This window comes from Acomys russatus, chromosome 10 (genome assembly GCF_903995435.1).
Source record: "Acomys russatus chromosome 10, mAcoRus1.1, whole genome shotgun sequence".
Lineage (NCBI taxonomy): Eukaryota > Metazoa > Chordata > Mammalia > Rodentia > Muridae > Acomys > Acomys russatus.
In genome coordinates, this window is record NC_067146.1 from 33,194,222 (window position 1) to 33,482,579 (window position 288,358).

General features: G+C 43.5%; 2 protein-coding genes across 6 annotated transcripts in view; one reads left to right on the forward strand and one right to left on the reverse strand.

Moving 5' to 3' along the window:
- The first annotated feature begins 32,846 nt into the window (after positions 1-32,846).
- Positions 32,847-223,263, forward strand: Slc25a13 (solute carrier family 25 member 13). 3 transcript variants are annotated; one of them, XM_051151955.1, is made up of 18 exons: positions 32,847-33,025; positions 71,979-72,032; positions 81,712-81,854; positions 111,319-111,434; positions 131,486-131,625; positions 144,255-144,401; positions 146,497-146,635; positions 147,350-147,443; positions 147,644-147,728; positions 152,059-152,146; positions 152,570-152,728; positions 166,451-166,503; positions 168,001-168,081; positions 190,680-190,820; positions 211,627-211,765; positions 221,894-222,052; positions 222,145-222,235; positions 222,504-223,263. In XM_051151955.1, exons 1-18 carry the CDS (start codon positions 33,011-33,013, stop codon positions 222,688-222,690), a joined length of 2,031 nt encoding a protein of 676 aa, XP_051007912.1. In that variant the 5' UTR covers positions 32,847-33,010; the 3' UTR covers positions 222,691-223,263. The 3 variants fall into 3 exon arrangements, with proteins under 3 accessions (XP_051007912.1, XP_051007914.1, XP_051007915.1); XM_051151957.1 differs by having other exon boundaries at positions 32,849-33,025; positions 152,062-152,146; XM_051151958.1 differs by lacking the exon at positions 32,847-33,025 and adding an exon at positions 71,168-71,396.
- Positions 223,264-236,075: 12,812 nt separating this feature from the next.
- The window catches only part of Dync1i1 (dynein cytoplasmic 1 intermediate chain 1), a 290,402-nt gene continuing 238,119 nt past the window's right edge, over positions 236,076-288,358 (reverse strand). For all 3 annotated transcript variants that reach the window (XM_051151961.1, XM_051151960.1, XM_051151959.1), the window contains 3 exons: positions 258,048-258,188; positions 253,796-253,921; positions 236,076-237,027 (listed from right to left, as the gene is read on the reverse strand). In XM_051151961.1, coding sequence (XP_051007918.1) covers positions 236,917-237,027; positions 253,796-253,921; positions 258,048-258,188 — 378 coding nt within the window. In that variant the 3' untranslated portion in view covers positions 236,076-236,916. The remainder of the gene's footprint in view (positions 237,028-253,795; positions 253,922-258,047; positions 258,189-288,358) is intronic.

Consider the following 288,358-nt stretch of genomic DNA (forward strand, 5'->3'; position numbering starts at 1 on the left):
AACAGACAGAACTAGGAAACAGTTTACCTGGCTTCCAGGCTGGATGGCTATCTATTCCATTTAGCTTTATCTGTTTGAATATATGTAAAGGTGCCCACAAAAGTTAGCATAGCTGCCCTCAGTCTGCCTAGTAACCTATGATGTCATCACTTGCCACCACTAGGCAAATGGGCCTCTTGCCACCACTTCTACTCTCTTCCTTTCTCGTCTATCTCTTGCTCCTCTCTTCCTTCTTCCTCCTCTCTCTTGCTGTCTCTGTCTGTCTCTCTCTGGGGAGCCCCTCCCCCTTTCCTGCTTTCCCATGCTTCTGTAATAAACTTCTTTATATCATATAAGTTGCCTGGTATCTTATTTTTCATATTTAATAACAAACCTGCCTACTAACCATGCTGTAGTATAACATTTAACATAGCAAGGTTTTGTTTGTTTGTTTGTTTTTGTTTTTTGTTTTTTTACTCTTGAGAATAGTAAGTAATGGGGTATACCAATAAATGGGAAGAAACTTTCTTTCATTCAGGAGTTCATATTCTGGAGGAGAAACCACAGGCTCGTGAGGAGAAAATGCTCTGAGTACACATGAGAGATCCTTTCTTCCCTGAACTTGTCACCGCTGCCCTGAGCTCTACCACACTTCAATTGCAATTATCATTTTCTATATTAGAGGTCTCTTTGTTTTGTTTTGCTTTTGAGATAGGGCTTTCTATATAGCCCTGACTGTCCTAGAACTCATTACATAGACCAGACTGGCCTCCAGTTCACAGAGATCCACCTATCTCTGCCTCCACAGTGCTGGGATTAAGGCATGCCCCACCATGCCCAGCCCCATTTCTGGTCTTAACATATGTATCCACTACTAAAGCATTTCACAGTTGAGTAGCCATAGCTTGGAAAGGATGACCAGCCCAAAGCTGCCCAGACAGGAACATGCACCAACTGAGGTAGAACCCACTAGTCCAATGCTTTGAGTAATTAGCAATCACTCTAACTTCCTTGAGTTCCAAGTATTTGTTTTTTTGGGAACTTTGAGGTCACTTTAGAAGGAAGACCCCTTCATGGAAGCTTGGGTGACTTAAATATCTGAAATTATAGCATGCTTTCTTGGAAAAGAAAAATAGTAGCACCCCCAAAATTCCATGGCAGTGCTTGTGGCTGTGAGGGTGGTATTTTGCTAGAAGCTTGAAACCACATCGTGCTCTTCAGCTTGTTTGTTGCACTCCTTGTCATGGGGATGAGGAAACTTTCAAATAAAACATCACTGAAATTAAACGGCTACAAAGAAGTGTACCAACTATTAACAGCCTCTGGGGGAGGGTTGTACTAGAAGTTACCTGTATTTTCTCTGCTTAAATAGCCATGTTTCCTACAATAATTTCTTTTATAATAATAAAGTATAAGCCAGGCAGTGGTGGCGCATGCCTTTAATCCCAGCACTTGGGAGGCAAGGCAGGTGAATCTCTGTGAGTTTGAGGTCCAGCCTGGTCTACAACAAGAGTCCAGGACGGCTGGGGTTCTATTACACAGAGAAATCCTGTCTCAAAAAAATGAAACCAAACCAACCAAACAACAACAACAACCAAGGTATATAATTCCTACCCTATTAGGAAAGGAAATCAATTTGAACTTTCCGGATATTTAGATGGCAAATACTTATAATGCAAGACAAATAAAGATTTTGACAAATGAAGAATTTTGTAGTGTGTGTGTGTGTGTGTGTGTGTGTGTGTGTGTGTGTGTGTGTGTGTACATGTGTATGCGGATACTCTTGGGATCTGGAAGCCCTGGCATGTGATCTGATCTCTAGTCCCCACAATTGAGCACCAAAGGCTCCTAAGCACTGAGCCGTCCTGTCTCCAGCCCTGGACATCATTTATACATCTCAGTCTATGAGACAACTGAAGAACTGGTTCACAAACTCATCTTATAACAGATCTGTGTTGAACAGGTTTGGGTCTAGGAATTGCAGCACTAAACAGAAGAGATAAAATTCTTCATCAGATAGAATGGCTCAAGTGCTTGTGCAGAAGCGTGAGGATGCAAGCTCAGAGCCCAGCACTCGCTCCACCACCCACCACACACACATGTTCTGTATTGTGTCTGTAACCCCTAGCTCTGGGATAGGAGGTCTGGGGACAAAGGGGGATCCTAGGAGATGGCTGGACAACTAGTCTCACTGAATGGCAAGCTCCATGTTGATAAGGGATCCAGTCACAAATAATTAAGGGGAAAGTTATTAAGGAAGACATTTGACATTGACCTTACAGGTATAAACGTGTGCATATACTTAAGCACACCTACACACACATGTGCACATATATATGCATACAACACAGAACACACACACACACACACATCTTCCCTTTATGAAGTATTTTCATCTTAAAAAATTAAATAGGCATGATGGGCGTGGTGGTGCACGCCTTTAATCCCAGTACTCAGGAAGCAGAGGCAGGCAGATCACTGTGAGTTTGAGGCCAGCCTGGTCTACAAAGTGAGTCCAGAACAGCCAAGGCTACACAGAGAAACCTTGTCTCAAAAAAACCAAAAAATAAAAACCAACCAACTAACTAACTAGGCCTCCTGTTTTCATCTTAAAAAATAAATATGCAGTGGAGGTGCACGTCTTTAATCCCAACACTTGGGAGGCAAGTGAATCTCTGAGTTCAAGGCCAGCCTGCTCTACAGAGTGAGTTCTAGGATAGCCAGGGCTGCACAGAGAAACCATGTCTCAAAACAAAACAAAAACAAAACCAAGAGGCCCAAAACTTGCATTGAGTGAAGTTAAAATAAGTAAGCACAGCACAATGTATTAAATAATACTAAACAATTAGAAAAATAGAGGAAAGCAGAATGAAGCGCTGGAAGTAAGGCACGTGGGAAGGTTGTTAGAAAAGAGAGTGAGAAGAAAGTGACTCTGGGTGTATTTTGAAGGCAAGGACAACAGGATTTGTTTATGGGTAGAATAAGGCTTTTCAGAAAGAGTCATCAATAACTCAAAAGTCTATGGCTGAGCCACCAAACGTCTGGAGTTGCTCGTGCCCAAGACAGGAGAGACTATGGGGAAAGCGGGGTTGAGACGGGGGCCATGAGGAGCTCACTTTTGGATATTCTAAGTGTGAGGTCCTTGTCCTCTGTCAAAGCAGAGGTGTTAAATGCAGCCGTGGAGGTGCTCAGTGGATGTTCAAAGGAGTGATTTGATTTAGAATAATTAAGGGACGTGCATCCATGCAGATCACACAGGAATCTGTGAGAGCAGACTGGAGCTTCAAGGCCTGAGTGCATTAGTTACTGTGATGGGTCACTCTTTGAGGGTGCATCATGGGAGCAGGAGCAGGAGGCATCTGCTTACATGGCATCTCCATCCTAGAATCGGAGTGAAGTGAATGCCACTGCCTGGTTTGCTTTTCTCCTTTACATTTAGTCAAAGCTCTCGGCCCATGGGAAGTGCTACCCGCATTTAGCAGAGGTCTTCTTTGCTTTGTTAAACCCTTCTGGAAAAAAAAAAATCTTCATAGTTATTCTTAGAGGCGTTTGCCCATGGTGATACTATGTCCCACCAAGTCGTCAATCAAAATTAACCATCACAATGTATAATAAGACTAGATAAAGAAGAACGAATTCTCAGTGCCTGAGCCAGGGAAGTAATTAGGTCTACATATCAGACATGGAGGATTTTCCCGTAAGAGAGTCTCCTGGGGACACATGAAGCACATGTCTCAAGACAGAAGATGCTGCCAGTTGCTGGGAAGTCCAGTGTAGCTAACAGCAGCTGTGCTGAGGGCCACTTATTTCTGAGCTGATTCTGAGCAGTGTTTGTCCCACAGTGTAACTATTGATAACAGCCACGCCAGACAAGAAATATTTCCGAGGCCATGGTACAATGGGGAAAGGACGGTGGCAAACATGGGTTTGATGGAGCATCAGCTCGACTGTGTGTTGGCTAAGTGATACAGGAACAGCCTTTTGTGATCAACCACTTTACTCCTAGACCGCCATGTCTGTGAGATGGAAATAATACCAGTATTCCCGTTCTGTTGCTCTGTGGTGTGGCAGAAATAATATCTTTACTGTGATTCCTGGGCACTTGATAAACATTAATGCTCCTTTTGACTACAAGCAATAGGTTTTGGTTTGGTTTGGTTTGGTTTTTTGAGACAGGGTTTTTCTTGCTGTCCTGGCCTTGCTTTGTAGACCAGGCTGGCCTCAAATCAGAGATCTGCTTGCCTCTGCCTCCCTAATGCTGGGATTAAAGGTGTGCACTGCCACGTCCAGCACAGGAATAGGTTTTTTTGTTGTTTTTATTTTGTTTTGTTTTTTAATATTTTGAGACAGGGTTTCTCTGTGTAGCCTTAGCTGTCTTGGACTGATTTTGTAGACCAGGCTGGCCTCAAACTCACAGTGATACACCTGCCTCTGCCTCCCGAGTGCTTAAAGGATAGTTCTTAAGGTCAGTCTAACGGATAACTAAGGCAGTCTCTAAAGAATCCTGAATTCCATGAAATTAGTCCTTCATAACTCAGTTTCTCATTTTTTCCTTCTTTCAATGTGAGTGTGGGAGGGGGTGTGTGCGCATGTGCTCACATGTCAGTGTGCATGAAGGTTCATGTGTTTCACCTGTGTGCAGAGGACAGAGGTTGACTTACTGCAGTTGTTTGCCTCCATTGTTCTCCTCCTTATCATGGGAGACATAGTCCCCCACTGAACCTGGAGCTTATTGATTTGGGAAGGCTGGTCGGCCAATAAGCTCCAGAGGTCTGCCTTCTTCTGCACCCCCCCCCCAGTATTGGGGTTACAGATGTGTATGTGGGTGCTAGAGATCTGACCTCAGGTCTTCATTCTTGCACAGGAGACACTCTGCTGACAGAGCCATTTCCCAGGCCCCCTTTTCTCCATTCTAATTACTCTATTGCCAATTTAAAAATAATAATTAGGGCTGGTGAGATGGCTCAGAGGTTAAGAGCACTGGCTGTTCTGCCAAAGGTCATGAGTTCAATTCCCAGCAACCACATGGTGGTTCACAACCATCTATAATGAGATCTGGTACCCTCTACTGGCCTGCTGGCTCACATGCAGGCAGAATACTGTATAAATAATAAATAAATAAATCTTAAAATAATAATAATAATTAATGCCTCACTATATAATTAGGCTAGTTTGTTATTATGTAGCATAGTCTGGTCTGACCTCAAATTCACAATCCTCTTCCCTCCCTCCATCTCTCTTGCTGGGTTGCAGAGAGGTGCGCCTGTAATTGTATTCAGTCTTTTTGCCAAACATAAACTCAGTTTCTCCAACAATAACAACAATAACAAATATTTTTTTTTCCAAGACAGGGTTTCTCTGCATAGTCCTGGCTGTCCTGGACTCACTTTGTAGATCTTGCTGGCCTCAAACTCACAGAAATCCAGTTGCCTCTGCCTCTCAAGTGCTGGGATTACAGGCATGTGCCACCATGCCCTGCCAAATAATATTTCTAATAACTGGCTTATAGCCTCCTAAATTTTCATTTTTGTTTTTCAAGACAGGGTTTCTTTGTGTGGCTCTGGCTGTCCTGGACTCACTTTATAGACCAGGCTGGCCTTGAACTCACAGAGATCTGCCTGCCTCTGCCTCCCGAGTGCTGGAATAAAAGGCTGCACCACCATGCTCGGCAGTCTCTGAAGTCTTAATGTCCAGAAAAGTTTAGGTCAGCTGGGCCATGGTGGTGCACGCCTTTAATCCCAACACTTGGGAGGCAGAAGCAGGTAGTTTGACACCAGCTAAAGTTAAAGAATGAGTTACAGGATGGCCAGAGCTACACAGAGAAACCCTGTCTCAGAGAGAGAGAGAGAGAGAGAGAGAGAGGGAGAAAGGAATGCAGGCAAGCAGGCAGGTGTAGGAATGTTTCTGTGTTAAAACATAGTAAGACAAACAAACAAACAAACAAAAAAGCCAGGCATGGTGGCACATGCCTTTAATCCCAGCACTCAAGAGGCAGGGACTAGGGGATTGCGGTGAGTTCGAGGCCAGCCTAGTCTACAAAGGGAGTCCAGGACAGCCAAGGCCTCACAGAGAAACCTTGTCTCAAAACAAACAAACAAACAAAACATAGTAAGAGCCAGGCATAGTGGCACTGGTAGTTCCGGAACTTAGACTGCCAAAGCAGGAGGAGTCCTTGACCCTGGGAGTGCGTGGTCAGCTGGAACAGCATATGGAGACCTAGGAAAGAGAGGTAGAGAGTGGGGGGGGGGGGAGAAAAAGAGAAAGGAGAGCTAATATAATATGTGATCCTGGACAGATCTTAATGTTGTTGAGGAAGAAATTTTGTAAGGCCATAATAGTGCCAACCAACAAATTTTTTTTTCCTTTTTTTTTTTTTTATTAATTTATTCTTGTTACATCTCAATGTTTATCCCATCCCTTGTATCCTCCCATTCCTCCCCCCCCCCCAACCAACAAATTTGAAACATGATACATATATTAGAGTGTCCAGAGCTAATGAGCCAAATGCCCAAAACTAAATAATGGTACATGAATTCTAAGCAAATTCTCTTGATTTACAAAGAGAAAAATTAGATATAGGACAGAGAAAAAGAGAACGAAATCAACAAAACATTAGAAGTCATTTAATATTGGTAAATAATGTACAAAATACTGTGTTATTTTGTAATAAGTTTGCAATGTTTTCAAAACAAAACATGGAGTTACTTTCTCAGATCAGATTTGAGATAATTATATATATATATATATATAATATATATATTTCTGAGATAGGTTTTTTGTAATAGCCCTGGCTGTTCTGGAACTCGCTTTGTAGACCAGGCTGGCCTTGAGCTCATAGAGATTCACTTGCCTCTGCCTCCCAACTGCTGAGATTTTTGTACATGATAAATTCCACAACAAAACTTAAACAAAAATAGGGGGGGGGGGAGTCTATATGACCACATTTATAAACAAATGGGCTGCAATAAGTATGAAGCTAACAACCTTAAATTTGTGCACTTTATTAGTTAAGGAAATACACACATATGCGAGGACACACATGCATGACAACAATGGTGAAAGGAAATGCTATATTGATGACTTAAATATGGGAGACATAGCAATGAGCCGAGGAACACAAAAACTTGAAAGACAGGAGAGCAGACAATCCCCTTCACAAAAGATTTCTACCTACTGAGTCCCTTGACACTAGTCAAAAAAAGCACATTTCGCCAGGCAGAGTGGCGCACGTCTTTCATCCCAGCACTCAGGAGACACAGGCAAGGAGATCTCTGTGAGTTCAAGGCCAGCCTGGTTTATAAAATGAGTCCAGGTCAGCCAGGACTACAAGAGAAACCCTGTCCTGAAAAACAAAAAACAAAAAAACTAACAACAACAAGAAGAATGGGGGGGGGGGGGGGTGGGGGACAGAGGGAAGCACATTTCTTACAAAAAGGCATCAGGGATTTAAAAAAAAAAAAAAAAGCTGGTCTTCAGGATTTAGAAACACTGCCTGAGGCAGAGCTCTGTCTGCATCCTAGCGTGTCATGCTGCTGCAGCTAAGGGACAGAAGCAATCACATCCCAAAGTTTACATACTCTGAGAACAACCTAGGTCTCCAGTCTCACTATCTCAGAACATCTTGTTCTAGGAGAATGAGAGTGCTGCCTGGCTGTCCCTGGCATTTCTTCTTCAGTTCAGAATGTTGCGTTCTCTGCACAGTGCACGCAAGGACTACAAGCAAAAAGAAAGGAGCTGGGTCAGCTTAGGTCATCTGGGGACCTGGCTTCCTGCATTCTAGAGCCTCCAGGAATGCCACAGTCCTACTGAGCCCTTCACTTAGATCTGTAAGATCCAATGTGGACTTCCAGAACCAAAAGACGAAGACCGTGCATTAGTTTAATATACTAAGCTTGTAGCCATTTCTTTTACAACAGTAGAAGAAAACTGGCATGCCAAGACACCTAGGTGGTTTTCTTGTCATAGTTATCTCTAGCTAATACTGTTGCATATTTGCTCATTTCTTTTTTTTTTTTTTTAAAGATTTATTATGTGTACACATTAGGTGTATGCACATTAGATCACATTACAGATGGTTGTGAGCCACCATGTGGTTGCTGTGAGTTGAACTCAGGACCTCTGGAAGAGGAGTCAGTGCTCTTAACTGCTGAGCCATCTCTCCAGCCCATATGTGCTCATTTCTTCTCACCAGTCCACTGTATCCCAGAGGGTATAAGATAAAGCGCATGCTCAGATTGAACCCATTCACTTCATAAGTGCTCTACAAACACATGGGTCTTTGTGCGTTCACATGAACGCCTGGCTGAGGTGGCAGAGATGGTGAGCACAGCTGACACTGCTGTAATCCTAGGACTCAGCGATGTGCACGAGAGATGCGAGACACATGCCTACCACACAGAAAGTCTCAGTGACAGGGTAACAGTGTCACATTTATTATATTATCCAGATTTAACTCTTTGGGGTTGATATTTTTTGGCAGTCCCTGTTATCCAGATTGGCCTCAGACTAAGAGCGGTGCCTTTGCCTCTGCCCAATGAATGCTGAGATTTCAGGTGTGTGCTTAGAAAGATTGGATTAAATGTAATACTGTTTATCAACTCTCGCCATGCAGATTGGGTAAGATTAGAATTTGGTGATACATTTGAGCATTTGGACTCGAGACGAAACCATTGTGAGTCAAGAACAGCAGCGTTGGGCTCAGTGGTCTTCATTGAGATCCTGGCTCTGCTACTTCGGTGCCAGAAGATATTATTCTTTAGGTATCATTTCTTCATCAGAAAACGGTGTATAATAAAGCTTGTGCCTTAAGGTTATGCCCATTCTGTGAGAAAATACTTGCAAGAGACTTTAGTGGAGTGCTTGGCACACAATAACAGCTCACTAAACAGTAACTTGGGGTCTGATCCATCCCTCTATATGCAGCCGTGGTTTTTATGAAAGTTAATAGACTCCCAACATTCCCTCATCAGAATGGCCGGGGCTGAGTTGTCCCACTGTGGAGAGCCTAGCGGTCATCTCCGCAGTCCCGACTCCACAGTGTCTGCTCAGCACTAAAATGATGTGCCAAACCAAGTCTGTCAGCTAGGGTTTCCCTTTGCCTAGTTCCACTGCAGGCTGGAACTCATCCATAGAGGGCAGCTAGAAGCCACTCAAAGTAACAAACACAAATGTGGTTTGTGGGGTGTGGTAAGGGGACAGAAATGTAAGGACAGACCGATTCTTTGTGGTCAGGATGGATCAGCTACATTCATTAGGACAATTTTGTTTGCCCATGTTTGGGGATTTTGTTTTTAATACTGTGCACATAAGTATAAAAATCTCTTGTTCATTTCTACTGAATTCTTCTCAATTTGACTTCTGCCTTTTTGTGTCCCACACATCATAGCCAAGCGGAGGAGAGAAACAGTTTACTCTACTTCCTGAAGGTTAAACTGTGACATTATAGACATGTGACAGCTTTGCTGTCTACTAATACTTTGACATGCCTTGTCTTAGTTTTCTTCTATATAACTCAACACACAGACACACAAACACACACACACACACCTCTGTAGGCTTTGAATTTTTTCAAACCTACTTAATTTGGGGTTCTTTAATGCTTATACCTCCCTTCTAACCCACCTACCCTAGATAGGAGAGAAAAGAGGTTAACAGGAACAGAAGAGATAGACCTTTTTTATACCCAATTCCTTAGATTCCATTGGCGTAAATGGCAGGATAGCAATAGACCAGTTAACAGTAAACCAGCAATTCAGTGAAAGTGACTGTGACTGTAACTGCAGCCGCTGAAACCCGGAGCAGCAGCTGGAGCCCTGAGTCTCGAGGCTTTACTGGCGTCATTCTCTCTAGGAGCATCTTGAAGTGGAATGATGAACAGCCAAGACCAAAGATGCCCTGCCTCTTGTTTTGGGCTCATACAATTCTCTCCTCTCATAGTCCATAATAGGATGTTTATCAATTGGCAAAGACCATGCCCCCGCAGGAGGTGGTTCCTCTTCCAGTGGACAAGCAACACCTGTTCTCTCACAAGTCTGTTTTCAGTGAAAAACACTGCACACCCACACACAAGTCTGTTTCACTTGTCATCAAAACAAAAACCATGTTTACATCCACTACACACCTCCTTGCATCTCACTGAGTATTAACTAGAGAAATTAAGAATGATCAAGCTTCCTAATTCCTTGGATGCGTTCCTATGTGGTGTGTGATCACAATGTGCGATATATGTCTGTCTGCCTGTTCGTAGTCCCCATCAAAATACTGGAGCTGTGAATGGAGTTGTCTTCTAGCATCTTTAAGAAAAAGATACTCCCACTGCATAAAGGGCTTCAGCAAACATGGTATCTCTTCCCCCACTGACTTGTGCCAATATTCTGTCTCAGCAGACTCATGTGGCGGGTAGAGATCCTTTGTAGAAAGAAAAGTCTTTTCTTGCCTGCAGTGTTCCCTGGTTCAGCTTTACTTCTTTCATACCATCAGCATCTTTATTCTCTTCTCTCTAGCTCTTGTTTTCCTGCCTCCACTTCTTCTATGGCCCTACTAAATTCTCACTGGGTCCACATAACTATCAGGCTCCTTTTAAGCATGTCTGCTTAGTCCTTTTTGCCTTGTAAACAAATGTATTTACAAGCTCAAGGGTTGGAGGAGAAACGATTCTAATTCCCACACTTGGTGAGGGGTGGCACAGCTGGATAGGACAGATGTTAACTGGGAGGTGAACACTACAGTTCTATTTTGGGATTAGTTACAGGCCTCCTCCTTGAAACCGTTCGTGACCTTATGTTCTGGTTTGATGGGAATCACATGAAAGTTTTAATCGATGGCTTTAACTGGGAAAAGAAAAAGAAAAGAACAGAAGAAGGGATAGAACATATTTAAAACCTAGGGGGCGGGGGGAAGCAGCAACTGATTGGAAAACTTTAATTAATTAATTAATTAATTATCTTGATCCCTGCACATCTTGTGGGCAGGGTAAAATTTGTGTGGAAGTTTATGTGAGTGGGTTGGTGTTTCCCCTCCCTCCACTAGCAGTCCTTTCTAGTTAGAAGGTGTCCTCCTTAGTTTCCATGACAGCTTCGCTTCACAAGTGGGAGACCTTGTGTGCTTCCCCTCCCTTGCTGTACACTCTTATTTATGTAAAAAGAAAACGGATTCCCCATAGTCATCCCCCTACAGAATACACATACTCATCCTTTCCGTCTTCTAAGTCCAACAGCTCTTTGCCTCATAGAACTATGAAGTGGAGGATGACACAGCATGGGAAGCTGGCAGCTGGGCACTTCTGGCTGCCTCTCTAACCACAGTCCTTTGTTACTGTTTTCATTCTGCTTTCTGAAGATACTTTGACCTTCATCATTTATTTGAGTTATTCCAAAATAGGTGGTATGCTTCTCCATCTTCTGCCGTGGGGATCATGGAAGGACCACGGGGAATTATTCACCTTTTGGAATGTTTTCCAACAAAATGTAGACCTCCTGATTAGACACTTCCTGCAAACAATGCTTTGTTTTCCATGAGACGAACAAGTGGAGAGTTAGCTGGGAAGGCAACTCACTTCTTGTTGGTTTAGCCATCGCTCTGTTTGTAAGTTAGGTCATTCACTGACTTCCAGTGTGGGCTGCTCCAAAGCAGTAGACGGTCCCTAATCCTTAGAATGTAATGGAAGCCTTGGGGAAGCCAAGGTAAGCGGACTAAAGATCGGGTAAAGGCAAAGGGGCTGGAGCACTCACAGTTTACACCAGCGGTGTCTCTACTCTTGATGACAAACTCTAAGGTGGGTTCTGCTGGCTGTGTGACTATTTATGAGTAGGTGTGAGAACATTCAGTCCCTTTTGCCCCTAAGCAGTGAATACCTAGAAAAGCCTTTACTCATCTCTGCCTGGCCATCAGGAGGCAGCTCACCTCCTCTGGTGCAAGAATTCTGGGCATTTTGAATTACAGCCATCATCTCTGTCCTTTCTTTTATCTGGCCATCTTGGCTAGCTCATACTTAGTTGTGAACCCTACTGTTCGCTTATCTCAGCATTTCCAACCTTGTTGTTTTAACCCTGACATTTTAACATCGGTTTGAACTCAAATATTTGTTTTTATCTAACGCCTCTACAGTGGGTTCTAGGGGACCAAGCTCAGGTTGGCAGGACTGTGTAAGTGATCCGTCTTACCAGCCCTAGGTTTTCTATTTTCACTAAGCTGGTGGCGACGTGAGTCTATACGCATGACAAAGTGGCACTGTACCAATATAAAGTTTCTCTTCATGATATTGGATCAGTCATTATGTGAAATATAACCACTGATGAGAAGTTGGGTGAAGGGGACCTGGCAAGTTGACTCAATTCTGCAATTAGTTCTAAGACAACTCAACTTGACACACATTATTGTCACCTGATAACAGAGTCTCAAAGAGGGAACAGTCTAGACCAGGTTGGCCCATGGGCATCTCAGGGACTATTGATTATGTCCGCTGATGAGGGAAAGGCCAGCCCACTGAGGGAGGGCAGCCTCTTCCCCTGAGGTTGGTTCCTGGAGTGGAGGAGTGGGGAAATAAGATGAATGGTAGCACACATTCATTTCTCTCTGCTCATGAATACAGATGTGATGGGATCAGCGGCTTCAGGTGCCTATTGCCTTGACTTCCCCACAATGCTGGACCATAACGTGAAATTATGAATTAACATAACCATGAGTTTGAAGCCAGCTTGAGCTGCACAGCAAGACCTTACCTTAGAAAAATAAATCAGAAAAAAATTAAACATTCCACATATCAGAATCAATTCTATGCTACGCTTACACAGGACCACAAGGATGTAAGTATGTTCTTGCCCTTTTAGTCTTTCTAAAACACTTCATTGTAGTTTATGTACCATAAAATTTGCTCACATCAACCACACAAATTAATGGCTCTTAGTAAATTTAGTCATATAACCATTAGGAAATTTTCAATTGTAGAATATTTCTTTCCTCTCTGTACGATTGTTCTTCTATTTGTAGTTCTCTGTTTTTACTTGTAGCTGTGCACATCACCACCGGTTTACTTTTGTCCCTGCAGTTTCCCTCACTGCTTTCTTTCATTTCTATTTGGGGGTGGGGGGTGGGGAGGAGAAAGGGTTGACAAATTTCACATTTCTGCACCTTTAGAGCAAATTTTTCTTTTCTTCTTCTTTTTCTTCTCTTCTCATCTTGCTCCTCCTCCTCCTTTTTCTCTTCTTTCTCCTCCTCCTCCCTCTCCTCCTCCTGCTCCTCATCTTACTACTACTACATTTGGTTAAAATTCTTCAAAGCAATGGTTTCATTGCACCATTCTCAAACATGTATCCCTGTGTGCTTTCTAACTCACCCTCTCGCTGTCCTCCCTTGCCCTTCTTTTTTTGTTTTTGTGTTTGTTTTGTTTTGTTTTGTTTTTCTAGACAGGGTTTCTCTGGGTAGGCTTGGCTGTCCTGGATTCACTTTGTAGACCAGGCTGGCCTCGAACTCACAGAGATCCACCCGTGTCTGCCTCCTAAGTGCTGGGATCAAAGGCGTGCGCCACCAAGTGCATCTCCCATGCACTTCTTATTGGTGCTTCTCCTCTTTGCAATCTTCCCTGTCTTTTTGTGACATTAGACACTCTCTCTCTCTCTCTCTCTCTCTCTCTCTCTCTCTCTCTCATATGTGTGTGTGTGTGTGTGTGTGTGTGTGTGTGTGTGTGTGTGTGTATAAGGAGGAAACAGGAGAAAGGGAGAGAGGAGGGTGAAAGGAAGAGGGGGTAAAAGAGAGGAGGTGGGGGAGGATAACATCCCTATGTAGCCCAGGCTGGGCTACATAGATCAAACATGAGATCACCTTGTCTCAGCCCTGAGTGCTAGGATTTCAGGTATGCATCACCATGTCTACATTGCATTTTAGAATAATTGGCATGTTTCCAATAGTCAACATTATCAATTTTAGCGCCAAATCCGTGGTAGTCGCTGTGAATAAGCTTTGAAATCATGCTCAAATGTAGCTTAAAAGCATGTGAGGTATACAGCTTAAATGAGGGGAGGCTAACGGATATTAAATGGCATATAAAATTGGTATTAACCCATTTACATGCATCCTGTCTTTCTTCAAAATTTGATAAGCACAATCAATTGAACTTTGTCACCAGGTAACACCATGCTGCTGACACACTTTCTTCATCTTTAGAGGGATACAAAATTGATCTATGCATTTTCAAAGCAGGAGGCATCGGTACTCTGACAGAGTTCTATTACAGCGACAGCATTTCCATTATGCCAAAATGTCTAATGTACACCTAATGATTGTATTATACACAGGGTGCTGTTATGCACTGATTACCAACTGCTGTTTAGAATGTGTGGAATGCATTTTTCTGACGCTGGAAAGAATGGTGGAGAAAGACCCAGAGGGAGAGAATGATCCGTAAACAATGGGTCTTCATATAGCTCCATGTGGCTGCATCAAACCTCTACAGGCTGAGACCACTGACAAGTTCTAGGAGCACAACAAATTCCTAGGCTAATGGCAGATAAAGTGAATAGTGACCTCAGATTTCATGTGCCCATGGGTGCCATGACGGTGGGAACACGTGATACCTTGCGTCTTGTGTTACTTCGGTTGAACAGCAATTGCTGAGCTGACTATAGCCCACCCATGCACCACTGGTCATCCTAATCAATCTAGGATCAATTTCCTTATGGAGAAACCATTGGTTTCCATTTTTTTCTGAGCTAATTTTATTCTTCTCACAACCCAATTATATTTTAAAATAGCTGAGTGTTTTAGCACAGCAGACAATAAAAGGCATGGTTTCTCTGAGCATGGTAGACACAGACAACTGGAAACAGATCTATTCTGACAGAAAGCACAGCATTCTGGGTGCTCCCCCAAACAGAACTGGATGCTGGAGGTTGCCATCTTTGCTTTTTTTTGGTTTTTGTTTTGTTTGTTTTTAGAGACAAGGTTTCTCTTGTAGTCTGGGCTGTCCTGGGCTCATTTTGTAGACCAGTCTGGTCTCGAACTCACAGAGATCTGCCTGCCTCTGCCTCTTGAGTATGCTGGGATTACAGACAATGTGCCCCCACGCCCGGCCAAAACTGCCATCTTTGCAGCATTTGAAGGCAGCCAGTTAGGAAGGACGTCAGCAAGCTCATGGTAGAGTAGGCATGCTGTCTGGTCAAAAAGTTAAGCAGAACTGTGACACAGTTCAGAATACCACCTCTAGGCATGTACCCTGAAGAACGGAAAGTTTGCTCTCAAATGAAGGCTGTTCAATGACATTTACAGTAGCTTCACTACAAAGAGCCAAAAGGTAGAAAAACTCGTGTCCATCAACACACGAATAAATAAAATTTGTCATATACATACAAGAGAGTATTCGTCCTTAGAAAGAGAGGAAATTCCGACATGTGCTATAACATAGAAGAACCTTGGAAATATTATGCTAAGTGCAACCAGTTAAGCACAAAAAGACACGTATTGGACAACTGAACTTGGAAGATATCCCTATAATAGGCAAATCAGAGAAAGGTGATTTCCAGGGCTGGAGCAGGGGAGGGCAGGGAGCTAGCATATAACAGCAGTTTCTGTTGAGGACAATGCCATAGCTGTGGAAATGGTTCTTGTTTTGATGGTCATATGATACAGTAAATGTCATGCCACAGCATTGTCCTGCACTTGAAATGGTTAAAATGGTAAATTTTTTGTTATGTATATATCACAATAAAAGGGACAAAAAAAAAAGAGTGGCCAGGCACGGTGGTGCATGCCTGTAATCCCAGAACTTGGGAGGCAGAGAGAGTCAGGTGGATCGCTCTGAGTTCAAGGTCAGCCTGGTCTACAAAGTGAGTCCAGGCTAGGACAGCCAAGGCTACACAGAGAAAGCCTGTCTTGAGAAACCAAAAACTACTACCACCACTACCACCACCACCACCAACACCAACACCAACACCAACAACAAAAGAGGGAACCATGGGATATTGAGATTGGAACAGTAGAAGAGCTGCAGGAGAGCATTTCTGCTGGTGACCTGGTGGTGGGAAACAGATTGACATCTTCAGGAACACAAGGAAAGCTGAGGTTAAGGATCATAGTGAGAAAAGAGAAAGAGAGCACCAGAAAATAGAAATGGAGAATAAGGCTGTTGCGTACTATATCAAGGAGCATGTCAAGAGAGCACATTGGAGAGTTTTAAGCAAGCACAGCGACATGATCTAGGTTATAAATTAAAGGAGAAAAATGGTGATGATAATGTTGATTGCCAACATTAGATTGATAGATAGCTAGGAGGTCAGTCAGTCATGCATTCAAGGCGTATCTGTGAGGGCTAATGCTTTGACGGTAAACTGGTAAAACACTTACTCTGCATACGGACAGCACCACATGATGGCTGAGGGCCCACACAGAGCAAAGGAAGGAAGAGCTCCACCGCAGAACCCTCCCCCGCTTCCCGGCTGCTGTGTGGCAAGCAGCCTCTGCCACATTCATCTGCTGCCTTGGGGCTGTACCTTGCATGAGGCCCAAAGTGAAGGAGCCCACTGTTATCATTGAAACCACGAGCCAGAACTATGTCTCCCCTCGGTTATTTCTCTCAGGTGATTTGTCACATTGATGAAAAACACAGGATTCCCAATAACTATAGAGACTGGCCTAAGGCTGAGTTAGATATGGAAGTACAGAGAGCAGCTAAGTGTGGAAGTTAAGTGTGGAAGTCCATATAAGCCACTGTACCAGTCCAGGTGGCTTGAAACAGGAAAGCAGACAGGCTCATGGAAGGAAATGAGAGACTGAATCGCACGTGAGAAGTAAACTGGGTCAAGAATGTTTTAAAGCTCTTAGGTGATTTCTTTAACTTATAATCTAAATTACACAGCACCGAATATTACCTGGTTAATATTCTTTAAACTACACCTACACGTTAATAAAAAGGAAATAAAAAAAAATTGGATATAGTAAGTCTCCAAGTCTATGTGAACTTCTTGCTATATAATTTAGCATTTCAGTAGCACTCAGTGACAATTATATTGGCATATGAAAGGCATTAAAGAAATATTTGATGATTAATAGAATGTGCCACTGCAGTACTGGAGACTGAGCCCGGAAACTCCCTGACACCAGAGTAGAGCTCTCTCAGGAAGATATAATCTCCAGCATCTCCAGAGACTTAAGAGCTTACTATCTATTCAGTGAGATGGAAACGGTTTAGCTCCACAATGTGTGTGCATATACATATGATCTCTGTATAGCAATTTTGTCTTTATTTGAACAATGCTATCAGAAAACTTTTTAGTTTTGCATATAATATTGTTATGCTTGATTGTATATGAAGTTCTAATAATGGAAAATTAAATATTACTAAATGAAATATTAAAAATTAAATAATTTGCTGGGTGTGGTGGTACACGCCTTTAATCTCAGTACTCGAGTGGCAGAGGCAGGTGGATGTTTGTGAGTTCAAGACCATCCTGGTCTACAAAGAAAGTCCAGGACAGTCAGGGCTCTGTGTAACAGAGAAACTGTGTCTTGAAAAAATTAAATGAAAAGGAAATTCTTTATTTATAATCTCTATGAACTTTAAAAAATCATATTTTGTATTATATTGATTATGCAAAGAAGCATTTATTTATTTATTCATTTATTTTTCTGTTATTAACCTGGTGCGTTTGGCACAGTAGGCATATGGTGTACCACTCAGCTACACCCTCAGTTCTCAAGGAGGGGTCTACATTTCTAATTCTTAATTTCCCGTTTTATTCCTGGTATATTCCTCGATGGTTAATTTAAAACACTCTTACTTCCAGACCAGCTTTAAAGCATTTGTTCATTCTCAAATACATTTACCAGACACTCAGTAAATGAACTTAAAATCTCAATATGTTATCTGTTAGTTTGCAAAAGGCCGAGAGTACAGCATAACTCTTTGTCGGCCTCTGAAGAACCCTTTTTGCGAACTGTTACATATGTAGTGACCATGCCTCACACAGTGCACGAGAGTGCTTTTCTCCTTGCCCATTTGGGGCTACAGTCTATTTTTAAAGCCAAAGTGGCTGAGTTCTCCTTCCTCTATTATGAATCATTTTCTGTGAAAGTTTGCCTCCTGGTAACTAGTTTCTGACCTTCACACGTTAAATATGACCTGCTTGCCAGATTGGTCAATTGTCATTATATTACTGTGCTTTGATAGACTCCTTTCTAGAAGAATATGCCTCATCTATCTCTGTAGGATTAATCTGACCAAGGAAATTACCCATATTTTTCTGTACACTGACTCATGAGGACTATAAACTTTCAGATCAGAAAAAAAAAGTGGTTTTCAGTCACCACTCCTCAAATTTGTCTGTGCTGAGTCATCTGAAGAACTGAAAATATTACAACTTCTCTCACTCTGTCTCTATTCATAATTTATTCCTAACAATATTCCAAAGTGATTTTGGTGTAACTAGATCTCAGGTACCTTTATTTATTTATTTATTTATTTATTTATTTATTTATTTATTTTGTTGCTGTCTTTCATTTAGAAGTAGAGCTAAATTGAGTAATAAAAATAACTTATATTTGTTTACTTTTATAGGTTTAAAAAATGTTTTCTTAAGTATCTCCAAAATTTAATCAGGGCAGGTGCTGCTTATAGTATGCACTCTATATGTACAATCTGTGACACGACAGGGAAGAGCAGATCCTGTTGTTCCCTGACAGAACAGCCAAGGCAAAACTCCCTGGTGTTAATCTGTCTGAAGTGGTAGACAGGAGCCATCGAGCAGTGTTAAACCCTTAGGAGCTTGGCTGAGGATGGTAAGGAGCTATTGGAAGATTCTGGGCATTCTGAGAAGTGCCTGATATGATGTGCGTTTTCCAAGACATCGGGTGAAAAGTGGAGAACGGTGTGAAGCAGAATAAAGCAGGGAGCGAGGACACTGACTATGAGATTCCTAATGAGAGCTCCTCAAAACATGGTCACGCCTGAACACCAACAGTAGACATGGGGTGAAGAGGTGCACAGCGGAGAAGGCTGGTGGAACCATTTATTGAGATGGAGAACAGCATGAGAGAAGCTGGTCGGGACAGTGTCTACCTGGGACCCATGAGAGTATAAATGACCAGAAGGCAAATAAACACATAAATAGTATGAGTCTGAAGCTCAGGGAGAGATAAGGAAAGAGATAAGATTTGGACATCCAGCCGGGCGTGGTGGCGCACGCCTTTAATCCCAGCACTCGGGAGGCAGAGGCAGGCGGATCGCTGTGAGTTCGAGGCCAGCCTGGTCTACAAAGCGAGTCCATGATGGCCAAGGCTACACAGAGAAACCCTGTCTCGAAAAACCAAAAAAAAAAAAAAAAAAAAAAAAAAAAAAAAGATTTGGACATCCAGCCGGGCGTGGTGGCGCACGCCTTTAATCCCAGCACTCGGGAGGCAGAGGCAGGCGGATCGCTGTGAGTTCGAGGCCAGCCTGGTCTACAAAGTGAGTCCAGGATGACCAAGGCTACACAGAGAAACCCTGTCTCAAAAAAACAAACAAACAAACAAAAAAAGATTTGGACATCCTATACTGGAGCCACTGCGGAAGGAGAAGAAGGTATGGGAAGGCTGGTGCCTATCAAGAATAAAGATGCCATATAGATCATATTGCTAGGGCTGGGAATCCAGGTCTTGCCGGGCAGTGATGGTACACACCTTTAATCCCAGCACTTGGGAGGCAGAGGTAGGTGGATCTCTGTGAGTTCAAGGCCAGCCTGGACTACAGAGCAAGCTCCAGGACAGCCAGAGCTGTTACACAGAGAAACCCTATCTCGAAAAACCAAAACAACAACAACAACAACCACAACAAAGAATCCTGGTCTTTTAACCCCAAGTCCATGGCCTTGCCTAAGAACTATAGCTTTTGAGAGCCCTGGCACTGGGAAAACACAGAGCCTAGTGGAATGTCAGAAGTGGCACACTTCTTTTGTACCTGTGTTCTTACCCTACAGTCAGGAGGTGATAATATCAACTTCAAGGACACTGTAAAAATGAAATAAAATGCTTATCTAAAGCACGCCACTGATATATGATATGGTAAGGAATTCTTTAGAAAAAAAAATAATTTATTAGCCAGTGTGGTGGTGCACACCTTTAATCCCAGCACTCGAGAGGCAGAAGCAGGCAGATCTCTGTGAGTTCAAGGCCAGCCTGGTCTACAGAGTGAGTTCCAGGATAGCCTGGGATGTTACACAAAGAAACCTTTTCTCAAAAAACAAAAACAAAAAGCTAGGCGTGGTGGCACACACTTTTAATCCCAGCACTTGGGAGGCAGAGTCAGGTGCATCGCTGTGAGTTCGAGGTCAGCCTTGTCTACGAAAGCGAGTCCAGGACAGTCAGGACTGTTACACAGAGAAACCATTTCTTAAAAAAAAAAACTTATAAAAAATTAATTTTATGTGCACTGGTGTTTAGCTCGCATGTATATATGTGTTAGGATGTCGGACCTTGGAGTTACAAGACAGTTGAGAGCTGCCATGTGGGTACTAGGAATTGAACCCAGGTTCTCTAGAAGAGCAGCCAGTGTTCTTAACTACTGAGCCATCTCTCCAGCCCCAGTAAGGAATTCATAAATAGTAGTTAGTATTATTCACCAATACAAAGCACAACTGTTTTTGAAGATAATTGCATACAGATTGTTGAGGACTATTGAGCTTAAATTTTCAATTGAAATCTAGCCACACTTGGTCACACTGGATGTAATGTCTAATGTTAATTTACACAATTTATCACTTATCTTTAGAAAGTACTCATGCTATTCAAGGTAGAACAAAAATCAAACTTGACGTGGTTAGAGATAGCCATTTGTTTTCTTTTTAGAATGTTTTTTCCTAATGTTGTTCGAAACAAAAGAATCCAAACATCATTTTTAACTGGATGTGAGGATGTTTACAACACACACACACACACACACACACACACACACTTTTTTTTTTCCTCCACCAAAAAAATAGAGTGTATTGGATTGGAAACCAACAAATGCATGGTCCTTGATGCAAAAATCTGTTCTGAGGAAGAAAGATCTCAGGCAGAGAGAATATGATAAGTATGCTGTTTACCCAATACATGCTTCTTAATAAATATTCTAAACACGTACCTCAACAATCCCCTCATCAGAGCAGCCTTCTTACACCCCCCCCAACAGATACTGATAATTAATCAACTGAAATGAATCTTTACAGAACAAACAAATCTGTTATACACGAATGATGATTATGTCTCTTTCAGTCGTGAAGGCTTTTCATAACTTATGCATGCCAACATTAGAATGACATCTCTCTTGGGGAATAGCAGCTTCTTGGTGAGATCTCTTTTTAGAAGTCTGGGCCATTGGAGACACTTCAGCCATATTCAGTGAGTGCGGCTGTTGTAGGAAGCAACGAAGGGTGTAGGTTGTGCTCCCATTATCATCCTCAACAGGGACGGAGTGAGTCCCTCACTTCCGGTGCACACTTGCAATCTTGCTGGGAGAGCAGGGATGGCTTGCCCTGACTGTGCCCATGGAAGTAGACGTGACACAGTCCGTGTGGGAACAGGCAGCTGCATCACAGAAGGATCTCTGTCTAGGCTTCTCTGTAGATTATACATTAAGCTTGTGGCAAAGGAATGTGCGAAGAAAGTTGATAAACTGTGCCAGGCCCACACAGGCCTCTATTTGGACGTGAAAAAAGGAGTATTATCAGACGTTATAGAAAATATAATGGAAGCTCCTAATTTAGTATTTCTATTAAAGATAATCCACAATGGATTCATGGATACCTTGTTGATGCATGGATGGCCAGATGTCCTCCTGACATATCTGAAGCTCCTCAATGCAGGACAGCATCACTACAGAGCAGTTAGCAAAGCTACCTTTTTCCCACTGCTGTCCACTGCAAATGAAGGTATCATCTAGCACTTTAGATGCTATCCTGTAGGAACTGAGGCTTGGGGACCAAGGGTCATGTTCTGGCTATAGATGCTGGCACTGCTTTAGTATTAAACTATCCTTTGTCTCCAAGCCAAGATTCTCGTGGCTTCTGTCAGCTCAATAGCTCACTCTGTTGACCAGGCTGGCCTCGAACTCATGGAGATCCACCTGCCTCTGCCTCCCCAGTGGTGGGATTAAAGGTGCGTGTCACCACCACCTGGAAAGTTACTTCAAGTTTTCTAGCTTTCCATTTTCCACAATTACTAAAATGTTAAAATAACTATAACAAGCTTAAGGGAATCATAAGGTTATTTATTTTTCTTCTTTTAAAAATGTGCATGTATTCGGTATATTTGTGTTTGCACATGTGTGCAGGTGCTTTTGTCCATGTGTGCACCTGTGGAGACCCGAAGTTGACATTACTGTTGTGTGTCTTCATCCATCACTCTCCACCTGATTTTTTTTTGAGTCAGAGTCTCTCATTGGTTAATCTAGAGTTCACCATCTAGCTGAACTGGCTGGCCAGCAAGCCCCCAGGTATCCTCCTATGTCCACCTCATTCCCACTTGGTGCTGGGAATTACAGATGCAGGCACCAGGCTGGGCTGTTATGTGGGTGTTAGGGATTTAAACTCAGATCTTCTACTTACATAGCAAGTACTTTGCCCACTGAGCCATCTTCCCGGGCCCCATTTTTCTTCCTGACTGTCTTCATGCTTTCAAAAACTCCTATAATCAAAAAATTAAAAATCCCTCATGCAGTTGGGCGTGGTGGCACATCCAGAACAACAAGAGCTACAAAGAAAAACCCTGTTTCCAAGAAACAAAAAACAAAAGAAAGCCAGGTGTGGTGGCGCATGACTTTATTTATTTATTTTTTTTAGGTTCTTCAAGACAGGGTTTCTCTGTATATCCTTGGCTAACCTGGAGTCGTTTTGTAGACCAGGCTGGCCTCGAATTCTCACAGGAATCCACCTGCCTCCACCTCCCAAGTGCTGGGATTAAAGGAGTGTACCACAATGCCCCATCCTGGCGCACACCTTTAATCCCAGCATTTGGGAGGCAGAGGTAGGTGGATCCCTGTGAGTTTGAGGCCAGCCTGGTCTACAAAGTGAGTCTAGGGCAGCCAAGGCTACACAGAGAAACCCTGTCTCGAAAAAACAAAACAAAACAAAATAACAACAACAGAAACCAAAAGAAAAAATAAAATCCTTATGCAACAAAATAAAAATCCTATTCTAAATAAGTAATTCACATTAACTCAAAAGGCTCCATCTGTGTGTACTTTGCTCATTTTTTTTTCTTTTATAACATTCACACGTGTGAGAAAGAGCGATGTGCCACGTGGTCTGTGCACAGCAGAACAGGACTGTGCAGTCTGATCTCACATCTCAGCTTCTTCCTCCACTTTGGCTCTGGACTCCACTCCATCACCTTGCTTCATATGACGTCATGGAACTTGAGACTCCTTAGAATTGTCCCCTCGGGTCATTCCAGGGAGTTTCTGCACATTTCAGGACTCCTTAGCTTACTGCTTTACAGTACAAGAGAGACCAAGCTGGGAGACATGAGGTGAAATGTCTTCTGTCAGAGATCCGAAGCTTCTCCATGAATCACTCCTACACACACACACACACACACACACACACACACACACACACACACACACACACACACACACCTAGAACTACATCAACACTATAAAAAAGGTAAATGCTGTGGAGCTTTTATTTTAAAATTTTCTAAGAAACATTAAAAAAAAAAAAAAAAAAAGCAGATGGAGCCCATGGTGGCTCACACCTTTAATCCCAGCACTTGGGAGGCAGAGGCAGGTAGATCTCTGTGAGTTTGCAGCCAGCCTGGGCTACAAAGTGAGTCTAGGACAGCCAAGGCTACACAGAGATACCCTGTCTCAATACACCAAAACCAATCAACCAAACAGATGGAACTAACTTCAAAATATATTTCACTTAAACCAGATATATAAAATAAATATTATTTCAAAAGCAATCAATGTAAAAAATATTTAATGACATATTTAATGAATATCTAATCAATATTCTTTCTTCACAAAATCTTGGAATTCAGTGTTATTTCATCATTTCAGCACATCTCAGTTCTCTTTTTTTCTTTCTTTCTCTCTCTCTCTCTTTCTTTCTTCTTTTTGGTTTTTCGAGACAGGGTTTCTCTGAGCAGCCTTCGCTGTCCTAGACTCACTTTGTATACCAGGCTGGTCTCGAACTCACAGAGATCCGCCTGCTTCTGCCTCCTGAGTGCTGGGATTACAGGTGTGCGCCACCATGCCCGGCTATACATCACTTTTCATTCCTGTGCTCCAAATGCTCAGTGATCTGTCCTTACAGGTCAGGAGAGTCTAGGCCTGAATAGATTTTTTTTTTTTCTTCCATCTCTTCGGAGTTAGTTTCATGTTGTTGTGACCCAGTATTTGACAGAAAGCAGAAGGGAAGATAGGCTTGCTTGTGGTAATAGTTCCAGACATTTCTGTCCACCATGGTGGGGAGAGTACTGCTGAGCTCCCCGGCACATGGTCATAGAGCATGTGCAGTGGGTGCTCAGACTGTGGTGTATCGGGAACCAGAACTAGAGATAGGGTAATGCACTTCAAAGACCCACTCTAGTTATCTACCTCTGCCAGCCAGATCCCAACTTGTAAAGGTTCCGCAATTCTCTAAGAAAAGATTACCACCTAGGGAACAAGCATTGAAAACAAGTCTGTAGGGTGCATTTTACATTTCAAACCATTATTACTTCTGTGATATGACTACATAGTTTATGGCACCTAAAAATACAAAAACCTGGTTTTGGCTTTAGGGGCTGGCTCTACCAGGAACTATCTTGATCCAGGTTTCAGGGGCAAATGGCTGTTATAGAGTATGACATACAGGTTGAGGTAGCTAAGTAACTTTTATGTTCTGTCATACGGACTAGAAAGTCACCTATTTGACCTAGGTATACAGCCAGGGTAACTGATGGGATCAAGAAGTCTGTCCCTGTACTGTCTGAAGGACAATACCCTCGATAGATGGAGATATTTGAGCACTTGGTGCTCAGTTGACAACACCGCTTTGGGAGGTTTAGTAAGGGTGGTGATTTGTAAAGGTATGGGCCCTAGAGACTCATGTGTTTGAATGCTTGGCCCTAGGGCATGAAGCACTATTAGGAGGTGAGGCCTTGTTGGAGGAAGAGTGTCATTGTGGGGGAATGGGCTTTGAGGTCTCCTATGGTCTTCCCATTCTATCTCCTGCCTGAAGCTGCCTGTCATCTGAGCAAATACAGGAAAAGAAATAGTATATGATAGTATGTAATTGTGCTTTTTTTGTTTTGTTTTATTTTGTTTTGTTTTTCGAGACAGGGTTTCTCTGTGTAGCCTTGGCCGTCCTGGACTCACTTTGTAGACCAGGCTGGCCTCGAACTCACAACGATCCGCGTGCCTCTGCCTCCTGAGTGCTGAGATTAAAGGCATGCGCCACCACGCCTGGCTTAATTGTGCTTCTTGTAAATGAACCTGACCAAGATCATCAGTGGAGAAACTGAGTCATAAAAAGCTGACAGAATGAGTGCAATCTAGGCCAGTTCCCCCTAGTCTCAAGTCACCGCTGACACCGTGGAGAGGGTCCATGAGTCAGGTCATTTACCAAAAGGATCAAGTCCCTGCGTAGCTGTGGCCATCTTGGACTCACTTTGTAGACCAGGCTGGCCTCGAACTCACAGCGATCCGCCTGCCTCTGCCTCCCGAGTGCTGGGATTAAAGGCGTGCGCCACCACGCCCAGCATGACAAGTCTTAAAGTGTACAAAGCAGGGCTTCAGACAAAGAAAAGTTAGCAGTCGCCTGCCAAGGATGTGAAAGATAAGAAACAGGACCTGGGAGAGGGGCTGACAGGACTCCAGGCAGAGGCCAAGTGCAGCAGCCCAAGGGCATCCTGTGGCAGTGGACAGGGAAAACCTAAGAGGTGGTGGAGCCCCACGAGGACCAGGCTCATGGCAATGACCTAGACTTTGGGGTCAGCTAGAATTTGCATTTCCTTGTTTCTCTCCATGGTTGGTTTCATTTTCACCCTCCATCTTTTCCTGCTTAAAGACCTTAGTTGACAAACGAACAAACACTGGGTGTGGTGGCACACGCCTTTAATCCAAGTACTCGGGGAGTCAGGGGCAGGCAAATCTCTGTGAGCTGGAGGCCAGCCTCATCTACAAAGCAAGTCTAGGACAGCCAAGGCTATACACTGTCTCAAAAAACCAAACCAAGCCAAACGTGGTGGTGCATGCCTGTAATCTCAGCACTTGTGAGGCAGAGGCAGGCGGATCTCTGTGAGTTCGAGGCCAGCCTGGTCTACAAAGTGAGTCCAGGACAGCCAAGGCTAACACAGAGAGACCTTGTCTCGAAAAACAAAAAACAAACAAACAAACAAACCCCAAACCAATCAAACAAAGATCTTAGTTGCATTACAAACTAAAGAGAGTGAGCTCAGAAGCTACATGTGCTGCCTGTTTTCAGCAATGGGCTCCTAATAGTCTTAGGTGGCAGAAGCAGAGAATAAGTTGAGACGCTGCCAAGGCTGGTGGCCCTGAGGCTGAAGTCATGACTGTATCCTCCCGACACGTTCAGACAGGGGAAGCCTGCTTCCGTGTCTTCAAACTGGAGCTCCAGAGCTACCACTGGCTGTTCTTATGGCGCATGCCTTTAATCCCAGCACTCGGGAGGCAGAAGCAGGTGGATCGCTGTGAGTTCGAGGCCAGCCTGGTCTACAAAGTGAGTCCAGGATGGCCAAGGCTACACAGAGAAACCCTGTCTCGAAAAACCAAAAAAAAAAAAAAAAAAAAAAAAAAAAAAAAAAACCAAAACGTTTAAGTGCATTCATGTTGTCTGCCTTTCCTGACAGGAAGTTTAGGGGGGATGGAGGTACATAGCTCTGAGGCCTAGCAAGCAATAGCATGTATGTGGCTGGAGTCACCCCATCAGTGCACACACACACACACCATCATCAGTACATACACACACCAGCTTCTAAGTTGCCCGATTTCTTTCACTTATTCCCACCCCCAGCTTTCTCTGCCTTTGAAGGTCTGGAGATAGCAGGCCTGAGGCATACATTATCATCATCTGGTAGCCAAATAATGAAAGGCTAGACTTAGAGGTATCTCTGATGCTGCTCTGCCCCTCCCATAATGTTGTCATTAATATTTTCTCCATGTGCCAAGTGATTTACATACATTCAACTCATACCTGTGAGAACCCTTGCCAAAAAGAACACTGTTTTAATGTCCCGGCTCCACATATCTGAAGACAGCAGTTTTTCCTTACCTCTCTCATGCCTCCCATGCCTCAGACCACCCTCCTACTTTATCCCACAAATCTCCCTAAGCCCTTCTGCAGGAGGAAGATTTGAGGCTAGCTTTCCCATCTCCACAGGATTGGCCACTTCGTGAGTAGAACTCCTTTTCTTCTGCAAACAAAACCTGGTTTGGATAAGACTGTTTTACCCAGCATCTAATTAAAACACCATGGCACTCTTTGTAGAGTTTTGGAAATGTTTCAGAAATGCCTGCTGCTCTTTGAAGACACATTTCAAATGCTGGGTGCTCACAGGGCCACTTGTTCGCCGTGAGCATCACCCACTATGCCCTTCCTTGCTTCTTCAGAGGAGGAGCTGCCAAGCACCTGCCAGTTCTAATAGGCATCTCTAAGTGCACTGGAGGACCAGGATGATCTAAGCTGGATTTGTCTATGCATTGAGTGGCATGGCTCTCCTCAAAGGACCTCAGCTGAGGTCATAAACATAAACTTTGGTTTGGTGCAAGACCAAGGGTATTTTGGCTCTGGATGCTTAAAACTGGGCTCAACCATTAAGGACTTTTGATGCCATTACCATGAGTAATCATCTTGACCTTACTGGGAGTATATGGGACCATGGTTAGAAGTATTCTAAGAACTAGACGGGCAGTGGTGGCATACACCTTTAATCCCAGCACTTGAGAGGCAAAAGGCAGGCTGATCTCTGTGAGTTCAAGGCCAGCTTGGCCTACAGAGCGAATTCCAGAATACCCAGGGCTACACAGAGAGACCTTGTCTCAAATAACCAAAAGAAAAAAAAGAACCAGTGCTTCTTGAATGTCTCTGAAAGCATTTCCCAACAGGGCATGTTAAACAATGTCACGGGTCCTGAAACCTGGGAGTCTATTTTGCTACATGACACAGAGATGCAATTGAATTTGCCAACTGTTCGAGGCTGAGCATCTCTCCCTCTCTTCTTGTCTTGATGTTCTAACTTGATACTCAGAAGGACACTGAGCTTTGGTCTTTAAAAAGGGTCACAGTTTTATAATGAATTCAGATTCACCCAACAGGACTGGAGTCCTCATATTAAAAAGAACAGGACAAAGACACAGAGGGAGGACATAGGAAGATGGTGGCTCTCAGGATCAACAAGGGAAGTCCCAGAGGAACAAACTCTGCCAGCAACTTGCTTTCAGAATCCTAATAAACTGCTGATGTTCAAAGCCACCAAGTTTCTAGTGTTTTCCTCCCTTCCATCTCCCTTCCCTCCCTTCCTCCCCCTGTCCTCTCTCTCCTTTCTCAGTAAGAGTCTCACTGGCAGGTCTGGAACTCACAGTGTTATGGATAGAGACTGGTTGCTTTGAACTAAGAGCACATGCTGGGTTTAAGGGCAGGTCCTACCACACCCAGCTCTGGAGTTGCCTTACGGCAGTTTTAGTAAACTAATCTAACAGTCTCTGGGTTTGTCATTGGGAGGCTCTCCTGGATTATCTGGGTGTGGGTGGTGGTCAAAATGTAGCTATAAGCATGCTCAAATGAGGAAGAGAGAGGCCAAAGATGAGATCAGGGTGCTATGGAACTGGAGCCTAGGCTTCTGGCTGTCTTGTTGTTGTTGTTGTTGTTGTTTTTTTTTTTTTATTTTGTTTTGTTTTTTTTGAGACAGGGTTTCTCTGTGTAGCCTTGGCTGTCCTGCACTTGCTTTGTAGACCTGGCTGGCCTGGAACTCAGTGCTTGCCTGCCTCTGGCATGCTGGATTAAAGGCGTGTACCCCCATGCCTGGTGGGCTGCTGGCTTTAACGTTGTACAAAGATGTGGTCTGAGGTCCGAACACATGTGACCCAGGGAATGTGGGTGGATTCTAGGAACATTATCAAGGAAACGAATTCACTTTAAAGGTCTCCAGAAGGTAGGGACTTGCTTTGAAAGTCTTAGTCAGGCGTGGCTTCGTGGTACATTACCCTTAGTCCCAGGAAAGGCAAGCAAATCTCTGAGTTCCAGGCCAGCAAAGGACACACAGAGAAACGCTGCCTCACAAACCCAAAGAAATCAAGAAAGGCGTGTTCACAGAGCATAATACCACAAAAATTTGGGGGACTTGTTTACAATCACACTTGCCCAAGGTGTCTCATGCCTCTTTCCTCCTGACTCACTTCCTCACTCCCCTTCCTTCCTTCCTAACTCTAAAAACGTTGACACAGTTTTTTCATTTGTGTCTATTAAGAGCAGGTTGGTGTTTTTTGGCCTATCTTTAGCCCACTCTTAGGGAGGGTGTGTGCAACACTCCCCTGTGTCCCGAGGTGGCCTCAGTCCCCGATATAAACACCTGGGGGCTTCTCCCTCTCATGGTGCTCACTTCCCTCTGTCCCACATGCAATGCATCTCCTAGTCACCTGGCTAAAACCTCCTGGAGCTGGCTAGTGTGTGTGGCTTGCATTTAGACTCCATAGCCTTTCTGGCCGGCACAATGGCAGTGGTGGTGGAAGCCTTTGTTTGCCTGTTTGTTAACTGAGCTGAACAAAATCAGACCACGCAAGGGCATGGTCAAAGGGCACTCCCAAGGCCTAGGCGACCTGTGAACAGTGGACTCTCGGAACCGGCCACGTCACTCCCTCTTCTGAGCTTGGGCTCACGCTCACACTGTATGGCTTCCAGTCAGTGAGCTTTCTCCGAGGTTTGGGTTGGCTGCTCGCCCAGCCAGCAAGGTTGGCAAAATGTGCTATAAAGCACAGGTGGTTAGGGGAGCTGCATTCCTATATTTGTTTCCGAGGGCTGTCAGAGCAAAATACCACAACACGTGTGGCTTCAAACTACAGAAATGTGCTCTTTCACATTTCTGGTGGCTTCTAAGTTCCAAGCCAAGGAAATCAGTGGGGCTGTGTTTCTCAGAGGTGGGGAGAGCCCCTTCCTATTTCTTGCTAGGCAAGGGAGCTTTGCAAGGTGGTGGGCATAGATTCCTCACACTCCTTGGCCTATAGCTCCATCGCTCTATCTCTACTTTTATCATATGAAAATTTTATGTGTCTTCTTCTTGTTGTTCTCATTGTCTGGTTCAGACTGTCCAGGACTCAGTGTGCAGATCTGGCCTGATAAGAACTCCAGTCATGTCATATTAAGGGCCCTCCCTACTCTAGTATGACCTCATCTTAACTGACTGTATCTTCAACTTCCAAATAATGGCCCAATCTAAGACACTGCTGTTAGGAATCTTCTGCTCAACCTGCCAGGTACTTTAAACGGTATGTGTGTGTGTGTGTGTGTGGGGGGGGAGTTGTTCTGGGGACAGGAGAGGACAAATGAGACAAGTCACTTATGTCACTGTGAGAATTAAACGTAAATTGAAGTAACTTAAACACATGTTTACAATCTAATTTTTATAGTAGGGATGTATTCAGTGGGTTGAAAGATGTCCATATCCTGGGGCCTGTTGATGGCATTCCTTTTTATGACAGAAAGTTCTGTGGTTCCCTAAGTGTTACATGCAACCCAGAGTGCTTTTTCATGTGTATCCCAGGCAGCCTGGAACACTACATCCTTCTGTTTCCCCCATCCAAGTGCTGGGATAGGTTTACAGATGTGTGCCACCGTGACCTTCTAAAATGGGAGACAGGAAGGTTATAGACAGCAGAGAGGCCATGTTTGAGAAGCTGAGGTAGAGGGAAACGAGATGCTCACGGGCCTCAGAGCCCCAGAAACATCATGAGCCCTTGGAAAGGCAAAGAATGCTTCTTTCCTCGGCTTCTCTACCATGGTCCGTGTGCGGCAAATATATACTTATATAGACAGACATCTCCAAACCCCTCTGCTATTACTAATCTTGGGTATCTTTCTAGACATCCATACCACACAGCCATGTGTAAATGATGCTGGGAGCCCACATATAAATCTTACATGCAGCCAGCTGTTAGAGCCCACTGTTTCCATATACTCTCTGTTCTGTTGGTCCTGTCTCCCTCTAATCCATCTTGTTTGGATATGCTGGTCCTTTAGTCCTGCCACATCCTACGTACATCAAACAGGTTGTCAGCTTGGTTCATGATGCTACCACACAATACCTGAGACAGAGGATAAAAACTTATTCCTCTTAGTTGTCACCATGGCTGAAAAATCCAGGGTCAAGTTACGGCCCTGTCTTTCTGCTTCCAAGATGGCTCCCTGAATCCTGTATCCTCCAGAGAGAAGAAAGCTATGGCTTTACATGGCGGAAGACAATGAGAGGAAACGCACTACTATGAGCGAGCCCGTTTCCTGTTTCTTTTTCGACACAGGGTTTCTCTGTGTAGCCTTGGCTGTCCTAGACTCGCCTTGAACTCACAGAGATCCACCTGTCTCTGCCTCCCTAGTGCTGGGATTACAGGTGTGCGCTACCTTCCTGGTGCTGGCAATGTAGGGGTTACAACACCTTTGATGAAGGCTTTTGTGTGTTAGTCCTTAGGACTTGAGTACGTTACGCTGGAGATTTAGTTTCTAACTTGTGAATCTGGGATACATTCTGGTAACAGAGTGGAGCTCCACCTACACTGGAACTTAGACGTGCTGCTTCCAGCCTTAAAAAGCCCTTAGGTAGGGTTGGAGAGATGGCTCAGCGGTTAAGAGCACTGACTGCTCTTCCAAAGGACCCGGGTTCAATTCCCAGCACCCACATGGCAGCTCACAACTATCTGTAACTCCAAGATCTGACACTTTCACAAAGACATACATGAAGGTAAAACACTGATGCACATAAAATAAAATAAAATAAATAAGTAAGTAAAAAAGCCCTTAGGTAGTGCACACCTTTCTGCAGGGCACCCAAGACCCTCCACAACACAGGCCAGACTCCTCCTCTACCAGTCCCTAAGTTTAGGTTGCCTTCTCTGACCAAACCCTGGGGTTCCCCAGCAATTCTGGGCCTCCTGTCTCTCCTCATTCTGTATGGTTGGGGCATCACATCTCTTATTATTGGGTTTGGACATACTGACCTCAGGAGTCATCTCGGAGAGCCTTTCTGTCTTTGTTATTCTTATGGTGACCTGGGAGCAAGCTATAGCCTTAGTGGTTTACAGGAAAGCTAACAAAGTTGGCCTTCTCACTAGCCCTTAGGATTTCTATGGTTTGTCACCTCTTTTAAGGCCTTGACCTCTTTTGTTCTGGTATAGGGTGGTCGCACAATAGCTCTACAAATGTGTTTTTTCTGTACTATATTCAAGGCTTTATCAAGTTAGATCTACAAAGTAGGCTGGCCAGCTGTTTGTTATCTTTTCCTCTATCAGTCAGTACTTTGGGGATTCATAATGGCACTATACTGGGGTCTACCTTGAAGCATGGAGAACCTGGCAAGAGCCTGCCTCAAGTAGGTGTGCATTTGTGAGAGTATGTGTGTCAACCTCCAGGTGTTGCGTGTTAATCACTCTTACTCAGCTCTCTCACCGGCCCAGGACTAGCTCTTAGCTCCAGCCCAAGCAGCTGCTTCTCCTACCAGGTCACCTGTCTTCAGAAGAGTGGTTTGCTTTTCTCCTTGGTTCCGGGGTATCCACCACAGTGGCTGCTAAAACTGGACAGCACAGCTAGAGTCACGTGTCCTGGTCCCACAGCAGCTCCCTGACTAGAACTTCTTCCAGGCTACAGGGCAGAGGCCTTCGGATCACGCGCGCCCGGGAGGCCTTGGTCGGCCCAGCCAATGGGCTGGCGGCGCCCGCATGACCCGCGCCGGGAGGGCGTGGGGAGGCAGGCCAGGCGCGCACGCTGCCGGTCCGAAACGCCACCCCCACTTCTGCCGGGACGGGAAGTGAGTCGCCGGGGTCCCCAGTCCAAGGCAGCCGGAGAGAAGTTCCCAAAGCCGCCAGCACCCCGGCGGAAGCATGGCGGCCGCCAAGGTAAGTGTGGCCGAGCCGGGGCAATCTGGCGCCCAGCGCGGTGCAGGCGGCGGGAGTGGATGTGGGGCTCCATCTTGCAGCTGCCGGGGTGCACAAGGGACTGCACTTGCGGCGGCGTGGGTACCGCGGCCTGATCGGGCTGCACAAACTTTGCCAGCCAGACACTCCCACTTGGCCAGGCCAGGAGCGGTGTCCCGCGGGACAGCCTGGGCCAGCAAGGAGGAGCGCGCGCTTGGGGCCAGGTAGCCTGGGGGCAGGGAAGAGCCTAGGGTCACACAAACCCCTCTGCCACTTCGGGGTTCTCCTGCTTGTGACTCGCCTGTTGTAGACCTGAGTTTCTCCTTCTACGGGCCCCAAGAGGGGCCGAAGCCAGATCCTATTACGTTTCAAGGGTTCCGCCCTCCCGCCGGTAGGGAAGTCACCTTGACTTCCGTTTTGGAAAGTGCTTGGGAGACTTGGCCTGCGCGTGTGCACAGCTAGACCCGGACCCTTACCCTCCCCCACTTCCCATCTCCCATCTTCCATCCTTCCCTTCCTTCTCTCCATCTGACAACACTTACAAGCCAGCCTCCGAGCCTTGGAGAGGCTTCTTTTTGGAAATGACAAAACAGATTGTCTTGGGAGCTTGTCAGTCCTGTGAAGTTCTACATAAAAGGAATTTTGTGTAATGTGAATCGTTCACGAACCCAGAGCGAAGGCAGCTCTGAGAGATTGACCTTTCCTCTTTCACCCGTTCGAACCTGCACCCCATTTCAGCTTCTCTGGACTGCATTTCAACTTTTCTGGCAGAATACCATGTTCAGTCCCAATCACTCAAATCATTGGAATTTATTACTTTTAATTTTAAGTTCACGAAGGCAGCCCTTTAATCAAGCCTATACAACTTCTTAGATCATTTTAAGTGCAGTGAACTTAAATATACCCAACATTTCCAACATTTGTCCTTAATCAAAACTCTGTGATAACCCTCAGGAGGAAAACATGGCCAACACATCATATTCTTATTTATTCAAGCAAACTAATCACATTTGCAATGGAAATTGTAAGCAGACAAATATATTTAAATGCTGTTCTGTGACTAGAGTCTCTCCTGGCTCCCCAAATCTGCAGGTTTCTTGTTCCTAGACTGGGTGCCCTAAGTGGCCTTTCTCTGTAACTCCTCCAAGTGTAACCCCTAGGCGTGTGCACTGGATGCACTTGTGCCTGTGTCTGTGAACAAGCACTTTGATTTATGTTGGAAGCTACGTTAGCTCTTTGAAGCCAGTAGCCCCTTTCTTTGCATGGTGTTAGAATACTGCGGTGGGTGTGAATCCATACTGCGGTGGGTGTGAATGCGTTCTTTAGAGTGAATGCCCACTCTTCTCACTTCATTTGTCTGTCTGCTCAGGAATTAAGTAGTATTACTTGATATGGAAAAGTAACGGGCAGTAAATTGAGGCATGTGCCTAGACATGCAATGGGAGACTTGGTAAAGATGAAGCGTCAAGCAACGGAGCAGGCTTAACTTTTCAGTTGCATTTTAAAAACTTAAGTCACATCCTGTCAGGGACAATTTGGTTTAATCATGAGAGATGGGGAAAGCGAAACATTCCTTTCACCTCTAGTGCTTGGAAACCTGTGTTCTCTGTTATTTATTCACTGAAAGTCACCTCTTCTCAGTTCTGATGCTGACGTATATAGACATAAAATTACCATCCAATAGGGCGTAATAAAACCTATTGTGAGTGGATGAGAGAGCCAGGAGAAAGAGAAGGTAAGGTGAAGCTTCGGATTGTGATGCAAAACTTTAGTCCCAGAACGTGGGAGGCCGAGGACAGCCTGGTTTACAAAGTGAGTCCAGGACAGCCAGGGCCATATTAGGTATACTAGGGCGGCCTTGAATTCATGGAGGTACACTTGCCTCATCTTCTGAACTGCAGGGATTAAAGACATACAAGACCACATCGGGCTCCATGTCCTTGTTTATGTTGTATCAGAACTCCATTCAGAAACCACCGAGAGGCACTCAGGAGGCAGAGGCAGGTGCGTCTCTGTGAGTTCAAGGCCAGCCTGGTATACAAAGTAAGTCTAGGACAGCTTGGGCTGTTACACAGAGAACTATATCTCGAAAAACAACAACAACAACAACCCCCTTCCCCCCCAAAAAACCCCACTGAGGACCACAAATACACATCTGTGAATTCCATAAGGCCCTTTCTTGTAATGCCTCTCATACATCAAGGACATTATAGTCAACGTAGTCTTGAAAAGTCCCAGAGGAAGCTGCTACGGGTCCAACTTAGTCCAAGAGTGAATGTCTCCCATTGAATTGAGTTCGGGGCGTTGTTTCCTGGGCAGTCCTGAGATAAAGGCTGTGCTACTTGCTTTTTCCACGGAGTGTAATAAGCCATGTTGGCAGTTAGCTGAGCCTATGTGGAACAGTAGATGGGAAAGAAAAAAAAATCTCACCTAGGGGTAGACTTGGTGTATCTGTAAAAGATTAAGGAGCCCTTGAAAGAGAAAAGGCCACCGGAATGGAGTATTACAAAACCTGCCTCTCAGTGTGGGAACTCAACAGCTGTGAGGGAATTCCCTGTTACTTTGGCTATAGTAAACCATTGCAATGTTTACGTTGACTGACTGGAAAGATGTAGCCACACCTATGCATTTCCTAATCCCATCTGATTTTCTATCTTTGTAGTTTTTCAAACACATGTATACGTATTTCCTTTGTATCTTTCTATTTTGCCTCTTCCCATCAAGTCACTACTCGGCAGTAAAGGTGCTACTTGTTTTTTCATGAAATAGTGATCTGAAACTATTAGTGTTTTTGAGATTGTCTCAACAGCTTCCTTGGTACTGGTTAAGTTTACGCATTAAGCAGGATACAGCTAAACTACCTGAAACTGAGAAGTTAGAGACTGCCCATTCACGCTCTGCCAGAAGACTTGTTCATATGTAAGCCCCAGACACTCTCTATGTTGCTGGGCTTAAATCAGCCTGGAACTAAAAGACAGGAGTTTGGTGAGACAACGAAAGCACTAGTTAAAAAAGGAAAATGCTCCGAAGGACTGGTGTTATGCTGTTGATGTTTTCCCCTGTCCTTGGGTATTGGTTCATTTGAAATTGTATTCTGTCATCTGTGTAGTGTTGTAAATGAGACTAGCCCCAGTGCAAACACCAACTGGACCTTGGCCTCAAAACAAACAAGCAAAAAAACTTAATGCCCACCACCCCAAAAACCTAACTAGAGACCCCACAGAGGGGGTCTGATCTGAGGGAAGACGTCTCAGATATGTGGCTATGTCCCAGGAGGAATAAGTAACAAAAGAAAAGATTCACCCCAGTGTCAGGAACAGCAGATCAGAAGCCGGAGAACGAGAATACATGCTGCATCCAGGACAAACTATGTGCTTATGAAATAATGGCTGGCACAATGGAGTGCTTAACAGATACCAGCTTCCTTTCCAAATGTTTTTCAGCCCGATGAATCTGTCCTTTGATTTAGATATTAGTACTGCCATCCCGGCAATAGGTGAAGACTCAGAAACCCTCAACTGTCATGTGAGAGATCTAAAACCTACTGATTAGGACATTCTAAATCTACATCTGGCATGCCAATCCTGCCACGCTGGCTCCAGAGTGTGTCTGCCATACTCTATGGTAACATGTGACTAGTCAGCCATATGGGGAAAGTGTGAGTGATGACTTAGGAGAAGTTATTAGGCTCCTCCCTGGAAATCAGGCTTTAATTAAGGATTGTTTACGGAGCACTTCCTGTATGCCAGGTGTCCTCCCAAGTGCTTTGCATGTAGTAGCTTAGTTGTCACAACACTAAGGAAAAAAAAAAGTCTTAGGAATTGTTCAATTTTCAGCTACTCAGTGATCCAGCCTGGCTCTTCACCCTTCTAGTCAGTCTTCTGAACGGCTGCCGGGGCTTTGGTAAAACAGTAATGAAGTAGACTGATTTCTGTGCTAGGTTGCAAGGAAAGAGTGAGTTGCTTAAAAACCAGGTAGCTGAGGTTGCCCTTGAACCCTATGCAGATGAGGGTGACCTTGAACAGATCATCCCCCCCATCCTCGCCCCCCCCCCCCACCTTACTTGCTGTGATTATAAGCCTTAGCCAGCAGTTCCTGCATTAAGTGGGCTGTTTTTTTATGATGGTAATACAGAATTTAAGAGAGCAGGTTCCTATGACTCTAACATTTGGCTTTTCAGAGTCTGTGAAATCCTTAGGGGTGGATGGGCCTGGGGATTTCTGAAATGTAAGATCTTTGTTGTTCCTGTCCTCCATCCTGCCTTCTACCAACTGAAGAGGTGAAGTCCCAGGAAAATTTGCAGTTGGTCCCAGTTCCCGTGAATTCCTTTGCTCTTAGGCTGTTCTTGGGCAGCGGCTCCCAGGCACTGGAATCATCTAGATGGCTCCAAGAGGTGCTGGTGCAGGGCTGTCACACTACTTCAGGACTGAGTTGACCTCTGGTGTGGCTGGCAGCCAGTATTCTAGCTATCTGCCTTGTGACTCACTGCTGGCTTTATGGACAAGACGGGAGAGCAGTCAGGACCCTGGGACATGTGGTGGGCGGAGGGAGGGAATGGTGGTGTAACTCAAAGGAAGGTCAGGTAGGGTCACTTCATTCTTTTTAATTATCTGAGAGTTTGGATTTTAGCACCCAAATCAACTGGAAGCTCCTTCGGATTCTTGTAATGTCTCAGCGGTTTTCTGTGGTCAGTGTAGGTGGCCAAGAAGGATACACTGCAGTATAGACCTGGTCTTCTAGCCACTTCTGCCATCCTGGGCAGGCACATGGGGATTCTTCGTTTAGGGCTTTTAGCTTTATAGGCATTGACTCAGAGGGGGGGGCGGGAGGGAGGACTGGGGGTGGGGTAGGTGTCTTAGGTTTCTATTGCTGCAGCAAAACGCTATGACCTAAAAGCAAGTTGAGGAGAAAAGGGTTTATTTGACTTATACCTCACCACTGAAGGAAGTTAAGACAGGAACTCAAGCAGGGCAGGAACCTGGAGGCAGGAACTGATGTAGAGGCCACGTAAGGGTGCTGCCTACTGGCTTGCTTCCCACAGCGTGCTCAGCTGTTTGCTTTCTCTCTTTCTATCCTTCCCTCCCTCTCCCCTCCTCCCTCTCCTCCCCCCTCTCCTCTCCCCTCTCTCCCTCTTCTCTTTTTCAAGACAAGAGTTTCTATGTGGAGCAGCCTTGGCTGTCTTGGAGCTCTCTTTGTAATTTCATCCTGCTTTCTTATAGAACCCAGGACCACCAGCCAAGGGCTGGCGCCACCCACAGTGGGCTGGGGCCTCCACCTTTGATCACTTGATTGGGAAAATGCCCAGCCGGATCCCATGGAGGCATTTCTTCCACTGAAGCTCCTTCCTCTCTGATGGCTCCAGCTTGTGTCAAGTTGACATACAAAACCATCCAGTGCAGTAGGTGAGGAGGGCGATGTGTAGTGTTCGAAAATCAGGCTGCACCTCTTGTTTTAGGACATTGAGTTCTTCTAGAAGATGTCAGAGGAGCATTGACTTCTTTTCTCAGGCACAACTCTTAGGCCTTTTGGCCTGTGTCCTGCTTCTGCCATATTGAACCATTCCTTTATCTTACTATCTAGGAGAATTAGGCCCGCTGAACTGTTCATCCTTCCATTTCCTGGTTGCTGTTTGCTGCATCTTAAAGCACCTCTGCTTCTTGCATCCTTGCATTTAGGGTGGGCTTTAAGACTGAAGACTGGCTCCTGGAGTTGTGGGTGGATCCTGTGTGGGGAGGAAAATGGGCCTGTTGGAGTGACGCAGTCCCTAAGTCAAGTACGTGACAGCAGCCAGGCAAGCCTGCCCTTAGGACTTTTCCACCTGGACTCTTCCTGTGGGTCCAGCCAACTCATTGAAATGCTTGCCCTAATCACAGTCAGTCCCCCAAGGCTTGCTCGGAGCATGGTCTGAGGCTTCGGCTTGTTGCCCTGAAACGTTCAATAGTGCTTAGGGTCTCCCTTTCCTTTCGAAAACTTCCATGTAGTTGTGTGACCGAGGGAAGGAAAAAAAAAACAACAACTAGATGGTTCTGTCTGACTTTCCGTGTTGATAACACAGTTCAGTTGGCAGCATTGAGAGTTCTTTGCAGTTTAACCCCAGTAAAACCACCCTACTTGATGGCTCTTCTTAGGCTGGTCGCTTTGTCTCGGTTTCCTTCCGCCTTTGGTTACAGTTTGCTCATGGTGTCCAGGAACACTGTTGGTGGGGAAGTCAGAGATTTCAGGACACGCTTACTGTTCATGCTAAGATAGCTTCTATATAGGCCGTGTGTAGTACCATTGTTAAAGAGGTTGAACTGATGTGTGTAGTCCCAGATGCATGTTCAGGGGTTATCAGAATTAGACTTGATGTGATTTGGGGATGCCCAGTCTGAGCACTGGTCATCATGTGAGCAGGCTGTAGAGGACTGGCTAGTCACTGAGTTCCACTTTGCTTTCCTAAATAGGAAGCCACGGTCCTTCCCCCACAATCTCTATTCAGTGACTAGAAAGTTGGAAAGCCAGGTTCCTAGCCCACTTCTGCTGCTGGACTATGGATCTTAATCTCTCTGGGTGCTCCGTATCACCTTGTGGAAAGTAGGGGACCATTTGTGACACATCCCATGCATGTGATGCGTGAAAACATTTTAGGAATCCTGGTGTCCAGTAGGAATATCAAAAGATGTCTCTTGGAGTCTGTGGGATGTTCTACCTAACCTCAGACAAAGGGATAGGTACCTGAACCATACAGGAGCTATGCTGAGACACACATTGCATTAAGCATCCACCCTAGAGGCCGAAACATGTGTGTTTTAGTGGTGTGTCCACGTAGTCCACCCGGGGAGCCTTGCTACTGATAATTCTTGTCATGTCTGTCCAGAGAGCAGTCATATAGGTTTCCTCAGGTGCTTGGGTGCTTGTTAGACGAGCAGCACATGGATGGAGCCAAGGCTTCACGCCTGTTGTGTCAGCATCTCTGATCCCCAGGAAATCCGGTACAACTGGAAGTTGTCCTCATTACGATGTAATAAGATGCAACAACTTTGGATTCATTGTAAGTTAGTCCAATGTTTTTTTTTTTTTTTGCAGAATTAAATATATAGTGTCAAAACTGTGTGTAAGTTTTAGGGTCTTTGCTTTGAGTATCCCTTGGGGCCCACGTATTTTGTAGCACATCCCTGAGTGATTTAAGGGGACTGCATGAGGGTTGTGTTTTTACCCACTTCTCCCCACCACATCCCCAGAGAGGGTCTCTTTGTGTTAGTCTTGGCTATCCTAGACTCGCTTTGTAGACCAGGCTGGCCTCGAACTCACAAAGATCCACCTGCCTCTGCCTCCCAAGTGCTGGGATTAAAGGCGAGTGCCACCACACCCAACCTTTTCCGCGCTTTTTTACTTCTGTCCTGCCTGTGGATTTTTTGACTTACTCTCCAGTGCTCACAGGTGATCTCAGCCCTGACTCTGTTCTCAGGGCTAGCCTCACGTGATGCTGTCCCTGTGCAGTTTTGTGGGTTTCTTGCCATCAGCATTCATGCTGAGCTCTCAGGTTTACTCTCTCTCCTTTCCTACTCCCTACTTTTCCTTTTGAGGCTTCTTAGAATATCCTCAATTCTGTGGGAGGTTGGTGTCGCTGGGGCTTTGTGTCCCCCTCCCTTCAGTGCCTATTACCTGTGTTTTGAAGAGTGACCCTTCCTGTAGTTCCAAGCCCCAGCCTCTCCGATCAGAAGTTTGCTGTAAAACTCAACTTGTTTGTTTTTGTTTTTGTATTTTTTTTTTGGTTTTTCGAGACAGGGTCTCTCCGTGTTAGCTTTGGCTGTCTTGGACTCGCTTTGTAGACCAGGCTGGCCTCAAACTCACAGTGATCCGCCTGCCTCTGCCTCCCGAGCGCTGGGATTAAAGGCGTGCACCACCACGCCCAGCTCATAAAACTCAACTTGGGTATCTCAGAGATATTTCAAACTTTGATTACCTACAACTTCTCTAGTGTGGTGTCACCCGCCTCTCCCCACCCCCAGGGGCTTGAAGAAAACTCCTATATGCTAAAAAAGGAGTACTCCTTCTCTTCTTCTTCCTCCTCCTCCTTCTCCTCACCCCGCCTCCCTCCCAACAGGGTTTCTCTGTGTGTAGCCCTGGCTGTCCAGAACTCTTTGTAAACCAGCCAGGCCTTGAACTCACAGAGATCTGCCTGCCTCTGCCTCCCAAGTGCTGGGATTAAAGGCGTGTGCCAACTCGCCCTGCTGGAGTCATTCCTCTTTATCTCTCCCTAGAGGAACTCTTGGCTCTCCATTAACAAATGGCTGTGGGGCCAGGCGTGGTGGGGCACGCCTTTAATCCTAGCACTCCTGAGGCAGAGGTAGTCGGATTGTGTGAGTTTGAGGCCAGCCTGGTCAACAAAGTGAGTCCAAGACAGCCAAGGCTACACAGAGAAACCCTGTCTCAAAAAAACAAAAACAAAAACAAAACAAAAAACCAAAACCCAAATAAAAAACAAAACAAAACAACAACACCCCATGTCCCCCCCTCCCCCAATAACAGATGACTGTGGTGCTTATTAACTCACCAACATCTGTTGGGCCTTGTGGTGCACACCTTTAACCCCAGAGTTTAGGGAGGCAAAGACAGGCGGATCTCTGTGGGTTTGAGGCCAGCCTGGTCTACAAGGTGCGTCCAGGACAGCCAAAGGCTAACATAGAGAAACCCTGTCTCGAAAAAGAAAGAAGCAAACCAAACCTTGTTAACATTCCCCGTTTAGCCTTTGAAATCTTTCCCCGTAAGCCCCTCCTTGCTTTTCCCGGGAGAGAACCTTGGCAGTTCGGAGTAAACTTTTAAACTTTCCCCCTTTTCACCCTCAACGAGGCTGTTTTGATTTCTTTCCAGAGCCCCTTTTCATTCAGAACTGAGTCTTGTCTTCTTGGTGTTTCTTTCTTTCTGCTGGCATCTTGTGTCCTCTGGGCAGGCTGGCTATCTGCCGGCATTTGGATGTGTGGGAAATGGTGTGTCTGTCAAACCCATCCTCTTTTCTGGAGTGCTGTGTCCTGGTCCTTCCATTGAAATCCAGGCCCTTGTGACTTCTTAGCTACATAGCCACCAGGGTTTCCTCATCACTCTCCTTGCCTTCAGCTTCTCCCTTTCCACTCTTCCCACATCTCCCTAAGCAGTCCTCAGAGGTTGTCTCATGTTGCTGGGATGGTAACAACTTCGTGTTCACAGATACAGCACTTAATAGTTTTTTAAAACTGCATTCATATGTGTGGTTGACACCCACTGTTTGCCAGCCTGGTTCTCAGTGCTTTTTTTTTTTTTTTTTTTTTTTTTTTTTTGGTTTTTCGAGACAGGGTTTCTCTGTGTAGCCTTGACTGTCCTGGACTCACTTTGTAGTCCAGGCTAGCCTCGAACTCACAGAGATCCACCTGCCTCTGCCTCCTGAGTGCTGGGATTAAAGGCATGCGCCACCACGCCCGGCTGCCTTTTTTTTTTTTTTTTGTCATGGGGTGCAGTGGGGTGTGGGTGACACTCGGGTTGATGTTTATTCAAGATGACCTTAGGGAATAAGGTAACCAAAGACCCGAGTTCCCTTATTTGACCTTTCTGTTCATCTTTGAAAAAGCAGGGATGGTGCTGCTGTTGACATCTGGCAGGTCTGGAAGTTAAGGCCCAGAAAGGTTATGTGCATAATGATGTCTATGTCATATCACCACCCTAACACTTGCAGCAGCTAGGTGCTTCACTAAAGCACTGTGTATCACTACACTCTCCACAACAGGCATAGGTTGGGCTGGTTCACCTCTCTATTTCAGATGGAGAAACTCAGCCGGCCCAGAATAGTTCGGTGTTGTGAGGTACAGAGATCATCCTCTGCCTCACAGAGTTTGCAAATGGCCGAATCACTGCAGCCTGACTCTAGAGCCTATATGCGAACCTATGGTGTAATGTATGTCCCTTAATGTGCCTGCATGCTGTGTGGCTACTGATGCTTATAACAATATCTAAACTGTTTGGAAGCTAAATCCTCCTTAGAATTGGCTGTGTTTTTGCAGAGATGGGGATAGAACCTAGGATAGTATAGTATAGTAGGGTATGCTTTCATTCAGCAACGTGGCCATCCACCCACCTACCCCTCCAACCCCACCCGCCTACCCCATCCATCCATCCATCCATCCATCCATCCATCCACGCATCCATCCATCTTTATTTTGAGACCGGTCTCTTTACATAGCGCTGGCTGTCCTGGAACTCATTATATAGAGCAGTCCTCTCTCTCTCCTCCCTCTCTCCTCTCTCCTCTCTCTCTCTCTTCATGCTTTTAGGTTTGGCTGGCATGATCAATGGTAGAAGGTGCTTCCATCAAGTACTGAGACTCAGCTGGCGCCTGGCTCTTGGTTGCTTGGTGGAGGATGTGTTTGATGAGTGGGTTCGGATGTTGTCATCCAGGTTCTCCAGCCTCTTGTGAATGGTTGGCCTCCAAGTCTGAGTAATGGGAGTTGGAGTATCAGAATTAGTTTTCATTCTTTAAGTACCCAGACATATGCATATGCATGCATAGAGTGGACATTACAAACAAGATGGGTATTCATCGGTGAGGATAGTTTGTATTTGGGATGATAAAACAGTGCTGGTGGATTCTAACATTTGAATTGTCCACGTAGAAATGCTAAATTTAATGTGTTGTGCTAGATTACCAAAACAAAACCAAATCAGTTAGAAATAGATTGTAACCCATTAGATTAAAAATGTCATTAATCCAGGCCGGGCGTGGTTGTGCATGCTTTTAATCTCTGCATACAGGAGGCAGAGGCAGGCAGATCTATGTGAGTTTGAGGACAGCTTGGTCTACAAAGAGCTCCAGGACAGCCAATGCTACACAGAGAAACCCTGTCTGAACCCTCCCTCAAATAATAATAAATAAAAATAAATCATTAGACCATGTGGATGACTATTACTCTTCTCATAGGGAGTCCCATTGAGGCAGAGTACAGAGATACAGCTTTTTAAATTTTGTTGTGTTATTTTTAGCTTTTTTAGCCAAAATATATCACCCAGGAAAATGTAAAACAAGATTCCAGAATTAGAAAACAAGAGAAGAATCATTCTGTAATTTGCAATAACAATTGAATCGGGTAGGGATTATCTATAGACACTTTAGCCCTTGGTGAAGGTTGTTAGCATTCCTGTCTGCTCAAAGTGTTAGGTGGTAAATGACTTACTCTTTACAAAAGGAGCGAAGAGCCTTAACAAATGGGGAGTGGTCCTCAGTGTGTGGGGAAACTAGCATCTTATACTCACTGAAGTGGGGCAGTGGGAAGTATCCAGGGAGATCTTTAACATTCTTTACTCTGAATCTAATAGAACATGGGCTAGACCTTGGAAATGTATTATGAGTGAAAAAGGCTGAAGAAAAAGAGACTCCCAAAGAGACATGAGCAACTGCAGTGTTTGATCTTGGATACGAAATAAATGAGTGGAAGAAACAATTGGCTCATTTGGAACGACTGCGTGTTTATTGGAGTATTTTCATTTGCTAGGGCTTCCATAGCAATGTGTCAGGGACCAGGCAGCTGGAACGGCTGGAATTAATTTTCACAGTTTTGGAGAGCTAACAGTCTGATACCAAGATCCAGGCAAGGTTGGCTTTGCCTCAGGCCTCTCTTCTTGCCTGGCAGTGGGTTGCCTTCCTTTATCTTCGTGTGGTTTCATCTGTGGTTACATCCTAATTTTCCCCATTCCCTGCCTCTTTCCCTTTTTCTTATTGTTGGGGTTTATTAAATAAGGTTCTAGTGAGTATCTAAGCATGGACATTGTTGGGGGGGGGCAGAATAAGAGCATAATTTCTAGTCATGAGACCATCATTATCATACCAATTTAATAGGCTTATTACAGACCTTTCTTCATTTCCAGTAGTAAGTCATACCCTGAGCTTCTGGGATTAGGGTTAGAATTTAGGGAGACGCAGTTATTTAGGGAGATAACATTGTTGAGGCTTTAAGGAAATTGGTCCACATGGCCCTTGCTGTTTTGTTTTTTGCTACATTTGAAGTTCTTGTGACCAGGGCCCTTCTCTAGACACTGCTGTCAGAGTATCTGTCACATGACATTTTGACACATTGTTCATTGATTTACTCTTTTTTTTTTTTTTTTTTTTTTTTTTGAGGCAGGGTCTCTCTGTGTAGCCTTGGCTGTCCTAGACTCGCTTTGTAGACCAGGCTGGCCTCGAACTCATAGCAATCCACCTGCCTCTGCCTCCTGAATGCTGGGATTAAAAGCGTGGTGGCTTGATTTACTCTTAATTTGATACGCTAACCCATGGCAAGGTTAGTGGATGAAAATTTCCAGTGTATATTTATTGTTTGTTTATCCAGTGTATGTTTATTGGGAACTTGTTCACTTTTTTAATAAAACATCCATGTAGTCCCTTCTGTGTTTTAACAAAATAAGACTCTTTTGGAAACACCTGAGATGCCCATGGGTGGTCTCCAAGAGAAGTCAGGGTGGAGAGTTAAGCTGCCAATCTCACCGTGGAGGAGTAGACTGTCCTGAGGGAGAAGTCCCTTGTCAGCACAGAAAGGACTCTTCTAAAGGTGAAGCCTTGAGACACACTCCCTTCCCACAAGGAAAGTTCAGTGTCACAGTTGGGAATCATTGCCAGCAAGACCAAACAACACTGCAGCAGGTTCTAAGTACACTGGGTCATCAGGTGGCTTGAGGACTAACTAGTGCTGTTGTTACTGGAAATTTTGGTGAGCCCCACTTAGGGTGTTAATATGTTACTAGGAAAGCGAGGGTTGCTTCTCAGAGTTGATAGTCTTGTTAATAATTTAAGAATTGACTTGTGGGCACTTGTTATTATTAGCATTTAAAAGAGAACTCCCGGCGCAGGCAAGCTGTGCATCTCAGCAGCTAAGCAGATGAGGCAGATGGGGAGAGAGAAGCAAGCAAACCATGCCTTTTGAGTTGGGTATGGGGCTTGACAATAGAGACGACCTCCATGGGGCAGAAGTGGGCTGTGGTCGGGCAGGGAGCTTCAGAGGATGGAGGAGGAAGCCCAGGTATCTGGAAAGCATGCCCAGGCCATGGCCAGTGTCTGAAAGAAAAAGACAGAAAAGAAAAAGGGAATGTGATGCAGGTGTAAATAATTCAGAAAAAGTGGTAGGCATACTTGGTTTGGTGTACGGTGTGACTTTTTGGAAGGAAAAAAAAATAACATTATCTCATCAAATGGATAATTATTCCTCACACATATTTGGCTTACAGTGAACCAGCCTTCCTAAGGTGTGGTTTCTAGGCCTGGTGATTGGGCCCAGTTGGATTAACTCTTTTGTTCTGGCTATCCAATGGCAGTGCCAAGTTGCATTCTTTTGTTGTTGTTGTTTGTTTGTTTTTTTTTGAGACAGGGTTTCTTTGTGTAGCCTTGGCTGTCCTGGACTCACTTTTTAGACCAGGCTGGCTTCAAACTCACAGCAATCCGCCTGCCTCTGCCTCCCGAGAGCTGGGATTAAAGCTAGGTTGCATTCTTTTGAGCAGGAAGACACATCTTTCCCTAGTGGCGCTCATCAGAGCCCTGATCAAGGCTACTGCAACATTCTCTATTCTGCAGTGGGAGCTCTAACATAATCTAAGAGATGGGCTTAAATCAGGAGATAGGTGTGATCCATTTCCATCCTGAAAATCCAGGCGTCTGGTCCTGAGCTGTCCACGGAGGGGGCTTAGTGCCTGGATTTGGGTTTGTGTCACACCGCCAAGCCTAAAGTACTCCTTTCCCCCCAACAGCAATGCTGGTGACATGGTCCTAAACCAAAGGACTTTGGTTGGGTAAAGAAGCATAAAGTTTTCTGTTTTCAAGAAAAGCAGATCTCTTAAAGCCTTTGAGATCACCAGGAATTTCCCTTAGTCCCCCAAGAATCCCCCCCTTAACTTTTCCCCAAAGGCTAGTTACCTCTGGCCAGGGCACCTAGTTCCTGATCAGTCGGGACAGCCTGTATAAGCTCACAACCCCACCCTGCTGGCTGTCACATGGAATCTACTTTGTTCTTCTTTGTGGCCTGTCCTCCTCGGAGGTGGCCTTGGCAGTTTGATCACCCATAAGTGTTCTCGTTCGGTAGTTTCTCTGCACCATCACTGTATCCGTGAGGCAAGGCTGGCTATGTAGGAGATGAGAAGTCTGTGCTCAGTCCCAGCATTCTTAGCAGGAACATCAGAGATTCTTGGAATGGCTCTTTTTGGGGACCCTTCCCTAAGCCACCTGTATAGTTTCTGGCTTTTGTTCTCTCTCATAGTCAGTTTTTCAGGTTTTTCATTTTTTAACTAACTAACTAACTAACTAACTAACTAACTAACTAACTAACTAACTAACAACTGACTGACTGACTGGCCGACTGACTGGCTGACTAACTTGCATACATACTCCTGGAACCCTGAAGTTAATGCTAGGATCCTTAGTTCTCAAAAAACAGACACAGTCTCCACTGAACCTAAGATCTCTTTCAGTCAGGCTTTTGGCCAGCAAATTGCAGGCTCCACCCATGTCTGCTTCCCCAGTGCTGGGACTGCGTACATGTGCAGGCCCACTTGGCATTTTATGTGGGTGCTGGGGACGGGAACTCAAGATTCTCTGGCTTGCCTGGTAAACACTGTATTGACTGAACCATGCCCTGGCCCCTCAGATCTCCTGTTTTTCTGCAGGGGCCTATCAACAAGACGTGCGTTCCCTTCTAAGCCTTCATACACTTGTCTTCTTCCCATTGATGGGGGCTTTGAATTGGAGGAGCCCACCTTCTTTGGCTGGTCTCCCATCTCAGTTCCGCCAAGCTCAGCACCAGGCACTCTGTTCGCTGTGGCTCAGGGACATTTTCAGTCTCATCAGCCGCTTTTGAACAGAGTCTGGTGGAGACCTTTAGCCTGATTTTCTACTGGGTCATTTGCTTTTTCACATTGATTTGTTCGGAGAGGAACAGTTAAATCAAGAACCTTGCCCCTTTGCCCTGTTTGCATCTTGTTTTTGCCCTCTCAGCGGCTTGATATTTAACTGGTTCACACTCATTTTTATGTTGTTTAGCCTCTTCCTGGATGACTTCTCAATTGTGCCATATTTGAAATCAGACTTCTTACTTAATATTACAGAAGAGGTGAGCATCTGCATCTTTTTCTTGTGCTCTTTCCCATCTCTTTCTCCCATTCAGTTGTGGTTGTTTAACTGTGAGAGTTTGCTAGTCCCCTGTGAGCAACCATGTGACCTGCCGCCATGTGGCTCCAATCTTCTGGTTCAGAAAAAGCTTTGCACTCTCCCCTGCTCAGGAAACTTGTGCTGATCCATTCAGCTGGGCTCTCCTGAGCTTGGAAGGAAGAGGCTGCTGCAAAGCCAAGCACAGTTAGGTCTGTCCTGGCCTATTCATTTTCATGCAATCTTTATTCTCATTCTCCCTTTTAATAGATGAGAAAACAAAACAAACCAAAACAAAAGCCAAACCTTGAGTTCATGTTGCTTGTTAGTCAGACTGTAAGCATGCTATTGTGGAGGCCATAAGAAAAGTCCAGGTAAAAACACCAGAGGAGGAGAATCTGGCTGGAACAACAGCATCACTTAGAATTCTCCTTGGGTATTTTCTGTGATGCGCAGAAGCGAAGGAGTACCATAAACCCTTATTTCCCAGAGTAGCCAGAAATACTGAACCAGTTTATAGTCAATACTTCATTCCTTCTATTCCTCACTCTTGAATGTGAACCTTAGACCCCATGCTATCCGTAAGCACTTTATTTTAGAGTGTATTTATAAATGAAGCCTTTCTTCCCTCTTCCTTTTCTTTCTTTCTTTTTTTTTTTCTCTCTCTCTTTCTTTCTTCATTCCCTTTTTTTTTTTTGAGTCTCTCTTTTCCTTCTCTTTGTAGTGCTGGGATTATACCTGGGGCAAGGCAGGCACTCCCCTACAAAACTACATCTAAACAAAATTTCTCATTATTTAATGATTGTTTGCTTTGCTTTCCCCTTTCCTTTCCTTCCTTTTTCCTTTCCTCTCCTCTCTTCTCCTTTCCTTTCTCCTCCCTTCGTTTCCTTTCCTTTCTCCTGTCCTGTCCTCTCCCTTCTCTTCCCCTCCCCTCTCTTCCCTCCTTCTTTATCTTCTATTCTTTTTCTTTTTTGAGACTGAGGCTCACTATGGAGCCCTAGCCGGCCTGGGATTCACTATATAGACCAGGCTGACTTTGAACTCACAGAGCTGCACCTGCCTCTTTCTCCCAAGAGCTGGGATAAAGTCATGCCGCCAAGCCCTAAATACGATTTCTTAAAAGCAAAATACCATTTTCACACCTGAATTCTTACAGTAATTCAATATTTATAACCAGCCATTCTTCTATGCATTTTACCATTTTCCCTTTGTGTTCAACAATTATTGAATTGCTATATAAATAAGGCTTTTTAAAAAATTAAGTTGTTTATTTACTTTACGTGCTGATCACAGCTTCCACTCCCTCCTTCCCTTCTCAGAAAAGGGGAAGCCTCCCATGGATATCAACCAGCCTGTGACATATCAAGTTGTAGTTGGACTAGGTGCATCTTCTATTGAGGCTAGACAAGGCAGCGCAGTTAGGGGAAAGGGATCCAAAAGCAGGCAATGTAGTCAGAGACAGCCAATGCTCCTGCTTTTGGAGTCCCACATGAAGACCCAGCTGCACAGCTGTTACACATGTGCAGAGGGCCTAGGTCAGTCCCATGCATGTTCTCTGATTGACACATCAGTCTCTATGAGCCCCTATGGGCCCAGGTTAGTTGATTCTGTAGGTAGGTCAGCTGATTATGTAAGTTTTCTGTGTTCTTGACCCCTTTAGGTCCTTCAATCCTTCCTCCCCCTTTTCCACAAGTTTCTTCAAGCTCTACTTAATGTTTGGCTGTGGGTCTCTGCATCTGTTTCTGTCAGTTGCTGGGTGAAGCCTCTCTGATGACAATTATGCTAGACTCCTGTCGGCAAGTATCAGAATATCATTAATAGTGTCAGGGGTGGATTCCCTCTCATGGCATTGATTTCAAGCTAGGCCTGTCATTGGTTGGCTCTTCCCTCAAATTCTGCTCCATCTTTTACACCTGCCCATCTTATAGGCAGGACAAATTGTGGGTCTAAGGTTTTGTGGTTAGGTTGATGACCCAATCCCTCTATTGTAAGTCTTGCCTGGCTTACAGGAAGGAGATGACTGATTTAGGCTCCATATTCCCAATTGTTAGCAGTCTTAGGTAGGATCACTGTTAGATTACTGGGAGTTTCCATTGTCCTAGGTTTCCAGCTCGTCCCAGAGATCCTCACTCCGTCCCAGTCCAGTTGTTCCCCCAGTACTCTCTCCCTCTGTCCTCCCCCACCTCACCCGCTTTCCATCCTCCCACCTCTACCCATTCCCCTCCCTTCATCCACCTCATTGTATACTCTTTTTTCCCCTTCTCAGTGAAAATCAAGTCCCCGCCCCTACTGACCTCCCCCTCCCCCTGCAGGCCCTCCTTGTTACTTTATTTCTTTGGGTCTGTGTTTTATGCATGTTTATCCTGTACTTTATGGCTAATACCCACTTATAAGTAAGTACCATGTTTGTCTTTCTGGCTCTGGGCTACCTCACTCAGGATGATATTTTCTAGTTCCATCCATTTGCCTGCAAATTTCATGATGCGCTTTTAATTGCTGATTAGTGTGCCATTGTGTTAAATGTGTCACATCTTCTTTATCCATTTTTTGATTGAAGGACATCTAGGTTAAGGCTTTCTTTTCACCCGAGTTCCCTTGCTTTCTTCTTATGCTGGTTCTATACATCCAAAAAGTAGGGGAGCATTTTGCTTTAAACCATAGCTGTGTTCCTATTAAGCCTCTGCCATAGCTGGACGTGGTGGCGCATGCCTTTAATCCCAGTACTTGGGAGACAGAGGCAGGCAGATCTCTGAGTTCGAGGCCAGCCTGGTCTACAAAGTGAGTCCAGGACATCCAGCGCTATTACACAGAGGAAACCCTGTCTCAAAAAACAAACAAACAAGCCAGGCGTGGTGGCGCACACGTTTAATCCCAGCACTCAGGAGGCAGAGGCAGGCAGATCTCTGATTTTGAGGCTAGCCTGATCTACAAAAGCATGTCCAGGACAGCCAGGACTGTTCACAGAGAAACTCGGTCTTGAAAACCCTAAAACAAACAAAACACAAAAAAACAAAAAACAAAAACAAAAACAAAAAAAAAAAAAAAAGAAAAAGAAAGAAAGAAAGAAACAAACAAAAGATTCTGCCATGTTGTATGACATCCCATCAAGTTACACAACCTATGGGTTTTAGTTAGGGTTTCTCTTGCTGTGACTAAACACCATGACCAAAAAACAAGTTGGGAGGAAATGGTTTATTTGGCTTACCCTTCCATGTTGCTGTTCATCATCAAAGAAAGTCAGGACAGGAACTCAAACAGGACAGGAGCCTGGAGGCTGGAGCTGATGCAGAGGCCATGGAGGGGTGCTGCTTACTGGCTTGCTCCCCATGTCTTTCTCAGCCTGCTTTCTTATAGACCCCAGGACCACGAGCCCAGGGATGGCACCGCCATCACCAACTGGGCCCCTCCCCATTAATCAGTAATGAAGAAAATGTCTTACATCTTGATGTTATGGAGGCACTTCCTCAATTGAGGTTTCCTCCTTTCAGGTAACTGTAGCTTGTGTCAGGTTAACATAAACCTCTCCAGCACATTATATATGCTTCAATATTTTCATTGCAAAAGGTGTGTGATTTCATCTATTTGGAGGGCAGTTGGGAAGGTCCAATGTGCTTACGTTTGCAAAGCTTAGAATAGAGCCATGGGCATTGTAAGATTTGTGGGATTATCAGCTGTGGCCTTAGAGTCAGAAAAGTCCCTGGTGTGCAAGAGGTGGGTGGAGTGGTCAGGTGAGTGAAAAAATGTGGTCCCCAGGATAGGCTTTTTGTTTGTTTGCTTGTTTTTGGTTTTGGTTTTTTAAGCCAGGGTTTCTCTGTGTAGCCTTGGCCATCCTGGACTCACTTTTGTAGACCAGGCTGGCCTCGAACTCACAGCGATCCCCCTGCCTCTGCCTCCCATGTGCTGGGATTAAAGGCGTGCGCCACTACCGCCTAGCCGGGATGGGCTCTTGGCTATACAGAATGTCCTTTGGTTTTATTTCCATCTGGGTTTTTTGACCATTCTTCATTTGGAGGAGGTTGGGGACCAGCAGAATTTTGAACAGATACTGTGTCACTCAGCCGAAGCAGTTTCTCTAATGGCCCTTTGCTTTTGACTTTCTCTTCCTCTACGCTTTACTAAGCTAGATGTTTTCTCTTAGAAAACCATTTTAAGTTTTTTATGACATTGTCTGGGCTCTAGCAACTTGTGATAACTGAGGTAGGGCCTTTCAGTACTTTATAAATACGTCATGTGCTTTTTTAAAAAAATACTTAATTTAATTTTTTAATTTATGTGCATTGGTGTAGGGGTGTCAGATCTTGGAGTTACAGACAGTTGCGAGCTGCCATGTGGGTGCTGAGAATTGAACCCGTGTCCTTTGGAAGAGCAGGCAGTGCTCTTAACCACTGAGCCATGAGTTCTCTGTTCCCCAATAGGAATATGCATTCCAGTCTTCAGGACAGCGCAGTCAGGTTGTATTCATTTAAGGAATGGTAGTAAGTTGACACTTGCTACTATGTAACAAATTATATCTGGAGGGATAATTACAACTGCAGTGCGTTCTTAATTATACTGTGATCTCCAAAAGCTTTAAGAAATTGAGACAGAGTTCAGCATGTAGTACTGGAGAGCTGTATTCTTCGCTAGGCAGACCATGATACTAATCGCCAAAGGCTTATTTCATATACAGTGCTGTCCAGGGGCAGGATTCATCTATGGGCTTGGTACTACTCCCATACCCCTTGGGTGTTAAAGAGTATCCAAATGACTGGACTCCAGGCTCCTCTCTGACTTCTGCAATACCTGTTCCTTGCTCTGAAAAGAAGAGGACCTAATGGCTTCTCACATTTGAGTTTGAGTGGTGTTAACTGAGATCCTTTGACACCCTGAACACCAGGCTGCATGTGGATTCTGGGTGAGGAAAGCTACCGGTTGTTCAGTGTGTGTCTGCAGCAGACAAGAGTCACGAGTTACTGAGTCCCTCCTTTAAAACGTCCAAGGAATCTACTTTGTTCTTCTCTTGTGGCCTGTCCTCCTCGGAGGTGGCCTTGGCAGTTGATCACCCATAAGTGTTCTCGTTCGTAGTTTCTCTGCACCTCACTGTATCCGTGAGGCAAGGCTGGCCATTTAGGAGATGAGAAGTCTGTGCTTAGTCCCAGCATTCTTAGCAGGAAATCAGATTCTTGGAATGGCTTCTTTTGGGGACCCTTCCCTAAGCCACCTGTATAGTTTCTGTCTTTTGTTCTCCTCTCATAGTCAGTTTTTCATTTTTTAACTAACTAACTAACTAACTAACAACGACTGACTGACTGAACTGATTGACTGACGCTGGCTGGCTGGCTGACTAACTTGCATACATACTCGTGGAACCCTGAAGTTAATGCTAGGATCCTTAGTTCTCAGTCTCCACTGAACCTAGATCTCTTTCAGTCAGGCTGTTTGGCCAGCAAATTCAGGCTCCACCCCTGTTCTGCAGGCCCACTTGGCATTTTATGTGGGTGCTGGGGACAGGAAACTCAAGATTCTCTGGCTTGCCTGGTAAACACTGTATTGACTGAGCCATGCCCTGGCCCTCTCGATCTCCTGTTTGTCTGCGGGGCCCATCAACAGCCGTGCGTTCCCTTCTAAGCCTTCATACACTTGTCTTCTTCCCTTATGATGGGGGCTTTGAGTTGGAGGAGCCCACCTTCTTTGGCTGGTCTCCCATCTCAGTTCGCCACGTCCAGCACCAGCACTCTGTTCGCTGTGGCTCAGGGACATTTTTCATCTCATCAGCCGCTTTTGAACAGAGTCTGGTGGAGACCTTTAGCTGATTTTCTACTGGGTCATTTTCTTTTTCACATTGATTTGTTCGGAGAGGAACAGTTAAATCAAGAACCTTGCCCCTTTGCCCTGTTTGCATCTTGTTTTTGCCCTCTCAGCGGCTTGATATTTAACTGGTTCACACTCATTTTTATGTTGTTTAGCCTCTTCCTGGATGACTCTCAATTGTGCCATATTTGAAATCGACTTCTTACTTAATTACAGAAGGGTGAGCATCTGCATCTTTTTCTTGTGCTCTTTCCCATCTCTTCTCCCATTCAGTTGTGGTTGTTAACTGTGAGAGTTTGCTAGTCCCCTGTGACAACCATGTGACCTCTGCCATGTGCTCCAATCTTCTGTTCAGAAAAAAGCTTTGCACTCTCCCCTGCTCAGGAAACTTTGTGCTGATCCATTCAGCTGGGCTCTCCTGAGCTTGGAAGGAAGAGGCTGCTGCAAAGCCAAGCACGTTAGGTCTGTCCTGGCCTATTCATTTTCATGCAATCTTTATTCTCATTCTCCCTTTTAATAGATGAGAAAACACAACAAACCCAAACAAAAGCCAAACCTTGGTTCATGTTGCTTTGTTAGTCGACTTGTAAGCATGTATTGTGGAGGCCATAGAAAAAGTCCCAGGTAAAAACACCAGAGGAGGAGAATCTGGCTGGAACAACCAGCATCACTTAGAATTCTCCTTGGGTTTTTCTGTGATGCGCAGAAGCGAAGGATACCATAAACCCTATTTCCCAGAGTAGCCAGAATACTGAACCAGTTTATAGTCATACTTCATTCCTTCTATTCCTCACTCTTGAATGTAACCTTAGACCCCATGCTATCCGTAAGCACTTTATTTTAGAGTGTATTATAAATGAAGCCTTTTTTCCTCTTCCTTTTCTTTCTTTCTTTTTTTTCTTCTCTCTCTCTTTCTTTCTTCATTCCCTTTTTTTTTTGAGTCTCTCTTTCTTTTCCTTCTCTTTGTAGTGCTGGGATTATACCTGGGGCAAGGCAGGCACTCCCCTACAAAACTACATCTAAACAAAATTCTCATTATTTAATGATTGTTTGCTTTGCTTTCCCCTTTCCTTTCCTTCCTTTTTCCTTTCCTCTCCTCTCTTCTCCTTTCCTTCTTCCTCCCTTCGTTTCCTTTCCTTTCTCCTGTCCTGTCCTCTCCCTTCTCTTCCCCTCCCCTCTCTTCCCTCCTTCTTTATCTTCTATTCTTTTTCTTTTTTTGAGACTGGGCTCACTATGGAGTCCTAGCTGGCCTGGGATTCACTATATACCAGGCTGACTTTGAACTCACAGAGCTGCACCTGCCTCTTCCTCCCAAGAGCTGGGATAAAGTCATGCCGCCAAGCCCTAAATCGATTTCTTAAAAGCAAAATACCATTTTCACACCTGATTCTTACAGTAATTCATATTTATAACCAGCCATTCTTCTATGCCTTTTACCATTTTCCCTTTGTGTTCAACAATTATTGATTGCTATATAATAAGGCTTTTTTAAAAAATTAAGTTGTTTATTTACTTTACGTGCTGATCACGCTTCCACTCCTCCTTCCCTTCTCAGAAAGGGGAAGCCTCCCATGGATATCAACCAGCTGGGACATATCAAGTTGTAGTTGGACTAGGTGCATCTTCTATTGAGGCTAGACAAGGCAGCGCAGTTAGGGGAAAGGATCCAAAAGCAGGCAATGTAGTCAGAGACAGCCAATGCTCCTGCTTTTGGAGTCCCACATGAAGACCCAGCTGCACAGCTGTTACACATGTGCAGAGGGCCTAGGTCAGTCCCATGCCTGTTCTCTGATTGACACATCAGTCTCTATGGCCCCTTGGGCCCAGGTTAGTTGATTCTGTAGGTAGGTCAGCTGATTATGTAAGTTTTCTGTGTTCTTGACCCCTTTAGGTCCTTCAATCCTTCCTCCCCCTTTTCCACAAGTTTCTTCAAGCTCTACTAATGTTTGGCTGTGGGTCTCTGCATCTGTTTCTGTCAGTTGCTGGGTGAGCCTCTCTGATGACAATTATGCTAGACTCCTGTCGGCAAGTATCAGATATCATTAATAGTGTCAGGGGTGGATTCCCTCTCATGGCATTGATTTCAAGCTAGGCCTGTCATTGGTTGGCTCTTCCCTCAAATTCTGCTCCATCTTTTACACCTGCCCATCTTATAGGCAGGACAAATTGTGGGTCTAAGGTTTTGTGGGTAGGTTGATGACCCAATCCTCTATTGTAGTCTTGCCTGGCTTACAGGAGGAGATGACTGATTTAGGCTCCATATTCCCAATTGTTTCAGTCTTAGGTAGGATCACTGTTAATTACTGGGAGTTTCCATTGTCCTAGGTTTCCAGCTCGTCCCAGAGATCCTCACTCCTCCCAGTCCAGTTGTTCCCCCAGTACTCTCTCCCTCTGTCCTCCCCACCTCACCCGCTTTCCATCCCCCCACCTCTACCCATTCCCCTCCCTTCATCCACCTCATTGTATACTCTTTTTTCCCCTTCTCAGTGAAATCAATCAAGTTCCCGCCCCTACTGACCTCCCCCTCCCCCTGCAGGCCCCTCCTGTTACTTTATTTCTTTGGGTCTGTGTTTTATGCATGTTTATCCTGTACTTTATGGCTAATACCCACTTTAAGTAAGTACCATGTTTGTCTTTCTGGCTCTGGGCTACCTCACTCAGGATGATATTTTCGTTCCATCCATTTGCCTGCAAATTTCAATTGGCTCATTTGGAACGACTGCGTGTTTATTGGAGTATTTTCATTTGCTAGGGCTTCCATAGCAATGTGTCAGGGACCAGGCAGCTGGAACGGCTGGAATTAATTTTCACAGTTTTGGAGAGCTAACAGTCTGATACCAAGATCCAGGCAAGGTTGGCTTTGCCTCAGGCCTCTCTTCTTGCCTGGCAGTGGGTTGCCTTCCTTTATCTTCGTGTGGTTTCATCTGTGGTTACATCCTAATTTTCCCCATTCCCTGCCTCTTTCCTTTTTCTTATTGTTGGGGTTTATTAAATAAGGTTCTAGTGAGTATCTAAGCATGGACATTGTTGGGGGGGGGCAGAATAAGAGCATAATTTCTAGTCATGAGACCATCATTATCATACCAATTTAATAGGCTTATTACAGACCTTTCTTCATTTCCAGTAGTAGAGTCATACCTGAGCTTCTGGATTAGGGTTAGAATTTAGGGAGACGCAAGTTATTTAGGGAGATAACATTGTGAGGCTTTAAGGAAATTGGTCCACATGGCCCTTGCTGTTTTGTTTTTTGCTTACATTTGAAGTTCTTGTGACCAGGGCCCTTCTCTAGACACTGCTGTCAGAGTATCTGTCACATGACATTTTGACACATTGTTCATTGATTTACTCTTTTTTTTTTTTTTTTTTTTTTTTGAGGCAGGGTCTCTCTGTGTAGCCTTGGCTGTCCTAGACTCGCTTTGTAGACCAGGCTGGCCTCGAACTCATAGCAATCCACCTGCCTCTGCCTCCTGAATGCTGGATTAAAAGCGTGGTGGCTTGATTTACTCTTAATTTGATACGCTTAACCCATGGCAAGGTTAGTGGATGAAAATTTCCAGTGTATATTTATTGTTTGTTTATCCAGTGTATGTTTATGGGAACTGTTCACTTTTTTAATAAAACATCCATGTAGTCCCTCTGTGTTTTAACAAAATAAGACTCTTTTGGAAACACCTGAGATGCCCATGGGTGGTCTCCAAGAGAAGTCAGGGTGGAGAGTTAAGCTGCCAATCTCACCGTGGAGGAGTAGACTGTCCTGAGGGAGAAGTCCCTTGTCAGCACAGAAAGGACTCTAAAGGTGAAGCCTTGAGACACACTCCCTTCCCACTGGAAAGTTCAGTGTCACAGTTGGGAATCATTGCCAGCAAGACCAAACAACACTGCAGCAGGTTCTAAGTACACTGGGTCATCAGGTGGCTTGAGGACTAACTAGTGCTGTTGTTACTGGAAATTTTGGTGAGCCCCACTTAGGGTGTTAATATGTTACTAGGAAAGCGAGGGTTGCTTCTCAGAGTTGATAGTCTTGTTAATAATTTAAGAATTGACTTGTGGGCACTTGTTATTATTAGCATTTAAAAGAGATGCAAGCTGTGCATCTCAGCAGCTAAGCAGATGAGGCAGATGGGGAGAGAGAAGCAAGCAAACCATGCCTTTTGAGTTGGTTATGGGGCTTGACAATAGAGACGACCTCCATGGGGCAGAAGTGGGCTGTGGTCGGGCAGGGAGCTTCAGAGGATGGAGGAGGAAGCCCAGGTATCTGGAAAGCATGCCCAGGCCATGGCCAGTGTCTGAAAGAAAAGACAGAAAAGAAAAGGGAATGTGATGCAGGTGTAAATAATTCAGAAAAAGTGGTAGGCATACTTGGTTTGGTGTACGGTGTGACTTTTTGGAAGGAAAAAAAAATAACATTATCTCATCAAATGGATAATTATTCCTCACACATATTTGGCTTACAGTGAACCAGCCTTCCTAAGGTGTGGTTTCTAGGCCTGGTGATTGGGCCCAGTTGGATTAACTCTTTTGTTCTGGCTATCCAATGGCAGTGCCAAGTTGCATTCTTTTGTTGTTGTTGTTTGTTTGTTTTTTTTGAGACAGGGTTTCTTTGTGTAGCCTTGGCTGTCCTGGACTCACTTTTTAGACCAGGCTGGCTTCAAACTCACAGCAATCCGCCTGCCTCTGCCTCCCGAGAGCTGGGATTAAAGCTAGGTTGCATTCTTTTGAGCAGGAAGACACATCTTTCCCTAGTGGCGCTCATCAGAGCCCTGATCAAGGCTACTGCAACATTCTCTATTCTGCAGTGGGAGCTCTAACATAATCTAAGAGATGGGCTTAAATCAGGAGATAGGTGTGATCCATTTCCATCCTGAAAATCCAGGCGTCTGGTCCTGAGCTGTCCACGGAGGGGGCTTAGTGCCTGGATTTGGGTTTGTGTCACACCGCCAAGCCTAAAGTACTCCTTTCCCCCCAACAGCAATGCTGGTGACATGGTCCTAAACCAAAGGACTTTGGTTGGGTAAAGAAGCATAAAGTTTTCTGTTTTCAAGAAAAGCAGATCTCTTAAAGCCTTTGAGATCACCAGGAATTTCCCTTAGTCCCCCAAGAATCCCCCCCTTAACTTTTCCCCAAAGGCTAGTTACCTCTGGCCAGGGCACCTAGTTCCTGATCAGTCGGGACAGCCTGTATAAGCTCACAACCCCACCCTGCTGGCTGTCACATGGAATCTACTTTGTTCTTCTTTGTGGCCTGTCCTCCTCGGAGGTGGCCTTGGCAGTTTGATCACCCATAAGTGTTCTCGTTCGGTAGTTTCTCTGCACCATCACTGTATCCGTGAGGCAAGGCTGGCCATTTAGGAGATGAGAAGTCTGTGCTTAGTCCCAGCATTCTTAGCAGGAAATTCAGAGATTCTTGGAATGGCTCTTTTTGGGGACCCTTCCCTAAGCCACCTGTATAGTTTCTGTCTTTTGTTCTCTCTCATAGTCAGTTTTTCATTTTTTAACTAACTAACTAACTAACTAACAACTGACTGACTGACTGACTGATTGACTGACTGGCTGGCTGGCTGGCTGACTAACTTGCATACATACTCGTGGAACCCTGAAGTTAATGCTAGGATCCTTAGTTCTCAGTCTCCACTGAACCTAAGATCTCTTTCAGTCAGGCTGTTTGGCCAGCAAATTGCAGGCTCCACCCATGTCTGCAGGCCCACTTGGCATTTTATGTGGGTGCTGGGGACAGGAACTCAAGATTCTCTGGCTTGCCTGGTAAACACTGTATTGACTGAGCCATGCCCTGGCCCCTCAGATCTCCTGTTTGTCTGCGGGGGCCCATCAACAAGCCGTGCGTTCCCTTCTAAGCCTTCATACACTTGTCTTCTTCCCGTTGATGGGGGCTTTGAGTTGGAGGAGCCCACCTTCTTTGGCTGGTCTCCCATCTCAGTTCCGCCAAGCTCAGCACCAGGCACTCTGTTCGCTGTGGCTCAGGGACATTTTTCAGTCTCATCAGCCGCTTTTGAACAGAGTCTGGTGGAGACCTTTAGCCTGATTTTCTACTGGGTCATTTGCTTTTTCACATTGATTTGTTCGGAGAGGAACAGTTAAATCAAGAACCTTGCCCCTTTGCCCTGTTTGCATCTTGTTTTTGCCCTCTCAGCGGCTTGATATTTAACTGGTTCACACTCATTTTTATGTTGTTTAGCCTCTTCCTGGATGACTTCTCAATTGTGCCATATTTGAAATCAGACTTCTTACTTAATATTACAGAAGAGGTGAGCATCTGCATCTTTTTCTTGTGCTCTTTCCCATCTCTTTCTCCCATTCAGTTGTGGTTGTTTAACTGTGAGAGTTTGCTAGTCCCCTGTGAGCAACCATGTGACCTGCTGCCATGTGGCTCCAATCTTCTGGTTCAGAAAAAGCTTTGCACTCTCCCCTGCTCAGGAAACTTGTGCTGATCCATTCAGCTGGGCTCTCCTGAGCTTGGAAGGAAGAGGCTGCTGCAAAGCCAAGCACAGTTAGGTCTGTCCTGGCCTATTCATTTTCATGCAATCTTTATTCTCATTCTCCCTTTTAATAGATGAGAAAACAAAACAAACCAAAACAAAAGCCAAACCTTGAGTTCATGTTGCTTGTTAGTCAGACTGTAAGCATGCTATTGTGGAGGCCATAAGAAAAGTCCAGGTAAAAACACCAGAGGAGGAGAATCTGGCTGGAACAACAGCATCACTTAGAATTCTCCTTGGGTATTTCTGTGATGCGCAGAAGCGAAGGAGTACCATAAACCCTTATTTCCCAGAGTAGCCAGAAATACTGAACCAGTTTATAGTCAATACTTCATTCCTTCTATTCCTCACTCTTGAATGTGAACCTTAGACCCCATGCTATCCGTAAGCACTTTATTTTAGAGTGTATTTATAAATGAAGCCTTTCTTCCCTCTTCCTTTTCTTTCTTTCTTTTTTTTCTCTCTCTCTCTTTCTTTCTTCATTCCCTTTTTTTTTTGAGTCTCTCTTTTCCTTCTCTTTGTAGTGCTGGGATTATACCTGGGGCAAGGCAGGCACTCCCCTACAAAACTACATCTAACAAAATTTCTCATTATTTAATGATTGTTTGCTTTGCTTTCCCCTTTCCTTTCCTTCCTTTTTCCTTTCCTCTCCTCTCTTCTCCTTTCCTTTCTCCTCCCTTCGTTTCCTTTCCTTTCTCCTGTCCTGTCCTCTCCCTTCTCTTCCCCTCCCCTCTCTTCCCTCCTTCTTTATCTTCTATTCTTTTTCTTTTTTGAGACTGAGGCTCACTATGGAGTCCTAGCTGGCCTGGGATTCACTATATAGACCAGGCTGACTTTGAACTCACAGAGCTGCACCTGCCTCTTCCTCCCAAGAGCTGGGATAAAGTCATGCCGCCAAGCCCTAAATACGATTTCTTAAAAGCAAAATACCATTTTCACACCTGAATTCTTACAGTAATTCAATATTTATAACCAGCCATTCTTCTATGCATTTTACCATTTTCCCTTTGTGTTCAACAATTATTGAATTGCTATATAAATAAGGCTTTTTAAAAAATTAAGTTGTTTATTTACTTTACGTGCTGATCACAGCTTCCACTCCCTCCTTCCCTTCTCAGAAAAGGGGAAGCCTCCCATGGATATCAACCAGCTGTGACATATCAAGTTGTAGTTGGACTAGGTGCATCTTCTATTGAGGCTAGACAAGGCAGCGCAGTTAGGGGAAAGGGATCCAAAAGCAGGCAATGTAGTCAGAGACAGCCAATGCTCCTGCTTTGGAGTCCCACATGAAGACCCAGCTGCACAGCTGTTACACATGTGCAGAGGGCCTAGGTCAGTCCCATGCATGTTCTCTGATTGACACATCAGTCTCTATGAGCCCCTATGGGCCCAGGTTAGTTGATTCTGTAGGTAGGTCAGCTGATTATGTAAGTTTTCTGTGTTCTTGACCCCTTTAGGTCCTTCAATCCTTCCTCCCCCTTTTCCACAAGTTTCTTCAAGCTCTACTTAATGTTTGGCTGTGGGTCTCTGCATCTGTTTCTGTCAGTTGCTGGGTGAAGCCTCTCTGATGACAATTATGCTAGACTCCTGTCGGCAAGTATCAGAATATCATTAATAGTGTCAGGGGTGGATTCCCTCTCATGGCATTGATTTCAAGCTAGGCCTGTCATTGGTTGGCTCTTCCCTCAAATTCTGCTCCATCTTTTACACCTGCCCATCTTATAGGCAGGACAAATTGTGGGTCTAAGGTTTTGTGGTTAGGTTGATGACCCAATCCCTCTATTGTAAGTCTTGCCTGGCTTACAGGAAGGAGATGACTGATTTAGGCTCCATATTCCCAATTGTTAGCAGTCTTAGGTAGGATCACTGTTAGATTACTGGGAGTTTCCATTGTCCTAGGTTTCCAGCTCGTCCCAGAGATCCTCACTCCGTCCCAGTCCAGTTGTTCCCCCAGTACTCTCTCCCTCTGTCCTCCCCCACCTCACCCGCTTTCCATCCCCCCACCTCTACCCATTCCCCTCCCTTCATCCACCTCATTGTATACTCTTTTTTCCCCTTCTCAGTGAAAATCAAGTTCCCGCCCCTACTGACCTCCCCCTCCCCCTGCAGGCCCTCCTTGTTACTTTATTTCTTTGGGTCTGTGTTTTATGCATGTTTATCCTGTACTTTATGGCTAATACCCACTTATAAGTAAGTACCATGTTTGTCTTTCTGGCTCTGGGCTACCTCACTCAGGATGATATTTTCTAGTTCCATCCATTTGCCTGCAAATTTCATGATGCGCTTTTAATTGCTGATTAGTGTGCCATTGTGTTAAATGTGTCACATCTTCTTTATCCATTTTTGATTGAAGGACATCTAGGTTAAGGCTTTCTTTTCACCCGAGTTCCCTTGCTTTCTTCTTATGCTGGTTCTATACATCCAAAAAGTAGGGGAGCATTTTGCTTTAAACCATAGCTGTGTTCCTATTAAGCCTCTGCCATAGCTGGACGTGGTGGCACATGCCTTTAATCCCAGTACTTGGGAGACAGAGGCAGGCAGATCTCTGAGTTCGAGGCCAGCCTGGTCTACAAAGTGAGTCCAGGACATCCAGCGCTATTACACAGAGGAAACCCTGTCTCAAAAAACAAACAAACAAGCCAGGCGTGGTGGCGCACACGTTTAATCCCAGCACTCAGGAGGCAGAGGCAGGCAGATCTCTGATTTTGAGGCTAGCCTGATCTACAAAAGCATGTCCAGGACAGCCAGGACTGTTCACAGAGAAACTCGGTCTTGAAAACCCTAAAACAAACAAAACACAAAAAACAAAAAACAAAAACAAAAACAAAAAAAAAAAAAAAGAAAAAGAAAGAAAGAAAGAAACAAACAAAAGATTCTGCCATGTTGTATGACATCCCATCAAGTTACACAACCTATGGGTTTTAGTTAGGGTTTCTCTTGCTGTGACTAAACACCATGACCAAAAAACAAGTTGGGAGGAAATGGTTTATTTGGCTTACCCTTCCATGTTGCTGTTCATCATCAAAGAAAGTCAGGACAGGAACTCAAACAGGACAGGAGCCTGGAGGCTGGAGCTGATGCAGAGGCCATGGAGGGGTGCTGCTTACTGGCTTGCTCCCCATGTCTTTCTCAGCCTGCTTTCTTATAGACCCCAGGACCACGAGCCCAGGGATGGCACCGCCATCACCAACTGGGCCCCTCCCCATTAATCAGTAATGAAGAAAATGTCTTACATCTTGATGTTATGGAGGCACTTCCTCAATTGAGGTTTCCTCCTTTCAGGTAACTGTAGCTTGTGTCAGGTTAACATAAACCTCTCCAGCACATTATATATGCTTCAATATTTTCATTGCAAAAGGTGTGTGATTTCATCTATTTGGAGGGCAGTTGGGAAGGTCCAATGTGCTTACGTTTGCAAAGCTTAGAATAGAGCCATGGGCATTGTAAGATTTGTGGGATTATCAGCTGTGGCCTTAGAGTCAGAAAAGTCCCTGGTGTGCAAGAGGTGGGTGGAGTGGTCAGGTGAGTGAAAAAATGTGGTCCCCAGGATAGGCTTTTTGTTTGTTTGCTTGTTTTTGGTTTTGGTTTTTAAGCCAGGGTTTCTCTGTGTAGCCTTGGCCATCCTGGACTCACTTTTGTAGACCAGGCTGGCCTCGAACTCACAGCGATCCCCCTGCCTCTGCCTCCCATGTGCTGGGATTAAAGGCGTGCGCCACTACCGCCTAGCCGGGATGGGCTCTTGGCTATACAGAATGTCCTTTGGTTTTATTTCCATCTGGGTTTTTTGACCATTCTTCATTTGGAGGAGGTTGGGGACCAGCAGAATTTTGAACAGATACTGTGTCACTCAGCCGAAGCAGTTTCTCTAATGGCCCTTTGCTTTTGACTTTCTCTTCCTCTACGCTTTACTAAGCTAGATGTTTTCTCTTAGAAAACCATTTTAAGTTTTTTATGACATTGTCTGGGCTCTAGCAACTTGTGATAACTGAGGTAGGGCCTTTCAGTACTTTATAAATACGTCATGTGCTTTTTTAAAAAAATATTTAATTTAATTTTTTAATTTATGTGCATTGGTGTAGGGGTGTCAGATCTTGGAGTTACAGACAGTTGCGAGCTGCCATGTGGGTGCTGAGAATTGAACCCGTGTCCTTTGGAAGAGCAGGCAGTGCTCTTAACCACTGAGCCATGAGTTCTCTGTTCCCCAATAGGAATATGCATTCCAGTCTTCAGGACAGCGCAGTCAGGTTGTATTCATTTAAGGAATGGTAGTAAGTTGACACTTGCTACTATGTAACAAATTATATCTGGAGGGATAATTACAACTGCAGTGCGTTCCTAATTATACTGTGATCTCCAAAAGCTTTAAGAAATTGAGACAGAGTTCAGCATGTAGTACTGGAGAGCTGTATTCTTCGCTAGGCAGACCATGATACTAATCGCCAAAGGCTTATTTCATATACAGTGCTGTCCAGGGGCAGGATTCATCTATGGGCTTGGTACTACTCCCATACCCCTTGGGTGTTAAAGAGTATCCAAATGACTGGACTCCAGGTTCCTCTCTGACTTTCTGCAATACCTGTTCCTTGCTCTGAAAAGAAGAGGACCTAATGGCTTCTCACATTTGAGTTTGAGTGGTGTTAACTGAGATCCTTTGACACCCTGAACACCAGGCTGCATGTGGATTTCTGGGTTGAGGAAAAGCTACCGGTTGTTCAGTGTGTGTCTGCAGCAGACAAGAGTCACGAGTTACTGAGTCCTCCTTATAAACGTCTCCAGCAGCCCTGAAGTGACCTACCTGCTGGGTAATTAATTACCCGTCAGGCATCAAATGCTTCAGAGGTGAGTTGTAGAGAGAAAGGAAGCTTTGCGGGTTGGCTAGCCAGAAATGTTAACGGTTGCACGAATGCATTTTGCCTATGTACCCATTTACAGTTCAGCGACTTCTTGTGTAATTACAGTTATCCGAGAGTACCTAAGGAAACTAACATCAGGCTGGAGTGACACGGTGACTTCACTAAAAAAGATGATTTTTGTACATTTGATGAGACACCTCTTTTCCCTCGAGGCTGTGGTACCTGTGGGTTCAGGGGGAACTCCAAACTTTGTTTTGCAATAACTGATTGTATCACTTGGGGTTGCCTTGTGGAGAACAGAGCCCCGTCTAGCTGGTTGCAGCAGAGGGAGATTTATTACGGGCTATTAAATGGCTCATAGAATTTGTTGGGTGGGTGAAGAAACAGACTTGAGGTTGAGCTCTTAGGAGTGACTTCCAGAGCCTCACAGCAGGCCAGGCCACCAAGGGAGCGGTGGCCTCCTGTGCAGTCAGGATGTCTGCTGCCAGGTGACGGGCGTTCTGGACGGCATGCTATGAACGACGTGGGAGGGCAGGACACTGTCACAGGAAAACCAGACGATTTCAACGAAGGTGTCTGCTAGCAGAGACAGCCGGAGTGTGAGCCCCAGCCTCCACATCTCTTCTTTGCAAATCCCACCCCATTTCTTCTGATTGACAGGCCCTGAGCCATATAGCTGCAAAGGATTTAGAGAAGTGGAATTTGGACTATGTAGTCTGCAGTTCAGGAAGACAGAGAAAGAGTGGGAGCTGCAGCTGCGGAGTTGCTAGGTAATTGCCAGGGCCACTTTCCATTAGGATTTGGATCCCCTGACACTTAGCTCCTCAGGTAGAAAGACTATGTGGCACCCTTCCTCCTGGCTCCTTTTACTCTTGTGACTGCATGGTACCTTTCACACATACACGAGGTAGCCTGCTTTTGATGAGTCGCCTCTTCTGGTTTTTATATCGAAGACAACAGATGGTCATTGTATCAGGTAATCTTTGGGCAAGTAGTCCCGCAAGTGTATTGACTTCATGGATCTCTCAGGTTGGGAAGTGAGTTAGGGAGGAACTGCTGAAGGGGAGCTGCGCTGCAAGAGATGCTGCAGCTGGCTTTCAGCCACTGCCTCTGCCCACCCACCCACCCCATCCCCATCTTCTGCGTAGTGTTAAAGATAGGCTGTATTTGTTACTTTCAGACTTTTAATTTTGTTTTGTTTTGTTTGAGACGGAGTTTCTCTTACAGTCCTCCTGGCTGTTTGGTGGACTTGCTTTGTCCACCAATGTAGCCTCGAACTCACAGGGATTCACCTGCCTCTGCCTCCCAAGTGCTGGGATTACAGGTGTGCGCCACGCTTGGCTACTTTCATACTTTTAAAGCTAAGTTCTATTCTTCATTTTTCTGAGCACTGTCATAAAATATGTAGCTAAAACTGCTTAAGAGAGGGAATGTGTGTATAATTTTTTTTGAAGAGAATTTTGGTTTTATTTCAATTGGCTTAGCAGATAATAACATACAATATCTTTCTTTCTTTCTTTCTTTCTTTCTTTCTTTCTTTCTTTCTTTCTTTTTCTTCCAAAATTAACAGTCTAAGCCCACAAGGGAGGGAGTTTTATCTTAGCCCACTGTTAGGAATATAGTTCATCATGAGGGAAGGTACGGCAGCAGGAGGGGCTCTTGGCTGTAGACGTGGGAGCCAGCTCTTGTCAGGAAACAAACATCAGACAGGAAGTGAGGCCAGGCTATAAACTCCAGAGTCTGCCCTCCAGTGACCACTTCGTCCAACTAGACTCCACCCTCTTCCTCAACCCCCACTCCCTACCCCCCCAAAAAAAGCACACCACAACTAGCTGGGACCAAGTCTTCAAATACATGAGTCTGTGAAAGATGTTTTGTATTCTATATTTCAGACATTTTGAATTCAGGGTCCTAGAAAGCCCTTTTTGGTTTTGGATGCTTCCTTTACTTTCTCCCAAAGATATTGTAAGTATATGCATGCATGTGCATCTGCATCGGGGTATGTACATGTACGTGCAAGTGCCCAGGCTTAGTACTTCAGGAACCACTGAACTGAAGGAAGTCACCGCTGTAGAGCTGATGTCTCACTTGTCATCCGTTGAGGACTTTGCTGAGGCTGGCATGATCTGAGGAAGGCCCCAGGGCCATGCAGCCGGGCCTCACAGCCTCAGAGCTTCCTGAGAGCAGTGACCTAGTTTTATCCCCACCCCCTTCTCTTCCTCTCCTTCCTACATCTCAAGGTGGTCTCAGACAAACTTGCTAAGAGTTGGGGAGGGTCTTGATCTTCCTGACTCTGTTTCTCTGGGGCTGGGGTAACCCCAGCCTTGTTAGACTTCTTTCTTCCTTCCTTCCTTCCTTTCATTCTTTCTTTTTTCTTTTCCTTTTGTTTTTCGAGACAGGGTTTCTCTGTATAGCCTTGGCTGTCCTGGACTCGCTTTGTAGACCAGGCTGGCTTCGAACGCACAGAAATCCGTCTGCCTCTGCCTCCCAGAGTGTTGAGATTATGGACATGCACCACCACGACCGGCAATGTTGGATTTTTTTTCTTTTCTTTCTTTCTTTCTTTCTTTCTTTCTTTCTTTCTTTCTCTTTTTTTTTTTTTGCCCCTGCTGCCATTTGTCACATCTACCAACTATTTTAAGTGCACAAGTATGTGCCACTGCTGTTTGTGAAAGTAATGAGTCTGTTACTCTGGTTTGGTTCCAGGGTAAGCAAGTGGATTTAAAAAATACTCCAATGCGTAGGAATCATTCCCCGACCATTGGCAACTCTAACTTGTGTTAGGATAAGTGAGTTTATTTGTTCTGAAAGACACCTTTCTGGTTCTTCCTGTTATATTTTTGTTCCCTTTATGAAAAAAGCCAGTTACTGAAGTTGTGTTATTATGTTACTGGTTTTTTCTTTTTACGTAGTTTGTATATATTGTACAAATGCCATGGAGGACCTCTTCACACCTATAAGTAGTTTGTCTTGTCAAAGTATATTTCATACTTCATGATTCTCTATTTTTACTACCTTGTGTCTTGGATTTATGGACTATGCCTGATGTTTCCACGTAAGATAAATCATACTAGATGTTTCCCAGCGTGTGGAAGCAACAGCCATGCAGCCCCTTGCTTCTTCTTTTTTTTTTTTTTTTTTTTTTTTTTTTAAACTTTATTTGTATATGAGTGCTTTCTCTGCCAAAGAGGGCATCAGATCATATTATGGATGGTTGTGAGCCACCATGTGGGTGCTGGGAATTGAACTCAGGACCTCTGGAAGAGCAGGCGGCACTCTTAACCACTGAGCCATCTCTCCAGCCCCATTTTTTTTTTTAAAGATTTATTTATTTATTATGGATACAGCATTCTGCCTGCAGGCTAGAAGAGGGCACCAGATTTCATTATAGATGGTTGTGGGCCACCATGTGGTTGCTGGGAATTGAACTCATGACCTTTGGAAGAGCAGTCAGTGCTCTTAACCACTGAACCATCTCTCCAGCTCCACCCCTTGCTTCTTTATTTCTTAAGTTTGCAATCATTGTAACATGTTATCATTGTGCTAATTTAAATATCAAGTGATAGTTCATAGTCCCTTGCAAGAACGCCTTTTCTCCTTAGATTTGGAAATGAGTTACTTTGATTTTTTTAAAAATGTAGTACAATTTTTGTTTTAATGTTGGGCTTTATTATACTCTAGTCTTTAAGTACAAATGATAAAAAGTAAGTAATGATAACATTAAGCAATTAAATGACTAGTACTGATACGTATTTGGTTGTTGTTATGTGAGATGCACCTACCCACTTGGGTATGTACATAGATGATCCACCTAGAAACCATGTGAAGTTTGATGGATCTTCTCTAGCCCAAGAATAAGCGAGGTCTTATAACTCTGGGCTCTTCGACCATAAAGCATGCATACTTGAACAGCCATTCTGTCTTCTAAAAAGGCGAGCTTTTTTTCAGCACATATCTTCTCAGTCTTTTATTCCCGGGTAGGCTCTGCCTCCCTGCACCTTCAGGGCGTTGTTGGCAACTCTGTGTGGTTGGCAGTGTGATTGCCCCTCCTTTGCCTCCAATGACATGGGCGACATGGGCGTGTGAGTAGAGGCCAAAGTAGAACTTCTGAATAGCCACCTAGTGTTTGCTGGGTGGGCAGTAGATGGAGTGAGTACCGATGACTCCCAGGAGGCTGGTAGGGAGTTTAAAGAAAAAAAAAATCATTTCCCGGTTCCATCACTTCTTTGTGCCTAAGAAGTGATGGAACTAACTACCAATGGCTCTCGGTCTCAGGCAAATTCCTAAGTGATCATTAACCACCTACTACAACCGCAGCCCTGGGTCTGTTTTCAAGAGTAGCGCTGTGTAGACTAGGAGAGCAGAGGGGGTGACTGAGGTGTTAAGATGGCCTTGGTGTTTGGTCAGGGCTTTGGTGAGCATCCTCAAGAGTGCCAGCTTCTCTCACTCTCTCCTAGCTCTCCCTTCTGGGTGAGCACAGTCTGACGCCAAAGCCCTCTTCTTTTTCGTTAGTTGTTTTATCTAGGAAGGATTGTACTAGTAGTAGCCTGACCTAGTCTCAAACTCTAGATCCCTCTGCCTCAGCTCTGAGGTTCTGGGATTACAGGTGCGCGTCACCGTGCCAGGCAACCTACATTTAGAATGTTGATTTTTTTTTTTCCTCTTGTGCTGTATGTTTTGTGTGAGCCCATGGTGTGAGGGATAGGAGAGTTGAGACTGAGAAAACATACATGGGAGCAGAAAACTGGCTTTTCATCTGACCTAGGGAAAGGAAGTCGGCGGCTTCATCTGAGCCTTGATTTCCTTTTGCTAAAATGGAGGAGAGAGTATGTGCCCTGACATTCAGACTTGCAGTGAGGACCCGGCCATGCTTTGTTAACTATGGGGCACATTCTTGGTGGTATGAGTTTGAAGCATTGGCCCCAGCGGGCTTTTAAAAAAAATTTTATTATTATTATTATTATTATTATTATTTATTTTTTGTACTCTTCTGTGCCTGGACCCTGGATGGGTTACAAAGTGAATGAAGCTTTTGCTCTTTCAAAGAGGTTCAGTTCTGGCTAGGAGCATCGAATGATTTATGTTTGAGGCATCAGGAAACTATGGTGCTGTGGGAGTTGAGGCCAGGGAGGTGCATGCTGGTTAGCACTACTCGCTATTGTTGGTACAATGTGTGTAGAATAGTGAAGTAAGCAGATGTGCAGGCACACAACTCCAATAGAGCAAGCACAGCTCATTTGTCTTTGGATGAAAAAACCCACTAGGCACTTAGGCCAGCCTCTGCGCAGCCCCTCTTCCCATAGCGCCTAGTACATAGGGTTAGGATTGTTACTAAGGTGGAGGTAGAGGCACTTCTGTGATGCCTTTTCCTGGGCTGTTCATCTCAACGCCACCTTTCTACCAATGGGGGCCTCCTCTTCTAGAACCTGGAGGTCGGCAGCATTATTAATCATGGCTGGGTTGGTTAGCAGTCTTATTTTTCCTCCATTATTGAACAGCAAAGGACACCAGTTAATTCTGGGTTTGAGACACCGTAAGGGTCAGGTATTCGGCTGAAGTGGCAAGAGTCTATCAGTGTTAGCAAAACAGACGAGGTGACCAACCAGCTGCCTCAGAGACAACCTCCCATTCCAGTGACTAGTTAATAATTTATTCCTGACAGCGACAGGGCCAATGAGCTCTGGTAGTTCCATATTGAGAGACAAAACACCCATTGTCTGAAGATCTCAGAAGAGCTTTTGCAAGCACATAGAAGGGATTTAGAATAATTTGCATAAATCTCCTCGGACATGGTTCCAGTGTTGGGGTGGTTCCAGGGGCCCCGCCTTGGTTGTATCATGGGGTGACACTGTGCTTGCTGAGAACTGCGTCTTGTGACCACTTTTGCCAACAGGACCGGGTGATGGGACACTGAATAAGCCCACTGTTTGCTTCTGCATAAGGGTTCTTTTGTGTCAGCCTGGGGCAGTCCTGTTGAAGTTTGTCTTGCTTTTTTTTTCCCCAAGTGATGTTTTTGGACTTTGTGGCCTGGAGAATTAAAGCACAACACCTATACTGAGCTAATCTGTCAAATTTTACTGGTGGAAGGTAACCACGGTCCCTTGAGTTTCTAGAATGTGAAGAGTAATAGTCACACCTTTGGAGACTTGTGATTTATTAAGGCTGGGGAGAGGTGGAGAGGTCCCTTGGCCTGCCTAAGTCGGTGGGTGTACGTGCCATTCATGGAGAAGCTGTGGGAAGCAGTTCCCTTTGGGTCCTTAATATGATTTACTAGTTCACTGACTTTTAAGAAACACGCTCCTATGCAGGATTGGCAAACAGGCTGTACTTAATATTTAATATTCCCGTGTGAGAAGGCATGAGTTACCCTTGGGTGTGGTTTAGAAATGCCAGGTGTGCACTAATCTGTTTCAATATCCTCCCCCTTTTATACATCGAACACTAAATATTAAAGCCTTTCTGGTTTCTCATACAGAATGTTATCATTTTTAGAAGCCACATGGAGTCCACCTTAAAATCTGGGAACTAGTTTACACACTGGAGCAATTGGGTACTTGAAGTACAAAAATGACATGTACTAATTTCTAACCCAAAGTTTATTTTCCCTCCTACTAGCTTGATTTCTCAGCTTTGTTCTAATAATATAAACATTTTTATGTTTATTTATAGGTGGCTTTAACCAAGAGAGCAGATCCAGCTGAGCTTAAAGCAATATTTTTGAAGGTCAGTATAAAGGAATCTATTTTGTTTCTTCTTTAGTTTGTGTTCTGTAACTTCAGAAGATTATATCAAACAGATCTTTATTTATTTGTTTTTTTGTTTTTTTTTTTTAATTTTTCGAGACAGGGTTTCTCTATGTAGCCTTGGCTGTCCTGGAACTCACTCTGTAGACCAGGCTGGCCTCAAACTCGAGGACAGCCAAGGTTACACAGAGAAACCCTGTCTCAAAAAACCAGAGGGAGGAAAAAAAGAAATTGTAATTTCGCTAGTGATGGTGGCACATGCCTTTAATCCCAGCACTCAGGAAGCAGAGGCAGGTGGGTTTCTGTGAGTTTGAGGCCAGCCTGATCTACAAAATGAGTTCCAGGACACCCAGCTCTATATAATAGAGATTTTGTCTCAGAAAACAAAAACAAAACAGAAGTGCAGTCTTTTTGACATGTACACTGGAGCATTTATAGATGACAGTGTGATAGTAGTGATCTAATTTAAAATATGATTTTTGGTGGGAGGGGAATATGGGTGGTATTATGGAAAAAAATTAAAATTAGGAAATGGAATATTAGCCTTATTATACTTTTATTTCTCTACTTTGTATTCATGAATATTTTCATAATGAAAACTTAGGAGAAATTATAGCTATTGAGTACATTAACTGGTGTGCACTTCCCAGAGCCTGGCATGCTCTGGGTCGCCTCAGTAAGATGCTTGAAATTAATTGATGCAACTTCAGGGAAGATGGGCTAAAGATATGGCCCAGTGGTTAGGAGGGTTAGGAGCGCCAACTGCCTTTTCAGAGGACCCTTGTCAGGCAGCTCAGCAGGGCCTGTAACTGTAGCTCCAGGGCATCCGGCATTGTCTGGTGCCCTTGCATACATGCGGTGCACATACCTTCACACAGACATAACACAGAATAAATAAAACGAAAGATGAATGCAGAGAAGGCAACATTTCCAAAAGACAAATGCAGAAGCTGTCAGAGGAGGAAAGAGGGTTAAATCTGTAAGGATGTTTTAAATTTTCCACAGAATATTATCAGGTAGAAAAGAGGCCCCAATGATGGAGACCTAGAAAATGCATGATATTCATGTCTTCTTTGAGCTAATGTTTTGGAGCTGGAGGGATGGCTCCTTCTGGCTCAAGGAAGCCCAGGGAGGGTATGAACTCCTAGCGGGTGTCTGAACAGCCACTGGTGGTGTTTATGTAGTTGGGCCTCCAAGCTAGGCTCTGTATCTTTGGCACTAGGTAGGAGACTACGTGACTTTTGAGTGAGAGTTATTTTACAGCTTAGAGTCTGAGGTGATGCGGGGGAGGAGGTGGGCGCACGAAGAAAACCGAATCAGCAGTCGGTACAAGGGATTTTGAATCTGGCACAGGGCCTGGTGACATCACCAGGCCTGGATAGTATGGGACCAACACAAATCCACCTCGTCTCAGCATGCTGAGGAGCTCTTTGTTTACTGTCTAGCAAAGATGATGGTTGTGTGAGGGGGTGAAAGGAGAACAGGCACTATGGGGGCTGCCAGGCTGGTCCTGTTCAGTAAGGATAAGCAGTTAACATTCTGCGAACGTGACTCCTTTCTATTCATGAGGTTTTTCTGACTTGGTTTTCTATCTAATAAGAGCGCCTATCTAATAAGAACTATGCCAGCCATCTCTCTGCAGAAGTGGGCAGAAGGAAGGATTGTACAGTTATGGAGGAATAGGAGGTTGCCTCATCTGAGCCTTTGGTACTAGGTGTCCTGGGCAGCCCTGGATGTCAGAGAGAGCCACACTGAGCTGAGCAGGTGAGGAAAGAGGGCTGACTCCTGGCAGACTGAAGTGGGCACACTTCTGGCCTTTTACTGCTTGTATTTTGAGAAGGGGGAGACTGAATCTCATCTTGCCCACCCTGCTTTGAGGTTGTCTATTAGGTGTTGGACATTTGGTAAAGATGCACAGATCATGACTCCTGTCCTTAAATACCTCACTGGGTGTATGCGAAAACGGAGCCGTGAATACGGTTGATAAGTATGACATAGCATTTAATTTGCAGGGAGGTTATGAGCGACCAATGACATCTTCCTATGGAAAGGTGCAGAGAGGAGGTTTGAGCTGGAATTGAGAAAGGACAGGTGTTTGTAAGATAGAGAGGGCCATGAAATTTGTTCCACACATAGAAAGTACCAGGTGTGAGTCAAAGTGTGCCAGCCACAACTTTAGTGGTCCATCCTAGGTTGGGATGTTGGTACTTGGCTTGCTACATCCCTGGCTAAAGCAGTGGGGTTCTCTTTGAAGAATGTTCTTGGAGAAAATGCAAGCCAAGCTTTTGTCTGGATATGGAAGGTGAACTCCAGACAGTCAGATTTTGGTTTGAATCCCAACATTGTGACGTTTTTTCTATCTAGTATATTCACTGTTGCTTCATGTGAACTTGAAGGGATTTGTGGTGTAATTCAAGTGCTGTGGTGCATAGGAGTGAGGTGAACGAAGGGGAACAAGGAAAGGCCTGTTTCAGAGGGGCTCAGACTTAGTGCCGGTCAGGGCTACAGGCGTGCAGCAGGCCAAGAGGCCGAGTAAAGCATACACCACAGGTTGTGTGGAGAGGAGAGGTTGACGGGGAGAGCATGAGGAGGTTCTGGGGCAGTGGTAGAGGAGAAGAGGACCCTGTAGAGGCCTGGAGATGGCCTGGAAGGAAATCTCTCTGGGCTGAACTTGTTTATTCTATTCTGTAAATGATTTTTTCCTCTCTTCTTGTTTTTTTTTTTTTTTTAATTTATTTTTAATTTACAGATTCACTTTACATCCCGATTGAACCTTTCTCTCTCCTCTCCTCTGGTTCCTCCCTCTTTCCCCTTTTCCCTCCCTCTTCTCCTCAGAAAAGGGGAGAACCCCCTCCCCAACACACCCCACCACATCAAGTCTCATCCACTGAGGCCAGGCAAGGCCTGGGAAGTGATTTACAGCCGGCAGCAGAATCCATGTCATAGATAGCACTGGTCATTTACTAGGGGACCCACTTGAAGAATCAAACTGCTACCCATTGCTTACATAGGTGTAGGGGGCCTAGGTCCAGCCCATGCATGCTCTTTGGTTGGTGTTTCCATCTCTGTAACCCCCATGGGTCTAGGTTAGGTGACATAGTTGGTCTTCTTGTGGCTTTCTTGTTCTGTCCATGTCTTTCTATATAGCCCCCTCTGCCCCCCAATCTTTCACTGGACTCCCCGAGCTAGTGCTTGGCCGTGAGTCTCAGCATTTGATTTGATCAGTTGCTGGGTGGAGTCTCTGGTTTTTGTCTTTTGTTTGTTTTTTGAAACAGGGTTTCTCTGTGTAGCCTAGACCAGGCTGGCTTCGAACTCACAGTGATCCACCTGCCTCTGCCTTCCAAGTGCTGGGATTTTACAGGCATAGGCCATCACACCTGGTTTTGTTTTTTGTTTTTAAATGAGACTCTGTCAGGGGAGGTGCTATGCAATACAGGATGCGGATGATAGGCTTGGGGGTGAGGATCATTGCAAGCCAGCCATGACAGCAAACAGGTAGAAACCACTGAAGGGTTTCTGAGTAATTCAAGGAGAGGGAGTTGTGGGCTTGGGGCTGCACTGGTGCAGCTGACATTGAAGTGGCCAGCCCAGAGAGAGATCCTTTCCCAGATCTCTGATTAGGGTCATGGTTTCAGGAGCAGAGGGCAATGTGTAAGGGATGCTTTGAAAGGGTATTTGATGAAAGTGATTGGTCTTTGTTTGTTTTGAGATATGGCCTCTCTACCTAGGACTGGCTGTCCTGGAACGCACTATGTAGATCAGGTTGACCTTGAACTTATAGCATCTGTCTGAGGCTGCCTCCCAAGTGCTTGATTAAAGGCAGGCTCAACCGTGCCCAGCTTAATGGATCTTTTATAATGGAGGGGGCTGGGTGTGTGAATATGACCACCATGTACATATTCTGAATGCATAGTCACAGAACGGGGTGGGAGGGGTGGGGGGGGTGGGGGGGTGGGGTAAGAGGATGTATGGGGACCTGGAGCTCCAGAGTGTGGAACGGATATGATGTACAATCTGTAGAAATAAGAGTCTAGAGGGATTACTTTATATTTTCAAGAGAGATTCTTAGATGTAGCATCATGTTGGGCTCACAGTGACTGAAGTTTTTACTCACTCTTGTCTGTGTATCTTGAGTTAGAATGTGGAAATGTATTTCCCACATTTATGCTAGAAATTTAGACTATTATTTTTGAGGAAAAGAATCTCATTTTTCTGGCTAGTTGCAAAAACAATGCTGTGTTATTTAAAATGTTTATTTTGAATAACTAGCAATATGTCAGATTTAATAGGAGTCTTAGATTTTAATTTTTTTATTGTGGCAATTCCAAACAGCAATAAAATTATAAAATACCTACCTGATTAGCCCTTAAAAATATTTGTCACATTTGTTTGTACATCTTCATACATATTTTACTAACTTGCTTCTTTTTCAGTTTTTATTTTATTTATTTATTTGGTTTTTCGAGACAGGGTTTCTCTGTGTAGCCTTGGCTGTCCTGAACTCGCTTTGTAGACCAGGCTGGCCTCGAACTCACAGCGATCCACCTGCCTCTGCCTCCCAAGTGCTGGGATTAAAGGCGTGCGCCATCATACCCGGCTCTTACTGTTATTCACCTTGAGTGCTATAATGTATATCTTCAGTTAACAATTACAGTTTCCTTTTTACATTGTGGACCCAATAAAATGATCAGGGATTCCTGATAACATACAATATCAAGCACCAGTATTTTTATTCTCTGTTTTGTTTTATTCCATCTTTAGAACAGGGAAGCAAGGTGCGATTGACAGGTCACAGCACCTGGGGTGCACAGGCATTCTCTGGCTGACAGAGACTCAAGGAGAATTTCCTTTCTGTCCCAGGGTGAGAATGACTCCTGGCAGGGACGGGTGGCTGGTGATAAGGGTTCCGACCCAGGTTATCACTCACAGGCTTGTATTAAAATAACTAGCACAGAGCAAGCGAGCTAGGACTCCTGACCTTGTGGAGTAGGCACTGCAGGGGCAGACCAGTTCCTGAGTACCTTTGCTATTTACTATCCTCAGTCAGTGTGATAGTGACAGTAACACAAACTCATTTAAAGAATTACAAAAGCCATCCTAAACATGGTATTAAGTTTTTGTTTTGTTTTGTTTTTTGTTTTTGTTTTTGTTTTTTTAATCTTAAAACTTACCTAAAAATCTAGGAGAGAGAGACTCTTCAGCTTATGTAGTCGTATTCTCAGAGAGATTGAATGGTATTCTAGAGACATGGCAGCCATAAGAATGAGTTACTTCCCTGGCCCTGACCCCTGTTTCTGGCTTCAAGGACAACTGAGCTGTCCTTGTCGGTACACCTAGTAGATGCGTCTTATCACAGTTGGCCTCTGCCCGTGTGTCCAACAGCCTTTGACATATTTGCTTGAGCTGCAATGCGAGTCATCCCTGCTTTGGTGGTTGAGCTTGTTCTAAACTGAGCAAAACTATTTTTCTGTGTACAGATGAGCATGTCATCATATTTAAGAGATGACTTCTTTATCACCTCTAAAAGAATGAGGCCAATAAAAATGACAATGTGGCCTACCGAGGTCTGAGTCTCTCACATAGATCATGGGCGCACATCTGCAGGGTTATCTACAGAGGGAGTGTTCAGCTCACGGAACCAGCACCCAGAAGTTACTTGCTCCCCATGCTAGTCAGTCCTCACACCCCCAAAGGTAACTAACTGGTTGACTTCTTCCATGGCACCTAAGTTCTGTCCTTTATGCCATTCCACGACAAAATGTCGTCTTGTGGTCTGTGTTGAGAGCCCAGGCTTAGGTCACCATAGGTTAATGCTCTTCCACTGAGCTCTCCTTCCAACCATGAGTTTATGCAGATTCACCCGTGTCATGGGTGGATGGAGCTAGCTTATTCACATTGCTATGTTGTATTTTTATTGTGTGACATTATGACAGTCAATTATGTATCCAGTTACTAGGTGATATCTGGGCTGTTGCTTTTTTTTTTTTTTTTTTAAAGCATTTTTGACATTATTGTCAAAATTTTGCTGTGTCAAAAATTGCTGTGAATATCTTAACTTTTTGGTGTTATATCCATGTACATTTTGTTGGAGACTTCCTTATGATTGAAATTACTAAGTCTGTGGTTATGTGTGTTAGGCACAACTACAGTAGGCATTGCCTAGTAGTTTTCTAAAATGATTTGTCAGTTATATATATAATATATATATATTATATATAAAACTAAAAATATTGAATTTCATGTGCATTGGTGTTTTGCTTGCATGTATGTCTTCGAGGGTGCCAGATTCCCTGTATTGGAGTTGTAGACAGTTGGGAGCTGCCGTGTTGGTTCTGGGAGTTGAACTTGGCACGTCTGGAAGAGCCCTCTCTCCACTGAATCAGTTTACCCTCACACCCCTAGCATGTAGGGTAGTCCCCGTTTTGCCCACATTCATTACTGCTATCTTGTGAGTGAGTGCACTTCGTTGGAGCTTGCTCTTGAATTTTCAATGATCATTGTTTTTAGGGTCTGCAGCTTGACTGCAGTTCCAAAGGTCATTTGGCAAAAGCTCAAAGGACCATCATCAGGCCGAGAAAGGTTCCAGGAGGAAAGTAATACAACATTCCGAGCCATTCACTCATTCGAAAAGTATTTCTTGAACACAGCCAGGCAGCAGTCTGGGAATCGGAGGAAACAACAGTGAGAATACAGCCAAAAAGTCCTGTCTTGACAGAGCCCTCCCTACCGTGATAGCTAGTAGAGTCACTGTCATCTTGCTAGGACAGACAAGTCAACAAGATTGGGTGGTCTAGGACCATCCCCCACTGATTAGAAGTACTGCCAGTCCAAGGATGCATTGATGGTGGTGTGCCTGACAGCTCCATATACACTCTGGCCCCAGGGAGCCATTCCAGCCTATGAGAGCTGAAGCTTCAGGTGGAGTCTACGTCTCCATGTTTTCCATGGTGACCAAGTGATAATTTATTAGTAAAAACCTGCATCCTAAAGAGAGGGTTGGGGGCGGGGGCAGCGGTAGAGGTTGACATGGGTTGTGGGCCTGGACCAACTAAGAGATTGACTAGAGAAAGCTCCCATTGGAGTATCCTCCTGTCAGACCACAGGCAGAAGCGAAGCTCTGATGTGCTCTAGCCTAACGGTGAATACAGATCCATTCAAAAGTCAGGAGTGAAACAAACTGTGTTGGTATTTGCTCTTGAGATGAGAAAAGACTAGATTTCTAAGGTCAGAAAAGTAACAGAAGGATTTGCAAAGAAAGAAAGAAAGGGGGGAAAAAAAAAACCCAAAACCCTCTAGACTCAATTACATAAAAATGTCAGACTGGAAAAATATTTGAAACAGCTGTGACCTGGAAGGGTGCGGGAGCAGGTTCCCGCGCTGTTGGTGGCTGAGTAGATTGGTACAGTCACTTCTGGAGACCACGGTGATAATAGCTGACAACCGCCTGAACGCCCCTGTCCTTTAACTCCACAATTTCTTTTTTCAGGGAGTCAGGTTTTTGAAAATAGTTAGGAATTTGGACAAATGTTACATATAAGAATGGCTATCTTGGCTTTTCTTACAAAATAACCCGGACTGGAAGTAATCTAAGTGTGTGCCAGTGGGAGAGAAGTTAAATGGTATTTTAAGGGAAATTAATCACCATCCTATGGAAACCTTGGTATAACCAGACCGTAGGATTGCTATCATTAGCAGTGACATTCCTCTTCCATCTCAAGCTTGTTTGTCCTCATTTTGGGGAGAAAACCCCCCCACAAATTCCATCTTCTGTATGCTGCCCCCCCCCCCCGAGTGAAGTAAATGTCAGTGGAGGATGTAGCATCACGTAGGATGTCTCTTTTTTGTCCTGTTTATCTTGTGAGAAATACTTAGAAGATAGTATCCCATCATTTCCCCACGGCCTCCCTTAGGCAGTGGCCAGGACCAGGTTGCTGGTGATGAAAGCCTCTTTACATCCTTGACCTGGTGCTGAACCAGCAGCAGATGCCACTCAGTGAAACAGAGGGTTAAAGAAAAGAGTTTTTTAGAAAATGACAAAAAACGTGGGCCAGCAGCGTGGCTCTGCGGGTAAAGGTGCTTGCTGCTAAGTCTGACAGCTTGAGGTCCATCCCCTGACCCACGTGGTGGAAAGGAGACAACTGACTTCCCCAAGTTGTCTTCTGGTCTCCACTTGGGTGCCGTGAAATGTGTATATACATACACACATACATACATACATACATACACACATACATACACACATGCATACATACACACATACATATATTTACATACATGTAGTAAAAAAACCCAAAAGGGTGGCTCTATTCTGGGTGTATCATTATTATCTCCTTTGCTTCACGCATCAGCTAAATGGAACTAGTGCTATTATTATACCCACTTTGCAGATGAAGCCTCAGAGCCAAGGAAACTTTATTTGGCTCTCAGGTGGTAACAGGCACATCCAAAGCCTGTAAGAGACATAGCCTGCTATTGCACCTCATTACATGGTGGCCTCATCACCCTGGCTGCCACCGCCATTTTGGTCACCTAGTAAGCCCGGTTCTCAGCCATCTTGTCCTCTTCTCCCTTCGCTCTTTTATCTTGGCAATAAAGGAGCTTGGCTTTTTTTTGCATAAGGATGCCATATCCTCCTGTTTATTATTATTTTTTTAGCATTTCCCACAGTCTGGGTGTCCCCAGGAGCAAGGCCCAGCCAGGTCCTCCTGGCCTGAGCTGGACTGAGTCCTAGAAGAACAAACATCAGCAAGGAGAATTCTGTGCTCGTGGGTTTCAGTGTGATGAGGAGTAAGATTGTCATTAACAAGGGCAGCAATTTAAACCTGCTTCCAGTGTCACGGACGATGCCACGTGGCTCTGTGGCAGGTCGTCGGCCCAGTTTGTCACCTTTTCTCAGGGACCGTGGTTTCTGTTAAACGGTGAACCTAGGTCTGAAAGGACTTGAGTGAGTTATTTGAGCAGTCAAGGACTGCTCAGGAATTCTGGCTCCAGCCATTTGGGACTCCACCAAGAGTGTGGGAGGAGAAAACATCTATAAAGAGCTTGTGGGAGCCAAGTGAAGAAAATATATTTGACTGGCTAAAATAGAAAGCCAGAGTTAGAGGTGCCTTTGATGGCTATAGTTTTCTTTCACGGTTTGCACTGCCTTGGGCTTTGTCACACAGGAGGTGCCTTGCTGCCTCTCATGACAGCCTGCTTGAAAGCGTGTTTCTTACTTCTCAGTTGATCGCACGCTAGAATGGATATGCCATTAAGCTTAGTGCACATGCCTGTAATCCTACTGCAAGGGTGAGGTAGTGAGATCTTGAGTTTGAGGCCACCTGGGCTTCATTCACAGCAAGACCCCTGTGGGGCATTATTTTATGTTTGCTGGTAGGTTTCATTTCCCCAAGTCAGAATTATCGGACATTGCCACATGTCCCCTTTAGAGGGTAAAAGCCACTGTTGAGACCTACTGGAAAGCATAACTATTTAAATTTTTTCCTTTGGAGCAATAGATATGAAGCACCTTTTGAAGACACGATTAGTCTAAGCGATTTTGCCTTTTGAATGTTTGTGGCCTTTTCAGTATTGTTTGCATGGTTATATACTTTTAAGAACCAGATATATGAAATAACATTTTTTTTATCCTTTCTCCTCCTTTTTTTTTTTTTTAACAGTATGCAAGCATTGAAAAAAATGGTGAATTTTTTATGTCTCCCAATGACTTTGTCACTCGGTATTTGAATATTTTTGGAGAAAGCCAGCCTAACCCAAAGACTGTGGAACTGTTAAGTGATGTGGTGGACCAGACCAAAGATGGGTATGTGTACTTTTGAATCCCTTCCTTGCATCTTCTGTTCAGGCCAGCTTTCTGTTGTGGAGTAATAAAGAAGTTACTAAATGTTTGCATCTTGCATATCTCTAAAACCACCTTTTTCTACCCATTGATCTATCATTTTAGAAATGAAAGTCTTGGTATTTCCTCAACAACTGTTCCAGAGTTGGCAGACTTGTTTCTAGCTTCACAAGGCTGTTGTAACTGATGAGGTGTTGTAAAACATATGAGTGCATTTAAATGTATGTTTGTATATCTCAAGATAGCTGTGAAATTATGACTGTCAACTGGACTGTATGGACATAACTTCTCTAATGGCTCCCTTTGTACAAACTGCCTTTCAACCTTCACATGTGGTTAAATGGTATGGAAATAGGAGAGAGAAAAACCTGATGATTCTGAGTCACCAAGGAAGGCCTCTGTCTGCCTGGAGAAGAGTAGCATCTCTACTGCATAGAACTAAATAGCCACTTTGTAGGATGCCCCTTGTTTTGTCCCCACTACCAGTTTCCTCTGTGTCTTCTTTGGAATTCGTAAGTCTTGGAGAAGGAATCTTGTGACTGGTGTAGGTAGGCATTTGAGCCAAAAAGGTTGCCTTATGTTATTGGGGTGACCTAAATTCCATCACAAGTGTCTTTGAAGATGGGAGCAGAGGGAGAGTTGACACAGGGACCAGGTGTCATGTGACTAGAGGCTGAAGTTCTAGTGATGCATCTGCCATTAGGAGTGCTGCAGCCACCCAAACCTGCATGCACCTCAGAAAGAGTTTCCACAGAGCCTCTGGAGAGAGACAGTGCCTCTCTGGCCCTGCTGACACCTTCATTTAGGACTTCTGGGCTTTTGAACTATAATAGAATATGTTCTTGCTGTGTTCAGTCTTTGTTATCTGTGTGGACCTAAAGTTAAAAGTCCATTTTATTTGTTTATTTACTACTACTATTATTATAATTTTATTATTATTACCTTTTCTTTTTCTAGACAGGGTTTCTCTGTGTAGCCTTGGCAGTCCTAGACTTAGCCTCAAACTCACAGAGATCCGCCTGCCTCTGCCTCCCTGAGTCCAGGGATCAAAGACGTGTGCCACCATACCTGTCTACCTTTTTTTTTTTTTTTTTTGAGACAGGGTTTTTCTGTCTGTCCTGGAACTCATGCTGTATACCAGGCTGCCCTCTAACTCAGCGATCCACCTGCCACTGCCTCCTGAGTGCTGGGATTAAAGGCATGTGCCACCAGTGTTCAGTTGTTTTATTTATTTTTGATTGAGAAAAAAAATTTATCGTAGGTGGCATATTTTAAAGTATGCATTCATTGTAGAAAATGAACTAGTCTTCCTAATTAGCAGATCTATTCCATTATGCGCTTGCTTTGTTTTTGTATTCAGAACATTTAACTCTCCCTTAGCAACTTTAAAGTGTACATGTGTTTTTATTACCCATAGCACCACAGTGCCCAAGAGTCTCCTCTGAAAATATTTTGTTCTTTGAACAGCAGCACCTTACCTTCCCCCATGCCAGCCCACATATTCACTGTTCTGTTCTCTGCTATTATGCATTCTGATTTTTTATTTTATTTATATTTATTTATTTTATTTTTTTTAGGTCTGCTTATAGGTCAGAACGTGTGCCCTTGTGTTTCTATGTCTGGCTTATTTCAGTTAATATAATGTTTTCCAGGTTTGTCCACATTGTCACATAGAACAGAATTTCTTTTTTCAAGGCTGAGTACCATACTTTTCTACTAGGTGATATAGCATACTCTTAATTCACTCATCTGTGGGTACATGGCTTGAGGTGACATCATCATGGCTGTTTTGACCAATGCTGTAGTAAGCATGGGAGGGCAGGCATTTCTTTGATACACTTTTTATGTGTTATGATTGACTGCAGCAGCTCATTTCTCTGGGGAAGTAGATAGCCCATAGTTGTAAAGTCCATTAGTTGGTCAGTGGCCAGTCTTATCTATGAAAAACATCCCTTTCTTCCTCCAGGGAGACCTTTTGGCTGACCCAGTGACTTGCTAGGCAGTGGAGCGTGGCATCATTGCCACTGTCTAGCCTGGGCTTGGGCTGGGTGGCATCAGAGTTAAATGCCTGTGCTCGTCACGACCTCATCTTAATGCCTCTGGCTTGCTGGAACCCACATAGCTCTAAGCTAGAGATTCATGACTTGGTCAGCCTTGGGTGCCCGGAACGTTCCTCTGGGCGCTGCCTGCAACCACACAGTGCCTTTATTTGTCACTTATGTGACTCAGGATGGCATGCTGTATGGGAGGAAACACATGCTGCCGTAAAACTCACACCAATCCCCCTGCCTCAGCCTCCCACATCCTGGGACTATATGGATGCGCCAGTGTATCCAGTTGAGTTGTATTTGCCATCTTTCCTCCTTGAAATCTGCCTGTTTTTGTTTTTGTTTTTGTTTTGAGACAGGGTTTCCTCTGTGTAGCCCTGGCTGTTCTGAACTCACTTTGTAGACCAGGCTGGCCTCTAACTCACAGAGATCCTCCTGCCTCTGTCTCTGCTAGGATTACAGGCATGCTCCACCACTGCTCGGCGAAGTATGCCTTTTTTTGTTTGGTTGACTTGGTGCTGGTTGTCTGGGCATGGACCAAATGTTTTGAAGTTTTTGGTTCCTTTCTTTTTTCTGTTTCTTTTTTTCCTTTCCTTTCCTCCCCCTCTCTTTCCTATCTTTTTTCCTTCCTTCTTTCCTTCCTTCCTTCCTTCCTTCCTTCCTTCCTTCCTTCCTTCCTTCCTTCCTTTTCTCTACTTTCCCAGACTGGGTTTCTCTCTGTAGACCAGGCTGCCCTGGAACTTCCTCTGTATATTAGTCTGGCCTTAAACTCAGAGATCCCCCTGCCTCTGCCTCCTGAGTACTGGGACTTAAAGGCGTGCATCATCACTACTCTGTGGCTTTTTGGTTTCTTATCCAAGGAATTTAAATAAAAGCCCATAGAGACAGCAAAGTCGTAAAGAAACTTTATTTAAAGTGAAGCAGTAAAAATGATCGGTATATACTTGAAGAGAGCAGCAGTTTTCAAGAAAGAAGATACTCATTTAGACTTCTTTTTGTGGCCTTCAATAGACAAAGGAACTGGGTTATTATCGGATGCAGGAAGTATGGTTCTCTATTTTAATTGGTTTAGGTCATATTTTTCTAATGCATGTGTCTTCTTCCCATAATGCATCTGATTTTAATCACATGCACACCCGATCACACATAGACGTAAGGTGCTATATACAGGATTCTAAATATTCACTTGAGGAAAGAGGATAGCCTTACAGCTTATGCTCCGCAAACCAGTGTAAGCTGGTTCAGACTTTCCATCTTTTTTTGTGCATACATTGGGAATACATTTGAAAACAAACTAAGTTTGATTGTTTCTAGGGGAGGAGACACTTACTCCATTACTCTAGAAGTGTATGGCTAGCCTGCTGCAGGGGGGCTCCGATGTTGCTAGGTGAGTTGTTCAGTGAGGAGAGTGTGTGTGTGTGTGTGTGTGTGTGTGTGTGTGTGTGTGTGTGTGTGTGTAGTACATGGTGAAAAGGAGCCATCTGCCATGTGCAGTATAGGAGGGTGTTCATAATCCAAATTAGAGTGCCTGGGTAACCGAGCTATTCTCTTTGCTTGCCTACCTCAGCTTGGCTTCCTTTAGCTTTTGAGTCAGTCTTGCTAGCCCAAGTTGCAGCTTAAGGCTTCTTAGGTTTCTTCTTCTTCTTCTTCTTCTTCTTCTTCTTCTTCTTCTTCTTCTTCTTCTTCTTCTTCTCTTCTTCTTCTCTTCTTCTCCTTCTTCTTCTTCTTCCTTCCTTCCTTCCTTCCTCTTTATTTAGTTCAGCTTAAGAGCTTATTCTTCCTCATTGATGTCCTCCTTCTTCTTTCTCCTCCTCTTCCTCTGCCTTCATTTTTTGAGACAGGGATTCTCTGTGTAGCCTGGGCTGGCCTGGAATTTGCTCTGTAGGCCAGTCTGGACTGAAACTTGTTCTGTAGACTAGACTGGCCTCAAACTCAGAGATCTGCCTGCCTCTCCCTCCCGAGTGCTGGGATTAATGGCATGCACCAGCACTACCTGGCTCAGTTTAGAGCTTCCAGTGATAGTTTTAAATCAGTGTGTGAAGTCAGTCTGAGAAATACAAGCAAATACATACGAACTGATGGGAACAGATTTCCCTGTGGGGTGTACAATTTCATCATCAGCATTAATTTTTTTTTTATATATATAGTTTTTATGTGTAGGAGTGTTCTGCCTTCATTTATGTATGCGTACCACATTCATGCTTGGTGCCCAAGGAAGTCAGAAGAGGGCAGTAATCTGAAAGTGTTAGGAGTTGAACTGGAGACTTTTGCAAGATGTCATTCAGGATCTGGTGGGTTCCACGTCCTGTGCTTGCTTCCAGACAAAAACAGATAGACTTTGAGATCAAAGGTCTCGTTTCTGACTCAGAGCGGGCTAGAACACTTTAGGTTGATGCCTGAGGCTCAGGTCGCTAGGCCAGGTTCCCAGTCTCTCCGCGGGAACCCAAGCAGGTCTGGTAAGACTCAGACCCAGTGGTGCTTCACTGGGGGTCAGCACCCAGCTGTCAGAGATGGTGGAGCAGGCCCCAGCAGCAGCAAAGGCAGTTCTGCCATTGCTGCCTGACCACTGGGTGTACAATGGGCAGTTTCCCCTACCTACCGTCATGGTGGAAGTAAGGCAAGCAAGAGAACACGAGCACCCTGAGCACGCCAGCCAGCCTTTATTTATAAACTTTGGAAAGCATTTGAGGGTGAATGTGTCTGATTTGCTAGGGCTAAGGGTGCTAGGATACTTAATCTACATACAGTGGTACTGTACCTCATTTGCATGCAATAATGGGGCTATCACAAGAAGGAGAAAACTACTTAATTATCCAATGTGTGAGGGGAGGACTTCTAGGTACAATTAAAGGTCATTTGCTGGAGGCTAGGATCTCCTCAGCATACAGTGCTTCCAGAAATTCCCTGTACTTGAACTAGTTCCTTATCAGGAAAGGGTGGGACTTGTAATGTTCCCTGAGGGCTATGTGACACTCCTTAGATAATCTCGGTTAGGGTTAGGATCAAGTGGAGTGAGAACCCTGCTGTGAAAAAGGAGTCCACCAACATAGACTGAGCGCCCAAATGGCTATCCTGAGAAGTCAGACTTTGCCCTTACCCAGCAGAGCCCCACAGCCAGAGGTTCTCTCTCTAACTGTTGAGCTAACTCTCCTGTCCCATCAAGGTTTTTCTAGATAGAAATACCCATTTGTTATATATAGCTGTTTGTTATACCCCTGGGTGAGAGCCAGTAAACAGAGCTTCACTCTTACTGAGAGGTTAGAGAAGACACCCCACGGAGTGACATGTAGGCTGTTTAGACTTGGGGTCAGGAACAGAGGACAGAACATTCCGGGCAGAAGGAACAGGCCCTGGGGACACTGTACGTTGTGTGATATGAGTCTAGGATGGTTGTGTATAGTATGGCATAGCTTGGTGGGAAAGATAGGCCATGTCTAAACCATGTAAGGACTTGGACTTAGGGGGGAGGATGAGAATGTGCATCTTAAGCTGTGGAGAGGCTGGCATGGATTCCTATGGGGCAGCATAATCCCTGTTGATAGTTTCTGCCGTGTTTAGATTTTCCTTTGTTGCACTGTCTTAATCAATTTAAGGATGGATTTAGTCAATTATTGAAGGTCCTTGGGGGAGATGAAAAGAGATTTTTGAATAGGGGGGGGGGGGAAGGCGCTGGATGCCTCTGATTTGAGGGCTTTGGGAGTGAGGAGGACTGGCTTCCCATCTGAGCAGGGAGAAGAGACGGGCTTTAGGATCTGTCAGGGCCCAGAGCCACGTTAAGCAAGCGGTGCAAATGCTCTGCTGGCTGCTGAGTGTGTATGTGCCTTTTAGATTTGGTGGTGACTGTAGCTTTTGATTAAGATGGAAACTATGGTGTGTACATAGTCTAAGTATAGTTTTCATATATATATATATCTCATATCATCTATCTGCTGAGAACCAGGAAGGGTCTCATGTTGGTCTACATGAGCTTTGGACACACGTTTCTGTTTGTTTTTAATGATTATCTCATGAGAACAAGCTAGTACTAAGATAGCTTTGTTACTAAATGGGGCTAGGATGAGCTGGGGGTGCTGAGTGCTTAGCTGGCTGCCTACAACAGGTACTGAGCCCTGCCAGGGGACTCAGATGGCTGGAATATCTTATTGGTTTGCTAGGATCACATATAAATTTTCTATAGACAGTTGTCCCTAAATGGCCACGGTAGACTGTTCTCAGGATCGTGCCATGGTCTGCCCATGCTCAGGTGCCTTCTATAAACTGCTCTGGTTCTTGCATCTAACCTGCGCAACTTACTAGCTAACACGATATAATGCTGTGCAAATAGTTCTCAAGATTGTTGAGGGAGTAAGATGAGAAAGTGCCTGCCCCATAAAGACAGATGCCTTTCTTTTTAACTGAGTGTTTTTTAGTGTAATTGATTACATGTTTAGATTTAGGGCCCATGGAGAGAATGACAACTGTACGTGCATTCCACGTTGGGTGTAGAATCCTTTCACTCTGTGGAAGATGCGCTCTGTGAGAACAGACTTGGGAAGGGAGTGTCTGATACCCCATTGTCATTGATGAGCTGAGAGGTACACCCTGTCAGCCCCCACCCCCCATTGTATTGATCAGAGAGGATAATCAACACACAGGAATACATCCTTTCTGTTCAGAGAACAAAGACTCAGTCCTTGGGCAGGACCACTGCCTGAGGAGCGTAAGGTGCCAAGAAAAGGTAGAGAGCGGGGTCTTTAGACATGTGGCTTGTGTAAAGTGTGCTGTGTGTTCTGCCTTTTTGGTGTTTACCACTTCTTGGTGAGGAAAATACAGCCCTTTAAATCGTTCCCAGGGTGAAGGAGGATGTAATAGTGTTGATGATAAAATCATTTTTATATACCTGTTTTCACTTTGTGAGGCTGTGGTGAAGAAATCCAGGCCTTGGCCACATGCTGGGAATTAATGAGGTTTACAATTGGCAGTGCTTAAAGAGTATTAGGGTAATGTACTTAAACATCAGCTGTGCAGGCGCTGAACCGCTCATCATCATCTTTGGAGCACAGTCCCCGCTCCGTACAGGAGGGCCCTTCTGTCTGCTAATGAGGGAAGTCTTCCACCCTGATACGATGGACAGGCATTTCAGGTAAACACCTGAAATTCATAATCTAGAGAATTAAGCAAAGGCATCTCTTTAATTAAAAAAAAAAAAGGGGGGGGGGAGATTAAAAAAAAAAAAGAAAAGCCTTGATAATAATCAACACCAGTCAAACCAAAGAGCTTAAATGTTCTTCATAGTCATCAGACTCCCAAATTAATCTACCAAAACAAAAGGCCTCATTAACAGCTCTCATTGAATCAGGGTTATTTTCTTTTTCTTTCTGCGGATGTCTGATTAACCCCCTTTCTTTTTGCATTACTCACTCCGTGTTTAATATTTGATGTCTGAAATCCTAGGGGGGTGCATCCAAATGTGGTGGCTAGACGCTGTCTACAAGGAGTAAATTAAAAAAGAATTTTTAAAAAGGTTGGTATTATGTTGCTGATGCATTTGAAAATCTTTAGGAATGTCAGATGCCTGGGTTGTATTTTTTTTTTTTCTTTAATTCCAGAATGAGTTGATTAAGAACTAGTTACTGATTTCACGTCTCATCCATATGTACCTACAGCCCCCGCCCCCTCTCCCTTTCATCCTCTTCTCATCCTACTCACCCAAGCCCTCTTTGGGAGAGCTTTGTTGAAAGGACGAGGCAATAAATAGCCATAACCAGACAGGGGTGAGGGGCGGGGTCCGGAAAGAGGCTATAGGAGGCTTTTTTGTACATGGACTGCTAAAAGGAACCATACTCAGAAGTGGAGGAGGTTTTTTTTTTTTTTTTTTTGGTTTTTCAAGACAAGGTTCCTCTGTGTAGCCTTGGCTGTCCTAGACTTGCTTTGTAGACCAGGCTGGCCTCGAACTCACAGTGATCTGCCTGCCTCTGCCTCCTGAGTACTGGGATTAAAGGCGTGTGCCACCACACTCATAGAGGAGATTTTATGTAGGGAGGAAAAGGAAGACAATTTGGTCTGGATTAGGAGATTGGCTTCTTGTAAGAACATGGAGAGTTCTAGAACAACAGTGTTCAGCATGTGGCCAGTGGGAGCTCTAGAAGCCCAACAACCTTTTTAGGAGCCCAGGAGGTCGGAACTGTTTCTGCACAGATATGGGCGTGCAACACGCTCTTATTACATCAGTGACACTTGAGTAGGTGTCTCTAAGACTAAGGATGGTGTAAGTGCTAGTTTTGCCACCAGATGTTGGTATCCCCAGATTCATGCTGAAACCTGACCCCAAAAACTATGTCACCAAGGCTATGGCTACTGGATGGCGTTAGTGAGCTTATAAAAGAGACTCGAAGGACTTTGCCCAGTTCTCTCATCATGTGAGGAAAACAGAAGGTACTGTCTGAGTGGACCAGGTCTCCACCAGAACTGAACAGAACATTCCTGTTGTGTCTGAATGAAGTAAGACGGATACCGAGCCAGTGAGTTGTCTTTCTCCTCACCACACAGTAACCACGAAACAACAACAGCAATATTTTCACTTTACATGGTTCATGAAGTCCAAAAGTTACTGACCTTTCTTAAGTTCTTGAGCATTGAGTGACTGAGTGAGAAGTACGCGTAAGAATTTACACACTTATTGATAAGCATGCTTGGAGCGGTGAAATGAGCGAGGGCAAGACACGTTAAACTGTAAGTGCAGGTTTATTGGTAGCAGCTCTCGGATGCCATTGGGGGTGGGGTGGGGGAGGGGAAATTCAGAAAAAGGATGAGTGAGTGAGAGGAGGGAGAGGGGAACCAAAATGTCTGAATTATGTAGTGAATCCCTTGCCCTGTGAACTAGAGAGTTCAGGGTATGCCAGCCGTGCCCTGCAGCAGGTAGGGACCACGGATAAAGCCCAACACATACACTCACTATAATTTGACGGTTGAGGGAAAATGATACGTTGAGTTAATAGCTGAATTAATATTTTTCCCCATAGGGTATTTTTTATTTTTACTCCAAGAATGAATTTAAAATAATTAAGTGTTTTTCACGTGGCAGCTTCCTCATTTTAAAGACTTTGCTAATGCTACTGGTAATAACACTAATGAAGTAGCCTTTTAAATATGGTAATGCAATGGCTGAGTGTTTGGAAGATCTCTCTAACTCAGGAGGACATTATATTTGGTTGACTAAGACCTGCTCTGAAAGAATTATGGTGCATAAAGGATCGATTCGCAAAGCATGAGTTTCACAGGCTTGCCTCAATGACTCACTTAAACTAGGTAGTTTGCCCACTATCCCAGAGGTATATGACCTTCCAAAAACAGCGCCACCAGCTGGTGACCAAGTGCTCAAACACACAAGCCTGTGGGAAACATTCCACCTTCAAAAACAGCAGAGCTGTGCCTTTCTCTTAAAGTTCAGCTGTTCCAGCCCTGGCGGGGAATAAGAAAGGTTAGGTGTAGCAAGCGCTGAGGCCTTGGCTGTTTAGAATCTAGAGTAGGGGAGATTTTATGGAGGTACGGGAGCCACAGGGAACAGTTACAGCATAGCACATTTATTGCGTGTGTGTGCCGGCGGGGCGGGGGGGGGGGGATGTGTTACTGCTACTGAGCATTGAACACAGGGTCTTGAGGATGCTAAGCAAATGCTCTATCTCTGAGCTACATCCCCAGTTATATTTATTTTCTCTAAGGGTCAAATAAAAGATGGTGATGTCAGAGCAATGAGAGGCGATTCAAAGGTGTAGGCTTAATAGATCTTATTGTTCAGTGTGGATGGAAGGGACTGAAATAGGGACTCAAAGGGAGAGAGCAGCAAAACTGAAAGACAGTGGTCAAAAAAAGCAAGAAGCACACACTTGAGGGTAAGGAGGTATTGGTAACATTAAAAGCCTAGTTCTGACTGTGGAGTGACGGCTAAAAAGGGTGGGAAAGAGATCTCAGCAAAAGAGAAGTTAGTGTAACCGAGGGGCCTTGTTGTGTGAGGCGTCTGAGTTTTAAAGAATCAAAAATATATTGCAACTATTTTGATTTGAAGGATACATGTATTAAAACTTTTCAGGACTAAGGTAGGAGTTAAGTCGGAGACAACGCTGGCCTGGCACCTGAAAAGATGGGGGAGGAAGGGAACGGAGTGTGGTGAGACATTAGAAGCAGGGAAGCGGGCCAGGTGGCATGTTGGGATGTGACTATTCCTCTGGGCCATACGTATTTAAATCTCAACCCAAAAGTTTAAAAGACAGGAAATCAGATGTAGTCACTGTTGTATAAATCTAGTCACAAATCTCTCTCCCCGTGTCAGTATTAGAAGAACAGGATGCGACAGAGGAGTTCCTGAAGCAAACCTGCCCTGGTTTGTATGTGTCCCCCAAAGCTCATGTGCTGGAATTGTATCCCCAAGGTTAGGTTGAGGCGTGGCCTCTTGAAACATGGAGTTCTCTGGAATGGGCTAATGGTGCTACCTAGCACGAGAAGATGTTCTTTATAAAATGACGTAACTGGTCTTCCCTTCCTCACGGTTGGTGTTGTGTTGTATATTAGAATATTAGAATGCAGCAAGGAGCCTCGCCGCCCGCCCTAGCCCATCTTCCTTCAGTATTGCAAGGCAGTGCTGGTTATAGCCAGCCTGTCCATGCTCCAGCAGAAGAAAAGAGGAAATCCTCAGGGGATTTAGTGCTTATTAACTTTCCCCTTTGTGATTGTTAGTGAGTCACATCTCAGAATAAACGCGTTGGGTTTTAGTTAACCTGTTGAGAGTAAGGCTTAAATTGCAATCCGATATAAAAGTTTTCAGTGAAAAAAAAAAAGCAAGAGTTGAAAGATCTTCCTGCTTCAGCCTCCCAAGTGTTGGGGCTCCCCAGCTTCTTAAACTTTTTCATAGTAGCTGGGGTGTAGGTTGCCACTAACTTTGAAGGACTTACTGCTTTTTCAATGAGTGGGTGGAGATGAGTTTTCAGCTCACGTTATTATTTCTAATTCACAGATGAATTAAGTTCAAACTATTTTTTATTTCTTTGGGTTTTCTGTTTGTCTCTTTCTCATTGAAAATTGTGGTTGTTGGCAGCACTCACACAATTGCATCTTTGCATTACGCAGATGTTCAAAATAATAACACCTGTAGTCTTCTAATGATTGGAGATTGAATGAAGATTAAGACTTCTTCTTTCCAGCAGTTTCTGTTTGGACTGTATTCCACGAAATATATACAGTTAAAATATGTGTTCCAGAATATTTGGAATACTCCACTGCTCTGTGTGGTTTGCCACTGACTTGATAAATGGTTAGGTTCTTTCTGTTCAGTTTGTTCTTAGTTTTTAGGCCTCCTCCTCCTCCTCTCCTCTCCTCCTCTTCCTGTTGCTGCTCTTGGACTTAATTACATTTTGCATATGTAAAACAACGCCCAAACTGTACCATGGAAAGGAAGTCTATAGGGAAGCCTCATGGCCATCTGTCCTCTGCTCTGTGCTTTCTTCTCTGGAGTCACTCCTCCTCTCCTTTAGTTTTTGGTTTCTTTTTCCACAGACTATTTCTCCTCCTCAGTAAGTGAATTGATATGAATGTTCATGTTCACACTAACTTCTTATATGCATATATGTGTTAGGTTCTCCATAGAAAGAGCCAGTAGGTATAGTTTTATTATGCAGAAGCAGCTCTTAGTCATGACACCTGAGCTGTCCCTGTGTCTCACCCGTGTACAGGCTGGAGACTGAGGAAAGCCGGCAGTGTTGTGTCGTTTACCTTCTGAGGCCAGAGGTCTAAGAGAACTGTGAGTAGTTGAGAGAAGTCAACATTGGGCTTGGGGAGACGGGGAGGTCAGTTAAGTGCTGCCACACAAGCATAAGGTCCACAGTGAATACGGGATCCCAGCACCCACATAAAAAGCTAGACATGGTACTGCGTGCCTATAATCTCAGTGCTGGGAAGGCAGAGGCAAGGATTCTGTGGTTCGTTGGCCATCTAGTCTAGCTGAACGTTAGTGTAGGTTTGTCCAAGCTGTAGGCTTAGTGAGAGGTCCACTCTCAAAAACAAACAAACAAACAAACAAAAAATAAGGGGAAGGATTGAGGAGGACGCTCAACATCCTCTGACTTTTTTACCTGTGTATGAACTCTTGCATACAGATGAAAGCATACACACAAACATGTGCACACACATGAATACACATACACACACACAGAATAGGTCTCCATCTGTGGTGATCCGTGTTCCAGCTCCACATGCCCAGCTAGGAGACCACAATCATCTCTTTTCCTCTTAGGTTTTTGTTCCATTCAAGCCCATTTGGAAAAAAACACTAATCTTGCCATAAAAACGCCTCGTAGACACACCCCAAAGCAGTGTTTTATTTGGCTCCCCGGATCCTAATCAAATTGACATATAAAGTAAACAGTTGTTAAAGAGAACTGAACATAACACGACATGTGCATAGTTACCCTTCAGAGTTGTTCCTATGTGTCCCTGTTTGTTCACCAAGCATTTGTTAGGCTCGTTTTGATGTTACGTTTTATACGGTTATTATAACATGCATGTGTATGCATATATACATGTATATATAAACTTCTCATAGCTCCTGCCTTCAGGCACAATGGCTCTTTCTCAGTGTATAGTGGTAGAAGGAACACCAGTAGTGGCTGACACAGCATTTGCATCTTCCTGGGTTTCTTAAGACCTATGAGACCTTCAGGCACATGCCTTACACTCTCTGAGCCTACTTTGTCACTGAGGTTTTACATCTTGCTCTGTGGATGCGTGATGTTGCTACCCAGAGGAGTGACGTCAGTGGAAGGGCTCCATCAGCATCACCTCAGTTGACTCCTAGGCAGTTCAGTGGACTCCCCAGCTCCTGCTATGGCCATCCCCTTCTTCATCTCCCTGGTTTTCTCTCATCGTTAAGAACAGCCTTTCCTGATCATACCCACTGCCTGCCAGTGTCCACCTTGCTTCTCCATCTGTAGCTCCCATGTAAAGAGGTGTCTGTTCTGGCCCTTGCAATTAATTTCTCTGCTCATTCGTTCCTTAGTCGCTCTCCTCAGGTTTCCCTTGCTGCTGGACTGAGTTTGCCCTTGTTAAGTCAGCACAGCCGACTCCAATGATAATATTAGTCCTCAGGTCGGCACCTCCTTGCAACACTTTCTCTCTTCACCCTCGGCACACCGTGCTCGCCTGCTTTCCTTCAGTCTCGCTGCCTGCTCCATCTTGGGGCTCCTTTTCTGGTTCTTCTGCATCTCTCGAGTTTTCAGTAACACTTTCTGGGTTTTTGTTTCCTGTGTCACATCTTAAATACTTAATACTTTCTACTTTCATGTCTTCAGTCCGCTTATCTCCATTGAAGTATAGTTCTCTTTCTGAGACGCCTGTCTTGTTGCCAGTACCTCTGCAAGGGGCTGGGCTTGGAAGCACATTGAAGGTTTAAGCCTTGACCTCCACTGGCTCATCCCTTCTGATTCTTCATCTGGGGCTTATATTTGCTTAGCTCCTTCCTTCTACAGAAGACTTAAGTAAGTGCAGCTGTATCCCCTCTCTTCTCATACACACCACGTTTCAGATTGTTAACTTAAAATTTGCTCTTAGATTCATTAAAACCTACTAGATTGTTGCTTCAGAAACAAACTAGCCAAGCCTTGAAAGAACCCAAGAGGTAGCTGAAAACACAACTCAAGACTTCGGGTTAGTGTTTGCCCGATTCAGAACGTGTTTTATTTATCATTTTAAGACAAGAAGTGAAGAGTCACTAACTTCAGGAAGGAAAAAAGCATCAAAAGGCCTAAGTTTCTCTTCTGTAGCAGTTTTGTGTGGAGAAAGAGTCTCCAGAGCCTTGTACTGAGTTTACTTTGCAGGGGTAGGAAGGACTCCCAACAGCTTCTAACATCCAGGTCTCCAATGTGAGGGCTGCTCAGCATTGTAGTAGCAGGCCTTGAGGACAGCGCGGCGTTGTTCTGAGATCTTTAGAGACAGGACTTGCTAGCAAATGCAAAAATAGTGTGGGCTACGTGAGTCAAGGAAGATGGAGCACATGCGTCACATGGACAGGGACATTTCCTTCTTGTACCTGCTCTTTGGCAGTGACAGAATAAAATAAAAATGGAAACTTAAACAGACCCAGGTTTAGACAGTCTTAATAAACTCCTGTGATGATTTCGATGAAAATCTACATCCAAGGTTGTGTCTCCTCATCACAGGGCGAGTCTCATTACATTTTGCTGATATTGTTTGTATAATAAAGCTCGCTTTCTATGAAAATTTCACACTCTGGGCCAGATTTGTACCAACTTGAAAGCAAATTTTGCTGCTATAATAAAATATTAATCTTTATGAAGCCTAGGCCTAGATTGAAGGTATGTTTTCTTTATTATGAACTTGAGGTAAAAAAATATAAGTACTACTTAATCAGAATTTAATAAACACACAGGGCTTTTTAATTTCCATTTTCATTCCCGATGTCCTCGAGGTTGTTGGCTTCCCCTTCCCAGCCATTACCGTCTATGCAGCTCAGCTCTATCTGGATTCCTGTACTCCTTGACTGTGTTTTTATCAAAGCTGTATTTACCTTTGTAATCAGTTTATTTCTTAAGAATTGCTTCCTAGAAACATCCATTCAAAGGAGATTATTGAAAGCAAACCAAATATATACTTATTGCCAAGGTTTTTTTTTTTTTGTTTTTTTTTTTTTTTTTGCTACCCTCCTTCCCCCACATGGCTCCTCGATCAAATATATGGCTGATATTTTTAAAAATTGATTTATTTATTAATTCATTCATATTATATCTCAGTTGTTATTCCATCCCTTGTATCCTCCCATTCCTCCCTCCCTCCCATTTTCCCCTTACTCCCTCCCCTATGACTGTGACTGAGGGGGGGCCTCCTCCCCCTGTATATGTTCATAGGGTATCAAGTCTCTTCTTGGTAGCCTGCTATCCTTCCTGAGTGCCACTGGGCCTCCCCATCAAGGGGACATGGTCAAATATGGGGCACCAGAGTTCATGTGAAAGTCAGTCCCTACTCTTCACTCATCTGTGGAGAATGTCCTGTCCCTTGGCTAGATCTGGGTAGGGGTTCAATGTTCACACACTCTTGTGAGTTGGCTGGGCAGGTCAGAGGAGATAGGCTGCTAGTTTTGTAAACCTATGGTTGGTACAATGCTACGGGAGCAGGTCGGGGCGGCAGCATGGCACCTGAAGCAAAGCTTCTTCCTCCTGTGCGGCATTTCTTCCTTTTTTGGGCCAGGTAACAGGTGCAGTAACTCTGGCCCCAGCAGCAGGGGGACTCTATTCTTCTGGCAGCTCTTTCCATTCAGTTGTTTTCAAGCTTACCCGACAGGCCTGGTGCTGCCTCCCACATGTCTGCCTTCCCTTCCCAGGAAGAGGGAGGCAAGACAATGCAAGCCTTTAACCCCAGCACTCAGGAGGCAGGGCAGGTGGATCGCTGCGAGTTTGAGCTAACCTGGTCTACAAAGCGAGTCCAGGACAGCCAAGATAACATAGAGAAACCCTGTCTGGAAAAATGAAGAAGAAGGAGGAGGAGGAGGAGGAGAAGAAAAGAAAAAAAGAAAAATGCAGTGCCGCTTAGAGATCCTCTGTGTGTCCCTGAAGACTAAAAGTGAGCATTTGGAGGCTCGTTACAGTGCAGTGACAGAGAAGTCGTCATGGTTGTGGGTAGGCTGAGATTTTGAGTTTATGTGCGCTCACGATGTGTCTCAAAAGCCACATCATTCTGTGATTGGGGGGGGCGTTGGCCCATTGGGAAGAGGTCTGTATGTAATTTGACAGTTGACAGCGAGAAACACAGGGTTTCTGTAACATCGATGCCTGTTCATGATGGTATAAGGTAAGGGCATGACCCTTGCTATACAGGATGGCTTATTTCTGCTAAGTCAGGCATTTTTCCTTTCTTCTTTTCTTTTTCTTTTTTCTTTCTTTGCTGGTTTTTTGAGACAGGGCTTCTCTGTGTAGCCTTGGCTGCCCTGGACTCACTATGTAGACCAGGCTGGCCTCGAACTCACAGCGATCCGCATGCCTCCTGTCTCCCAAGTGCTGGGGTTAAAGGCGTGTGCCACCATGCCTGGCCAGGCATTTTCTAGAACACCCTGTATCAACCAGTTATTTCTGTAATTGAACCTGTATGATACTTCACTAAGTTTTTAGGATTTAACCTCATTTAACTACGTGAGATAACTGAGATGACGTAGGCATAAATTAGTTGATTATGCTAGTGACTTCAGAATGCATATGCATATGAAAATCCATTGTCCTCCGCCGGCATGTTCAGTTTCCTGGGTCAGTTATACCTCAGTTCCTCTAGAATCATGTTTGAGAGATTGCGTGAAATATCCCGTGCTTTTTATCTATTTACTTCTGCAGCTCTTGCTTCCTAAGTCCCTTCTTCATACTTCTCACTGAAGGCCAGTGCCAGAAGAGAATGCAACACTTTGATAGGTAGGTTTTTTTTTTTTTTGGTTTTTGTTTTTTTTTTGCAACCCTGAGGAAGTTGAAAGCACTTCGCCCTCCTCTGTTTACATGGGATGTTGTGACCGTAGTGATGAGAAGTATTGTCCCTCAAATTCAGTCTGGATTTTCATTTGACCAGAAATTTGCACAAATTCAATTTAGAATCAACACGTAGGCACTTTTTTGTGGTTTTTAAATATAGAAAATCATAATCTATTTTAAGCTTATTGTAACTGATGGAACACTTGTGTACACGGGTAAAATGACTCTATGCAAGTCGTCTATTGAAGTTCATGTTAATGTTTGCTGTTTAATGACACCTAATGATATTCAATGAACGGTTATGCTGAACTGGAGAGAAAATGTGTTACCCAGGCAACTGCCTCTGGCAGGCTAGGGATTCAGGCATATGGCTCTATAGTACACATTATTTCAGCATCTTTAAGCATAAAGAACCACACATGTAATTGACTGTGAAAAATTACTGCTCAGTTACTGTATTGTGTGGTCACAATAGAAGTAAATGAATACGTCATTGTTGTTGGAAGAAGTCTGTTGGGAATCACTCGTAGACTCTGCTATTTAAGAAGCAAAAAATACAATAAGAAGAAAATAGCTGGTTTAATTAACATGTAAAAATTGGGTTAATTTGAATTCAGCTGGCACAGCAGATATTAATGTGGGATTTGGGGTGGTATTGTGGCTCAAGACCATGTACTTTTATTTCTTTTTGTCCACGCCATGAATTCACTTTATGTTTTTGAAATGACAGGGGCTTTCCCTGTCATTTACGTTTTGCTTTGCCTTGGGTTTTTATTACATTCACACCAAGAGAGATTTTGGTGTACTTCTATCCCAAACATAAGAGTTGTAGTTGAATGAGAGAAAATGCTAAAATATTTTTAAGTAATTAAGAAATGCTTCTCATGGGAAGTCAGTCTAACTTGATTTACTATATTTAAATGTTATTTCAGTTGATGCTTATTGTTTATACTTTATAAAGCAGGGTGACTAAATAGGAATTCACCATTGGCAGATGCTGGGGGAAAATAAATAAAGCCTGTTTGCTCTTGTGACTTTGTGTGTGTGCCAATGCTTACGGGGCCTTTTTACTTGTTTTAGAGTACTGTTTTAATTATTGTTACCTGGGTTCAGAGATTCAGAAAAAAACGAACGAGAACAGCAGTGTCTTCTGATAGGAATCCTCCTGCTCACTTTTGCGTTTCTTTAAATGCTGTTTGAGCAAACAGTACTGCTGAGCACCAGTCTTACCAAGATTCTGTATAGAGAAAACCATTCCTCAGTGGCCCCTGATGTAGAGGCTCAGGCTGCTCCGTGAGCGGTTCTACTCCCAGCCCAGAGAGCTGCAGTTGGGTGACCAAAGGGCTTGCAGCAAGGCTCTGCATGCTGGTTGGTCTCTGTGCACCCAATATAACCAACTATTCTGAGTTAATCTGGATAAACTAACAAGCCACTTTGGGTGAACATTCAGCCAATGTACAGTAGTCATGGAAAGCTTGATGAATCCTTGCCTTCCTTCCCTCCTGATGAATAAAAGTCCCTCTTGTTTGTTCACCCTCCACTGCCTGCCCACTCCACTTTTGGAGGGAAGGCAAGACAAGAACCAGAGAATCAACAGTCTTAGTGGCCACTTAGAACTGGCTGACAGATGGTTCACCTGCTGGCTTTTCAGTGAGTGATTGCTTTTCTGTGGCATAATGTCCCCATTATCCTTCATTTGCCATTTTAATAAAGTTGAAGCCTTCTCATCCGGCTTCAGCTAAAAAAGGAGGAAAGATGTGGAAATCAGTGCTTTAAAAAAAATCTGCGGTTAGCATAAATTGTTATTCTAACAGACTGAAGTTTTACTTCCTTCCTTCCCTCCTTCCTTCCCACCTTCCTTCCTTCCCTCCTTCTTTCCCTCCTTCCTTCCCGCCTTCCTTCCTTCCCTCCTTTCTTCCCTCCTTCCTTCCTTCCCTCCTTCCTTCCCACCTTCCTTTCCACCTTCCTTCCTTCCTTTCCACCTTCCTTCCTTCCTTCCCTCCTTTCTTTTTTCCCGCCTTCCTTCCCTCCTTTCTTCCCTCCTTCCTTCCTTCCCTCCTTCCTTCCCACCTTCCTTTCCACCTTCCTTCCTTCCTTCCCTCCTTTCTTTTTTCCCGCCTTCCTTCCTTCCCTCCTTTCTTCCCTCCTTCCTTCCTTCCCTCCTTCCTTCCCACCTTCCTTTCCACCTTCCTTCCTTCCTTTCCACCTTCCTTCCTTCCTTCCCTCCTTTCTTTTTTCCTGCCTTCCTTCCTTCCCTCCTTCCTTCCTTCCCACCTTCCTTCCTTCCTTCTTTCCCACCTTCCTTCCTTCCTTCCCACCTTCCTTCCTTCCCACCTTCCTTCCTTCCCTCCTTCTTTCCTTCCCACCTTCTTTCCTTCCCACCTTCCTTCCCTCCTTCCTTCCCTCCCTCCTTCCTTCCCTCCTTCCTTCATTTTCTCCTCCCTTCCTTCCCTCCTTCCTTCCCTCCTTCCTTCCCTCCTTCCTTCCTTCCTCCCTCCTTCCTTCCCTCCCTCCTTCCTTCCTTCCCTCCCTCCTTCCTTCCCTCCTTCCTTCCCACCTTCCTTCCTTCTCTTCCCCCCCTTCCTACTTCCTTCCTTCCCTCCTTCTTTCCTTCTTCCTCCCCCTTCCCTTTCTACTTCTTCCTTCCCTCCGTTCTTTCCTTCCCCCTCCTTCCTTCCTTCCCTCTTCCTCCTTCCTTCCCTCCCACCTTCCTTCCTTCCCTCCTCCTTCCTTCCTCCTTCCTCCTTCCCTTCCTTCCTTCCTCTCCTTTCCTTCCTTCCTTCCTCCTTCCTTCCTTCCCTCCTTCTTCCTACCTTCCTTTCTTCCCTCCTTCCCTCCTTCCTTCCTTCCCTCCTTCCTTCCCTCCCTCCTTCCTTCGCTCCCTCCTTCCTTTCTTCCCTCCCTCCTTCCTTCCCTCCTTCCTTCCCACCTTCCTTCCCTCCTTCCGTCCTACCTTCCTTCCTTCCTTCTTCCCTTCCCTCCTTCCTTCCCTCCTTCTTTCCTTCCCTCCTTCCTTCAGGCCTTCACTCCCCCCTTCCTTCCCCCCACCTTCCTTCCTCCCACCTTCCTTCCTTTCCTCCTTCCTTCCTTCCCTCCTTCCTTCCCTCCCTCCTTCCTTCCTACCGTCCTTCCTTCCCTCCTTCTTTCCTTCCCTCCCACCTTCCTTCCTTCCCTCCTTCCTTCCTTCCCTCCTTCTTTCCTTCCCTCCCACCTTCCTTCCTTCCCTCCTTCCTTCCTTCCTTTCTTCCTACCTTCCTTTCTTCCCTCCTTCCCTCCTTCCTTCCTTCCCTTCTTCCTTTCTTCCCTCCTTCCTTTCTTCCTTCCTTCCTTCCTTCCTTCCTTCCTTCCTTCCCTCCTTCCTTCCTTCCTTCCCTCCTTCCTTCCTTCCCTTCTTCCTTCCCTCCTTCCTTCCTTCCCTCCTTTCTTCCTTCCCTCCTTCCTTCCCACCTTCCTTCCTTCCTTGGTGGCTTCTTAAAGACAAAATGGAAATTAACATAAATGGTTATCGTAAAGTGCTTTTCTTTTTCTTCCCTGTTTAAGTTCAATACGCTTCTCCTTAAAAAGTCTTTGGGTAATCTTAAAATATTAATAATGTAATATATGTAGGAGATGTTTATTATATATATTTATCACTCTGCTCTCAAGATTTGTAAATTTATACAATCAGAATAATGTAATGTATGATAAGGTAAGTTTTCATGATTTTTCAAAAACATTAAAAAAATTTTCTGTTGTGTGTATTAATGTTTGCCTGCATGTGTGTAAGTATGTGCCGTGTGTATGCCTGATGCCTGTGAAGGCCCAAAGAGAGTACTGAGCCATCTCTCCAGCCCCAGATTTTCAGGTTTTAGAAGTGACTTTTTTTTTTTTAACCATTAGTATCTATTTATCTAGAGATTGTGGAGACAGGGTTCACCTTTAGTTCAGAAGATGTTTAGTGTTCTTTCCCAGGATGAAATTGGCCACAATGAGAACTTTTTTTATGCCTCAAAAATTGAAAGGTAGAATGTTGGGAATATGGCTTGGACATGGAGACCGAGGCCTGTAAGATCACTGGGCAGTGGTTAGAGACAATGGGATATAAAAATTGTGTTGGTAGGTGACATCATTTCCTGCCAACTGACAATGGGCAGAGGAGAACCAGAAGAGAGATGAGTCGTGTTGCTGGAGGTGCCTGATGCTGCTGTCTTGGAAGAGAACATTGAAGGCACAGAAGTGCCACCCCCTGGATGACACTGTCTGCCTGGGTTGCTTGAGTGCTACTTGGAGTGACCTATAAGGCTGTGGAGAGATAGGTAGGGTTGGCAGTGCCGACGATGAGTTACTCACTGAGTTCGGCTCACAGTTATGAGAGCTTATACATTTATCTCCTTTTGCCGGTATGGAAGCAGTGATATATGCAGAGGTGGTATTTATAGACCAAATTCGTGATAACAGCACAGTAAAATCGCTAATAAAAATCTTTAATAGCTTTTTAAAGGCAGGCAGTAGCCTGCCTGTTTGAATGGTATGTGACCTGCCAGTTTTCACGGGAGCCAATGAATTTAAATAGGCCCTTGGCAAACACTTCTGTGAGGTTTGAACCGGAGTATAGTTGAGCTGTGAGTCAGTCATACTGGCCTCGCACTGGATAAGGCCAAGCCCACACTGGAGCCAGGGAGACCTCACATGCAACAGAAGGTTTCACAGGAAAGGCAGGCAAGACAGACAGATGGACTAGGAAGGGAGCTGCCTTGGGCAGCTGGGCACAGGAAAGGCTAGAACTTGGGCTAGTTTCCATTTTATTCGTGCTGGCTTAGAACATCAAATCAAATAGGGCAGTGTCTCTTCTTAGTTTTAAACAGTTATTATGAATTGCATCATTAGGGCTGGGATGACTCATAAGCACTCTGACTATCAACCAGCCTGTTAAATAAGAGTGTTAACGTGTGATCTCCCTTGTCCTTGGTGACCTTAGTCCCTTATTAGTCTTCTGATTGCCACTGTCCCCGCAGCCACAGGCCTCCAAGTGTCATCCAGGGGACACAGGGCCCTACCTACCTAGACTTCTAGTAGAGGCCCCTCCAGATTGCCTTAGCAAATACATCTTGGATGTGGCCGTGCTCTCTCTGCTTGGTCTATGGCCTATGCTATACTGGCTCAAGGAATCTTTGTAAGACACGTCACTCTCCTGCATACACTTTCCAGTGGTGCTGTTTTCAAGTACATGGAGGTAACAACTCTGAGTGGCCATGCCACTCTTTCCTTTAGCTACCAGCTGTCTTCTTAGCCCAGGGAGGCTAGCTAGTCTTGGGTTTTCTTAGGCCCCTTGCCCCCCCCCCATGGTTCTTATGCCTCTTTCCTGAACAGTCTAAAGATTCCCCATCTCCACTCCACATGGCTTGTTGATTCTCCATCTCCAGAGGATCACAGGATGGAAGCACACTGTGTGTGTGTCTGTGTGTGTGTGTGTGTGTAGGGGGAAGGGTCATCAGACCAATGAAGGAGACTCTCTAGGCCTTGAGAACAGCTCTCATGTATTTGTGTCCTTTATTCTTGGCATTTTGTTACCCGATTCTGGAATGATCTTAAGTGTGTTTGTGTTCCTTGAGGACCCAGATTCTTTTCGTTGTGGTCGTTTATGTCTAGGACATATGTAGCCTAGAAGAGGAACATGGTCCCTGTACAGTGTACTGTTTGCAAGGCATCCAAGAGGAAAGAACAGAGCTGGGAAAGCCCAAAAGCTAAGGATGCTAACATTGTAGAGCCCATAGCTCATTGCTGGGGATCAGAGTCAGATTCTAATGATTTCTTCTTCTTCCTCTTCCTCCTCTTGATCCACCCCCCCACCCCTGCCCCCAACCACAGTACTTGAACATGGGTGGTCTTGGAACTCTGTTTCTGGAGTTAGATTCTACCGGTTTTACTTTTATCTCTGCCACTAATCCTGGACAATTGCCTAGCTTCTGTTGTAGCACACAGAGGGGGTAATAAGGACAAGTTATTTTTGGGAAGCACTCTTGTGGTTAGGAATCGGAGTAAAGTGGTAATTGGATTTTGATATGGTACATTGTCTACACTCAAACTTCCTAGAGCATGAGCAAGGAGCCTCCTGTGCAGCTGTGTAAATCCTCCTAGTAGCTGCCGCCGCCACAGACCCGGCCTGGAGATGAAAGGACCACATGGGGTCTCAGCCTCCGCAGGGTCGAATGAGCCCCAGCAGGGAGGAACAGAAGCGCCAGCGTTACCCATCTTGTGTAATTGAAGTTCCTGCTATGCTTTCTGAGCACTTGTTTCTTGCTTCAGTTTTGTCTTCTCCTTGCTACCCTCACTCATCCCTTTGCCCCTATCAAGGCTTGGGCTTTGGCCGTTTTGTTTTGTATAGATTTTAATGTTTTTCTTGTTGCAAAACCAGTAAGGTCTGTCTGTTTTGTGGGGAAAATAGAAAATATGAGCAAGAAAAAAAAAGAAAGAAAGAAAAGGAAAGGAAAGGAAAAACTTATATTGGCCTTGTTGTTTTGATTGTTTTAAATTTTAGAGTATTTTTTAATTGTAGTTATTTTGGGGTATTTGTGCATGTGAATGTGTGTGCTCAGGACAGCTGATGACCTGCAAGAATCTCTCCTTTCACTGTATTGGTCCGAGGGATAAATTTCACTTCCTTAGGCTGGCAGCGAGCACCTTTAGCTTGTTGAGCCCTCGCCCCAGGCCTCTCATCTTGTAGTTCAGGCTGTCCTGGGATTCCCCATGTGGCTCAGGCTGAGATTTGCCTGCCCTTGCCTCCCAAGAGCTGGGATGTCAGGTGTGCACCAGCAGGCTCTGCTAGTGGAATCGATTACTACATAGCTTGTTTAAGTGCTTTTTAGCTTAATCCCATAGGTTGGTTTGTAACACTTTTGGTGATAGGTAGTACTGTATATATGAGAGTGTTTTTTTAGTAAACCAGTCACGTATCATATGTTGAATTTGTTTCTTAGTTTTCCACTAGTATCAGTGAACATTCCTGGAAGTAAAAGCCCGCATAATTTCATTAGCTTTTCTCCTGGGATAAATTCCTAGGAGTGGGATTATAGTCAAAGGTTGTGCCAGATAGTTTTATGTCAACTTGATACGAGCTAAAGTCATCTAAGAGGAAGGAACCTCAATTAAGAAAATGCCTTCATGGGCCAGAGGGTTCAGGAGTCCCATCAAGGCCTGCGATCTGGACCCAGGGGGTCCACACAAACTGTTGTTCCAACCAGGGACAATGCATGCAGTGAACCTAGACCCCCTGTTCAGACCTAGCCAATGGACAGCTCATTCTCCACAGTTGTGGGGAGCGGGGAGTGCCTCTTACATGACGTCTGGTGCACCCCCTCCCCCCATTACTTCCCCTTGGCGGGGAGGCCAGGCGGCCCACAGAAGAAGGGGAAGCAGGCTATCCAGATGAGACCTGATAGACTATGGTCACATGGTTGGGGGGAGGTCCCCTTCTGTCAGAAGTCTAGGGTGCAGGAATAGGGCAGAAGAGGGAGGGAGGATGGGAATGGGAAGATACAAGCGATGGGATAACAATTGGGATGAAATCTGAATAAATTATAATAAATTAAAATTCAAAAGAAAAGAAAATACCTTCATAAGGTCAGGCTGCAGACAAGCCTGTAGCATTTTCTTAATTAGCGATTGATGTGGGAGGCCCCAGTGATTGTAGGTGTTACCATCCCTACGCTGATGGTCCTGGATTTTGTAAGAAAGCAGGCTGAGCAAGCCACGGGGAGCAAGCCGGTAAGCAGCACTCCTCCATTGCCTCTGCATCAGCTCCTGCCTCCAGATTCCTGTTGTGTTTGAGTTCTTGCCCAGACTTCCTTCAGTGATGAACAGTGATATGGAAGCCTAAGCCAAATAAGCCCTTTTTATCTCCAGCTTGCTTTGGTCATAGTGTTTCATCACAGCGGTAGAACCCCTAACTATGAAAAGAATAATGACATTTTAAGACTCTTGCTCTAGTCTCAAATTGTCCTTAAGAAATGAGCACTTGATATGAGTGGTAACTTCTTTGTCATCTAGGCTTTTCTGGTGCTTTGGGTCCTATTAACGTATTCTCGCATCAAGTTCTTTTCCTTCCAACTCATTTGCATATTTTGTAGACTACGTGGACCTGCCAATAAAATGGTCAGGCTTTTGCTATAGCTTGGATGTGTGGATTACAGCTCCATGTACTTGCACCGCAGCAAGCTGGTTCCTTTTGTATCTTTCCACTTGGCCCTTTCTTCTTTGGTTCCTGGTTGACTTGCTGCTCCTCTAGCCCACCAGTCCTGGGGAGTAGAGATGGCACTTTTTTGTTTGTTGGTTTGTTTTTCAAGATAGGGTTTCTCAGTTACACAGAACCCTGGATGTCCTGGTCTCTCTTTGTAGACCAGGCTGGCCTCGAACTCACAGAGATCCGCCTGCCTCTGCCTCCCGAGTGCTGGGATTAAAAACATGCAGCACTACGTCCAGTAGTGACATGGCACTTTTGATCTCAGTGTTCTTCGCACTTGCCTCAGTCTAGCTCACAGAGAAAGAAATGTAGAAGCCATACTTGCCACTTGCCAGCCTTGTGGTCCGTCCCGTCAGCTTATTGTACATTCGTTCTTCTCACTATCCGGTCCCCCTGAGACCGACGTCATGTTCCCTCCATCACATCTTCCCTCAGATTTCAGCAGGATTTCCTCTGTCTCCTCTCTCAGCATAACAGTAGTCTCTCTGTGAATTTACTCAGCTGTTCCTCATTCTGTGATGCTACTGCCTGCCTTTCTCAGAGCAACGTAGGTTTCGATCTGTATTCTCTTATATGAGACTAAGAGTGTCTGAAAGACCAAAAGTTGTGCTGTGACAACAAAATTGGTTGCATGTTGGTAGGTAGCCACCTAGTATCTGTTTATGTGATCATATGTACTTCGTCATAAACTGTAACAATGTATTTGACTCGTCTTTTAGCATGTGCTAATTAAAGAGAAATGGGGCTTCATTCTGACCTGGTCATATGCAATCTATTGGGTTTTTTTGTTTAGATTTATTTGTTTAATGATTGTATGTGTATGAACGTTTTGCCTGGTTCGCAGGAGGTCAGAAGAGGCCATTGGGTTGCCTGGGAGTGAAGTGACATGTGGTTGTGAGCTGCTGGGTGAGTGCTGGGAAGCAAACCCTTGTCTTCTGCAAGAGCAGCAAGTCATCATACCCTGAGCAGACTCTCGCTCTAGGCAATCCGCTTATATCCCGGTTTCTCTTTGGTAGAGTGTGTTACAGTGGCACACAGTGTCTGGGCTGTTTCCCCTGGATGTTAAGGTACTGTAGAATTGGTGCTGTTAGAAGCGGTCCAGGAAAACAATGGCTCTGGTGCTCTGGTAATTCCAAATGGCACACTTGGAAGAAGGTCCTGGTGATGTAGACATCTGAGTCCTGTCATGAAATGTGACCTGTGCGATTGCTTCCATAGTCATTGGCTACATCCTACTGTGCCCTGCTGTGAGTGTTGACACAGAATACCTCTCCTTGCATACTTTTCTATAGAGTCCATCAGAGTGGTCTGACTATATTTAAAGGGCATTTAACATAGTGAAAGAAGTTTTGGCAGTTGGGGGTGATGGAAAAGGAAGCGAGTGAGCGTGCCAGCTGGGTCTGCACGTGATGAAACTTGTATTCTTTCTTGTAACGTATGTTAATACCCGTTAAATCTGCAAAGTAAGGCTGAAGCGGTGTTTATATGAAAATATAGATGTTTGTGGAAACCATGCTGTAAGTGAATATAGTACTATGTAATTATTCCCATGGCCTTCTAGTCAGATTACCTTGAAAATCCAGATGATCTTGATGAACAATAGTGCATTATGATTTCATGGTTCCTCTGTGTACCTCCTACATAGAGGTATAATGCTTGTATCTAATAGGATTACCAAATTACATACCTCTTTGGTATCAGTAACGTGCCTAAAATACCAGTCTTCACTGGCCAGTTATGGTTTTGAAATGACATTAAGATGGCGGGGGGCGGGGGATGGCGGAGAGCTTGTTACACCCATATAGAGTCTTCAGGCTTTTCATCATTCTGAGAAAGGCAAGTTGCTCTTTTTTTTCCGCTGAGTGTTCAGCCTTATTCAGTCCACAAGACGAGAGTTTCCTTTCCACACACCTCACGGTGTGGTTCTTTAGGCTAGCCCGGTGTCTTTGAAGATGATATAACACTGTGCTTGCTTGCTCTCTCAGCACCCTAACCACCCACCTCCTGATGCCCACTGGCCTTCTCCTGGTGAGCAGGACAGGGTGGCTGCATAGCTTCTGGTTCCTGGCCAACAAGGTGGAGGGGCCAAGAGTGATGGCAAGGAGGAAGCAGACAGACAGACAATTACCCCGTTCCCTGTCATTCTTTGGGAGGGGTGGGCCAATTCGTGAGTTCCTCAAAGATATCTTCTATAGTAGAACACTCTTAGGAAAATGACCAGGGGTGCTCATCACAACTCCATCTCAGCCTTCAGTAACTCTTCTTTAACCCTTTCCCACCCAGGTCTTCCTTTCTATCCTTTGCTTCTGTATTTGTTAGTGTTCTCAGGTGCTGTAACAAAGGACCAAAGACCATGTCTTCAATTTCTTCAGAGTTTTACTTTTTCATGTTCTGAAGGTTGCTGGCAAGGCTATTCTTTCCTGGAGACCATGAGAGAGAGAGAGAGAGTCTGCTCTGTGCCTTCCCCCAGCTCCTGGTGTGCTGGCAGTCTCTGGTGCTCTTTGATTCCTAGACACATAACCATGACCTCTGTCTGCCTCTATCTTCAGGCAGTATGCCTGCATCCCCTAGGCATGTGAGTCCACGATTCTAGTCATTGGGCCAGCTCATCACCCTACTCCAGTAGCTCCTCATCCCCCCTAATCACAGCAGCCAGAGCCCTGTTCAGGTAGCTCATGTGCTGAGGCTCTTGGGATTGGGATTGGGATTTTGGAGAGACACCATGCATTCCACGCCAGCAACATCTGAACTGCACTCAGGTGACAGCAGTGCAGCCCTGTGGAGCCTCTCGTCTGACAGACTTTCTGCTGACATTTTCCTTTGTCAGTGCTTCTGTCATTCCCCCCTTAGTCAGCAGTCTACAGGGAGGCGTGGCAGCTTCCTAGTGGTCTCTGTCCTTGTGCTTAGCCTCTGATGTCTTCTCTTATAGTCACTGTGCCTTCACCTGATGTCCTTCTTCAGTTCTGACCTCTATTCCTGTCCCCACAAGTCCTCATATGGCTTGGACCTCCACTACGCTAGGTGTTAGTCAAGCCCTATCTTTTCTTTTTCTCCCTTAAATTCATTTTCCTCATTGGTCCTCGGCTTTGACTTTTATCAAAAAGCATGGAATGATTTCTCTCTATTGGTGACATGTGGAGGTCTGTCTCCTGACTTGGATTTCTGGCATGGCAGCTCTAACTGGTCTCTTGCTCTCCATGATGCCCTTCGTGAGCTCAGTGTATTCTGCTTTCATCTGCTGGTGTCCCCCAAGTGCTGTGCCCTTGGGGCTTGTCTTCTCCAGCTCTCTCTCGATGGATATCTAGTCTACCCGCTCTGTAATACAAAATGCCAGAGGCCAATTAGTTTCAGTGAGACCTGGTGCAGAGGGTGACATGTTCTGGGCATGTGTTCTCTTAAAACACTTGATGTTCCTGAATGTTCTACGCATTCTGAAAGATGTGTTTTTGAAGGCGCATGGTAGAGAGACAGTGTGTGGAACACACTCTGACCTTTCCTTTCTTTATGGCATTATTGTGGTCATGTGACATTCTGGGAACCAGCTAAGTTAACTTGCTAGCATGTAGATAAACGTGTCCTCTCTATAAGAAGTTTCTGAAGAATTACATGCTTCGTGAAACATGGAAATGCGCCCATTTTCTTCCCTTGTAATCTCCAGAGACTTGGACTTTCCCAGTGTATTATTGAAATATTTGGGCCTTTATACTACAACATAGTGGCGAAAGACCATTGTGTCTAGGAAGTCTGTTATGGACCCCTTTTCTCTTTGAGAGTCATGACATCCTGGCCTGCCACACTCTTCCTGAAGCAAAGATTTGGTCATGTTATGACATTCCTCAGAAATTCTCATTTACTCGTGTGTGTGTGTGTGTGTGTGTGCGCGCGCGTGTGTGTGCGCGTGTGTGCGTGCGTGCGTGTGTGTGTGTGTGTGTGTGTGTGTGTGTGCACGTGCGTGCGTGTGTGCGTGCGTGTGTGTGTGTGTGTGTGTGTGTGTGTAGAGCGCTGTGGTCCTTTTCTTGACTTTTTAGGCTAGCTCTGTTTCTCTAGCACACTTTTCTCCTCCGTGCTTCATTGTCCATGCAAAAGTCAATTAAATTACCATTTCCTTGTACCTGCCCTAACTTTGTTGTCCCCTGTAGACTGTCCCCAGACTAGTGTTATCTGCTTTACCAAAACCTGTAGTTCCCGTGTCACATTACGTACCTGTTCCAGCCGAAGTTCACTCCGTAGCATCCTGACTTCATGTGTGGTCAGGAGTGGTCAGTAATGAGTGGGCACGTATGAGACAGCCATTTGTGATGTGTAAGGCTGTTGCTATAAAGAAAGAGCTGCTTCTGTTTCGCCATCACTTTAAAGTATCCAAGCTGTAATCACAGAACCCAACAACGTGCCAAGGAAAGATTGAGGCCTCCAGCATAGAGGAGACAGTTGGATTAGAAATCATAGGCCAGTCAGCGTTTGCCGGCGTGCTCTGGCCCCATCATCCTTTAGTTTCTGAATATGATTATGTCACCCTGGGTGCTCAGGCAAATTCTAAGTGTCGCCAGCTATGTTAATTCGGATCGTACCATTCGACAATGGCATCTGATTTTGTTACTATAGTGCATGATTATATAGTTTTATTTTCTACAGGGCACTGACTTTGTGTCTTTGCTTATTTTATGTTGCAGGTTAATATCCTTCCAGGAATTTGTAGCGTTCGAATCTGTCCTGTGCGCTCCGGATGCCTTGTTTATGGTGGCCTTCCAGCTGTTTGACAAAGCTGGCAAAGGAGAGGTTACTTTTGGTAAGGACTGTGATTGTGGGAACATTTCTTTCTTTTAGGAATGAAAGGTACCCATGCTTTTTTTCTTTTACTGAAAATAGATTCCCCCCCCCCCAGTAATATTTCTTGATTATGGTTTCCCTTCCTTCTACTCCTTCCAGGTTCCCCTCACCTCCCCTCCCACCCAGACCCACTCCCTTTTTATCTCCTAAAACAAACAAATTTCTAAGGGTCAATAATAAACTAAACTATATAATATGGTAAAACAAAAACACCTCAAGCTGGACAAAACAAATAGAAAAAATACCTAAGAGAAGGCACCAGAAACAGAGGCCCACTTGTTCACACACTCAGGAATCCTATAGAAACACTGAGCCAGAAGCCTTGCTATATGTGCAAAGGACCCGTGCAGACCTGTGCAGGCTCGTGCAGACCCGTGCAGGCCCTGTGCATGCTGCTTTGGTCTCTGAGTTCATATGAGCTTTGTCATTGATTTAGAGGGCCTTGTTTTCTTGGTGTCCTCCATCCCCTCTGGCTCTTGGCACTCTGTCTGCCTCCTCTTCTTCAGTGTTTCCTAAGCCCTGAGGGAGGGATTTGATGGAGATACCCTATTTAGGGCTAAGTGTTAGGCCAAGGTCTCTGTGGGTCTTGGTATTTGTTCCCATCTGCCGTAGGAGGAAGCTCCTCGGATGGTGGCTGAGCCATTACAGCAGGATGTCATTAGGAGTCATTTTGTCATTTCACTGCTGCTTTTTTAGAACTGTGGTCTGGTTTTACCCTAGGTCTTTGGGCTACATGGCATCTATCAGGTTTTTAGTCTCCAAGGCAGTTCTGGGTATGGGTTCCATCTCATGGAGTGGGCTTTAAGTCAGATTAGATAGTGGTTGTTACTCCCACAAGCTTTGTACCACTGTTGCCTTAGCATATCTTGCAGTCTAGACACCATTGTACATCAGAGGGTTTGTAGCTGGGTTGGCCCACACGTATTCTTTTATGAAGTTAATGTGTCCCTTTAAACAGTGCTACACTGAGGACTGTCGCCCACATGTCTCCTCCGTGTAGAGGAAGGACTCTGCTCTGGCTTAGCCTTAATCCTCCGCTCTAGTTTCTAGGTGAGCAACAGTGTGGCAGGACTACTTGCACAGTCCCAGAAGGTGACAATTAGCAAGGACTTGTGTCCCTTTCCTCTCTGCAGGTCATGCTTTCCACTGTCTGGGACACTGATGCTGATAAGCCTCCCACCAGCAGAAGCTCCCACACACCCAGCACTAAGCCCTGTCTTCGAAGAACAGTTTTCTGGTTTTGACTGGTTCTGGGTACCCTGAGCTTTGAACCGGTCCTCCTCGGCTCCTGTAGACATGGTGCTTGCCCAGTGGTGGCCTTTTTTTAATTTTAAAAGGGAAATGCATCTCTATCATGTTCATCTGAGTTTGTAGCAAAGCAACAGAAAACCCTGAGATTTCCTTTCTTTCTTTCTTTCTTTCTTTCTTTCTTTCTTTCTTTCTTTCTTCCCTTTTTCTTTTTTGGTTTTTTGAGACAGGGTTTCTTCGTGTAGCTTTGGCTGTCCTGGACTCACTATGTAGACCAGATGGGCCTCGAATTCACAGCGATCAGCTTGCCTCTGCATCCCAAGTGCTGGGATTAAAGGCGTGTGCCACCACGCCCAGCTACCTTGAAAATTTCTAAATGTAGAAGAGTCTTCAAGTAGCCAGTGAGCAGCATCTAGCTGAGGGTGGCATGGAGGCCACCAGAAGCTGGTATGATGACAGTGCTGTGACAGTGTTAGCTCGTGGATGCCGCAGAGTGTTACCTTTTCGACTTGCTTTGCTCTATAAATCTAAGTAGAAATGGGAGGAAGCTGGGTTGGAGTGAAACGAGTTAAGGAGTGAGCTCCTTGACGTATAATAGTCATCATATGAACAGATTGACAAGGGATATTGGTGGCAACAGCCATGTGAGGGCCCTGTGGGAGAAGCACCCAGTGTTAGTTACTTTTCTTGTTGCCGTGACCAGATACTTGACTGAAAGCAAGTTTAGGGGAGGGGAGAGTGACTCTGGCTTATGGTTTCAGGAGGAACATATGTGGCAGGCTTGATGTGGTTGGAGAAACTGTGACCATAGTCAAGAGGCCAAGAGTTGACCAGAAGCGAGGCTGGGCTATAAACTCCAAGGCCTGCCCTGAGTGACTTACTTCCTCCAGTGAGATTCCACTTTCTTACAAGTTCTACAAATTTCCAGAACACCACCAACAACTGGAGTCATCTGAAAGCACATAAGCTCCTGAGGGACATGTCACATTAAATCAGCAGGCCCAGACTGTCACCTGTGCTGGGTGAGATGTTAGGACGGGAGAAGCAGGAAGAGCAGAGTGTGAATTTAGTCAGCTATAGATGCAAAGGACAGCGGCATGAGCATCTTCTTCCTGCCAGTGTCTTTCAAGCTGTCAGTGGATGGATGAACGATGTTAGCCTTCTTTCTTTGTGTTTGGTTTTGTTCGTTTTTTTTCTTTTGAGACAGGGTTTCTCTGTGTAGCCTTATCTGTCCTGGAGCTCTCTCTCTGTAGACCAGACTGTACTGGAACTCAAAGATCTGCCTGTCTTTGCCTCTCTCCAGGTCTGGAATTAAGGGCGTGTGTCACTTCCACCCAGCTGATTTTAGCTTTCTGAATTTCATTTCTCATTTATAAAACAGAGGCAATGCTTCCCTTCTCAGGCCATATGAAAATCTTATCACATATCATAGTACCGTCTGAAAAACAAAAGTCTTTATAAAAATGGTAATACTAAAATAATAGCATTTAATTTGGGGCTTATGGTTTCAGAGGTTAGAATCCATGGTGGCATCTCAAGGGCATGGTGGTAGGAACAACTGAGAAATGACCTTTTTTGTTTTTTGTTTTTTGAGACAAGGTTTCTCTGTGTAGCCTTGACTATCCTGGACTTTGTAGACCAGGTTGGCCTCGAACTCACAGTGATCCGCCTGCCTCTACCTCCCAAGTGTTGGCATTAAAGGCATGTGCCACCACAGCCTGGTGAGAAATGATATCTTGATCCCCAAGCAAGTGGGGGAGTGTGGCGGGGGACAGCAGAGACAGACAGACACCCTGGGAATGGCTCTAATCTTTTGAAAGCTCAAAGCCGGTGACACAGCTTCTCCAACAAAGCCACACTCCTGATCCCACCCAAACAGTTCCACCAACTGGGGGCCAAGGGTTCAAACATAGGGGCCTATGGGGAACATTCTCATTCAAACCGTGATACCCGCTTTCTGTTTTTCTTATTCTCTGGAAAGTCCTTTGAAACAATAGTGTAGCCTGTGGTCCATGAGCTGTTTGCTGAGCACTGCCCATCTCTCAGGCCACGTGAGGTTGGCAGTCCCAACTTTGGGGTATTCACATTTTAGTTACACCATCAGTTGCCCGTGACTGGTGCAGAGCGCACAGCCCCTCCACCACGTCCTTGTCCACGTGTAATTCATCATCTGTATCATCAGTTACATACAGTGACATGTTGTGTGCATTGTCCTGTATACATTTATGATAAACCCATTGGGAGCTTAAAATATGGCCTGGATCTTCTGAGCCTTTAACCCCCAGATAATTCTAGCTTAGAAGAAATGCGTCAAATGTAGGCTTGGGTAGCAGCCTATTACTTCAAGTAAACAAATTCAAATGGGATACGGCAGCCTCAGGACTTTTGTATGGCACAGGCTATAAGAAGTTAGCAGTGGGCTGGAGAGATGGCTCAGCGATTAAGGGCACACTGACTGCTCTTCCTGAGGTCCAGAGTTCAATTCCCAGCAACATGGTGGCTCACAGCCATCTATAATGTGATCTGATGCCCTCTTCTGCCCTGTGGGTGTATATGCAGGCAGAGCACTGTATACATAATAATAAATTAATTACAAAAAAAAAAAAAAAAAAAGAAGTTAGCAGTGTGTCCCAGGAAATTCATAGATGGGAAGAAATAAAATCAACCAGACAGTCACACAACAGTGGAGTTGGATGAACCAAGAGCATTGTCCTACTCTGTCCTGTCTCATGAGCCCAAGTCTTCAGACACCAGAAGTCTGTATCCATAGTCGGCCTGGCTGCCTACACGAGACTATTCTGCAGCACAGGCAGTGGCTCTCTTACCGTTCCCTGGTCTCAGATGGCTTCTTGGCCCCTTTGGAAGTCATGAGTGGCTAAGGTGAGAAAAGCAGGAGACTCCACATTGACCTCCCAGATTGGCTCTGGCCTCTGTGGTGATTATAAAGGAGGCAATATTCTCACACTGCACTTACCTTCACTGGGAGCTATTTCCTGCATCACGGGGGGGGGGGGGGCTCACCCCACTACCCCATCGCCTAGCCTTGTCTTTGATCCAGGTTAAGAGCAGGTGGGCGCTCTATCTGTGAATTGGATTAAGTTCAGGGTGCACCAGTGTTTGTCAGCAAGTGGCCGTGCACCTGCCTCCACTAATGCTGTCCCTGAAACTCACTCAACACAGTCAGATGGAGAGTGTGACAGGGAATCAAATGCCATTTCTATAGAGCCCTTCCCTGTTTCTTGAGGCCTTGTTTACCTTTCTCATATTTTCTTGGTGGGAAATTGTTCCCTGTCATTGATACATTGAAACCATCCTTATTAGGCCAATTTTCTTTCTCTGATACCTAGTTCATTCTCTTCTGTTTCTTGTGAGAAAATTCATCTCCACTATTTCTCTCTCCCTCCACTCCCTCTCTCAGTGCTATAGATTTAATTCTTGGCTGTCTGCACACTAACAGACCCTCTACCATTCACGGAGTTGCATCCCCAGGACCACTGTGTTTTCTGTCTTGATATCTGATATTTATTTGTTTGTTGTTGTTGTTGTTGTTGTTTTTGTTTTTGAGACAGGGTTTTTTTGTGTTATCTTGGCTGTCCTGGACTCACAGTGATCCGCCTGCCTCTGCCTCCCAAGTGCTGGGATTAAAGGTGTGCGCCACCATGCCCAACTGATATCTGATATTTATAAGTAACATTTTATATGAACATGTGGATGACAGTATGTCAGGATAGTGAGAAATTCTAGATAAGTTGTGATTCTATATATGTGGAGAAAAGAGTATTCTAAATGTTTTTATTTGCACATTAGGCTACTTTATATCATGGTCGTTTTAAGCCTTGCTTTCTATTTTTAAAGCATGCTTTCTTGACATTTGTAGTATGTAGCAGACATATATATATATGTACATATATGTATATATACATATATATACATACACATACGCACATATATGTATAAATAATATGTAGCAAATTGTCAGCAAGCATTTTTGTGAAACTTGTATGCTGTAAGTTCTTGTGGCCGTTGTCCAGATCAGAAGAGAACAGAGGCCGTGATGGGGAGGACTGTCTTCAGTTCCAGTGGTCACAGCTGGCGTTTGTCACTGTGAGTTGATCTTGCTTGTTTTTTTTTTTTTTTAAAGTTAAACTAAGTGGCACAGTACCAGATATTCTCTTTTAAGAACTTGTCTATTAGTGCTGGGGAGACGGTGATTAAGATTGCTTTCAGAAGAAGAGAGTTCAGTTCTTAGTGCCCACGCCTGTGGCTCATAGCCACCTGGAACGCCAACTCCAGGGGATGGCCCCTTCTGGCTTCTGACACACATCTTTCTTAACCCATGGTGACCAAGCAAGTTATAACACATGAGCCTGGAAAGACATTATACTAAGTAAGAAACAGCCAGTCACCAAAATATCGGTAGTAGTATAATTCCACTCACAGAAGATTCCTAGGGTAGTCAGGCTTATATTGGAAGAAAGTAGAGTGATGACTGGCAGCGGTTGGGGAAGACAAGAATGTGGGCTTCATATTTAAAGGATATAGAGCTTCCGTTCTGCAAGATGAAAAGATTTCTGGGTGGGTGGTGGTTGCACAGCAATTTAAATGCCCCTAATGCAACAAATCTGCGTACTTATAAGAGGTTAACGTGTGTGTGTGTGTGTGTGTGTGTGTGTGTGTGTGTGTGTGTGTATGTGTATACATACGATATATATTTTTTTTCTTCTAATTATGGGAGGTATTAAGAGTGATGAAGGTTGAAGTTTTTGCAGCTAGCCATAGGAGTCAGTAGGTGTTTTGTTACTTGCATGTGTACACACACACACACACACACACACACATACACACACACACACACGCCCATGCCACAGGAGACTTCCAGGACTCATTTTTCTCCTTCTACCATATGATTCCCAGAGATGAAACTCACATTGTTAGATGCCTTTACCTGCTGAGCCATCTTGCTGACCCAGATTCTGAGTCTGTTTTAAAAGAGAGTGAGTGTGGCTCTTTGACAGGGTGAAAGGGATGCATTTGAGAGAGCAAGTGAACGAGAAGGCAGCTGAGAGGAAGACTGCACAGTCTAGACAGATCTGGGGAAAGGGTCAACATTTCAGTAGGGAGAGAGAAGACTAGGTTGGGGCCAGGCAGGAGCTGGGAGTTGTTTTTCTCACACAGTACTTTGGCCCAGAGTGTGGGAGTTGAGAGATGGACTTTGTCATGTCAACAAATAAATGGTGGAAGCCAGTGAACCAAATGCTGTGAATGCATAGAATACAGCTATCTCCTGAGTATGTACCATGTTGTAGGGCTGGTGATAGAACAATGGACAAGACTAAAACACATCCTCCTACTAGAACTTGCGTTCGAACAGAATGGAAAAAAGCACACTGTGATAGGTTACTGACTGCAAGTAGGTGGAAAAGATGGAGGCTATTTAAGTAGGCTGCCTGGGTATCGGGGAGGGAGTGTGGACATGTGGATTTTGGCTCAGGATAAGGAGGAGATTAAAAGGTATAGATTTAGAGATGTGAATGGTTCTGTGGGAAGGAGACACCATGTCACATCAACTACAGGACCCCGGGGCCAGAGAGTTTATCTGGTGGGAAAGGTGGTCAGGAGCTGGGGCAGGCCCTTTATAGCACTAGTTGAGGACCATGAGAATGCTTGGAGCTGGGGAATTTTGAGTGGGGCAAGGCCTCCCACACATCTGTCTGTGCGTGACCTTTGTGTGTACGAGGCAGGGAGAACAGCTGGCGCATCATAAGTTCCTGGCCAGAGAGACTGAGACCCTGCCTCAAAACCAGAACAAAACAAGTCCTAGAAACCAGCTCAATCGTGCCCTGTTATTAGAAAGCACAGTGACTTTGTCCTTTAATTCTTACATCAAAAGGTGTTTAATTTGATGCCATGTTTCCTGTGCCTGTTAACAAGGGTTGTGTGGAAAAGGCTCTATTAGGCAGTCGTAAAGCATAAAAGTTTAATTTTATTAAGGCATGGACAAGTCCTGCAGGAAAGGAAATCTATTTCAATGTTGTTTAAACTAGCATAAAAGGAGACAAGTTTGAACACAACCTTTCTGTCCTGTGTTTGTGTCACTCTCTGCAGACTTCCAAAAACTGAGGTGATTGCTAAATTAGTTCATTCCTAATTTCAAACCATTTCTTTTCAGCTGATTCTTTGATTCGAGTGATTCACGGTTAGAGTCTGTCTTCAGAGACTCTCTATAGTGACTGATGTGAAATTGGTATATAGTGGGACAGCAGGCAGGGTGGATGGCATAGGAAATACGTTGCAGCAGCCCGCTCCAGTCCCTGGCAGGGGAAGCTGAAGGAAGAGATGAATTAGCAGTGTGGCAGCAGGAACTGTCAAAGGCAAGCACACACACACACATACACGTTCCGGTAAAGGCAGATTTTGTGAAAGGCTGGGACAGCCTTGGCATCAGGCTAGATGGGGAACTTTTCTTTTAAGCTCAGTGGAGAAGAAAGTCCTTTGCAACCACCTTTGTTAATGCTGATGTTAGATTTGGCATTTCACAAAGGTAATGTTACTTTGTTGGAAAAAACCTAATGCACTGCAGTAAGTAGATTTTAATTTGAGGGGAAGGTCCCTGCTCCCATGCACATTACAACAGGGCTAAGATCCCAGGTACGAACGGCGGCGTGAGCTTGGGAAGCAGGCTCCTTCAGGTTGGTAGCAAGCGAGCCCAAGCTGGAGCCTCCTGTCAGAGCTCAGACACTCCTCAGAAGCCGTTCCAGTTCATTGGGTCAAAAATCCGCTATTTACGAGAAGCTAAATACGGATTTGCACGATTGACCATAATGGCTTCAATTTTGAAAGATAGTAGTATCAGAGAGCACTTCCAGTTGGTGGGATAATTTGAGAATCGTCCATGCTCAAATGGCTAAAATATTGTACTTTTTGCTACTTCATCACTCCATTTTAAAAATAGGGACTTTTTTTTTTTTAAGGGCAAGCTTGTTGAGAAGGTGGAAGAATGTCAATTGAAGAGTAAATCACAATAGCCACATGAAGTCACTCTTAGTTAACCACAGGCCTGGAGGTTAACCTTTCTCCACAAAGATATGCAGAGAGTAGGTTGGGAGCCCCTACTGTCTGTCCGTCCGTCCGTCCGTCCATGTGTGTGTGTGTATGTGTGTGTGTGTGCGTGCCTGCATGTGTGTGTGCATGTGCCTATGTTTGTGCAAGCTGAGATCTGAAGAGAGTTTGTTCATCAGAAAGAAGGTGCAGAGAACTGAAAGCCAAAGCTGCTGGAATTAAGTCCTGAAGCCTGGAGCTGCGGGGGGAAATTTGACTATTTTAAACTATACCGCTCATTTAAAAATAGTAAAATTATACCATTATTCTTTCAGTATGAGAGAGAGAGAGATAAAAATACAGTTTTTCTAAATTGGAAAATTCGCTGTAATCTTGCTGCTAATGACTGATTTCTTCTAACAGTTGCAAGGCAGATTTGCTCTGATAGGTTGGTAAAGGAAACAAAATCAAGAGCATATTGGAAGTTCTTAGAGAAAATTACAGTTTAGGTATATGTTGGGGGTGGATAGTTAGACATTTTAATTGAAATAAAACAGTTTCATACTAATATGGGCTCGCCGTGGGTGTGCTTCTGCCACACATCTGCTCCTGAAGCCGTTAAGTAGGGTTAAATGTATGTTAATGCTTTTGTGAGAAAATAATTTTTGATAACATCCGCCCAAGGAAACTAGCTTAGGAATTTCTTTCTAAACAATATGCATGTTGTGCTTGCGTTTATGGAATGAATTAGGACTCTTGCACTGTTTTAAGAATTTCGTAGCTTCGCTGTTGCTTGGTTATGGTCCTTATTGGTGATGAAAGATAATGAGAACTGACGTGGCAGGTGACTAAAGCAAGCACATCTGGAGATGGACCGCAGCAGTCCACTGCCTGCCTCCAGACACCATTTTAATTGATGCGCCTTACATGTGAAGGCGGCTGACCTTGTCATTTCACCCTGCGAAGAATGCCCTTTGTCTAGCAGATACATGGCCAGCTCCCCAGTTGGCTGCTGTGCTGTTGAGTTAGACCACGTGAGAGGCCATTTATACCTTACCCTAAATCTCTGCTGGCCCAGAATATTCACCAGCATTCACCATGGTGACTTATGGTGCTATGCCTGAGCGTCTATAGACCTCAGATCTTAGAGTAGGGTTCTTTCTTATGCACGAGGCTTACCCGGGGCTTTCCCTACCATTGTATGTGGTGTTTGTTAAAAAAAACTGTGGACAGTCTGGCTCCAGCTTCCATCTTCTGATTCAGAATGTTTGGGTGTGAGGCTTGTTTGAAACGAGTTCAGACTTCAGGTGAACAATAGCTTGTGTCATTTAGTCTCCCATGCGTGAGAGGGCTCAGTGGGGGGAAAGGTGACTGGCTTCATAGAAACCACAGCTTGTCTGCTGGCACTACTAGAGTGTTCTCTCCAGAATATCATATGACCTTCAGTTAGGGCAGCACCGTTCCTTTCAAAACGTAAAACTGGAAGAGTTTTAAATCACACTTGACTGTTAAGCAAACTGTCGTCATACATGGCTTCAGTAGAGCTCAGGGTCACTATGTTTGTGCTTTTTTTTTTTTTTTTTTTTTTTTTTCTTTTATTAAAGATTTTTATCACTGCTGTCTGTGTGTGTCCAAAATTACAAGAAAAAAACTTCATAAGATCTTACAGAAAATTCACTTTTAATGCGAAGCACTCTGGGCATCCTGTTTTAATGACATCTATTTTCTCCCTAGACTTCCCTTGAGTGAGCCTCAAGTGTAGCCAGCATACTTTTTTCCTCTTCAGACCCTTCACTGTGATTAATATAAAAGGTACTTGTCAGAAAGGTTTCAATTGGCAACCTTGACATTGGGGCAAATGACGCAGACAGTCGGCATCCACTCCATCCATTGTTATTTAACTTGTTAATTCAAGTTCATCTTTTATGGGGCGCTTGGAAGCCATGTCCCTATATGCACTTGTTAGCTATAGCAGCAGATGAAATACCACTCATAGAAAACCAACAAATTTTCTCTGAGGATTCAGACTGAGAGGAAGCAGGCACCCTTCAGAAAGAAGGTGAAGAAAGCTATAGTTCTCCCATCTCTTAAAAAGGCTCCCTTTGGTGTTTAACAGAAACATGCTTTTCTTGTAGTTATTGTATTAACAGCCTTTTTAGGATCAATAGGAGAGACATTATGGTTTAGTGTTTGGAATAGCTTGATGAATCTTTTTTTATCTTAATGGGAAACTCATTTTCACTGATTTGAAGCTTCGAAAAGCAAATCTTGTAGAAATTAAAGAGCATTAATTTAGTTATTCTGTATGGAAACAAAGATGTAGAAAGTTAAAATTTGCATAAGTGAAGACCTTGATGATTTCAGATTATAGTGCGGTGGAAGTTAAGGAATAAGAGCCCATAGGATTTGTAAAAACAAATTCAGTCTAGCCACTTAATGGCATGTGCAAGTAATTTGCCAATTAAATATTTCTAGTATTTGAAAGATCTTCAAAGTAAAGAGTGGAGGTTCTTAATCTTTCTTAATTTCATACTTTAAGAAACATAATAGAAAATTACGGAGATTTTGATCACTTTTCATTCAGAATTTCAGCATGTGAGCTCAAGGAAGGATGGATTTTCGCATTGTAGGAACACTGGTGCCTTTTGAGAGATGTATGAGCTATGATATTTTCTAATCACTCTCTGCTTAATTTTTAAAAAAATCATCTGAAAATATTTGGTGCCCAAATAATAATTTTCAGGATAATTAAGACTATTGGTGTTGGAGATTTTTTTTTTTTTTTTAAACGTCTTAGTGGTCTCCTCTCCTACTGTGTGCAGAACGCCTCCTCTCCGAGAACAGGTGTTTTATTTCATTTTAATGACTGAGTGTTGAGTCAAACAGTTCATCCAGTGGTAGCAATTATCCAGAAGGGAATCTGTGGCGGTCACTTAATTTTCTTGAATTGTTTTATACTCCTTAGGTTTTAAGTACTGTCATTGATCTGCATGACATGACCATTAGCACTCTGAAATTTAGAACACTTCCTCACCTCAGCAAGGGAGTCAGTACTCATTAGCAGTCAACTATTTGCCCTCAACACCCCATTGGTTCCCTTTAGGCTGAGGCAACCCTTAGTCTTTCTGTTTATATCAGTTTGTGTATTCTCAGCATTGTTTTTAATGTTCATTGTGTGTGTGTGTGCCATGGTGTGTTAGAGAGAGAGTGTGTGTGTGTGTGTGTGTCTGTGTGTGTGTGTGTGTGTGTGTGTGTGTGTGTGTGTGTGTTTAGGAGTTACTTCTCTCCTTATGAGGCTTGGCAGCAGTCACCTTGACCTGGTCAGCCATCTTGCTGAGTTTATATGAATTCACTCATAGACTATTGTGTCTGTTAGTACAGACTTTTTAGCATAATGTTTACAAGGTTTGCCCACAATATTAGCGCACTTGTCCGCTTACTACCACATAATTATTATCTTTTCAATTTTTTGGATAATAGTCTATCATATGGATTTAGCATATGTTGTTTAGCTCATCTCAGTTAATGAGTTGCCCCTGTGTTTTGGCAATGAACGACACTACTGTGAATATTCACTCACATACTTTGTGTGACTATGTGGTTCTGTTTCTTGCATCCTTGGAAATACCATTGTGAAGTCATGCAGTAACTCTGGGTACAACCTGTTTTTCAAAGTGGCATTTTATATTTCCAGCAGCATCTGAGGGTTCCAGTTTTGTCACATTCTCGGCAGCACTTGTTACACTGATCCTGGCTACAGCTATGCATGTTAAGTGTTAGCCGTTGGTTTTCATCTTCCTGGTGCTAATGGTGCTGAACACCTTTCCAGGTACTTGTGAGCCGTTTTGATGTCACTTTAGAAAAAAATGTTTCCTCAGTTCTTCCTGTTTTAAAACTGTCCTTTTTATCTTCTCATTTTAAGTTGCATTTGTCAAGGCTGGAGAGATGGCTCAGTGGTTAAGAGCACATACTGTTCTTGAACAGGACCCGAGTTGAAGTCCCAGCACCAACCCGCACAGTTGCCTGTAGCTTCAGCTCCAGGGGATGTGACACCATCTGACCTCTTCATACAAACACACACAAACATACATACACACAATTGTTAAAAAAAAAAAAAAATCAAGTTGAGTTATGCTTTTATTTCTGTGTTGTGAAAGTCCTTTCTATAGTCTAGAGTTCCTTACCATACATGATACCCACCCACCGCCCCTAGTCTGCAAGCTGTCTTTCACTCTCCTGTTATGCTTTAGAAAATAAATTTGATGATGTTCAGTTTGTCCATTTTTCTTTTCTTTTCCTTTGTCTTTTTCATACTTAGTACACTATTCCCCAATCCAAGCCCATGGATCATGCATCTACTTAATATTCCTATCTTTACGTCTTAACACCTTGGTAGCTTTAGCTCTTACATTTAGGTTTTTGATCTATCATGAGTTGGTTGTAGGTGGTCAGGGCTGGACTTGATTCTTTTGCATGTAGAGATCATTTGTTTTACAAAGTAAGGACTAATTTATTTTCTTTCTTTCTTTCTTTCTTTCTTTCTTTCTTTCTTTCTTTCTTTCTTTCTTTCTTTCTTTCTTTTGCGCAGATTGGCAGTCATGTTTGTTGGAAATCTCCTGGCAGTAAGCACACACGTGTGCCCCTGGATTCTGGTTCTTGTTTTGTTTACTTGTTGTCTATGCTGTGCCGTAACTACAGTCTCAATTTTGCGGTAGCTTTGTACTGGCTGAACTCCAACTCTGCTCTTGTGTTTCAAAGTTTCCTGGCCCCACTGGGTGGTCATGGCGCATACCCTTAATGCAAGCACTCAGGAGGCAAGGGCAGGCAGATCTCTGTGAGTTCAAGGCCGGTTGGGTCTACAAAGTGAGTTCCCAGACAGCCAAGGCGCCACAAAGGGACCCTGACTCGAAAACAAGAACAAGAAGAATCTGGGTTGAGTACTTATGGATTTGAGAATCAGCTTGCCTGTGTCCTCAAGAAGCCAGCTAGGATTTTTGTGACGGAATCTATATGCTACTTTGGGGAGTATGACCATTTAACACCAACTTTAGGAATGGATTTCTACTGCCACCCTAAGATTTATATATTCATTTATTTAGAGACAGAGTCTCACACTGTAGCTCAGACCAGCCTAGAACTCATTGTGTAGCCCAGGCTGGCCTCACACCTGCCTCAGGCTCCTGAATGCTGGATTCTAGGTATAAGCCAATAGTACCTGGGTATTTTGTCATCTTAATCACATTAACTCTTCTAATAAGTAGCATTTTGTAGCATTTAGAGAATAGATGTTTTATATATCTTTGTTGTCCTTTTTGAGATTACCACATTTGGGATCATTTCCTTAATTATATTTTTAGATTGTTATTTCATATATGTAAAAATACAATTGACTCCTGTAGGCTGGACTTCTATATTCTGATCTGGCCAGACACGCTCACTAGTATGAACGGCTTTTTAGTAGGATCCTTGGATCTTCATATGTGTATGTAAGAGCAATTTATCTGTAACCCAGCTTTCAAAGATCTTAAAGCTTCCATCGTAGCCTACTGTGTTTCTGCAGGAAGCCAGCTAGGATTTGGAGGGACTCTGTGTGTCACTTAGGGGGATGTATGACCATTTATTATGAGGAAAAAAACAGTTGCGACTTTGTAATCGTTTGCACTTCTTTTAAGACCAGAGCTCACTCTGTAGCCCAAGCTGGCTTCCAATTTACAATCCTCCTGCCCGAGTCTCTGAAATTCTGGGCTTAGAGGTCACTGGCACCCCACCCACTGTAATTATCTTTTTACAATATAAAAAGTGTAGCCAATGGTGGTAAGTTGGAAAAGCAAAGTCCCATTAAAAAAAAAACAAAAACAAAACCTCAGAGGGACCCTGAGCTTGTTTGGTAAAGTCTTGACTTAAACAACATCACCATGGCTTGGTGACCTGGTGGCAGCCATGGTCCTTCCCAACACAGTTTGGCACAGAATGAAATACCAATGAGTATGCTTTAAACGATAAGCATTCTACTTGCTTTCACTTTGAGGAAGAGTAGCAGAGCTTAGAGAAGCTTGCCTTTGTCTACCTAAGCCCCGTACCCCGTGCTGCACTCCCATGTTGCAGCCTTCTTTGCCTGACTGGCCTTGCTCTATGGATCCCATTTCAGGATCTTTTATGTTGTGCCAGGAGAAGCATCCACCTCCTTCTTACTCTGTGTGATAGTGTAATGATGTGCCAGGACGTTCTCAGTTGTTGAGTTATAAACCAAGTAAGCAACAAAATGGCAGAAAAAAAATTTTTGACTTTTTCTTCTTCTCTAAGATTTCAGGTTAGGGGCTTGAGAGAAGCCTCAATGGTTGAGGACATCGGTTACTGCTCTTCTGAAGGCCCTGGGTTTGATTCCCAGAACCCACATGGTAGCTCTGTACCTCCAGTTCCACAAGATTCAGCGCCCTCTTGTGGCCTTTACAGCCACTGCATGCACATGGAACATAGGCACACAGGGAAGATACTTACATACCCATATACATGAAATAAAAATAAATCTAAAAAAGCAAGCAAACAAAAAACACCTTCAGCTTAGCTCTAGAAAGTTCTGGTGGCTGGAGAGATGGCTGAGCAGTTAAGAACTCTGGCTGTTCTTCCTGAGGATCTGAGTTCAGTTCCCAAGCCCCACATGGTAGCTCGCAACTATCTGTAATTCCAGTTACAGGGAATCTTGACACCCTCACACTGAAACTCATACAGGCAAAACAACCAATGCACATAAAATAAAAATAAATAAATCACTTTATAAAAAAGAACCCTAAAAATAAAAAGAAGACAATACAGGCAAGATCTGGAAATGGGGGTGAGGGCTTAGTCATATGATAGTCCAATGTTTCAACTCCTGGAGTCTTTGATGCTGAAACTCGTCTGCCCACGGAAGCCAGAGTGCGGCACTTTATCTAGCATGCGTGTCGCTTTGTTTCTTAGTTTCCTGTTTTCTAGGTGTCAGGTGAGGCAGCTCTTCTCGTTACCTCAGAAGACCTGGAGACTTCTTAAAGAGCTGGTGGTTAAATGCTGTGTGGGGCAGCATTTTTATGTTGACTAAGGTGAGGGAGGAGTGCGCTGACCTCCTGTGTGGTTGTTTAACTTACAGATACTGCTTCTGTTTGTAAACCTGAAGCCGTTTGTTGAGGCAGAAGAAGAAGTTCAGGCGTATGGCCCCGAAAATAGTTTTGGGAGAAAAAATATGTGTGTATTTTAGTCTGACAGGAGTTAACTTTCGGAGTCTTTGGAAGAGTTCGTTAGATGGGGAAATGACTAGAAAGGACTTGCTGTGCTTTGCGCATCACTGGCTGTGGCCCAGCTGCTGGCCATTTCAAGGGGTGAGTGAGTGGCAGGTCAGGAGAGTGACTGTGAAATGTTGTAGAATCTGAGTCAAATAATGGCTGTAGCCATTGCTGCCTCCTCCCCTGCTGCTCCCAGCTGCCGCCCTCCCTCCCTGAGCCCCCCTGCTCTACACACCTAGGAGGCCTAACCTCGTCCCAGAGTGGTCCATCCTTCCTTCTGTAAATGCAGCATCAAGTTTTAGGAATTTCAGACTAAATAGTATTTGCTGCTGCCAGGCTATGGAAATGCCTTGGGTATCTGGGGGCAGGATCTGTCATGTCTCAAATACTGTGTCTGAACCTTTGATTTGCCTCAGAAGAAGCGAACTTTGCTTTCTGCTTCAGAACTCCTGCGGAAGCCCTACCCCCACCCCACCCGGGGGGGGGGGTGGTGGAGGGAAGGGCCTTATGGCAGTCAGTCTCAAGGGCCCATATCAAAATTTAAAAAGCCTTTCCCTCCCATTTCTGTGCTTTCCTTCTTCGAATCCAGCTTCCTTGCTGTGGAGATGCCCCCAACAGTGCTAATGCCCTGTGGACCTGATCCTCACCCTGACGGATTTCCAGGAGCTAGACTTGGATTCAGCCCTTTACTCCCGATGGTATACCATTTCTCCCACAGAAATGGGTGCAACATGTTCTACAGTAGCTGGTGTGTCCAGACAGCTAAGAAACAGGTGCTTGGGTGACATTCTGAAGGGTAGCTAGTGTTTATGCTCTTCAGGTCCAAGGAGTTAACACTTCAGCAGACCGTGAATAGAATGTGGATAGAATGTTTGGCCCATAACTGTGCTGCGCGGGATGATGTAGAAACTGTCCTAGCTCTGCTTACGTATTTGTCGGCTGTTTCAATGGGGAGTTAAAAATTAATGACAAGTGAATCTCTTCCGTAGCTTACTAAGCTAATTTTTCAAAATTAAAGGTCCTTTACCCTTATGTCAGAAAAAAGGTTGGGGTGCTGGTTATAGCACAGAGAATATTTCTCCTTTGTAAACCCGAAGGCCGCCGAGAAGAGAGACTCTGGGTGAGCCTGACTACCACTGGAAAGTCAGGAACTGATCTCAGTGATTTTAGCATAAGGAAACCATAATGCTTTAAAAAGCTACTGTCTTTGACCTGTTAAGTATTTGCTGACTGATTTCAATTAAAAAAAACTACTTGGGGAGAAACTTGTTCTTTGCCCAGCACTGCGCCAGCCCCAGAGGGGAATTGGATGCAGACAATGAGGCCTGTGCCATCAAGGGATTAATAGTCTATTTGGAACAAAGCAATGCACAGTAAATCTGGACAAACGTACATATGTAGATCACATAAATGTCTTTTTTGGCCCATGTTAGGGTTGAGGAGTATCTTAGTGATATCAGAGCTTCTAAAGTGCAGTGCTTGGCTTCACTAGTTGGAAAGTCAAGTTCTCTAGAATTGCAGGAAAGCGTTCTGCCTCTTGGTTAAAGGTGCCCAGTTTGTGTTCAAGTTTGACCTCAAGGAAGTAGTAGATGACAGTTAATTATAGGTGGAAAAAAGTTATTGGTTAGAATGAAACTTATTTTAAACTCATTCACTAATTTATTTAAGCTGATAGATATGTAAATGTGATACACACACACACACACACACACACACACACATATATATATATATATATGGTTTTGTCCTTCAAAAGCATCAAAACCTTTAGCACACATTTCTCCAGATTTTCCCCAGGCTGTGTGACACTAAAATGCCTGGGTGCCTTGGCTATATATTCTGTCTGTTTAATGCTTTTTCTTACTTGCCATGAGACATGAAGGGCCAAGAAAGGAGGTCATTGAAGCTGCCCTGTAATTAGTGCCTTAAAATGATTTCTATGTACTGTGTGGCAGAAAGGAACCCTCAGCTTACCCGAGCACCCTACACAGCCACCTTTACTGTGTCAAATGGAATTTAGGGTGTGGAAACAGTTCCTGTGTTGTTTTGGTGCTGCCTTTATCATCTGAGTGCTGCTGCCTCTTTGGCAATGTACCTGTGTGATTAGCCGCCTGTGGTGCCTTTGTTGACTCTGATGGGCCTGCTCCATGCTGGGGTGGGGGTGGGGGTGCACAGGACTGGACAGGAGGCTTTGCTGCTAAAGAAAGTCTGCCTTCAGGCTATGGGGCTTGAAACCGTTAGAATAGTTAGAATCTTGTCATTTGGTGAGCATCCAAGAAATGGTGGCTGTTGTTGCTGGTAGTATTGGAGTCCTAGACACCTGGATTTCAACTCAGAGTTTATCATTTCATTCATTTTATTGACCCTTGGCTGGATGTTCTGGGAGCCTCTGTCTTCCTCCCTCCTCAATTTTTTCTTTCACATCTTAATTTTTGGTTTCTGTTATGTATCCCCCCCCCCCCTAACCTGAAGGTTGACATTTTTATTTTATTGTCCTCATCGTGGTACGCCTCCGGTTTTTATTTTGTTCCCCACCATTTATAAACCTTATGTCCAGCATAATCTTGATCTTTATTTACCCTCTCTGTGCAAACACACGGCCACACGCTGATGGTGGCCTTGCTATTTTCATGGCAAGTAAAATGTTCTCGAACCTTTAAAAACATGGAATGAAAATTTTGTGGCCGGGATGAGATGAAAGTAGGAAATTTGGGGGAATGAGTAAGGACTCAAGAACTTTCTCTTTTTCCTTTGCTTCCTTCATAGAGAAAGGGAGGAAGAGAAGGAGCCAGGCTTAGTCTGTTTAGAAAAACGAGCTCTTTTGACAGGTATATTAAAACAGGTGAAAAACAAGGATAAAGTTCACCAATATACTCTTTTGTTTTCCTATCTCCCTTTAAAGGCACATTTTCATTATTGATGGAGACTAGTAAGTGAAATAATGCTTTATTTAGAACAATAATTTTTTCATATTATTCCGTGATAGTCTTCCTATACTCTGTGGTGGTGGTGGTGATGGTGTGTGTGTATGTGTGTGTGCGCGCGCACGTGTGCGTATGTGCGCATGTGCACACGAACCATTCTGCCCCTCTTTCCCAATGCTAGGCAAACATTGTACAAGTGAATGACACTCCAGCCCCCTCTTTTAAGGTGAGCAGAAATAAGTAGAAAACAGTACACTGAGTATCACAACTTGAAGTAGAATTATTTGAACAATTTGGGAACTTCTGTCAAGAACTCCCCGACACACACACACACACACACACACACACACACACACACACACACACACACAAATTAAAGTTGGGCAGTGGTGGCACTCACCTTTAATCTCAGCACTCAGGAGACAGAGGTAGGCCAGCCTACAGTGAGTTCCAGGACAGCCAAGGATACACAGAGAAACCCCGTCTTGGGATTTGGGGGATAATTCAAGTTAAAAACTCAGACTGCTTGCTGGCTTTCTCCTTGTTTTTACCACATGAATAACTTGAGAGATTTATAACCGACTGGCTCAGATGAAGCCTCCGGTGTTGAGCATGTATTTCAGGTCTTTTACTAAGGTCTCAACCTTTCAAAAACTTGATAGCGACTTTTCTTGTCTTGTTTACATTAAGTGCTTGTTATGTACATATGAGTTAGGTACATATGAGTTGCTGCGATAAAACACCATGATTATTATTTTTTTCTAAAAATTTATTTATTATTATGTATACTGTGCTCTGCCTGCTTGTACACCTACATACCAGAAGAGGGCATCAGATCACATTACAGATGGTTGTGAGCCACCATGTGGTTGCTGGGAATTGAACTCAGAACCTCTGGAAGAGAAGGTGGCGCTCTTAACCACTGAGCCATCTCTCCAGCCCAGAACACTGTAATTAAAAGCAGCTTTTGGGGAAAAGCTTATTTTTGGCTTGTGATCCCAGAGGGAGAGTCTGAGGGGGAGGCATGACTGCACATGGCAGGAGCAGGAAGCTGCATGACCACATCTTTGTCCACACACAGGACGCAGAGAGAAGGAGAGGAAATAAGGAAAAGATAGAACCCCTCACAGCCCGCCCCCCAGGGACACACTTCTTTCAGCAAGGCTCCACATCCTGAAAGTTCCAAGGTTCCCCACGCCAGTGTAGACCAGGTGTTTAACTACGTGAACCTGTGAGAGACATTTTCCCATTCAACCCACCACAGTCACTAAAGATTAAATCCTGTCCTCCATACAGAAGACAGTCACCGTGCTTTGAAATAAAATAAGTGGGATAAATTATAGCCTTTTGCTTGGCTTCTGAGAGTATTACCTTTAGCACTTCAGCTGTCCCCTTGGTGCTTCTGGCTTCTGTTTCTGCCATAGTTTAGTGCTATATGCACGCACACTGAGTTACTTTTTAACAATAAGTAGGAAGGCCCATTTGAATGCGTGTAAGAAAGAACCCAACTTCCATTATGTTAACCACTGTTTATTCTTTTTCAGAGGATGTTAAACAGGTTTTTGGACAGACTACAATTCATCAACATATTCCATTTAACTGGGACTCAGAATTTGTGCAACTACATTTTGGAAAAGAAAGAAAAAGACATCTTACATATGCGGAGTTCACTCAGTTTTTGCTGGTGGGTCTAATTCTTCTTTTTTTTATTACCTGATATTTTCACCCTGAATTTTTTTTCTTACAGTTCCTGTAAGACATTTTTTTAATGTCTTATTTATATTTTTGTTCTGCTAATAATTCTTTTAAAATAATTCTTTTAAAAATTATTTTAGTATATGTGTATAGGTGTTTTGCATACATATCTGTGCAACCACATGCAGTGTTTGAGGAGGCCAGAAGAGGGCGTTAGTTACAGATGGTTGGGTGCTAGGAATCGAACCAGGGTCCTCCAGAAGACCAGCCAGTATTCTTAACCTTGAACTATCTCTCCTGCTCCTAGATTCTTACACTCTTAAAAAGTTAAAAAAAAAGAAAAGAAAAGAAAAAGAAAGAAAGAAAAAAAAGGGGGGGGGGGATTAAATATAAGCTCAGATTCTCACTTTTGCCCTGAAGCCTGAATCACTACAGGTTTATAAACCTGGAAATTTATAAGTATTTCTTTTTCACTTTGTTGAAATGGTAGAATTACATGGGCTCTTAAAAGTTTTTTTTAAGAGCTTCTGTTTGAAAGTGTGAAAATGATTCCCTTAGGTTTGCTAGGTCAAAGAAGGCAAAACTCTTAGGGCTGGAGAGATGGCTCAGTGGTTAAGAGCATCTGCTTTTCTTGCAGCATTCTAGAAAGCAAAATCAGAATTGCAACTGAGATTTGTGCCTGGTTATTCCACTGTGTGCTAATATTGTGTATTTCCCTGAGGAAAGGAGCAGATGGAGGCAGCTGCCTCTAACTGTACAATTGTTTCTGAGGTCCTTTATAGGTTAAGGCTCAGAGTTTCAAGTTGCTGCATATTGCAGTCATCCAGGCAGCTTTGAATACTGTTTCTTGGATTGTCCTTTAGAGATCGCCACCTTGTGTGGCCGCGTATGGCTACCCTTGCTGTGAGGCCTTGGCTTTCCAGCATCTCTCCTACACTAGTGCTATCCCTCCCATCTTTCTCATCTCTATTGCAATTGGATCACTGGACCATTGATGACATCAGCCCAACAGTATTTTTAAACATGATTATACAGTTCTTATTCTATGATAATGTTATAATGAATCTCATCTCTTCTAGACTAAGAATGAATTAAAAAAATAAAATTATGATTATGGGTTGGTTTTCCTCTTCAAGTGTCATTTAAAATGTTTTAATTTACATGATAATGTTTAGTCACTAGGGGGTCAATATCTATTGGTATATAAATCTCTGTAAGGAGTTCATTTCTTTCGATTTTTTTATTAACTCATTTAGTTTCTTCAGAGATCATATTTCTTTTACAAAATCTATTACTTAAAAGCCAATGTTGAGGGCCTAGAGAGTTGGCTCAGCAGTTAAGAGCACTGGCTGCACTTGCAAATGACTTGGGTTCAATTCCCAGCACTCACACTGCAGCACACAATTGTTTGCAGCTTCAGTTCCAGCAGATCTACACCCTAACACACACACATACAAGCATCAGAACACCCGTGTGCATAAAACAAAATAAATAAGCAAATCATTAAAACAACAACAAAACAATGTTGAAGCCAGGCAGTGGAGGTGCACGCCTTTAATCCCAGCACTTGGGAGGCAGAGGCAGGTGGATCTCTGCGTTCCAGCCCAGCCCACTCTACATAGCGAGTTCCAGGACAACCAGGGCCATGTAGAGAAACCCTGTCTTGAACTATCAAAAGCAAAGCAAAACAAACAAACAAATAGACTAACAAACAAAAAACCCCAAATTTGAATGTTATTCTCTCAGGATCTTTCACTTCTGAGCCTGGAGGAAAGCTGCCTAGGGAATCACCTTCAGTTGTTTGTTCCCAGAGGTGCTGTTAGCGCCTCAGCTCCTCTCGTTCTTTTTCTCGTCCCGGATCTTGCCTGATGCAAGAGATGGAGGCAGAACTGGGATGGGGTGGTGGGGACGGAAATCCCCAGCAGTGTTACTCCTTTATAAGCACTTTGTATCATCTGCGCTTAGGTACTGACTACTGTATGTAGCCAGTTAATAGTGTCCAAATGTGTTTCTCTTTTAGCCTGCTCATTTTGTGTGTGCGAGAGAGGCATGTGCATACTTGAGTGTGCACACATGTGTAGATACCACAGGGTACCCTTGGCTCTTGTTCCCCAGGTAATATCCACTTTTGGTTTTGAGACACGGCCATTTCATTTGTCTGGAACTTAAAGTAGACTAGAATGGCTGGCCACCAAGCCAAGGAATTCCTCTAACTCCACATCTCTAGCACTGAGATTACCAACGGTATCCACCGGACAGCACACGTGGACACTCTTAAAGACAAAGAGGAGGTCTTTATTGCTGGCCTGTGGCTGCACAGGAAGCTTATCCGAATCGTACAGCTCAGATCCTCTCAGGGCTTTGTGAAACTACCTACCCGGTCTGTGATGAATCAGGTCATTGTTCCTGCTTTGGCAGGCGTTGGGGACCCACATGTTTCTAAGATGGCGTCAGTTGTGCTAAGGTCCGGGGTCTGTTAGACAAGTGGGCCCCACTGTGCTTTACTTTATTAATTTTTTTTTCCAGACTTAGTTTCTAGAGATTGAACTCAGACCCGCTGTAGTGGCTGAGCCATCCCCCTGACCCTTCTTTAGACTCTTAATGATGTTGTTAAAACACGTGAGATTTGTCAGGCTTTTGAAGTTTGTTGTCATTTTCTGACAAAGCTTCAAAAATACCTTGAACCAGGCCTGGTGGGTCATATGTGCAGTCAGGAGGCTAAGACAGAAAGGTTGTTTGCTGCAGGTTCAAGGCCAGGCTGGGATACAGAGTGATACCCCCTCCCCCGCACCCCCAACACACACATACCAAGAAAAGCAAAAACCAAGGGCAAGATACCTTACCTCTGACTTTGTACTTTCTTTGTTAAACATTTTAATGTCTGTGAATCTCCATTTCCAGTTCTATATACACATGTGGGGAGTGGAATGTGAGGTAAATTTTTGCTGCCATTTACCCAGGACCAATGTGGCACATGGTAGGAGATAGTGTGTGTTTGATGAGGAACAATTGTAGTAATGCTACTGAGACTTTGTGGAACATGGACCAATTAGTTTTCCTGGGATACTAGCAATAGTAAGGTTGCGCCAGCTGCCCCCTTTAAGCAAGTGTCGATGCTGCTGCCTCCAGTCTCCTGTGAACTATTCACAGCCGCTTCTTGGCCTTCCTCAAGAGGTGGGCAACCTGAGTCCAGGATTAAATGATTCAGGGATTGCTTGTTCTGTTTCCAGCTTCAGCTTGTAGGTATTTGCCTAAACTTGACTCTGATCTGTGGAAGTCGATGAGAACATCCCGCGGTGCCATGCACAGGATGATTTTGCCTCTGGAGCCAGAATGGCTGCCTTAAACGTTTACTAATTTAAAGTGCCTGTAGCACCCAACGATATTGACAGGGGCTTTGCTTTAAACCCAGCTCCAGACTCAGAGGAAAGAATGAGTGGATGGGTTGTCATAGGCTTTCCATCAGTGCTGGGTTGAGGACCACTTTGGCTCACTTCTCTCTGTCTCAGATATTTTGTGTACTTCCTTTAAACTTGTGTCACTACGCAGGTTGAACTTGAAGCCCGTACTGCAGGTCCCTTGTGTTCTTCCGTGGGCTCGTTGGCAGATATAGGTAGCTTCTGAAATACAGATGCTAGTGTGCTTGCCAGTGTTATCTCAGCTTAATACAAGCTATAGTCATCTAAGAGGGGGGGAACCTCAACTGAGAAAATGCCTCCAGAAGATCGGGCCAGTAGGCATTTTCTTAATTAGTGATGGGTGTGGGAGGGCCCAGTCCAATGTGGGTAGTGCCACCCCTGGGCTGGTGTCCCTGAGCTCTGTAAGAAAGCAGGCTGAACAAGCCATGATGAGCAAATTAGTAATCAGCATCCTCCATGGCCTCTGCATCAGTTCCTGCCTTCAGGTGCCTGCCCTGTTTCCTGTTTGAGTTCCTGTCCTGACTTCCTTCAGTGATGATAGTGGTGAGGAAGTGTGAGGCAAATGAACTCTTTTCCAACTTGCTCTTTGGTCGTGCTGTTTCAATAGAGCCGCTGAGACAGAGAGCTTGGTCTCGGGTGTTTCAGGCTTCTGCTTTGTAAGGTATGCCCACTTTGCTGCTCTAAGGCAGACCTCAAAAAGGTCAGCCCTGCTCCCTGCCTGTAGTCACTGTTGTATAAACAGAGATGTATATGAGAGATGCTTGGCTGACTGAGATGTGAAAAGTATCACTATGCATCCTCTTGCCCGTCTATGATGAGGAAAAGGAACAGCTGCAGGGACACAAGGAAAGTCCTTTTGGTTACTCGGATCCTCTGTTATACAGTGACAATACTCATGTTCCTAAGAGAGACCACAGCTGATTCAGGCCAGCAGGGGTGGTGGCCATGCTTGTGTGCAGATTGGTTGGCTATGCTACTCTCTGCAAGTTCCAGTTTTTCCCCTTTATTTAAGAACTGCTGTGCTCTATTTAGTTAAATGTGCATTTTGTATAAACCACCATATGGCTGGAGCATCTTACACCACAGGTTCACCTTTGCATGGATGGGATAAGTGACCGACTCACTGAGGTCATGGGTATCTGACAAGCTTATATGGTGAGCTTGTATGTTCTGGTCTGTTCTTTGTTTATGGATTTTACCAATGCAGGATTGAACAGCAGGGACACAAACCCATTTATTTATTTACTGTTTTGGATTCTTATTCCTCATTTCTGGGGAAGACTTTGAGAAGACATCAGAGGCCACATAACTGCTTCCCTTTATACTAGAGCAGTTATGGCTGCTATTTTTTTTTTTTTTAAGCTCAAATTTTTCATCTCCACTTCATGGATAATGGTTTGTGTGCATAAATGTTATAAAGTGAACAGTTTTATATGTGCATATTTTAAATTTTTTCTTTTTGTAACAGGGTCAGCTTAGAGCTTGCTGTATATACCAGCAACTTAAGAGAACTACCTGCCTCTGTCTCACAGGTGCTAGTATTAAGGGCAAATATGTGTGTTTTCCAGAAGACTCTCCATATACTGATATTCTCATGTCCTAAAGCAAAGCTTTGATTTTATGTATACTAATTACAAATTGATTCTGATATTAAGTAAGATTGCTAAGAAGCCCTCTGGAAGCCAGACGGGGGCGCACACCTTTATTTAATCCCAGCACTCAGAAGGCAGCTCTCAGAGTTTGAGGCCAGCCTGGTCTACAGAGTGACTTCCAAGATAGCCAGGGCTACACAGAGAAACCCTGTCTTGGGGGGGAAAAATACCCCCACAACCACCATCCCCCAAAGCAAAGAAGAAACACTCTGGAGAAATTGTTGTGTTTATAGTAACACATTTTCGTTCAACAAGCAAAGTTTGTCAAGAGGTCTTGGGCAGAGAGCTGGCAGGCCCAGAGTTGACAAGCTGCGAGACACTCATGGGCAGATGTGGGAATTGTTGCTGTATGCTTGATAGTGTCGTCGGGAAGCACATCTAGAGTGTTTTCTAGTTGAAATTGGGGGTTAATGGAAGTATCAAGACCACAAGTCTTAATAGCCAGAGACCACACCTGCATTTGCGCTTGCAATATGGGAATCTATTCCTATTGATTGCAAGTTGGCACCAACAGAATACGTAACACATGTTGGTACTGTCTGTGATTGCAATAACCCTAGTGTTCCAAAGACAAATAAGGAGTGCAGGAGCCGGTGTTGTTTATGCCAGTTCCATAGAAGGTATTGATTGGCATCCACATGGAATCCAGCTCACTTGGATAGTTAGATTCTGTTTTCTTAGACACTTTCCACATTTGGGACAAAGGAAATCAAGATTCACTGTGCTGTTGTGTCTGGGGTTGGTCAGCCTCCTCTTCGGCTGAACAGCTTGAGCTGGCTTTTACAGCAGCACCCTGCTGAGCCTGAACACCTTCTAGCATCTCCCAGGCTGTTACCCACTGAGAAATTTAGAAGGAAATCGAAGAGGAAAGAAACATAGAGACACACTGGACTTGTTTCCCCTCATGGTGTTGCCATAAGTGCAGAGGATGAGGTGGCATGGTTCTTGAGGGCTCTTGCCTCTTACTGACGGTTCAACCCAAGGAACTAGGGGCAGGATTTCACCATGACCCCTGAAATCTGATTGCATGACAGAATGTGTGAATCACGGGAGGATGTGGGGAATGGAAATGCTTTTTTCTCTCTATGTTGCTCAATTCCGTTTTTACCTCTTGGAGCTGGACACATGGTTCAGTGGGCACAAGTGCTTGCTGTGTGCGAGGATGACACCCTGAGTTCAGATCCAAGCACACATGTAGGGAGCCATGAGTGCCTGTGCATGTGCCTATAATTCTAGTGTAGTAGGGGGCGGAGACAGGAAGATAAAGAGGGTTTGCTTGCTGCCAGCCTAGGTACAGGCTCAAAGAGACCTTGTTACAGGAGAATAAGCCAGGGAATGGTAGAGCAGGGCTCCTGACATGCTCCTCTGGCCTCTGTACATACATACTCACATGCATGTGCACACACACCACATATACATGTATGTACATATATATATATATTTATATATATATATCCTCTTTTTTAAAAGATTTATTTATTTATTATACACTATTCTGCCTGAATGTGTGTCTGCATACCAGAAGAGGGCACCAAATTTCATTATAGATGGTTGTGAGCCACCTTGTGGTTGCTGGGAATTGAACTCAGGACCTTTGGAAGACCAGACAGTGCTCTTAACCTCTCAGCCATCTCTCCAGCCTGTATATCCTCATCTTAATTCGTATTACTTTCAAATTAACTTAGAATTATGAAAATTGATGGGTATTTTTATATTAATGCTATAGAGATATGTAGAAACGTTCCTTATATATTTTATTCTGTTTTCACAAATAGTCACAGTCATTTTGCCCAGAATTTTCTACCGCCACGGATTAAAAATTTTTTGACTGTTTTAAGTTGTATATATTTTTTTGTTTTGAAAACACAAAAGTAAAAATGAAGCAGGTTTTGGTTTGTTTTATCTCTCGAAGGTCTTTGCTCGTGTGAATGTACTGTTTGTGTAGTAGACCTTTTGTTGTTTTACCTGATAGACTGTTCTCAGGCTAAAGCACAAGCTTATTTGCGTGTCTGAAGAGAGTTTTTTTTAACATTCAAAATGCATCCCCCTTGGAAATTGGAGACCACTGGGGACATGACAGGCCCGGTATTATCAGAAGCGTGAAGTTAGACCTGGCGCGGCATAAGCCCCGTGGATATTACTGCTGTACAGGCGGCAGTTCTGGAGAGCTTGGCGAAGTGGGTGTGTTGGCATCTTTGGAGTTCACACCAATGGAAGCCGGTCCATTCATCACCATGCCGCAGAGCGGAGGGGACAGAAGAGCGTTCACTGGTGCTGGAGCAGGAAGGCCTAAGACATGGCCATGGACTCTTTGCTGGGACCTTCTGGCATTAGGTGACAGAGGTCCTGGCCCATGTGTCCCCTGCCCCTGCCCCTGCCCCTGTCCACCTTCCTTACACACACACACACACACACACACACACCTCGGCTACTGTCCCTTGCCTGGCACCATGAGGACCACTCCTCACAGGCATGCCTTCTTCCCAGCTCCTTTGCCTTGTTTGTTGTTGTTTCCTCTAGAGTCTTTAGTCTCATTTGCTGTACTCAGTGTAAGTATCAGTTTGATCCTTGTCACCTCCTCTCCTGTGTATTGAGAGATACTCACATCTCTTTCTACAACTATATTTTTTTCTAGTTTTTTTTTTTTTTTTAAATAGACTTCCTTTCAGAGCAAACAGTCGTTGCTTGTTTAGACTGTGGCTCCCAGTCAGGTTGTGGTAACACACATCTGCCACCCTAGGAGACAGGCAGGCGGGCAGACAGATAGACCGACCGACAGACAGACAGACAGACAGACAGACAGACACACACACACACACACACACACACACACACACCAGGCTCCAGGGCCAAACTTAACCTCAAGCACTATTCCCTGTTTTCCCATCTGTAGAATGAAGGATACCTGATGTTCACAGCATCAGGTACCAGGAGTTTAAGGAAGCATGCATGCAACACAGAGTTCACCCTCTGCTTCTCCTGACATCCAGTGCATCACTTCCCCAGATGTACACTTCTACTGGTACTGTCAGGGTTCTTTTTATAGAAAATTTAACTTTAATTCTCCTCTCTGCTTCTCATTATGGTCAACCAGGGCATCTCTTCCTCCTTACTTTTAATCTGTGGTGTGGTCTTCTGTCTCTTTGGAGATGTATCCTGCTTTATTGCTATAGCATCCTAATTATCACTATAGATTCTCCTCAGCCTCTGTGTATGTCTCTGTGTCTGTGTATCCTTGGGGGATGTGTAAAAGTCACTTTTCCAACTGTGCTATCTCCCCAAGCTCACTCAAAGCTTTTCTTAAATTCTGTTTTCTTATTAGGAACCAAATCAGCTTATGATCCCACTGTGGTTTTCCCCAAGACAGCATAACCCAGTAGTGAGGAATGTCAGTTTTGGAGTCACACCTTCCCCAGTGTGCACCACAGCTCGGCTGCTCTGTGACGTTGAATAGTAACTTAGCCTTTCCCAGCCTAAAGCATCTCTCTGTAAGACGAAGATAACGAGTATTCCCGAAGTTATTACAAGGCTTCACGAAAGCACTGGCTCAGCCTTCAGCTGGTAGGAAACGGCTACCCCTCAGCCATTACCACGTTCATGTGCTTGTGTGTTTATCTTTCTGTGCCCATGGCTGGTTCAGAGGACTCGGAAAGGACATTCCAGGTGACAGAACTCCAAGCTACCACTTGACATGTGTGTGCCAAGCATGACCCAAACAGCAGGCCTTGCTGTGGGCCTTTTGTGGAGAGTGCCTTGGAACCTGAAACTCCAGCTGAGCTCTCCCGGGTAGTGAGGAGCGTCATGGCGCATTACATTCTGCTGTCATCAGAGCTTCTACTCCCCTCCATCGCAGGAAAATGAAATCTGTGACCGGCGTCCTTTGTCCAGGGTTAAAGTGTTACTAATGACACTCAATGTGTGCGGCAGCTCATTTCATTTCATGGTTTTATAAGTGAGTGTAGCATACTGCGCTGCAGCCTACCCCAGTATCTTCTTCCCGTTGATTTTCTTTTTAAAGGAACTACAGAGCACCAGCCTGTCCTCTTCCCTGGATTTTTTTTTTTTTTTTTTTGAGACAGGGTTTCTCCATGTAGCCTGGGCTGTCCTGGACTCGCTTTGTAGACCAGGCTGGCTGGCCTCGAACTCACAGCGATCCGCCTGCCTCTGCCTCCCGAATGCTGGGATTAAAGGCGATTTTTAAACTTCCAGTCAGTTAACCTTTAAATACTTTAATGTAATGATTGCTTCTCCTATTCCTGTTCTCTTCACATAGGAACTGAGTCTTCTTGCCTGTGTTCTCTGTCCTAGTTTTGTCCCATCTGGCACGCATATTGGAAGCACCAATCTCTTGGTGGCCCTTAAATATGTGTTAGATTTTCTGTAGTAGCTATCGAGATAACCGTCAAGGGATTTAAGTCACTGTGTCCTGAGTACCAAGCCTGGTCACTTATCTTAAAGCTAGCACATGGTTGAATTTAGCATTTGCAGAGTGGCCTGTATGTCTGTCCCTACAGGCCTCTCCCCCTACCTACCACCTTCTTTCCATCAGGGTCAGGGCTTATAGGGCTGAAAGGCGAGCAGAACATGAGGGCGGGAACACCTCTCCTTGTGCTGTTGTTGCCTTGCATGCCCTGTGACGGAAGGTCAGTGAGGAGCGCCAGGCGTTCTTGACACATTGCCTTTTGCCTTACCGGAAACTTAGGAATTTTATTGTTTTCCCACAAAAACAAGGCAAGACAAAACAAAACAAGCAGAGGCAAAGGCCTGGGGATGGAGCTCACTTGGTAGGTTCACTCTTGAGCGCCACATAAACTGGGCATGATGGCGCATGCCCATAATCTCAACACTCAGCAGGCAGAGGAATTGGAAGGGAAGTTGACTGTCTTCCTTGGCTATGTAGAAAGTATGGGCCCATCTTGGGCTTCAGGAGACCCTGTCTTAAATAAATACATAGATAGAATGACATATAAGGAAATTCTTGTAGCTCTTTAGATTCCTAAGTATCAGGAATATTTTTAGGGAAGTTCTCTACAGTATGGTTTTCCATGGCTTCCTGTACACCATGGTCAGGTAGCAAGCAGGCATTTAACCATGGGGTGTGTGTGTGTGTGTGTGTGTGTGTGTGTGTGTGTGTGTGTGTGTGTGTGTGTGTGTGTGTATGTGTGTTTGTTTGTGTGTGTGTAGTGCCCAGGCTTGCGTTCCAGCTGCTCCTAGCAGGAAGACTACAGCTCCCTCCATGGATGCAGTATGGTTAATGCTTATGACCTATGTGCTGGATGCCGTGTTAGAAACTTGAGATCCTAGGATTCAGAGGGCTAAGGCAAGAGGATTCTGAGGATCCAAAGTTATTCTGGACTGTGTAATAAGTAGAAGGGAAGCAAGCCTAGGTTACATATCAGGACCTGGCCTCAAGTGCGGGGTCGGTCTGGCTGTAGTGTCTGAAGCTGGTTTTGGTATAGCAGTCTTTGGATCCTTACGACTGGAAAGTACCCAGCAGTGCTCTGCTGTTGCTGAGGGTAACCCTGGCTTTCTATAGCATTAGCAGTGCATCTGAGGACTGTGTCCCTTTACTACCTTTCAATTGAATACCTGCTGTGGCCTTTGCTTTCAATGGAATACTTAACTATGGTCATTTTTCACTACTGGTGTTGTAACAGGGTTTCCCTCTTGAATTGGAGGCTCTTGGGTAGACAACTCAGTTTTGTTGAATGGATCCTGATTTGTTTATTCACTTGGCTTTATGTCACCAAGCATGTCAATCACAGGAGTGTCTGCTGTACCTAAAACAGAAGCATCTCACCCATGCCAGAGATGGGAAAGTCAATAACATAGACTTTATTTCTGATGTCTGGCTCATGTCTGGAACCACAGACAGGGCCCTGATTTTTAGTACAAGGGCCAAGTTGAGTTTTCTAGTTACATAGAGGGTTTGCATGTCTGAGATGTAGAGTTCTGAGCACCTTCCATTGGAGATGGGTCTCTGCGGTACAGGCTATGGGAGGGAGGTTGGATCTGACATGATGCATACAAAGTGCACTGCAGTGGTCAGAGACTGGCAGTGGAGACCATCAGAGACGTTTAAGCCGGGAATGAGGAGGCACTGGCTACTGCTGTTAAGAGAAAAGGAAAAGATGCAGTTGCATCATTTTTAAGGACCAGGGAACATAAATTGGTAACTAGTTTACATTTGGGGGACGAGACACTACAGGTGGGGTGCTCCTGCTGTATGGTGAGAAAAGAGCCTTGGTGGGAAGGCACGTTTGTGATTTGTGTCTGCCCTCAGCTCCTGGGAATAACAATGGAGTGCTGTGATTCTTGCTGGAACCTAGTCACGTTGAACTATAGATCCAAACGCACTGCCATGGTTTTGCCTCCTCTGACCCACAAACTGTCCAGAACATAGGGCTCCCTGTGCTATCATTTTTGACCCTCATAGCCTTGGGTGGGGGAGGTGCCAGCAGCTACTGGGAGGTTCAGCTGACACAGGGCAGCCTCTTGTGACAGTGACTTCACCTGCCCCAAATATCAGCAGTGCAGGTGTACATTCCAGCAGACAACTAGTTCTTCCCCGTTTTTTTGTTTTGTTTTGTTTTTTGTTTTTCAGTAGAGCACTTGCATATTAGCACATGGCCAAGACGGCTTGCTGGATCTAACCAGGCCTCTGAAGTGACCAAACCTCGTTCTTATTTTCATCTTCTTTGTATTTCAACTTCTAGAGGAAAGGAAGCTGATTAGATTCCTTAGACTTTTGTTTTTTGTTTTGTTTTGTTTTGTTTTTTCCTCGTCTTCTCTCTCTTTATCCTCTTCCTTTTCTACCTTCTCTTCTTTCTTTTGAAAGAGGGTGCAGTGGGTTGAGTGACAGTGGTTCCTATAGGCTCATGTGTTTGACTGTCTGGTCAACAGTTACTGAAACTGTGTTGGAAGGACTGGGAGGTGTGGCCTTGTTGGAGGAGGTGTGTTGCTGGGGTTGGGCTTTGAGGTTTCAAAAGTGCGTGCTAGGCCCAGTGTCTTCTTTCTGCCTGCACATGAGGATGTAAAGCTCTCAGCTGCAGCTCAAGTGCCATGCCTATCTGTTTAAAACTAACCCTCTAAAGCTGTAAACAAGCCCCCAATGAAATGCTTTCTTCTATAAGAGTTGCCTTGGTCTGGCGCGTTTTCACAACATCAGAACAATAGCTAAGACACAGGATTTTCTCATGTGGCCCAGGTTGACATCAAAGCCATAACGTGTCTGGGACCATCTCTCAACTCTGGATATTCCTGCCTCTGCTTACCAAGTGCTGAGATCACAGATACGTGCCACCATGCTTGGCTCGGATTCCACTGCGCGTAGAATTTAAAGCAGAGCATCCATTCTCAAGTTTGTATGCACGGATCTGAGAAACATTCTTTCTTTCCAAGGGAGTAGTTAGGGAAGCCTTTAAACAGGCAGGTGGGGCCTTTGAAATCATGATGCAGGATAATTTCTTTCGTCTTGCTTAGAAATGAGCAGTCATTTGCAATAAGAAAGAGACATAAACTAACCATTTCACCTTTTCTAACTGTAGGAAATACAGTTGGAGCATGCCAAGCAAGCCTTTGTCCAACGGGATAGTGCCAAGACTGGGAAAGTCACAGCCATTGACTTCCGGGACATCATGGTCACCATCCGTCCACATGTCCTGACTCCTTTTGTTGAAGAATGTCTAGTAGCTGTAAGTTGTGCTGTTTCCTAATGAAGTAGTTTACTCTCCCTAATTTGTGCTAAGTAAACTGGGACAGTAAAGAATACTTCTTAGGAACTGTCTAGCTTCCCCTCCCCCGCCCGACCCCCTGTTTAAGACATTCATATTTTCCTAATGTGATCACCTTGCAAACCAAAACATGTTTTGGTTCATTTTAGGGAGTAGGTTAATTGTCTGGATGACATGTTTTGAGGGTGTGCACGTTTGTTTCTCAGTGTCCCAGGAGAACTGTACCAGGGTGCTTTTATATGCTAAACTGTACAGATACTCAGATCATTTATACAAAATGACATCATCTTTGGATATAACCTACATTTATTTTCTTTGTACTTTAAATAATACCTAGATTACTTGTAACATCTAATGCAGTCTAAGTATTTTTATGTCTTTGTTACGCTGTGTTGTTCAAGAAATATTGACAAGGAATGATGTTTGTATTATTCAGTGCAGACATAATTTTCCCCCAAGTCTTTGCAACATTCTGTGGTTGGTTGCATCTGGTATATAGAATTCAGGAATACAGAGGGTCTGTCTGTTAATTCTGATTAGGAAAAAAAGAAGAAAAAAATAATTTGTGATTTCATGTAATTTAGCGTTATATTTTGAGAAATGTACAAGTACTGATTTTCATGATTCTTCCCTAAGGAAAAAGACGCATGCATGCATGCGGGCACCCATGCAAGCATGCACATTTAGACGTCTTGTTGGAGTCATAGAAAGACCAGACGGCCTAAAGCTTAGATAGCTCACTGGCTCCTGGTGTTTGTTAGGGATTTCAGTGGTGCTTGTGACAGGCAGAGCCCTCTGTTATGTGTCATGGTTGCCCCACCCCAGAGCACGTCCAGCTGATGTCCTTGCTTCTTGGAACTCTGAGATGCCTTGTAGCATGCAGGGTACTGCTTCCAAGTATTGGCCATGAACTATCTAGATCCCCAGGGAAGATCTTAACCGATGGAATCCAGGTTTCCCGTAGGTCTGTGCTTCACCACTGATGGGTGGCCACATCTCAGTGTCTAACTGTGAAAGCATCTGGCTGATCCTCAGCATTTGGGAGCTGTCTGGAAACTCTCCCTTTGCTCACAGCCATGACCATGAGCCTGTGTGTGTGTGTGTGTGTGTGTGTGTGTGTGTGTGTGTGTGTGTGTGTGTGTGTTTTGTTTGTTTGTTTCCTGGTGCTTTCCTTCTAATACATGGCCTTTCCCATTCTGACACAGTGTTGATCTCACTCCTCCCCCTCCTCTCCCCTTGACCCCCCTCCCCCACACCAGGTAAACTCTCATGTCAGCCATTTTAAATGATTACTAAGTGAAAATGTATGTGGCTGTTTTAAAAAATGCTTTCCTTAACAAAAATATTTTGCCTTGTTGGGCAAGAATAGAATTTGAAACCCTAAACTGAAGTTCCATTTACAGTGGACATAGTCTGTTTCTCCTGTCCTCTGTGAGGAAAAATGTCCCTTTAAAAATTCAGATTATCAGGATTCTGATCAGCCTCAACCACTATCTATGCATATGGCATCTTCTAATTTTACCAGGACACAATTGCTCTTTAGCTCTCCCACCAATGTAATGTCTCAGGACTCAAGGGATTATTTCTGGCTCCAGTGTTATGACGAGTTTTGATACTAAGGCTGCATTAGCCACTCTTTGTTATACACCTTCACTGATATAATTTAGTTTTGCGTGTATGAACACATGCATGTGTGTGGCACAGTTGGTATGTTTGTGGCCTTGAGATTTGATCATTAGATGAAATAAACCAACTTATAAAACATTTCCAGCTGAAACTTGAACTCTGTAAATGACTTCTGGTCCTGTTATAATTCTGGGTTTATTTAGTTTTCCAGGGGTTGTGTATGGAAGCACAAGTCCTGGTCATGATTCGCTGCAGTTGCTTTTAAAATTCACTTATTGCTTCTTTTCTAATATGGAGGAAGAATACTTTTGATCATTTTTTTTGTGTGTGTGTGTATTCATTCCTGGTCACTTCCCAAACAGCACTCTTGGAGTCTCTTCACCTATGTAGTTTTTTATTTTTCTTCCTCTCTTGTTTTCAACTTACCAAGGCCGCTGGAGGCACTACATCCCATCAAGTTAGCTTCTCCTATTTTAATGGATTCAATTCGCTCCTTAACAACATGGAGCTCATTAGGAAGATCTACAGCACTCTGGCTGGCAGCAGGAAAGATGTGGAGGTGACTAAAGGTGAGTGAGACTGTGTCAGAATTTTTGTTTCAAGTGCGTTAGGGAACAAGGCTGAGGCAGGCAACCTGGAGTTTATCTTAGAACTCACTGTCTCATACATGCCGTTAAATAATTGCTGATGTGTGTCCTCCAGTATACTATCAGACAAACTGTAGCAAACAAAACAATTGTCACTAAGTTCTTGGTAAACTGAAGAAAGCCTTTGAATGAAGACATGAATATATGATTTGTTGGATCTTGTCAGTTCCTGCAAGAACTAGAACTAAAGAGGCAACCTCCTAAGTGGCCCTCGGAAATACGTGAGAGTTCCGCACATCTGTATTGATGATCGCATAATGTGATCCATGCATGCAGTGAAGATATTATCAGCATTTCAGTGGAATATATAAAAAAAAAAAAAATAGAAAATTCACTTGGGGATTGGCAGTGTCACTACCAAGGAGCTGGTTGAAGCTTCATACGTTCCTCCTGGTTTCCTTGAACTTGAACGCCATCCGGCATCATTTGTGTGGAGCTTTCACATGGCACCAAGCTTGGACTCTGAGTGTTGGGATGGAGATCTGCATTCTTTTTCCAAGTGGGTGAAAGAACCAGGAAGTGTGGTGTGACTTCATGATGCCCTGTTGTGCTATCCACTCTTGAGCGCTTTGAGTGAACTCTGAATTTAGTGTTGATCTTTCTGAATCTCTCTTTCTCTCTCTCTTTTCCATACAGAGGAGTTTGTTCTGGCAGCCCAGAAGTTTGGTCAGGTTACACCCATGGAAGTTGACATCTTGTTTCAGTTAGCAGATTTATATGAGCCGAGGGGGTAAGTTGGCTTTCTTAAAGTAAGTTTAATAAAAGAAGGTTAGGAACTAGGTGTAGGGAAAATTCAGCAGGAGAGAAAGAAACCGAATAACGAAGGGGAACACTGAAATATGGGAAGTGATAAAAGGAACATTCTGGAATTCCATAATGAGAATTTAAGAAATTGGGACGTTGTCATTGTTATGTTTGCTTTCTGTCCAGGCGCATGACCTTAGCAGACATTGAGCGGATCGCTCCCCTAGAGGAAGGAATGCTGCCCTTCAACTTGGCTGAGGCCCAGAGGCAGGTGAGTGACCAGGAATGAGTTCTCTGCTGGTGTTTTCCACAGAGATACCCAGGCCCCTTGCACTCCCGTTGAGTTTCTAGCATTAGTTTCGGTCTTAACCATTTTCCAATTTTGCTCTCCAAATGCAGGCATTTTTGAGGAGACTGAAAAGGAAAATTGTTTAGCAGCCTTCTGGTGAATAGATACGGGCATGTGTTTCTTAGAAAGACAGGGCAGTTCCCCCTGGCGCTAGAAACCCCCAACACCCCCCCCCCAAAAGGAGCTCTTTTCTTTGCATCTAGTACTGAGGGGTGTGGGCATGGAGCGCTGGTTCTTGTGACTGTCGTGAGCATCATATGGTGCTGCTAAACGAAAGCCACCTTAGCTCCTCGGTGGGGACCCTGTCACAGCATTGTCTAACAGCCCCGCCTTTCGGTTTTTTCTGACTATCAAAATGAGATAATTTTGTTTAGTCTGGAGTCATAGTTCAGAGGCTTTTAGACCTATTTTCTCTGTGAAAGGATTCATAAAGTTATGTGGAAACAATGTTAGGAATGTTAGATTTTATTTTATGGTTAACAGAAGCCCATGTCTTGAAGTTGTGGGGGTGTAAACTTAAGACGTGGGACCTCCTTCCTCACTTAACTCTTGCTCAGCGCTGTCGCTGGGCCTTAGAGAGCAGCGCCTTCGGTGCATGTGCCGTGCCTGTATGGCGCTTGTAAAATAAATCTGTGAACAGACAGGGCGGTTTTTTTTTTTGTTTTTTTTTTTTTTAAAGAAAAAGACTTCCTTTAAGGCAAAGCCATCTTCAAATCTTGTGAGACTTAACTGTTTTTGGCTTGGAGCTCTGGGTCTGAATAGCGACGCCACTTTGACCACAATGGGTTGACGCCGGCTGCATTTTTAGGACTGTCAGGCCTGGAGCCAGGATCCCCCTCCCTCTAGGCCCTTCCCACCCAAAGGCTGCAGTGAGTTTTGTGTGCTGCATGGAAGTGGAAGGAATGGGTGTGTATACCCAGCAAATGCTAACTCGGCACCTCTGGGAAAGCAGCTGGCTGTGCTTAAAAGAAGAAGCCGCTTTCCCCTGGCGCAGGAGAAAGAACTGTGTAATCCCGGGCAGAGGTGGGAGCAGCCCTGCGTTCCTCTCCTTTTGATTTCAGACGTCGTTGTGTCTGAGATAATTATCTCTTCGTCTGCATGCCACCAACTATTGTAGAAATTTGGGGATTAAGGAAAGTAGAGGGGCTGTTTCAGATCTCCCCTGCTTTCCTCCCCACCCCCACCCCCTTAGCAGCAGCACCTCCCCATTTTCCCTCTGTGCTCTTTGCAGCTTTGGAGGGCTTATAACGGGGTGCTTTTTGGTACTGGCCATGAAAGGGTTAGGGGAGTTTGCTGTAGGAAGTGATTGGCCCATGCCTAGAGGTTTAAAGCAAGCTCTAACCACCATACCTGAAATCTAGGGTTATTTTTTACTACATGAAACCCACTGCATCTGACAAATTCGAGCAAGGCAGGCCATCTACCTATGGGCCAGTTTCTAAGTCCTCAGACATTACAGCCAGTGTAGTGTTTGTCCTAGGCAGGGGAGTAATGAATCTGAACTCTCGCCTCATGTCATTTTAGGAAACATACGACATTTTGTAGCTTCTAAAAAGTTAAGTAGGAACCTGGAATTTCATTTTTCCTTTAGTGGAAGAGCTAGCAGCAATGGCAGGTCCCTTCCTTTAGTGTCTTCAGAGTACTTTCATTCATTATTTTGATGCCAGATCATTTGAGTATCACATGTTTTCATGCATGTAAATAAAATAGTGTGCTTCCTTTGAAGACATCTGTCACAATGAAGGGAGAGCATAGGGGTAGAATTGGAGACAACCCATGGAATTTGTGGAAGAAGTGTTTTACCTTCTTAGACACGCATATTTCTGTGTAAAGCTGTTTTCAGTTAGATGACTGAAGGCTTCAAATGATCTCATTGTATTGGAATTGTGGTGCATTGACAGCAGTTAAAATTCAGTGGGCTGGTAGCTGAGGTTTGTGATTGTTTTCATTGTTCACTGATGTTAATTACTATGCCTTTTGAAAACAAATTTTATTGAATGTATTTGTTCATTCAACAGGTATTATTAGGTGCTAACTGTGTGTCACTCTCACTTGACAACTCTGTGGGACAAAGTTAACATTTTATTTACACAGACAGGGTAGTACAGTATTCTAAAATGGTTTGGCCTCCGTCATGCTAAAGATAGAGAAGACTAACAACAAAACAGTTGATTGTCTTAAAATATGAATTTTAGAAAGATGGCCAAAAATGAGGGGGAAAAGAACAGTCACCTATCTGCTTGATCAAAGGCACCAACCAAGGACAAAACGTGCAGTCATCATCACACCCCTATCCAGATCTAGCCAAGGGACAGACATTCTCCACAGTTAAGTGGAAACTGGGAACTGACTTTCACAGGATCTCTAGTGCCCCATATTTGGCCATGTCCCTTTGTTGGGGAGGCCCAATGGCACTCGGAGGAAGGATAGTGAAATCAAGAAGAGACTTAATACTCTAGCACCATATTCAGGGGGAGGAGGTCCCCCTCAGTCACAGTCATAGGGAAGGGGGATTGGGGTGAAAGTGGGAGGGAGGGAGGAATGGGAGGATGCATGGGATGGGATAGAAAATGAGATGTAATATGAATTATTTTATTTTTCAATAAAAATGTGTTTTAAAAAAGTAAATAAAATTATGAATAAAAAATAAATAAAAAAACAGTCACCTATAATTCACCCATTTAGTTTTGGCCATCAGAAACATTTTGAGTGTCACTAGGTGATAGGGATGCAAAAATATTAGAACTAATTTTATATTTGTATTTTTATATATTCACAATATATATGTGTATTCACAAAAATTTTGCCAACAACAAAAGATTTCATATTCTACTCTGCTTAATTCATTTTTTTACAAATACCATGAAGGGCTGGAAAACTGGCTCAATTGCAAAGAGCACTTGTTGGTCTTGTGGAGAGAGCCTGCATTTAGTTCCCAGCGCCCACTCGGTAGCTCAAAACCATCCTGAACTCTTCCTCTGGGGGATTCTATGCCCTCTCAGTACCAGGTACACATATGGTGTACATATATACAAAAGGCAGAACATACACACACACACACACACACACACACACACACACAGAGTGCCATGAAATATTTCAATCATTTAATAAAGTTAAAAGGCATATAAAAAGCACTTACCCACTTTCCATGGTCTTTTCAGCTTATTTTCTTTCATTTTTAAGAGTTATGACTTTATTTTTATGTGTATGGGTGTTTTGCCTCCCTTGCACCAGTACACACCACATGTGTGCCAGTTCCTAAGACTGGAGTTACAGAAGGCAGTGAGCTGCCATGTGGGTGCTGGGAATTGAACCTGGGTCCTCTGGAAGAGGAGCCTATGCTCTTCACCACTGAATCATCTCTCCTGCCCTTTATGTTTTCTTTATACAATAAAGAGTTTTGTGAACATTTTTTAAATTGACACCTGACCTTCTTTGAAGGTATCATTTTAAATGGTGTACTTTTGTTTTAAAAGTGATAGTATTTTATTTATTTATTATTTAATTTTGAGACAAGGTCTCACTGTGTAGTCCTGGTTTCCATGGATTTAGCTAGGTAGATCAGGCTGGCCCCAATCTTACAGAGATCAGCCTCTGCCTCCCATTGGGATTAAAAGTGTGTGCCTCCATGCCTACCAGCATAGCATTTTTAAACCTCTGTTATGGGTCATCTAGTGTATTTCCAGAATTTTTGCTCTTGGAGCTCGGCTCTTTAAAGAGCCTATTCCTTTCTCCCATATTTCATTGTTGTTTTCCAGTAACTCTAAGTAAGAATTGAGGCATCAGAGATTATATTCATTTTACGTGTTTAGATGTATATTATTAAATTCTCAAAAGCTCACACTTGCTTTAACAGTGAGTTTGAGAATAACATTTTATCAGTTGTTACCAGTTGGAAGGTTACCATTTAAAATAAAAACAAAATTCAAATAAAAAGTGAGGCCAGTTTGATGAATCAAGAACGATATCTTCCACTGTATTTCTACATTGGCATTCCAGTGATCACTAATGAGGATTGAACAATTTGAAAATTGGTTCACAGCATTATTTTTTGTCATGATCTTACGTCCCAATATAGTTTCAGCCGTGCTTAGTAGAGAGCACCGTTTCTTTGTAAGACTCGAATCTCATCTCCCTTTTCATATTTTAGTTGTACTAACTTTAGAGTCCAGTGAGTGGTGTTTTAAGTGACTTCACGTTTGTGTTCTGTTCTCGGCTTGCCTGCTCCCTGCTTGCTGCGTGCATGAAGCAGAAGGCCTCCAGCGACGCCTCTCGGCCACTCCTCCTCCAGGTCGCAGAGTCAGCCTACAGGTTTGGTCTGGGTTCTATTGCTGGAGGTTAGTCATGGATGCGTGTGCAATTGCCTTTCTTGTTCTTTTGGTTTCTCCTCTGCTTTTCTATCTTGTTGTTGTCATTACTCATCTCCCCCCCAGCCAAGACACTTACCGACCTATACCTATTAGGTGGGACCAGAGCCAAGGAGACTTTTCCTACACTTTCAGTCATCATCCTGCAAGCGATAATCTTCTCTCCCTTCTGTGACATGAGACTGTCCTGATACGCTTTAGTTTAAACTCTAGCGATCCCCTTTGGTCAGGGGACGTTTGAATAAAAAAATAAGAGTAATCAAAGGTAGCTCAGTAGTTTTGTGCATAAAGAAATATTTCTGCTGTCAATCCTTTCTTTGATTTTTATCCACCTATTCCTTTCGCCCTAATCACCTTGGTTCTGGCTGAGATAATGGCACTTCTGAATTTCAGCTGTCGGAGCCACTGCTGTGTATCCTATCGATCTTGTAAAGACTCGAATGCAGAACCAGCGATCAACTGGCTCCTTCGTGGGCGAGCTCATGTACAAAAACAGCTTTGACTGCTTTAAGAAAGTGCTCCGCTACGAAGGCTTCTTTGGACTGTACAGAGGTTAGTATGGCAAACAGTGGTACAGTGCTATGTCCGTGTAAGTGGAATCATAGCCAAGGTTTGGCTTCCCCATCTTGGTGCCTGAAATGAATTAGAGAGACTGTGTTAAAATGGAAATCCAGCGGATTCTCAATTATCCATGCTAATGGGTGTAGGCTGTAGGCATCCAGGGCATGGCTAATCAAAACAGCCCATAGTCTGAGAGCCATTTACATCGCTCTGTTGTGTGTTTTATTTCTTAAAATAATAAATTATTTTTAAACATATTTTGGTGAGTTGTTGAAAAGCTCATTGTCTGACTTCTTGAAGTATTCTACGCACCTTCTACCAGTGAAACGTATCCTAGGGACAAGACACAGCATGCTTCAGATTTTTGAGTCTCCCGGAACGTCCAGCAAGCCTCATTCTGTAGTGTCACTTTCCATGGATTCAGTTATTCATGGTCAACCATGTTCTAAAAATACAGAGTAGAAAATTCCAGAAATAAGCAACTCATAAATTGTAAATAGTGTACTAGCCCGAGGACCACGTGAACTTGCTCATGTTTCTGCTACGAAATAACAGCCATTGGTTCCTCTTCAGTATCCTCAGGTCAGTAGCACCCTAATGCTACATTTCACAGCCACTCACCTCAATTCCTCGCATCACCAAGGCAACGTATCAGCTTGTACAGGAAGAGTGACAATACCCTAAGCTACTTTGAGAGAGACCACATTTATGTGCCTTTAATTACTGTACACACGTGTGGTTGTTTTGTTAATGCTCTTGTTGTTCATCTCGTGCTGTGCCATATTTGTAAGCTCTGCTTTACCCCAAGTCTACACAAAATAGCAAAGAACCAAAAACACAAGGTTTGGACTGTCTCAGGTCAAGTGCCCACGGAAGGTCTTCGAATGTCCCAGCCATAGGTGATGCAAGCTGCATGAGGAAAAGCTGTCAGGCACATAACCAAGTGTTCACTGGAGCCTGGTTGGCCCACCTCATCCTGAGTTAGTTGCCTCTGCTGCTCTCGTGTGAATGGATTTGATTCACACATTACAATAGCCTTGGTGCTCCCTCTGTCCACCTGCTTTGACATGTAAGGTTCATTAAGCAGTGTTAGCGGGAGCAAAGAATGCCCGTGTCATTTTTAACCAAGGATCTCACAGACTTTCCATTCCGTTGGCCTCGTCTGAGGAAAGGTACTCTTACTCCCCAACTTCCTGTCTATGCCTGCCTTTTGCAAAGAGTAGATAGGTACATTCTCATAAACTGAAGTGCAGAATTGCAAGGTGCTCCTCGTCGGGCCACTGCCGTTTTGCCCGACTGCAGCTCTTCCTTTTTCCCCAGTCCTAGTGCTTGGTCTTGGAAAAGAAAACAGTGCCTTGTGCTCTCTCCACTGAGGCATGATGAAAGCGGCAGCCACGAGAGACCTCTAGGCCTCTTCTGCCATCTGCTGACTTTAGTCTCCAAAGTAAACTGAGTTAATGAACAAAACCCCTGTCACCTTAGAAGCTGGGGAGGCCTCCAACTGCAGAGCAGGTCCATTCTGCAGGTGCTGTTGTGTAGGTAGCTAGCCCTCATCAAAGGCCTTTTGATCTTTTCTCTCCCTTCTGTCCCTTGCCCCCTGCCTCCTATTACAATTTGGAAGGTCTTTGACCCCAGGTGATTAATGATGACCCCTGTAGGGTCACCACCTTCCATTTGAAATGCTTTTTTCCTCTTTGGTGACAACAATCTTTCAAATAAAATGGCTTCTCGGTAGTGCAAGGTTAATGTCACAGTTAGTGCCTTATACAGTATCTCAGGCCCAAGTGACCACTCTTCTCTGCTCCCATGGTTTTTGTTAGCTTGCTTGCTTGCTTTTAAACTTTGAACCTCTGGTGTGCACAGATGTGCAAGCCTTGATGTTGCTTTGCTCACTACTTTCATGGTATTGCAACGAATGGCAAGGGTGCCTTTCACGTTGTGAGGACCCTGCCTAACACAGCATTAGTGCTTCCATTTCCCTGTGCTGACTTGCTTTTTAACTTTTGGTTTCCTTTCCTCTCCTCTGGCAGATCATGAGTCTTAGTTATTTCTAGATCTTTCTCTGTGTCCTCACCTTTTGACCCCATGGACAGAAGAGCTCATAGGGTACTTCTGTTGAGTGACTGACTGTGAGCTGTGAAAAACAGCTCGTCCCTCTTGAGGGTTGAGCTGTGGCTGTATAGAGAAGAGACACACTGCTTGTAACTTCAGGACAGGAGAGTGAGCTGGCATAGAGAGAAGATGCTCATTCCAGGCCCCAAGAGACAGCTCCCCCCTGTTTCCAGCTCCAGGGATAGCCATTTATCTAACGCTCTTGGGGTGCGTGAACCCCCGGGGCGGGGACTGGAGCTGTCTTTCAGGGTGCCTGAATGTGACTGTATAAAGACCAACACTCGGCGTCACCTATGGTTTTTTTGTTCCTGTTGCTTATCTTTGCTAGAAGATAGATTTTACAACAAAAAGTTGACTGTAAAACTTTTGATTAGTTCCTGTCTTTAATTTGGATTAAGCAAAGAGATGATAAAGATTTAAAATAAGATGCCCTGCGAGGACAATGTTCCCGCTCTGGACGGCTGAGGATTAATGCTCTTGACCTCACTGTACACAACCATTGTGTGTTTGTACACGTGTGTCATTGGGCCAGAGACAGACCAGTAAAACTGTAGGAAAGCCATGGGAAATGGCCGCTATTAAAAGTGAAAGTAATAGACATAAAAAGACAAGTGTGTATCTGAGACTCAGCCTTCATATAGCAAGTCGTTATATAAAATGTCTCCTCACGCGGCCCTCTGTTCCTTTCCCTTTAAATGTAATGTAATTGTTTTTTGAGGTTCTATAATTACAGAGAAAAATAGTCAGATTTAAGCTTGGAGAATATAAACTTGCTGCTGTTAATACTCTGTATCAGCAGTAGTTAAACATTGAAATCATTTATAAATGAAGTATAAAATATTGGGCATTTTCTCACATTTTAGAATTTGCATGATATAGAACTCTTCTTCATCATAACCTACGTACTTGATCATGTTTCCGAAATAGAATAAGTTGAGAGTTTGTTACAAATGAGGTCTCTCGCCTATTTGAAATACCTCTGCATATGCCTGCACAAATGCTGGGCACTTCTGCATCATATGTTTTTATTCCAAGGGTAATAGCTCCCCGCCACACTGTCTTTTGTTCTAACCTCAGGGACACAGGAAGCTGTTTTTGTATTTAGAAGTAGTTCCCTATGGAACCCGAGGGAAGGTTACCACCCTAGCAGTCTGTGTGCTTTAGGGTTTGTTTGACCTTTCCTCCTTCACCTGGCAGCATCCGCGCAGAGCCGGGCAAGTTCCCAGCCAGTAATCAGAACGCACATCCAGGTCGCTGCCTGTGGTCAACAGGAAGGTTGAGCACCAGTGATGGAGTTCTGTTTAGTGCCTTTGGGTATTGGGAAAACTAATACGTCAGCTGGGGAGCGCTCACTCTTTACCCAGTGTAGGACCCTATCGCTCCTTCCCCAGGACCACCCCGTTGTTTTACACAACTCTTGATTGCTGGAAAAGATGCCCTTAGGAGTCCCGTGACTCAGTCCCGTGACACCACTGCAGGGCAGGTGACTGTCTTTACAAGAAAATGTCTCCTCAGGTATTTTTTGTAGAGTTTGAACCCCTAACCCTTAGGCTAAGTAGGTAATCCAGGATTCCCCCAAGTCACTCTAAACATCTTTGTTTCCTCCCAGCCTTCCAGGTTGATTTCACTCACTCGAAGGTGTTTGTACCCTGAATGGCTTCTCTGACAGCCCCTTTGGGTTGAGTGAACGGCTTGAGTACATTGATCACTCAGTGGCCTGCCATAGCCCGAGCTGCCCTAAGAGAAACAATTGCTGGGTAGTCATCCATAATCAAATGTTCTTAACGCTCCAGAAATAACTAATTGCTGCTTCTGAACTTACAGCACCCTCCCCTACACTGCCCCCTCCCCTACACAGTGCCCAGGTGGTAAGCTGAGGAGTCTCAGACAACAGAAGAGGACAGATATATTCAAGAGAAATCAGAGTTCTCCAGAGGCTTTTTTTTTTTTTTTTTTTTAATTGAGACAGAGTTTCTCTGTATAGCTTTGGCTGACCTGGACTATCTTTGTAGAGCAGGCTGGCCTCGAACTCACAGCGATCCACATGCCTCTGCCTCCTAAGTGCTAGGATTAAAGGTGTACGCCACCACTCCCAGCCCTCAGGAGCATTTCTTAAGAGATTTCTCTTTCTATTTATGAGAGAACCCTAAAATTTGTGTTTGTAAGGGAAAAAAAATCTCAGAAAAGCAAATTAGATCACTTATGAACCATACTTTAATTTGGATAAATATTATTGGCAAATCAATCATAAAATAAAAATTAATCCCCACCAAAAAAAGAAAGAAAATATCAGTCAACCCATCGAGTCAGGCGTGCAAGATTTTAGAACTATTTCAAATTGTTTTTGTGGTTCAAAGCAGTCATCCTCTACCCTGGCATGTTCTCAAGGTGACATCTAGAGGATGTTGTGGTGATATTTCAGGAAGCCATTGATCTGCGAGTGTTCTAGAAGAAAATTGACAGGCAGCTGGTTTAAACCAAGTCTCTTGCCATGGTTGATGGCACTAGGGTCGAGAGAGTCTACATTCAGTGGGCTTCTCATGAGAGCCCTCCTTCGTGTTTCACTCATGTGGATGAAAATAGACCCAAGAACCATAACGCTAACATAAAGCCATTGAAGTTTCCGTAACTCCTATTGGCATCACTTAATAACACTTGCGCCTTTAAAGAAACCACAGTTCCTCTGTGAGCTGCCTTGAGTCACGGGTCCATCCTTGTCCATCAGAATCTTCATTTTGTACATAATAGGCTACTTTGAGTCTCCTCTTCATGCCCAGTTTCTTTAATGTTTTTATTTATGATGTTAAGTTATAGAAACCAAGGGACAGATATTTGGTTGTAGGAAATCTAGAGTGAACGGGAAGCTTGGACACATCACAGTTTAGGGAGCACTGGAAACTTTTAGCAGACACTGAGAGGATGGACGGGGACGAACGCACACACACACGCGCGCGCGCGCACACACACACACACACACACACACACACATGCACACACACACACACACACACACACACACACACACACGCTTGAACTGAGGTGGCTAAGTGGGTAGACGCTTGAGAAAGCCAGATAGGAGCAGCGATGAGCTCAGCAAATTCAGGAGGGTGACAAGTTTTGGAATTTCATTCTGGAGGAGAGATTAATGACAAATTTCTTTCAGACTCCCAGAACAGCAGTATTTGAGCAACTAGTGTCCTTGTTCAGGTGGAAACAGATTAAAACATTGTATTTAGATACTAGATGGCCAGCATCTGGAATATACTAGAATACAAAACTGAAGGAGCCTGTGCCACACTTCTCAACCATCTTTACTTTTGGGAAGTCCCAAAAAGACACATCAAAAGACTCCCTTTTTTTTTTTCTTAGACCTTTATTGATGTCATTAATTTTTATGTTTTAATACTTAGACTCCCAAAGGAATCCTGAGCCATACCATAGACTGTGGTTGAAATTTCTGGTAAAGCATGGAACCCTGTAAACAGGTGTTGAAATCCCAATTGCTTCCCCCTCCCCTTTCCTGGCCTCATAATCTCCCTGCCCACTCCCCCCCACCCACCCCCCCAGAGCCTGCGGAGAACTGGACTGGAGGGAGCGAGGCTTTGAAACAGGATAGTGTTTTTGGGAAGGTGGAGAAGCCTCCTGCCTGGGGCAGCGTGAGTCTGAAGCAGATAGACAATGCACTGAGGAGAAAAGAATGCTTGAACGAGTGTGGAGAGAAAGGAATGAGAAGAAAGGCTGCGAGGCAGGCTACCTGCAGTGCTGCTAGCTCCAGAGTGAGGGTTAATCTGATTTTCAAAGCGAGAACAAGTGTAGTGTCCTCCACTATAAGGTCAGGAGGGTAAGAAAACACAGGAGAGTTCAAAGTGCGCAGGCTGTGGCTTCAGGGAGTAAGGGTGCCTCCTGTATTCCTTTTCCCTACCAAATTCCACCGTGCATGCCTTCCACCTCGCCGTGTGTAGGCTCTGCCACCTTTCTTGGGGCTGGCTGCCTCTGAGCTTGCTTTTGTTTGAACTAACATAGCTTTGCTCCCTTGGATCTTGAGGTTCTTCCTTGTTAGAGGCCCTGTTGCCTTCATGGACTTGGTTGTCTTGTATAACATGGTTAGAACAGCAGTTGCGTTGGCCACAGTTTCTATGGGTGATAGCCTGACTTATGATCACCGCCTTCTCCAGAGAACCTGGAATTCATGACGCATTGGCAGACTGGGAGGTGTCTGGCTTTGTTATATTTGAAAAAGGCACGCTCTAAGAGGAAGTTTGAGGAGTGTGTTCACTGGAGGAAAAAAGCTAAACATGAAAGACGAGAGCCTGGTGTGAACACCGGTACTAAACAGGAGCATTACAATTCAAGTACTGCCACAGGCAGTGAGGAGTTTGGATGCCGTGGAACTAGTGCTTAGTTGGCCTCTGTATAAAGTGCGGTTCCCATGAAGAAAGAGGAAAGGGAGAGTAAGTCTTCAGTGTTGTTATGATGGTGGTGATGGTGATGATGATGACGATGACGATGATGAAGATGACAACAAAGTCCACCTACAAAGCATTTACTGTGTGCTTGGCGCTGTTCTGAAGAGTTGTAAAACTAGCCTAAGAAGGCGGAGCCATGATTTTCCCCCCACTGAGGACAGGGTGAAAACTAAGGTACAAACACCAATAAATGACAATTAGAAGTTTCAACCTTGCAGTGGGGCCTTGGAGCCATGCCCTTAGTCACAAGACACCTCTGCCACCCAGGAGAAATTACACTGTAAACAACTGCTTGCCAGCAGGAAGTCGAGAAGTGCTGCAGTGTCTAACTAAAACTTTAACTCAAATAAATATCAATTGAAGACTTTTTTTAATTTCTGTGCTATTTTGGGGCGGGGGGCACCTAGACCCTCAGTCCAGGTTGCCCATAGACGTGATGTCATGTGGTTAGCATTGTATTCCTTACCTGCTTCTGAGTCCAAAGTGTTACTGAGCCTGAATTGCCTCTTAGAAATAAGAATTAGTGCAAGGCTGTTGCTCGGGAGGTGCAAAGAAGCATACAGTTTTGAATATGTGAGACAGAGGATGAACATCTTGTGCTTTATATACGTTTGTTCTTTGAATTATCAAAATAAGGCAGTAAATGGCAACTGGCATTTTTGTTTTACTAATGGGAACTCTTTAGGAAAGATCTCTCAACTAGAAAGAGGTATAAACCCAGAATTGCAATGCGGACCCTTTTGCCTCTGGTGCTTATGACTTGACATTCAGCTGCTACCAGCTTTGGGGAACAAATAAGCTTTAATTGGGTATATATTGTTAATGAGCTTTTTCTCAGTCTTTGTTAACTCTAAAATTCTAGAATTACGTCATAGTTTTTGAGCATTTATAAAAAGTTCTTTGGTACGTGACAGTGTAGTAGGTCTCCAGATGAGCACGGTGCTCACAGGAACCTCCTTTTGAGATGCTGTGTTAAGCTCGGGCTCCTGGTGCGGGCTCAGTCCCTCTCTGCCACAACCCCTGCCCCCAGCTCATTGGCTTCTCTAAGGGCGAAGAAGCAGTATGATTTATATTTTCAACCCGTGAAATTCGAAGAGAAAATAGTGCATTAATTCTGTACCCTGTAAATCTTTTCTCGCATTAGCAGCCCTCTGGTAAAATGTGCCAAGGAAGAACGGCCATGCGTGCTGATGGAGCTGAACTAAAAAGGGAAGATTAGGGAACTAAACCACACCAATAAATTTCATCTGAGGCCGTTGGAGAATTGGACTGCTGTTTTGACAAGTTAGAAACAACACACACACATCCCGTTCCTGTTCGGAGCGGTTTAAAATGAATTTCTGCGGACCACCCGAGACATCTTATGCTAGAAGCCTGATTTTTCTGCTGAGTTACCCAGATGTCAAACACATATGTTCCTGAACTGCAAGTGTGGTTGTGATGAGGTGCCGTAACTGGACCGGTAACTGGAGGCTTACGAAGCTCTCTAACACTCCTTCTCTGAGAACCACGTGTAAGGAGGAATTACTGCAATTCCCACCTCTGTACTTTCCACTGCCAGGCAGGTTATGAGGCTTCCAGGAAACCTTTGCTCAAAGCCAATAGTGTCAAGGCCGATCTGAACCTCATGTCATAACCCAGATTCACCTGTGTTGCCCTATAGAGCCATAGCAGAGGAAGAATAAGAACAGTCCTTTCCCTCGCTGAGTGCCAGAGCCCGGCCCAGAGGTGGATGTGCTATTTGGTTTTGTTCTTTTCTGGAGGCCTTCATGTAATAGGAAACTTGTGGTTTCTGATTATATTACTTTAGTTTTTTGGGGATTTGTTTGTTTGTTGGCTTTTTGAGACAGGGTTTCTCTGTGTAGTCTTGGCTGTCCTGGGCTTGCTTTGTAGACCAGGCTGGCCTCGAACTCACAGAGATCCACCTGCCTCTGCCTCCCTGAGTGCTGGGATTACAGGCATGCGCCTGGCTTGACCTTCTTATTTCTTAACCCTTGCATTTTTATCTTAAAAGCTACTCCATGTGTCCACAGAATTTGGTCCATGCCCCTTAGTGAGGGTCATATGTGAGAAGCAGTATGCTAACCAAGTGAGGAGCCATGCTAGAGCAAGACTGCCTAGGTGGACTGTGCTGCCCTTGCAGCAGCCAGGTGACCTGCAGCTTTTTGGAAGTCAGCCTCATTTTCTTCATGGTCTGAGAGATGATGAGGAGGAGAAGGAAGAGGACCATGGTGGAGGTGATGCAACAAATGAGATTGTCATGTGACTTAAATATATTAATTTACATAAAACACCACATACCTGGTGTGCAGTAAAGGCCTCTAAACATAGCCAGTGTTATTAGATCTGTGATTTCCTCCAGCCTCCAGTCATCTTGCTCACTCTGAAAGGACCATGATCCTGATATTTTGGTACCCTTCCACACATCATTCTTGCCTTCCATTCTGCTTTGATCTCTTCCCCAGGCAGCTTGGGAGGACTTTACAGAGTCCCAAGGCAGATGACCCCTGCTTCTTTGATAACTCTTCCCCTCCTCCAGGCAGAATATCTTGTTCTCTCCAACTCAGATATTTTCCAAACTGTTTTCAGGTGTTCTGTCCACTTTCTGGTACCTGTAGTCAAGTAGGAAGCGACGTGTAGTTTGGTAGACAATTGGGCCTTTCTTTTTGGGGTTTTTTGTTTGTTTGTTTGTGTGTGGGGTTTTTTTGTTTGTTTGTTTGTTTTTGTTTTGTTTTGTTTTGGTTTGGTTTTTCAAGACAGCGTTTCTCTGTGTAGCCTTGACTATCCTGGACTCGCTTTGTAGTCCAGGCTGGCCTCGAACTCACAGCGATCCACCTGCCTCTGCTTCACAAGTGCTGGGATTAAAGGCGTGTGCCACCACGCCCGGCTTAAGTGGGCCTTTCTGTAACTGAGACCTTTTCTCCAGAAGTCCCCCGTCTCATTTGTATTCATCCCAGTTCTTTGTACCAGGCATACATAAGCAGAAAGTATTGGGTAGGTGGCTGCTTCGTGAGTATGTATTTGTTGTTGCTCTTTTCTAGTGTTAAATAAAGGTTTCCTGTTTTGTTTCTTGATATTCGCTAAGATTCACTGGGTAGTTATGGAGACAAGAGGTCATCAATTTAATCACAGTGTTTTCAGGTTTGTGCTATGATGTAATGACGAGAAAAATAAATGTAGCAAGTAAATACGTAAGCATTTTGGGGGTTTGGCCTGAATAAAGAAAGACAAATCCACGTTTTATACTGTAAGAATTAGTTTAAATGGCATTTACCTTTCCTACCCTGCACCCCTCTCCCCTCCCCCCCCCCCCCACCCCTGTTTTCGTGGAGAAATTAATGCATTACTGGGCGATAACAGAGCCTTTCTTCCAGCTGGAAGTGGCTTCCTCAGGGGTTGACGAGCAAGTGCTCTGTAGGCTAGTAGGCTTGCTGAGGGCAAGAGTGAGTCTCTTCCCACAATCCCCTGGGTGGCTTTGGGTCATCTAGAGTATAGGGAGCACAGCATCCCCCAGGCTAGCAAGTGCAGGGAAGGAAGGCTTTTATTAAGAGTGCACAGAAAAGCCAGTAAAGGCAAAGGCTCCCTGAGATCCAAGGACAGCGGTTACCCAGGAGCCTCTCTGGCTCGGTGGTCCAGAAAGTGGTCCAGCCACATCTGTGCCATCTGGGAGCTCTGCCTTGCTGTGGACTGTTTTCTCTTTTGACATTGCCGTGCCCTATGCCCCATATTCCCACCTATCCAGTTCATTTGCTTCCTTGTAGTTTCTCCCTCTTAGGACCTTAGCACGTGCTTAGCATCCAACCGGCCATTTTCCCTGTGCCATTTGAGGCATCTTTTCATTTTCTGCCCCTGTGCAAATTGGAGTACATTGCGTCAAAGACCACTCAGGCCTGGTTCTGGAGAGGGCTCCCTGATGGGTCGGCTCTGTTGATGGAGTTCAGGGCTGCTTGGCTCATAGTAGTCTGCAAGTTACCCAGTTAGCAGAAGCCTAGGAAGGGAGGGATACTGACAAATGCAGCCGTGTAGAGAACATGTTAGAAAGTCAAAGGCTGCAGGGCCCAGGCAGGTATGTCAGAGAATAGCAGGGGCTGAGTAAGAAGAGATGCTTACTAAGTGTGGGACAATTGAGTGTCGCCCACTGGTGTAAACTCTTGACTAGAAAGAACTTAGGTTTAGCATTATCTCACCATTTACTAAATGCCTTCCCTGATCTCTGCAGGCCATATTTTCCTCTCTCTAGGGGTGGTTATGAGGGTTAAATGTGCTAATAGAGGCCTCACATGGTGCCTGGCACATAATAAACATTATATGGGCGTGTCTTAAATTTTCATTAGTGTCAGGGTCCTCATTATCGTTTAGTTCCACAGTGAAGTGGACTTTTTTTGCCTTGTCCCTAAAACGTGAGGCTGTTATAGTCTGTTTACTTCCAGTTTCCCCTTTTATAGTACCAATAGCAGAAAAGGAAGCATTGGTCTGTTGATATCTGCCTCAGGGTAGTTTCCATTGCAGTGAAGAGATAACATGAGCACAGCACTTTTATAAAGGAAAATATTTAATTGGGGCTGGCTTACAGTCTCAGAGGTTTAGTCCGTTGTCATCATGTTGGGGTGGGGGTGAGGGCATGGCAACATACAGGCAGTCGTGGTGCTGGAAAAGAAGCTGAGAGTCCTGCAGGCAATAGGAGACTGCCTTTCACTGGGCCTAGCTGGAGCATAGATAACCTTAAAGCCTGCCTCCACAGTGGCACACTTCCTCCAACAAGGCCATTATCTGTTCCAACGCAACCACATCTTCTAATAGTGCCCCTCCCTATGGGCCGAGCATTCAAGCTCATGAGTCTAACGGGGCCATACTTACTCAAACCACCACAGGTAGGGTGGGGACCTTGGCAAATTGGACGCACAGATTCTGCCTAAAGAGAAGTGTCTTCTATCTTAAACAGACATCAAAAAGATGCTCAAAGCTGTCAGAGTTATTGTTCTGTCTTGGCAAAGAGCTGGGATGGAACATGTTTGCAAATTTGTGCTACTCAATCAAGTACATGTATGGATTTGGAGACAAAGCCCACAGACAACAAGCGCTCGCCTAGTGCCACACCTGTAAGAGCATGTGGGATTATATTTGTCCCCTCAGAACGGGTGCAAGTGGAATGGATGTGTGTGGGTTGAGATTGTACTTGTGGGCTCAGGTGAACACCATGAAGCCCTCCTTAAGAAAAGCAGAATGGCACAGGCTCCAAGGTCACCTAGGTATGCTTCCAAGGGAAGCCTTGTCTTTGATTTTTTACTTATTTCTTTTTGTAGAAAGAACAAATGAAAATAGTTTTTTTTTTTTTTTTAAGAAATGCAGCACTACTCTGTTTTACTTAATCATGTCAGAGTCCATACTTCTTCAAGCTGGGAATCCTGCTTGTGGCCCTAACAGAATTCTTTTTAATATTTTATTTTAATTTTAATTTATGTGTGTTGGTGTGGGGGTGTCAGATTTTGGACTTATAGACAGTTGGGAGCTGCCATGTGGGTGCTGGAAATTGAACCTGGGTCCTTTGAAGAGCAGGCAGCGCTCTTAACCACTGAGCCATCTCTCCAGCCTCTAAGCCCTAACAGAATTCTTCATGTGTTACCTCAAACTTCTTATTTTGGCTTTCTCAGTTGTACCCAGTGATTCATGCTATAAAGCACTGGAGCGGCTGTAGTACATCTCGCTGTTCTTCTCTTCAGTGTTCCTTCTTTAAACACATCTGCATGCATGCATGTATGTGTGCCCCCCCCACACACAAATGCACATACACACACACATGCACACACAAACACATACACACATACATGCACACATACACACACAAACATGCACACACATACATACACACATACACATACACACACATACATGCACACATACACACACAAACATGCACACACATACATACACACATACACACACATACATGCACACATACACACACAAACATGCACACACGCACACACATACATACACACATACACACAAACATGCACACACACATGCACACATACATACACACATACACATACACACACAAACATGCACACACACATACATACACACATACACATGCACACACAAACATACACACACAATCACACACATATACAAACACACACATGTTACTCCATCTCTACAAAGGAGCTAGAGTAGTTTTGTTTGTTTGGTTTTTTTTAATATAAATTTGTGCCAGGCATAGTGGCATGCACCTTTAGTCCTAGAACGTGTGAGGCAGAGGCTGGCAGATCTCTATGAATTCAAGGCCAGCCTGCTCTACATAGTAAGTTCCAAGCTATCCTGAGCTACGTAGTGAAAGCCTGTCTCCATATATGGGGGAGGGGGGGGAGAAAAACACATCCGTGTGTGTGTGTGTGTGTGTGTGTGTGTGTGTGTGTGTGTGTGTGTGTGTAGTAAGTATGTCACTCATGCTTCAAACTCAGTACTTGCTTCTTGTCGAGCAGAATAAGTAAGTGAGGCTGGGTCTCCCGGCCCCTGCTGTGTCAGAAGCATCTGTGCTGCTCTACCGCATGCACTCCTCTCCCCTCATCTACTCCCTGTGGGTCAGGCTCACATTCTTCCCCGTTCTAGAGCGCACGGGCCTTACCTTACTCTCCCTTGTTTTCTGTGTACCTCTGTTCTCCACTCAGAAACTGGTTTTCTCCAGTAGTCAAGTTCCAGAAAGGCCTCTCCCTGCATAAGATCATGCCCTTGATTTCTTGGTGCTCATCACTCAGTGACGGTTGTTCAGTGACTTAACAGCTGCAGTGTGGGCATTTGGGGGGGGGGGGTCTGAGAAAGGTGTTAGGAGGAGGCAGAGGGGAAGAAACAAATTCCCTGAGATAGTGAGGTTTCCTGCACTACCAACACTGTTGACTTACCCAATGTGCAAATGGTCCAGAAAGTGGAAGAAGGGAATTTACCCGGGGCCGAGGTGGCTATTAGAAGTCAGTTCTTAAATTCCATCACAAGTGTCTCATTAAAGGTAATAGCAGAAAATTGCAGCAAAGATTGCCCCAGTTTTCAAGTGGTGATCCCCTCGGCAGAGCTGTTGATTTGTGTAGTAGTTAATGCTAATTTATTTAATACACTTCTGCTTCTTGTTGATTTTTAGGTTTGCTGCCGCAGTTACTGGGAGTCGCCCCGGAGAAGGCCATAAAACTCACAGTAAGTCTTTGAGTCGGGGCTTCTTAGTAAGGGAGTGTGCCTAGACTCAACAGTCTCGAAGCCATTCTGTGATTCGGCTGCTTTGTGGTCCTGCAACTGTGCCAGTGAGTTTGATGGTCGGAGCAGTCAGCACACGTAGCTTCTCCTCGCCCTCTGTGCAACTTAAACATCCGAAAATGTTGTAATGAGCTTGGAGACTATTGCTGAGGATGCTCCCGCTGTCCGAGGCTTCTCATCCTAGCAGCAGCAGCAGTGACGTTCCCAGCAGACCTACCATAGGAGGCACTTGACCCAGGTCATCTTAATCCTTTCAGTTTCAAGTGTGAGTCTGAGTAGGTACAGCGAGTGAGGCTGATAAGTTCACATAGCCTACCTGTTCCCACATAAGTCAGGAGTTAGAGAACCCAGAATGCTGAGTCAGGCTTGCGGACTTCTGAGTACATCCTCCTGCACTTACTTGATATGCTTGTAGAGTGCACACCTAGCGTGTGCTCTAGGAGGGCTCTAAGCCAAATGCTGAGTGCTCTGTGCAGTTTGTCCCACCAGCTCACCTGCCGGTGGTTGGTGCTCACTTTTCATGTCTGAGGAGTGGGTAGATACTCCTAACAAATCCCTGAGGCCTCAGAGCCCTAGAGAATTACACTCTGGGTTTAGACTGGGTCTACATAGCCATGGTCCCTGTAATGCTTTTTGTATCATTTTATGACATGACTTTGAGACAGGTAGCTCATCTCTGGTCCATATCTGCCCAAACTATAGCGTTGTTGTTCCTTAGCAATTGCTTAGAGTGCTTATCATCCAGAGAATATTATTCTCAATTTTTTTTTTTTATGTGTATGTCTGTGAGTATACTACATATGTGTACAGGTAACATCCGCAGTCAGGAGAGAACATTGGCTCACCCCAGAGCTGGAACCAGACTTGGAGTCTCTAAAAAAGAGCATAAGACACTGTTGCCTGCTGCGCCATTTCTCTGGCCCCCGAGAAAGCTTTAGCCACTGAGTACCTACTAAGCTGGGAGAAAACAACTGAAAACTGAAAACACTTAAGTAGTCTAAATTTGCTTCAGTGAGGAGTACCATTGCAAATTTAAACTAAATCTTGTTTAAAAATTTCATGTGACTTTAATTACAACTTATACGACAGTTTTTAATTTATAAAATGTGTGTTTTCACCTGTACTGTCGATATGTCTCCCTTTTCATGCTACTATAACTGCAGGACATTTGTAAATTTTTGGTTCTTTAGGCCATTTTTCTTTGAAATTTTCTACCTGTAATATGAGGCGTGTCTGTATATTTTTTTTACCTGCCTATAAAAATATAAATTAAAAAACCTGCCCATATGTTATTAAGAAAGTCTCAGACTATTTGAAGATCCATTAATTTATGCAGTCAACTGAGAAAAATAATAACGTATATTAAGAGATGTATATTTATATGTGTTTAATGACTTTCTTTATGTTTTTCATCTGCTTCTATAAATGTTTCTCTTTAAGGTGAATGATTTTGTGAGAGATAAATTTATGCAAAAAGATGGCTCGGTCCCACTTTCTGCAGAGATTTTCGCCGGAGGCTGTGTAAGTATCTTTTTTAGGTTTCTAGATTGGAAAGCCGTTCTTCATCTATGTGTCACTGCTGTGAACAGCAAGTGTACACTAAGGCTTCTTTTTGACTACAGATCCTGTACAAGGCCAGGGTTTCCCAGACAGGCTGCGGTTCCTGAGGTGAAGGGTAAACTGCTAATCTTTCCGCCTGTTCTTCATGGCTGTTAAGATTTCTCACTGCATGGAGTCAGTTCTGTAGTCCTCTCCTTTGCCCAAGAAGTGTTTACCAGCCCTTTTCTGAAGTTTCCTGGTAGTATCTTGTTTCCTGTGGCTGGGTCCGGCACTAACGCATGTCGCTTGAAGTCAGCTGTTTCGGCTGTCTGCTTTGCTCTGTCTCGAAAGTGGCAATGGACCTTCCAGCTTCCAGTGCTTCTGGGAGGAAGACTGGGAAACAGCTGGCTGAGGTGTCCTTCCTTGTCAGAAGTGTGTGGACTGATTGCTTGGAGACATGAGCAAGCAACCCACATCTTGCTCTAACGCTCAGCACAGCATTGTCTGGCTCTGTCTCCTGGGCCAGTTTGTCCATGTGAATGCAAATACTTTAAGAAAATTAACTCTTGAACAAAGGCTGGAGCCATTTAAAGATAAGGTTTATTAAGTAAACAGACTTTGATCACCCAGGCAGTACACTATTGGCGTGTTCCCCTATTCACCTCATGGAACTTTTCATATAAGTAAAGATGAGGTCACATTTTTTTTTCTTTTCTTTTAAGAAATTGTCCTGTTCAGGCAGGAAACAGACACATTTTCTTTCTTTCTTTCTTTTTTTCTTTCTTTCTTTCTTTCTTTCTTTCTTTCTTTTTCTCCTTGAAAGTCATTGAGTAGAAGTTGGGCGGACATCTGCAGATAGGAAATGCTTGTGTGGAGAGGGCTCACTGTCCTGTCTCATGTTGAATGTAGAAGCTTCCAGGAGTCCTGGCTCCTGCTGACTTTGAGAGAGGATGGGATTTGGCTGCCGCCTGACTGTTTGCTCTTTGATCACTAACCTGTCAGAAGTGGCCAGGTAGGCTCACTTATTCTGTAACTTTAGGAGCACTAAGGGTGGAAAAGGGGAGCTTTTATGTCTTCAGTGCAAAGGACACATGGTAATAATGAGTACGTTCAGAAGAGCTTTGTCTTAAGGGTTGCCATCAGAAGACTCAAGGAACTGAAAGACCAGTAGAAGTGCTCCTGTTTGAGACTTACCTAGCCTGCAATAAATGGGTTAGTTTATGTTAAAAAAAAAAAAAAAGAAAAGAAAAAGAAAGAAAGAAAGAAAGAAAAAAAATTCTTCATTTGAAATAATCGTGCCTTCACAATTCATGTCTTGAGGCTTTCTAATTTTTAATTCATTAATTAGTGTGTATATGTGCATGTGTGGGCCCAAGCCCATATGTGTGCATGCGAGTGTGGGAGTGGTGTGTGTGTGTGCCTCTGTGTGTGTGGAAGCATTGGGCCTTCTGGAGCTGGAGTTACAAACAGCTGTGGGCTGCCTGAGGCATTCGCTGGAAACGGAGCTGGGGTCCTCTGGAAGAGCAGTGTGTGCTTTTACTTGCGGAGCCACCTCGCAGCTTGCTTTCTAATATTTAAATAGGTTCTTCCACAGGTTGGATCTAGGTCATCCTAAAGATTTTGCAATGAGCCTAAGATACTGAGTAATATTGTCTGTCTCTACAGGTGAGTCTACCCCAGTCCTTCAGTCTGTTTAAAGAGCCTTGAGACAGTAGGGTATTTTGGTCAGTTAAAGGTGGATGTTTTATTTTGCATTTTGTAAGCTGTATTTTTTAACTTTGTAGACACATGCTCTGTAAGAATTTAAAATGTAAAACTTATTTCATGACTCTAGTCAGGCAACTATCGTGGCATGGAGCCTGGAGATGTTTTTGGTGTTTTTTTTTTTTCCTTAATGCCTGCGCATGCACTGGGGTGTCAGCTCTGGCATGCATTGCCAAGGTGCCCTCTGTAGGTGGTCTCGTTTTCTCAAGTATGGTGGCCCGTTTCAAACATAGAGCACAGATTGGCATCCAAAGTGGTGCCTAGCTATTGTAAAGAGACACAGCCCCCTTTCAAGCCTGATCTAAACACAGGCTTAAAATTGGAGCCACTTGGGCTTTACAGCTACTTAAAATATCTGTGAACTGAGGTTTGCCACCCTTTATCTCAAAGGCAGGCCTCTGAAGTTCAGGTCTCTGGGTGTGCCCCTCCCCACACTAGCCACCACTTTAAGACGAGTTTATGATCAGTTAAGCAGTCATGTAGGAAGCAAAGCACCCAAGGGAGAAAAGAATGGGCATGGATGGTGTGTGTGTGTGTGTGTGTGTGTGTGTGTGTGTGTAAAGGTTCTGCCTTTCAGAGCCAATGTATACCATAGAAAGTCATGAGTTCTACGGCCTGCTCTGTGTGACTGAGAATACAAAGGGTTCTGTGACCTTGTGTCACATGAGCAGTTCCTTGCTTTAGCTCAGCCAAGCATCACTGGGCGTTGACTTTTAAGTCCCCGGGAGCTCACCTAGCTTCGTTATTGCTGGGTTTTAGCACACATGGCTGACTTTTCCCTCAACGTCAACCAAGGCTGTTCATTCCTTGAACAAAGCCGTCTCTGTTTTACAATGTTTTTGACAACAACAAGGAAAATCTGCAGAGACCGTTGGCCTATAACCTACATCTCCATAGTGCTTGGCCAACCTCATTTATTTACTCATTTTAGAAGAATGAAAGTGGTAATACATTTGGAGGGAGACGGTCACCGACACTTCAAAGGGATACAACTTATCCTATTTCCTGTCATTTTCATAAAATAGTATTTTCAAATAAAGAAACTAAAAGTACCTTTCTTTTTGCTGACACATATAAAAGGTGAAGCTGAGTTGTTTTTTTTTGTTGTTGTTGTTTTTTTTTTTTTTCAATTTAAAACGTGTATTTCTTATTGAGATTAGTTCTTGTTTAGAATTCTGCCTACATTTTTTACTTGGGTTTTCTGGGATTTTTTTTTAATAGATCCACACTTAATGCTGCTGATATATTCACCATAAGACCTGACAGCGTGAGCTGCTAAGACTGGAGTTTATAAACTCTTACAATCTGAAAGAAATCCTATGGTTGATGTTTTTCTTTTTCTTTTTCTTTTTTCTTAACAATTAAACTTAATTATACAACCCAACTAGCTTACACAAGAGGGAAAAAAGGTTAAAGGGAAAAAAGAGTGAACCTTCCGGTATCCGTTCCATGGGACGGGTCCCTAGGTGTCTCTGGCCTGCGTGCTGGTCTGGCCTGTTCGCTGATCCACTTGTGCTCAAGCCCAGTCTTCACCTGCTGCTGCTCTCTCCTCTGATGTTTTTCTCTGAGTGGATTTTTCTGATTCTTCTTTTGGCTTTTTTGAGACAGCATTTCTCTGTGTAACAGTCCTAGCTGTCCTGGACTCACTTTTTGTAGACCAGGCTGGCCTGGAGCTCACAGCTATCCTCCTGCCTCTGCCTCCCGAGTGCTGGGATGAAAGGCGTGCATCACCACGCCCAGTGATTTTTCTGATTTTTGAATTACCCTCACTGATGCAGGAATTCTTGGGCCGTCAAGCTCTCCTTGCACAAAAGATCTGTGCGCCTTCTCTTCCTATTCTTCTTCTTGGTCACAGTTCCTTCTGTTTTAAAAAAAAAAAAAGAGCGTGGCTGAGAACATGGTAGTGACAGGCTGTTGGTAAATTCAGTAGAGAAAAGGACATGTGACCACAGTCCAGGTGCTTTGCCCGAGACTCCAGAAACTAACCTGTCAGTTTTGGGTGTGTTTTGAGTGCTTGTGCTGTAGCCTTGGCAAAGTAAAGAAATAGTAGCACTCAAAGCACACAGTGGTGACGGTGTGTAGGTGGTGATCGTTCTTTCTTCTATGTATCTATATGACTGGAGAACTGAAATCTTGGTGAGGAGGTCGAGGCAGCCTGAGATCTTGAGTTCTGCTCCTTTGATCGTATTAAATACCAGGGAAGGAAAGAAATGGTGCTATATTTGTCTTAGAAAGAAAGGATCTGACATGAAGATCTAATGCCAAAAAAAAAAAAAAAAAAGACTGTATCAACAACTTTTACTTTACAGAGCTCATGCTTAGTAAAAAAAAAAAAATATTTTCTATCACAATTTTTGTAGAGGCTCTGGCCCTGCTTTTGGTGATACGGTCCTGGCATTTTCCTGTTGTGATGTGAATCTGTCTGATGTCATGAGTTTGTATTCGTTCATGGGAGCAGTCATGAATAAGATCACATTGCTTGTTCTGGAAGTGGTTGGTAAAGCTAGTTCTGCCAGGGCCAGAGAGATGGCTGGATGGGTACAATACACAAGGATGAGGACCCGAGCTCTGATCTTCAGCGCCCAAGTAAAAGCCAGGTGGGAGCGATAGTTTTCCTGTAATTTCAGCTTACTGGAGGCAGAGATAGGAATTCTCCAAGGCAACCCGGCCAGCCAAACTAGCCAACATTAGCCAAAGACTTCACCTCGATATATAAGGGGCAGCGAGACTGAAGAAGACACTGGACATCAGTGTCAGGTCTCCATATGCAAGTGTATACATGTATTCTTGTAAGTGCACACACACGTGCCCACACACATGTCTGCAGAGAACAGTATATATGGCACAGCTGGAAAGGCATAAAATGTAGTCTAGTTACTCTCCCTAGCAAATAGGCAGGACCCCCACGCTATTCTCTGCTTGTATTCTTAGTTTTTCTATTGTGGTTTCAGGAAGGGAGTGAACATAGGGCCTTTGGCGTGGTATGATAGCAGTCTACCCCTTAATTGGATCTCCCAACTTGTTTTTTTTTTCTTTTTCTCCTAGTTTTGACAAGGTCTCCTTAAGTTGCCCAGGCTGGCCTTGAACTCAGTCTGTAGTCTAGGCAGACCTTGAACTTGCAGCCGTCCTACTTCAGCCTCCCGAGCAGCTTGAATTATAGGCCTGTGCCATTAGGCTCAGCCTCTGTATTCGCACTAGGAAGGTAGTTCTCATATGCGTATGATCTTTATATCTGTCTGTATGGTTGTGTGTTAGTTGTTTTGGCTGTTGTTTGTTGGAGACAGGGTCTTGCTGTATAACCCAAACTGGACTGGAATTCAAGGTCTCCTTGCCTCAGTCTCCTGAGTGCTAGGATTACAGATGCATACATCACTTTTCTAGCCATAGACTTATTTTTACGTGTGTGTGTGTGTGTGTGTGTGTGTGTGTGTGTGTGTGTGTGTGTGTGTGTGTGTGCGCGCGCGTGCGTCCATCCATGTCACAGGACAGAGTGCAAGAGTTGGTTCTCTTTCCACCGTGCAGCTTCCAGTAATTAAACTTAGGCCATTGAGCTTGGCAGTGTCACCGTTTAGCCAGCTCAGTGGTCTCCTAGAAACTATTTAAAATTTTTTTGTTTTTATTTTATGTGTATGGGCATCTTGTCATGCGTGCCTGTCTGTGTACCAGCTGTGTGCCTGGGGGCCTGTGGCAGCTAGAAGAAAGTGTTGAATCCCCTGGGACTGGTAAACCACCATGTGGGAACTGAACTTGGGTCCTTGGGAAGAGTAGTTGGTGTTCTTAACTGTTGCGCTCTCTCTGGGCCCCAGGACCCCAGGCACTATTTTTAAGGCAAACTTTCATTATTCATCATTTTTATGTCACATTTAGTTGAAATTAATGTTTATTTTGAAAGACTGTGGAAAACCCTACATACCTACGTATGCCTCCTGGTTATCTTAAAGTGGGAGCTGGAAAAGGGCAGCTGGAGGTCCTTCAGAAGCTGTCCTGGTGGCTTTCCAAGGTCGCTTCGCTGTAAGGCTTGTTCTTGGGCTCTATGTGAGCACATCCCTAAGCAACGTCCATGTCTGTTTTGAATGCTCCGCTCAGGCTGGGTGCTGCAGGAGCTCTCCCTGCTTCCCTAATCTAAGCCTTTGCCTTCCCCATCACTGCTATTCTTGGGATTTGCTTGTCAGCAAAGAGTGGTAAGTGGAATCATTACTTCGTGCGCTGTAATGCTGCCTCCCGTACATGTGTCTGTTACAGATGTTCGTATTTACAGACCTGTTATGTAGATGCTCCTACAGCGAGGACAGTGCCGTTTATACAGCAGAGGGTTTCTATCGAGATCATAGTATCTTCTTCAGAGGCTTATAATGGTAGCTTCTGTCCAGTGCTGAGAGCACTGAAATTTCCAGTGCCTCCAGTTACAGGCACCCTCTCTTTTGCCTCACTGCGTAGATGCTTCCTCTCTTAAATGTTTCTTTCTCCTTCTCTCTTCCCTCTCCTCTGCCTTCGCTCTTGTCGCTTTCAAAAGTTCCATATGATGTTTGATTTCTATGTATTTTTTGGGTCCCTTTTCATGCTACATAAGGAGGTGTGTTTTATTCATTAACATAGCCCACTGACCTCATAATACATTGCCATTTAATAAAATATTTGCTTTTAATTCTAGCACTTGGGATGCAGAGGCAGGCAGGTCGCTATGAGTTTGAGGCCAGCTTGGTCTTCAAATGGAGTTCAGGGCAGCCAAGATAACACAGAGAAACCCTGTCTCAAGAAAATAACAAATGATAGATAGACAGACAGACAGATAGATAGATGAAAGAGTTTCGAAGCCAAACAGCTCTTCAAAGTGATTTTCACTGTCAGGCTGGATGATATAGTTCTGGAGCTGCAGCTCCTTGGTTGAGGAAGGACGATTAGTTGCTGGGCTAAGGCTTCCGTGGCCAAGAGAGTGGGTTCAAGGCACAGATAACTTTGTGCGACTTTGTCTCAAAAGTACAAAGCAGAAAAAACATTGGGATAGAAGAGGACTCACCTAGCACACTCATGGTTTGGGTTCAGTCCTCATACCAGAAATAAAACGTGATCCTGTTAAATGTGAAAATTTTCAGCGACAGATTTGGTGGCAATGTAATACTGAGATCGCTCAGTGTAATGCTGAGATCACCCAGATTGTGAGACTCCCAAAAAGACCACCAGGACTCGGTACCGATGCAACATACACGGGATCCTGTATTACGGGCTCAGAGCTTCAGATCACAGTCCTTCCTGATGTAGCAGGATAGGAGAGTGACCCCGAGCTTCAGGGGTAATGGGTTTATAAAGGGAAGAGGGCATGGTAGGTCACAGCAATGTCGACCCTTAGATAGGTCGGGTGGATGCTGGATCTTCAGGGAAGTTGTACGTCACAGGAATATTGATCTTCAGGCAGGTTGGGTGGAGGCTGAGTCTTGAGGGGAAGTCATTTTATCTTAGAGGAACATTGGGGGCTAATTGTATGTAATCGCTCCAGTGGAGTTTCTGGGGACTGCTGGCAGGTGTCATTCCCAGAACACAGGGAGAAGGGTCACCTAGGGGACAAGCTCTCATACAGAACATCATTAATTACAGAATATACATTATGGCATTAATTTTGCCCTTACAGTACCTGTGTCTTTTCCTTTGTCTTGGTCACATGCCTTCCTGTCCATAATAAAGTCATCACCTTTTATGGCCAAGCCAGGCTGTCCAGGAGTTCTACGATGAGTGGAAAGTACATGGTTGGGTCATCCTTTTACACACTAAAACGGTTCTTTTTAAAAACTTTGCGAATCTAATTTTTAAGAATTACCAGAAATAATTTTAAAAATTAAAAGGTCTTCCTTCTATTTTGAACTCGTCGTGTATGTATTTTAGGTTTTTGTGAAAGTAGGTGTTTCTCTTGGGCTTTTTGAAGAGAATCAAATGTAGTCATACTCAGTCTCCTCAGCGGAGGGAGAATGTATTGGGAGGGAGGCTGAGGCACTGCGCCACCTTGAGAGGTCTTGACTTTCCTGCTCCTTTCTGCAATACTGTTTGTGTGAGGTTTTTTCACAGTGGCAATATACCCACCAATGCCTTATTGTTGGCTTACTGTCCTGCAATCTCAAATGCTGTACTCCAGGGCCACTTGGCTCCCATTTGAGGCATATGGCAAAGGAGAGACGTGGCCTGAAGGAAGGCATGCTCAAAGGATACTGGTCACTTCCTGGTAGATAGGAAGTGCACAGTAAGCAAAATGCTAGAGACAGATTATACCTTCAAAAGCATAAGCCAGTAACTTTCCCAACAAGGCTCGGCCTGTTCATGTCAACTGCTTTCCACTAACATCGATCAAACTGAGTATCTATCTTTGAATTAATCATGGTCACCAGGCGGTGGTGGCGCACACCTTTAATCCCCGCACGTGGGACACAGAGGCAGGCAGATCTCGGTGAGTTCGAGGCCAGCCTGGTCTACAGAACAAGTTCCAGGACAGTCAGGGCTACACAGAGAAACCCTGTTCAAAAAAAAAAAACAACAACAACAACAAAAACTTCCCAGAAGCCCACTGTTTACAACCAAGCCTCAGAACCATGATCCTTCAGGGGACATTTCATATTCAAACCATAATTGAGTATCAAACCAGATTCTCACACATACTAGCCAAGTGCTCTGTCAATGAGCTGCACCTTAAACCCTGACCTTCTTTCTAAGGCTGCTTATGTGTCCTTAATAAAACCCAGTCGGTTCTTTTCAATACACCTTTCACTTCATCCTGGCCTACACTGCTTTGCCACTCCCAGTTCCAGGCTTGACTTCTGAAGTCTTAGTGGTGGTATCTTAGTAGTGGCTTTACACAGCAACTTCTTACCATCATGTCTCTATTCTCTGTTGACTGGGCTCAGCTGGGAGGTTCTCAGTCAGAATCTCCACACTGTTAGTTAAGGGCTTCTGGGCACTGAATCTTCTAAAACCTTGCCGGAAGTGGATACCAAGATGGTGGCACTCTCATGGCTACCATCAGTTTTCCCTGTCAGCCTTCGGTAGCTGGGCCCTGTTCAAATAACACCTACGGTTTGCTGCTGTGTGTAGCTTGGACTTTGCAAACCTTGGCCACTTGCTTCTGAAATGGAGCCTTGCTTAAGAACCCTCACATGCAGGGCTAAAGAGATGGCTCAGTGGTTAAGAGCACTGGCTGCCCTTCCAAATGTCCTGAGTTCAATTCCCAGCAACCACATGGTGGCTCATAGCCATCTATAATGAGATCTGGTGCCTGCTTCTGCTGTGAAGGTGTATGTATAGGCAGAACACTATATATATAATAAATAAATAAATCTTAAAAAGAAAAAAGAATCTTCAGAAGCTTCAAGACTTCTTTTGGACCATTCTTCCATTGTATTCTTTGGGTCTGACACGTCTGTGAGGCTAGGCCAGGTTCAGAAACAGAAAAGTGATCTCTATTCTATACAGCAGGGACTTAAAAGCCCCTAACGGGTTCGGGAAGCGGTGTTTGGAGCATCGTCTTTGCCCTCTATGGAAGAGGGCTTCAGCACAGGTCCAGGGTCTCCACATCTCGTTGACTCTTGAGTCCACTTACCTACTCCAGATTGCTACTGTTCACAGGCGAGCGGGATCACGAAGGAGAGAGAAACATGTTTTTTGTTTAGATCACAAGTGGGAGATGAGAAAAAGACTTGTGAGAGAACAAGTGATGTTTATCCCCTTAGAAGTCCAACCATCATGTGGGGGAGATTGGTTATTAAGCAGCTGAAAAACATCCTTGAACAACTTCTGAGAGGAGGTGTAAATGTGAGCCAAAAACAAGAGGCGGGGCCTTTGGAGACTTGGGATAGTTTTGGCTGTTTATCGCTCCACTTTGAGATGCTCCTAGAGAGAACCGCTTGAGGGAAGGCTTCGGGGCTCCAGGCTCTGGCTGAGGTTCCAGGTTCTGATTACTCCAGGTTCCAGCAGAAAAAATCCTGCTGATTACACCAGGAGAATCATTCCTTGGAATTGATATCCTTACAGTTTTGTTATTGTATTCTTTATTCTTCTTTTCCTATTGTTTAGGTTAGTCGGGTTATAAGGGAGGTACTCTTGGTTAGTAAGTTCATAATAAAAGATATTTGTTAAGAAAATTGAGCCTACTGGAGCACACTATAGCAGCCATAACCACCAGGGATCTGCCCTGAGGGTATCCTGAACTAACAGGTAAGGTTCTTGAAATGTGGGCCCTTTGGGAAACTGAGTGCTTTCTTCATTTTCTCCACTTGGCCGTTGGGTCCCTCTCACAGTGACATTACATCTCTCCACACCTCTTATCAGTCAGCTGTCAGTTTCTTCTCTTCACGGTATTTATTGCCTCAAGAATTCACTTGATGTTCTTGTTAGCCACCTGCCCTCTCCGGTTGACCTTTCAACCCCTTCAGCTCTGGTCCTAGACCCAGGTAATTAACTCAAGTTGCTCATCTGTGCTCTCCTACTCAATTTCTCGTTGAGAGAAGAAATTCGGTGGGTAGATTTGATTATGGGTAAAATCCCAAGGACGGTTTTGAGTAGTAACTCCACCATCTGAGAATATCATGAAACCCTTCTTCACTGTTTGGTTTTTAGTTCTGAATTCTGAAAGTAAGTAACCGCTGAGTGATGCTGTGGATGCCTGGGTCGGGCAAGATACCCAAAGTCAGGTGCCTCATCATTGAACGTGAAATCGCTTGAGATTTCAAACCCAGTCATTTCAAACCCGGGAGAAAATTTCCTCAAAAAAATCAACACACGTGATCTAGCAGTCAGAGCTGGTGGGGAGAGATAGCCTGAAGTAGATTTAAGTCCTGTTTTCTTTTCTCGAGGATTCCCGTAGTGATGTGATCTCATGGTCCTCCCACCCACCTCATGGCAGCGTTTTCATTCCACAGTCTAAGTCTACACATACCGTACTTCTAAGCTTCAGATGGTGTTAACTTAGTCATTGAAGCTGAGTTTCAGTGATGCCACTCTGATGTAACAAATCAGGTAGCCAAGAGAATGCTATGGGTGTACGTTTTATTGCTTTTTTCTTTGGCTTGGTTTGGTTTGGTTCTTCTGTCTTTATAATTTATTGTAATTTGATGAGAATTTAATGATTGTTTTCTTTATTTTAAGTTTTTGTTACTATCATTTGAAATATTCCAGGGGAAGTTTTTTTGCATAGCTTAAAAGTTGCACCAGGTGCCTAGAAACTTAGGTAGGCAGGGTTGGTGAGGAGGGTGGTCGGGTAGTCCACGTGACAGACAGCCTATGGGAAGTTTCAACTGTAGGAAGAAGTGAAGGAGATCCTGTAGCGATGCTCGCGTACTCCCTTAGCAAGGCATTTCACAAATAAATATCCCATGAGCATTCTGTGACCGAACCAACCATGGCAAAGTCCCTACGCACTTTATTTGACTTCATTTCTGAAAGAAATGGCATCAGGACCTTAAGAACAGGATGAAGATGATGACCCGGAACATTTGGTATAGTTTATGTATGATGACTACTGTTTTAAGGAGGAAAGAGTTTTACTGAATAGTTAACTTGTAAAGAAACATAAAAGAGGCATGCTGGCACACGCCATTAATTCCAGAACGCAAGAGGCAGAGGCAGGCGGATTTCTGTGAGTTCAAGGTCAGCCTTGCTTACAAAGTGAGTCCAGGACAGCCAGGGCTATTACTTAGAGAAACCCAGTCTTGAAACCACCCCCCAAACAGCTGATAAACGCCCCCCCATACCCGCTAAAACAAACAAACAAACAAACAAACAAAACAGCTAACCATAGCAATATCTAAATTTGAAGAACTTTTTAGAAACCAAGGAGGCATCTGCATTGACGTTCACTCTAAAAGTGTTTCTGGGGATGGAACTAAGGCCTTGGCATGGAGAAGCATCCTACCACCTACATGCCTCCGTATGCCTTGTTGAGAGCTGTCTCTAGATGACTCTTACTTGGACTGAAGGCAAATGTAGGAGCAATTCCTAATGATGCTGAGGACTTAGAGATGCCCTGTATTCAGTGCCTGTCTTTTCCTTCAGTTCATACATTAAGAGCCAGTGTGATGGCATTAGGAGGGAAAAGTGCACATGCTTTCTTCTTTGCTTTGACATGCAATGACATGGCAGGAAAGCGGTGTCGGTGAATTAGGACAGTGCCCTGGACTGCCATGGCACCTGACCTTGTGTATCTGGTCTCTGAAACCCAGGAAAATCTGTTTCTATTGTTTTTATGTGACTGTCATAGTTTGCTTTGGATTGCTATGAAAAAGACCATGATCCAAAACAACTTGAAGAGGAAATGCTTTATGAGGAGAAGTCAGAAGAAGAATTCAAGGTAGGAAGCCTCAGGCAGGAAGTGAAGCAGAAATCATGGAGGAATGCTGCTTACTGGCTTGCTCTCCATATCTTCGTCAGCTGGCTGTCTTACACAACCCAGTACCCACTACTCAGAGCCACGTCAATCAAGAAAATGCCCCGCCGCGTTGCCTACAGGATCATCTGAATGGCGACATCTTCTCAGTTGAGATTTCCTTTTCCCAGATGACCCTAGCTTGGGTCAGGTTGACAAACTTTTTAACTGGCACTGGGGCCCAGTCTATGACATTGCAGCTTGAACACATTAAGACATCAGTGTGTTTGCATCAGAGCTGTCTTTGGATGCTATGAAACATCCTCTTAGTAGAGGAAAGTCCAGCTTCCATGACAGACACTCGGCCAACTGACAGTTTGTTGCTGGTTTCTCTCCTTTCCTCTCTCCAGCAGTTAGAATATTTGACTCAGGACACTTTAAACACTGGGGCCATCTCCTGGGTTTCTAATAAAGAGAGGGGGGATTTGTAATTTTAGGAAAATTTGCGGGAAGATGGGACTATGGTTTCCCTAGATATAAGGTAGTTTAGATACCGACAGCCTGCTAAGCCTTAACTGATTCTGGTGGTAGCAGTCACAGTAGACACTCTAACGGGCAGACCCCAAATGTCAACATGGTTGACAAGTCTGTAACTTAATTGCTTTTTAATGTCAAATAGATTCCACTTCGGTTTCCTGGTCAGGCTGCTAAGGGCCTATTAAAACCCCATGAAGCTGAAAACAAGAAATCTGATGTTTGCAAAATGTGTAAGCATAGTAGCGCCCCCTCTTTTTTCCCCCCTTACTTTCCATGTGGTTAAAAATGTTAAGACTAAAACATTCCAGGTTGGCTTCTCAGGAACAATTAGATGGTGAAGAATCTGCTCGCACCTTTTTTCAGAGACGTCAGATTCTTATAACCAACTAAAGGAGAAAAATCCTCTCTCATGTTGTGTGTTAGCGTGTGCAGCTCCATGTTCAGCACTCACTGTGCTGAGGCAGCTTGGGCAGAGTACGGGTCAGGTGGCCTAAGCAGCAGTTACTTGTTCTCTCCACAGGTGGGGATGCTGGAAGGCCCAGGCTGAGGTCTTGTCAGGTACATTTTCTCTGACCTGACCATATCCTCTCTGTATCCTCACCGAGTCACTCTCACCAGTGTGCTGGGTATGTTGAAATGCCTTCTTAGGATGCCAGTCACAAAGTAGGGCCAACCCTATGGCCTCATTGTATTTGAATTACCTCTTTACAATGACTTACCTCAGGGGGAGGGCTCAGTCCTAAAGCAACTTGATGTTCTGGGATAGGTTGTGGGGGAGGTCTCCCCTTTTCTGAGGACAAGAGGAGGGGGGATAAGGGTAAGAGGATAGGAGGGAGGGACCGGAAGAAGAGGAGGGAGTGGGCATATAAAGTGCGTAATAAATTAAAAATGAAATTTTTAAAAAGAACTAAATTTAAAAGGCGGCAGAATTGGTGAGATTAAGACAAAGTTTTAGCCTCACTACCTATGAGGTGTGTAAAGTTTTGATAACTTTTTTTTTCTAACTTCAACGTGCTCATAGGAATTAATAGAGCCCATCTCACAAAAACTGTTGTAAAGCTTACATGGGATTGTATGGGTGCTGTGTTACTGTCCCTTAGTAAAACGTTCATGCAGTACAAAAACAAAAACAAAACCTCAAAAAGTCTCATTCTGAGGTACGTGGAGTCAGGGATCCTGTGTAGAGATTTTGGATTGTATGACTCAGGCCGTGACAACTAGGATTCCAGGCAAGTCCAACACACTTGTGGCTCAAGAGAGCTATGAGTTCGGCCCCGTACTAAATGGTCACCTAAAATGTAATGAGATTTGTGATTCTTCCTTTTTAAAAAACTGGATTATGTGGTTCTTGAGGGGCAGCATAACATCATGCTCCAATGTCAAGACATAAGCAAAGGTAATTTTTTTTTGCAACCTAGAATAAGGACTTCGTGATTGCGGGAGGGAGAGGATGGTTCTTTTAAGGGACTTGGCCCAGTATGAAGTGATGGCCTTGGATGACTTCTTGCAACTGGTCACATGTGCCAGCTTGTCTGGGAGGCTGCTCAGGGCAGTGTCTGTCATTAGTACCTGACTGCTTCAAGCAGAGTGCATTAATTTAATCCATCTACTGTTACTTGATGAATATCTGTTTTCTACCTGTGATCTCTAAGAAGAGTAAAAACACTTGTCCTACCTTCAATTATTTTGATGCTTCCATTGACATGAAGTCAGAATGAGTAAATGAAAAAAATACATTGAACCTAAGAATTCTTAAGAAACCTATTTTCAAACGTATTCAAATCTCAAATGCTGTCACAATTGTATATGTTCATTTTAATGTGACAAATCATGAGGCATTTATTTGTATAGAACTTATTTGTATGTACAATTTTGTTGTATCTAAATAATCAAAATAAGGTATTGGGTTTAATGAAAAAAAGCCACCCAATAACTTTATATTAATCTATTTTTGACACATGTAAGCATATATTTTCGAATGTCAGTGTGCAATTAGATATTCTTAGCACATGTCATTTGTGAAAAGCACTTTAAATCTAAGTACATTCAATTGAGCATAATTAAAATATCAAGATACATATTCTTCATATACATTTTGCCACTTAATTTTTTAAGTAGCTATAAGTATCTACCATGTGAATTCAAATTAAAGGAAGGTGATTAAATTAAGGATATATTTAATGCCTTTAGTTTAAGACATAGCAGAAATTATGCTGTATTAAACTACAGTGTCCATGTGTCTATGGACAGCAGGCTGATGGCTTCAGTTCTTTTCACAGGAAGGCTGTTTGTGTTCTCTCAAGATTGCTGACTCGAGTCTGTTTTTAACCTCCATAGTTACTTTTGACAGGATTCCCCAGGTCCTAAGAATGAACGTTTGGGGATGCTGTCTCATTTAGTAGGGACACTGAACAGAAAGGCTTCTTGCGTTCAGACAAATGGAAGAAAATGCATTGTGGATAAGCAGGAGGAGTGAGAGTCCCTGAAGATGGGCTATTTTAGATGGCTCGCACTTCCTGCAGCATGGTAACAGGCATGTTCGAGGTGTAATAAGAAAATCTACCTGTCTGTACCCATTTTACCCAAGGAATACTGTCAGTTTAGTGAGGTTCATTGACGGTCATTGTTCTTTCGATGTTTAGAAAAAAGGGACAATAATCAGTATTATGTTGCTTTTCTAAATACTTCTTGGACTTATGATTCTACTAAAGAGCTAGCTGTACCGTCTCCCTCAACCATAGTGTTCCCTGTGCATTCAGAGACATCAAAGTTAAGCAAGTCTTTGTAACACGGCAAGAGAGGTTGGGGTTGCAAACTCGTGAGGAGGCAAAGATAGCAAGCTTGTTTTAAAAAAAACAAAAAACAACAACAACAAAAAAACCATCCAGGCATTGACCAAAAGAAGCTGTGCTAGAAGCCACATTTCAGGTTCTTTGCAGACTATCCATCTAGCCCATTTTACTGAGAGGGGATATTAGAAGAAAAAAACTATAATTTTACTTTGAGCCCCAAGAAATCATATCATGTGGAAAAATTAGAGCACTTTGGAAATGATGATGCTTTGTGTGGAGGGAGCCATATTCATCTGAGAAGCTTGGTGTGTGGGCTCCATGCTGGCATAGTTGCAGCTTCCACGGCCTATTTCCCTGCCTGCCTGCTCTGGGGCCACAGGGTGTAAAGGGGCATTTGTGATGATGACGGGAGTCCAGCAAGAATTGCAACAGCCAAAGCTCTTGTGCAGCAGTGTGAAGTGCGGTGTGCATAGAGGTGTGGTGTCTATTGTTCCAACCACGAACTAATGCTGTTTATGTAAAATCTGTACCAACCATTATGACTATTTTTGCAAGCCCATCGGAATAAAATTAAAATTGTCACTAATTTGTTGTGGTTAATTTAAAAGTATGGCCTAATACATACTTATTATTAGGACACAGTTAGACTTCAGTATTATCTAACTGGCTTCTACAATCAATAAAGAGACAGACACCTGTATGTTAGAATAAGTCTTTACCTCAGGCAAGGCAGATATGAATTCCTAAAGTCCTCCATAATCCCCCAGTCTCCATCCCATTCCATCTGCTTCTAATAACTTCTTTTTGGGTTACCTCCCATCCATAATCCCAAAATATTTGCTAAGGTTGTTCATTCCTCTGGGCCCACGTGGCTTTTTTCCTCTCCCATAGCAATTCTCTTTCTTCCTCCTCCATCCTGTCCCTTCTCTCTCCCAAGATCCTCTCTGCTCAAAACCCTTGAACCTTCACTCCACCCCTTCCTCCTGCCTTGCACAGGTATTTTATTCAGCCAATCAGGGAGGCAAGGTTCAGGGCAGTAACTAGATCTTGCCAGCTCAGTTTTTATCACTGCCTTGGACAGAATTCTGTCTCTCCTTTCTCATCTTCAGAAGGGCAGGGAAGATAGAGCCTGTACTGGCATGGATGGAGGAAGAGGACAGAAGATGTCTCCTGGAGGTGAGCACTTGCCTGCTGTGCTGCAAGTGCTCCGTGATGTGTGACTCTATCTTCTTGAGGGGCGGGCTAAAGAGGAAGGATTTTCGGGGGTATTGGCATTCAAGGCTTGCGACTTGTTTCTGCTCACACCCTATGAACCATTCATTCTTGGTGAGTGAGTCTACAAATGACTATCTTTCCAAGGTCTGAGGATGTAGCTTAGCGGAAGAGGGCCTTCCTTCCTTCCTTCCTAGCCTGTACAAGGCCCATCATTGTACCCTTGCCTTGCTTGTTAGGGAACCCGCATCATTGCAGAAAGGGACCTGTAGGGGCGATGTATGTATGGTTGGTGTTGTGAGAAGCTTGCTGGACAGTGAGGGGACAGCCTTGCTAGAGGACAGCCCATAGTTACCTCCTGGTACTAAGGAGGGCGGAAGGACTAGAGCAGCTTGCACAGTCACAAGAAAGAAGAGGCAGTTAGCCAGCTATTGTGGTACGTCCCAGCTGAGGCAGGTGGTTCTATGAGATTGAGGCTGGCCTGGCATACATAGCGAGTTCAGGGCTATATTGCTTCTCCTGGGGAAGCCCGCATACCCAGCATACCGCAGCTTGACAAATGTAAACTAAATGCCACTTCTAGCCACTGATCCCTGAGTTGGCATATTGTTGGTGTCTGCCCCCCTCCAGTTGACAGTGCCCCAAGCTAATGTGTTCTAGATAAAAATCTGGGAAGCAGTAGTTAATAGAAGCTGGAACCCATGCTAGAAAGATCATTGAGGCAGATTCCTTTATCGTGGTTGATGGGACTGATGCTGATACACAGTATAACCAGTCCCCTAGCGTCTCCCTTTTTAAAAAGAAAAGAGCAGTAAACAAGACTGCTTGTTTCACTGAAGGTTGTATCTAGGGCCAAGGGACTACTAGCTATAGGCAGACGGAGCCCCCTTCTTCTACTGCCTGTGCTGCCTGTACATGGCTTTTCAGTGCGCTGTGTCCCTGTTTATGAGTCTTCTCATTTATCTGTCTTGTGCTACATTTCACTTTTTTTCTGACAGTCTAATTCATGAATGGGCACAAAGAAAATTCTCCGCATGAATTTATTCTGGTTTTTTTTTTTTTAACATCTTCAGAAAACTGATTTATTTTGTTCAGGAAAATTGCTTTGAATGTTAAATTAATTTGGGGGAAAGGACATATTAATAATATCTGACTTAATTAAAAGAAAAAGTGGTGTTTTGTTTGATAACATTTGCATTTTAAACTGAGTTATGGGCAAACATACATTTACATTGAATCTTCCTAATAACAATAGTCAGTTCCCTCATCTTCAAATCTTTTATCTACGTTAGAACAAACTATAAAACCTGTAATTTTCTTCATTTTGGTCCTGTGTATTTTACATAGTTATTTCTTGCTAATGATACTTATTTGCAAAAACTCTTTTTGGATATACCAGTTCTGTCTTTCTCCTCTGAAGACACGTAATTTTTAAAAAGATTTATTTATTTTTATTTTATGTATATGAGTGCTTTGTCTGCATGTACATCTGCATGCCAGAAGAGGGCATCAGATTACATTATAGATGGTTGTGAGCCACCATGTGGGTGCTGGGAATTGATCTCAGGACCTCTGGAAGAGCAGCCAGTGCTTTTAACCACTGAGCCATCTCTCCAGCCTGACATGTAATATTTTTGAACGTCAGGTTCTTGCTTTTTAGAAATGCAACAGAATCCTTTTTTTCTTCTTTCTTTTTGCTGCTAGTGTTCAGAGAAGTGGTGTGGATGGTCAGATGTTCTTTAATATGGGAACTTCTGTGAGGCTTTCTGTAGAACACCCATATGATGCTCCCTAGGGCTCTGGCTCTTTGCTTCCAGGTACAAATACAGGCCTAAATTGTGTTTAGGTCCTCGGCTGCTTGCTGTGGCCCCTAGATTGTGTGTGTAGAGTTTAGCAAGAGCATTCTCAAGTCCTTTCCTCTTTAACCATCTCTGTCATCTCTATGTCGCCAATCAAATCTTCTTATAAAGTGCCAGAATATTATTTTGCCATCAGTTCCAGGGGGCAAGGGTTATGGCTTTATGTGTCAGAACTTTACCTGTTTTTCTCATGCCATGTAGCTCAGGCTGGTTTAGCAGTTACTTTCCAGCAAAGTCTTCAGATTATTATCTTTCACTCTTGTCCTCCTGTACGCAGAAATGACTGTGTCTCACTTTAGTAAAGAAAACATGTCCCCAGCTGTCCCTAACTCTACACTCTGCGTCTTTCTCCTCACTTACTCTAAAGGCCCATTGTCCTCTTTGTACTCTGACAATGACACTCATTTTGCACTTTCCCTTCTCTCTGCTTCGGCATCCACTCTGCTTTCACCCTAGGACGCCTGCTACCTTTGACTGTGTCTGATGTCTGCAGATCTCCTTGACTTGGTCCTGCCTTTCTAGAAAGCCACATTCTCCTTTACTCCTCTGCCTGATTTCCAGGACAATGCCGTGTATTTAGTGTTTTCATTAACCACTCATGTTTTTCAGCATCCTTCCAACCTTATGCACACTCCTAGGGTGAGTTGCAGCGGAGTGAGCCCTCCTCCGAGTCTTATCTCCCAACTCCCAATCTTCCCATTCTGCGCCACTGTTCTCTGGCCTGTGAAACAGCTGCAAAACTCAACTCCTTTGACCTTACTTCCCATTTTACATTCTGACCCTGTTGGTCTTTGTTGCACCCCTCTCCTTATCTTTACAGATGTAATTGTCTTAATTGTACCTTTTGCCTTTCATCCAATCTGCTAAAACCCTAATTGTCACCCTTGGCTTGGGCCCCTCTTTTGCAAATTAGTACCTAACACACCCTTTTGTTAATCTAAGCCTCTTCCCGAGTCTTGGATGCTCCTCTGCAGCTCCTGAGCTATCTATGTTTACATGTCCTCACCTCAGTCACATGTCACCACACCACATCCACTGTGCAGTTCCCCCTTCAGGATGGCAGTCAGGGTCCAGTCCTTCTTTCTGAGCTCCGTCTTTCCATGATTTAACTGAGTGGCTTCATTTTGGGTCATTCTCTTTCATACCCATCTGTACTATCTAGAGCCTGTAGGTTGAGACACTTTCTTCCATATTAGATATCCTACATATTGGATATTTATTATGATTCATAACAGTGGCAAAATTTCAATTATGAAGTAGCAGTGAAATAACTTTATTGTTGGGGGGGGGGGAGGAATCCACAACCTGTATTAAATGGTCACAGCATTAAGAAGGTTGAGAACCACCAGCATAGTCTTTAGAGCAAGTTCCAGGCCTATATAGCAAGACCCTGTCTTACTGTCCACTTAACAAAGAAACAAACATACAATAATAAAATTCGTTTTAATTCAGTTCTCTTTTTTTGAAGCTCTATCTCGAAATGCACTTTCTGAAGCATAGGTGCTTAGTATCTCAGCTTAGTCATTGTCAACTGTGCCTTTTGGTAAAATAGTTTAACTTATTACAGTTGCTCTGACTTTTCTGTGTTTTCCCCGATGTACAAATACATAGTACATGCAAAGCAGTGTCCAAATCATCCATGTGGGTTATTAACCGATTGCCTATTGTTATTTCTGCTCTTACTTTTAAGTTCTCAAGGAACAGGGATGCCTTTTGGCTCTTGCAAAATTCCTAGGGTGAACTTTGTTTAGCGGGGGTAGGTGCAAGGAAGTGGGTGAATGAAGAGAAGATCTTGCCGTGCACAGACTGGACCTAGGCCACCTGCACGGATATAGCTGATGGGCAGCTCAGGTTCCGTGTGCTTCCCCTAGTAAGGGGAGCAGCGGAAGCTGTCCTGATATGGACTCTCTTGCCTTCTGGCTGGTGAGCCTTCCTTTTCAGGACACAGCGGAAAGGATATGCTCAGTCCTGAGCTGGGGTGGGTTGGTAGGGGAAGCTCCCCTTTTCTGAGGAATGAGGGAAAGGTAAATGGGGTAAGAGGGATGAGGACTGGGCGGAGAGGAGGGAGGGGGCTACGAGGATGTAAAGTGCACAAATTAATTAATTAATTTAAAAAAGAGAGTGAAGATCTTGCATAGCCCAGGTTGACTATATAGCCAAGGAACTCTTGGTCTTCTTGCTTGCTTCCATCTCCCACATACTGGGATTACAGGTAGTATGCCACCATACCAAGCTCTTAAGCACAGTTTTGGACGTGAGTGTTTGAGCCATTTAGAGAATAAATACATAGATAAATACTCAGGCATTACTTTTTCTTCTGTCACAATGATAAAACACCATTAACCAAAGCACTCAAAAAAAAAAAAAAAGTTTATTTGGGCTTACAGTTCCAGAGGGATGCCTGCCCATCCTGGCAGGGAAGTATCCAGCTGCTAATAGATGGATATACAGCAGAAGTAGGAAGCTGAGAAAGGTAAATCTTCAATAGCCTGCATGAAGCTGACAAACTAGAAGTGGGGTAAGCCACGCCCAGTGATGTGCTTCCTCCAGCAGGGCTCCACCTCCCCGCAATCTCTAGTCAACCTCTCCAGATGATGCCACCTGCTGCAGACTAAGGTTTCATATGCCAGAGTCCAAGTGAGACATTTCTCACTCAAACCACCACAGCAAGTCTGTGTTTCTTTCTCAGTTGGAGTCAGTAACAAAAGCTAATGCAAGAAACACGTAAAGAATTCTGTGCCCTCACTGTACCGTGCCGCTGTGAGTCAGTATGGCAAATCATCTTTGAAACCCACCGGAGACTCCAGAAAGTCATAAGAAAACAATTTGTGACCCGCCCCCTGCCAGAAAAAAAAAAAAAAATCACAGATACACAAAAGCCAGCATCTCTGCACAGCCAGAGCGCTCGGGTGATGAGGGGCACAAAGCCTTTGTGTACAATAGACGTTCCTGTTCACTGTTGGCCCATTTGAGGTATCTTTGATCTCTACAGAGGAGGGACATGGCTGAGGTCCTATGAATGGACAATAGAGCAGGAGTTGGAAGGGCAGCAGGCAGGGAGTGTGCTGTGCAGTGATGAAGCCCTGGAGATGCCCAGACACTGTGTACCTAACGATAAGCATCTTTGTCCGGTGCCTTCAAGTCTCATTCCCTTCCAGCTAGACTCCAAGGGACCTGTTTCATCTTTGACACCTTTGCAGTGTACCACGTTGCGTCTGTCGGTTCTTTATGTCTTAGCCTGCCAGAGGCTAGATGTACATTCCCTTTTCTGGGTACCACTACAATTTCTTTGTGGTGCATCTAGTCCCTGCAGCCCTGTGAAGTGTACTTTCTCTCTTTTCTTATCCTTAACTTGTGGTCTAGCTTTGCTATTCCTAAGAATTGGCGTCTGTCTATTGTCTTGGAGTTAGGGAGTTGAAAGTTTCTATTTTATTGGATACATTGTTAACTTTTACAGGTGTGTGTAAAGAAATGAAATAATGAGACAATTCTGTGCCTAAAAATGATACCTTTGATAATGGCAATGCATGCTTGTGAGATCAAAAGGAAAACATAAAAGCTATTCTCTGAAATAATATGGGAGATTGGAATTAGAAATCATAGCTTTTATGGAAGATGAGAAAACCTTCAGAACTGACAGGCATCCTACAGATTGCATATTAAAGAGATTTTTTGGTCCTCTATGTGCACAATCAGATAGGGAAAAAAAATTTAAAGCACAGATATAGAAATTCTTTTTTGTTTTTTATTTACTTATTTTTGTTGTTGTTGTTTGTTTTGTTTTGTTTTGTTTTGTTTTTTCAAGACAGTGTTGTTTCTGTAGCCTTGGCTGTCCTGGACTCACTTTGTAGACCAGGCTGGCCTTGAACTCACAGAGATCCTCCTACCTCTGTCTCCTGAGTGCTGGGATTAAAGTCATGTGCTATGGCTTTACCATCTGTTTTAAATGATGGATAGGAACGGAAGTTCCCGTGAGGATAGAATATCCCAATCTTTGTTCAGAGAAATTACTCTTCTCTTCCTGCTCCCTTAGCATGTTTCAGCTTTGATCTTAAATTTTCCTTTGTTTCTCTTTAGGCTGGAGGCTCCCAGGTGATTTTCACAAATCCTTTAGAAATTGTCAAGATCCGCCTGCAAGTGGCTGGAGAGATCACCACGGGCCCCAGAGTCAGTGCTCTGTCTGTGGTGCGAGACCTGGGACTCTTTGGCATCTACAAGGTAACCTTCTTCTCCTGGTTTACTTGGTTACAGTTATTTTAAGCACATAACTGTGCTTCTGGAAGAAGTTCATATCCACCTTGACAAGACACTCTGCGGGAACCCATAGGACACTGCCATGCCAATTAAGAGGCATCGCTCTCTACCATTTGCTAACCAGCCCCTCTTAAAAATCCGAAGACGCAGAAGGGTTCCTGATAAAGTCATCCAGCACAGCTCCATCTCCACACTGGCCTCAGCTGCTGGCTGCAGCCTTTTGGGGTCTTGTATTATTGATATAGGAACTGGATTCTCTTTGGTATGTATGTGTTGGGAGGGGCCCGATATGCACAGGTTTGGATGTGTGAATACATGAATATAATAGCCAGGGGTCAGTGTTGAGCGCCTTCTTTGCTTCCCACTCTTTTAAGACATATGTTTCTCACTGAACCTGGACCTCACTGGTTGGCTAAACCGGCTAGCAGTCAGCCAGTCCAGTGACTCCCATTTCTACCACCCAACCCAACATTGGGATTATAGGCATGTGGTCACCTCTAGCTTTTTATATGTGACCCCGGGGATCCATACTGAGGTCCTTAACCGTGCATGGCAAACACTTTATAAACTGAACCATCTCTCCCGCCCCCATAACCAAATTCTTAGATCATTAATTTACTTTTTGATCCTACGTATATTCTGGCACTAGTTGATTTCCACCCCCCCCCCCCCTGTATTGGTACCTCTTGTTAATTTTTATAAATCCTACTTTCCTTTTGTGTATAAAAAAATTTTCCAGTGTTTTGCTGTGAGTGTCATCTATTTCAAACTGTTGCGGGGTGGAGCCTCTCAGAGGACAGCTCTGACAGCCTTCTGTCTCCAAATAGCAGAGTAGTTAGTAGTGTCAAGGTGTGGCTCTCTTCCATGGGGTAATTCCTGAGTTGGATCAGGCATTGGTTGGGCATTCCCTCAATCTCTGCTCTATCTGTTCTATCTTTATCCCTGCATATCTTGTAGGCAGAGTAAGTTTTGGGTCAGTGTTGTTGTGGGTGGGTTGGTGTTCTCCTCCCTCTACTAGAAGTCTTGTCTTGTTAGAGGGTATCCTCTTTAGTCTCAATGGCCCCTGCTACTAGAATTCTTAGCTGTAGACCCCTTATGTCCTCCTGGAGGCCTATTCTGACTTTGGTCTCCAGCTTGTCACAGAGATGCCCCCATCCACAGTGTTCTCTGCAGGCCTTCTGTCCTCCCACCCTCTCCTCCAGTCTGATTTCCACCTTATTTCTGTATGCACTCCCTCTCCTACCTTACTCCCTCTCTTCAACCACTACCTCTGTCTGTTCTATTTCCTCTTCTGAGTGAGATTCAAGCATCCTCCCTTGGGTCCTCCTGATTACTTATCTTCTTTCAGTCTGTGAATTGTAGTATGTTAGTCCTGTATTAAATGGCTAAAATCCAGTTATAAGTGAGTACGTACCATGTGTGTCTTTCTGAGTCTGGTTTAACTTGCTCAAAATGGTCTTTTCTATTTCCATTTGCCTGCATATTTCATGATTCCCTTGTTTTTAATGGGCGAAGCATAGGGCCTCTAGTGGAAAAGTGGAGGTGAGGGGGTTAAAAAGGATCTAGAGGTGACAAGAACTCCACAAGAAGACCAACAGAGGCGACTAACCAGGGCCCAGAAGGGCCTGTGGAGTCTTAAACACAAACAAAGACCATGCATGGACTGGACCTAGGTCCTTTATATAGATGTAGCCAATGGGCAGCTCAGGCTCCATGTGGGTCCCCTAGTAAGCGTATCAGGGACTGTGTCTCTGACATGGACTCTGTTGTGTGCTTTTTCATCACTTCCCCCTGAAAGGATTGCCTTGCCAGGCCACAGGGGAAGAGGAGGAACTCAGTCCCGATGTGACCTGATGAGCTGGGGTGGGTGGGTAGAGAGGCTCCCCTTTTCTGAGAAATAAGGGAGGAGCAAGAGGGCTATGGTCGGGATGTAAAGTGAATAAATAAATTAATTAATTAAAAAACAAATAAAGTTAATTCATTGAGTTAAAGTTTAAAAAAAAAAGTTTTCCAGAATGACAATGTCAATTTTTAGTGGAGATTTAAAAATCTTCCCCTCTCTCCTACCACAAAGTGCATTGGAATAACCAGATGTGATGATATGCAGGCCTTAATCTCAGTGCTTGAGGGGCACAGGCAGGTGGTTGTCTGTGACTTTGAGGCCAGACTGGTCTACATAGAGAGTTCCAGGACAGCCAGAGGTACACAATGAGACCCTGTCTCAAAAAAAAAGAAAGAAAGAAAAAGCTTTGTTGTAGTAAACTGAAGTTATCTGCATCTATTCTCAGAACTAAATTTTATTGGGCTAAAGATACACACTGTTTTCCAATAAGAAGATTTAAAAAGGATTTGTTGCTGACTCAGGTAAATAAGTCTTTAGGAATACAGGTGCCTAGTGCAGCTTGATTTATATATGTAGAATATATAATTAATAAATTCCCTATACAGGCTAGGATGCTTTATTTGTGTGAATTTTAAAGCAGTGTCCCATCATTGCTTACTCCACTTTTAGATAACATCTGCTTAGGTTGCCTTCCAGAATGCATTGTCTTATCACCCATGCAACTGAAGCGATTTACACACTAGACACTGCAGCACTGAGGTCTTCCCATCCCCCATCATCCCAGGTGGGCCCTGCGTGTATAAGAACTGCGCTGAATGGAACTGAACAGTGGGCGTTCCGTGTGGCGTTTTAAGTTCCCATCTTCCCAGTGCTATTTCTCTGTTTTCTCCTGGGTTCTGCAGGCGACCTCAGTGGGTATCCAGAAATGCTTACAATGGAGCTTCTTTTAGACAGCTCTACCCACCCCTGAAGGGTCTCTGCATTCCTCCAAGTCATGTGATTGCTAGAGTGTCTTGTGGTCTGAGTCCTTCTAGGATCAGATAGAATGCATCTCTCTCTACTGGGATTGGGCACATGTGATAGTCTAGGGAAAAATATGTGGATGTGGAGCCATTTGTTAAATTTTGCACATTTGGTCTATGGGCATGCATTATGGTCTCTGGGATCATACTAAAATTGCTAGACTTGTGGCAAGTGACTTTACCTTCAGAGCCATCTCTAAGGCCCTTGATATATTGGCTCTTTTATTTATTTTTTGTTTGTTTGTTTGTTTTTGTTTTTCGAGACAGGGTTTCTCTCTGTAGCCTTGGCCATCCTGGACTCACTTTGTAGACCAGGCTGGCCTCGAACTCACAGCGATCCGCCTGCCTCTGCCTCTGCCTCCCGAGTGCTGGGATTAAAGGCGTGCGGCTCTTTTATTTTTAAGTAGCACCTAAAATGCTGGTCCTATAATTGAGTCGTGAACAGGTGTCTTTAGCTGTTTTGTTTACACATATATATTACCAGCTATAAGAAGGAAACAGTATTGTCATGACGCACCAAAGAGAAAATACCTTCTGTTCTAACATTGTAGGCCCTTGCCGTCTGTGGCGTGATGTAGTGGCTTGTCACTTGACAGGATGCCAGGCAGTCTTTCAACAGGCTGTCTAGTGAAAAGCACTTGGTACTGTAGCAATGACTGTTATCGAAACATCTCCGCAGATGAAATGGTAGGAACTTGTTTGCTGATGCAGGAGCAGACTGTGCAGATGACACCAGACTGGGGCTTGGTGTTTTTCGTCTTTCGTTATCTCACTGTCTTAATCCCCTGTAACGCTCCTTGGAAGGCACTGGCACCCCGATTTTGTTGCAGGGTGAGCAGCGCTGCCAGTCGTGGTATTTGAGCTGAGGCTGAGGCTCAGACGTTGCTTGTTTGTCTTTTGTGCTAAAGTTGCTTTTCTGAAATGAGCAAGATCACTCAGGTTGGAGCAGGAGCGCGCTCTCCCATATAAAGTTAGCTAATTACTAGTCTAGCGGTTTAATCTCGTTGGGAAGCATTCCGCACGGCTTGGCACGGCCTTCCAAAATGCTGTTTTGGTGAACTGGTAATTATCACGTGAAGGTACTAGTGTTTTTGAGCTGAAAAAATCGGCTTCATTATGTGAAAGTGCCCCCACCGTTCCCACACTCCTACAAGCCTCCGCATTAGCCAAGTTTCCAGAGACCCGAGGCTTGCCCAGATCCACTTGTGTCACCACCCAGGGCAGCTTCCAGTCTCTTATTCCAGTTTTGTCTTGTGAGTCTGGACTGCAGGCCTCTCTACCTCACCTTGCCGTGGTCAGACATCTTGCTGAGGGAGAGAGAAATGCCTTGCTAGAGAGAATCAGGACTGGGGCTTTTGTGCGTGGCTCCGGGCGATGTAGAGCTTTCCTATGCATAAAGTGTTGTTCTGTAGTTTTACTTGGCTAGGAAACAAAAGAAAACAAACAACAACAACAAACAAATGGCTGGAGCCACCCAGTACTTTAAGGCTGTTTGTTGTCCCTTCAGAGAAATCATTAAGGGGAGGACCCCTGACCTAATTTTTATTGGGACAGATGCTCATCCTCCTTTTTCCCAGCGGTGAGCCATTGGTTCTCTCTGTGTTTAGGACTGCTCAGCTTAAACTTGCCTAAATTGATTTAACCAAGCTTTCTGGGGTTTTGTTGGTTTGGGTTTTTTTTTTCCCCTTATGAATTGACTTGCAAAATACCTTAGCATTCTGTAACCTCCCAGTAAAGGGCAATTAGAATACCACCTCCCCCTTTAAGAAAAACATACATTTGCAACTGAAAAAAAAAAAAAAAAAGTGAGTGCAGGTAACATCTTACACTCCTGAAGTCAGAAATAGTTCAGTGAAGATGTAAGCAAAAGCCCTCCTCTGAACTGCAACATTTAAAGATTTAGTTAAAACACACAGGATAGAGCTGATTGAAATAAAGGGAGAATAAGTAATTGCCTTTGAAAGATTGGTTAATATGTAACACCACCACCACACCCAAAAAAAACCCTCATGCACAGTTTTTCTTAAGAGCAAGAGAATGCAAGGCCTGTGCTTGCAGCTCGGTGCTGGAGCACTTACCTAGCTCTGAGTTCCATCACAGGCTGCCACCCCCTTCCCCCCGACACACACACACCCACAGTCCTAGCCTTGCATGCATATGTGGATATGCTTACTTCTCTTACCCTGTTTCGTGGCCTAAGTTCCTGCAGCATAAAATGCATCATCTGCCATAGGAAAGAAGGCTGTGTGAACTTTTCCTTTTGTATTGGAGCTGTCAATTTATAAGGCTCATTATTTATCGCTAAATGGCAGCCCAGACAGGAGAAAGGCCAAAAACAGTGTCACCAGAAAGCTGCAGTAAAGTTTGTTTCCCTGAAGACAGAACTTGGCCTCCGAAGCAATGAGGATGGGTCCCGTCATGCATTAACAGAGGGTTTTCGGTTCTATAATCCCAGTGTCAGCTGCCAGCAAAAGGTCACTTAGGAATATGGCCCCCATCTACTCTGTTCTAATCACACTGTATTTGACATTGTTCAGATAGATTGTTTTTTCATGTGTATATATCAAAACACATGTTCAACTCTTTTGTGTAAATAGATTGCTGGAACTGTTGTCAGTGTGTTCTGAAAGCAAGTGTAGCATCAGTATAATTGTTTCAAAAGCTCAAATCACCCAGGATATAAGACTAAAACTCTTATTTCTCAATAATCCAAACCATACCAGAGTATCAGTGTTATAAATCCAGTGTTTCAAACATAGTACATCCAAAGTCTCTTCTGTCATCTTAATAGCCACATAAAATATTTTTAAGAGAGTGTGTGTGTGCGCGCGCGCGCACGTGCGTGTATGCGCGCGCGTGTGTGTGTGTGTGCGTGTATGTGTTGCAGAGAGAGATAACATTTTAAAATTCGTTTTCTATCATCATATTTATTTTTTCTTTCCAATTTTAGAAATGTTGGAAATAGGTAATAACAAATTCAAGAGATTAGTGAAAGCTAATATACAATATAATAATATACAATATAATAATATACAATAATACAATACGCAATATACAATTCTGCAGAGTAGGACGCAGCCTGGAGAATGGCTGGCACACTGAGTTGGTGTTTGCAAAGTCTTCTAATCTTGAGGAACCTCTGACGTCTTCTCCCATGGGCTGGGACTAATGAATAATTTGGGCCTTGTAACTGCCCATGAGCTCTGACCATGGGTTCAGTGACAATAGTCATATAGCACATTATCTATGGCTTTTCGACTCTCAGGAATTCTCAGAGAAGCCAGTGCCGGCAGCCAGCCAGGGGAGAGAAAGGCGCAGCACCTCCCACATCTCTGTAACTCTGATGAACTCTAAGCATGCCTCGTATTGAAAATGGACCGTAACAAATTATCCCTTACAGAGATATTAGAAGTTGGGCCATGGAGACTATTCCTGTGTGTACTTGGCATTCTTTTCTGAGTATACATAAGCACAAAATCTTAAAAACAAAGCTGTGGGTCAACATGTGTATACATTTGAGCATTACAAGATTTAATCATATTACATTCATTTATTAGTTTCATCCTATTAATATGTAAGCACCTATAAAAATAATCCCACCTCTGTCTGCTTAGGAAGTATATCTTTTTTAAAAATTTATTTATTTTTATTTTATGTGCATTGGTGTTTTGCCTGCATGTATGTCTGTATGAGGGCGTCAGATCTTGGAGTTACAGACAGTTGTGAGCTGCCATGTGCGTGCTGGGAATTGAACCCGGGTCCTTTGGAAGAGCAGTCAGTGCTCTCAACCGCAGAGCCATCTCTGCAGCCCCAGAAGTATCTCTTTTTATGTACCTCTGTTCTACATGAAGAAAGCAATTGTGCAAGTATTTCCTTGGGGACACGTCAGTTGAAAACGTCCCAACTCCAGGAGCACATGCTGTTGTCACTTGCATCCACACTAATGGCCTTTCCCACACTCCCACCTCTGCTTGTGTCTTTTAACTGGACCTCTGGAAGGAGCCTCCTGGGGGCGTTCTCTGACTCTTCATTTTTCCAAAACACAGCAGCTGGAATGATGTAAATAAGATTACTTCATTCTCTGAGCACACGTGTGGTATTGTTTATAGAAGTTTTATTTATAATTGTCCAGACCTAGAAGCAGTGACGATGTCCCTTGGTAAATGGCTGAGTGAACATTGTGTGGTATATTGGACAATGGAAAAATTGCTGAAGGGAAATGACCTGGGGGCTAGAGAGATGTCTCAGCAGTTAATAACACTGGCTGCTCTTCCAGAAGGCCTACTCTCAATTCCCAGCACCCATCTGGTGACTCACACCTCTCGGTAACTCCAGTTCCAGGGGATCTGACACCTTTTTCTGGCCCCCACTGGTTCCAGGCACACACGTAGTGCACAGGCATACATGGCAGGCAAAACATTAATATACATGAAGTAAAATTTAAGTTGAAAAAAAAAAAAAAAGAAAAGAAAAGGAACGAAGAAACCATTTACTGAGGTGCTGCTAAGTGAAAGTCCTTACGGGACATCTGGAAGAAGCAAGTGTGGAGACAGGTCAGCCAATGCCCTCAGGTTGAGAGCTAGCTCTGGTTCCTAGCACTGTTGTGGCCACTTAGAAGGTAGCAGTGAAGAGTCGAGTTACCACATACAGTTTAGTAGCTTGGAAAAAGTCTTCAAGCAAACCAGTGCATCAGACAGTGCTGAAGTCACGTCCCTTCACCGCTTAGTTCAGCCGGCACTTCCTCAGGGAGATGACCACCACATCTCGATTCCAGTTTGCTAAGCACGCCAGCGGCCATCGGATAGGTGACTCATTTCTCTTCACTGTCTGTGACAGCTCACTTATCTTGTTCACTGCTGCCTTGTAACCTTTTGCTGACACACACGTGGACATCAGATAAATGATTGTTGAGCAAATAAGTGGTAACGGAAAGCCAGATGTTTTCCCCTGTTGCAAGGGAGTGTATTGGAGTAAAGAAAGCAAGCCAGCTGCGGCATAATGACCAAAGGAAGAGCACAGGACTGGGAAAAGAAAGTTGACCGTAACTGGGGGGGGGGGGGGTGCTCTGTCTCCGCGCTGGAGAGGAACGATTGAGGGGTACTTGCAGAAGCATGTGCCGACCTCACGGTAGCAGTCATCCCGCTTCACAGATCGCTAGAATGCTGTCTATATGCAGTTAAGAACTGTTGTCCTATTGGGACTCTAGGTGAGAGACTCAAGGGAGAGTGGGGAAATGGAAGGACCCAGAGAGTCCTAGAAACCTACAAGTAGATCATTATGACAGGCGGATCTGGGTCCTGGGGTCCTCCTCAAACTATAGCACCAGCCAAGGAAAATACATGCAGTAAACTTCGAACCCCTACCCAGATCTACCCAACGGATGGGACATTCTTCACAGTTGAGTGGAGAGTGGGGACTGACTTTCACATGAACTCTGCTGCCCCATATTTGACCACATCCCATGAGGAGGCCTGGTGGCACTCAGGAAGGATAGCAGGCTACCAAGAATAGACTTGATACCCTGTGAGCATATACAGGGGGAGGAGGTCCCCCTCAGTCACAGTCGTAGGGGAGGGGAGTAAGGGGGAAATGGGAGGGAGGGAGGAATGGGAGGATACAAGGGATGGGATAACAATTGAGATGTAATATGAATAAATTAATAAAATATACTTTAAAAAAAAAAAAAAAGAACTGTTGTCAGCAGAGTGCCAGAGCTGAGTTAGAAGTAAGTCCCACTCACAGCGAAAAGGCTAGGGAGCTTCCTGAAGGAGATGGCGTGGAAAAGCATCACATTGTTAACCAGGTGGGAGACTTGTTACCATAGCCAGAGAAAGTTAGAGGACAAGTACCATGGTTTCGGTCTGTAGACTGCTGTGATGGAAAGTAAGACTTAAGGCAGAGAAAAGAGGACGGTGCAGCTGAGACATGGTGGCACTGACCTGACTGGGCCAGTGGCGATTAGGGATATATTTAAAGGGAGCTTCAGTCTTGCAGAGTCCTAGAGAGTAACAAAAAGGAGAAAGTAAATGCAGGTTTTTGTGATGGTGATGGGATTTTTAGAATTTCAGAATTTGAGAAGCTTCAAGAAACGTTTAAAAGCTCTTCTGTCTGCTCTCCTCCCTGTCACTGAGGAATAGGGGCCCAGAACCGTAAGCTTAGCTAGGTGATCCAGACAAGCAGGCGCAGATCAAAGATAGGTCTCCAGTTTTCTTCTTCTTGTGAGGATTCTAGAATGCCAAGGCTTGGACACAGAAGATGATGTGTGGGCATGAAGCCACGAGAGTGCTGATACATTCAGGCTGCAGGAAGCTAAATAGCAAGCAGAGACCTGATGTGGCAGGAGTTATAGGTGAGGAAAAGAGCAGACGAGGCTCTCAGATGGCAATTGCAGTGAGCAGCATGGAGGCAGTCTGGGGAGGAAGGAGGGAGAAGGGAAGAGGGATGGCAAGGGAGAAGGGAGCAAGAGGCAAGCTGTGACCTTTGAACCTAAAGATGCAGGGCAGTGGTTATCTTTAAAAGGCCAGCGGAGGGCTGGGGAGATGGCTCAGAGGTTAAGAATATTGGCTGTTCTTCCAAAGGTCTTGAATTCAATTCCTAGCAACTATATGGTGGCTCATAACCATCTGTGATGAGAGCTGGTGCCTGCTTCTGCCTTGTAGTAGGCATACATGCAGGCAGAATGCTGCACAGATAATAGATAGATAGATAGATAGATAGATAGATAGATAGATAGATAGATAGATAGATAGATAGATGAGGAGAAAAAAAAGCCACCCCCAGTGGAAATAGAGTCATAGAAGCAGAAATCTCCATGAGGGAATACAAGTGTTTAAACTATTCAACCTAGGAATTTTATTGTGAACGAAAATATCCCCTAGATAAAAAGGAGAGTTAAGGGATGCTGCTTTCTAGCTGGGGAGGGGAAATGAGAGATTGCTATTTGCTTTCATTGAGGTTGTCTTTTGCAATGCTTGGCGTCATCCTTGAGGCCGAGTGCATGTGCTGTACCACTAGACTCACCTCCCAGACTATTTATTGTTATTTTATTGGGAGAACAAATTGCTGTCTATAGATGGAAGAAAAAGAGCCAATGAAGGCAGACTTCTACCCAGCTGAAGGTGGCAAGATCAGACATAGGTAGGGTAGTCAGGATGCAGAGAGATGGGTTCAGAGTGTGTGTACAGTTGCAAGTTCATGCAAGCCACAGTTTATAGAGGGCTTCCTCTCCCAGGCCCATGCTTATAGCTGTGCCTGCTTTACACCAGCTAGGCCTCACCACAGCTCGTCATGCAAACACTCCTTTATAAGCTCCAGAATACAGCTGAGAAAAGGAAAGTTTGATAATTTGTTCAAGGTCATTTTTCCTGTAAGCTAAGTGATGAGTCTGGACTTCAAACTCAAACACGTCTCTCTTCGACATTTGGTGCATCTTACAAAGTTTGCTGAGTCAGGTAGGAAAGAAAGACAGGCATAGTACATTAACTTCCATGGAAATAGTCATCCTTTGCACATATAAAGCACACTGGATAGAGCTTAGCACGTAGTACATACGATGTCAACTAAAAGATTATGAAAGAATCCCTACCATGCTCTTTCCATTCTGCCCAAGCCCTGGGTAATTCCTGAGGTTCTGCATGAACTCACCTCTCTCCCCTTTCTCAGCCATCACCGTCACTTGGACTGGGATTACTACTTTGGGCATTTAGTTTCTTATTTGTTGTTAATTTTTGAGGAGGCAGGGGTTCCAGTTACCCGGCTAGCTTCAAACTCTATATGGAGCAGTGGAGGATGGCCTTGAACTCCTAACCCTGTGGCTGCTCAGGTGCTACGTCAGCACCCCGGTCACTGGTGGGCTTCATCACACCCGGCTTGCTTGAGCACGGAAGAACCAATGCATTGGAGATGACTTTCGAAAGTATGATTTTTACAGAACAGTGCATAGTGAAGTTGAATGTTAAATAAGCTGTAGGGGGGGGGGGTAATGCTTAAAAAAACACACGTGGTTGCTTGACCACTGTCTTCATTACTGTTCTCTTGATGAGAAGGGACACCATGGCCAAGGCAACTTTTATAAAAAGAAAGCATTTAGTTGAGGGCATGCTTGCAGTGTTAAAGTATTAGTCTATGATCATCATAGTAGGAAGTAGACAGACATAGTGCCGGAACAGTAGCTGAGAGCTTTACATGCTGAATTACATAAAGAGAGAAAGAGCAAGAGTGCACCTGGCTCGAAGCCCACCCCCAGTGACACACCTCCTTCCACAAGGCCACACCTCCTAATCACTCTCAAACAGTTCCGCTACCTGGGGACCAAGCATTCAAGCATCTAAGTCTATGGGAACCATTCTTATTCAAGCCACCAAAACCATCCTTCTGTTTAGTCACCAAGTGTTACATGCAAACACTCCATTAAAAATGAAGTTACAAAGATGTATATGCTATCACTGCCTTCAAAGGAGTCAGTGTTGAGGCCATGGAGGAGTACAAACATGTCATCATAGTCCTATTAATTTCTTTTAAGGATTTTAATAGTCAACACAGAAAATTCAGATACAAAAAGTGCTTATGACAATAAGATGAAACTTTGTTCACACCTAAGCTCCTGTGAATCTGTCGTACATTTCAGAGGCAAAATTTATCATTAAGTCTACCTTTTTTTTTTTTTTTTTTTTTTTTTTCCTTCAATTTTTGGTCTGTTCGCTTTACAAAGAGCCTGCGGGATTTAAACTGTGAGATTATAGTGTGCATGTTACAAAGTATGCAGACTGATGGGAACCTCTGTTCATAGGCTACCCCCAATATATTTTTCCAGTAGTGATGTATATGGTTCTTTTTGTACTAAGCCAGCCTTTCATCCTCTGGTTTCTAATTGTGACTGAGGTATATACTTAAAGGATGGTCTGCTTAAGAAATGTTAACTAACTGTAATATTAAAGAGGTAGATCTGCGGCCGCCGGAGGCTTGTGTGGGAAATGATCAGTTTAAAGAACTAGTATAAACGTCTTTAGTAGGATTAGGTTTTTCTCTAAAACAGTTTGGCTTTTAGACAGAGAAATGTACTCTTTCATGGTTTAGTTGTGAAACCAGAGTCATTTTCTAGCTGCCGGTTGTTAAAAGAATACACTGGCCATCTTTGTTTCCTCTTCTGATAGAAGAAGGTGCCGCGGAGCATTGATAATGGGGATTGGTATCCCCTTTTCTGAGGACCCTGTACTGGGTACTATGCTAACTACTGAATTTACCTGTAGTGCACCTATGAAAACTTACATATTATAGATAAGGAAGTTGACATAGAGAAAGTCCTCTGACTGAAAGGCCTGTGCTCTGACTCCTACAGTGCGTTGCTCATGGAGCCACCATGATTTAGAAGCCATCCACTTCTTCCCTATTTGAGAAGCCACCCTCTATGCAGTGAGTGGGCATTCATGTCAGATTTTATATTTCATGTTAAAGCTTGTTTTAGTTAGGGTTTCTGTTGCTGCAATGAACCACCATGGCAAAAATCAAGTTGGGGAGGAAAGGTTTTATTCAGCTTACAATTCCACATTGCTGTTCATTATCAATGGAAGTCAGGACAGGAACTCAAACAGGACAGGCACCTAGAGGCAAGAGCTGATGCAGAGGCCATGGAGGGCCTCTGGCTTGCTCCTCATGGCTTGCTCAGCCTGCTTTTTTTGGAACCCAGGACCACCAGCCCAGGGATGACACCACCCACAATGGGCTGGGCTTTACCCCACTGATCACTAGTTGAGAAAAATGCCTTACAGCTCATGGAGACATTTCCTCAACTAAGGCTCCTTTCCCTCTGATGACTCTAGCTTATCTCAAGTTGACACACAAAACTAGCCAGTACAAAGTGGGAAAAGAATTCTGAGCTGGGCGGTGGTGGCACATGCCTTTAATTCCAGCACTTGGGAGGCAGAGGCAGAGGCAGAGGCAGGCGGATCACTGTGAGTTTGAGGCCAACCTGGTCTACAAAGCAAGTCCAGGACAGTCAAGGCTACATAGACAAACCCTGTCTCGAGGGTGGGGGGGAGAAGAAGGGGGGAAGAATTCTGGCATAGCCGGGGTCAGCCATAATTGCTAGTGTTATTGAGAAATAATCTTCACTGAGTTTAATGAAGGGGTTTGAATGAATGAGAAATTAATCAGGGGACACTGCATGTGTGATCTTTTGTGTTTTGAAGGCCACTTGGAAAGACAGAGTCAAAAGATGGGGTTAAAAAGCAATCACCCTAAGGAATTCCTCCACGAAAGTCCCTCTCTAGGGTGTCTAGTCATTGGTAGGGAATCCACATATAAACAACTAAAATTGTTGAATAACATGCCTTTTCATGAGTTAAGAATGAAGGAAATACAAAGTTAGGTAACTTCAGCAGAAATCTGCAGCTGAAAGGCATTCTCCAAACCTTAGTAATGCCTAACGTACTGAGAATAAAAGAATATGGCTGGGATTAAGATGAGGCAGTCACAGAATGCCATGGGCTATTTGTTCTCAGAGGTCAACCCTACCTATGCAGAGCCAGTCCTGTTGGCACATGTGTCCTTTCTGACGGAGCCCTGGCCCCTCTCACCCTATTCCTGGCACACAAGAATCCTCCTTTATGAAACTGCCACCTCAAAAACTGTACCCTTGGGCGGATGGCAAAATAGGCATGCTCCCTCCCTTATCAGATTGTAAGGAATTTGACCCTGCTTGTAGGAGAAGAGGAGAAGAGATGGAGGAATCCCTCTTCTAACAGTGAGAGAAGGTCTAATCTGGTCTGAAGTGAGTTTACAGGCTGAATTTATATTTCTTTGTTAGGGGGTGGTGGGCAATGCCTATGTGATTGACACAGCGAAACACTAGTCTCCTCAGAAGGAACCCACTTCCAACCCTAACCTCAAAAGGGTTTTTCAGAGACTGTTCCACAGAGAATGAAAGGGCAAAGATCTCAAGTCACATAAAACAGTAAGAGATGACAGGAATAGGACATATTCTAAACATACAAAAATCTAAAGATCTTAAACTATATGAAATATAAACTAAAAGTTTATTTTTTAAAAACTAATAAATCAAGTAAAATAATGGTTAGAATTTTAACTTCAGCAGGTGGCTCTGACAGATTTGAACATAGCTAAATAGAGAATTGGAGAACTGAAAGGTAGGAATTACTCAGAAAGCATTTCAGAGAGGACTTGTGACGGGGAAAGTTTCAAGATGCTTACTAAGTATGAAAGAACATCGGAAGTGAAGGAAGAGATGATAGCTGACGATTTCCCAGGACAAATTGCAGAATGAATAAACATATCCAGACACGATGCAGCTCATTCAAGGTGCGGAGAAGCTCCTCGGAGCCAGGGAAGATGATAGATTCGAACTCAAAGGACACTCGTTCACTTGTGTCCTCATGCATTTGCGGAGGAGGACTATTTCAAATTAGAATCCCATACTTTGTAAAAGTATATTTTAGGAACAAGTATAAACTAAGTTCTTTCTTTGTCTCTCTCTCTCTCTCTCTCTTCCTTTCTTTCTTCTTTTTTTCTTATCTATCTATCTTACTGTTAAGATTGACAAAACTCAAGCATGGCAAGTTAGGCATTAAAAGGAAATTATAAGCCAGGTGTGGTGGTGCGTGCAGGAAGCAGATGCAGAGAGTTCTCTGGGTTTGAGGTTAGCCTGGTCTACATAGTTCCAGACTAAATTGGAATATATGGTGAGACCTTATCTGAAAAACAAACAGACAAAGAACTCATAGGGTTGGGGATATAGTTCAGTGACTGGGTCCTTTCCTAGAATGGAACAGAACAACTGAACCAACACGTGGCATTTCCTATCCACCAAGAGACCAACTGCCAAGATAATTTTTTAGAATTACAGTGAAAATAATGCCACCAGCATCCCTTGATTAGAACCGAATGGGAGGCATGTGTATTTTATATTCAAATTGAAGTCATTGGCTGCTCACTGACATCTTCAGTTGGTGGCGAGTTTCTTAATATTTGGTCTTAACAGTAGGACCATGTCTTAGTGGGTCTTGACACCGGTTCAGCTTCCCAGCAAGATCCTGTTCAAGTCCCATATGGTTAACGTCATGTAGTCATATACAAAAGTCAGGAAGATGCTACTAAAACACGTACCAGTGTTTTCCTTTTCGTGCTGTTTCTGTTGCATACTGACCTGTGAGCAGTTTGTGTGTTACTTGAAGTACATTGTGTAACCTACCCACCCTGCCCTTCAGGGTTTTGCGGTTGGAACTGGGTCTTGAGCCTAGGGCAGAAACCCCTGCTGCAGCCAAGCTGTGCACCAGAAGGGTTAACTTGCTGAGGGGAAGCCAAGAGGAATGCTGAGGGATCAAGACGTGACACACTGCCCATTGTTGTACCAGCTCCAGATCAAAATAGACAATTATGCATGCCAAATAAATCCTAAACCTGTAAGGTCGGAAAAGAGGGGTGGCTCTGACGACAGGTGCCAGAAGCATTAAATAACCTCCTCAGACAAGGTGCACCACTGTTGTCTTGAATACTGTGGGGGTCCCCCAGTCTGGCATCCCCCCCGCAACCCCCCATGCCAGACAATGTGCATTCACTGCTGAAGTCTCAGTTAAGCCCCAGTCTCCCAGACCTGCTGGCTCCTGGTGCCCGCCTGACATAGAGGTGCCTTTGTGAGTGTAATTACCTTCCCTGTACGAGAAATAGTGTGTTTAGAGCTGTGTTTGCAGGTACTGCTAGAATAAGCAGGAATTAGCATGCAAAAAGACCTGCCCTGTCTATGACATCTGTATCAGCACCATCCTTCAGGACTGGCTTTCTTGCCTAATGCTGGGTTGATGGAGCTTTTGGAATACAACAGGATGAAGAGCTTTTGAAGGAGACTTTTGTAGGGTTGTGTGTATGAGTGTGTGTGAGTGTGTGTGTGTGTGTGTGTGCACACACATGCATAAGAGACAGATAGAGGGCAGGTCTTGTGTGGTGTATGTATCTTTATAGTCTTGTGCCAGCAGAACCGCCAGAGTAAACTTGAGCAAATGATTTCAGCAACTTAAGCATTGATTAAAGCTCCCTGTGTCCACACACAAAAAAAGGCTGGAAAGGGGGCGGGGGGAGCAATTCTTTTACTATAAGGATATTATGGCCTCAAGCTTCTGACTGACCCATCAGTTCTGGGCTCTGATCTTGAAGAAGCTCGCCTTATGCGTAAGTCGGAATGGTGGTGGAAGGCATTGCATTAGGCCAGAGTTGGAGTGCAGTCAGCTCAAGATGCTTTGCATGTCAGGTTGCCCGGAAGTTCCTCTTATTGTTCCAGGCTGCTCATCAGGGAGCCTTTCATTTAAAAGAAGGGGAAAAAAAATCGCATCTTTGCAGATAGAGGATACTTTAGTGATTAAGATAGAGAACTATATTTTGTGTTTAGTAATTTTCCATGTGTGATTACTGTGTACCCAGAAAACTCAAGGCCAATCAGGGAATAAGGGCAAATCCACCTAGCTAACTAGTGAGGAGGAAGCCAGAAACTCTAGGCATTTTCCTACGGAGGCAGAAAAAATACGATGTAAACGGTGCGCTCTATAGAATTCATTAATGTTTACTGGCCAGAGTTGTGGTTGCTGGCGTTGCTGGCGCAGGCTGCAAAGCAGCCAAGGTGTGTCTCTCTATTGCAGTTGACTGTGGAGAATGACTTGACCACTTAGTTGAAGACTTCAAGTTGAAGACTTCACACGGGGCAGGTAGAACTCAAGCCAAGCAGCTTCCGGTTTTGATGTTGGGCTGGGTAATGAGCGCTGACCACAGGATGAAGAATTTATCAAGAAATCTGATAGAGAAACATTTTCCTCAACTTTGGAACCTCCTATGAGCTCCTTTCACATCCTGCTTCCCTCCATTGCTTAGGAGCAGCAGCTCACGCATAGCCTAAGGCAGCCCTGTAGACTGGCACCTGCCTTTGTGACTGAAGCCTAGAAGGAAGGGGTGGTCAAGAAAAAGAGACCAGACGGGGGAAATTGAATAGGCCTGACTGTTCCTCTAGGTTTCAAAGTTACCTCTCCAGGAAGACTGGAGTCTGATGCCTTGGCCGGCCAAGAGAGGCAAAGGTCACCTTCTGTCTCACACAGAATTAGTGGCTGACAGGAGTCTCTTGAGCTGGTACAGGGTTACGGAACAATAGAGGTGGCACCAGAGGAGAGGCAAGGAAACACAATCCCCGCCAAGTTCTCTGCCCCCCCCCCACCGCCCCTCCCTCCAATCCCCCCCCCCTTTTTTTTTTTTGTGACAGTGAGCACTTCACAGGACTGTGACAGGTGTTACTCCTCCCCCCTTCTTTCCCACAGTGCCACTCCCCTCCTCTGCCCCTTGGTGTCTGAGACTATAAAGTTGTTCCCAGTGCGCAGCTCTTGCTCCACAGTAACTGGAGGATCCTCCGTGGACTCTTGAGTGGGTAGAGAGAAACAGTCTGGCCTTCACTTGCTGACGCAGCCATCCTGCCTGTGGACCAGGGCCAGGGTGGGAGTTCTTTCTCTTCCTGGCCTGTTCCTTGTCTCTAGTCTTCTTGGATCATCGGCAACTAAGACCCCTTACACAGCCTAACATTTCTTTGGCTTTGTATAAATTGTTAGACCACACGGCTTGTTTCTTGGAGTTACACACACAGCCTACTTCTGTTGTGTGCCCACAGTGTTCCACGGACAGCTCAGCCCTTTCTCCAGCTTCCCTCTTTCTACTTTGTTTCTAAGTTTGATTTCTGAGCAGGCCACTTGCCTTCGGTCCTTACTCATCTCTTCAGTCTCATATCTTCTGGGGGCATGTACAGTTGACCATGCTTTCAGGGAAGAGGGAAACAGTCTCAGAAACCCAAGGCTGATTCTTTTTTTTTTTTTTTTTTTTTTAACGTTAGCACTCTGGTACAAAATAAGTGGTTTCTGCTACAGCTTGTTAGTCTCAAATGAATAATGGATTTTTTGTCTCAGAAACTAAAATTACGGTTTTGCTTTCTAGAATAATTTTTCAAAGAAGCGAGTTAGTCTCCTTCTAGAAAGCTGACAAACCCCAGGCTCTCATGTGGCTCTCTCTAGTTCTGCCCTTCCTTCTATTGACATCACCAAAGCAAAAATCACTGTCCCCAAGAGCGTGCGTGCCTGGCAGCCACAGATTTTTGTTAAGGTGTTTTATAAATTAAATCAGGTAGTCATTTCTGAGCCCTGGCTTCTCCCAATCTGAAGCACGCGACACCTACAATAAAATAGGCAGATGTGTAAGTAGGAAAAACTCAAAACAGTTTTGCGAAGATGCAGACAGTGTGGAGCCACATGGAATCCAGGCCTGTCTATCGTGTACTTAAAGGATGCACAATAGAGAGTGTCGTGTTTGGGGGATTAAATGAATGAAGAGATGCTACTTGAAAGGTTGGTATCCGCAGCGTAGCAATCATCAAAGAAGGTGAGGAGCGATAGGTGCGCCGTGACTGATTAGGTGAATGGAGCATTGATGGCTATAGCTGAAAGGAGTTAGGGTCATCAATGGGAGGAAGCTGGAAAAGCAGAGCTTTGAAAGGGGTTAGAATATAGGGCCCTATCTGCAGGGAGTCCTAAACCAAGGGAATGCATAGGGTTTTAAAGGAGCAAGTAGAATAAAATTATAGACACTACAAGTAAAACCTCAAGGGGACACTAGATCATCCCTGCTCAAAACGAAACAGAAGCCATGCACCAAGGCTTTATGAAGGAAAGGAGTGAGCCAGGGCAACTTCAGCATGCCCCAGCTAGGGAGGTGTTGCTCATATTCATGGTCACGGTGCTCGGAAGCATTTGCGTTGCCTGCACTGGTGGCCTCTCACCAGTGAGAACAGTGGGCAGCAGATTAAATCTGTAGGTTGCTAAATAAGCATAAATTCCATTGCCAGATTTCTCTATAGGGAGATTTCGCCTCCTTAAGATAAACTACTATTAGCAAAGAAATAAGGACAGCACAGAGGTCTGGCCATAAAATGTACCATTGGAGAACTATATGGCTAAATGTGTAGTGAAAAGGAAAATTTGTAGGATGAATCAATGAAGAAACCCTCACGATTTATTCAGGAAGTAATGTGTGGTAATTTTTACTATAAGGAGGGAGCCATATTTAACTGATGTTTATTAAAATAGCATGTTTGGTGTACATCTGCGGACAGCAAACATATGTGGACAGTTAGCTAGAACTCACGGGGAAACCTGAAAATGGAGGACAAAAGAAATTAAAAAGCAGTGATTAGTTCCCTGAGCTTGTCCAAAGAACTGAACGACGTAAAGGAAGCCTTGGGTGCTCCATGTAGACATGGACCCTGTGCGTTACTGCACACTTCCCACAAGCTGAGAGACGGGAAAGAAAAGTCTTAGCTCCTAGAGGTTTAGACCTGTCTGCAGTTCTCTCTGAGACGACACTGGAACATAACCCTCAGATATGCAGTTTCCTAGATAAACATCCCGGGCATCAGGTTTTCCACGTGTGAAGTGGGGACTTCTTTCCTGTCAGGCGTCTAACAGTTTGGAGAGTGACAGGGCATCCTTGCGTGAGCTGACTGACACCCAGTACCTGAGAGGGGCCAGCCCTTTCGCTAATACCGTCATGCGGAATATACACATAAAAGTCTCCATGGGTCAATCAAAAGAGGAATACCCCCATCCAGGCAGACCTGGACAGCATCCAGATCCCAAGGCTTTGTTCTGGTTGGAAGGCTGAGCTAAACTAGGATTAGATTTAATAGGATTAGGTATAAAGTTCCACTTGTATCCCTCATGTAAGACAACTAATTAAGTTGGACCATACCTGGGCTAGTAACAGTTGCTGTGGAAAAAAAAAAAAAGACTGAGGTTTTTAATGCCTCTAGATCTCAGTGTGAGTCAGGAGTGAAATGTGTTAGGAGAAATCAGTCACCGTGAGTGACAGCTGCGTGCTGGTGAGGAGCTCTGACCGACACGAGCCAGCATCAGGCAGAAATCCTTGGTGCTGGATAACTCTGCATATCATTGGGTGTGGCCAGATCTGTTGCGTCTGGGTGGATTTGTTCTTTTCTTTTGTGAATCTTTACAAGTGGTGGAAATTTGGAGCATCAGAAGAAATCTGTGAAAGAAGCAGGATTGTATTGTTAGGTGCTGAAAACGGATAGTTTCCTTTCCACCCGGCCTGCCTGAGAAACAGTATATGTGTTGTCGTTTGCAGTGTTTTATTTCTTGGAATCTTCAATGCTCGGGGCCTCAGTGTGACATGATTTTGACATCAGAAATTATTTAGTGAAAACTCCACTTCTGAAGTTAATTGTTCTACATTGTGCTCTTAAATGTGTCAGAATTATGGTAAATATTTTAGGGTAGGCATTTATCAATATTTCATAAACCCTAAACAGTGGAAAAGAATCCAAGAACTCTCTGAAAAGGTGTATTTTTATGTATGTGTAATTTTTTTTTTTTTCTGGGAAAGACTCCAACACTTTCATCAGATTCTCAAATAATACAAAAATTGGACGTTTCCCTTTGCATCCACGCAGCTTGTCTCTCTCCTGGTGTGTAAACAGAGTGGTGCCTTGATTGTTGCCTCCTGCCTTACTTTTAGACCAGCCAACAGATCGGCTTTCCACCCATCGAGGCTCGAGAAGAGTCACAGGCAAAGAGTTCCAAAATGGTTTTAATTGAAAGCTCAGCCTTAGAGTAACGGTGAGCTCCCCTTTCCCACGTCCTTGCACCCTGTGACAGATCTAGTTGTGTTTGGAAGACCACGATGCAGACTTGCTGCTTCAAGAACTCGGGTCGCGTTTTACTGTTCCCCTCTTAGTGTAGGAGTACAGATTCGGTCTTCTCCAGGAATATTTTGTCCTGAGGTGAGTTCCAGAGAAGCCTGACCTTCTCAATGGGACGTGTGTTTCATGTGGTTTTTCTTCCCCTTGCAATCCTCACAGGGTGCCAAAGCATGCTTTCTGCGGGACATTCCTTTCTCAGCCATCTACTTTCCATGCTATGCCCACGTGAAGGCTTCCTTCGCAAATGAAGACGGGCAGGTCAGCCCAGGAAGCCTGCTCTTAGCCGGCGCCATTGCTGGTAAGTCTTACCCATGCTGCACTGCGCTTCCCCCAGCACCCACCCCAAACCCTCCAGCTCTAGCCCTAACGCCAGCCGTGCCGAGGAACTGGAATCTGGTTTTCTGACAGTTTTTGGCTGAGTCCACATGACTTTCTTTGAGTAGGTTCTGGAGGGCAGATAAGAAAGCAATCTTTATTTTGCCAAGTTAGATTACTAGGTGAACTTGAGCTTTTAGAAAGTGTTCCCCAATGATTCTTTGATTTTTTTTTTTTTTTATTTCTTCTGTGGAACTAGTAGATTCTAATTTAAATTCCATATTCTTTCCTAATTTCACTCAGTAGCAAAAGAATGAAAGTGGTTGGCCTGAACTTTTAAAATCTTAAATGCTTGTGCCCTAAAGGTTATTTAAACAAATTACTGCATGTAAGTGTGTCTAGAACTTAAGCGAAAGTTATTATTATTTACTTAGAAGAAGTGTAATGCAACTGCAAGTGACTAGAAGTGCCTTTCCGGCCAGGGTTAGGCGGTGTTAAATGAATCCTAGAGGCAACCGCCGCCTTCTTTAGTGCTGTGCTGCACCAACTAGGAATAAAACACAGAAAAATGGGGAATTAAAAATAGACATTGATGATCAGCACAGTGGGGCATCGTGAACCGCCCCATCCAGAGATGCTAAGGGCTGGATCTGGCTAGACTAGCTCTCAAAGTGGTAACAAACTTGTCATGAGTTACCAAACCCTAGGGCAGTCCTGGGCTGCCTGCCTCCAGACTTTTTTTTTTTATAAACATGTTATTCTCATCAGATTGGAGATTAGAGCTCTTCCTAAAAAGCAAGATGGGAGGCGAGCAGCAGCTCTGAGTTGCTACATCATGCCTCCCTCCCCTCTACGGCAGGGACCTCAATGGCAGGAAGCCAGGTCCCTTCTCCTGTATAAGGCATAGAGGCTGGTCTTTGAGCTAGGGCTGTGATGTCTGTCCAGGTGGTTGAGGGTCTTAGTTGTTTGAGAAGTAATGAGAGACAAATGCCAACACTAAGGAAGCAAGATCTGGAATCCAGAATTCCTGTTTGCGTTTCCAGCTCCTGTTCACTGTGTTCTGAGTGGTCATTTGCATAAGTATCAATGAGTGGTCATTTGTATAAGTGTCAATGAGGGAAAATGGAGATGATACTGTAGAGTCCAGTGTGCAACGCAGGGAAGGGGAGCCTCATGGGAGGCTTTTAGCGTTGTGTCCAGCAGATATCATGTGTTCAGCAAATACGAAGACTGAATCTAGATTCTAGAAGAACTGGCCCATAAATCACTCCATAGCGCCAGACACTAGGTTAAGGATGAATTCTAGAGCTCAGCTGAGGATGGAGGACTCTTTCTTATCCTTGTTTTCCTCAGCTATAAAAACTATTTAGCTCTTCTCTCAGGGAAAACAGACACTGGCTGGGAACCAGTTTCCTGTCTGGGTAGGAATATGCTGGGCAGCCCGTGTTACCAGAGCTGAACATTTGTTTTCTTTTATATTTCCCAATTAGGAAAGTTATACAGTTCACTGTAAAATACTTAAAGGGTAAATATTATCCATGATTCTATTACCGGAAGAGAATTTCAGTTTAACTTAAAAATTTGTCTTCAATAATTTATTCATTTTATTTGCCTTGGTGTTTTGCGTGCGTGTATGTCTGTGAGAGGGTGTCAGATCCTCTGGAACTGGAGTTACAGACAGTTGTGAGCTGTCATGTGGGTACTGGGAATTGAACACAGGACCCCTGGAAGAGCAGCCAGTGCTTTTAACCGCTGAGCCATCTCTCCAACCCTAACTTAACATTTTTATTGCAATGATTCATGTACTTTATGAAGGTATGTATGTAGACATGCGCCCTGGAGCACAGAGCTCAGCGGACAAGCCGAGGGAGCCAGTTGGTTCTGCCCACTGTGTGGCTCTTAGTGGTCAAACTCGGATTGGGAAGCCGAGTGGCAATTACCTTAACCCCTGGGTCACCTCACCAGCCATTTTGCCTTTTCCAACTTTAATGGGTTTTGATGGATTTTGATCACACTGTACCTGAAGTTTGCACTTCATCTCGTCAGCATTGTAGACTCTTGTAGGGTGATGGATGGAGATCAGACTCCACAAGTCAGGTTCACTTCCCCACGTAGACTTCCGTGATCTGTGCAAGCCATTGACTCCCTCTTGGCCCACTTCTCCAAGTTTGGGGCTAAGAACAGTATGAGCTTCACTGAAGTATTGTCAGAATTAAGTGGGGGCGGGGGGAGACAGATTTAAAGTAATTGTCATTATGTAATTTTATTTATTTATTTATTTATTTATTTTATTTTATTATTATTATTATTTTTTTTTTGGTTTTCTCTATGTAGCTTTGGCTGTCCTAGCCCTGCTTTGTAGACCAGGCTGGCCTTGAACTCACAGCGATCCATATACCTCTGCCTCCTGAGTGCTGGGATTAAAGTCATGCGCCACCACACACCTTTTTTTTTTAACTGCCTGATAATCATATCCTTATTTTTTGTTATAATTTTTGCGATTATAATATAATTATATTATTCCCGTTCCCTTTTCTCCCTGTAGTCCTTCCTATGGCCCTGTTGTTACCCCCTCCTTTTCAAATTTATGGTCTATTTTGCTATAACTGTTGTCACATAAGTATCTGTATGTTCTGAATATTCAACCTCCTCAGCCTATGTGATGTCATATGTATGTATGTGTTTTCAGAGTTGGCTGTTTGGTATTGGATAACCAATTGGTGTTCCCTTCCTGGGGGAAGACTGTTGTGCCTGCTTTCAGCATTCCTTGTTTGGATAGGGTTGAGGCTTCAAGCTTTCCTATTCGGGGTTTAGCGTGATCTTTGCCACCATCCTTGTTCTGCTCAAGTTTAGGCCGCCATGTTGGTAAGACGCTTGGAGTCACACTCTCACAGCAGACTCATGTTCATCTGGCTCTTACAGTCTATCTGTCCTTATTCCACAGATATCCCTGAGCCGTAGGTACAGGAGTTGTAGTGTAGATTTATCAGTCGGGACTGGGATCCACAACCCTGCATTTTGATCAGTCGTGCTTTTCTGTCGTGGTCTTCATCTGTTGCAAAGAGTTTCCTTGATGAGGGGTAAGAACTACAGGTATCTGTGGGTAGAAGGATAAATATTTAGAATATGGGTGGCAGGGATGCTTGATTAGTAAACTGGTAGTCATAGTTTCTCCTTCAAGATCTATGACTTCACTAGCCCTAGGTAGTTGCCTAGGTTTCCAGAAGAAGGCATGACATCATCTCTTGTTGGCCAGGCCTTAAATCCAACAGTTGGTTACCACCAAGTTATGTATACCATTGCTGCAACCTTGGAGTTACTATGTCACGCCAGTTGCTGTGGCTCAGAGGCATCACAGTTGGGTAGGACTATTGCTCTGTGCTCTTCTTTGGAAGATTGCATGGTGCCTTCTGGTACCATGAAAGATGGTCCTCAGCGACAATGCTTTCAGATCAGACCTCAGCTCTGGTTCTCTTGGTCCTGTGCCTGAAGGGCATAGTATCTTCAGCAACAGAACTTAACCTTTCTCCCTTAGATTGCCATCTAAGGGAGACACCAGCAATAACCTGTAATGTTTGGGGATTCTCTTAGACAATACTCACCAACAACTCAAAAGATGGCGTCTCATGCCGCATATTAAGCTTCTTGTTAGATAGCGTATGGCTCTTGGGGTTGGGATTGTGCACCCAGATAGGAAATTTTCATTTACACCATTTGTGAATATCTATACACAGATGTATATGGTGTAGGTATTTTTAAGTAGATATCTAATAGTATGGCTCCTTATGATCTTTTCAGATATCCTTAGTTATTTGGCTCTCTCCTGTGTTCATCTTCCTCCTCTCTCATTAAAGGTCCCTTGCATTTGCATATCTGTAGCCCTCCTTACCTTCCTAGTTTTCATATACTCTCTCCTGAATATTTGGAGCTAGGAACATCAGATGGAAGAAAACATAAAATATTTGTCTCTCTTTCAGATATTTCACTCAATATGTTCTTTCCTAGTTCTGTCTATTTACCTGCAAATTTTATCATTTTTTTTTTTCTATGCAGCTGGATAATATTCCATTGTATTAGTCAGGATTCTCTAGAGGAACAGAACTTAAGGAACAAGTTTCTCTCTTTCTCGCTCTATAGATAGATAGATAGATAGATAGATAGATAGATAGATAGATATTGAGATATAGCAATATAAAGGGAAGTTATTGGAATGACATACAGGCTGCAGCCCAGGTATTCCAACAATGGCCCAAGAATCTAGTAGTTTCTCCCTCCACAATGATGGATGTCTCAGCTGGCCTTTAGTATATGTTGAAATCCTGAAAAAGTAGGTTCTAATGCCAGTGAAGGATATATGTTCTAGCAAGTTGAAGGCAAGCAGACAAAGAGCAAAAGCTTGCTTCTTCTGTTCTTTATATAGACTACTAGCAGAAAGGTATGTCCCAAATTAAAGGAGTATCTTCCCAGCTCAAGACCTAGAATAAAGATGTGTCTTCCTACCTCAAAGACTCAATCTAGAAGTGGATTTACCCACTCCAAACTCAGCAAAAAATAATTTAATTAGATTAATTAATTTAAAAATCTCCCACTGGTGTGAGATTTTTCTGGTTTGTAGTTCATTCCAGATTAGTCAAGTTGACATGCAATAATAGCCATTGGGACTATTGTGTATATGTACCACATTTTTCTTATCTATTAGTCAGTTGAAGGACATGTAAGTTGTTTCTATTTTCTAGTTGTTGTGAAGAGAGCAGCAGTGAACATGGGTAAGAAAGGATCTATTGAAGTCCACATGGCAAAAAACAAAAAAAGAAAAAAAGAAAAATATTAAAATGAAAGGTGAAGATAGCATCTCTTCTCATGCCCATATCACCAGTCCTGTGGAAATATCTGCCAATGAGAATTTTCTTGAGGAACTCTAGGACACAGAATTTTAAAACTCAGTCACAAGTGTTATTAAAAAATTCCCTGAATTTAAAAAGGACTCAAAGAAGAAGAAGAAGAAGGAAAAAAAAAAAAAAACAGCTTAGTGAACTTAAAGAGACTGAACTTGTAGAGAGTAAATGCCTGTGTGATGCCCACGAAACCACAAACATAAAGCTGGTGGAAACGATGAAGGACAATCCAGGATTTTAAAATAGAATTCAATAAAGAGGTAGAGTCATATGCTTCTTATTCATAGATACTTAGAACTGTCCAAATTACTAAAATGTTTATATAAATGATTTTATCAAAAACTAAGCAAATCTTTGGGCTTAAAAGACTTTCTTCTGTTTTGGATCAGTCTCTTTGGAGAAATAGATTCAAGGAACTTAGTTTGCTTGCAGAAAGTATGATTTTTTTTTAATGAGAAAGCATATTAGTCTTGAAATTCTGGTGCATCTCCACCACTGTGCTGGTGTTTTAGCTCCACGGCCATCCTATTCCCTGTGCACTCACCTGGTGTTCTCGTCAGGGTTACCATTGCTATACTGAAACACCGTAACCAAAAGCAACTTGAGGAGGAAAGGTTTTATTGGGTTTATATTTCCACATCTTTGTTCATCCTTGAAGGGCGTCAGGACAGGAATTCAAACAAGTCAGGAACCTGGAGGCAGGAGCTGATGCAGAGGCCATGGAGTGGGTGCTGCTTACTGGACTGTCCTCCATGGCTTGCTCAGCCTGCTTTCTTGTAGAACCCAGGACTATCAGCCCAGTGATGGCACCGCCCACAATGGGCTGGGCCCTCTCCCATTAATCATTAATTAAGAAAATGTTCCCACAGGCTTGCCTGTGTCTAGTGTTAAGGAGGCATTTTCTAAACTGAGGCTTCCTCTTCTCAGATGACATAACATTATCCAGCACACCTGGGCTGCCTTTATTACTAACGTGGAGTTTCTCAGCTTAAAAATGTTTGGTTTTGTAGCTTGTGGCTCAAGGTCTCTTACAAAATCCTAGGCGGGAAGAGCTGTTCTGTTGACACAGAAGATTTGATAATTGAATAATTCAGCCTTTTAGAGCATTGAGAATAAAAGGCAATGGAGTCACATCAGGGTAATGAAGTGCACATACTATCCTACTTTCTTCCAGAATGTCTTAAAGTGCTGGAAAATACACATTACAAACTGGTAGCACCAATATTCAGTCCTCAAAAAGCAGTGTTAGTAATCCCTCTGGATCTGGAATCGATGATGCTACAGACCAGAACACTGGCAGGAAAATCTACTGATAACAAAAAAGTCAAAATGGAGACTCTTGACCTCTAGACGAAAGAATGCCTGCGGGGTTCTGAAAGAAGTACGTTAGAAAGCTCCATTTCTGGACATGTAGCCAGCCTAGCCACTCCCCGTGCCACCTAGAGCTTCAAGCATCACTTGTCTACAACTTAAAAACTCAAGAGTTGTAATGCAGAGGACGGGCCGTTGGCCTGGAAACAGCCTGTGTAGAATTGATGGGAAGCGAGGCAGAGATTAAGCTCATGTCAAACCGTAACCACAGGTGCAGCAAAACATAAATTAACAGCTTTTTTTCCCAGCAGAGTAGACAGTAAGTTATTCTCCCTGCACAGTTCGACTTTCTACATGTCAGCATTTGGAAAAGTTTCGGCCCTGTAACCTGCCTTAGCCGCTTCAGCACAGAGGATTCTCCCATCCAAAAAGGAGAGTGGTGTGTGGGGGAAGCAGGTCCAGAGTATGGCAGATGCCACCCAGAGGTGAATGCAGTGATTGGTCAGCCTTCTATCTGATCCTGAGTATCAGTGCCTAGCCAGCCATGCTCAGACAGGAAGGGGGTGCAGAGACAGTGAACTGCAAAGTTACAGAGAAAACAGCAGTATAGGGACCAGAGGGGAACTTGCAAGAACTGTAATTGGAAAGCTCCAGGGGCACTCTTTTTGTTTTACTTATTCTAAAATAAAAGTAAGTTCACAGGAAGTTGTAAATACACACACACACACACACACACACACACACATTAATCTTTTACCTACCTTTCCTAGGAATTTTGTATCTTTGATAACTATCATACAAAATGAAAATCGGGAAGTTGACATCTAACACATGTATGAAAGTTCTGTGGCATTTGTAGTTTATTTGATGTGTTTATTTGAGGTGTTGAGGATGGATCCACAGTCTGATGCACGGACTACCTGATTGATTATCTTAAGACAGTTTCTCATTAGGATGACCAAGGCTAACTTTTGTAGCCCAAATTGCCCTTGAGTGGTTTTTGTTTTTTTAATTAATGAAATGATTGTTGAAATTAAAAATCTGTATGGTTTTTGAATGACAAAAACAGCTATAATCCAAGAAAACCAAGCTAGGCTGAACTTAGTGGCGCTTACCCACACCAGCCTGGCCGCCACAATAAGAACCCACCTTAAGAAAAGAATAAGGAAAAGAGAAAAAAAAAGGAGACATGTTGGGATCACCCTCTAGAATGTGGCACAAAATACAGAGATTAAAAAATAAGAACATTGAAGAGGCATACAGGTCTACTATCTGTCTAAAAGATGTTCCCTAGATATCACAATTAGGAAAAAATGACAGGAAAAACAAAACAAAACAAAAAATGAGTAATAGAAGACAGCTTTCTCATCTGCAGCACAGTGCCTTCCTTTTGCACAGGAGATGAGGTCTAGAAGAACCACAGCGATGTTACCAGGCTTAGTAGCATTGGAGGGTGGGGGGGTTGTTAGGGGCTGTGTCTACTCTGCTTGTAAGGTTCCCTTCTCTGCAGCCAAATGAGGAGTGAATTTAAGAAGGACAATGTGGGATACTTGGAGCAGTGTTGACAGTGTGTGCCACCACTGTCTGGCTGTTTTTTCTCCTTAATGAGTAACTTTATGAACTTGCTGTCAGTAGGCAACCTAGTAACTTGATCGGTTGATCATGTAGTGAAGAGCCAAGAAGTGTAATCTGGGATGTCCTAACCTTGACCTAAAAGAAGTATGCATTAACCTTTAAGCCTTAAATGGAGAAACCCAAAGTTATTAATCCTGTTGTGATACTTATAAAAATTAGTGTCTCTTTGCCCCAAAGCTGTCTGGATTCACCAAGTCATGTTTTCTTCTTGCTATAAGTGAGCTTCTGTACTTGCTGGCTCCCTGAAGCCCCACAGTCGTCTTTTACTGGCTGTTGAGTGCCCAGTGTCATTTCTGTTGCTGAAGTAGTGGGTGGCCCCCAGGGCTGTGCATATGCAAATCTTATAAAGAACCAAGCAGGCTGGCTGCACACTTCCTGTTGAGGACACAGAGGATACTTTGCTATCCCCCGGTCTCCTCCTCTTCCACACCCAGGCCAAATGTGACTTCAGGCTCTTGAAAGCAGAGAAAGGGCTGGCAAACTGGTTCAGAGTCTTTGTGCACTCTGACCTAGACAATCAGCAGCTGTCAGATGACCATGCCCTTTGTAGCACCTGTGGCTGGCCTGGCTGAACTCAGTTCTCCGTGTTTGCTGTCAATCCCCCACTGCAGACCACTACACATGTCTGTAGTAGCTCCTGGACCCTAGACATCACCTCAATTAGGGCCAGTGGGGCTACAGATGGAGGTGGATGGGCTTGTGTGTTGGGTTATAGCGTTTTTAGCATACACACCCCACCCCTCCAACTCTTCACACACGACATCAATTCGCTTTGGCAGACATCTTAGCAAAGTAGTCTATGCGTTTCTTTTAGCATTTTCCCTCAGACATTTTTATTCTGATTGCATCTATTCTTCATATTTTCCTCTTTCCCTATACCCCTCTCATGACCAGGAAATTCTTATGAAAACTACCGTAATGGAAAAAGAACATTTCCTGCATTACTGCCCCTCTGTCTTTCACGGCGCCACGTGATTATACCTGCGATGTGGATAGGAGGATTCCATTTCAGGTCCAGAGGAGCCTCCCTGCTAAACTCTCCCTAAACCAGGAAGGGGAGCAAAATGGGCAGTGTGAACACAGTGGGTTTCTAAGCATCTTTTGTGTTTCCTTTCATCATGTCAGAGGATAAATTCTTGGCTCAAAATTGCAGTAATGCCTCCAAGCTACTAGGAACCCAGTGCGGCTGCTAAGCAGAACACTGGGTATAAAGTGAGCTTTTCACATGTAAAACGCAGGGTTTGGTAAGAATTAGTGTTAGAGGAGTTGAGTGGAGATGGAAGACACTGCCCGTCTGGTAGAGACGGGAACATGGTAGTTCCCATTTCCCCCCAGCCCCCCAGTTGGCACTGTGTCTTTAAAACTGTCTGTTGAAGGATGGGTTGGAGTTCTAAGCCAGACCATGTTGGTTTGGACAGAAATTCTTACAGAATTATTAAGCCTTAAAAAAAGCAAAGGAGATTTATGCATCTGCATCTGACCAGTTTGGTTTGGAATAGAGTCATAGTGGAAAAGTAATAAAACCGTAAGAGACAGTGTCTTCTGAGTGGTCTCCATCTTAAAACGCTGAGCATGGGCTGCCCCATTTTTGGATAAAACAACTGTAGAAAATTCTCCTGTTGGTGATTGGGGAGGGGCTTGTTGTTGTCATTGTCCTTTCTCATTGTTTACCAGCCAGTATAAGTTTTAAGCCTTGGGTTAAAGTTTTCTAGCTATATCAGTTTGGGGAGAAGGCATGATGTGTGAGAGTCACACACAGGCTCCTGGGGTTTGCTTAGCTATCAGAATAGCCTTCTGGTGAGAGAGGATAGGGTTTTGGAGTGTGGGGTAGCAGGATGTGTGAGGGAAAGCAGCGTCCTGTGGCTGCCAGCAGCCAGGAAACCATGAAGAGGAAACACATAATAAGCTTCGCCTCTGAAAAATCAGACCTAATAACTTTGTGAGGTTCTGATTTCAACAGGAAAGCAAAAAAAAAAATTTTTTTTAAACCACTTTCTCTGTTTGTTCTCAACCACTTGAAATAGTGTTATGGATAAATAATTGCTTAAAAATATTTGTGTGTTTAAGAATAGAAACAACAAATGAATGTTGTAGAAGGCGGTGGACACTTGGAGATGGGACTGTCATGTTAGACTTTCCAGAGGACAGCAAAAATGGGCATTTTATTGCCTTGGCTGCTTAACTTTCTTTCCACGGCCAGCAGTTCAAAGCACAGTTATTTTTATATAGTGAGAATGTGAGCAGACTGAGATGGTGTGTGTCGCCTACAGGTATGCCTGCAGCATCTTTAGTGACCCCTGCTGATGTTATCAAGACTAGATTACAGGTGGCTGCCCGGGCTGGTCAAACCACTTACAGCGGTGTGACGGACTGCTTCAGAAAGATACTGCGAGAAGAAGGCGCCAAAGCCTTGTGGAAAGGAGCTGGTGGTATGGAAGTAATCGGTTCTTAACTAACCCCTTGGTATCAGGTAAATTTCTTAAAAATCTAATGCTATCTGTTGTTTCCATCTTGGCCGTAGCGCGAGTCTTCCGATCCTCGCCCCAGTTCGGTGTCACCTTGCTGACCTACGAGTTGCTGCAGCGATGGTTCTACATTGATTTTGGAGGAGTGTAAGTGTCATCATGGCGAATGTACTGCTGAATTTCCGCAGCCTCTCATACTCAGTTCTCGTTGAGAAAAGCACACAGGGCTGTCTGGATCCTATGACAGTGGACACAAGGTCATTTCAAAGGGACTACACAGTTAACTAGAATTCACTTACTGCTTCACATTGCTTGGTTTTATGGGTTTCTACTGCTATTTAAAGAAAAACAGAACAAAACAACAACAACAAAAAAAAACCCACTCAGTTGATAATTCGGTTTACTCTTTTCATAGGAAGCCCGCGGGATCCGAGCCTGTTCCTAAATCCCGGATTAGTCTGCCTGCTCCCAACCCTGACCACGTAGGGGGCTATAAACTGGCAGTTGCAACATTCGCAGGGATTGAAAACAAATTTGGACTTTACCTACCTCTCTTTAAGCCATCAGCATCTACCTCTAACGTGACTGGTGAGGGATCCTAGGAGGACTGGACCTGGATGTGGCTGTAAAAGGTTTGGAACTGCAGTCAGTCTCATCTGGGTTGGAAGCGTAGCTTCGCGTCTTCGGCATCTGTCTCATTTAAATTCAGGTCAAGGCTTTTTATATTAAATGCAATCATTCATTTTCTGGATGTTTTTGTACCAAGATCATGTGGAATTATTCCTAATTATTCTTTGGCCCTCTGCCCACAAACCTATGTTTGTGCCTTTTCAATCCTGGGATTTGGTCAACACTAACTTGATCTGGAGTAAGTCTGAAGGGAAATGAGCGATGGCCTGTGCCTGGGTGGTGGTCCTCACTGAGGCCACTGAAAGGCAGCCATGGCTCCTAAAAGCAAGGAGTTCTGAGAATGTTCCACGTAGTAGAAAGCTGGCTTATATATTTATAAAAATGAAAAACACTGGAAGGGGGAAAAAAAAAAAAGCCAACAGATATCTAGCCTGGACTCAAATTTTAAACATGCACAAATTTGGCCTCTGGATTATGTTATGAAGGTTTTATGTGAAGCGTGTTTTTTCATAATGAAAACCACATTGAGGATGTTTAGTAATCATAACCGTGCTAGCACCACGTCTGCTAGGCGAGAGCTTCGAATGTTAAGGAAGTGCTTCTGGCCTTTTTGCTGTAGAGACAGAGGAAACTGAGACCAGTTCTACTCCTGAGCATGCTGATTTGGGGTAAATACTTATATGATGAGCACGTGCTGATTGCTGCCACTTTTAATAGACACTGTAAGGGTAATGTACAGCCCTTTTTGCTGGTACCAGCCTACTCCCAGCCCCATGGTTGGCACCGATTTGCCTTGAAGATCAACTTTATCGTGAATCATGACACACAAATATCCTCTTAAGTTTTTATTTAATTTGGGGGTGCCTTGTATCATGCTCAGAGGCTTGTATGTTTGTGAAGGGGAAATAAACTATTTTTAAAGCTACTGATTGCTTGCTCTTGTGTGTTTCTATGATGGATGGCAAAAACAGTTGTCATTAGTGGACTCTTATCCTACATGCCATGTTTGGGGTATTGTGTTCCTATTGGAGCTAGTTTTTGAGATAATGTGTGGGCTCGTTTTCATGGTTGAGAATGAGTAAGAGATGGATGTATTTCACTCTAGGTAATGGAAGAACTACTGATACTACCTAGTTGTCATTATATTTAAGGCAGTTTGTGTTTGGGGACCATATGCGCTCATGTGGCTCTGTTTAACTGTAAGTGCTCAGGTCTGAGCGCACATGTATTTCCATACACGTAGCACTGGATGTCTTCCTTGCTTCCTCTCCATCTTAATGACTGAGAGAGGGTTGCTCATGGAATTAGAGCGCGTCAATTTGGTTACCTAACTGGCCAGCGAGCTCCATGTACACAGACATACTGCCTGTGTTTGGGTAACGTGTGCGCACCTCCAGTCCTGGGCTTCTAGGTGAGTGATGATGGATCGAAACTGCAGGCGCTTTCCTAACAGGGCCTTCTCCTCAGCCCAACGTGGCACAGTTGGTACTCATGATGATTAAAATAACGTAAAGCTTTGGCGGAAGTTGGACATCAGAACAAGTATGAAATGATATTTGTAACGTGACTTACTACGGGTTACACCAGAGCCAAATTTCACTCTATCTAACCCTTGCTAATATTTACCTCATTGTGATGATTTTGACGAAGAAGTTAATCTTGAAAAGAATTCACGGTTACCCTCAACAGCACTGATCTCCCAAAGGTGATGCTGATCGGTCTCCTGAGGTTTGTGTGAAAGTTTTCAGGCCCTGAAGGCTTCCTGTCCCTATCCCTGCAGATTGACACGCAGTTATCATAAAGCTGGAAAGAGTCGGCGTCATCCATAAGTTTTTGGTTTGCATGCCTGTCACAGGTGTGGCTCTTTACCAGAAATAGGGCATTTCCACACAAGACTCCTTCCGTGTCTGCCTGACCGAGGAGTAATTTCCCCTTCACATGATATGATACCTACGTATCGCCTTGAGGGTGGTATAAAGCACAGTCAGTGTTCCAGTGTTAGACTTTGGAGCGTAAAAGAAAGCTCCGGAGTTCATACATTCATTTCCTTTTGTTACTTGCTAGAAATTTTATAGATGGTCAGGTTTGCATGGGGGGAGGGGGAACACACAGATCTCACACAAAGCACGAAGTCCTGTTGGTTTTGATGGGAGAGTGGCTTGGCTTGGCCCCGAGGGTTATTCTACATAGTGAATAAGAAGAAACTAGAAACTAGAGGCCCAGAAGCCGAGAGGAGACAGGACTGCGCTGTCCGTTTTTCTTTGAAATCCTTGACTTTTCTGGTCGGGAGGCAGTGACTTGAGAGTCTTTGAAGGAGGCCTAATTTCCATGACTGCTTCCCAATGGGTGGCATGCCTGTGACAGGCCTAGGATTGGTCTGCTGCAATCGCCGTGTGGTGAAAGCCACGTGAAATTTGCTCTGGGTTTTTCTTCTCCCCCAAGTGACAGCACAACGCGTCTGGAGTGGCGTGGCTCCTGTCACTGCTACAGTCAGTGCCTGGACCATAGCCCTCCTTAAGGCTGAGGCACTGTAGACATGTCACTCCTGTGTGCTTCCATGCCTACCCAAGGGGGCCAGCCTTTCCTGGTGTGAGCGCCGCCGCCTTTCGGCTCTGCCCCTGGCCCACCTCATGATTGCTTGGGAGGTGGGGGAGACAGGCCTGATTTTCGTAGCAGCCCGTTTAATTTTTTTCCAAGGAGAGGAAAAAATGTGAAGCTGACCACAAAGTGAACACACTGATTCTTGGGTTCCAGTCGTGGCTGGGTTTCTTGAAGCTGGGTGGCGCGCTGTCGCCAAGCCCCTGCTGTACCTCATAACCCACAACCATTTGCCGAGCTCCCTGGGGTCGCCTTAATCCCAGCAGCCGGGGTCGCCCAGGGAAAAGTAAGAATTCTGGCACAGAAAAGAGTCGTTTAAATGCTTATTGCATTTCAAGCTTCAGTTTTTACTTAACTAAAATATTTAGCATTGCTGGAAAACAATGTTTAAATCTTCGTGCCTATATGTTATTTAATGGTGCGGCCTGTGTAAACCTCGGGATGCTTACGTTTTGACAGTCTTCTGGAAATGTTTAGCTGCACATAACAGTGAGCAGGGAATAAAAACAGGGAACAAATTGCGCTTGAAACTGTGTGTTCAGAGTGCACGGCACGTTGCAAGGCCTCAGGTGCAGGGATGGGGCACTTCAGTGATCGCACTGATGCCCCTGTCTTAGGGCCCAGTTTATCTGCCTTCCGCATTAACCTCCCCTCCAGGCCACCGTGGGCCTCTGACCACAGAAGCCAGACTCGTAAGGATGAATTTGTACTTTTGCCACTGAGCAAAATCCCATTTTAAATTCTGGGTAATCTTACGCTTTCAGGATGTGGATTTTTCCAGAGCTTTTTGAAATGTTCTTTCCACAAGTGTCTTCCACAAAGGGATGTATGCCTTTTGTTTTACCTTGGGGGCTGGGGGAACGGCAAACGGGACACAATTTTCTCCAAAGAGTTTGGCCTTTGGTATTAGGGAGATAAGATGTGCTTGCAAAATTGCCCGCTTCTTCTTAATGTCTGAGACACCTACCAACATCCTCACCTGTGTTTTTCTCAACAGTGGCAGCCTGTCCGTTGAAACCCAAGCAGGGCTCTATGGCTCTATAAGGGGGTGGGGGGGCCGTTGTTCTGGCTCTCGAACATTTTAAGTTACCATTTTGAAGTATTCATGGATGAACAGTTGAATTGATGGATTTTTGATAAATCTATTTTCCTCCACTGTGTCTCTTATTTTTTGGTGTTTTAATGACGCTAAAGAATTAAACTCTAGGGCCTTGGATAAAATGTTATATTTCTGGGCTGTATCCCCAGCCCTTTTTACTTTTTTATTTTGAAAGACCTTCCCAAGTTGCCCAAGAAGGATGGAACTCTTGATCCATCACTTTCAGCCACCCAAATAACTGGAGATGCAGGCTGTTGCAGAAGGCTGGGGACACAGGTTTGTGCCATCAGGCTGGGGGACACAGGCTCTGCATTAGGCTGGGAGATACAGGCTGTGCCATCAGGCTGAGGGACATAGGCTTGTGCCATCAGGCTAGGAGACACAGGCTCTGCATTAGGCTGGGAGACACAGGCTGTGCCATCAGGCTGTGGGACACAGATTGTGCCATCAGTCTCAGGGACACAGGCTGTGCCATCAGGCTGGCTCCCACTCTGTCCTTTACAGGCCTTTTCTGCTACTAGAGTTAAAACGAGAAACGAAGGCCAACTGATAAAGTCCTGAGTATGAAACACTTCCTTTAGAAATTGTAAGTCAGTCTTTTGTCAGATCAACATAGATATGAAATAGGTTTTAATTTTTAGTAATTTGTTACTGCGACTCACAAAGTATCACATAAACTCAAAGGTGCATTTAAATTCCCTGGAAATTGTGAAAATTAAACTTGTTTTAGAAATTATCTCCTTGGAGCTGAGTGTTGCCTTGAGCTGGAGTTGGATTGTGTACCACTTTTTGTGTCAGTGAGTATGCATTTGAAGCTTGCTCTCTGCTTCTTAAATCTGTTGGAAGCTGCTGAGAACAGTGGCTTTGTGTGCAGAGAGGTTTGTCTTTAGCTAATGCATTAATTGACTGAGAAGAGTCCAAATGGAGCACTGCTTTCATCTGCTGGGGTACCTAATAAAATAATGTTTGCTTTGAGATGCTGGGCTGTTAAAGGGGTTTTGCTTAAGGCAAAACCACAGTCCCCTTGAATAACTCTTGGAGGAAAATTAGGAAGATACAGCAGTTGTGCTTGTCTGAGGCTGATTTCTGGATCACAGTCTCCTCCTTTCACTCTGGCCTGGCCCGTAAGGCTCTGGAGCCTCCAGTTGCCTCTCTGCGTGACCCTCTTCATGGGTGATTTGTTTTGCAGTGGAGGAGTTGCTAAGGTGATTTTAAAGTTGATCCAAATTCTTAAAACAGACATGTACAATAAGGTGGAGAAAAACAAGTCCAGAGTAAAAGCACCTGAAGGCATTAAAGGCCATATCCCATCCACTGCCCTAAGCTGCTGGCCCCTTATCATGGTCTTCTGTACACTGCTCTCAGAGGACACAGTTCTCTGGTTTGTATGGACTCACTAAACAGGAGCTGTCACATGCCAGGCGTGATCTTATTAAGCCTCCTCTGGTCCTCGAAGATGTAGTATCCTTTTCTCCGTGATGAAAATGAGAGGACCAAGACCAGCAGTAAGTGTCTTGCCCCCCAGTGCTTAGGCTCCACAGTGATAGAGCTCAGGTTTGAATCTGGTTTCTTTGTAAAACTCAGTGCAAAAGGGTCGAAGGACAGTGAGCCGGGGATATTTGAAGGTCAGCTCTCACTACTGGGCACACGGTGCCTACCTTAGATTAAGGGGGAATCGTGATAGCCAATTGTTTATCTTACCAAGTACATTTGCTACCTCAAAGAGTTCCAGGGCTTGAGGACCAGGTGAATCCTGAGCCAGCCTTTTGAGGTCCCTCTTAAACAATTTTACAGCCTATTAAAGTCAGTAAAAAGGACTGAGGTAAACCTGAAGCATTTGCCCCACGGGGGTAAAATTGGAAGGTAATGTGGAAAAAGCAGAGGTAAGTTTACAAACTGTTACAATGCAATGTGATATGAAGCAAACGGAATTGGATCATCTTCAAAATCTTCAATTAGAAAATGCCTTTTTACCTCCCCCCCCCCTTTGGCAAGGGTTGGAAATAATGCCAAACCAAGTTAAGAGTCAATACCTAGGGATGCTTGGCATCAGAGTGTCTGGAGGGAATGAGACAATTTCCAGAATGTGGGAGTCGCTGCGATGATTGTGGTCATGAAATTCTTGTTGCCACTAACGGAAGGAAAGTCGCACTGTCTCCTCAACAGGTTTCCTACTTACCCCCAAATTAAAGAAGACATCTGCCACCACTCTTGTCTCACTCATTCTTACATAAATGTGACCAAGTTATTAACCAGCCACATCAAAGGTTTGAAGCCTTTTCTTGTGGGGGGAAAAAATCTAACATTAAAATGTCATATTTGCAAGTGTGTTCAGACTGTACATGTCTGCACAATTTTGCCACTTATGTTCTATATAACATGATATATGCTATTAATCTGAGATTTTATTTATTTATGCATTTATTTATTTTTGGTTTTTCGAGACAGGGTTTCTCTGTGTAGCCCTGGCTATGCTGGACTTGCTTTGTAGACCAAGCTGGTCTTGAACTCGCAAAGATCCACTTGCCTCTGCCTCCAGAATGGTGGAATTAAAGGTGTGTGCCACCATGCCCAGCTTAGTCTGAGAATTTAGTTCTACTGCTACTAGTTAATTGATCCATCTAAGGTTGCTTTTAAAAAATGTTTTATTTTAAGTACAAGAGTGTTTTGCCTGCATATGTATCTCTGTGATGTACATTTCTAGTGCCCTCAGAGGCTAGAAGAGGGCATCAGATACTCTGGAACAAGAGTTAAGAGTCATCACCTACCAAGTAGGTGCTAGGAGACCAGCCCAGGTCCTCTGCAAGAGCAGCCAATACTCTTAGCCTCTGAGCATCTCTCCAGCCTTTTAAGCCTCTGCCTCTTATGATAAAGCTTGTCATTTGGTACCATTTAATACTAGGCTGACACTGTTTTTATAAAGTCAGAAAGACAGGGGAGGAGAAGGAAGAAGAGGAGAAGCCAGCATCAGCAGGAGTCTGTCTACTGAGAGATGTGAAGCCAGCATTTACTAAGACTTGTTGCTAAGGTGGTCCAGCTTCTCTCTGGCTCAGTTCAGGGCTCTGTCCTGCCCTTCAGGGCACTGGATGCCACGTTCTTCCTACCTAAAGAAGTAAGTCAAGCTTAACCTGAAACTTAACCTACCCTTTACCCACTTAGAAAATCTGTACTCTTTTTTTCTTTTGTCTTTAGTTTGCCTGTGAAAGTGGATGCAGAGAAGCCGTCACTTTTGTCCCTTCAAAGTTAAGGCTAACATTGTTTTCTTTCACTCAAGTTAGGAAGGGTCTTGATTGAATAACTAAATTTTCTAATCCTCTCTATACATATTTGGCTAATTTATGACACTGACATTTGGCATTGGTGTGACCTCATTGCTTCTATTTTTAATCTGTAAGGTGTTTGAATATTTCTTTTTTAATTCTATAGCAATGAGGTAACAATGTCCCCAACATAAATTGGATCAGCTTTGGCTTGTGTGAGACACTGCTCTTTTATTCTGTTGTTGTTGGGTTGTTTTTTGTTTTGATTTGTGTTGGGTTTGGCTTGGGTTTTTCGAGACAAGAGTTTCTCTGTGTAGCCTTGGTTGTCCTGGAGCTCACTCTGTAGACCTGGCTAGCTTTGAACTCACAGATCTGCCTGCCTCTGCCTCTCAAGTGCTGGGATTAAAGGCGTACGGCACTGCACCCAGTTTGAAAGCCATATCTTACAAGAACTTCTGTTTCTGGATATAATGGAGCAGTTCAATAACCCATAATATAACAGAACTATAACAAAGTGTACTTCAAGCAACTGGTTTGTGGCAGAGAAAGGAACTGTGAGTTTGGGAGTGAAGGAATCAAAGACTATCACTGCCATAGCTTGTCTGCTGAGGCAGTTTCCATTCTTTCTGAAGAGTAGGAGAACCCACAGACCCCAGACTGAACAGATAGAAATTAGGGAGACCAAATTAGCTAGAATTTGTTAAGACAAAGGAGCACATCCTACCGACCGCTCTGCGTGTTACAGAGGCATCTCCATCTTTGAGTCAAGTACCAATCTAGCCATCTGTGAAAGAGCCTTTGTGAGACTGTTGAGAGAATCATTGAACTCAAGAAGGAATAAAAATCTTGGAACTCCCTGAGGAGAATGAATTTCAGCTCTGAAAGCCACAGGAAAGTCTTCAAGCTGCACAGCACACCAAGTAGACGTCTCAGGAGAATGTCAGTGGAACAGCTAAATCAAGCTGCCAATAGCTCCTAATAAAGGCAAACCATGAACTTCACAAGGACTTCACTGACTCCAAGAACCAACTGTCAGGACCAAAAGGCAATACCTAAATAAATTTTAAAATCTTAAATACAAAAAATGCCATAGCCAAATGAAAAATTCATTGGAAGACCCCAAAGGATAGTTGTGGAACTAGCAGCAAGACCATTAAGACAGCAATTATAGATTATGTCATGCAGAAAGTAGGGGAAGCTGGGTGGGCAGCAGACAGTGGCCTGAGATATTTACCCCTACACCCCCACCGTACAAAACGTGTGTGCTCATGCATGTGTGGAGGTGGTTCCTGGTCACTGGACAGTCCTGCTTACTCTATTTTGTTCTTTTCCTCTGCTGTGTCAGGTTTGCTGACCTGTGATTGCCATAGGAGTCCTGGGAATCTGCACTACCCTGCCCAGCTTCACGTGGGTTCTGGGGATTCAGATGTGTGTCCTTACACTTGTGCAATAAGCACGTCACCAACTGGTGAGCCATCTCCCCACCCAGCCTTGTCTGAGATCTCAAGTACTTTAAAAAAAAAAAAAAACCTATCAATGAAAATTCCATTATTGATTAAACAAAAGCAAAACACAAAACAAAACAAAATTTCTCAGAGATAAAGGAGAAACTTTGGTCACCCCACAGGAACAAAGTAAGAGCCTGTGACTAGACTATGTACAAAGTAACAAACACCAGAGTGAATCCTTCAGGCTGAAATGGGAGGACACTGACCCAGGTACTATAAAAGTTAAAGGGTGAAGGGTTGCCCTGATGGACAATGCACAAAGTCCTGTATGTCAGAAAGATGTGTCAGTTTATCAAGAAAATATAACCTGTGTACCTACTGACAACTTCAAAGTACATCAGTAGAACTGGAAAAGCAGAAGGACTAGGGGAGACAGATTTAAAACCATGGTTTGGCCTCTTAACATCATGAACATAACTGTTAAATGCTGACAAATAAAGGCAGGCATGGTGGCGCATACTTTTAATCCGAGGACTTGGGAGGCAGTGGTATGTGGGTCTCTCCAACTGAGAGGCTAGCCGGTTTTGCATAGGGAGTAACTGGGAAACCAAGGCTACATATTAAGACCCTATCTTTAAAAAAATAAAAATAAGAGGAGGGCAATTCTTGGCCTGGAGAGATGACTTGGTGGTTATAAGACGTTGCTATTCTTGCAGAGGACCTGCCATTTGGTTCTCAGCACCCAAATTATGGCTCACAAATGTCTGTGAAAATCCAGTTCTAGAGATGTATGGGTCTCTTCTGCCCTCTGTAGGCACCAGGCAAGCACACAGTACATATATGCAGGCAGATATTCATACTCATAGAAATAGTTGTTTTAATGCTTTTTAATAACAAAAAGTTAATGATTAAATCCCTAATATTTTTCACTTAGTTTATGTACTAAAATGTAAAAAAAAAAAAAAAAAAATCATTCTTTTCTCACTTTAATTCTCTCTCTGATGAGGAGCAGCAGGTGCATTTTATTATTTTTTGCTCTTATTGCTCTTCCAGGCTATAGCTTTTCATATTGACATTGACCTCAGACCTTGAGGGACTTGCTGCTCTCATAGATTAAAAAGTTAATTGAAAAATCAGTCAGTCAGAAGAATGACCTTAATTAAAGGGTGGGCCTTCAAAATGTGTGCAGGAGGATTTAGAAGTTCAGCCTCCTCAACAGCCACTACAGAGGCTCTGTGATTGGCTCTGTGTAAGAGCAAGGAGGCCACGCAGCTTGAGTGGGCTGGTAAAGATTACTCAAGGAGAAGACCACAGACGAAGTGGTTTGATTGTTCCATGTGCCCAGACGTTCACTTGTTTGAGCACTTGGCCACCAGCTGATGGTGTTGTTTCAGAAGACCATGGAAGATTTAAGAGGGGGAAAGACTCTGGAGGAGGTGGGTAGTGAAGACGGCCATGAATGTGTATACCCTGCCCTACTTCCTGTCCACTCTTTGCTTCCTGACTTCAGACCATGTGACTTCTACTGCCTCACACTTCTACTGCCATGCCTTCCTCATCGTGAACTATGCCTCTAATACCAGGAGCCAAAATAAACCCTTTCTCAGGTTTCTTTGGTCAGGTGTTTCCTCACAGCAAGGAGAGAAGGCATCAAAACACAGGAGGTCAATGTCAAATCATCTAGGCATGCAGAGCATTATAAGGATTTGGATCTTCCCACTGCGTGTTCATCAGTGTGGAGGAACACCACTCCCGTAGCTATTCTGAAAAGAGACGGAAGGGGTGAACGGTGACAGGTGGTGGCTACTGCAAAAAACTATGACAAAGCTCAAGATAGGCTGGTGGTAGGCATGTGACCTCACTTCTGGCCCTTTCTCCACTCAAAGTGGTTTAAATGTGAAATTGCCCCCCATAGATTCATGCTTGTGGATGACGGGTGGTACGGCTCAAATCTCTGATCTATGGAAAGAGTTTTCTTTCCTCTCTACTGTCTTTCAAGGTCCAGAAGATGCTCTAATATGTGGCTGACATCCCAGTTTAACTTCTTACCCATGAATTGAGACAGCCCATATTTACACCAAGCCCTGATGGGTTTCTCTTTTCTGCTGCTCATACAGAACCTGCCCCACCCCTCTATATGACCGGGTATGCAAACATGAGGGGAGGAGCACTGACACAATTCTATTTGGCAACATTGGGCACCTAGGCTACGTGGTTGTGCAGGTGACTCAAACTCTTTGATTCTGGCCACGATTTCTACATTACAAATGGCTTCCAGGTCTGTCTGTGTTCCAGTGGAGCTGGCATAGCTCACCTTACAGTGGGGCATCCAAGTGCGTGGTAGGTATGTTCAGATACTATGGCAAAAGGATGCTTTTCTACTAGACCTGGGCTATGGTGGATGGTATCCCAAAAGGGTCACACTGTCTCTCCTCACCATTGATGTCTGCATCATAACATCTGTGGCTGTATTGTCCAAGCTTAGAGCTGCTTGTACTCTCGTTCATTCAGACCTATAGCAAAGTCCATCCCCCACTGTGTGTGCTCACCAGAAGCCGTGACTTCTACCTACCATGTGGATTCAGATAAGGAACGTGTTGGCTTTGGATCCCCCAAAAGCCTACCAGGTGCTGGGCTTTCTTCTACATGTTGAGAGTTCTAAATGTCAGCAGTTTCTCCTTTACTTTGGAAGAAATCTCTGCATGCTCCTAACCATTGGGAGAGTTGAAGATCCCAAACAAGTTCACTGAAGTAGCAGGTCCCTTACGTCTTCTCTGAATTAATTTCCTAGCTTCGTGCATGTGAGAGTTTGCTGTCACTCAAGGAGTTTCAGGATCGCCTAAACATCCTATCCCTGGGGGTGCCTATGATGGTGCTCCCAGAAATGGTTAACTGAGGAAGAAAGATGTTCTTTCAAAGTAAGCAAGTTAACAGCACCTTCCAACATGAAGCCTTGCTATAAAAAGGTCTGAGGAAAAAGCAGCGAGCCTGCTGCTGAGATCAGGCATGGACGTGAGACACACACCCCTATACACAAACGCTTCTTTGGCCTTCCAGTGGAATTTATTACCAGTGGCTCTGGGAGCTCCAGGCTATCAGGGCTGTATTGGGACTGCTGAGGTACTTAGCTTCTTGGAGTGTGCAGCTACTGGATTCACTGTTGCCCAGTCATCCTTGAGCCGAACCGCCCCATCACCTATCGGAAAGGGCCACACTTAGTTGTGGTTGGATTTTTTGGTTTGTGTTTGGTTGGTTGGTTTTGTGTTGTTGTTTGTGTGTTTTGTTGTTTGTTTGCTTTTTTGAGACAGGGTCTCTTTATATAGGCCTAGGCCTGGAATTCACTATGTAGACCAGGTCTCACACACAGAGATCTTCCTGTATCTGCCTCCTGCGGGCTGGGATTAAGGTTGCATGCCACCATGTCCAGCCCAGCACTTTAGATTACAATGGATTCTCATAGATGTGAGGCAAAACAAAAAACAAAAACAAAAAAACCAACCTTGAGTAGTATTCTCCTCATAATGGCCCCTTAGTCTGTCAGTTTCATGAGGTCCATAAAGACTCAACACAGGGTCTGAGGGCCAAGGTCTGAGGACTATACAGAGGCTTGCTGTCTCAGGGGACCAATAAGGACTTTGACATGTACCATCAAATGTACTTCCCAGAAGCCACTTAGACTTCTTGCCCTTCACAGGTTTCTCTCATGGAAACATCTAGAAATTGATCTTCAATCACAACATGGGCTTTTGATTTACTCTTAATTATGGTTTAGTGTATGCCTGAGAACTTTTTTCCATTATCCTTTTTTTTTTTTTTTACTAGATTGCTTTTAGAATTTAGAATGTTTAAATTGATCTCTCTCTCTCTCTCTCTCTTTCTCTCTCTCTCTCTCTCTCTCTCTCTCTCTCTCTCTCTCTCTCTCTCTCTGTGTGTGTGTGTGTGTGTGTGTGTGTGATGTAGAGGTCAGAAGGCAACTTGTGGGAGTCAGTTCTTTCCTTCCACAGATGAGTTCTGGTAGAACTTACGTCACCATGTTTTACCAAAATTGCTTTTAGATATTTTTTTGTCTTGTACCATATCATATCATCATAATGGAATTTGACTTAGTGTTCCATAAATAAAAGGTCCACTGAAATAGTGTCTTAATATCTAAAGAACAATCCCTATACTGCTAAATTAGAACTTTCTCCTTTCAAAAAAAAAATTGAAAATTTGCTGGCATTTTCAAATGTTTTTCTTCATACTTCTACCCACCGAGTCTAAATGCATGTATATGAAGACTTTCATTTGTACTATAAAATGTTAATTTTGGTTTATAAAGGAATTTAATAATGTAGGTACAATAGAGCACTTGGAAGAAAATATATCTTAATTTAAACACATATTATATGTAATATATATATTCAAGGAATCCCTACCAAGAATGTGTGGGTGGAAGTGTTCTTCCTAAAATAGCCAATTACCTATTGACAATTAATTTTTTTAATGATTTGACTATAATTTATTTTTACTTTCTCTAACAATGAAATAACCCTTAAGAAGAATTAAAGCTGCTTATAGGCAGATTCTCTACTTTAATAGTAATTAACATAATTTCTAACACTTGCAGAACACAGAGCATTTCTTTATCTAAACCTGTCCTCTCTTGTTTTACCATTTGACACCGTTTTTAAACTCGCTGGCTTTGGTAACAGAGGCAAGGGAGTGTCTACCCCCTAAAAAACGAACAAACAAACAATAATAAAAAGAAAAACAACAACAAAACCAAAACACACACATAGCCTTATAAAAATAAAACAAGGAGTCTTGATTTAAGCCCACCAGGTTGGATGCCTAAAAAGGCATGTTTGATCTTTAACATGGTCCTCACGCATCTCTGCAATCCCTTGTCAAAGCAAACTACATGTCAGGTTTTCTGCTAAGCAAAACATTTACCCACAGCAATACAAACCTGGTTTGGAACATTTTATTGGTAATACTGGTGTCACATTTAGGAACCACAGACTTTTGTAGGGCTGTGCTAGCTTGAATGACAAGTATCAATGGTCAACTATTTTTGAAATATTGTTAAAGTACCTAGAAATAATAGGCATTAAAATTCATTCCATTCACTGCAACAAACCTCTAAAGACTCCGTGTTCTCAGTGGAACCGGCATACTGTAATTGTTATTTGGAACTTAATGTAACCTCCGCAGCAGCAGCAGCAGCAGCAGAGAAAATACAGTCCTCTCATTACGCACATGCTCTAAGATCGTTTATTTTAATGCTTTCAAATAAATATGTTCCATGCAGCACATTACAATAAATAAGGAGCAGCAATGTTCTTGTAGTAAATCCATTCATAATGTGAGTCACCATGTAAAACACCACATCTCAAGTCTTTGGCCCTGTACCATATCATGAGGCACACCACATCTGTACCCAATCACATCTGGCTTCATATGGATTTAATAGGTCTATGCCAGCAGTACATGTAAGCACAAATTCAACCAGAGGATTCCAGCTATTAACTACAGCTACCAAGTAGTTAAAAGGCAACAACTAAACCCCTAAGGGTTCCCTCCCTCTCTTGTTTTTGAGACAGAGACACAAAGGTAGAAATGCCAAGGTGAATTTTGGGTAGATTGGTCTGTATGGAGTAGACAGGGTAACACTGTACAATACGGCACCCAAAATGCCACAGAGACACTGATACTGAAAGGACACCAAACACAGCACAGAGGCCTCAACTGTGGACTCTGAGTTCTAGCACAGAAGGATGCCCACCCACAGTGGGCAGGCTCGTCTCACATCTAGGCAGCTAACTCAACAGCACCTTCCTCTTCGCTGTCAGCCCTGTTGGCGCGGATCTCCACCAGGGTCCGGGCAAATCGTGTCCACTCGTCATTGTGGGGAACCGCAAGCTGCAAAGCAAATCAGTAGAGAAATGATAAGCAAGAAAACCTCTTGCGCCTTACACGCCTTAATGTCGGAACAGCCACTCCTCACCAAAGAATGCAAAGGAAACCAAATAATGTGTGAATCAAGGGGGAGCCTGGTGTGTGGCGTTTAACCTGCAGTTTTCACTCCTGGAAGGAACATCACTCACAGAAAGCATACAAGCTTTAAAGTGTGCGTCAACCAAACAATCCCAGAGGCCACACTGAAGTAGCCACAGTAAGAGCATTCTTTGTTTTTAGGTCCTACTGTGAAGACTGCACATAAAAGCTGCATTATTAACCATGATTTCAGGATGACTATGGCATTTTCTTCCTAGTTGAAGCTATTGATTTGTTTTCTAAAGAGCCATTAATGAGTCAATATGCATGGAGAAAGAATAGTTTACATATGCGCAGAGATTTCCCTCCTCTGAGGTCACACTGGAGCATTTCCAGGAGGACCTATGTGATGATGGCTGTGACTAAGTGCAGCACTAACTAGCATTGACCAAGGGCTCTGGTCTTGATTTACATATATTAACTCATTCCTCACAGCAGTCCTAGGTGAGGTAAATTCATCCTGTTCGTGAGTAAAATATTTCCATTTTGTAGAAGAAGATGCAGGCTTGGGGGGGTTGAAGAGTAGGGGTGGAGATCCTACCAAAGCCGAATAACCAGTGAGTACCTTTGTCAGTGTTAATGTGATTTCAGCATGGAATCGATATACTCCATTGATTTGCCAAAGGGGCAGATCTATGAAATTTCCCAAATACTATCTTCTGCTGTGTACAATTCAATGAAGAGGAATTAACATATGCTTGTACAGAAATTCTGCATAAGAATTTTCTTAGCTGCACTGAAAGATTATTATTTCACTACATAGCATCCAAAATGAGTTGTTTAAAGGTAACAAAAAAATTGTTGGAAATAGAAAAACATATTTAAAGATGAAAAATCGGACTGAGTAAAACTCTGAAGGAGTTCATATACAATGGAATTGATTTTCTTGGAGTTTCATCTGTAAAATGGAATGATCAACCCATCTACAGACCAGGCCTACACACGGTATCAATATATCCCATACACATCAAAACCACAATCAACTGAGTCAATACACATTATTAAAAGTAAAAGAAAGAGACAGAGAGAGAACAAAGAGAAATCTAAGCATTTAAATCATGTCCACAGCCAGAAAATTACCCGCTACACACAGTCAGAGGAGCAGAACCTTTAGGTTTTTATTATGGGAAATTGTAAGATGCTATCTGTCCAAAAAAACTTTCTAGAGAGTATCAGTGCCTTTCTGTAAAGCATGGCCTCAAGCGACTCCTGTACTAAGGGCAAACATTTCAAGAATATACTTCTGGAAATGATGTACAGGTGGGGAGTGTTCCAGTCGCTCATCAGAAATGCCTCTCCAATGGGAGTCTTCACTCAAACATACGAATACATTTTGGGATAGTGAAATAGAAATACTACCATAGTTATTGAAATGAATCTAAATTTCTCCTGTAGCAATGACACAAATTCACAATAATATTTAATGGCATCATTACTCCCTGGCTTAAACCATTTTCCTTATGGTGGGATCTTCTCTTATATTTCACTAGTCTTCATTTTTGTCTTCAATTTTAGATAATACTGGCCTGTGGGAAATGAGACCTCCCAACTTTTTTAAAAATTAAAATAGCTAACCAAAAGCATAAGCAGGCAAAAGGGTTGATATCAATTATGTGAAAGAACAGATCCATTTTTCCTCTCCTTGTCCCAATGCCTGACCAAATGCTTTCACAAAGAACCATGGAACAAAAGCTGACAGAAAATACTTTTTTCCTCACAAAATAAAGCTAAGAGCAATCTATAGCTACAGCACCTCAGGTCTTTGTGACATTGAGCACTTGAAAAAAGACCTTAGCCAATCCAACAGCTTATTGCTCACAAGCATGAGAATATACTGTTGTTTCAGGCAGTAAAAATAAGTAACACTTTGGCCTAGGTAACATCTTATTGACAGCACTGAGTAGGACTTACACAGCAGGACAGGAAAATGGCTCAAGGCTTCCATATTGTTTCATGTCGTAATACCAGCAAGACGGTTAAGTAATGACCTTTGCTGAGACTGTGGAACATTAAGCTCAAATAGCAGCCAGACAGAGGTTGAGAATAAATGGACAACCATGTGTGCTATATAAAACCACAGATCTAATGTCTAAAAAGTAAATTTTATCAAACCTCAATGTTTCCACTAAACAAAATTATCCTAGCAATTAAACTATGTTGGTTTCTTTCATGGAACTGAGATTAACATGTAACATTTTAATGCCAAAACATCATTTCGAATATAAAGATTTATCATCACTGACAAATGTGAAGATTCATTCTCATGCGGATTAGGGCCTCCAGCATTTTTTTTTTTTTTTTTACAATATTCAAATAGATTCTGCTCTCTTTCTGATCTGCTAAATTTTACATAACATAAAACATCAAGCTTTAAAAGAAATTAAAACAATATATTCTGTCAAGTAGTTTCCTTCTTGAAATACCATATGCCTTACAGAAATACTAATTTGCTTTGTTCACACCAAATTCTGGAACAGAAGTGATAGAAACACAATTGCTTCTGGAAACTTGAAGTCAATTTCTCTACCTCACCCTGCTACGCCTTTTCATCTAGTTGACTGTAAAAATAACCCAACCTGAGTGCACTACTCGATGTAGAAGCTACCCAGCCGACTGCTCCATTTTTAGAACAAAATATCACATCAGGAAGCACTCTAAGTATAACCTTAGCTCACACGTGTGAATGTATATTCACAGGCCATTTCCACACCTGAACTAATACCCTTTGGCATTTGAATTACTCAGAAGGTGAGACCAAGCAGGTGTCCTACAAACAGGATGGCCACTCTTGTCAGTTTCCATCTATGACTCTGAAGAAAACGTGTTTGGACAGAGCTGTCCCTTCTTACCCCTTATCCTTTCTCGAATGGTGTTCTCAATTAGAAAGAGTGAGGTGGAGATGCGAGGGTGTGTGTGTGGGAGGGGGCACTGGGGCCTTTCTAACCACGCCTCACTCCCTAGTTAGCAAAAGGCTCCGTTCTTGTTAAAGAATGAGACTTCCCTAACTAGTCCTAACTATTCCTAACTAGTTGCATGGACTTACCAAATCCCTAGTCAGCATATACAGCATGCCAGGCCCTGCATAATAACTAGAGATCCAGTGAGAAGCCATCTGAAATGTGACAACCAACAAATGGAGGTGAAAATTAATGCTGGTTTTTTTTTCAGGAGAGGGATCAGAATGGGTGCCTACTGGTATAGATTCAGAAATGTAAGCGAGGTCTCCCTGTCCAGCAGGCAGCTGGGACAAATGGTGGGGACACTGCTGCTTCGGCCTCTTTTCAAGGCACTGAAAGGCTAAACCCAGAGCATCCAGGCATCCCTTGCACTGCTCATTTGCCCCTTACAAATAACTGTTCCTAGTTATTTGTAAATAATTTTCACTCGTTGCATGGTGTGGCGGCTCACGCCTTTAACCCCAGAACTTGGGAGGCAGAGGCAGGCAGATCTCTGAGTTGGAGGCCAGTGAGTTCTAGAACAGCCTGGGCTGATACCCAGTCTCAGAAAAAAAAAAAAAAAAAAAAAAAAGTTAAATCACGATAAGAAAAATATTTGCTTTTCTAACGGTGATGAGGATTCTGATCAATTAAAAAATGCAGGAGAGGCAGTAGGGAGCAAAGCACACAGTAAAATGACAGCAATGCCAGGAAGGCCTTTTAGAAACTGTCCACCGCTGAACCCATGTGGGTCTGGAAACGTTTTCTGCTGCAGATTTGTCTGCTGGAGTCGCACAGGAGGTCAGGAATGACTCATATTTTCCCACTGCTTCTCAGAGCAGAGCTCACCCACAGCCAGTCCACCCTGACAGAGAAACGGCTGCCTAATTTTTGGGTAAGTGTTTAAAGCATTTGAATGCCTTAAGTATCAAGGGCTCTGATTGCTAAGATAATAAAAAACCTCAGCTCTAAAGGCACCTACCTTTTATAGATATGGAATGACCCTGTTTTTACAGCCAAAAGATTGGAGGCCAAAGGTAGTTATTGAGGTAGCAATTTGGCCTTAAAGACGAGGGAAAATAAAGCTCAGATTCGGTCAGGACTCTCGAGTCTTACTCTTGTTTCAGTTGCGGCCAATGGCTGGGCAGTTAACCTCTCATTACCTCAATTGTCAAATGGAGATGCGGACATCTGACCATTTATCAACAGAGACATGAAGAGGCTATGAGCGGCAGTCTGAGTGAAGAGCGACTGACTCCATCACGCGGTATTCATGCTGTACGTTGTCACTGGAATGAAAGAGGTTCCCAAAGCAACAGGTGGCTTGCACGACTACAGCCGTCCCTCAGTGTATTTCTGAGGTCTAATTTTCCTTGAAGAATGATTCAGACTGCTGGAAGAATATTAAGAAACCCATCTTCAGTCGCAAGGAAAAGGGAAGTAAAGGGAGCTAAACAGTTCGCCCAAGTCACGTTCACAAGCCCACGTGGGACAGCTAAGACCTCATACTCTATGAAGGCCAGCCCTCTGTGGTAGGATGGCAGGCAGGTAGTGAGTCTTCAGTCACCTGCTGAGAGATTCTAAACACTGCACTCCAAGATTCGTAGGGGACAAAAGGTCACAGGCAAAGAGCAGAAGTACAAAAGTTGTAGGAAAAATAAATCACGGATGTGGGTGATTTTAGCCTCTTCGACATTCCTCTGCCTACGCTACCTCTGTTACTAGGCCAGAGATCGGACCCTCTATGTGGCTGAGTGGATCAGTAGCTACCTGCAGATTCACCCCAGGTCCTCCAGGGGTGGTAGTTTGACCAGGGGGTGTCATGTCTGGGGATCTTGGGTACCTTGTGGGAGGCACAGACAGGAGAGAAGAAAGCCAGGATTGGTAGTCATCCTCCACAGAAAGGAGCTAAATTATAGGGTTTGTGTGTGTGTGTGTGTGTGTGTGTGTGTGTGTGTGTGTGTGTGTGTGTGTATGTGTTTCCCCCAGCTTGTGGCTTTTTGCTGTGTGTTGTTAGGCAACCTCTCTGATCTTCCGTATTTGAAAGTACGTCTAATGACTGATAGGAATATGAATGAGAAAAGAAACCACGCTGAACACGGTACTTGGTCCATTATAATCCCTGGTTAATTGAGGTTTCTGATTTCTCTTTCTCGGTGTTTCTCCCTTTGTCTTCTGTTTGTTTGCTTGTTGTTGTTTTGTTTTGGGTTTTGTTTTTGTTTTGTTTTCCTCTCATCTTGCTCTTAATTTTCTTCTTTTCACCTATGTAGAACTGCATTTCTTAGTTTACTTTAAAGCACATTTTATTTCTTTGAAAGGCACACAAATGGCTACCTAAATAGCTAAAAAATTTTTTTTAACAATAGCTAACTTTCAGGGGCTAACTGTACAGAAAGAAATTGTTAAGATTATAAGAGAATTTTTGTCAGAGTTATTTTTTTATTACCCATTAAAATTAAATTTAAAAAATATATATAATCCTTCTGGCTATATATACAAATAACTCCCACTCCCCTATTATTTTCACTTTTTACATATGACCAGTGCATTCTAATGCAGCTATTTTTTTTCTTGTTAAAGCATTTTCTGCAGCAGGATTCTACATTTTTTACGTTAAGTTGTAAAGCTGAATTATATTGGACATGCTGTTATAAAATCAAGTGACTATTTATAATCGGGGTTAAACACACAAATATCATTCATGTGTCCCTTTTTATAAGCACACAGCTAACCGTTCTCAAAAGTCCTCAACCAAGCCTCCCTCATTTTTCAGTAAATTCTAAGGTTTTATAGTCCCTAGCAGCTGATTTTAAATAGCTCCAGTAAAGACTATGTTTCAAGGATCATTTCTATATTTCATTAAATAGCTGTAATAACTCCTACCTATGAATATTTTTATGATAAAAATACATCTCTGGTACTACTTACAAAAGCAGGATTTAAAAACCTTGGATAATTAAGATATTAGAAAAATATTCCATAATCTCCGTTAGGTTTCTCAGTTCCATTAATCATGGCCTAGAAACTAAGTGAGAGGGTCTCTAGGCTTCAACATGACTCTTTTGTGGATGTGTGGTTCATCAGCACCTTTGTCATCTTTCAATTAGATGGAGTCATTTAAAAGAGTCTGTGGGACCATTACATTAACCACCGATTCTAAACAGACACAAGGACAATTTTATCTTCTGTATTAACACCAACATGAAAGTTTTCTGCTAAAAAGATATTGTACAAATGACCTTCACATTTGAATGTGCATTATTTTTAGTGCATTTACAGAAATGAGGGGTGCGCTTATGCAGGGTTCCATAGAATGACAGTTAAACTCCCCTGGACTCAAAAGGTTAAAACAAAACAACCCCACAACACAGTTATTAATGGCACCCAAATTCAGGAGAACAGTAACCCACTGGCCTGCAAGTATGCATTTGTGTTCTGAGAAATCGTGTATTTTTTTTTTTTCCCTAAGGACAATTCCCTTTGCCACACACACAGATGGGAGCAAAGTGGGAGGTAATAGGCATTGCAACAGCTGCCGTGGAGTGGCCAGGCCGACCCGCTTCACATAAATACAGCTTCGCTGTGTTTAATTCTCAGAGAGGCAAGGCCCACACCACAATGGACGAAACCACGGACTGGAATCCCATGCCAGCACACAGCTATGTCGGTTAAAGATATACCAGAGCATTCCGCCGCAAGGTAGACTGTTGGATAACTTAGCCTTTGGAGTGGTTTCAGGGAAGTCCTGCCTTGGACGCTCACGTATCTGTTCTGTAGACTGCTATTTCCAGCCAGTCAATAGGTTAAAATTGCTAGGAACTTTACCTGCTTTCTAGTCTTGTCTTCTCTGGTGGTATTTTTTTTTCCCCCTCTGCATACTCAACTGCTGGGAAGCTTGGAGACCCATCTGCCAAAGCCCCCTTCCTTTCTGTCTTTAAATGGGTGGTTTCTTTTTACTGCATGTTTCTCAGAACAACACTTAAAAAAAGAAATCCATTACCACCTTATTAAGGTAAGAAATGAAAGTAGGACATAAAAGACAAAGTAAATAGTAACAGATACGGGTCTATCAATGGCAGTAAGCTGGTAACGATGGAAGGAAATAAGCAATTTAAACACTTGTCTTGAGAAATTCACAGTTACAAATATTCTTCATGTTAAAATTTAGCCTGAAAGCAAGGGTACCAAAATCCGGAGGTTTTTTTTACCTGTGGAGAAAAGCAAAGCAAACGGAGCAGCAACTGAAGAGGAAAGAACTAATTCCCCAGAACCCGAAGATGCCCTTGTCTGCGCATGTATTGAAATAATATCAGCCTCCTGTCTTCTGAAATTGTTCAATGTTATTATTTTGTCTGTTCCTGGGAACAATCCATTCTCAGCCCGAGAGATCGAGAAAGTGCTGGAAACAATGGCTGATGGACGATGACAGAAAAATAAACTTTCTAAACTCCAATCACCTCTCTTTCCATAGTACAATAGACAGAGAAAGAGGCAGGGGAAAAAGAAAGGACTGCTTGCTAGTCAAACCTCTCTCCACAGTAGCCGGCAAAGATGCAGCCCTCTTCGTTCTGATATTATTGACTATAGGTTTTCGAGTGAATTCCTAGCAACCACTGAATCTAAGCAGTTTTGACAAAAAGAAAGCTTATCGCTAAACACCTTAAAAACATTTACCAAGGTAATAAAAGAAATGTCATTTCCTCCTACTGAATGTTTGGGCGTAAAAGAGGTATTTTTATAATGCAGTTCATGATTTATCATATCTATAGTGTCCAAAAAAAAAAAAAAAAAAAAAAAAGCACAATGAAAAGAAGGCATTTTTCCAGTGGTTTGACAACTGTTTGAGTCAAGCATTGTGCTTTCACTGCACTGGTCGTCAAACGCTCACTTTTAAAAGCACACACGAGAGGAAGACCAGGATAATGGTTGGAGGAAGCACAAGCAGGCCGTTCTAAATATCCTTTTCTGTGCAAGTGCAGCTAACTTTTCTGTGACTAACAAACTAAACTCAGTTTGGAGGCTGCATTCTGAACGCTTTGTGCAATGAAGCTTTCGTTTCATTCCCCCCCCTCCCCCCCCCCCCCCCCATTTCACTCTGGCATGACTCTGGGAGTCATTCAGTCACCTATAGTTACTGAACGCCTGTTAGACGGCAGACGCTGTTTTGGACCTGGTTGGCCTGCTCTAACATGCAAGGACATATCTTTGGACTCAGTTCTCCAAATGTTACAAAACTTTACTGATAAGTTTGACAGATGAGTGAGAGTTGTCAACAAGATTCCTTTTTAAGTCAAAAAGTTGTCTAGTCTTGATGAGACTAGATACAAGAAGGTGTTCCATTTCTACCCAAAGAAGCTTAGTGCCAAGATCAATAAGAAGAAAAGATTTAATCTAAATATTGGCAATGAGTACCTTGTCATCAGGAGAGAGCTTAGGAGTGGGCTGCTGATCTGTTTTATCTACCCACTAGCCCAAAGGTAAAGGGACAAAGAGTATTTTTCCCTACATTACAGAAGGCTGGGTGTTAATTAAATGATACATAATTAATGCATTTCAATTTGAGGTAGAAGATGATATTCTAGAAAACGCACACAAACCATCCCTGACAACGGAATATAATGCTTCATTCATTCTTCCTTATTGTCAAGTCCATCCTAAGTGATATGTAAACATTTATACACACATAAGCAGATATTTGGGTTTATAGTATATTTATATATGTCACTGGCAACACACACACACACACACACAGACAGAGAGAGAGAGAGAGAGAGAGAGAGAGAGAGAGAGAGAGAGAGAGAGAGATCAGTTTCTTTACAGAGCAGAATGAATTTCTATATCCAGGGCATGACTTTACCCTGGACATTTTTAAGGTGTGATTTGAGGCAACTGTTCTCATTGACACTTTTTTGAGACAAAATGTAATAGTTTTGAGCCAGGTGATGGCGGCACACACCTTTAATCCCAATACTTGGGAGGCAGAGGCAGAGGTGAGCCTTGTCTATAGAGCTAGTTCTAGGACAGCCGAACTATGCACACACACACACACACACACACACATACACACACACATACACACACACACACACACCATTGTCTTGAAAAAACAAACAACTAAGCAAAACTTTTGAAATTATAAACCTAATAGAATTTTTCAGCCATAAAAAGTTTAACACGGTAACAGTTACTTTGGCACTCAAGCAGCCATTGAAGACAGCAGTGTGAATGGCAGATGCACCAGAAACATGGACAATTGTCAAGTTGCCCTTTGTTTCAGGTTGTATACGTTCATAGAGGCCATTTATCACTACAGTAATGTGGAAAATTACTATACACATTTTAATTTGGTTTTTGTAAACAACATCAGGGCTTCCTTTTCATTTAATCAGCCATTCACAAAACATAAAAGTCGTTTTGAAAAAAATGTGCTTAAAAAGATTAATACCGTCAGTCCATTTTCATAAACTAATGCTACCTCATAAGCACACTATTTATATAGTAATTAATCTAATCATGATCATGGTCTTTCACATATATAATTATGAAGTGGAAGCTGATGCTAACACATTGACTATAAAATGAGTAATTATAACATTAATTGGAATTGGAACTAATAGTACCTTTTCTTCTTTTTTAAATTAAACACCTTTCTCAAAAGAAATCAAGTTAATACTAAAATTATAATTATACAGTTTACCCAAATTATTTTAAATACATGTAACTTATTATGACAAAGAACTAAATCAATATATTAATTCAGAGCGGCAACTTTTTTATAATTGTGTTTATTAGTACCACCAATTTCCCACACAAATATGCTTTTGTGTCCTTTGACTTCACTGCATGGTTTTGTGGCTCTTACCCTAAAAATGTATGGGAAATCTGAAAAGCTCAACCTCAAATCCCATTGTTTGTCTATGTTATCAAATGGGTAGATGCTACTGACACATTGTCAATCTTTATGGAGGTGCTTGGCACCATGGAAGAAATAATTCCTGTCTTTTCCTCTCTCAGGGAGAAGGGGAAAAAAAACCCAAAGGAAGTGTTTGGCATGTTTAGCATCAGCTAAAGAATCTAAAATTGTTTCTCCGTCATGAAGGCAGTACTTTCAACAGCCATTGAGAGTCAGGCAAGTTGCAGGCACACTTTCTTAATGTGAAACACCAGCGCCTGGATGGTCACAACCAGATGTTGCTAAGTGACACCAGCTCTGCCCTATTCCTGGAAACTGCCAAAGCTGAGCCGCCGTCACTCAAGTTCTTCTGAGAACCACACTGCTACCTACTTCACAGTCTTTGTCGTGAGGGAACTCTTGTTTGACTTAATACCCAGGTTTCAGCTTAACTTTCTAGTTGGTTGTCTGTCTACCCCATTTCCAAGGAGAACAGTTATTTATACAAAGACCCAGGCTTCTTTTGAAAATAACGTATACACTGTCCTGCTGGAACTTATGGAGAGCAAACAATTACTGCTTCGTATACTTCACTTAAAAAAAAAAAACTATAAATAAACTCTGTTGGTTTTATGTCACGCAAGCCCCGTTCAACCTCTAGCACTCCCGTCTCCCAGATTTTACTATACTGAATGCTATTTATGACGAACTGCAAGAGAAACCGCTCCTGGAATTTCCCTTTATTCTTATCGTTGCTGGCTGCTCAAAAGTTGAAAACAGTATGTTTGGTTTATTTTGTTTCTAAGCACTCAGCTACTGAGCTATATTCCCAAGCTCTGGAGGCATTTTAAAAAATAGTTCTTACAAGTAACACTGTGGCCCTGCTTTTAAAGTTTATAGTATGGGTCATTTTTCCTGTTGAGATTCTGAATAAACTTTCGAATCTACCTTTTCACTGCCATTTTAAAATATTCAAACAGACACTTAAATCACACTTTAAAAAAAAAAAAGCAATAGCATTTGATACATTTTCACCTGCATTTTCCATCCCAAGAATTTTTCAATGCATTTAAATACATTGACAAATGAATTGCATTTATTGCAATTTGTAATGATATAACTGCTATTATTCTGGTCTGGGAGTGGGCATATCGAATGAGTTATTTGCAATGTTACTAAAGTTAAGAGTTTAAATTTAAAGATTTATGCACATTCCTATTTACTAATTGGTCAACGGTCCAGACAAACACAGTTAAGGTGATAAGATTTACCCTCCTAGTAAATCATAGCTTTTAGGTGATCATTTTATTTTGCAAATCCCACTTTAAGCTGAAAATGATTTTGAAATTTTGTCATTTGTGTAGTGTAAAAATGTAATCAGGGATTTGAAAGCTGCATGTATTTATCGCAACTGAAAATGAAATCTTCCCTGGAAGAGGTTAATGGAAAAAGAAATAATAGGAGGTGGAAGATAAACTGCTTCTTTGAAAAGCAGAGCTGCAAACAGCATCCTAACTAATTCAGATAAGCAGCAAACATAGTTGTTAGGGGATATTTGTGACAGCCGCATCCGTGTGACTGCACTGAAGCATTAACAATGGCAGCGGGCTTTCCATAAAACACATCTTCCAGAAAGACAGGTAGATAGGCTGACTGTCAATCATGAGGACACGTGGATAATTCTATATACACTGGCCCATGCACAATCAGTTGTGTATATATGTAGAAAAACTTGTTAGTCAGTCAGAAAAGAAACTGTGGTTAGCTAAGTAATTTTTAGTTTTAAATCTTTACAATATGTGTATTCACATATCATTTGAAAGAAAAAAAAACAAAAAAACAAAACAAAAAAAAAAAACAAACTCCAGCAGTTCTCAGCAGATTTCTTTGAGTATATTGTAATCTAAATACATCTGAGGTTATATTTAGGCTTCATTTGTGATGTGTTATTTCACATATATTCCACATACATGAGTGATGTATCTGGTCGTGTGGAAATTTCTCAAAATGTAGCCAAAAGCTAGGTAGGCTCATTGAAAAAAGAGATTGATTTTATTTTATTTAGGTGTGTGTGTGTGTGTGTGTGTGTGTGTGTGTGTGTGTGTGTGTGTGTGTGTGTGTCTATGTGTGTCTGTGTGTGTGCAGTTACTCTAGGAGGCCTGGAGAGGGCGTCAGATCCTCTGGAGCTGGAGTTACAGCAGTTGGGAGCTGTTTGATGTAGGTGTTCAGAACAGAACTTGGGGCCTCTGGCAGAGCAGCAAGCGTTCTTAACTGCTGAGCCATCTTTCCAGCCTCTATATTCTAGATTTCAGAAATTTTAAATGATGCATGCAACCACTGTCGATTTAAGTGATTTTTTTTGAAAGCACAAATAGGATAAAAATCACAACCAAATAATAAAAGGGGGGTTCTTTGTCTTACACTGGATTTGCATAGCTTCTATTTATGCTAATGGAAGTTAAACACCTGTTCGGAGAAGGAAATAGGCCCCTATCTGTGAAAATAAATATGTGCGGTAGATTTCTAGATACAATGCTGAAATCAAACAAGCAAAAATGTGTGCTATGCAAACACCGCACCACATAGCCTGCCTGAAAACATGTCTGTTTTATGTTTTACTTCCTGAGCTAAAGGCCCGGAGATAGGACTCCTACCTTTGCCATTTAAATGTAATAAAAAGTAAAGAAGGTGGGGTTAGGGTGGACAGATTTGGCTTATTGGTTTCAGTGAGCTCACACAGAACTCTCAGTGCACCTCTTTACGAGGCCCAAATAAATTGCGTCAGTAAGTCTGGATTCGAGCCACTGCTATCATCCTAAGAGTCATGAAGGATAATTGTACACAACAGAAAAGGACACTATCACTGGGGCTCTGTGCTGGGACTCCCTGCAGCAGCTGCAGCCTCAGCTGGGATAGATGAGGCGGCTGATTGTTAGCAACTGGTGCCGCCAGGGTCCCTCCCTGCAGTGGCCTTCTTACCTGGACTCAAATGGAGATGTCTCCAACAGTGCTGACAGGAAGTTTCTTACAGGATTAAGAAGACTAAAACCTTGCCCACCCTGCTTCATCTGATGAGACAGGGAATTACAGAAAAAAAAAAAAAAAATGCCTTCAATTAAAATTATGCCTGGCTGGAAATGAGGATGTGGGGAGGTGTCATAGAACCCTACCATGGCTTAAGCACCACCTGTGTGCATCTTACGAGGTTTATAACTTATATCTTAATTTAAGGAATGGGTAATACAACTCTATAGCACACAGTCTTTTAATCACGCTTCTAGAGGTTTCTCTTTCTTTTCCCCAGTGACACAGGTCAGAGCCAAGATGTCTTATTTCTTATTTGTCTTATGGTCTATTTCTTGAGGACAGAGCAGGCTATGTAACATGCAGGGCCCATTACAAAATGAAAATAAGGAGCCTCTTGCTGACAACTGTTTACCAACTGCAAGACAATGACAACAGAACATTCAACCGCAGCTCAGAGCTCCAAAGCACAGGACCCTGGGAAGCCAGACTAGTGCCACACCAGTGCAGCTGGCTTCTTGTACACAATAAGAACTTGGCAAAAGAGGGCAGCTGCCCTCACCCTCCAGGTTCAGAGGGGTCTCAGGCAAATAACAATGGGAAATAGATGAGAGAGGACCTCTCACAGGCAGACATCTTTGCTTTACTGGGGTCTCGAGGCAAGCAGAAGAGCATCAGCGATTCTGGAAACTACCATTTATATTCTTACATAGAGTGTAAGAGTTATCTAGAAGTGTTCAAGTGTTCTTTTTTTTTTTTTTTTTAATCTTTTCCTATCAAGGCTTTCCAGAGGCCAGCATGACCCTGGTGAGGAATTCAACCTTAATGAGGACCAGAGGACTGATTTTGAATGCTGCTGTTCATGGTAGCACAGCCTACTGACAATTTGGTTCTCAATGCCATATATTTTTCTCCTTCCTCTATATTTTTTCTATTTAAATTGCTTCCTGCTCAGACTCTCTTCCTCTCATCAGGCATGTACCAGGCTTAGATTTGACCTCTAATTCTCAATGGGGCAGCTTCTCCTGAAAGCATCCCAGCTGGCTTTCTGAAGGGGAGGTGAGTTAGAAGTCTGGGAAGGCTCTGTTTGGAGTGTATCCCTTCACTCTAAATACTGTGATGCTCTGTCAGCTCCAGGCAGCAGTGGCCCAGGGTGTATCTCCCATCTCTAAGAAGTGAGTTCAGCTAAGCCTCAACTATAAGATTCCAACTTCCCATCAGGACATGGGGCCTTGACAGTTGTGGTCTTCAGAGGTTTAAAAAAAGCCACAGAGGTCAGCAAGGAGAAACAGAAACGACTCTCTTCACCTCAAAAAAAATATAAGATACTTTACAGAAACACTTAGGAAAAAAAATGATAGTTAGTCTAAATGACGTTGTTAAGTTTGAGCTAACCACTGCTTTGTGTATGATCAAACAACACAGGAAGATTTGTTCAAGTGTGGAAGCCTAGCCTGGTTTTTACTCATTCAGAGAAGGGCTGAAAGATTGTAACACTACCTACGCTCAATAAAATGGTATATTCCTCTTTCCTCTCCTGGTACTGAATTTGTAAGGATAAACAACCCTACAAATTGTTTGGCCTATTATATGTCACAGAGATTTTTCTATAGCCTGTCTAGACTCCAGACAATAGGCGAGACTGGCCTATAGCGGCAGACATTTCTGTAGTCTGTAATATCACTTAGAAAAGCAAGGGCAATAATACAAAAATGAAAACCAGCCTGACCTGCAGTGTGATAGTAGACATATGAGCCTAACAACACTTCACAATTTAGAGATGATGATAGTGCCCTAGGAAGAAGTTCAGCAGCCATAGCAGCCCAAGCAACTTTTGAAAAATCACACATACTCCTTAGATAGAGGCATATTCCAGTTATCTGGGAATAAACTCTCAATGTACCTTATTGTAGAAAATTATGTCCACGTTATGTTGGTTCTTTTCCTATCAGGGATGTGTCTATATACCTATGTAATATTTCAGTAAGCATAGAGGTCTTTCAGGAGGCCTTTATATGATAAGCCAGATTATTATTACAGTAGCTAGAACAAAAGAATAAAACAACTAACATGCATTACCTAAAAAGAGTTAATGGACATCCACCATGCATTTGAGGGAGATAGAGAAGAAGTTTAATAACTCATCTATCTTCTGCGCCTTCTGGACAGTTTTTTACCTTTATTTTTCTCCCCAAATAACAGTTGTTATCAGGAAAAGGAAAAAAAAAAAAAGCAAGCGAGAGAAAAAAATCTTGTTTAATTGACCTTCTCTCTCTCTCTTTCTCTTTCTCTCTCTCTCTTATGTTTTAGGAAAGATCTCAATAATGAAGATTTGTTTGTTGTTTAGTTTTGTTTGGGTGAAGACCATGAAGAAGCACATCAAGTATAAAGAATCCTCATCACAGAAAATATGGCTAGAAAACTATGGGTAATCAATGTTTCTGATTCAAATGTCTTCCTCTTTTGCTTTAAACTGTGGAGCACCTGGCCACCTGGATCTTCAGTGTCCACATCTCTGCCACTTTGTATGATGTCTTAACTTGTGGTATCAGGAATAAGCAGGGTAGAGGATGACAGTCTAAATACAGGACAACCAAGAGAGCCTTAACAGTTGTATTTAGCATTTTGCATGCTAGGATAGAAATCCCCATCTCTAAAGTTATTCCGTTTCTATGCCGAGCTGAAATCTGAAAATACCATTTAGCTTCTTTCAACATAATCAACTGTAGAACACCATATTATATAATGTGCCATCAAAAGTTTCACTGCTGAACAAACCAGATGGGATTGTCAAGTCCAAGGATGCTCATGGGCGAAACTGGGAAGAGTCCTTCCCGGTGGATCAGCTAAGCTAGTCCACCAGGCAGTCACAGCTACTTCCCAGGACCAACGCACTACGCATACCAACGTGGCCTGCTTTCTCTCCAGAATGCAAATATTAGATTAAAATCATTCCCAAGTAACTTTATTCAACACTCTTAGTTGTTTTTCCTGTTTTTTTCCTTTGTCTTTAAGGGAGAAGCAAAACAAAACCAACCAACCAACCAACCAACCAACAAACAAACAAACAAAACTTAATCTTACAAGAAGTAAGGTTTTATTTTTATTTTTTTCAAATCAATACTTTCTCTGCACTAAAGGAAAACAGATCTAAAATACACAACTGATCAGCGATGGAAAAGTAAAGAAAGGACACAAATTCAGAAGTTTTCTGGAATAAAAGATGTATCATTTTTCACACGGATACATGCTATGATAGTCACTGAACTTTACAGGTCATATAATAAGTCATACCAAGTGAGGCATAGGTCTCACATGATAGTGTCATAAATTTAAAAAAGAAAAAAAGATATAAAATTTGATTCATCTCAGCCTTCTTAATTGGCAGCACTGTACTCAAATAGTGTGGTTTTTAATTTAGCACACTAAGTACAAGTTGACTTTCTCAGAGTAAATGGTAAATTCCAACTTCAGTCTTAATATGATGAGCTTTCGTCTCCCGGAAGTATGCCCAGCCTGAGAAGCTGGAGTTTCTACAGCACAAATAGGAGGAGTCCAGATAGTTAACTAAAGTATCCTGTGCATGGAGACACAGGCCAAATTAGGCCCCAAGGAGGTGTCTCCAAACTCCCACTGAAGGCAATGGAAACTTGCAAATGCAATCAAGAGGGTTCTTGTGCCTCAGAAAGTCTTGTTAACAATTTCAGCAGGTCTTTAGAGTGGAAACCCAAGCCAAATCCTCTCCCCAAACAAAAGCAAAGCAAACACTCCAAATACGTACCTCTCCAACGTCATAGATCCAAATGCGGCCTTCTGAGTCCCCCACGGCAACTTCCTTGCCACCTTGTGCCCAACGAACACGGTTCAGGGCAGATGCCCCCTCAACGGCCACACTTGCTGTTGGCACCTGTCACAAGGGTTAGGACACAAATAGGAATATGAAATGAAATATACTAATCTGCAGTGATATGCTTTACTCCACGAGCCATAGCTGCCTTCCTGTGCATGAAGCCATATCCATCCGTCGAGAAACAGTGAACGGGACTTATTGTTCTAGAATCATACGCTCCACTGACTTAAGGAGTAGGAAGGAGAGACACCAACAAAAACGGAAAGCAGAGACATACTTTCCCACAGTCAAGGCAGCCAGTGACAGGAGTAGCTCTTGAGATTTTGTCAAGTGTCTGTCCAGCCCAGAAGCATGACAGCTAAATGCCATGCTTGACCATCAGATCATGTGGGATGTGCCAAGGGGGCCTGGGGGGAGATGTTTAGTTTCTTTTACCAGGACCGAGGATCTATGAGAGGCGGGGTATGGTAGAAAAACAGTCCATTCCCCAGATAACATGAGTCTTAAGGAAAAGGTAAGCATACATGCACTGACTCTTAGTGCAGTTGTCAACCTCACCAGGGAGTGGACGGTCAGAAAAGAACTGTACAGGTAAAATCCCGAAGAATCACAAGTTCTCCTCTTTGCTCCTTTCATTTTTCTTTCTTCCTGCAGCAATTCCATACAGCAACATCTTGAGAAAATGTATCTATCTCTGTGTGTGACTCCTTTAATAAACACTGGAAACCTGGAACCACTGATCATTAGGCCACCAGTGAGCTGGCAGGGCTGAAGTAGAACCTGCGGTCTTTTTATTTATCTGTTTATCTATCTAATTCATTTCAAGGACTTTAGTGTGTGGCAGGAGGATGCGGAGGGAGCTGACCCCTCCCCTGTCCATCTGTGTACTCTCGTCTTCAAGGTTGGAGGTTTATAATCATTTAGCGCTCCTGAGCCTTCTACAAGAACGTTGAATAGCTGGTGACAGCACGCCATTAAGAAAGAAAATGGTACATGTTAAAAGAAAAAGGGAAAAATGATGAAAACAGGGCCACCGAGAGCATCTCCTGCCACCGTGTGAGATGCCCAATAAGTGTGTCTCACCAACATGGAAACATGACAATGCTCTGTGACTTAGCACCCCCCCCTCCCAACCACCTCCAGTACTCAGCGGCTCACAGGATTGAAACCGTCTGTTTATATGAAACCATTGAGCCAATACATATCTTTAAAATAGCAATATAAACTCCATCATATGTAAGGATCCATGTTTAAACTTCATCTTGAAATCAATAAACATTCCTTTCAGCTGCTTAAATCATTGCATGCCAATTGTGAACAAAAATGTAAAATGAAAATCCCCAGCTCGTTTTTTTTTTTTTAAATACCCAATTTCTACACTGAAGGTACCTGCTGTGCAAGCTAGAGTCTGAATTTTTAACCAAACCTCGCGAAGAATAAAAACAATGTGAATTTAGATAGACTATAATTCTGTCAATACACTTTATTATTGTTCTGCTGGCCTGAAAACAAATTCGCGACTCAGCTATAGAAACTTCAGACCTCATTTTAACACCGAGACTTCGAAGCATAGGATTTTCCATGCTCAATATCAGATTTTACCTTGAATAATCTAAAAGCTGAGTAAAATGTTTAATCTTCGTATGAACATAGCTAAAAAATTAATAACTCAAAAAGCCTGACCTTCTCATAGGTTAAAACAATGCCCACTGAGCTTCTAAAGAAATTAGTTTACTTGAAATGTAATACAGCAAACTGAAGTCACTTAAAAAAAATCCAAAATTCTTTCTTTTCATAGATGTTATAAAAATAAAATACTAAAATAAAGTATGCGATCACAGCCTATAGCATATACTCAAAATTAATGAAGGAGCAAAATATACCTGCATTAATTAAGTGGTGTTTGAAGTTCAAATGTGAATGAGCCTGTATTAAGATAGTCTGCTTGTTCTAATGAAAGTCTTACTTTCAACTTTCTTTTCCTAAGTATTCTCATGCTTTTATGGCACAGTCATTTTAGTTGCAAATATAAGATGTACATAGCACAAAATACTAAGCACTAAGAGTCGGTCACATCAAGGGTAAACAGGAGCCAGTTTTGCACAGGGGATCAGGGACAACTTGATTTAAAAGTGTAGTAATTTGAAGAACAACAAAATAGATAGGGAATTTAGGCTCCCTCAGTCTTTTTCTTTTTTAAAAAAAACAAATCTATTTCTTAATCTGACTTGTACCTGAAAAATATTACCCAACTTGCCTGAAGGTGAAAATGACAGATGGGCTTTAAAAGTGTGAGGTACTGGACCCGAGTGAGACGTGGTGTATTTTTGCTATTACTGTGAAAGCAGAACCATGTTTATCATAAAACTCAACTGTATGCATGACCAACCGTGAATTTTTAAATGCTAGCCATAAAACCTTTTGCATTTTTCTCTTTGATACCTACAGAAAGAGAAGGCAATGTCAAAATATCACTTTCTTTTTCTGAAAGAAAAAAAAGAAAGAAAGAAAAGAAAAAAGAAAACCCAACGGAGTTAGGTGGGAGTTACTAAAGAGGGTGTAGACTACTACACCCCTTCTTACGCTCTGGGGCTGGGTGTCATGCAAACATCACCTCAGCTCGCCTGCTTTCTGATACAGCTAACTCCCGAGTCAATCTGGAAAGCGTTTGTTTTTTGGTTGCTTTGAGTGAGTTTCTTCTAGCAAATAGAAGCAATATGATTTTAATCAACAGTGATGAAAGACTTTGGGAGGCCATTACAACGTAAGGTAATAGCATCTTACTATTAAAAGCAATGATGTTGTAAACATTTCAACATCCCAAAGGACAGGCAGCATCTCACCCGCGCCTTTTGATTATTTTCAAAGATACTTCATTACATAACTTCCCTGTCACATAGTTCTTGAAGGAAAAAAAAAAAAAAAAAAAAAAAAGGAAAAACAGGCTGCCACGGAGAGGCTTTTAAAAGGTGCTCTTTGGTGGTAGTTACCAGTGTCTGTGCCCTTAAAGGTACCCAGATGCAACACCACCTGAGGAAAATCTCCCTGTCCCCTCCCACAAAAACCCTAAGCTCTCTCTGCTCCTCCCTCACATCCTTCAGCTGTAGGAACGTAATTAAAAAGGCTGACTGGCTTCCTGCTCCAAGCACTTCAAAAGACTTGCTTTATTTGACATGTACCTTGTATCATGTACTCTTTGCCTGCATATTTGTATTAATGGAGAGCTCCCTGAACCAAACCAAACCAAACCAACCAAACCAAACCAAACCAAACAAACCAAGAAATGATACAGTGGCCTGTTTTAGGACCCATAAGGCTTGTACAGCAATAACAGCACCCTAAGGCTCTGAATTAGACCCTCAATAATTTTGAAGGATTGAAAAAAAAAAAAAAAAGAACAAAGCAGATGACATATACTTTAAAAATAATCATGTCATTATCAACTATTTTTTTTTTTTTTAGAAATAGGCCTTTTTTACTTGTGAAGGACTGACTTTAAATGTGACCGTGTTAAAAATCCCACTTTAAAACTTAATTTTGTATACCTGTTCAAACTTAAGTCACTACCTTTGAGTTAAATGTTGTAGACGAGGAATAGTTCCTTAGTGAAATTTAATGAGCAGCAGATCTGAACAGAAAGCACGGAAGAGAATCATCTTTTATGGAGTCAAAACCAGAAACTGTACAAATAGCCAACATTGACAGGGTAACCCCATTTCAATAGTCCGGTCTAAAAACAGGACCCACAAAAGCTTACTTTTCCAAGTGTCTGCCAATAAAGTTATTTCAACACTGTGTGTGTCCTTTCCCTTAGGCAAAGGTGTGAACACACCTTGTGCTCTTGGGGGGAAAAGGGTGTGTGTGTGTGTGTGTGTGTGTGTGTGTGTGTGTGTGTGTGTAATTGTCTAAGATCTGCCACAGTTGAGGGATGAAGTGACATGGAGTTTTGGCCAAAGCATCTGCTGGTTCCTTTTTAAGTAGTCAAGAACTGGGAGTTGGGGGTGGGGTGGGGGACGATGGGCACAGCCCAGAGACAATTGAAGGGCCTGTCTACAAAAGGCCGTTTTTTTTGTTTTGTTTTGTTTTTTGTTTGTTTGTATGTTTGTTTTTTCAGGAAGGACCAGACTGCAGAATGGCCCGGGTGCCCCCTCCCAGCCCTGGGCCCCAGGAGCCTGCCGCTCACCTCGGTGTCACTGTTGAGGTTCCAGAGGTCCAAGCGCCCCATCCCGTCCACGCAGGCAAAGAGCGCGGGATGCACAGGGGACCACATGACATCGTACACATAGTCCGCATTGTCTTCAAAGGAGTAGAGAGGCTTGTTGTGCTGTAAAGCAGAGAGACCGTGAAGACTTAGTGGCGCTGCCGCCGCCTCGGGCTGTCTAGAGAGCCTAATTAAAAACTTTGCACATTCACCAAGTGTCATAAAACTTCCCGAGATGAAAGTCCTCGAGAAGGTGAACCGGAGCTTTAATGTGACTACAACTGTCCAGTGGCATAAATAAATCCCGGGGGGTGGGGGGCACTCTGAATGGGCCGGGGCCGGGGCCCGCGGAGTGAGGCGGTTTCGGACACAGTTGTAAGCGACATTCCAGACAGGTGGACGCGACTGCCATTAGCTCGGAATTCTTGCCCGGCCAAGCTGTGCGAGTCGCCGGGGAGCCTGAACCCAGCAGTGGGACTGAGGGGCTTGGACCCGCTGGGATGCTCCGAAGCCCGGGCGGTCCCTGGCGACCCTGCCTCTGCACCGAAGGCAACGTCTGCCACCTTGTGGTCTTCGGTTGTCGCTGCAGCAACGGCGGCCGCTTCCAGTCCAACTGCAGGTCAAATTCATATTTAAACGCTTTCTTCGCGGCGAAGAGAGGGGACAAAAACCTTTAAAGGGGGTCCCTCAGAAAAATGGGAATCTCTCCGTTCAAGACTATGGCCTCCGTACATGAAGTTACTTGTCCCGAGCCAAGTGGAGTGATGTAGCTCATTCTAGAACCTCTGAACTTACACAGAAAATATGACATGCTTTCTAAATCGCTAAGGATTTCTAAGACCCCGAAAGTTGATGTTCTGAGAGGAAACACTGAACATCCTTCCACTGCATACAAATGCCTCCACTCCAGAGGGATATAATAAATTAAAATGGCACACTTGATTTCCAGTGAATATTGTCACATCAAAATAGCACAGAAGTCAGAGGCAAGTTTGAAAGTACACCAGAAATAAAACGTAATTGGACTTTATGAATTATTCATTCCATCTGGCTTGTCTTATTCTAATTTCTGCATAATGGCTTTACTAATCCCTGATCAATTAATGTAAAATGAAATTTAAATGATAATGAAAGCCCCAGAGATAAAAGAAATTAACTATTCTTATATCCTCTGACAGAAATCTAAACAATGGGAATTTTTGTCTTCTTCCTCCAGTCAGCTGTCTGTACTCTCTTCTCGGGCTCTTATGGAATGCCTACACAGGCCAGGGTGGTAAGATCAAGAAAAGATAACATACAATGTAACAATCAAATCCTTTCTGCCTTGGATATTCAAAGAACACATCTGTAGGGAATCGGCTCCAAATATCAGAGCAAACTGCCAATGTGTGCTGCCTGTCAATGCAAAATGCCCAAAGTGCATGCGCTGAGACTGAAGTGGAGGAAATCACTGCACACCCACAGTTCTTTAACCTAAATACAATGCAACAACTTGTTATGGTAGGAACTCTAATTGATTTCTTTCCATTACTTGCATTTTCGTGACACTTAAAAGTCACTGGTTTGCTGCAAAGTTTAGATAGATGGAAGCAACACAGCTTGTGGATGGGCCTGTGTGTGTGTGTATGTGTGTGTGTGTGTGTGTGTGTGTGTGTGTGTGTGCGTGCGTGTGTATGCTTGGAGTGTTTCTATAAGAGATAGATTCATCATATTTTTAACTTCAAAAGTATCTGTGAGGGAGTGTGATTTGGAAAAGGACACCAGCTACTGAAACACCAAAAAGAAACAAACTAGATATGTGTCTTATAGTCCTGCATATTATTATTCTGTAATTTTTAAACAGAAAATGTTTTAAATCTCATGACTGCAATATGATTAGAAACAAAAATAATTTGCTTATTGGCTACTTACTTATGTACTCTCCTCATTGTTTATATTAGATAATTCAAACTTTTTGCAGAAAATCCAAGTATCAAATTATTACCTAATAACATGATTGTAGTATTTCCCCTTATTTATATTAAAAAGAACATATAAAGTAACTGATTCTTCTCTGACAGTTGTATATATTGCATTCTGACGTTTTGTTAAAAAAAAAAAAAAGTCACCACAGATTCTTGACTTTACAGCCAGGCCACTATTCGGGAGAGAACCTAACATTTTTCTTTTAAAGTCAGTAACAGCTACAGACGTATGTTTTAAAGAGTCGGTTCTCAGTACCTCTCTCACTCCTTCAGTCAATAGTTCATCGAGGAACACAGAGATTTAGATATGAACAAACAAGCAGCAAACACACAACACACCTGCTACTGTTGATTTGATCACTTAAAACCCCATGCCGCTTTAAACAGTCACTCTCCAAGGAGCTATCCACTAGTCTCCTTAAGAGAGTGCCCTGTTGATTTTTATGATGTGCTTTCTTTATTTTTCTTTTGATATTTTCTTTACTGATAAATTCAATAAAAACTATAGTATATCCCGGAGACATCGTTTGGAAACATCTGGAAGTAACTGCCCTTCTCCACGTTGCTGCACCACAGATTTTTTCCCCCCTGTTCATCATATTGAGAGAAATACAATTCTTCTCTTATCTCTCTGATGCTTCCTCATCACCCTTCATCCCAAAGCTGAACCTTCTATTACAGAAGCTACCATCAAAGTGATGCTTGGCTGCAGTAGAACTGTGCTTGGGAAAGGGAGGTTTTGTGCTTTCAAAAGCTCTGTTTAAATTTGATAGAGTCACAGGCTTGGGAAACCCCCGAACTCAGTACTGAATGCTATGGGCTCCTATCTCCAGACCAGTAGGTCCCATGGCCCACACAGGCATAAAATGCAGGCACAGGCAAATGCCACGTGTACACTAGTGCTGTTTTGAATAGCAATTACACTTTGCTCAGTGAAGGGTTTTTACCATTCTATCTCATTTTTGTCTCCAAGGATAACATATTAAAGATCTGCCTCAAACGCTTTATGGTTTAAAAATGTATGGAACACACTAATGTCATGGAATATTAACATTTTCAAAAAGGATCCTGAAAGCATCCAGTCCAAAGAGCACTGTTTTTTTGTTTTGTTTTGTTTTTGTTTTTGTTTTTTTTTTTTTTTTGAGTTTGTGAAACATAAGTTTTGGAGCTCACAAATTTGTTATAGCTTGCCAGGGCATGGCTATTGGTTTTTAGAATACCACAGAGTTTGACAACACAGTATGAGAACAAACACAGTCAATGATTTTGGGGAGGAATTTCACAATGTCCTTTGCATATATCAAAGCCACAGAGTCATCATGATTATAAACATTTACCCTAGAAAATACGCGAGGTCATTTAGTTAGCTAAATATTGCTCCACAGCATGTTGCCGTAGAAAGTGTTTTTCAAAGCAGTCAAATTTCACTGGACAAAACTCCCTTCACCTGTGTGTTTCTCTTTCGAGCTCCACGCTTACCATTAGCAACGTGTCAAAAAAGGAAAAGGAAAATTTCACCATTCACGATCTGTGCATGCGTTGCACATACCACTGAAATAAAACCTGAACACCCTTGGCGTCATCAGGTCTCCGGGTCTGTCATCTCAATAACGTGCATGAAGCTACGCAACCCAGCTTGCTTTTATTTCACTAACTTTCACACAAAGCATAGTGGTCGACCAGCCCTGACTTCTGTGAAAGGCAGGAAGAAGGTTTGCTGTGGGCCAGACTCTGTGCACACATTGTCCAACCTAATCCGCATAACATTTCTGTAAGGTAGATGGTGTTTACAGAAAAGAAAATTACAGCTCAGGGAAGTTAGTAACTTGCAAGGCCACAGGGGTTGTGGAAAGGGGGAGGTAGCTTTTGGTCTCAGGGTTTCTAGTTGTTAAGCACAACCTCTGCAGGCACTCTGGGGTCCTTCTACCAGGTCGTCAGTCTTTACAGAGGGAACAACAGATGTGTTAACTCTTAGTCTTTACGCTCCCATTCAAGTCAACCGATATTTACTGGCACACTCCAAATGACTGTACAAACAGTTCAAACTTATTAGTTGACTGTTTTTCTTCCTTAAACCAGTTATTAATGACTTTGAGGGTATCACCCACACTTCTCACGGTTCATTAGCATTTGGTGGGAGGAAAAGAAAATTTTCTTTTACATGCTAGAAACAGGATGGGAACTGTCCTTTAGCTAGAAGAGCATAAGGCTGTGCCTTGGAAAGTAGACTAAACTGAGCAAGGAGGCAAAGCCTTGGCTCCTGTTCTCTGACCACCAGCCTCTGATAAATAGCTGCAGTGATGGCAGCTGAAAGATGGCAGGAGCAAAGCTAGAAGCAGGCAGAAAGGTCATGAAAGATGGGGAAAACTACAGCTCTGGGAAATTTCACCTCATGCTTTTGACTGACAGTTTTCTTATGTGTAAGATGGAAAGAGGCGGTCCGACCTCTGGGCTCTCCTTTCTTTTATGATTCTAGGACAGTTTTGCTGTATGCCATGTTATATGCTGCAGCAAGGATGACAGAAAATGAAGCATACAGACCTTTGGGTTTTCCTAAAGGCCTCTTCAGTGGTACATATTATACCCGAACCCATTCTACCTGTTGTTCTTTGAATTTGGAACATGAGTCTAAGAAAGAATAAATAAATGCTTAAATGCTTTCTAGCTTTCTAACTCAGTGAGACAATAAGGTAAAATCAAGAAACTTGAAATGACGGAAGCTGTAATAGTTTCTTGGATCAACTGAAAAATAAGAAGTACTGTATTTGTGTTAAGATAGCCAATAAAATATGTGTAAAGAAATGAAACTGTAGAGTGTCCAACATTCTCCAGCAAAGCCTCTAGAATCAGACTCTACTTTATAAGCATACTTGTGAACAGGAACAGACCTGCCCATACTCCAACCTGTTAACTCAGAAATAATTTCTACAGGGTTGGCTTCCTATTCCGGACATTACAGAGATTACAGAGACCAAAATGGTAATTTTTCTCTGTGTTCTTTGTCTTCTTCTTTTATGGGGGCCCTCCCAGCACCCCAATAGAATTTAATGTTCTGAAGGCTGGAGAATAAACAGATTTGCGTTAAAACATTCTCCAAGGTCCTCAAACACCATACGTGACTTGTTGGGCTTGTTTCTAAATGATCAACTTTCCAAGCAGACATAGCAATGCTTAAGCAATCTGTGAACATGTGTGTGTGTGTGTGTGTGTGTGTGTGTGTGTGTGTGTGTGTGTGTGTGTGTACTATACTGTGTAGGGATACCTCTCAGATAGATCGAGGGAAGGTCAGAAAATCAATAACACCATTTCTACCTTTGAGTTCTGAAGCAGAAGGAAAAAGAAACGGACACTACCTAGGAACAATATCCTGTTGTGGGAGGAGGAGGAGGAGGGTGACCAAAATGAGTAACATGAAAATATCCTCCAAAAACTGTCCTGTGGTCCCTGTGAAGTAATTAAAGTGAGGAGACAGCTGGTTCTTCCAGGAACCATCAAAATGCAAGACCACATTATCACTTTTAAAAAAAAAAAAAAAAAAAAAAAACCCACCAAAAGACTCCCAGACTTCAGGCTCATACAAAATAGATTCTTCTACCATAAAAAGAAAAGTGGTTAAACCAACAAATAAACCAAGACTCACAAACCAAACCAAAGAAACCAACTCTCTTGGCCCCGGAGAGGTGTTGCAAATTTGGTACCATCACAGGAAAACTGAATGGGCAACTTAATGTGAGGTCCTTCTAAAGTACAAAGTATCTCATGTTTACCTTAACTTCTGTGGCCTTTTCTTAGAGCAATACATTTGAAGGCTGCATGGTGGACTTGCCTTCCTGGCCAGGAGTTGAAGTTTAGCCACACTTTGGGGAACCTACTCTCAACAGTACATGTGGAGCAGGTCAGTTTGTTGTTTGTGAGCTCTAACCTAAAGGATGTGAGGACTTTCATATGAACTAGTTGATTTGAAATAATTTGAAAGATGATTATGGACATCCAGGAATTTGACGTTTGTCTCTGACTAAATGCAGCAGTCTGCTACCTGAGACCCAAAGCCACATGAAAGGTGTTCTTTGTTGCTTTGCTTTTCTCTACAGCTTATTTGCATGGAAGAATCCTCTTAATCCAGGAGGCGCCACCAATAAAGAGCCCAATTATCCCTTAAAAAAAGAATGTATACATATTCACAGGTTTTGACTAGTACACGAGTGTTCAAAGCCACAGGAAAAGCTACAAGCTTTGCCTAATTCATAAAGGGGGTGTGTCCTACTGACATCTTTATGAATGTTAGCTTTACCTCAAGGTTCTTTAAAGCTGGCATTCTAGTGTGATACACAGTACAGACATGTTGTGAAAACACTGAGCAGGTTAGCAGCTCTTTGGAGCAGTGGAAAGGAAGGTTTTGTCTCCAGCACTGGGGTCAGCTGAGTTGCTTTGCGCCTCCCACAGCTCTTCTTGTAAGCCATGTTTTCTTTCTCTTCGAAGATTTGCACGGCAACAGAAAGAGGTGAGCAGGTTCAAAAACATGGTTGCATGTTTTCTTCCTCTACTGCTAATACAGCTGTATTCAGCAGCATATTAGTTAGGAAAAAAAAAAAAAAGAGAGAAAGAAAAAAGAAAAGCATTCTGTATATTTATGAGGCTCAAGATGATTAGAAAGCCCAAGAATGACAGAAAGAAGATGTAAACATCAGTATGAAGGAATGGAGGTGCAAAAGGGGAGAATGGACCAGACATGTGGTTGTGTCTGTGTCATGAAGTCATGAAGAATCAGAAAAAGAAACAAGTCAGGCAGTGTCTGTAGGCCCGAGGTCTGTTTAATTACTATGAGTTGGATGTCAAGTTGTACAACTGTATTTCACTAGCTAGTAGGCTACACAGCAAAAACATTTCCACTGAAATAGTTTAAAGGGCTAATCTCCACTGGAGCACCGAGTTTTACAAGCCACCACAGATATAAACATTCTTTTGTTATTGTTTGAGGCTGGGTATCAGGTAACCTCAGTGGGACTGGAACTGACTATGTAGCTGAGGATGACCTCGAACCCCTGATCTTCTGGTTTTATGCAGTACTAGAGATGAAACACAGAACTTTGTGCATGGTGGATAAGTATTCTTCCAGTTGACTTGCATCACCAATCCTACACAAAATTTAAAATCTATTCTTTCATAATTGTATACACATACACACACAAACAAACATACAACACATGTATGCATACATGCACAAATATGCATAAACACATACCTACACACACACCTACACACACACCTACACACACACACACACATGCAAAACACTGAAATTATATTCTCCCATCAATCCCTTTAGCTCCCCTTATACTCCTGCTCAACTATTTCTTCTTCTCACACAGCCTTCCACTGCTTTGAACTGATGTATTTTGAACTTTTTGGTGACCCACGGTGTTTAGTTAGGGCTGCTTACACGACCATAGTTAAGGAATCCCTCACTTGAGCAAGGACAACTTAGGAGTTGCTCCACTCTCCCCTGCTCATCCAGAAACCATGAAGGCCTAGTAGCTCCTTAGGGAGGTGTGTTTTCATGAGCCTTTCTCTTGCTGGTGATGCATTTTTGAGAGGCCCAGCCTGGTACAGGTAGCGACAGCTCATGTGAGCTCATGAGAACAACAGAAGGCAGCAGTGAAATTAGTGTTTTAGATGAACAAATTTAGATGAACAAAATACCAAAATCCAAATCTAAAACAATAGATTCTGTTTGATTCTCCTGTCATGTTTATTTCTGAAATGCCCAGGTCAGTATTTGCCAATTACCTAAGCTAATCTGATATTGATGAGCTCACTGCATTTAAATATAACATTTAGGTGTGTGTGTGTGTGTGTGTGTGTGTGTGTGTGTGTGTGTGTGTATGTGTGTGTGTGTGTTGGGTCCATTTACAGAGTCAGGGTGAAGTTTGATAGCTCATCTTGCTTTTGTCTCTTGTATTAAACATACCATACCTTTTGTATAATACTTAATACTAAAAAAACTGACATACTTTTAAAAAATTTGATGAGAACCAGAATGGAGAATTCTCCGAAGCAGAAGTTCAAAAACAGGCAGCCTGAGTCTGCGGTATTTTGGCACCAGATTAGTTGACTATTCCATTCCTGCTTAATCAAAATGGAATTACTTTCCATTGAAGAAGTAACCATGAGGTGGGCGAGGTGATCCAGGATATTGAAAATAACCATGTCCTTACTTTAGTTTCTGTCCTAGACAATTTGCTAAATTAAGAGGTCACAGAAAGCTCGTCAAGATGAACCTATGTTGGTTTGATCCCAAAACAGGTATTTTGGGGTAAAAATGAGTTCTAATTTATCTTACAATGTTATATGTAAAATGATAGTTAATGCAGGGCTTCTGTGGGGGTCTTTACTTTTATAAGTAATTTGTTGGGGTGCATCTCCCCATCGCCAAACGATATTACTCAAAAGCTATGCTTGAGAAGGTAACCTGTGCAGGATAGCATAAAATACAGAGGCTACCATTTCCACGCCGTGCTGGTTGAAAGAGCAAAAGAAAGGAGTTGCCAAGCCCTCACTTCTTGCACAGTGAGGAAGCCCAGTGAGCTGGGTGGATTTTTAAGTCCCCAAAGTGTTTGTTGTTATGGGAATTAGTCACATGGGTCTGCAGAAATAGTCAGCCTCTCAAAAGCACATGCTCATGGGTGAGTGTTGAGGCAGGCTATCAGGGACAGGAAGTGTGCACACAGGCCGAGTTGGGAGGTGGCTTTCCAATTTCTTCAGTGGTTTCTTTCACAGTTAAAGCATTCTGCACGGGTGAGCTTTTTAAAAAGGAGTCGGCAAACAACGTGTAGTGGGACAGACTTCGGTGACAGCACAAGGCAGTTTTATCAAAAACTAATTTTAATGTTGGCTCTCTGGTGTTAAGAAAAGAGAGAAAAAAGGATAAAATGGCCATAAAGGGAAAAAATTAAAAAATTAAGAGCCCGCCTGATACCGTGTTTACCAGGAAGACACCAACAGGTTTAAGAGTTATGAGGACATGCTTTCTGTTCGCCAGGAAACAAACCCTTACTGAGGTGCACTGTCAACTTCGTTCATCTTCTTGCTTTTAAAAGTTAAAACTTTATTTATTTATTGTTTTTCAAGACAGGGTTTGTTGATGTGTAGCACTGGCTGTTCTGGAATCACTCTGTAGACCAGGCTGGCCTCGAACTCACAGAGATCTACCTGCATCTGCCTCCCGAGTGCTGAGATTAAAGGTGTATGCCACTGCTGCCTGGCTAGTTTAGTATTTATAGTATGTGTTTTCCTTCTGGTATTTTGGGTATTTCAAAGCAATTTCAGAAGCACACATACCCAGGGCCCTGTGTTAAAACAACACCATTTTAGAAGGTATTCAATCCAGTTGAAGATGCTCTAACTTCCTTTCACTAAACACACATTTCAGGTAGGATACTGATGATCTACTGAGAACCAAATCCAGGCTTTCTGCCTTGGGCAATCAATAGGAATCAAGATTTGACTTGTTCTCAAGCAGTAGCCTTCCAGGTAGGAGAACGGGGCCTCGGAAATGAATACTAAGAAAACCATCTGTTTGGTGATCACTTTTTACGCTTTAGTCCAAAAAGATCTGCTGAATCTTCCAAGTTACATATCATGCAAAATTAAGAGCAAACGCTCAACAAAGAGCTCTAACAAGGGCAGGAAGATTGCATAGCTGCTGCAACTACCCTGATGAACAGTTATTTCAGTCAGGCAGTGAAGCAGATCTAGGCGGCATGGAAACCAAGATGCAAGGGAAGAGACACGGAATTAGAAGGAGGTACAGGGACTGTACTGTCTGAAGAAAAGAGAAATAGACATTCGTTCTCAGAGATACATTCCTGGGTGAAATTCAACAAGGAATTTACCTTGTTTGAGAATTCCTGGAGGCAGACTGGCTCCCTGTCTTGTTTATGCTAAAGAGAGAGAATGGGTATAGAGCCAGGGCTTGATTCTGTGCTACAGTTGTTAGATGCCAGAGAAAACTCCAAGATTGGCTCGCAAGTTGTCATCTGATGTGGTCAAGGAAGGTATTACTTATGGCAGCTGAGGAGACCTGCCTTGAAAATCGTGAGGACCCTGATAGACGGGAAGGAACATGGTCCTGTGGGGGAGAGCAAAGCATGCCTGGTCACATAAATCAGGATGGCGTTCCTAGGAAGGAGTCATGGTGGAAGCTGGGAAAGCCCTAAGAGGCCTTAGCCTTTGTCCACATGGATAAATTTGACTGTGGGCATATTAAGAGTTCTTGATGCAATACCTGCATCAAGTTTACTAAGTATGCATTGATAAATGTGGCACACACAAGATATGTCTGAAGCTATTTAACATTCACGTGCAAGCTTTTATCTTTTCTGAGTGTGGATGACTGAAAGGTCCGTTCCTTTAGCAGAGTGGAAGACAGACAAAATCAAGCAAGGGAAAAAGATGTGGCATTTTAAACATGGGACATTTGGGTCTGGATGTGACACTCAAGTTAAGCCGACAATAGAAATACAGAGATGACTCTGGGAGGCAGAGGCTGGTGGACCTCTGTGAGTTCAAGGCTAGCCTCGGGTAGACAAGGCTACACAGAAAAACCTTGTCTCAAACAACAAGAACAACAAGAAAAACAACAACAACAACACAAAAAATAAAGAAGGAAAGAAAGAAAGTAAGATTATGGAGTTAAGATAGGACAGGCTGCTATTTACCAGAAGTGTTGATGGTCAGGAAAAACTATCATTAAGAGAAAAAAGGCTATGCCAAGGTAAAGCAGCAGAACAGAATCTGGCATGAAGAGAACTGAAGGAACGAGTGGTCACCAGAACGGTAGGCAATGGCTACCTAGGGACACCCTTGCACTTATCAGCTCAGGCCTCACTGATAGTGGCCAAGACAGACATGTGAGAACAGTGTTAGTATTGCCCAGGGAAAGGCTGGGAGAGCCGGGCTCAGTGCTGACACACTGTTTTTCTCAAGAGTTTCCACAAGCTGTGCACCTGACAGGAGACTAATATCTGAACTATGGAAATGACTCAAAAGTTAAAGCCAAAGGTCCAGCCACCAGCCCGTAAGTGGGCAAAGGAGTTGAGTAGACAGTTCTCAGAAGCAATGCAACTGTCCGATACGCACACGAAAAAAGGATCAACATTCTTATCTTCCAGGAAAGCACACATCAGAACTACACAAAGATTCAATCGTCTCCCACTTAGAATGAAACCAAATGGTGCTGCTGGGAATATAAGGCAGCGAAGCCACTCAGATGATCACTGTGGGAATTCCAGGCAGGAACAGTCAGTTTTGTACCATCAGAGAAAAAGAAATTAAACATCCAATGTATTCTATCTCATTCAGCTCTGGAGTTAAAACCCCAGTATATACCCATAAAATCTAGGTAAACCTTGCATTTCAAATGTGTATGTGTGAAAGGCAGAGATAACACAGCTCTCCTGAGATAGTCTCATGTGTTCATCCAGAAGAGTAGTGATGCCAGGAAACTGAATGGTACAGAATCTAAATTCAAATTAACATTGGGCTGAATGTCAGTGAAGGTGGTACCCCTGCGTAAAATGGTCTTTCCATTCTCCATCAGCAGAGCCAACGGACAGAGCGGCCTCATTGCACAAACTGTGCTTTCCCTCCAGGTCCTGCTGGCTGGCTATTGGAGAGACAGCAGCACTCAGGTGCTGGGAGCCAGGGTGGTGAAGAGATGTCCTGTGTAGCCTGTGATGCTAAGGGTTTCATTTGGTCTGTAAGCAAGGGCACACAGGAATAGTGAAGCAGCCTCGGTTCTCATTATGGGAAGAATTGCGTTGGTTCCAAAATTAAATTCCTGTCCCGATGTCTTCTCAGTACCTTAGAGTGTGATCGCTGTATTTGGGAATCAAGCCTTTGGACAGGAAATTACATTTCAGTGTGGCTTTGGGGAGTGTAATCCAATATAAACAGTGACTTTACAAGACGAGATCAGGATCCAGACAGATACAAAGGGAAGAGCACTTGGAGGCATAGGGCTAAGACTGCTGTTGACAGGTTACAGAGGGGTGCTCTGTGAAGAAGCTGGCCCTCACGGTACTTTGGTAATTATGAGGAAATACATTGCTGCTCTTGAAGCCGCTCCACCTACGACACCTTACACAGGCAGGCCTAATGAATTCTTAACGTCAAGGGAAGCAAGCAGTAAGGGAGTCCATCTTTCCCTCACCCACTGATGCCCTCCTCCAGGGTTTATCTCCTGACAATTCTACCTTCATGGAAGGTTCTCTGACAACAGCAGACACACTGTTTCTGAGCACCTGCCTCTGCCTTTTCTGAGCACATCCCTTTGGGACCAGTGACAGTGGCTGTACCGTTAGCTTTACTGTACCTTCTGGTGAAGAGAACAAGTCACCTGTAATGAATATGTACAACACGGGCTCCATGGATTTCTTGAGACAGCAAAATCTTTGGAAGGATTTCAACTTGGCGTACATTGTGCCTATCACTCTGAAACAATCTTGTGACAAGTGCTTATGACAGGGAAAGAGACATTCTGAAGAAAGTGATAGGGCCTCTATGCACACTACCCCCAAGGATCTGCCTAGCCTTAGTCAGGAAATGACAGCTCTGCTATAGTAAGCTGGTATCTTTTGTCTGAGGTAAGAGTTATTTTCTATTTAATTTTAATATTTTTTTTTTGTGTGTAATGTGTGCATGTATGTACATGTACCTACATGCAAATGCATTTGCCTGTGCCTGACAATGTGGAGGCTGGTGTTAGGTGTCTTTTTCCATTGCTTATCAAATTATTTTTTCTGAGACAGGTCTGTCACTGAGCCTGGAACTCACTGATTGGCTAGGCTGCTTGCCTAACAAGCCCCTGGGATTCTGCTGTGCCTGCCTCTCAGAAATGTGTTGCTAGGCCTGGTTCTAAGTACAGGGTTGCCGGGGATCTGAACTCATGCCTTCATCATTCACTGTAAGCACTTGGCTCATCGAGCCACTTTCCCGGTCATCTAAACATTATTTTCTGCACTTGAGTTCAGAGTTTACTTTGGTTTTATTTTGCCCTTCCCAGCATCCTCTGCCTCAACCTCTCTTTTAGAACAGAGCTACAGGGATGGGACAGGGTGAGAAGGCAGGCAGGGTAACCAAGCAGGGCAGCTTCAGCTCTGAGCTGGCATGGGTCCTGAAGCCGACACCCTCTCAGGCAAGGCCCAGGGTTCACTTGTAGACTCAAGAGCAACCCCCTGCCAAGCTCTCCTTAGCAGCGCCTTGAAGGCTAATTACTGCTGAATACATTGCCGAGGTTGGAAAATTTTCAAAGAATTTCTGAATACATTTCTGCAGTTCTCCTAACAATAGGATCTATCAAACACAAGGGGAAGGCGCTGTTTAAAGCACAGACAGGAGATGGGGGAACGTGTTTGATTGCCAAAGTGACTAATTTATTTCTGCACAGTATTAACGATGCTACAATAACCAATATCTATAGCCCAGTTTTGACAGTTTATCGTAACGGTTTCTATTGTTTAAAAAAGGAAGAGAAAGAAGGGAGAAAAAAAGGAAGAACGAAAGCAGGAAAGAAAGAGAATGTTTTATTTCGCTACATTTCAATTTGTTAACAAGACTGCACATAAGCAAAACCAGAGGTCATTAGCAAACAACCAAAACATGCCTGTCTCCCGAAGACTACAACCCCCTTCATCACTTAAAATATAGCTCTGTCGAAAACCCGGCTCATGACAAATCCTGAACATGAAAAATTCAGTGCAAACTCGAAACCACCTGACTTTGCTTTGGGCTTGTACTCTTTAAAATTACCTAGAAAACCCCTCAATCTTCTCTCCACGCAGCTGGCTGTGGGCCAGCACCCTGGCTCCGGGAGGCAAAGGGCAAAACTGTAAAGCAAGTTTCTGCAGACAGCCCCACCCTCTCTCCCAAGTCCACTTGGCCTCCTGACAGAAAGAGAGAGCTAAAGCACACTCATCCCCGGCCTGGGTTTTTTTGGCCTAAACTCAAGATGCTCGTAGGACAAACAAAAATGAAATCCCAAATGTTGTCACCCTGCCTTGAAGAAGTCAAACGGTTTTGAACGAGTTGCCCCGCACCTGGTGACTGGCGCACATCTGCAGCTTAGATGGAAACCAAAGGAACCAGAGAAGAGCAGAACTTTCTGGTTTGGATAAGAGGGGTCAGCTGAGATTCTAAATTCCAATGTGAGAGTTTTAAAAAATGGGGTGAGGAGCACTGAATGAGTTTGAGAGCTGAGTCTGTTCCCATGGAGATGGGGCACTTTGAGAGGATGGAGGGCCTAGGACTGTGCTGTGAGGGCATGCTTGCTTGGTACCGGAGTCCCCCAGCTCTGTGTAAGCCTCTCCCCTCTGAGGGCTGCAGGTCTTAAGGACTCTCTGTTGGCCTCACCTCCCCCCCCCACCGCGCCCCCACCACCCACCCACTCAACATCCTCCCCCAGATCTCATGCTGAGATTGGGAGAGAGCCAGGAGAGACTGTCAAGTAAATTTTACCTCCTGCTGAGCTAGTGACAGGCTCAATACAAATAGCTACATTGAGAAAGTGTAATGCCACAGATCCCATGGCCACTGCAGCAGCAAGACAGGCCTGGGGTGGGGGGGAGGGGATGGTTCAAATGTGGCCATCGATCTCCCTGGGGAAACGGCTGGGCCAAGCTTTTTGAGTGATTCCTCTTCACCTGTAATCACTATTGTGTGCTCCAACAAGTAGGGCTTGTTCACAGCCTCCCCAGCGCTGTCTGCTCGGGCACCTGAGGTTTGCTCTCCCTTTGAAAGGCATGCTGGTCTCTGTCCTGCTCACTAGCCGTCCAGTCCTATCATCCCCATGAGGTTCACAAACGCCATAATCTGCTCTCAAACACAGGGCTTTTGAGAAGTTCTCCTTAGCTTCTAGCTCCTTCTCGGATGTATGTTTGTTTGTATATATCTATGAGTGTGTGTGTGCATATATGCACGCATGCATATATGTATGGGTGTATGTGTGCTCCTTGTGTGGAAGCCAGGATAACTCGCAGGCATTGGTTTGCTCTCTCCTCCCACCCTGTGTCAGGATTGGTTCTAAGCTCTTCTTACCCACTGAGTCATCTCATTAGCTCTAGCTCCTTTTTAGATACTGTCTCAGCACTCTCTGACAGTCTCTCTTAAATGGTTATATCTGACTATAGTCATATTTCACTACCAAGTGCTCAGCTTTCCATGAAGGACTCGGCATTCCTGTTTCAGTTCTCAGCATGCAAACCCAATCCTGTGTCTATTGAGCGTTGCATTTTTTAGCATCTCTGTGTTTCTTGTTGGTGGGTTTTGCTGTTCAGCACAGCAAGTGGACTAGTGGTAATTGCCATCTGGGGCTCTAAGCTCCACTAGGCTATGTTGCACCCTCCTAGAGCATGCCTATCTTGGAGGAGATTCCTTCCTGTGGGCTCTGTTGACTGGAGCCAATGTTAGCGTGAACAAGCATTCTATCTTAAATGGCTCATAATTTGTAATAAATCTTTTGCCAGAAATACATGTAAAATGAGATCCTGTATGGATTGCTTGATAAAAATGTTGTGGCCCAGGCTTGTAAAGCCCTGGCCCTGTATGTCCCCTCAGCTAGTGATTCTGTATCATCGCCACCTCTGTTATTTTATTATATATATATATGTATTTTTTAATTAATTTATTCATATTACATCTCAATTGTTATCCCATCCCTTGTATCCTCTCATTCCTCCCTCCCTCTCGCTTTCCCCCTACTCTCCTCCCCTATGACTGTGACTGAGGGGGACCTCCTCCCCCTGTCACATAGGGTATCAAGTCTCTTCACACAAACTCTGGTCCCCCATATTTGACCACATCCCCTGGACGGGGAGGCCTGATGGCACTCAGAGGAAGGATAGCAGGGTACCACCTCAGTTTTAAAGACAACTTTATTAACTGTAACTGTGATGAGCAACATGAATGGATTATTTGCATCTTCCAGTTTTTCAGTCTCATAGTGTTTGCATGCTCTTGTTACATGGGTCTCCAGCACAGACACACTTTTGGTAAATAGCTGTGTGTTGAGCGTGCAAGTACTTTGTTCTGTTCCACATGTGTTTGAGTTGCATTAAAATAAAAGTGAGGCACTATGGGAAACTTTTGCAATTTTTTTAAAAAAAGAATTTCCAGAGCCCAGTGTGGTGGAAGGCACTTCTAGCCTCATCTCTTGGGAAGCAGAATCAGGCAGATCTCTATGATTTCAACAGTGTGGTGGAGCACACCTCTAAGCCCAACTCTCCAGAGGCAGTCGGATCTTTGGGATTTTTGAGGTCAGACTGGTCTATGTAGTGACTTCCAGGCTGGCCAAAGTTACATATAGATACTGTGTTTAAGTGGAGGAAAAAAAAAAAAAAAAAAAAAAAAAAAAGAATTTCTATTCATTATATAAGGTTGAACAAGAAGATGAATACTATCAGATCTGTTGATGTTAGGAGTTTGGGGTCATTTCTATGTTTGTTACAACACCTGGCAGCATGCTAATTAGACACTAAATGGAAAAAAAAAAAGACACTAAATGTTCCGTGAGTGCTGATGTCATGCATGACTATCTGACCAAATCTAATTCTATTTTGAGTAAATAGGGAAAGCAATATTTCTGTTTGGTTTGCAGTAGTCTTAATTCCACTTCATTGTTATTTTTTGCAAGTTTCATGGTACTAATACTGTAGGTAATTTAGTTCATAAACATTATGAGCATATGGGAAATCCATGTGTATGAACAATAGCGGAAGGAGAAGATCAGTGGAGAAGGGGGAATGAGGTCATGGCTGCAAACTTGAGCAGAGATCAAATGTATAGCTTAGACAGATATCTTTGCAGGTACACAGGGGGCTAGTTATGGTTCAGGCTTTAGGGTGTTCAAGTGCAGGCTGAAATAAAGTTGCAGTAAATGCAAAACATCTTAGTGTATCATAATATTATTCTGCAGTCAGTCAACACAACAGCCAACATATATCACAAAAAAATCACAACCACACTGAAAGTTGTAGGGAATAGAGATGAAATATAAGAGATGGCCACTGCCCTTGAGAAACTTAGAGCTCTGTGGAAAAGAGAAGCAGTTTGTGGTTAAATAAAAGTCATTGACATTATATTAAGGTGCTGTGAGTGTTGGTTAAAATTACTGATGATTGAACCATCAAATCCAGTAAGTTGCTCAAATCTGACTCCACTACTATATGGTAAATAGTAGGAGGCAGACAATTAAAATATTAGCTCACATTTTAGCGTACTTATTTTGAACCTAATTATAATGAATATGAGATGAAAATTATGGCACTAAAGCTAGGGGGTAAGTCACTCTTTTTCAGTCTTCAGTTTTATTTTCTGAAGAATCCTTAGGTTTGATTCTTAGATCTTAACCAGATTGCCCCCTCCCTCTGTCTCTCCCTCTCCCCCTTATGTGAGTGTAGGTGGTCACAGAAACCAGGAGTTACAGTTGTTTGCTAGCCGTCCCACAGAGGGGCTGGAACTGAACTCTGGTCGTCTAGAAGAGCAGCAAATGTTTTTGCCGTTGCTCCTTCTTGCTGCGTTATGGACTCTGGTTCTACAGCCTTCATCACAAATGCTTGTAAGAAGACATGGTCTATTTATGGAGTCAGCACTGTAGTGGCCCTGGCATTGTACATGTCTCCACCCACAGCTCCTTCATGGCTTTTAAAGCCATGCCACATTCTTGTGTCTAATCGTTTCTTTTCTTGTCTTTTCTTTCTTGCTTGCTTTTTGTTTTTTGAGACATGGTTACTCTGTGCATCCTTGGCTGGCTGGCCTGAACTTGCTTTGAAGACCAGGCTGGCCTCAAACTCACAGAGATCCTCCTGCCTCTGCCTCCCTGAGTGCTGGGATTACAGGCCTTGTCATTGTTTCTTAAAGGTCAGCACGTGTTCTCTCTTATTTTCTGCCTCGATCCAGTTCAAGTTCTTTACTTGTGTCATGTAGATAATCTTGATGTTGACTAGTTTGTAAAACATACTTGACATTATCAGTAAACTGCAAATTGGAATGATCAATAGGATTCCTGAGACTAGTGGTGAGATTCTTGCCTAAAGTGTGGAGTATCAAAAAAAGGAGATTGGTTCCCTGAAATGATTACGGAAGCTATAGATCAGTCTCCGGGGTCATGGTCCAAGGATTGCCATTTTCTCTTACCCTCAGGTAAAACTCTACCATTCTGGTCAGCCTGAGGGTCCCCACCATTCTTGAAGAATAGAGACCTCTCTCAGAAACATATTTGCTAGTTTCCCTTCACTTCCATATCATTTTTACAAAACTACCATGGAGTTTCCTCCCCTGCCTTAAAAAGCTGCCTGTGAAGAGTTCACAGCAGCAAACACACACACACACACACACACACACACACACACACACACACACACACACACACGCATGCACGCACATGCCCGCACACACATGCACACACACATGATGACAGAAGAGAATGAGTGGAGGTTGTCTTCAGAGAAACTTGATTTTGTCACATACTCAATAAAGACAACGCTATTTTGCCAATTAAATAGACTTTGGGAGTTTGGGGTTAGGAGGAACATTCTTAGGGGAATGCCTGGACATTTTAATCTATTACAGATCTAGAGTAACACAAAACACCATGAAGAAAAGTGGTTTTGTATTCAGGTTCATGTTGACAGTCCACAGTTTCCACATTAAGGAAACAGTTCTAATAGTAAAATAATGACAACAAAAGTCAGTCATTTGCTGGCCACTGATAAAACAGGAGGGCGGAGGGTCAAACTAATCAGGCCCAATTAAGTGAGTAGAAGCCAAGTGGCTCAAGCATAGGTCTCAACGGTTGGTCATGCATGCATCCTGCCGTGCAGCTTGATCTGGTTAGGGCAACTGTGGCTTAAAAGTCAAGTTTTTAATTATTATGGAAGGTTCTAAGTGAGAAGGGAGCCATATCTTAACACAGATGCTTTCTTGCTTTGGAGTTGGGCTTAGTTCAAGCAATGAACCAAGGGGACAGGAGAAAACGTTATTTCAGTCTGCAGCCAATCCCACAACATTCCTTTCCAGAAACTTCCACAGAACTGGTGAGCTCCCAGTAGTGAATGCAGACGGCTGGTTGCCCTGGTTTTATGGGAATCCTGGTTACTCCACTTTGGAAGAAAATGGAAAGTTTTTTTATAGATTAATTATATTTATTTTTCCACTACAAAAATCTCATTTATTCTTTAGAAAGCAGTATAAGAACTAGATAATTTCCCAATATGTATTGTGTGAAGTTGATAAAGTCATAATTTCTTCTAATGGGCAAATTGTACTTGTTTTATATTATACATAATATAGGCAAGTTAAAATGAATTGACTACTGGATGGAGCTAAACAAAGCAATATCCTGTTTTGAAAAAAAGTATAATTGTGCACTAAATAATCAAAAAGTTAAATATGTAGCTATTGTAAATGTAATTGAATATTAGGACCACTAGGAATAAAATTCTTTATATGTACCTTTTATAGACCTAAATCAAATGAACATTACCTTTTCTTCCTGCCTTGTTATATATTTAAATTCCCTTTGAAACATCAGGATTTGTGTGGAAAGCAAAGGGGCAGCTTTGGATGATAATATGACGTGTGAGCTATAGCAGTTTCTGGTCCCAGGAAGGATGAGGATAAGAATCTTCACTATGACCTAAAGCTAGAAAGGGATTCTAAGTTGATATAAACACCCAATCGCAGATGCACTATTGAAGCAAGTAATCAGAAAGCCAGTAGAGAGTTCAGAAGAGACTAAGGTTGCCAAGAACCATAAGATGAGGTCACACACAGAGACCCATAGAAAGCAACCAATCAAAGGGCAGAGTTGTGGAGGCCAGTTGCAATGAACACATCTACAAAACACTTCCAGACCTAAGGCTCAGGACACCTTGCAAAAATGGGAGTAGAAAGGTTTTAAAAGTCAGAGGACTGGGGAATTTGCTGTGAGATTGTGTCTCCTAGCAACATCAGAAGCTACATCCATAAAGTCTCATCTACATGATTGCCCAAAGGTGAGCTTAACAAAACCACGAATGGATACATCAAATTGGGTCGGGAATAGCCCATGCAGCCTCAACCAAGAACTACAAGCAACTTAGCAAGACCAGGAGAGGGAGAGGTGGTCCTGCCCTGGGAAGAGCACACTAATTGGTTGTTCAGTACCTAACAGTCAGTCTTGGAAATATACCTACAAGTGACATTACATGGCTCTAACAGGTTATATATAGGAACACAGACACAACCTATATGTGTGTATATTTTATGCATGCAATAACAATTGATGAAAAAAGAGGTTATGAGTTTGAAGGAGAGTGGGGAGGAGTGTATGGGAGGGTTTGGAGGAAAGAAATTGAATAGAGAAATGTCATTAAAATACAATCTCAAAAGACAACAACAACAAGAAAAAATGTTGAGGTCACATGGCACTGTATTTATAAAATTGTGTGATACCACTGGCACAATCCTCATAATACAGTTTCATCAGAAAATTTATATGTGGCAAATTGAAAGGAAGTCTCTAGAAAGAATAACAAGTGAGGAATATAAGTGGATGCGAATGCTATCTTGAGTGCAGTGGAACCATGGCAGTGTGCACAATTAACACAGGTTGAAGCACAAAGGACCAATGGAAGGGATTGTGGAGTGGGTAGGGAACACAGGTCCAACTGATATGAGCTGTTATCCTAGCATCATGCTCAGAATACTGAGGGGAGGTGAGATGGTCTGAGTACCCACTGTCATACTACATGGCATTAAGCAAAAGACAATGAGGCCCCACTCGACCATAAGGTGTCCGTCACCCTTGCCATCTTCAGCAGAAAGTATACATTCTGTCAGGTGACACCACATCTTGGTGTTGGTTCACAGTTTTGAGGTTTCTAGCTCACAACTGGTTGGCTCTATTGTTTACTAGTGGGGGCCCCATCATGGATGGATATGTGCAGGAACAAATCCAATTGCACTATGATCTAGGAAGCATAAAAGAAAAAAAAAAAAAAACTGACCAGAGTCCCATAATTCCCCTTAAGAACATACCTCAGATGGCTAAGGGCCTCCATCTTGGTCCCACCTCCCAATGGTGTCAACTTGGGACCAACTCTTTAACACATGGACTTAACACCTGCTACATCACTTTAGCATCCAAGCCCCACTAAGAGCAATCAGCATATTTAACACAATGGTGGTAGTGACTGTTGCTACCTCTGTCAATGCTTGCTGTGTGCTTGGCCTTGGTCTGAAAGCTTCACTTACTCTACCTTGTCTAATCTTCACACTGGTGAAACAGTGATAGCTGAATAACCAGCAGCACCCAGAGGCTAAGTAATCACTGTAGACTCACAGCTGGCAGGTCTAATACTCCCAGGCTTCTGGGCGTCCGTGCCCTCTGTTCATTCTGCTTGACCCCCTTTCCGTGTTCCTCTTTACCTACTTCCACCCTCAGCATGGATGTCACAGGTTTAGAATCGCCCATTTAGGACCTCCCCTTTCGATTCCTTCTTCCTGTATGGTGAGAACGTCCCTTAGAAACTATACTTTGGACAGGTACCAAAGAGATAGGCTTTCAGAATAACCTTTAGAAAGAGCACTCATGCCAGTAGCAGGGCAATCACATCCCAGGGAGTGATTTCCAGGAGCAAGCATCCTGGGCCCAGAGACACTGGGAGCCTCCTACCCGCCCCACCCCAGACCCCTCCCAACCCCCATCACTGGATGAGCATTCTAGAGAGAAAACACATATTCTGGTGGCTCAGAGCTTTTGGCTTGGTTTCACCTGGGAACTGTAGTTACTTACTTCCCTGGAAAGGACTATCATGAGGTTTGCCACTCTATTCCTGGGTGGTTTCCCAGGTGATTTTTTTTCATCTCCATATTATTATACTCTCTTAAATATTTTCTAATCAGATTCTTAAAGCCAGATGTCAGTTTTATAATTATAATCCATATAAACTGTAGTTATGAATTTTATCACTTAATACCACTGTCACGAGAACATTTTTAACAGTGTGTCTTTAACACACCTCTTATTAGAATCCAGGGTTTATTGGCACACATGTGAACCCAATGATTGAATGTTTGCAGCAGGCTGGAAGTACTATGCCAGACACTGGGAATACAGGAAAAAGAAAAGATGCAGATTTCTCCTCAAGGAGAGCCTCACAGGGGAAGGGAAGATATCATGCAATCACCATGATGCAATGGAAAAGAGCATTTCTATCATTGTGTTATATATATCTGCCCACTGTAAATATTTATTACAATACATAATCATTATTAATTCATCTGAAAGGAAATAAGATTTGGGTTTTTGTTTGATTGTTTTTGCTTTTTTCTATGTAGCCCTGGCTGTCTTGGGACTCAATCTGTAGGCAAGGCTGGCCTCAACTCAGAGGTCCGCCTGCTTCTGCCTCCCAAGTGCTGGGATTAAAGGCATGTGCCACCTCTCCTGGCTTAACATCTGTTTCTTAAGGAAAAGCTCCTTTCAATATTTTATTTAAAACAATTTTAAATTATCATTCTTTTCTAGCAACTAAGAGGGAAGGCAATCAGTTAAGAGGGCCACTTTATATTTTTCACTCTAGCACAGGCTACACAAATCAGGTAAGCCTTACTGGTTTTCACAGTAGCTGCTTCGAAACCATGCAAAGAAATTTGTGCAACGTCATTGTCAGTCACTTATCACACCTCATCTCCAGAGTCACTGCTTTGTTAAACGATTACAGCCAGAAATGCACTGTAACTACCAGGATAGATTGTACAGTGTCAAGACACACCCAGAGAGAGGCAGAGATTTATGTCAATCAAACACGTATCGTGGGAAGTCCAGGCTTGTGTTTAACATGACTATCAGTACCAGAATGTGAGTTAAGTCAGGCCATGTCCTGTATCAGTCAGTAGAAGGAAGCCCAATGTCAGAGCTCAAAAGTCTAATGCAGAAAGAACTTAGCAGATAGTATCAACACAAGCAGAAGAAACATAAGCTTTTGGAAGTCCAAGGAAAGGAACCGACCTGGCAAACACATGAGCAGTATCAGGAAGCTAAATCCTTAAGGAACTGCACCAAGACCAACATAAATATTAACCTAATGTTTAATTGGAATTCACTGAAACTTTCCAAACTGGATGAAATGATAAAACAGTCCAAAGACTCATAACTTGTCTAGCCACTAAGCTAAACTGCAGGACAGGGGAAAAAAAATTAGACCAAACCTCAGCAAACAGAGAAGCGGAGTAGAGTAATGAATGTTTTAATCCAGCCAAGAGCACAGACTTTATGTCTGAGCATCAGCTCTAGCCTTTTTTTTTTTTTTTTTTTTGATGGATGGGAAACTTAATGTGCTAAGATACAGTAAAAGGTGCGAGCTGGTACTCAGAGTTTATTCAGGCAATGCGTTTTTGTTTTTTTTAATTTCTAAAAGGGTCATCAAGGGTAGACTTAAATATGCCGCATTTTGCTCTACTCCAAGTGCTGCCTCACTCTCAGGCTCTCTGAAAGGACAAACCAACATTAAAGCAACAAGTCATCAAAGGAAATGAAAATGGGGAAGTGACTCTGGGGACAGGCGAGAGGGTAAGGGTGGCCTTTGAAGGAGAAGGCCTAATGGAGGTCAAGGGGGTAGAGGGAGACTGTGGAGGGTGACGCTGTTGGTGCGAGTTAGTGGGAAGAGGTGGGTGATAACCTGGACAGAGAAGGGGAACAGGGTGGAGGCTGGGCACTTAGCTTTTGCTGTTTCAGTAAACTGGAGGGAAGGGAACTCAAGTAGGTAGAGAAACAGGGCCAGGTGATACTGATGGGACAAGGACTGCTGTCCCACGGTGGTCTCCACAGGTAGAGAGCCTGCGTTGTCTGAGCTTTCCAAACCCTAGCCAGTACACAGCTGAATGCCCTGACTGCCCTACCATCCATTGAAATCGTCTCTGTATTGTCAATTATGTGATCATCCATAACAATAGTATTTTCTTTTCTTTTTATTTTTAAGCAATAGTATTTTCTACCTCAACTTACATTTTAAGTCTTTAACTACTGGGGTGAAGGTTATACCATTTTTTAAAACTCTTTCATTATAGCACCTTGCAAAGAGTCAAAGCAAATACTTAAGGTGGTGAACAAATCACATTATAAAGAATGGTCACGTCACTGCTTACAAATAAAAATGAGATTGTGTATGGAGATGACTGCTAGAATGTATGAAGTCCTAGGTTCTACTGCCATCCCTATCAGAAAAGCAAATAAGTAATCACTATAAGTCAAAATAAGATAAAAGATTGCCCTTAATCTTATTGCCTTTACTGTCAGACTCCCCCCTAAATATATCAAAGGAAGGATTTGGGTGCTTTCCCATTTCATTTTTTTCTCTTTTGTAAATCTCTTTAAAAATTCATTGCCAGTAAAATAAAAATAAAAATTAAAATAAAAAAATAACAAACCAATGCTTTGCTTAAAAATTATTCTTTTGGCCTTCTTAAATTTTATTTTTTGTTTGTGACAGGATCTCTCTGTGTAGCTCAGGTTTACATCATGTTTGGACTAAGCCTGCTCCGCCTGCCTTTCCAAAGCTGGGATTGTGTACCACAGCTAGCTTGAGCACTAACTACGCTATTAGGGATTGCAAAAACAAGATTAGCTTTTTTGCAATTTTGTTATTTTTATTAGAATTATTTTTAGGCAACATTCTGAGAAAAATTAATAAGCACATTTTAGAGATATTGTTACTATTTTCAAAACTTTATACCTTTTCTGGTTGAGGAGAGAAGTATGGTGGTTAGTCGTGATTGTTAATTTGATGGAAATGAGAAAACACACATAGGATCAGTAATGTGTGTCAAGGAAGGAACTTTATAGAGATGACAGGCTCTCAAGAGCTCTGATGTAAGGAAAGGGTTAATCCTTTGAAGGATCGATAATCTGAAAGAATTCTTGTGGTGTGGTGGAAGGTGATGGTGGGGCCTGATGGGGTGGGGTTGGGTTGGGGTGTGGGGGGTGTGGGGATCAGGGCTGGGGGGTTGGGGGGCAGTGGGAGGGTAAGGTAGGGCAGCGGGCAGGTTTCGGAGTTTCGCGCTGGCTCTCCCTAGACTCCTTCTCTTGCTTGATAGCACAACAGCATGAGATGAAGAGCTCTGCCTTCTGCTCAGATGGATGAGCCTTCAAAACTGTAAGCAGAAGTAAACACCCTCCGGCCCCCACTTCAGTTGTTCACACTTGGCCTGGTCTACAAAGCGAGTCCTCACAGCGACCGATTCAAGAATAACAACTCCTCCGAGAGCACTGCAGAGAGAAAGACTGATTCGGGCCAACAAACCCTCCCAAATAGAATATGTAGTATATTAATTTTAGCATGAAGTGTAACACTCGATGGGACTGACTCTCTTCTTATCATCTTGTGAATTCAATGTCGGCTTCTGATTTTAGCCTTGGCTGGTTCTCAAGTCTGCACAGTTTGGGTCTCCTTTGGAGTAAAGGACTCGTCTTACCTCTTGCAGAGTCTAGAACCGTTATCCTTCCGTTTCCTACAATATCTCAGTTCTCATCATGGTCAGAAGACAACTCAGTTCCTTCTCGGTCTCTCCACTCTGCACAACCATTGAGCTAGGCCTACCTGTGACAGCTTGTCCAGTCTCATACACGCCGCTGTCACCACCCTCCACCAGGCACCTCTTTCCTACCACACCTAACGTCACAATTCCCCACGGTCCAACTACACATTATTAATCCACAACTCTTTTCTCGTCCCTTCTCTTTAGATCTCAACATACTCAGTGCAATGACTGCATTCTTCCATGGTCCAACTTCCCCCAGTTGGTTTTGTTTTGTTTTGGTTTTGGTTTTTCGAGACAGGGTTTCTCTGTGTAGCCTCAGCAGTCCTGGACTCGCTTTGTAGACCAGGCTGGCCTCGAACTCACAGAGATCCACCTGACTCTGCTTCCCGAGTACTGGGATTAAAGGTGTGCACCACCACCGCCCGGCTCCCCATTTGGTTTTGATGTCACACAAAACTGAGTCTAGACCTAGTTCCCCCAATTACTTGACAAGTGTACTAGCCAAGTCATTTAGCTCTCTCATGCCTGTTCTATAAAATGGGATACTATTGAGTCTGGGATTCATGGTGACGCTCTAATGGGATAATAATATATTTAAAACATCTAGCATAATGCAGTATTAGCTAAATAAATGTTGATGTGGACTACGATGCAGATTAACTTTTTTTTTTGTATCACAAACATTCTTTAAAAATTAAATTTTAATTAATTGCCCCCTCCCCGATGCCTAGCCATCACCTAATAGAGTGAAAATTAATATTGAGAACAGCTCTCTCTCTCCAGCCTTACTTCCCAACTGGACCCTTATGTCCTAGCCTTTGGAGAAAAATGTCTGCTTATGCGTTTGTTGACTCAGCTGCCTGGAATGCGGCCTGGTCCTCTATTTATGAGGAAAACCACTCCAACAAGTTTCTGTTTCATGGCACAGTCTTCCCCGACAGCGGTTTAATGATGAAACTTGGTGCGGTCAGGGCTGGGGCTGGGTGTGTAATGCGTTGTAATCTTGACTCCCTGCAGGTTGTCCCTATTCTGCTGGAATTACTATTCTGACCTTAAGCTCCACCCCACTTCCTCCCTCATCTTTGTAGGTGTGCACAGGATTTTTTGGTAGAAATCTCTATTAGTATATATCTCCTCTAAAGCAGTTATTCACAGTTCTCTTCTTTCCAGATGTTTCCAGTGTACGCCTCATCCCCATCACTGTGGGTCTCTCATGTCATAGTAAATGCTTTTCTTTGTGTCTTCAGCCTTCCAGTTGGTAGCTCTCTATACCGCCTGCCTCATTGGAATCCCAGACCAACACAAGAGTTCCCTTCCAGTCTCAGAGAGAAAGCTGACCTTGGTCGAAAAGCAGCTGGTTGTTTCTGTGTGGACTCTTTCCAGACAGTGGGTGGCAAGGCTTGGTCCTCACTCTCTGTGACTGCTTCTCTGCTCCTCAGCGCCACACCCTATCCCGTTTTGCCCTTTTGATCTCTCACTGACTTCACTAAAGATTTAACCTCTGGGATCACGGTTTCCACCCTATGGTAGCCATTGTTCTCATGCCAAAGCCACTTTGCCTTCTGTCTCTGTGTTCCCCAGATGTCCAATGAACTCCACCCTCACTAGATTGTCACTATGCCACCTGAACCCTGGATGATTTCTTAAAGGTCACTTGGGGCTAGGCCGTTCATAAAGCACTAAATCCACACATCCTCCGTTCCAGCAGTAATCTCTTGCTATGTTTTTTTTTTTTCCAGTTTCTTCCTTCATACCCATTCTTTGATCCTGCCTGGGTTTTCAGTCTTCATTGCCTTTTCTTCTCCTGTCTGCTTTTATTTCCTCTCATCACGCGTTTATAGCACCAAATGCCTTCTTGCCTCTACTTCCTAAGTTCCGTGTTCTAGTTTGTTTCCATCACACTCTGGCAAAGCTCCAACCCAGAGACCTCCCCCTCCCTTGTCTATGTCCAAATGTGTGCTGCTGACCTCTGTTGGTAAAAAGCTGCCTTGAAGACAGACACATGAAGATACTGTTCTCTGACCCCAAGTGGTCCACCACCTTGCCCAGAGCCATTTGTGTAGTTTTTACACATTTTCTTTCTCATTCTTGAATCCGCACTAGCTGAAATCTGTTCCCTTCAGCATTTCTACTGCTGCTCAGCAGAGGACTGAGTGCCCTGCTTTGTTAAGAAAATAGTCATCATCATCAGTGTTCGCTCTCCTCCAGTCGCTAAGCCTGGCGCACTGTGCTTACCTCATCTTTGTACTTCCTGTCCCACTACTATGACAGAATAGATGTCATTGCTTAAATTTAAAATTCATTGCTTTGCCCATGCTAGGGATACTGTTTATGTTGACATGTTAACTACTACTCCTTCGCCCAGATTATGTTTATAGATTTTGTTTTCTTTCTTTAGCAGCTCTTCTGTCAGAGTAGTATTGGGAAGCAGTTTGTAATCGTTAAACGTTTACAAAACCAACAATAAGAACAAAAAACTCGTTGGGTGGTGGTAGTGCACGCCTTTAATCCCAGCGCTCGGGCAGTCAAAAGAAACGAAGAACGACCCTTGTTTTTTCATTTCTCTCTCATTTTGCACTCACTCCTATTATAATAATTTGTGATTCTTTAACATACTCCAAAGAAATTGTTTCCTCTATGAGCACTGATGGCTTCTGGGTTGACAAATACAACAGACATATTCCGTTCTGAATATTTGTCAGTGTTATTTACTCTTATTTTTTCTTTAAATGTCGTTAGAGAAGACGTCAAAGATGGCAAACATATTGGTAAATGGACTAGTGTCAGTCACTCAGCTTTAATAATTACCAACACATATCCCACCTTATTCATCTATATTCACAAGCTCTCTTTTTCCCAAATGGCTTATTTTGAGCAAATTACTGAAATCAGTATAGAAAATATATTTGTATTTTTTTATTTTCTACCAACATTCTGGTATGCATGCCTAAAAACTAAGGCCATTTAAAATTATTATAATATCATTATCATATCTGAAGATTCATGAAAGCCATTAAGTAGTAGTCATGTGTGCCTGACAGCTTTCTAAGCCTTTTAAATAAGCTGACAGTTCTAAGTAAGATTTGTGTATGATCCGTATTTTGAGATATCTGAAAAGTCTCAAGTTTGGCTTTGTTCTATTTGTTTTGATAAAGTTTTCACTTACATTTGCTTTTTTATTTGCTTGCATTTCTTTGTTTGTTTTAGCTTTGTTGTAAAAACAAAATCTGTTGTCCTGACAATGTCCCCACAAACTGGCAGGGCCGCCTACATACCTGTGTCATTTAACAGGTGACATCTGTGGCTTCTTTTGTATTTAATCTCAGAGAAGATTCAGGACTGATATTGTACGTAAGCCCTCTATAAAAGTGACACACCTATTATCCTAATTACAAGGATTCTTTCCAAATTTTTCAATATTATCAGTTATAATAATTACTGGAATTGTTAGGAGTTATAAAATAATAAAATTCAAAATTGTTTCATATTTCTATATGGGCTGGGACATTATACATATATATACCATCATCAACCAGTGAGTAACCCTGAAGCACAAAACTTTTGGAAAAGATAGAATAGATGTTTTATTTTTTCCTTTACTCACCAATTTTCAAAACAATGAGCTTGTCTGTTCTGTTCTTTTCCATAAAGAGTTTTATGTTGGTTTATTTTCTTCAGTACACTATCCAGTGTTAAAACTTTTGCCCTTATTGGTGTCTTAGTCAGAAGATATTACTTAGTATGCTTTCCAAGCCCTTTGACAAAAGCTTTGTAGTTGGGGGCACAAACTTACATGTGCACCCTACTACAGAGTCAGAATGGACAGCCCTGCTGGGTCCCCGGCTTATTAAAGAACCTTGCAGTTAGGGAGCACACTTTGAGATCAGGAAGGACTTTGTCATAGGAGTGGTCATAGTTTCTAGATCTTCCTTGAACATAGACCAATGAATATTTTTTAATTAAAAGATAATATGTACCCCAATTTCTTAAATCAGAAGTACTAGAGAACTGGTGCTTCACAGCAAGCATCTATCGCTCCTTTCAGTCACCCGACTACATCTCAGTTCTCAATGACAGTAGCATAGCTGTGTGCTTTACATGGACATACAGACCTAATAGTCTGAAGAGTGGTGGCCAATGCCTACTGGTCATATTAGTGCTAGAACTGGCTTAAGGAAGTTTCTTTTCCCTGATGTTTTCCTTTGAATTTATTCCTTTAGGAATGTATCCTCAAGTGTGAGGGACTAAATCCACTTCAAACCATATCTCAGTATAGGGATTTTTGACTTCACTTTGAAGTACACTAGAGTGATTCATATCTTGTTCTTTTAAATTTTCTTGTGAATTAATTTTTAAGTTTGTCTTAATTTTTTAATTAAGAAAATACTTTAATGGCTCTAATATCAAATGTACAAAGCAGAGTATATTGAAAGGCATATGCTTATTGTTTTTGTTAGGTAGATAATGTGTGTAGATGATTCATCAAAGTTTCAAAACTATGTAAACAAATGGAAGAAATGACAAAGCTCCTTTAATTTAGACATAGTTTCTAGAGTTCATGTCATAATGGTGTGGAGAAGGAGCCATTATTTTTCACTTCTGATTTTTTAGTCTTTTTCTCTTTGGTTAATCTTTCAATGTCTGCTCTTCAGCAGACATTCTTTCATATTTTGGTTTTTGCATCTTTGGCATGGATTCCCTAAATTGAGAATGGCTTATTAGGGTCTGCAGTATTTTTAGATCTTTCCAAACGATTCC

Excerpts from the sequence above, each read along its gene's own strand:
- Slc25a13 (XM_051151955.1), top strand. Across the intron at positions 147,444-147,643 it reads GATTTATATGAGCCGAGGGG|GCGCATGACCTTAGCAGACA; the intron begins GTAAGTTGGCTT and ends CTTTCTGTCCAG. Across the intron at positions 152,147-152,569 it reads TCTGGGTTCTATTGCTGGAG|CTGTCGGAGCCACTGCTGTG; the intron begins GTTAGTCATGGA and ends TCTGAATTTCAG.